Source organism: Giraffa tippelskirchi, chromosome 7 (assembly GCF_054371585.1).
Source record: "Giraffa tippelskirchi isolate mGirTip1 chromosome 7, T2T-mGirTip1v1.2.pri, whole genome shotgun sequence".
Classification (NCBI taxonomy): domain Eukaryota; kingdom Metazoa; phylum Chordata; class Mammalia; order Artiodactyla; family Giraffidae; genus Giraffa; species Giraffa tippelskirchi.
Genome location: NC_137281.1, coordinates 17,559,755 through 17,830,832, shown reverse-complemented (window position 1 = coordinate 17,830,832; position 271,078 = coordinate 17,559,755). Strand labels below are relative to the sequence as shown.

Here is a 271,078-nt window from a genome sequence, read left to right as displayed (position 1 = left end):
TAGCCCTCTTCTCCTCTTGCCCTCAATCTTTCCCAGCATCAAGAGTCTTTTCCAGTGAGTCGACTCTTTGCATCAGGTGGCCAAAGTATTGGAGTTTCAGCTACAGCATCAGTCCTTCCAATGAATATACAGGACTGATCTCCTTTAGGATGGACTGGTTGGACCTCCTTGCAGTCCAAGGGACTCTCAAGAGTCTTTTCCAACACCACAGTTCGAAAGCATCAATTCTTCGGCACTTAGCCTTCTTCTTCTTCTTAGTTCAGCTCTCACATCCATGCATGACTACTGGAAAGACCAGAGCTTTGACTATACGCACATTTGTTGGCAAAGTGATGTATCTACTTTTAAATACACTGTCTAAGTTTGTCATAGCTTTCTTTCCAAGGAGCAAGCGTCTTTTAAAGTCATGGTTGCAGTCACCATCCGCAGTGATTTTGGAGCCCAAGAAAATAAAGTCTGTCACTGTTTCCATTGTTTTCCCATCTGTTTGCCATGAAGTGATGGGACTGGATGCCATGATCTTCGTTTTCTGAATGTTGAGTTTTAAGCCAACTTTTTCACTCTCTTCTTTCACCTTCATCAAGAGGCTCTTTAGTTCCTCTTTGATTTCTGCCATTAGGGTGGTGTCATCTTCATATCTGAGGTTATTGATATTTCTCCCAGCAGTCTTGATTCCAGCTTGTTCTTCATCAGTCCTGGCATTTCACATGATGTATTCTGCATATAAGTTAAATAAACAGAATGACAATACACCACCTTTCCCAATATTGAACCAGTTCATTGTTCCATGTCCCATAGGGGTCATTTCAGTTCAGTTCAGTTGCTCAGTCATGTCTGACTCTTTGCGACCCCATGAATCGCAGCACTCCAGGCCTCCCTGTCCATCACCAACTCCCAGAGTTTACCCAAACCCATGTCCATCGAGTCAGTGATGCCATCCAACCATCTCATCCTCTGTCGTCCCCTTCTCCTCCTACCCCCAATCCTTCCCAGCATTAGGGTCTTTTCCAGTGAGTCAACTCTTCGCATGAGGTGGCCAAAGTATTGGAGTCTCAGCTTCAACATCAGTCCTTCCAGTGAACACCCAAGACTGATCTCCTTTAGGATGGACTGGTTGGATCTTCTTGCAGTCCAAGGGACTCTCAAGAGTCTTCTCCAACACCACAATTCAAAAGCATCAATTCTTCGGCGCTCAGCTTTCTTCACTGTCCAACTCTCACATCCATACGTGACCACTGGAAAAACCATAGGGTTAACAATTGTAAAACTACTCAGTATATATAATAATTACATAAATGGATGGTGGATGATTGGAGCCAGGTTTCTCACTAATGGAGTGTTGGTTTACACGTAAGCAATGGGAGGAGACTAGAATGATATATGCGGTAATAGAGTTGGAGACATCAGTATGAACTCATGTTTAACTTAATATAAATAAATATGGCTACATTTAGACATATTTAGAAATGTGTATGTGTAGACAAGTTAGCATATACACATATATTTTCTTGCTCTGTCATTTGAGAGGCTCCAGATGCAATAAGACCCAGGTAGCAATGAACACATCTGTTGCCCAGATCTTGGCTTCTAATATCACACTCCAGTGAGAAGGAACTAGGGCTCTATGGAGAAACAGCTGATTCTAGGACTGGGGTATACAAAATGAACCTGGAGTATCTTACAGTGCTAGAAAGTAAGGAAGTGCTCCATAATGGGAGAGTTACGGAGATACATCAGAGACACAAGAACCAACTGAAAAAGCTCCCACTGGAGCATGTGCCACATCGAAGGATCTGCATGATGCGACAAAGATCCTGTGTGCCACAACTAAGACTCGATGCAGCCAAATAATAAAAAATAAATATTTTTTAAAACTATTTTTAGAACTTTAAAAAGTTCGATATTACTATGGAGAAACACACATTAATCAGGCCTCAGTTCCTATGGTCACTCTGCCATGTGTGTGCAACACTAGTTAGAGGTGTTTGCTGGACAGAGGTTGTGTGGGGGATTGAGATATGCGTGGGGGCTCTGCTGGTCAGGACCAAGCTACTGGTGCTGCTGTCCCTTAGTCATTAAGCGACCTTTCCTCCCCACTGGTCCCTGACTAAGACACCTATTCAGTCTGTTCCTCTGTCCCTGAATGTGGAGATTCAGTCATTGCAAAGATGCAGTTTCCCTGAAGCAACCCTCAAGACTTGTGCAATGCCTATAACCATGTTTTCTGAGTGCTTCAGAGGTAGACTTTAAGAGTGCTGTCCTCATTTACATATTTTTTTTTTCCAATACTTTTGCACACACTTGCTGCTTTACACAATCATCTCTGAAAATGCTGTCCCTTTAAACCATGGACCCAGAAAGGTGACATTGCATCAATATCATTGGCTTTTAAAGTAATAAAGTCATCTCTGATTTTTAAATAAATAAAATGGAGTAAACAGGCAACCTATGCTTTTCTTGAGGAAATCCAGAGCAAGGCAGACCACAACATCCATTCTTGTCTCAGACCTGAGTTCCTGCTTGGTCCCAGTGTGGCTTGGGTACTATGGATTGTCAGTGGAGAAAGTTCCAGGTCAAAGTAAGAGAGAGAAAGAAAGACAGGAAAGAGACTTCCCTGGTTGTCCAGTGGTTAAGAATCCGCCTGCCAATGCAGGGGACACAGGTTGAATCCCTGGTTAGGGAAGATTCCACATGCAGCGGAGCAACTAAGCTCATGTGCTACTGAGCCTGTGCTCCACAACAAGAGAAAGTGTTAGGCACTCAGTTGTGTCCAACTCTGTGCGACCCCATGTACCGAAGCCTGCTAGGCTCCTCTGTCCATGGAATTCTCCAGGCAAAAATACTGGAGTGGGTTGCCATGCCCTCCTCCAGGGGATCTTCCCAACCCAGGGATTGAACCTGGGTCTCCTGCACTGGCAGGCGGATTCTTTACCACTATCGCCGCCTGGGAAACCCACAAGAGAAGCCACTGCAATAAGAAGGCCACACATCACAGCTAGAGAGTAGCCCCTACTTGGTGCAACTAGAGGAAGTGTGTGTGCAGCATGAAGACCCAGCCCGGCCAAAATAAATAAGTAATTTTTTTGAATTAATTAAACAAAGATAGGAAGGAAGGAGGAAGGGAGGGATGGAAGGTAGGCTGGTTCCTGTCCTATCCTGGACTTCTTCAAAAGGCTGGTAATCTAATGGAAGGAAAGGGAGTGAACCAAAACTTCTATCTATGGTGCATCCAGATAGAGAGGTGGAAGGTCCCCTCTTAGCTTTACTAGGGAGCTTGCAGTGGTTTCAAGTGTGCTCAGAGAAGTGACTAGTTGCACAGCGGCCCTCCTGGGAACTGGCCAAGACTGACATCTTCTTCAGAGGAGCAGGCCGAGTTCAGGAGAGCAGACAGTTTGTCCACTGTCAGAGAGCAGGAGCTATGGATGTGACACCTCATGACAAGCACAGGCTGCCTGACCTCATCAGCTTGAGAGATGAGGGTATATCTAACAAGGCTTCCAAAGACATCCGCATCCAGGATCATCACTGTGTGAGATCAGGAGCAGCTTGAGAGCTGCCTCCAGCTGGGCACTTCAGACAGCGTGCAGGAAAGGTGATGGTGACACTGTCTTCTGTTCAGGTTTTTAGACTAGTCAAGTGTGCTGCCAAACAGATGGATCAATAGAAATTTTATATTCTTTATCTCTAGAGTTTAAAATCGTTTGTGCAAGCATACTAGAACACCTAATAAACTCGTGGTCTAGATTGATGGATGCCAGGAGTCCATTTGAAATGTTCCAAAGTTGATTTAGACCTTAGCTGCAACAAGGAGACCTTTGGGAGGCCCTCGGTCCTTAAGAAAAAAAATTTTTTTTTACAATTAATAAACTTTATTTTGGGCACTTCCCTGGTGGGCCAGTGGGCTAAGACTCTGCACTTCCAATGCAGGGGGCCTGGGTTCAATCCACAGTCAGGGAACTAAAGATCCTGCATGTCGAAACTAAGACCCGGCACAGCCAAATAAATCAATAAGTATTTTTAAAAATAAAATAAAGTTTATTTTTTAGAAAGCAGTTTTTGGTTTACAGAAAACTTGAGTAGAAAGTACAGAGAGGTCTCATATACTCCCTCTCTCCCACACAGTTTCCCCTATTAACACTGCATTCATGTAGTGGGTGTGTGTTTGGCTTATCAGTTAAAACAAATGCATTCATGTGATACATTTGTTATAATTGATAAGCCAATACTGATACATTATTAACTAATAATAACACTTATTAGTTAATAGTAACTATCAACTGTTATAGTAATGTTCACTCCTTCCATGGATTACCACACTGTCTCCACCCGTGTAGTATCATATAGAATAGTTCCACTGCCCCTCAAAAAACCCCTGTGCTCTGTCCCTTCATTCCTTCCCCACCTGTTCTTCCCCAAACCCTGAAAATCACCAGTCTTTTTTACTTTTTCCTAGTTTTGTCTTTTCCAAAATGTTATTGAGTTGGAATGATATAATGTGTAACCTTTTAGATTATGCCTAAAAATATGCACTTCAGGTTCTCCTTGTCTTTTCATGGCTCCATAGTTCATTGTTTTTATAGCACTCTATAAATTCCACTGCATGGATGTTCCACAGTCTGTTTATCCAGTCACCTATGGAAGGATATCTTGGTTGGTTCCAAGTGTTGGTGATTATGAATAAAGTGCTATAAACATTTGTGGGTGGACATAAGATTTCAACTCATTTGAGTAAGTACCAAACAGCATAACTGCTGAATCATATGGTAAGAGGACGTTTAGTTTTGTAAGAAGCTGCCAAACCATCTTCCAAAGTGGCTGCATGTACTATTTTGCATTCCCACCAGCAATGAATGAGCATTCCTGTTGCTCCACATATCACCATCATTTGACATTGTCAACATTTTAGATCCTAGCCTTTCTAATAGGTGTGTAGTGGTATCTTATTGTTGGTTTAATTTGCAGTTCCCTGGTGAGCATATTTTCCTATTTTATTTTGCTATATTATCGTGAGGTGTCTAGTAAGAGCTTTTGTCCATTTTTTAATTGAGTTGTTTATTTTCTTATTGTTGATTTTAAAGAGTTCTTTGTAGATTTTGGGGAGCAGTCTTCCATCAGATATGTGTTTTGCAAAGATCTTCTAGTCTGTGGTTTGTTTTCACTCTCTTAACAGTTTCTTTTCCAGAGCAGGGGTTTTTAATTTTAATGAACTCCAACTTACCAACTCTTGCTTTCATGGACCGTGCTTTGGGTGCTACGTCTACAAAAGTCATTGCCAAACCCAAAGGGCATGCAGATTTTCTCCGAGGATATCTTCTAAGAGTTTTATAGTTTTGTTTTTTACATTTAGGTTTATGAAGACCTAGTTTGAATCGAAAACCCCAAGGGATGGAACCAAATCATCAACACTTGGAACACCTCAAGTGAACATAATAGTCACTGAAGGCCGAGTTGCAGCTGAAAACACCCACAACAAGTGTGGCAGGTGAGATCTAATCCTCCTGGAGAGAAGGAAAGTTCTTTTTTCAGACAAAGATGCCAGAGACTTGTCCCCCAAGGATATGCTGCTTCTCCTTCATGTTTCCTGACTCCTTGTCAGCCACAAGAGGAGTTCATCTTATCAGGGAGAGAGGCAGGGATAGAAATAGTCCTGCTTGTGCCCTGAGGGTCCCCACCCTCAATTAAAAAAAAAAAGAATTTTGATTTATCACTAGTTTTTGGTTAATATTTTTTTTCTGCTGCGCTGTTGTTTCTTTGCATCTGCCTCCAAGAAAAGGACAGACTCCAAGGAGAGGTTCTGGAGTGGTTACAAGCTTCTGTGAGCTTCTGTTCCCATCCTCAATGTCATTCACACTGCACAGAAGGGGTAGGAAAAGAGAAGGGAAAACCATCCTCCTGCTCAGATGATGGGGAGCGAAGGGAAAAAGAGTGAACAAGAATTTCGAATTGGGACTTCCCTGGTGGCCCAGTGGTTAAGGACCTGCCTGCCAGTGTAGGGGCCACAGGTTTTATCCCTGGTCAGGGAAGATTCAACATGCTGCAGAGCAACTAAGCTCGTGGTGCCACAACTCTAGAGTTCACGCTCAGCAACAAGAGAAGCCCCTGCGATGAGAAGTTCAGTGCAGCCCCAAGTAAATAAATTAAAAAAAATAAAATTAAAAAAAAGAATTTCAAATTATTACTTGTTTTGGGTTAATGTTTTTTTCTTTCTGCTGTACTGTTGTTTCTTTACATCTGCTTCGAAGAAAAGGACAGACTCCAAGCAGGGGCTCTGGAGAGGTCACACTTGCGTATCCCTGCAGGATTACTTTGCTTGGAGGTGAGACCTGGAAAGGGGTGCTGAGGAGGCTGCCAATGGAGGCTGGAGGTTTGCAAGGGAAGTTTTCTTGTGTGTGTGAGGCTTGAGCAAACATGTCCCAGGACAGGGCTGGATCTTCTGATCTCCAAGACAGCCCCAAACCTATTCAGTGAAAAGGACACCGTCCATTTGGGATATACTCCTGAGAAGTAGAAATGAAAGGGCGCGTAAGTGACAGGGGGAAGGACAAATGAAAGGAGGAATCAGGGAAGCCTGTGGAGTTCTGACTCAGGTGACCCTCTCCAAGGAAGAGATTCCAGAGCTCTCTGTTGAAATGTGCTAAGTCTGAAGTACTTGAGGACACCTGAAAAGTAATGTGTTCCTGGTAAAGCCCCAGTAGCTGAGAGCAAGGGGGCTTCCTGGTCCCTGGGAGTGCCTAGCTGGTCAGGGGCAAGCATGGAGATAAGTGGTCCAGCAAAGTCCAACCTTAGAATTAAAATCGCTTTGAGGTCCAATGGGCCTTGGGCCAAAGGAAAGAAAGAGTTCATGAAAAAACTAAAAATAATTCGCTTATTTCTTAGCTAGGCTGGCTTTGCTCAAGTCCTGGAAAAGGCAAGAGAAAAGAAAGAAAAAAAGAAAACTGAGAGCAGAAATCCATGGCAACAAGCAACTTCTGTTTAAGAACTGCATCCTAGGGAAAGTAAATGTCTGGCTGCTATAGAACAGAAATGCACGTGAAGTCATCTGTATCCATTTATCTTCCCCCAGTTGGGCAAAAGAAAATTCATACATGCTCTATCTATTCATGAGATATATAGTCTTATATTTTTGTTTGACAAGACATACGCTGTATTGTTTCAGGAGTTTTGAATGAAGATTATAACATACCACTCTGATTGCTGACCTAGATTGCAAACTGGCTTTCTATAGCCTGGATTACCAAGAAGAAAGGGGCATAGGATGAAAGGGGTGTTCATAGGTGGAGGTTCCGATTTCTTTTTAAAATATTTATTTTATTTATTGATTTTATTTTATATTTGGCTGTGTCAGGTCCTAGTTGTGGCACACAGAATCTTCATTGCAGCATGCAGGCTTCTCTCTAGTTGTGGCTGCTGGGCTCGGTAGTTGCAGCAGACATGCTTAGTTGCCCCTCGGCATGTGGGATATTAGTTCCCAGAACAGGGATTGAACCTGAGTCCCCTGCACTGGCAGGCAGATTCTTAACCAATGGATCACCAAGGAAATACCTGGAGGTTTTAATCCCTAATTAAAATTCCTCTCACTTTTTCACTTAAACTGTTGACTGCCCTCCTTGATTCTTTCTTAAAATTATAATTGGTTTCAAACATACAGAAAAGCAAAATGATCCACATTCAACGATCTATAAATATTTTAAACACATTTTTGAATGTCTTTCGGTTTGTTCTATTATTTCCAGTTCTTGAAATGCCAATTTCTCTGTTGGAGCAGACTCTCTTGTGGTAGTTTGTAATTTATTATTATGAACTCAACTTCAGTAGGGGTTTCTTTGTCTGGAAGTCTCGTTTGGCTTGATTGCAAAAGCAAAATAAAGTGTTGTGACACAGAGGTGGTGTGACCCTCTCCTCCAAGACCTTGAGGCTCTGCTCTTATTCCTGACCTGAGCTGCTCTCATGACCCAGTAAAGAGATCACTACAGATGTCTGTGTCTCAGAGTGTTACATGCCACAGGTGACCACATGCGTTTTCTAAGTCATCTCTCCTGAACTGATGTGAAGAGCCAACTCATTGAGGAGGAGCCTGATGCTCAGAAAGATTGAATGAAGAAGAAGAAGGGGGCAACAGAGGATGAGATGGGTGGATGGCATCACCAACTCAATGGACATGAGTTTGAGCAAACTCTGGGAGATAATGAAGGACAGGGAAGGCTGGCATGCTGCAGTTCATGGGGTCACAAAGAGTCGGACACAACTTAGCAACTGAATAACAACTCCTGCCCAGGGCATTGATGCCTGTCCTGAAAGATGCTTCTCTCCATGAATAAGGACATTCCCATTTCATATCTTTTGCTTCCTCCTGCCAGGGTTTTTGGCCAATCAACACTTTCATCCATCAATATTCCTCCCAAGCTAAAGAAATGCCTCTGACACTATAAAGGCAAACGGGCTGCTTCACAGATTTTGTTGGCACTGTCCATGTTCCTGTTTCATAGTCTTGAAGTTGTAAACAATTAGAAAACCATGCTCTGAAGGAGTGTGACTCGAAGCGAAAGTCTTTACTATGCTGATTTATCTTCCCTTCTTTAGACTCACAGAATAGTCTGACTTTATCCATAACAAACCAGTGTCTCTCTGGCTGCCGTGGGGGAGTCAGCCAAGCAAGACTGAAGAGACGGATGACAGGGAGATGGATGAGGGAAGGACAACCAGAAGGCTTGGAACTTGGCATAGAGGCAAGAAACGAAGAGAATGAACCAGAGCGGCAATCCTTTATTAGGGAAGGATCACTATGGAAGTCTGGAAGAGGAAGGCTGGAAGGGGAAGCCAGAGCAGCGGGACAGAACAGGGGAGGGCAGAGATGGGAACGAGGGTCTGGGCAGGGGTGCAGTGTGCAGGAGGTGCCCAGGAGGCAGGCTGGTGTCCTTGGATGAGGTGAGAAGTCAACCGTCTGAGGTCACACTGTCTGACAAGCAGGGTCCATCCAGCCTTTGGTCAGAAGGTTGCCATCCTTTTGGCCCCTCCATGGTGGGGAACCCTCAGACTCTGACACCACTGTTCCCTTCCCCATCAATCTTGCCGATACCATTCATCAGATGAAGGGGATGCCTTGAACTGGAAGACATTTCCAGGCAAAGTGAGACAGCAGCTTGGGAAAACTGGTACCAAGCCAGGGTCCCTAGCCTGCACTGCTCAGCACTCCCTCTCAAGGATGCCTAATCCTCTTGAGCTATGTAGGTGAAATGAGAGTTCCTGCCTACACAGGTGGGGCCAGAAGAAGAAAGGGGAGGAAAATCCTAGAGACAGGAATAGCAGTGGGGTGACAGAGCCATGTGGGGGCCTGTTACCCAAAAAGTCTCTGCCTGCAGCACAGACTGCAGGACAGGGCACCTGTAATCAGGTCCAGGTGACTGGACACAGGGGGCCCCCCTGACTCGCACACCCACCCCTGAGATATCGAGATCTGGGGATGTGAGGTGAGACATTCAGAGCCAGCTTTGAGCCCTCAGGTTCTAATCGATTTTCCATATACTGAACACGTTCAAATGGTGAGGTTTTCACCCAGGCCAGGCGCTGCACATGGTATAAGTTCACATCACATTTCAGCGAGTGCCTATGGCCAGCTCCCCGTTACTCCTCAGGTGCTAACAGACATGGGCCCACAGTTCATTCTGCTTCTCAGCAAGTATTCACAGAGAGCCTTCCAAGTCACAGGTGTGGTTCCAAACACTAAGGGTCAGTGTGAATGGGACAGACCAAGACACTTACCAATTTGTCCTCATGAGATTCACATTCAGGCAGGGAGAGATAATAAAACAATAAATTAATAAGATAACTTCAGAGAACAATGAGTACTATAAAGAAAATAATACATGTTCATGGTATATAGGGGCTTCCCTGATAGCTCAGTTGGTAAAGAATCCTCTTGCAATGAAGGAGACCCTGGTTTGATTCCTGGGTCAGGAAGATCCACTGGAGAAGGGATATGCTACCCACCCCAGTATTCTTGGGCTTCCCTTGTGGCTCAGCTGGCAAAGAATCTGCCTGCAATGCTGGAGACCTGGGTTTGATCCCTGGGTTGGGAAGATTCCCTGGAGAAGGGAAAGGCTACCCACTCCAGTATTCTGGCCTGGAGAATTCCACGGACTGCATTGTCCATGAGGTCGCAAGAGTTGGAGATGACTGAGTGACTTTCACTTTCACCATTTTCTTTCATGGTATATAAAGTAACAGCGGGATGTGAGGCGGCACAGACCTGGTGATGGGAAAACACCTCTCACAGGGTGGTTTTGGAACTTCCCATGTGGTCTAGTGGCTAAGACTCCACACTCCCAGTGCAGGATTTGATCCCAGGGCCTGGATTTCATCCCTGCTCAGGGAACTAGATCCCACTTGCCACAACTGGAGTTCAAATGCTGCAACTAAAGATCCTGAGTGCCACAACTAAGATCTTGCACAGCCAAATAAACAAATATTAAAGAAAAAAAGGTGGTTTTGAGCTGTGATCTGAATGACAAGGTGAAGTTAACCAAGAAGATCAGAGGGAAGACATTTCCAGGCAGAGAAATAGCAAGTGCAAAGGCCCTGAGGCAGGAAAGGGCTTGAGCCCTTCCAAAGACTGAAGAGATCAGGGTGGCTGAAGCCTCTAGGAAGGAGGAGAGTGGAACAGAAAAAGTGGAGAGGAGAGGCCATGCAAGGGCAGGCCAGCCTCGGGCCACGATTACAGCTGGAGTCTACTCCGAGTGGGGCAGGAAACCCTTGGAGGGTTTGAGGTTGGGGCATGACATGCCAAATCATCTTTTATTTATCTATTGGCTGTGTTGGGCGGCTTGCAGGATCTTAGTTCCCCAACCAGGGATTGAACTCAGGCCATGGCAGTAAAAGTGCTGACTCCTAACCACTGGACCACCAAGGAATTCCCCAAATCATCTCTTCAAAAGTCCCCTCTGGGGACTTTCCTGGCAGTCCAGTGGTTAAAACTGCACTTCCAATGCGGGGGTGCAGGTTTGATCCCTAGTTGGGGAACTAAGGTCCCACATGCCACATGGTGCAGCCTTCCCACCCCTGCCCCTCAATTGTATGTTGCCACTAATGTTAAGCGCAATCATTGTCGTAAATGGCTGATGGGTGGGTGAGTTTTTTAAAAGGTAATGGAGGAACTTCCCTGCTGGACCAGTGGTTAAGAATCTGAGCTTTCATTGCAGGGGGCATGGGTTTGATCCTTGGCTGAGGAACTAAGATCCCACAAAAGAATGACAGGGCACTAGTGGAAGCTGTCACATTTTTCAGGTGAGCAGGGATGGAGCGCCTAACTCAGGTGAGTTAGGACAGCAGTGCAGTTGGTAAAGACACCTGTTTCACCTGGTTGGACCTAGTACTTCCCTAACTGCCTGGACAATGGAACCCCTTTCTCCTGTAGCCCCTTTTCACCTATCCAGCACCTCGGGTGTTCCCTGGAACACACATTGGAATATATGGCTGTCTGCTCTGCCTATTTCAGCTAAATTCATGAATGCCATCTTCTCTGCTGGTTTTGTCCCTGCCAGTTGGTCTGGGTGTGAAATTATACTATATTTACTTGACTACACAAGTCAATTATTCCAGAATCTCGGGGGCACTGACGCATGGCTTCTTCTGAATTTTTTAACATACAGATTCAGAAAAGAATTTAGAAAACTACCCAGCCCTCAACTCAAACATTCATCATTTACTGATACAGGTTTCCGATGAATGCCCCTGCTGCATTCAGGTCTTTTGGAGGTCTGTAGCATCAGCAGAACTCTGCAAAAGTAACATTCCCACGAAGGTTAAGCAGTGTCTCTAAGTGCAAATTACACACTTTAAAAATGCAGGGCATTATTCTAATCAGAATAATTACTAATAGTATATGTGTCAAGACAAAGGTGAAATTCCAGAGATACAAGTTGCCTGTGGTGGGATCAATTATCATACCTCACAGCCGTGCACTTCCTTCGTTCCCAGGAGCAATAGCTTTTGCACTAAAGATTCTCACCTCAGTCCTACTGTTATACATTATCTGCAAAACATGACACTAATGTAAGCATCTTTGAAAACACTTACATGTACACATGTTAATAGTGGGAAAATAAACTAAACTGAAATCAGCAAAGTTGCTGCTCTTCAGGGAGTGAACAAAAGGTACCGACACATAAAGATGCAGCAGCATCTTCCACAGTCAAGATGCTTTCCCCTCCCACACTGTGCTGGGACCAATGCCTGAGGATGTCAGGGGCTCCCAGGATGACGGTTCCACAGGTTCAGGCTCCAGGCTCAGATCTGCTGCTGAGCCCGAGGATGCACTTTAGAGCCCATCCTGACTGCACACAAAACACATCTCATGTTTCCAGATTGCCATGGTATTGGGGAATTAAATCAATTGCTTCCAACTGTAATCTTTGGATGTACCATAACAGAAATATCTTGAAATATGCTGTGCTCACATTACCGGGGCCTGCTAGAATGTATACATTAAAACTCAACAAAAAAAAGAAAAAAGAAATATAAATGAAAACTCGACGATGGGACTTTCCTGGTGGTCCAGTGGTTAGGAACCCGCCTGCCAATGCAGGGGACACAGATTTGATTCCTGGTCTGGCAACTAAGATCCCATGTGCCTCAGAGCAACTAAGCCCATGTGCTACAACTACTGAGCCCATGCTCCAAAACAAGAGAAACCACCACAATGAGAAGCCCAAGCATTGCAACAAAGAGTAGTCCCCACTTGTCACAACTAGAGAAAGCCCACTCGCAGCAACGAACATCCAGTGCAGCCAAAATTAAAATAAAATTTTAAAATTAAATCTTTTTTAAAAATGATGATGACAACTGGGAAAGCCCACAAATTTCAACCACAACCTGTCAGATTACTTGTTCTATAAATAAAGGAACAGGACCAAGGAGACACATGGTGCTTGGTTTCCGATGCATTTCAAAGGTCAAACAGAAGGAAATGCTTAGATATAGAAGATATCTATAGATATAGAAGATATGTGTAGATACAGAAGAAGAGATATATAGAAGAAATAGAGATACAGAAGAGATATAGAAGAAATCTATAGAGGATATGAGATATAGAAGATATAGAAGAGATACAGAAGATATAGAAGAGATATAGAAGAAATCGTGCATAGTCACCTAGACAGATGCTTACCTCCCCAGCTGGGGAAAAAGCTCAGGTGAGTTTACCTGGTTGCCTCTCAAGAGCTGGAAGCTATTGATGCTGTTTGGTTCTCTGCCTTTGCCTCCACTGAGCTAGCTTGGATCTATGTCCATGACAAAGAAAGAAAGTTGTCCTGTACATTCTAAGTTTCTAAGAACACAGGTGTACTCGTGACGCATGGGGGAACACAGCCACAGCACGTACCTTCCCGAGACTTCTGCAGCAGGACAAAACAGTGCTTTACTTGAGACTTCTCATGGGATTTTTAGATCGGAACTCTTTTTTAAAAATTACTTTTTATTGGCATATAGTTGCTTTACAATGTTTACCAGCTTCTACTGCACAGCAAAGAGAATCAGCCACACACATACACACATCCCCTCCCCTTTGGATTTCCTTCCCATTTAGGTCACCACAGAACATTGAGTAGAGTTCCCTGTGCTACACAGTAGGTTCTCAGTAGTTTTCTATTTTACACATATTAATAGTATCAGTAGTGTATAGCCATCAATCCCAATTTCCTGACTCATCCCAAGTATGACTCAGCCAAAAGAAAGAAAAACACTGAGTCATTTGTAGAGACGTGAAAAGATCTAGAGACCATCACACAGAGTGAAGTAAGTCAGTCGGAGAAAAACAAGTATCATGTATCAACGCATGTATGTGGAACCCAGAAAAATGGTATAGGTGATTTTATTGGCAAAGCAGAAATAGAAACAGACATAGATCGTAACTCTTTTTTAAAACAATTCTTTATTTTTGGCTGTGTTGGGTCTTCGTTGCTGCACCAGCATCTTCTCTATTACGGTGAGCAGGGGCTACTCTCTAGTTGCGGTGCACAGGCTTCTTAATGTGGTGGCTTCTTTTGTTACGGAGCACACAGTGTGGGTTTAGTAGTTGCATCCCCTGGTTCTAGAGCACAGGCTCAATAGTTGTGGTGCCCAGGGTAAGTTGGGCTTCCTAGGTGGCACAGTAGTAAAGAATCTGCCTGCCAACGTAGGAGATGTGGTTTCGATCCCAGGGTCAGGAAGATCCCCTGGAGTAGGAAATGGCAACCCATTCCAGTACTCTTGCCTGGGAAATCCCCTAGACAGAGGGGCCTAGAGGGTTACAGTCCATGGGGTAGCAAAACAGTCGGATAGGACTGAGCATGCACACACGCATAGGCTTAGTTGTTCCGTGGACCTGTGAGATCTTCCTAGATCAGGGATCAAACCTGTGTCTCCTGCATTGGCAGGCAGATTCTTTACCACTGAGCCACCAGGAGAGCCCTCGTAGATTGTAACTCTTGGCAACAGCTTTCACTTCGGGGAACACTGGTGCTTTTATGAGAATTCTGTTAGTGGTTGCATCACAGAGACATGCCAGCAGCCAACCGTGGGATCAAGCTTTGTTTGCTGACTCATCTCAGTTTATCCCCTTCCCTGGTGTCCTCCTTTATTCCTGGGAGCTCAGGTGTCCCCGAACCAAAGAGGACTCTCATGGGTTGGTAGAGGAGATAGGCTTTCCTGGGGACTGGCGAGATGAGGAGCTGCAGTAAGGTTACACTCAGGTGCTTAGCCGGAGACAGGGGTAACCAGTATCTGCGTCCTGAGCAGGTATAGCCCTGCTGCCCAGAGCGCTCAGAGGAGCCAGCACAGAGCCAGCTCAGGGAGCATGTGTGCAGTGGACAGAGGAGGCGCGGGGTGATGATGGGTGTCATGGGGCCCTGCATGGATAGCAGCTGACATGCAGATACCCAGGAGGGTCAGTCCCTAGAGAGCTGGCCTGTCTGCAGAGGGGATGGAGGGTGTAGAGAGAACCAGTGGGTGACAAGGCTGGTCTTAGGGATGCTCAGAGGGACCTAGTAGCAGACGGCTCAAAGACCACCGTCCAGAAGGAAACAGGTTGCTATTACATAAAACAAGACTCTGATAAAGCAAGGCTGTCAAGACTCTATTTCAATGACACAGCTGCAGCCTGACCACAGACAAAGGTAGCAAATTATTCTTAACAGCAGTGGTTCAAGAAACTGAGGAGGGGGCTAGCATTCAAATAGGAGGCTGTCTCGCCCTCCCTGTGGCCCCAACATTGCCATCAAGAGGGGTAGGTAGGAAGCAGCCTTCCTGACATCCCACCTCCAGGAAATGCAGGAGGATCGTGTTCCAGGCTTCTGTGGCTGAGCATCAGCCATCTGCCCTCAGGCAGCACCCCCAGGGACCTCAGGCAGGCAGCTCAAACATGCTGCAGCTGGCTTCAGCCTGAATCAGAAAGCCTGGCCCTGAGGACAGCTGGGATGTTATGTGGGAGCTCAAGGCAAGGCCTGGATGCAGCTTCTTCAGTAAGAACTATTTATACCGAAGCTTTCTCAAGCTTCACAACATAAAGCTTAGCATGGAGATCAAACAGTGATTTAAGAAAAAGAAGAGGAGGAAAGAAACTTCTTCCTAGCAAATAACAATTTTATCTGCAGGTTTCAAACTTCCAGGGATGTTCTGAATTCAGGCCCCAAGGGTGCTTACCGCAGCTCCATCCAGATATTCTTAGAACCCAGGACTTGGTCCAAAGAAAGCGGGTGTGGGGGACACACCGGAAGTGTCCTTGGGGCGGAGACAAAGTCCACAAGCCCTTTCTCTACAGGCAGCTCATGGCCGGTTTTCACCTGGAATATCTTTGGCCCACGTCCAGATTAAATGCCAGTTAGAAAGCTCTGGCCACTTGCTCTTTCCCGGCAGACAGCAACAGTGGTGAGCGCTAATCATTTACAAAGGTCACGATCGGGAGCCAGCCCCGGAGCGGTCATTTAAAATTCGATTGATCCCTATTTGTAGTCAAGGAAAGAAAATGGGCACTTGGACTGTATTGTAATTATGGGGCTTCCAGGCAACCATAAATAGATGTGCAATCTCGATACTGGCAAATACCTGGGAGAAGAAATTATTACTCCGGTAGAGCACGTTGCTAGGAAAGGTTGAGGATAAAATTGCGCATAAAAAAAAATCAATCATCTTTTGGCTAATTTGCCCTACTCACCACCCATCAGGGTTATCACAATTGTCAGCTGTCTGCTGAATATATGAAGATGAGGGTCTACTTGCTAAAAATGATCGCCAAGAAAGCTAAGGCCTCACAAGGCAGTGGGGACCCTGGAGTGCTGATGCTGGGAGCTGGGTGGGTTCAGGGTACAAAGAAGGGGACTCTTACTGAGGGACATGGTAGTAGGGAACCCAGCATCAAGTCAGGTCTAAGATGCCCTTCGCAGTGGGCACTGCAAACACCAGCCCCAGGCCCATCCTACTGACAACTGGGAGAAAGCCATCCGGACGGAGGAGGGTCTGCCATCCTGTGAATGGCAGTGGGGGAATGAGGGTCAGCACATTCTGAGCTGCTTGGTTACACAGGGCTGGGCCTGGGACTTGGACACCCATAACCTTAACGTTCACTACAAACCCCAGAAGTAAGTATTATTAGAGCCCTTTGAAAGAAAGAAAGTTAGTCACCCAGTCATGTTCAACTCTTTGCAAACCCATGGACTGTAGCCTGCCAGGCTCCTCTGTCCACAGGATTCTCCAGGCAAAAATATTGGAGTGGGTAGCCATTCCCTTCTCCAGGGGATCTTTTTGACCCAGGGATTGAACCCAGGTCTCCCACATCACAGGTGAACCCCCTACTGTCTGAGCCACCAGCGAAGCCCATTAGTGCCCTTTACTGATGGGAAAATGGAAGCACAGCAAGGTTCAGAAAGGTGGCCGAGGTCACAGGGAGGTAAGTAGCAGAGTGGGTTCAGAGTCAGCTGGAGGTGGAGACCACGGTGTCTGGGTGCCTCATTCCGCCCCAGCCAAGGTCACACCAGCATCTCTGGAAGAGCTGAGGGCAGGGGATGGCGGCAAATCTGCAAACCCCTCTCCACACCTGCCTCTGCCTCTCCTGCACACCCTAGAGAATCTCTCCCTCGGCCTCTCTAGAAGCGTACAAGGACCAGGCAAAAAATGATACTGGTGGAGGTGCAGGCAAATTCTGTTTGGCCCCACTTACATGAAGTACAGAGAACAGTCAAATTCATAGAGTCAGAAAGTACACTGGTAGATGCCAGGGTTGGGGGGAGGGGGAGTTAATGTTTAATGGGGACAGAGTTTCAGTTTGCATGTGTGCATGCTAAGTCACTCAGTCGTGTCCATCTCTTTGCGACCCCATGGACTGTAGCCCACCAGGCTCCTCTGTCCATGGGATTCTCCAAGCAAGGATACTGGATTCGGGTTGCCATGCCCTCCTCCAGGGGATCTTCCTGACCCAGGGATGGAACCTGCGTCTCTTGTGTCTCCTGTGTTGGCAGGCAGGTTCTTTGCCCCTAGTGCCACCTGGGAAGCCCGAGTTTCCATTTGGGAAAGTGAAAAACTTGGAAGGATTGGTGATGAGAGCTGCAGAACAATGTGAATGTACTTAGTGCCAATGAACTGTATAGTTAAATACAGTTAAAATAGTATTTTTAAAAATAGTATGTTTTATATTGTGTGACTTTTTAAATTTTATTTTTAATTGGACAATAATTGCTTTATAATGTGTTGGTTTCTGCCATATAACAACATGAATCATCCATAAGTATACATATATCCCCTCCCTCTTAAACCTCCTTCCCACCCATCCTCATACCACCCCTCTAGGTTGTCACAGAGCACCGGGCTGAGCTCCCTGTGAAAGATACTAGCTGGACAGCAAATATTCCCCACAAGGGCTGGTGGTGGCGGGAGGGGTGGGGGCGCTTCTGTCTTCCTTCTGAGCTGAGTCTACCTTATGAGAAGCAAGGTTGTAACAATCTGGAGAGGTCAGTTCTGCTGAGGATGGTCTCTAACATCAGCACCCTCTCGTCAATCCTACCTTCTAAGGTTGGTATGCACAGCACCTTGGCATCCCAGGAGCTCTGTGATGGCTGCCCAGAGGGATGGGCAGGGCCTCTCTCAGGAGCAATGTGTGTTAAGCCAAGATACCCCTTTCTCCATGTGGAGTCAACAGCACCAGGACACAGGTGGTGGGCTGGGCTTCAGCCAGAGGAAGTGCCAAAGGTAGAGCCTTTCTGAATCAACCTGCCACCATGAAACAAACCTCTATAAGGGTTTGATATCATACCCAAGTAATTCTACTTCTAAAAATCCAGGGTATTTAACCCATCGCAGGGTAATAACCAAGGGGTAGACAGAGATTTATGCACAGAGACCTTGATCCCAACGTTCTGTGTAGTGTGAACAACTGTGGGGACTTCCCTGGTGGTACAGTGGATAAGAATCCACTTGCTAATGCAGGGGACACAGGTTCGATCCCTGGTCAAGGAAGATTCCAGATGCAGAGTAGCAACTAAGCCCATGCACCACAACTACTGAGCCTGTACACCGTAAAAAAAGATCGCATGTGCCGAAACTAAGACCCGACACAGATGAATAAATAAAAGGTGAATTACGGCATTTCCATATGGCCTTTATAGTGCTTTATACAGAGCTTCCCGTGATACAGGGAAATGTTTATAAAATATTGCTAAACAGCCACACAATAAAAACCCAGGTATCAAATTGTAGAAAACCTTGTAAGGAAAAATTTATAGATAACTACAAGGATTACAGGTCATGTGGTACAGCTTTCAGATACTTTAGTTCTTTTCAGAGTTGTCTACATTTAGACATTTAGACCCTGGCCTGGGCCAGGGTCCAGCCAGGCCACAGAAGCCGCAGGAAATCCAGTTTAGGTTCATCTGAATGGATATGAGAGATGGACCATAAAGAAGGCTGAGCGCTGAAGAATTGATGCTTTCGAACTGTGGTGCTGGAGAGGACTCCTGAGAGTCCCTTGGACAGCAAGGTGATCAAACCAGTCAATCCTAAAAGAAATCAACCCTGAATATTCATTGGAAGGACTGGTGCTTAAGCTGAAGCTCCAACACTTGGGCCACCTGATGCAAAGAGCCGACTCATTGGAAAAGACCCTGATGCTGGGAAAGATTGAGGGCAAAAGGAGAATGGGGAGACAGAGGATGAGATGGTAGGATGGCATCACTGACTCAGTGGACATGAGTTGGAGCAAACTTCAGGAGATAGTGAAGGACAGGGAAGCCTGGCATGCTGCAGTTCATGGGGTCACAAAGAGTTGGAACCAGCTTAGCGACTAAACAACAACAATAACCCATTGAATAATAATTCTCTATTCCTCCCTCCTCCTGCTGCTGCTGCTGCTGCTGCTAAGTCACTTCAGTCGTGTCCGACTCTGTGCGACCCCAGAGACGGCAGCCCACCAGGCTCCCCTGTCCCTGGGATTCTCCAGGCAAGACACTGGAGTGGGTTGCCATTTCCTTCTCCAATGCATGAAAGTGAAAAGTGAAAGTGAAATCGCTCAGTCGTGTCCGACTCTTAGCAACCCCATGAACTGCAGCCTACCAGGCTCCTCCGTCCATGGGATTTTCCAGGCAAGAGTACTGGCGTGGGGTGCCATTGCCTTCTCGGCTCCCTCCTCCTAACCCTCGGGAATTGCTATTCTACTTTCTGTCTCTATGGATTTGCCTATTCTAGGCACCTCAATGTTTGTCCCTTAGTTTCTGTCTTATTTCACTTAGCCTGACATGTCTTCAAGGTTTGTCCATTTGTCAATTTGACAAACCCACCCTACTTTACCTCCATTTTCATTGAACTTAGGATGGGCAGAGTTGTTCCCATTTCAAGCTGAAAAACAAGAGGCTCATAAGGGTAGAGTGGGGACTCTTCCTTGGGTTGACTGAGTCCATCCCTTGCTGTTGGCCATCAGTGGTCCAGAGTCAGACAACGAGTGTTGATCTGGCCTCTTTGCCGTGCTTATCTACGCTAAAATTAAGTGACTGAGCATCTTCCTCACCAAAACCGGAGAATAAAAGGTACATTTCAACCAAAAGCTTTCTTTTAAAAAAATTTACTTATTTGGCTGTGTTGGGTCTTAGTTGCAGCACTTGGGGTCTTTCATTGCAGCACATGGACTCTCTACTTGCATATGGGCTTAGTTGCTCTGTGGTATGTGGGATCTTACTTCCCCAACCAGGGATTGAACCTATGTCCCCTACACAGCAAGGTGGATTCTTAACTGCTGGACCACCAGGAAAGTCTGCCTCCCACAACCCCCAAAAAACTTTCTTGAGTTCAGTAGGGTCTGGTACAAGAATCCTACTCTTTCTGGGCAGTGGGTCCCCAGCTGGACCGTTCACAAAGCACAGCTCTGCACCCTGGCTCTCAACCTTCCTCCCCACCTGTGGGCATAAGTGAGCAGACACCCTTGCCCACAACCAGCCCACCACCCACCCCACCTGCTGCCCTCCCCCAGGAGCATCTCCCGGCTGAGTAAACGGCCTGAGTGCAGCCTTGTCGAGAGCCTCTTACATTCTCCTCCAGATCCATCCTCACAAGGGATGTGGTGAGAGCTGGTCTTCTCCTAATGCTGGCCTTTTGCTCCTGCCCTGAGAAGCATTCTCACTCTGAAAGTTCCATTCCAGTCACGGGTGGATTGTGAAAAGCCTACTCCTATTAAGGGTACACATTCCAATATGGAGACTTCTCAGAAAACTAAAAATAGAACTACCATATGATCCAGCAATTCCACTCCTAGAGATATATATATATATATATATATCTCTAGGAGTGGAATATATATATATATATATATATATATATATCTAGATATATATATATCTAGGAGTGTATATATATATATATGTATATATACACACATACAAAACAAACAAAAATATACCCTAATTCAAAAGATACATGCATTCCTATGTTCACAGCAGCATTATTTAAAATAGCCAAGATATGGAAGCTACCTAAGTGTCCATCAACAGATGAATGAATAAAGAAGATGTTGTTCGGACTTCCCTGGTGGTCCAGTGGTTGAGGATCCGCCTGCCCATGCAGGGGACATGGGTCCAATCCGTGGTCTGGGAAGATTCCACAAGCCTTGGGGCAACTAAGTCCATGCGCCACAATTACAAAGCCTGTGCGCCTAGAGCAGATGCTCCGCAACAAGAGAAGCCACCGCAAAGAGAAGCCTGCGCACCGCAACAAAAAGTAGCCCCCACTCACCACAACTAGAGAAGGCCCACACACAGCAATGGGGACTCAGCACAGCCAAAAATAATAAAATAAAATAAATGTGAAACACTTCTTAAAAAGAAGATATATATATATATATATATACACGCACATATATATATGATGCGCACACACACACACACACACACACAAATGGAATACTGCTCAGCCACAAAAAGAATGAAATTTTACCATTTTCAGAAACCTGGATGCACTTGGAGAGAATTATGCTCAGTGAAATAACTCAGACAAAGACAAATACAGTATGATATCACTTATAAGTGGAATCTAAAAACTACAACAAACTAGTGAATACAACAAAAAATAAACAGACTCACAGATATAGAGAACAGTGGCTACCAGTGGGGAGAGGGGAGGGAGAGGGGCAATTTAGGGGTAGGAGAGTAAAAGGTACAAACTATCATGTATAAAATAGGCTACAAGGACATATTGTACAACATGGGAAATATAGCCAACATTTTATAACAACTATAAATGGAGTACAACCTTTAAAAATTGTGAATCACTATATTGTACACCTGTAATGTATGTAATACTGTATACCAACTATACTAGGATTATAAAAAAAATAAAGATACACTTCTCATGACCCAATCACAACAGTTCATTAGCTGATGGAGTCCTTCTAAACAACTCTAATACCTGCTAACAACACACACCTCATAAAATACATTACCTGTGAACTGATGCCAGGCAATTATCAAGTTTCTCTCTATTTAGACAACACATCACATCACTACTGTGGCACAGTCACAGTAGTGACTTAGAAAATGGTAATTTTTGTCCTTCTGTGTATTCCATTTTGATCCCAGTATACCCAGACAGGCCTGTTCCTGCAATGCTCCGTCTTTGCCCAAACCTCTCCCACCATCACCCAGGCTTCCCGGGTGGCACTAGTGGTAAAGAACCCACTTGCCAATGCAGGAGATGTAAGAGATGCTGGTTCGATCCCTGGGTCTGGAAGATCCCCTGGAGAAGAAAATGGCAACCCACTCCAGAATTCTTGCCTGGAAAATTCCATGAACTGAGGAGCCTGGCGGGCTACAGTCCATGGGATCACAAAGAGTCGGACACGACTGAGCATGAACTTGAAAAAAAACCAAAACTCCCATCATCCCCAGCCTGGACAACCATGGGGCCTCTTCATTACCCTCCCTGCCTTCGCTCTTGCCCTCTTTGAGTCCATTCTCCCCAAAGCCAGAATGACCTTTTTTAAAAATTGATATTCATGTATTTGTTTGTTTGGCTGTGCTGGGTCTTAGTTGTGGTAGGGGGGTTTTCCATCTTCACTGGGGCATGCAGATTCTTCAGCTGTGGTATGTGGGACCTTGTTTCCTGACCAGGTATCAAACCCAGGACCCCTGCATTGGAGGCATGGAGTCTTAGCCACTGGACCACCAGAGAAGTCCTCAGAGTGACCTTTCAAATATGTAAATCATTCCATATGTAAATCACTCCCTGCTTCATAAGCTCCAATGGCTTCACACAACTAGCCTCACCTCAAGCCCCCAGGGCCTACAGTGCCCTGCGTGGTGCCAGCCAGCAGCCTCCTGTCCTTGACCCTCTCCAGGCCCATGGCTCCCCCTCCCCCCAAACACCTATCCCAGGGTCTTTGCACTGGCACACCCTCCCCCAGTTCTCTGCCCAGCCAGGTCCTTCTCATTCCCCACAGCCACAGCTGTCGTCCCCTCCTCAGAGACACCTTCCCTAACTAGTCCTAACAGTTGAAGTAGCCCTGTCACTCACTTGCACATCACCCTGATTTATCTCTTTGTGCTTCTTATCAATATCTGAAATTATTTTATCTATCTCTTTCTCTTTATTTTTTTTGGCAGGATCTTCATTCCCTGACCAGGGATTGAACCTGGGCCATGGCAGTGACAGGGCCAATAACCACTGGACTGCCAGGGAATTCCCTGCAGTTATATTTTTGTTTTATGTTTACAGTATCCGAAATTGTTGTGTTTTCTATACACATTTACTCTCCAGGGAGAGAAGCTCAGTGTGTGTTGATAATGGTAGTATCCCCAGGGACTGTCATAGATTAGGGGCTCAATAATGCTTGTTGACTGACTGACAGAATAATCTTTTTCTCAACTTAAATCCTCCTTTTACTCTGACTCTCACTCAACCTCTGTCCTATGGTTCTCCTTGAAGGGACTGTCCTCGGCTGTGGGCTTCACATCTCCCCTGCCCCCTCAAACACACCTCACTGCAGTTAGACTCCGTCCCTTTGCTCTTCTGCAGCGGGTCTCATAGGACCCCTCACCCACTCTAGAGCTCCAGAGCTTCAGCCACACCCCAGCTCAAGCTGCCTGCAGGCCCTGGCATATGGAAACCCAGCCCATTGCCACTAGTATCTGTGCCCCCCTCCCCAACCCTGGCTCCTCCTACTGGGTTCCCTACTCCCCTGCTTGCCCAAGCCAGAAGTTCAGGAACCTGAGGTGAATGCTTCCTGTGCCCTAGCTGCATCCCCCAGACACACCTGATTTTAGCACAGCAGTCCCACCTCCAAGGCACCCCTCAGTACTTATCTGATTTTTCAGTGGTCACAGGAGACCACTCAGCAGGGGATGGAGGGACAACACCCTAGGGCCTGTGTGACAGTTCATTCTGTATGTCAACCTGACTGGGCCATGAAGTACCCAGATACTTGGTCACACATTACCCTGGGTGTATCTGTGGGGTGTTGCTGGGTGACGTTAACACTTGAATTGGTAGACTGAGTAAAGCAGATGACCCTCCCCAATGTGGACAGCCCTCGTCCAGTTTTTTGAAGGTCAGAATGGAACGAAAAGGCCGACACTCTTGAGCGTGAGAGAGAATTCCTCCCGTCTGTTTGAGTTGGAAACATGGGTTTTTTTCTTTTCCTGCCTTTGGATTTTAATTGGAACATCAGCTTTTCCTGGGGCTTGAGCCTGCTGGCTTTCAGTGATCTTCTACCCACACTGGCTATCCTGGCTCCAGCTGGCTGAGTGCAGATCTTATGATAATCATATGAGCCTCCATAATCACATGAGCCAGTTCATCATAAAATATCTCTCTCTCTCAACACACACACACACACACACACACACACACACACACACATAGTTGTTGCTGTTGTTTAGTCGCTAAGTCATATCCAACTCTTTGGGACTGCATGGTCTGTAGCCTGCCAGGCTCCTCTGTCCATGGGATTTCCCAGGCAAGAATACTGGAGTGGGTTGCCATTTCCTACTCCAGGGTATCTTCCCAATCCAGGGATTGAACCTGGGTCTCCTGCATTGGCAGGTGGATTCTTTACCACTGAGCCACCAGGGAAGACCTATATATATACATATATATATATATACACACATATATATATTCTTATTTTTGTTACATGTTACAAATATAGATATTTATCATATATGAGAGATGTATATGAGAGATTAATTAGAATGAATATTTAACATATTTATATTAAATATAATGAATATTTACATAGTCCATTCATCCTGTTTCTCCAGAAAACCCTAATACAGGCAACCATCAGCCACTGGGACATGGGAGCCAGTGGATAAATGCCCCAGCTCCCTGTCCTCCTGAGGGACGATTCAGGCGAGTATTCCACATGGTTTCTCTGCCTGCTGCAGTCACCAGCTCAATCACACACCTTCACAGGAGTCTCTTCCTTCCCTGGGTCCTCCCTCTGCTTCCTGGGCCTGCTCCTACACCTCTGAGTCTAAGGCTTGCTTTCGGCAGGAGCCAGCTTGGGTACCTCCTAGATGTCTCCATGCAACGAATATATCCACTCAGTCCCCAGGCTGCTGGATTCTACTCCTAAGTCCCTCTGACTCTGTCTGTATTAGTTTCCTGTGGCCGCTGTAACAAGTCACCACAAACCCTGGGCACGAAGGTGGGGGGATGTGGGTGGGGTTAAAATGACACAAATATGTTCTCGCACAGTTCTGGGGTGGAAGTTAGAAATCAGTGTCCCAGGGTTGAAGCCAACAGGGAAGTGCCCAGTAGACCACTGTAGTATAATGAATATGCCCTCCTCCTTAAGGAAATCAACCCTGAATATTCTCTGGAAGGACTGATGCTGAAGCTGAAGCTCAAATACTTTGGCCACCTGATGCGAAAAGCTGATTCACTGGAAAAGACCCTAATGCTGGGAAAGATTGAAGGCAGGAGGAGAAGGGGACAACAGAGGATGAGATGGTTGGATGGCATCACCGACTCAATGGACATGAGTTTGAGAAAACCCTGGGAGATGGTGAAGGACAGGGAAGCCTGGTGTGTTGCAGTTCATGTGATCATTGAGTCAGAAACGACTGAGGGACAGAACAACAACCTCAAGCTTAAGAAAGCATCACACATTTCATTTTCTGAGCAGAGCCCCCAAATCACCAAGTTTTGAAATATAAGTATGGGTTAAAGTTGTATAAAAATGAGTCCTTCGATTTAGAATTCAAGATTGTTTGGTCTATTCTAGCAAAGGACAGACAGGAAAAAAGAGATGCTGCCTGCATCTTATGGGCAGATTCACTAGTCCCTGATTTATACACCGTTTGCTGCAAGCACTCAGCAGCCTTCTGTAGCTGGGATACCTGCATCCATCTGCACACATCTGCATGCCCCGTATCCCAGCTCATCAATACTACTGTGGGTGGGACTTCTCTGGTGGTCCAGTGGTTAAGACTCCATGCTCCCAATGCAGGGGCACTGGTTCAATCTCTGGTTGGGGAACCAAGATCCCACATGCCACATAGTGCAGCCAACATAAATGAATAAAATAAAGAAATGTTATAAAAATATTTGATATTAAAAGTCCTCATGTGAGTGAGTGAGTGAAAGTTGCTCAGTCGTGTCTGACTCTTTGCAACCCCATGGACTATACAGTCTATGGAATTCTCCAGGCCAGAATACTGGAGTGGGTAGCCTTTCCCTTCTCCAGGGGATCTTCCCAACCAAGGGATCAAACCCAGGTCTCTCTCATTACAGGCAGATTCTTTACCAGCTGAACTACAAGGGAAGCCCAAGCATACTGGAGTGGGTAGTCCTCATAGATCTTAAAAAAATACTACTGTGGGCAACATTGGGCTTCCCAGGTGGCACAGTAGTAAAGAACTGGCCTGCCAATGCAAGGGACACAGATTCAACTCCTGGGTTGAGAAGATCCCCTGGAAAAGGAAATGGCAACCCATTCCAATACTCTTGCCTGGGAAATCCCATGGATAGAGGAGCCTGGCAGGGTATAGTCCATGGGTCACAAACAGTCAAACATGTCTGAGTGACTGAGCACACACACACACATTTTAACATAAAACATGGGCAATGTTATTCATTCTCATGAATGTGAATGACACTCACTTATCTGCCTTGTATACACCAACGTGACCTTACCTGTCACTCATTCCAGACCCCCTACTAGGAAGGAGAGGGCTGTCACTTTAGGTAAATCATGCTAGGAGTTTATACTCATATTAATTATTACTGCAAAAGAATATCACAATGCTTAGAAGTTTTCTGTCACCTCTCAACAAAAGTCCATTAAAAGAGTTAATTTTACAATAATCAATGCACAGTAAGGAAGCTCAATTTCAGAAGACAAAGTGTAAAATCAACTAGAGTGTTGGTGGGTTTCAGGCAGGGCTGGAACAAGCTGGAACAGTCACTTCTAAACAGGTCAGCAACTTTGCACTTTCCAAATTGTCCACCATCATCACACACTAACACACATTACCTTTAGAATCAAGCAAAGGATGAAATTTTTAAATGTGTGAAGAAACTACTGATCAGTTAGCAGAGGCTCCCCAAGAATCCATTGTGCTGCTAGACTCGGCACCACTGGGGCACCAGGCAGTGGGCAAGACTGCTCTCTTGGGACATGTCACGAACTTAAGAAGCTAGAGCACCAATGTGTGGCACTCAGTCCACAGGACAGTGGAGTGGTTGGTGGGCGGCCAGCAGAGTGAGGTCCATGGTGGGAAGTCTCATGTCCTGGGGTAAGCCTTATGGGGATTTCAGTTGCTATTTTAATACTGCTTTCACTTCACTCTGTGTGTGTGTGTGTGTGTGTGTGTGTGTGTGTGTGTGTGTGGCTCTTCATGGTACTAAAGCAAATGACTTGCTAAAGGAACAACCTCTTGTCTTCTTCAAAGACAGAGAGAGGTTTTTGCCTGAGCACCAATGCACTTGTGAGAGGTAGGCCCCAACCCCATTGCCCTTCCTGAGAAGCTTCTCCCAGGTGCACTGGTTCTGGGAGGGGCCATTTCAGAGACCAGCTCAGTGCCTAGCATCCATCAGTGACACTGACTGGATCTTGAAGGATGACAGATGAAATTCAAGCATCATCTCTAACCCTGAATGTGGCAAAGCCTAGTAGCAGTTATGAGCATTAAGGAGCAGAATTGTGCCTGAGGACTGTCCCAAGGGAGAGGGGAAAATGCCGGTTGATGGTTACTTTCAATCAGTTCAGTCACTCAGTCATGTCTGACTCTTTGTGACCCCATGGACTGCAGCATACCAGGCTTCCCTGTCCGTCACCAACTCCTGGAGCTTGCTCAAACTCATATCCATCAAGTTGGTGATGCCATTAATCCTACAACATTTAGATAGCATTATGAGCCCCCCAAAGTGATCTGGAAAGCTCACTCCACACACAGGACTTGTTTGAGAAGGTGGTTTCACCCCCTTGGAGATGAGGTTGTGTCCAGGTATTCCTGAATTAAAAGAGGGTCCAGGTCTGGGCCACCTGGCTTTCCCTCCTGCCTGGTGCCAGGCTGACCACATCTTTCTAGGGAAAAGAGATTTTAAAAGGGGGGAGCACACCATATAAAGTGGATACAGCTTTCAACTGTCATCTTACAACCAATTTAGAAGCAGCGGTGTGTTCTGGGAGTGATGAATTCATCATCGAATCCAACACCACCTGGATGGTGGGTGTGAATATGGCTGGGTTTTCCATTTGTGTGGCTATAAACCAGTAAGCTGTGAAACAAGAAGTCTCACGTAGCTGAAAGAGACAACTGCGACTCCACAAATAGAAGGCTATTAATTCACTCTGATGCTCTGTCCCCAAAGCTGGAAGCCTCCTTCTGGAGGGTCCCTTCTCCCAAGCTCTATTTTTTTCTACCTCAGAATCTCCTCTAGTCCATGCTGGTTCAGACCCTGGCTGCCTGGATGGGCAGAGAGTCTCTGCCTTCACCTTGTACAACACCTTACAAAACATCAAGGAGAGGAAACATCAGGGAAAGCACCTCTGGTGTGGTACAACTGAGTCGAGGAGCGACTGGCTAAAGCTTCCTTTATAAATTTACATCTGATCCTGTTTTCACTTTGTCCTAAAACCTCCCAATGGGAGGTGACTCACTTGGTAAAGAATCCACCTGCAATGCAGGAGAGCTGGGTTCAATCCCTGGGTTGGGAAAATCCCCTGGAGAAGGGAATGGACAGAGTATTCTCCAGTATTCTTGCCTGGAGAATACCATGGACAGAGGAGCCTGGTAGGCTACAGTCCATGGGGTTGCAAAGAGTCAGACATGACTGAGTGACTAACCCTAAAACCTCTGATCCTCTCTCCCCTGGAAGACCCTACTACAAACTCTCTAGGTTCATTCCAAGTTGGAACCTGATGAATTCTTGCAGCCTCTGAACCCACCATGCACACTCACATCTCCTCACTCTGCACTTATTGCCCCTTATTTAGAAAATCCTCCCCCACTACTTCATTCTAATAAATTTTCCTCATTCTGGAAAACTCAGGGCCATGTCACCTCCCCAGTGAGGCCTCTCTCTCCAGGCTGCTGCTTTGAAATTAACAGTGTGTCCTCTATATTCTCTGCAAACACACACCACTTCTACCATCTCTTGCAAGCTTCTTAAAGAGAGGAGACGGGGCTTTTATATCTTTGCATCCCTGGCTATTCGCACTCCCATGAAGAAGGAAATGGCAGCCCACTCCAGTACTCTTGCTTGGAGTATCCCGTGGGCAGAGGAGTCTTGCAGGCTACAGTCCATGGGGTCACATAGAGTCGGACAAAACTGAGCAACTCACACTTATTTGCACTCAACCCAGCAAAGGCCAGGTGCTCAAATCCCACTTGAGGAACTGAACAAGGTGTTTGGGAAAGTGCTGCATGAGGACCCATGCTGCACCCTGTGACCCTCAGTAAAATTTTCAAGGTCAAGCAGGGGGAGGCTCTTGCAGAGGCAGCTTCCTTTGCCTGTGAGATTCCTGGCAGGTCAGTATCCATTCCATTACCCTCTACTCCCAACATTTCATGGGCCCTGCACCCAGGGCTGGAGCTGTGCAGAGGGTAGATGGGTCAAAGGGGCTGAGCACACTTCCGCATCCTCCCATGGAGTTCTGCAGACTGGCACAGGCTCCTCCTAAGCCAAAGCCTAGGCTTGTGGTGGCCCCACACTGTCCCTTCTGCCACCGACTCCCCACCCAGGCTGGAGGCTATAGCAGAGCCAACAGCAATGCCGTGCACCCAAGCTAGCATCCAGGGTAGAGTGTGGGCCTTGGGGACCTGAGCAGTGTGCCCCTCCCCCCTGCAGCCCTCTCTCCTCCAACTGACTCATCCTCCAGCCTTCCCTCCACTCACACCCCTACAATAGGCAGTATTTCCACACCTTTGCATGTGCCCTGCTCCCTGCCTGCAAGTCCTCCTCCACTTGGCCAGTTCTGCCTGGTCCCCAGCAGCCCTCACAGAGTCCCTCCCTCTGTGGCCTCAGCCCCAAGTCCCCTCCCCTGGCTGGCTCCCCACTACCCACCACTCAGGGGTAATGACTTGCTTCTTTTCTGATTCTTTATTCCACTCATATGTGGGGTCCTGAGGACAAGGATGACCTCTGTGTCTCAGACTTCCCTCAGGGCTGGGGCAGTATTCTGCAAGCAACAAGTGCTCAGTGCATGCTCATGGGCACAAGATCAGATGTTGAGAATGGTGGGGAAAGCAGCTACAAAAACAGTTACCTCGGTCTGTGTTTTTCCCAGGAAGAGCAGGTATAAAATGCTTCCTTTTTCTAAAGAAACATTTGCAAATCTTTTGCCAAAAATCTCTGTAAGTGAGCACATACAGTGATTGCAAATACTCTGGATGAGCAGAAAGGTGAACCTGTATAAGATATTCATTAACCACCCAGACTGATAATAGGCTTATTGAACAGGCTTCTCAGCAGAGACACCCAGACTTGGTGGGGCTGAGCCTTGCCTCTCTCTCTCTTTTTAAAGCTACACCTTTCACGCAATGAGAGGTCACTCTCTTTTCCATTCTCGTTTAACCACAATACTTCTTTTTAACCAAGCAGCAGGAGAGAAGGCCACTGAAACTTATTTCCAAAGTGTTTTGCAGGTTGGAATAGGAGGCAACATGGGGCTTAAAGGCACTACTGCTTCTGGCATGGCATCTAAGCCAAACTACTATTTAAATTTTTGGTCTTTTAAAAGACACATGATAGGGACTTCCTGTGAGTTCCAGTGGTTTAGACTCCATGCTTCCAAGGCAGGGGGTGGCACGGGTTCGATACCTGGCTGGGGAGCTAAGAACCTACATGCTGTGCAGCACAGCCAAGAAAATATTTTTAAGAAATAAACTTCAAACAAACACTTAAAAAAGACACAGTACATTTAAAGTCTCGGTTCTGGGCTTCCCTGGTGGTCCAGAGGTTATGAATCCATCTGCCAATACAGGGCACATGAGTTCGATCCCTGGCCAGGAAGATTCCACATGCCTCGGGGCAACTAAGCCCGTGTGCCAGAACTACTGAGCCTGTCTTCTAGAGCTCACGCTCTGCAACAAGAGAAGCCACCCCAGTGAGAAGCCCATCCACCGCAAGAAGTAGGCCCCGCTCACCGTAACTAGAGAAAGTTCATGCGTGGCAATGCAGACCCAGCACAGCCAAAAAAAACCCCATTTGTTTAAATTAAAAGATAAATAAATAAAAATTTAAAAATAAAATAAAATTTCAGTTCCAAGAAGTGCAGGTCTCTATTACAAAAGACCACGTCCAGCAAAATGACCTGTTACATCTTGCATCTTCCTGAGCAGAGGGGGACCCCGGGGGTGGCCTAGGAGAAGGAGCTGGTCAAACTCCCTCCTTGGATGACTGTGTTTCAGAGGCTTCCCTCCTTCTGTGCAAGAGAACAACAAACCACCAGACCAGCCTCCGACTGTTCAAATGAAGCAGCTGTGTTTCTCACTCAACACCCTCCTTTCCCAGATGAAGGACACTGATTCATGGAGGGGAGACACATATTTCAGGCCATTTTTCATACACCGACAAGAAGTAAATTAGGAAATCATGTAAGTACAATACCCGAGTCATCCCTTTCTATTGATCACATGTAATTTACATCTTACAGAGATGTGAATTCTTGCATTCTCACTCCACAAGGAAAATCTCAATGATTTATTCATTTCAAATGAAAAATAGAAGGTAGATGAGAAGAATGACTTCACAGACGCATCGTTCTCGGGGCGCTGGTGCGAGGCTGTCTCGCACGCTGCCCGAAGGGCTCCGTGTGCAAGTCCCTCTAATTAACAAGGTGAATCAGGCGGCAGCTCTCTAATTAGTGAGCATGACAAGCCAGCGGAAACAGGCAGGCAGACTGGTACACATAGCTGGCCAACAAAGGCTCGGCACATTTCAAGTGAAAAAATGCAGATTTCTTCTAAATAACTATTAAAAGTATGACTGTTGGGGGGAAGAGAACACCTCATTTTAATTCGCACGTTTCATGTGTATTCTTCCTTCATTCTCAGGGATAACCAGCTCCTTTGGTAAGATAGGGTTTGTGTCAGCCCTTTGTACAACCTTTCCAGGCAGAGCATTGCTGAAAACACAGGCATTGTTGCTTGAAATAAGAATCAACATCTTAGTTTGGGATTTATGATCAATTTGTGTGTGTTTTAGTCTAGTAAGCAGTATCTGCCATTTATCTTTATTTCTGCTTCTTCCAGAACTCAGAGATGTCTGATGGGAAACTCTCTCTGGAGAGTTTACTCAGTGCTGTTCAGTCCCTCGGGAAACGCTGCAAGGAGCCCCCACAGGAGAGAAACTACTAGCGCCTCCACTCTCCAAAGAGGGGCAGAGCCCCTGCAGGGTCACACCTGGTTACCAGCTCGATCTCAAGGTGAGCCTAGACTGCCACTGGACACAGGCTTGGCCCCCTGGTTATTGTCCTGGTTTTACCAGTCTTTGCTCATCTGCCATCTTTATCTGTCTTTGCTATCTGGAGGGCAGCAGTCAGGCCAGCTCCCGTCTGCATGAGCCAAGCTCCGTGGGTGCAGCCTGCAGTCACCCGCAGCACAGCAGCATGTTGCTGGGGACACCATCATGCGTGTTCACCTTCTAAGCAATGGCTCCCAAGGACTGGGCTTGCTGCCTGGTGGGCTGGACTTCACCAAGGATGGTGAACAACCTCTGTGTCTTTTCCATTCTAGCTGCCTGTAGTGTCTCCCGAAAGGTATTTTCTTTCGGCATCAGGGACTTGTTATCAGGTAGCCGCTAAAAGAGTCTTGTGAATGGAGAACATACTGACTCAGAGTCAGCTACAACAGCGGTTCCCAATCTTTTTGCCACCAGGGACCAGTTTCACGGAAGACAATTTTTCCACAGAACTGTGGGGGGGGGCGGGTTTGGGATGATTCAAGTATATTGGGCACTTTATTCCTATTATTATTATAGCAGCTTCACCTTAGATCATCAGGCATTAGATCCCCAAGGATAGGGACCCCTGACATAGAACACACATCTACTGAATCTGGACACCGTGCTGGATACTCCCTCTGGAGCAGGCACTGATGCTACTATTGTTTACAATTTATGGTCAGGAAGGGTAGAGAGGGTGTCCTGGGTCCCTCAGCTGAAAGATGCTGCTGGAAGCAGATGATGAACTCTGGGTTTATACCCCAACCTGCAGTCTCCCCTCCTCTCCTTGTTAAGACTCACAAGTTCTGATCCACAGATCAAAAGATGTCACTTCATAAAACTCACTGCTGTTCCCACATAAGCAAACTCTAAGACCTATGAGCAGTTCAACAGTTGTTTGCAAAGAATAGTCTTCCTGACTGTCTGGAGAGAAATAAAGAGGGACAGCTTAGAAATATGGGGATCATTGGTACCCTTACTCTTCCCTGCACTTTACTGTCCCTGAAAGACTGAACCTCGTGAAAGATCATTTCCAGGCAAATATAAGTGAAAAAGATCTGAAAAGCAATCATGGGGGTGAGGGGTAGTCAAGAAAGGTAAGTCAAAGGAAGCTGGGCCAATTGGGAGGCTGCAGGAGCCCTGTTTCACCGCACCCTGGGCTCCCCTGCTGCATGTACCAGGCAGCACCCATATTAAATTTCTACAGGGTTTTCTCTGTGTCCAAGCAAACATCCCTTCACACACCCTCTCTTCCCTCTTCAATTTTTCACTTATGATCAGGTTTATCTATATAGTCTCCATCTCATGTAGACACTCAGCATTTAAGAGTTTCTAGGACTTCCCCAGGGGTCCAGTGGTTAAGACTCTGTGCTTCCCACAAAGGGGGTGCAGTTGCCGGCAAGGCCAAAATAAAAGTTGCCAGCGCACACTGGCCCCCAGGACAGCGGTGGGCGAGGAGCAGGGAGGGCAAACGTGTCACTCCTGCCTTCTCTCTGCCCTCCCATTCATTCCTCAGCAGCTCTGCCTGCAGAAGCCTTTGGAGCCCCTCTCCTGCACCCACTGTTCCACGAACTTACCCTCATCACCACAGCCCCTTCTTCTGAACCCCATAGGAATCTGATGCACTTTTTGAGCCATCACCTTCTGTTTCACACCGTACTGTCACTCAGGCAGCAGGACAAAACTGTGCTTTCAGTCAGTCAGACCTGGGCTCCATTTCTGCCTCTGCTCATTTCAGGCCATGATACTCTATTTCCATCCTTAAGTTTCTGTTTCCATACCTGAAAAAAGTAGAAATAACCCTCCAACCTTGAAGAGGTGTTCAGAGAATTAAATGAGATAAAGTTGGACTAGCCTCATGTGTTACCTAGCATGTCGAAGGTGTTAAGGTCTAATTTGGGCTTCCTTGGTGGCTCAGTGGTAAAGAATCTGCCTGCAATGCAGGAGATTCAGGTTCAATCCCTGGGTCAGGAATATCCTCTGGAGGAGGGCATGGCAACCCACTCCAGTATTCTTGCCTGGAGAATACCCATGGACAGAAGAACCTGGCAGGCTATAGTCCACAGGGTCATAAAGAGATGGACATGAATGCTGCTAAGTGACTTAGAAGCAAGGACTAATTGAAGAAAAATTCTTTTCATTTTGGAAATTTTAAAAATGGTATAATTTTTAAAATGATGTATTTGAACTTCATTTATGTCTGGTACCAACCCCAGGCAGGTCAGTCATGAACAAACTATGTGACTTTGTGCAGGACACTAAACCCCTCTGAGCCTTGGTTTCCTCACCCATTATACAAGGTTGACCATACCTGACTCCCAGGTGTGGTTTAATGAAGCAGTGGAGGCCAGAGCCCTCAGCACAGGGGTCGTTCAGTAAGTGTCAGTCAGAAGCAAGAACCTTGTGTGTGCCTGGACCTGACAAAGAATTTGAACAAGAGGAATACTCTCAATGAATGAATATTTGTGGAAAGAATGAGAAGGGAAGAGGTGTGCTAGATACATGTTCCTGTTGCAGTTTTTATTCTTTATGGCTTTAGACAAGCCACTTGCCCTTCTGAGTCTCAGTATTTTCAGTCTACAAAATGGGAGAAAATCTGTCAACCTCATTGGCTTGCTTCCAAAACTAATGTTTAGAAAACATAAGTGTGGGGGAAAAGTACATCAAATTATGAAACAAGGACTATTTCAGAAGCTTAGTTAACTAGTTTAACAGGAGTGAATATTATAGATGAAAGCATCTATGACATTCATTATAATCCTATGTTGTTACCTGGTGAAAATTTGACGGTCGATTTTTGCTCAGTACTAAAAGTTTCTGCCTTTTAACCTGTGCAGGTAAGCCACCTGAGCTAATTCATGACAGCTGCTTTTAATTAGACACAGAAATTTTTAAATTTCATCTTAAAAATATAACAAATTTTATGTGAGAATAGTTTGAAATGTCTGAACTTTCCTATTGAAAAGTTAATATGTGGTTTAAAATTCCAAAGTAACTTTTTAGGGGTTTGCAAAGCATTGAAGCAACATTTACTTATGTTTGGGGCAGGATGATAAACACCTATTTAGTAAATTACAATTTGTCTTTAGGAATATCTTTTGGTACTAATGCCTTCTAACACACAGCCAAAATGCTTATCTTATCTGAAATGAACTTTTGAAAAATTAAAAAGCACTAGACAATACTTACTCAGCCCTGCAGAACACCTGTGCTGGCTGGGAAAAATTCCCCATAGCTAGAGATTCTCCAGGGCCACACCAAGTTTGCCTGAGGGTATTTCATATTCTTAAGGCATTGCTTTTCCAGCAACAGGTAATGTCAGGGACCAGGGCTCTGACATCAATGGTGAATTGTAATGAACAGCTTTCCCTGGGGGCTCAGTGGTAAAGAATCTGCCTGCTAAGCAGGAGACTTGGGTTTGATCCCTGGGTTGGGAAGATCCCCTAGAGGAGGAAATGGCAGCCCACTCTGGTATTGTTGCTTGGGAAATCCCATGGACAGAGGAGCCTGACAAGCTATAGTTCATGGGGTCGCAAAGAGTCAGACATAACTTAGGGACTAAACAACAATGAACAGCTTTAATTCAGAGTTCCCTGGTAAAGAGTCTGGTACTAGGTGTATTAGTTTCCTCAGGCTACCATTAAAAAGTTCCACAAATTGGGTGGCTGAAAATAACAAAAATTTATTCTCTCCCAATTCCAAGGCTGGAAATTCAAAATCAAGGTGTCATCTGTATTGGTTCCCTGTAGGGCTGGGAGCCTCTTCCATGTTTCTCGTATCTTCACATCATCTTCTCTTTGTTTTCTCCCTCTTAAAAAAAAAAAAACCCTCTATTTACTGATTCTGGCTATGCTGGTTCTTAGTTGTGGTGTGCAAGATTTTTTAGTTGTAGTATGTGGGATCTTTAGTTATGGCATGTGAACTCTTAATTGCAGCATATGGAATCTAGTTCCCTGACCAGGGATCAATCCCAGACCCCCTGCATTGGAACCACGGAGTCTTATTCACTGGACCCACCAGGGAAGTCCCTTATCTTCTTTTTGTGCCTCCAAATTTCCCTTTTTTACAAAGACATCAGTCAAACTGGATTAGAGTCTACCCAAATCACCTCATCTTAACATGATCATCTGTGACCTATTTCCAAATAGGGTCACATTCACAGATACTGGGGGTTAGGACTCCAGCATCTTTGTGGGGCACCGTTTGTGCCTATAACACAGGGAAAACTGTCAGAGTCACTGGTTTAGAAGTCTCCAAGGCTGTCCCTGGACAGGGAACAGAGGTGTGTGGCTGGCCTGCGCTTGCCAGGCCTCCCAGAAGGCAGCTGGCAGAAGTGCCACAGTGCGGGGTCTACCCATGGGCCTTGCAGGGAGGAAAGCTGAGTGTTGCCAACAAGTGGAGAGTACCTCCATCTCTCAGGAGCTGTGTTCCATGAGGCAAGCACTCAGGACTGTTGTACAAAATCAGCATGCCCATTTACTGATAGAGAGGGACCATTCACAGGGAGGGTGACACCTGGGTCTACATGACCTGCACATTCTCCTCCTCCAGGCAAATGTGCAGCTGTGCAGAGAGTGAGTTTGTCTGTTTCAGGTAACATGGCTTGGTCTCCATCTCCATCTCCATGTCAAAGGGAGTCCTTGCTCACCAGGGGAGGGCTGCCAGGATTCCTGGGGAGAGCCTCGAGGGGCCACTCATAATCTCTCCCTGCTAATCTCGAGTGGACCAGACATGCTTCTAAGAGACACTCTTTTTTTTTTTTCTTTATTTGAGATATTCCTGGGAACTTTCCTGTTGACAAACTCACTCTGAAGAATTCAGCTTTGGTTCAATTCCTGTAGATTTCATCATTTAGCTCTGAGGTCATTCTCTCCTCCCTCATTTCCCAGTTCTTGGAGTACCTCACTATAGTCCCCAACTTCACACTCACAGCCTTCCTGAGAACATGTTTGCCTTAATTAATTCTCTCTTTAAGAATAAATAGAACCCGACCTTCTGACTGTGGTATTTTATTCAGTGCCCGTCTTGGACAAGGTCTGCTCCTCCTCTTTCACAAATAGGGGCTGACCAGACAAACTCATCCAGATCCACGCTACCAGGCTCTGAGCCGAGCCGGCCAGGAGGGGCTAGTCTTTGCTGAGATGTGAAGCCAAGTTGGAGGGGACTCAGTTGTGGCCAAAGAATTAAGGAAGTGCTATAAAAATTCTCTTCTTTAGGACCAGGGGCATTTGTAGCTCCTGAAAAAAAAAAAAAGCCTGCAGTTTCTCTTGCGCCATGTAAAATGTTCCAATAGATAACTGATGTCAATTATACCTCAAGAAAGCTGGAAAAAAATAAGTAAAAAGAAAGGAGATACAGTAAGTCTCCTACACATGAATGAGTTCCATTCCAAGAGCATGTTTGTAAGTCCAATTTGTTCCTAAGTCCAACAAAGTCAGCCTAGGGACCCAACTAATACAATCGGCTATACAGTACTGTACTATAACAGGTTTATAAAACTTTACACACAAATAATACATAAAAAACAAATACAAAAAATAAAACATTTTTAATCTTACAGTACAGTACCTTGAAAAGTACAGTAGTACAGTACAACTGTTGGCATACAGAGGCTGGCATTGAGTGAACAACAAGAAGAGTTACTGACTGGAGGAGGAAGAGGAGGTGTGATATGATCGAGTTGAAGGATCATTAGCAATAGGAGGTGGAGGGCAAACTGCAATTTCACTCACATCTGATGCTGATGGAACACACGTTCACATCTTTGAAAGTTCTCAAGATTTGTATGTAGGGGACTTACTGTATTAAAAAAATAGATCGCTCATTTTTCTAAGTGACAAGATAACTATAAATAAATAATAAAAAGAAGTTTTATTCCAAGATCAGTAATATATATCTCTATTAATTATTAAAATGTAATAATTTGGGGGTAAGCAAGTATTCATAGAAACGATCATGCTCTAATTTAGAAAATCACCTTAAAATCAGCAGTCAAAATGAGTAGTTAAGATCATGGAAATAAATAACTAAATAATTTCATACTAAATATGAAGTGATTTCTTTCATCTAGCTTCTATTTCATCCATGTCTTAATAAGAGGGAACATTTCAATCTTTACTATCTTGCTGAATATAATTAGCACCTAATTCCTACTCTGTAGTTAGACTAATTTCCCATTTATATCTCTGACACCTCCCTACAGCCTACTTGACTTGCCTGATACATTTTCAAGGTATTAGGAGGACTCCATGCAAAAGAGAGCTATCTTGTCCTTACTATTTGGGGACATGAATAGGTTTTTGGGAGGCTCAACATTGGATAGACTCTCTGGCAAAAAAAGGGTGAAAAAGACATTAAAATAGAATTATCACTGGTTTTTAAAATAGAATACCTTAAAGAAGCTCCCTCAGATACTGAACAACCAATAGATCAAAGAAGAAATCAAAAGAGAAATTTTAAAATATCTTGAGACAAATGAAAATGGAAACACATGTACCAAAATTATAGGATATAGCAAAAGAAGTTCTAAGAGGGACGTTTACAGTGACAAATGTACACATTAAGGGGGGAAATCAATTTAAGAACCTAAATTTACACCTCAAGGATGAAGGAAAAAAAACAAACTAAGCCCACCTGATGCAAAGAACTGACTCATTGAGAGAGACCCTGATGCTGGGAAAGATTGAGGGCAGGAGGAGAAGGGGACGACAGAGGATGAGATGGTTGGATGGCATCACCGACTCGATGGACATGGGTTTGAGCAAGCTCTGGGAGTTGGTGATAGACAGGGAAGACTGGCGTGCTGCAGTGCATGGGGTCACAAAGAATCAGATCTGACTGAATGACTGAACTGACTGAAGCCCAAAATTAGCAGAAGGAAGGAAGTAATAAAAATTAGAGCAGAAATAAAAGAAACAGAGGACAGGAAAATAATAGAAATGGTAGGTAAAAAAAAGAATTGGTTTTTTGAAAAAATAACCCAAATTATTAAACTTTTAGCAAGACTAATCAAGAAGAGAGAAGAGCCAAATAAATACGATTATAAATGAAAAAGGAGACATTATAAGTGATACCACAGAAATACAATGAATCATGAGACTACTATGAAGAACTATACCCCCAACAAATTGGACAACCTAGAAGAAATGGATAAATTCCTAGAAACATACAACCTGCCAAGATTAAATCATGAAGACTAGAAAATCTGAACAGAACAATAGCAAGCAAGTAATCAAAATTCCCAACAAAGAAAAGTCCAGGACCAGATGGTTACATAGGTGAATTTCACCAAATAGTCAAAGAAGAATTAACACCAATTCTTCTCAAACTTTTCCTCAAAAACAACCAAAGAAGAGAGAATACTCCCAAACTCATTTTAAGAGACCATAATTAACCTGATACAAAGCCATACAAGGACACTACAACAAATAAAAACTACAGGCTAATATCTCTGATGAATATAGATGCAAAAAATCTCAACAAAATCCTAGCAAACTGTAATTTAACACCACATTAAAAGACTCATACACCATGATCAAGTGAGATTTATCTCCGCTCTGCAAGGATGGTTCAACATACATGAATCAGTAAAAGTGATATACCACATTAATATCGAGTGAAAGATAAAAAATCATATGATCATCTCAGTTGATGCAGAAACAGCATCTGACAAATACAAAATCTTTTCAAATAAAAACTCCTAACAGAGTACAGAAGGAATACATGCCAACATAATAAAGGTCACATATGACAAGTCCAGAGCTAACATCAAATTCAATGGTAAAAGGTTGACAGCTTTTCCTCTAAGAATCAGGAACAAGCCAAGAATGCCCACCGTCACCCTTGTACTCAACAAAGTACTAGAAGTCCTAGCCAGAGCAATCAGGCAAGGGAAAGAAATGAAAAGTATCTGAATCATAAAGGAAGAAGTAAAATTGTTTCTATGGTTTTATATATAGAAAATCGTGAACACCACCAAAAAGTGTTGTAACTCATCAGTGAATTCAGTAAAGTTGCAGAACACAAAATCAACATACAATATTCTATACACTAATAATGAATTATCTGAAAAAGAAATAAGGAAAACAAACCCACTTACAATAGTATCAAAAACAATAAAATACTTATGGATAAATTTAACTAAGTAGATAAAAGATCTCTACCCTAAAAACTGTAACATATTGATGAAATAAATTGAAGACATGAATAAATTGAAAGATGTTCTGTGTCCATGGAGTAAAAGAATTAATATTGCTAAAATGTCCATATAAACCAAAGCCATCTACAATGCCGTTCCTATAAAGATTCCAATAACACATTTTACAGAAATAGAAAACACAATTCTAAAATTTGTTTGAAAGCACAAAAGGCCCTGAATAGTCAACGCAATGCTGAGAAATAAGAACAATGCTAGAGGCATCACATTTTGTGATTTCAAACTATACTACAAAGCTACAGTAATCAAACTGCATGATACTGACATGAAAACAGATCCACAGACCAATGCAACAGAACTGAAAGCCCAGAAATAAGCCCATGCATGTATGGTCAACTAACACTGGACAAGGGTTCCAAGAATAGTCAGTAAGGAAATGGTAGTCTCTTCAATAAATGGTGCTGGAAAAAACTAGATATTCACATGGAAAGGAATGAAACCAGACCCCTATCTTACACCATTCACAAAAATTATGCTGAAATATATTCTTCTTAAATGTAAGACTTGAAACTGTGAAACTAGAAGAAAGAATAGGGGGAAAGTTGTTGTATTGGTCTTGGCAATGATTTTTTGATTATGAAACTGAAAGCACAAGGAACAAAAGCAAAAATCAGTAAGTGGGACTACATCAAACTAAAGTGTTCCTGCACAGCAGAAGAAATAATCAAGAAAATGAAAAAGCAATCTATGGATGGGGGGAAAGATTTGCAAATTATATATCTGATAAGGAGTTATTATCCAAATATACAAGGAACTCTCTCAACTCAATAGCATAAAACCAATAATCCAATTTAAAGATGGGCAGAGAATCTGAAGGGCTTTCCTGGTGGCTCAGCAGTAAAGAAACTGCCTGCCAGTGTGGGAGACACAGGAGATGTGGGTTTGACCCTAGAGTTGGGAAGATCCCCTGGAGAAGGAAATGGCACCCTACTCTAGTATTCTTGCCTGGAAAATCCCATGGGCAGAGAAGCCTGGCAGGCTACAGTCCATGGGGTTGCAAGAGCTGGACACAGCTTAGCAACTAAACAACAGCAACAGAGAATCTGAACAGGCATTTTTCCAAAGAAGGCATATATAGATGGCCAACAGGTATATGAAAATGTGCTCAACATCACTAATCACCAGGGAAATGCAAATCAAAACCATAATGAGATATCACCTCATACCTGCCAGAATGACTATTAACAAAAAGACAAAAGATGACAAGTGTTTGCAAGGACGTGGAGAAAAGAGAACTCATTTTTACTGTTGTTGGAAATGTTCAGCTCAGTTCAGTCGCTGAGTTGTGTCCAACTCTTTGCGACCCCATGGATAGCAGCACGCCAGGCCTCCCTGTCCATCACTAACTCCCAGAGTTTACCCAAACCCATGTCCATCAAGTCGGTGACGCCATCCAACCATCTCATCCTCTGTCATCCCCTTCTCCTCCTGCCCCCAATCCTTCCCAGCATTAGGGTCTTTTCCAGTGAGTCAACTCTTCGCATGAGGTGGCCAAAGTATTGGAGTTTCAGCTTCAACATCAGTCCTTCCAATGAACACCCAGGACTGATATCCTTTAGGATGGACTGGTTGGATCTTCTTGCAGTCCAAGGGACTCTCAAGAGTCTTCTCCAACACCACAGTTCAAAAGCATCAATTCTTTGGTGCTCAGCTTTCTTTATAGTCCAACACTCATATCCATTCATGACTACTGGAAAAACCATAGCCTTGACTAGACAGACCTTTGTTGGCAAAGTAATGTCTCTGCTTTTAAACATGCTATCTAGGTTGGCCATAACCTTCCTTCCAAGGAGCAAGCGTCTTTTAATTTCATGGCTGCAATCACCATCAGCAGTGATTTTGGAGCCCAAAAAATAAAGTCTGACACTGTTTCCACTGTTTCCCCATCTATTTCCCATGAAGTGATGGGGCCAGATGCCATGATCTTAGTTCTCTGAACATTGAGCTTTAAGCCAACTTTTTCACTCTCCTCTTTCACTTTCATCAAGAGGCTCTTTAGTTCTTCTTCACTTTCTGCCATAAGGGTGGTGTCATCTGCATATCTGAGGTTATTGATATTTCTCCCAGCATCTCGATTCCAGCTTGTGTTTCTTCCAGCCCAGCGTTTCTCATGATGTACTCTGCATATAAGTTAAATAAGCAGGGTGACAATATACAGCCTTGATGTACTCCGTTTCCTATTTGGAACCAGTCTGTTGTTCCATGTCCAGTTCTAATTGTTGTTTCCTGACATGTTGGAAATGTAAATTGGTGCAAACCAGTATGGAAAACATTATGGAGGTTCCTCAAAAAAACTAAAGTAGAGCTACTGTATGATCTAGCAGTTTTCACTTCTGGGTATATATCCAGAGGAAATGAAATTATTATCTCAAAGAGATATCTACACTCCAATGTTCATTGCAGCATTATTTATTAATACAATAGCCAAGACATAGAAACAACCAAAGTGTTCACTGATTAATGAACAGATAAAGAAAATGTGGTATATATAATAAAATATTATTCAACCATAAAAGGAAGGAAATCCTGCCATTTATGAGACATGGATGGGCCTTTAGGGCATTATGCTAATTAAAATAAGTCAGGTAGATACAGACAAATACTCTATGATCTCACTTATATGTGGAACATTAAAAAAAAATCAAACCCATAGAAACAGAGAACAGATTTGTGGTTGCCAGAGGCAGCAGGTGGAGGTAGAGGAATTGGGTGAAGGTGGTCAAAAGGTACAAATTTCTAGTTACAAGATAAGTAGGTTCTGGGGATGTAATGTATAGCCTGGTGACTATAGTTAGAACTACTGCATTATATATTTCAAAGTTTGAGAGAGGAGATCTTAAAAATTCTCATCATAAAAATTATAACTATGTGAAGTGATTAATGCTAATTAAACTTATTATATATATATATATCAATGCAGGAGACCTGGGTTTGATGCCTGGGTCAGGAAGATCCCCTGGAGAAGGAAAGGGCAGCCCACCCCAGTATTCTTGCCTGGAAAATCCCATGCACAGAGGAGCCGGGTGGGCTACAGTCTATGGAGTCATAAGAGTCAGACACAACTTAGTGACTAAACCACCACCATCACCGTGTTGTATACCTTAAACTTTTGCATAAATTGCATTTCAGTAAAATGTTTAGATTCCTTAGCCATCATCAACTGTACCATAAAGGATATGTTCCATTGGTCTGTAATGGTCAAGGTCAACTCCAGTGTCTGAAATTCGGGAAGACTGACACGATCCTATGGTTGTGGGACTCAGGTCAACAGGATCTTGCTTTGTGTGAACATTTTAAACTCTCAATGTCTTTACAGCTTCTCTGACTCTTCACATATTCCTTCTTTCTGTTATATAAACACTATATGCCTAGCCTTCATCTCCACTTGCATGTCTAAATAGCCAAGTCAAATTTAACATGTATGAAGCCTAGTTCCTGAAATTCTACCCCTAATCTGCCCTAGCCACAGTCTTCCCATTCCAGGTAAAGGCATTTCAATTCTTTCTGGCACTCATGTGAAAAAGCCTGAAATCACTCAACTCTTTTTTATCTCAAACTCCATACTCAGTCCATGAATATATTTTGTAAGCTCTGCTTCTCAAATATATCTAGACTCCAACATTTCTCTCTCTACTTTTACCATAGCCACTCTGGTGCAGGCACCCACTTTATCTCTGGGGACTACTGCAATGGCCCCAGTCAGCTTCCTGCTTCCACCTAGATTCATTATGGTTATTCTCAACAGAGCCTGACTGGCAATTACGGACATTACTCTGTCCATGGAATTCTCCAGGCAAGAACACTGGAGTGGGTAGCCATTCCCTTCTCCAGAGGATCTTCCCAACTCAGGGATTAAACCTGGGTCTCTTGCATTGCAGACAGATTCTTTATCATCTGAGCCACCAGGGAAGCCCTACCTGACTGGACCTGTGATCAAATAAGTCAGACCATAACCCTTCCACTGATCAAAATTCTCCAGCAGTAAGTACCCCATTTCACCCACAGTAAAATCTGTATATGTTGGCGTCTTAGATGTATTTGTCTGTTATATTGATATTTTTAGTTCCCTGCTGTGTTTTTGTGGGAGGTGACAGTGGCCTGCAGTAAATAGTAGGGATAGAGATGAAGAGGGGCAGATAGACAAGAGAAATGAAACAGGGAAAAGGACAAAGTACGTGGCCAAATCTAACAAATAACTTCTAATACTTCTTAGCTTAGAAAGTCCTCACTTCTCCTGAGATTTGGTGAATATTCAGTTGAGATTTTCATGTGCTTTTTTAAAAAAATTAATTCATTCATTAGGCAGTGTCGGATCTTAATTGCAGCACGATCTTCCATCTTCGTTGTGGTGCGTAGGTTCTTTAGTTGCAGCATGTGGGATCTAGTTCCTTGACCAGGGGTTGAACCCAGGCCCCCTGTGTGGGGATCATGGAGTTTAACCACTGGACCAGCAGGGAAGACCCATGTGCTTCTTTCTTATAAGGTAAAGGTTCTTTTTGTCTGCTGTTACCATCTCTAAGATGTAAAGATCCCATGAACCCTTTGCTTCCAATGAACCAAAAGGCTTTAGAGAAGAGAAGAGGGGGCAGGAGTAGGCAGGGTCATTTCTCTTTTGATGCCAGCCCATCTTTGTGTGCTAAATAAATCTGTATTTCACTGACTACCAAGTTACTTATTCTTTAGATTTATACAGAATCAAGAAAATTTAAGCAATGAATTTTATTAATCAATAATTATCTTCTTTTAGCCAGAGTTAAGATAAACAATCTATAACTTACCACTGACTTTTAGAAGAATAGTCAACAAAAACGCTAAAATTTATCAGTTCATTTTGAACACCTCCAGTATCTGATCAATAGAAAGATTTATCATATTTTCACTACTTTCATAAGTCCCACACTGAAATCCTGATTAATTTTAGTGAGTGAGTGAGTGAGTGCTCAGTCATGTCCAACTCTTTGTGATCCCATGGACTGTAGCCCACAGGCTCCCCTGTCCGTGGATTTTTCCTGAGAAGAATACTGTTAGTGGGTTGCCATTTCCTCCTCCAGGGGATCGTCCTGACCCAGGAATTGAACTCACGTCTCCTGCGTCTCCTGCATTGAAGTCAGATTCTTTACTGCTGAGCCACTGGGAAAGCTCCAGTTAATTTTAGTAGACCCTCCTAAATACATAAAGAATTCCTTCCAACTCTCAAATTACAAACTCACTCACTATAAGAGAGATTCAGGAGAAAAGTGACCATACTATTGACACTTATTTACTTTAAATGGCACTTATTTACTTTAAAAAATGTAACTGGAGGGAGAAAATATTTTTAACAACATGCTAAGCAGCATGTCATTATTCAATTAAGATGATATCCTTATAAATCAGAAAGCTCTTTAACAGGCTGAAAGGTAAGGTATTTCCCACGCAAATGAGAAATTAAAAATAGATATTCAAACAAGGATTCTTTAGTCATCTCAACACCAATTAGTGATACACTGTTTAATTTACATATAAGCTGAGTTTGGGGGCATATAACTGTACCTTGCTTGGCATTAGATTTTTGATACTTTGGGAAAATAGGAATTTTTGCATATCTTTGGGCAATTGGCTGCACAGATGGAAAATAGTATCACAGATGCAACCCTGCTATGTGCTCTACCTGAAAGGAAAGCAGCAATCTAAGTCAGTCTTAATCCCACAGAAGGCTGAGCTGAGGTCCTTAGTCATGCTTGGTTTTATCCAGAATGGCTTGCCCAAACAAGCTCATAGGTCAAGGCTGGATCCAAAATTCTTCTCAATTTAGGCAAAATCTTTTATCAATTTTTACCTTTCATTGGGCACCACCAACTTAGGGAACAGAAAGTAGAAAGATCTGTACAAATTAGAGTTTCTTTTACTTTATTTTAGGTTTCTCTCTCTTAAATATTCTACCTTCTAGGGTTCAGGGAACAAGAACATTAATTCAATATCAGGAAGACTGATCAGATGCTCTCCCCACCTTGCCTTGCCTCTTCTAGACCTGCCATATTTACCCTCCTTCCTGTGAGTGTGCATGTGTGTGGCTAAGTCACTTCAGTCGTGTCCAACTCTGTGCAACCCTATGGACTATAGCCTGCCAGAGTCCTCTGCCCATGGAATTTTCCAAGCAAGAATACTGGAGTGGGTTGCCATTTCCTCCTACAGGGGATCTTCCCAACCCAGGGATCAAACCTGTGTCTCTTATATCTCCTGCACTGGCAGGCAGGTTCTTTACCACTAGCATCACCTGGGAAGCCCTCTCTCTTTCCTGAGTATCTGCCCAAAGTAAGTCACAGCTCAGCTGGGGCTCTCAGTGGCCCTTGATGGACCACCTGATGACAGCTAGACCTGCACCATTCTGCAGGTCAGCATCACTCAGTGCCCACCTAGGAGAGTTCACATGACCCCATCTTACCTACCCCTTCTTGGTCTACTCCACATCTCAGTGAAACCAACCTCAAATCTCACACCTGGGAAGGGCTTCCTTCCAAACCCAGAGGTCCCTGTGCTCTGTGACCTCCAGATTATGGATAAAGATATATTTTTTAAAAAAGGTAACTGACACCAGTAAGGCTCCTGATGGCTCAGCTCTATCCTCATGAGTCTTTTAGCCAGCTTTCTACATGCCAAGACATCAACCCCCACTGTCACTGAAATGAATTTTTTAAAAACATTCTCCATATGAAATATTGTCAGTGTCACCACCTTGAGCCCTGCAGCTGCTTATGATACCCAGGGACATCCAGAGTCTGATTCCTTCTCTCTCCTCCCTCACTCCTCTTTCCGTTTTTTACTTCAATGACTTTTTATGTGCTGGGAAATGTTAGAGCTCTTATTTAATTAATTTTTAATGAAAAAATTTTAACATGATGCCATATTATTTGCTTCAAGTTTTTTCTTTTGTGTAAGAAATAAAACATTACTACTAGAGATGAAGTCCCTGTTTTATTCCTCTATCCCAACCTCCACTTCTCACCCAGTGGTGACTGGAAGATGGTGTGCATCCTTTCTGTTCATGTTGTTGCATCTTTACAACTTCTGTGTACATATACATATTTTAAAGAGTTTATAGTATTATTTCCCTTATGTATTTAATAAAAGATTCTTTTTATATAATTTAATTTATTTTGGCTGTGCTGGGTCTTTGTTGCTGAGTGGGCTTTTCTCTAGTTTATGGGGAGCTACACTGTAGTTGCAATGCTTGGGCTTCTCACTGCAGTGGCTTCTCTTTCTGCAGAGCACAGGCTCTAGAGTGCACTGACTTCAGTAGTTATGGCTCATTGGCTCAGTAGTTGTGGCTCCTGGGCTCTAGAGCACAGGCTCAGTAATTGTGGTGCACGATTAGTTGCTCCAAGGCATGTGGGATCTTCCCAGACCAAGAATCAAACCCGTGTCCCCTGCATTGGCAGGGGTATTCTTTACCACTGAGCCCCTAGGAAAGCCCTGTTTCTCTTAATTTCAAATTTTGCATTATGTCATACTGTACATCACCATTCAACATGGTCTTCCTTTCATCAAATACATTCTCAAGATTTATCCATGTTGATGCACATAGATCTAGTGAATAATTTTAACTGCTTTGTACTAATCTATTATACAAAATATCTCAGTTTTAATCTCATTTTCCTATTGAGGGACACATAGTTTGCTTTCCTTTTTAATTACCATAATAGTGCTGCAGTACAGACCCTGATATGTCTCCCTATGCATACATTCAATACCTCAAGAGTTTATAACTAGATTTGGGGTGGCTGGTTCAAAAACAGTACATGTATTGGACTTTCAATAGATATTACCTATTATAATTAGCTGTTCTCATTTGTACTCTGACTTACAGAGTGACTTCTTGTCTCTCCAATATGTTTTAAAGAATTGTATGATTTTCTTTAAATTTTGATAATATGATGGGCATGAAACAAACACTTCATTGCTTTAATTTTGAGTTCCCTGATTCCTGGAGAGTTGAGCATCTTTCACACATGTACTGGTCACTACATCTTCTTCAGACAATTGTTTATATCTTTTTCCATTTTCCCCTATGGAGTTTCTTTCTTTCTTTCTTTAAAAAATATTTATTCTGGATACAAATCTTTGGTCAGTTATGGAGGCTTAAAAGTTATTTCTGAAACGGACTTGCATTTTAACCTTAGTTTTGGTGACTTTTGTTCTTATGAACTTTACATTTTATTTGGTCTAATTTATCAACTGTGTTTTAAAAAATGCTTTCTGGATACTTCTGCTTTAAGAATATCAAGATAGGGTCCTCTATTTTCTACTAAAAGTCTTAAGATTTTACTTTTATTTTGGCCTTTAATTCATGTTGAGCATATTATTGTATATGGAGTGAAGCAGAGGTTCACTTTTCTTTTTTCAAGACAAGCCAATTTTCAAGGGGAAAAACTAAGCAGAGCAGGTCATGGTGGGCTAGGTCCCACTAACCCACAAAAGTTAATTAGAAAATCTGGAAAATGAAAATAAAACCTGCTTGAACACACTAAAGAGCTCTACCATGATAGTAAAGAATTACCAGGATAAAAAAAAAGAAGAAGAAGAATTAGGATCTGGGAAACAAGGGAGACTCTGTGAGTAAAGCATACATTTGGGGCCACTTTCCCCAGGAAGCATTTGCCTGTTCTGAGATGGAAAAACCGAGAAGCCAAGAATTAACCTGTAATTTTGCCAGCCTTGAGCATGAGAGGGATTGGTGTTCAGGCCTGCCAAGTAGGGAGACTAGTGATGGAAGTGACTAGTGATGGGAGACTCCCATCACTTTGGCATGGGACCACAATAAGTCTGTGTCCTGGATGAACCATATGTAGGCTCTTTCAAGAATTTCAACTCAACTACAACTTCTATCAAACACTAGAATTTTCTTCCCTCTCATTATGTACTTTGACTATGTCTGTGGGTATTAATGGGCTTCCCAGGTAGCACTAGTGGTAAAGAACCTGCCTGCCAATGCAGGAGATGTAAGAAATGTGGATTCAATTGCTGGATCAGGAAGATCACCTGGAGGAGTACATGGCAACCAACTCCAATATTCTTGCCTGGAGAATCCCATGGACAGAGTAGCCATAGGGTCACAAAGAATTGGACATGACTGAAGCAACTTAGCACGCATGCACACACATACATTTAATATAAATTTACATAACTGTAACCTTGCTTGTCTGACTTGGCTATGTATTATTTATGCTGGCTCTTTCTTATGTTGCCTCCATTTGTGTATATTTTGAGTATGTTTTAGTTTGTTCAATTTTACTGTGTACTCATATTTTTCTAGAACATCATCTAGGTAAATTCTTTGAGCTCATAAGGAAGGTGAGTTCCTACAGAAAGAGATTTTCACTTGTTTCTATCTATTATTCTGGAGTACTTCAAGAATGGGAACATTCTACACTAAAACTTCAGTAAATCTCAGGTTGAGATTTTTCTTCGACCATCTAGGTAGTGAGAATTTGTGGTGAAAATTTGTATAAAGATCTCACTTGACTGTGGTTACAAACATTGAAGAAGGATTGCTTCCCAAGTGATTTTATCATTACATTTCAAGACCGGTCATTTTCTTTGAAATTCCTTGGGGTATGAGGGTGGGTTTATTTCTAGTTTGTCCTTATTTTAAGGGTGTAATCTCTGAGGTCTCAGTTTTATGATGGAGGACTCCTATTAGACTTCCTACATTTGAATGGGCTGCAAGTTGTGTCCTATACTCCACAGCCAAAAAGGAAATAAAAATCAAAATTCAAGTTCATCTTATTTAGCAAATATGTTCAACATAAAGGGGAAGCATCTATGTTTCCCTTTCTGAGTTTCTCTCTTTACTTGGTTTTTGGTTTGAGGGCTTCTTACTTTCTTGCCACTTCACTGATTCATTTAAAATTTTATATTAAAATTGTTTTCAATCGAGAACAAGATGGCGGAAGAGTAGGTGGACGTGGAGTACATCTCTCTCCACGGATACATCAGGAATACACCTTCAGACACAGAAATGCATGCAGAACACCAGCTGAGAGCAGACAGGAGTACCTGACCAGTGGAAAAGAATATATAGAACCATGTAAAACTCCGTAGGCAGAACAAAGGAACTAGGGGTAAAAACAGGAGTGGTAGTAGGACTGGACCTGCCCTTGGTGGGTGGGGACACGGAAGCAGGGGTCCGATCGCCATATCAAGGCAATTGTCTGAGCCAGAGGAGAAACATTTAAGGTTGAGAGTGAAACAGCTGATCTGTGGCAGCCTACATGGAATAATAATCAGATAGTCCTTGCTGCAGCCATACATACCCAGGACAGCAATGCAGGTCCCCTGGAAGGCACAGCCACTGGCAGCTAGAGTTTAGGGATTGTGGAGCAATCCCAGGGTTAGGGCTGCTGTTGACTGTGGAGAGATGGATGGAGGGGATGTGAGGGAGGAGATTGTGGTGGGAAATGCTTGTGGAAGAAAGCCAGGCAGCCTTGGAAGCAAGGCAATACTGCTGAGTCACACATAGGGGGTGGAGCCATCACCATAGCTTCTCTCCCCGCACACGCCAGCATTGGCAGCTGAACAACAGTCTGGGCCATCAAATGCCTGAGGCACTGAACTACAGAGTAGGGCCCCACCCAGGATGCCCCTTTAAGTGCCTGACCAGCCGAACAACAGAGAAGAACCCCAGGCAAGGGAGCCCTCTAAGTGCCTAAATGGGCGGAGCTACAGAGAAACATCGGCCAAAGAGGCCTCCTGATTGCCAGCTACCAGAGGCTCGAAAAAAGACTCTGATAGGGCCATAACTCCTGCGGCGGAGGCAGTCCGTGTCCCTGCACACTTGGCACCGCCAGGGTCCCCGCAAGCCAAGCAGCTGCACCACCTTCATGCTCAACTCTCACTGGGGCAGAGCTGCCACAGGCAAAAAAAAGACTTGCGTCTATGTGCGCAGGGTCACGTCAGTCGTGTCCGACTCTTTGCAACCCTGTAGACTATGGCCTGCCAGGCTTCTCTGTCAGGGAGCGGGGTTCTCCAGGCAAGAATATTGGAGCATATTGGCCAATACTGATTGCCATTCTCTTCTAGAACACTATATTTCCTGCTCCCCTAGCCACCAACTCCCCTGAGTACCTGGTGCTGCTAGAACCCCTGCGACCCAAGAAGTTGCACCACCTCCACACCTGGCCCTCACAGGAGCAGACCCAAGTCCTCCAGGGAAGCCTCAGGAGCAAACCCCAGAGGACAACCCACATGCAGAAGTGGAAATAAAACCACAGTTGGAACCCAGGGGCAGTATGACTAAGGAAGAAGACCCAAAACCTTCCCACCAGCTGTACAAGCTGCAGATTAAATCCACATGATCAACTAGGCAGACTCTCTGTCTATGAAATATATAAAAGGTCATTGAGAGCTCCCACAAAAGAAAACGCAACGCACTAGTTCTGATAGCTGTGGACACTGGAGGCAAGAACACATAGGAGTAGGACCAGATTAGAATCTGAGCTGCCCTCACAGCAGGTCCAGAGATCAGCACAGTGTTAGAGGGCATCCTAGGGAGGTGAGGTGGACTGTGACTCCCAGCAAGGGAAAGGACTCTGACAGCAGTGACTCAAGAAAAATATTTATTATTCTTATGTTTTGACTTGTTCTATAGATTCTTTCGGATTTTTTCTCCCCCTCCCCTGTTGTAGTTGTCAATTTTATTGGCACTATGAAATCTGATTAAGCTTTTGAGCTTTTTTTTTCCTCAGTCACATTTTTTATTGTTGTTATAAACCTCTGCTTCTATTTTAGGCTTTTGCAGTTCTGTGGCATCTTCCTTTTTTTAATTTTCTTTTCTCTTTTTTAATTTTAATTTTTAAACCTATTGTTATTTTTCTACATTCATTCCTTTGTTTGTTTTCCTACTGTTCTTTTCCCCTTGCAGTTAATCTTTAATGTATATAAATTTTCTTTATCTACCTCTATTTAACTTTGCATATCTATTCTTTCTTTCTTTACTTTCTTTCCTTTCCTCTCAACATATTTGTTAGTTTTATTTTCACTGCTTTATTCCCCAATTGGCATCTTGCTTTAGTTTTGTTTTCCAGTTTGTGCTTTAGTTAGTTTTCTTCTAATAGATATAATTTTTGGTTTCCTTTGTTTGCCAGGTCAATCTATTGTACTTTATTTTTGTTAGACTGTTTTGATTTTGCTTATGTGTGTATATGTATATGTGTAGATTCAGTCACACTTTTTATTGTTGGTATAAACCCCTGCTTCTACGTTGGGCTTTTGCAGTTCTGTGGAGTTTTCCTTTTTTTTTTTTTCTTTTTTCTTCCATTTTTTTTTCTTTTCTCTTTTTTATAATTTAAATTTAAATTTTTAAAACCTATTATATTTTTTCTACATTTATTTCTTTGTTTGCCTTTCCTACTGTTCCTTTCCCCTTGCAGTTAATCTTTAATGTATATGAAGCTTCTCCATCTACCTCTATTTAACTTTGCATATCTATTCTTTCTTTCTTTACTTTCCTCTCAACATATTCGTTAGTTTTGTTTTCATTGCTTTATTCCCCACTTGGCACTTTACTTTAGTTTTGTTTTCCAGTTTGTGCTTTAGTTAGTTTTGTTCTTAACTGGTAAATATAATTTTTGGTTTCCTTTGTTCACCAGGTCAATCTATTGTACTTTATTTTTGTTGGACTGTTTTGATTTTGTATATGGATGTATATGTGTATATTCCATTATTTTAATTATTATTTGCCTGATTTTGTAACTGCCATTTGTCCGGGGTTCATCTTTGGTTTCTTGTTTTTGGATATTTCTTTTAATCTCACTTAATACCATGACAAACCACTTGTGGAATCTTCATTCCTGACCAGAAATCAATCCCTGAGCCTTTGGAGTGGGAGCACTGACTCCAAGACCCTAGACTACCAGAGAAATAACCCTAGGGAGTATCAAATAGTGAGAACTCATACAAAGGAAACCACTTGAATACAAGACCTGGCATCACCCATCCACCAATAGCACTCTGTGCAGGATGCCTCATCTAAACAATAAACAAAACAAAATTACAAACCCAATCATCAGCAGACAGGATGACCACCTCCCTCAGCCTTGCCCATCAGAGGAGAAACAAACAAACAAACAAAAACTCAGCACATATTTTACCCTATACAAAGCTTACACAAACCACTGGACCAACCTTAGGAGGGCAGAAACCAAAAGGAAGAAAGAATTCAACCTTGAAGCCTGGGAAAAGGAGACCTCAAACACAGTAAGTTAAAATAAAATAATGAAAAGGCAGAGAAATACCACACAAATGAAGGAACAAACTAGAAACACAGAAGTCCAAATAAATGAAGAGGAAACAGGCAAACTACCTGAGAAAGAATTCAGAATAATGATAGTAAAGAAGATCAAAAACCTTGAAAACAAAATGGAGAAAATGCAAGAATCAATTAACAAAGACCTAGAAGAATTAAAGAATAAACATACAAAGACCAACAACACAATTACTGAAATTAAAAATACTCTAGAAGGAATCAATAGCAGAATATCTGAAGCAGAAGAACAAATCAGTGAGCTAGAAGATAAAATGGTGGAAATAACTTCTGAAGAGCAGAATAAAGTAAAAAGAATGAAAAGAACTGAGGATAGTCTCAGAGACCTCTGGGACAATATCAAACACATCAACATTCGAATTATAGGGGTCCCAGAAGAAGAGAAAAAGAAAAGGTATGAGGAAATTTTTGAAGAGATTATAGCTGAAAAATTCCCCAACATGGAAAAGGAAATAGTCAACCAAATCCAAGAGGCACAAAGAGTCCCATACAGGATAAACCCAAGGAGAAACACGCCAAGACATATACTAATCAAACTAATCAAGACTAAACACAAAGAAAGAATATTAAAAGCAGCAAGGGAGAATCAACAAGCAACATACAATGGAAACCCCATACACTTAACAGCTGATCTTTCAGCAGAAACTCTACAGGCCAGAAGGGAATGGCAGGATATATTTAAGGTACTGAAAGGGAAAGATCTACAGTCAACATTACTGTACTTGGCAAGGATCTCATTCAAAATTGATGGAGAAATAAAAAGCTTTTCAGACAAGCAGAAGTTAAGAGAACTCAGTACCACCAAACCAGTTTTACAACAAATGTTAAAGGGACTTATATAGTCAAGAAATACAAGAGAAGAAAAAGATCTACAAAATCAATCCCAAACAATTAAGAAAATGGCAATAGGAACATACATATCAATAATTACTTTAAATGTAAATGGATTAAATGCTCCAACCCAAAGACACAGACTGGTTGAATGGATACAAAAATAAGACCTATATATGTGCTGTCTATAAGAAACCCACTTCAGACCTAAAGATACAAATAGACTGAAAGTGAGAGGATGGAAAAATATATTCCATGCAAATGGGAAGTAAAAGAAAGCTGGAGTAGCAATCCTCTTATCAGACAAAATAGATCTTAAAATAAAAAATATTACAAGAAATAAGGAAGGACACTACATAATGATCAAGGGCTCAATCCAAGAGGAAGACATAACAATTGCAAACATCTATTCACCCAACACAGGAGCACCTCAATACATATGACAAACACTAATAGACATGAAAGGAGAAACTGACAGTAACACAATAATAGTAGGAGACTTTAACACCCCACTCACACCAATGGACAGATCATTAAAACACAAAATTAATAAGGAAACACATGTCTTAAATGATACATTAGATGAGGTGGATCTTATTGATATCTTCAGGACATCCCATCCAAATGCAGAATACACCTTCTTCTCAAGTGCACATGGAACATTCTCCAGGATAGACCACATCTTGGGTCACAAATCAAACCTCAGTAAATTTAAGAAAATTGAAATTGTATCAAGCATCTTCTCCTACCACAATGCTATGAGACTAGATATCAATTACAAGAAAAAAACTGTAAGAAACACAAATACATGGAGATTAAACAGCATGTTTCTAAATAACCACCAGATTATTGAATAAATCAAAAGGGAAATAAAAAGATTCCTAGAAACAAATGAAAATGAAAACACGACAACTCAAAACCTATGGGATGCAGTGAAAGCAGTTCTAAGAGGGAAGTTTATAGCAATAAAATCCTACCTCAAAAACAAGAAAAACATTGAATAGACAATCTAACTTTACACCTAAAACAACTGGAAAAAGAAGAACAAAAAAAAAAAAACCCAAAATTAGTAGAAGGAAAGAAATCATAAAGATCTGAGTAGAAATAAGTGAAAAAGAAAGAAACAATACTAAATTTTAATAAAACTAAAAGCTTGTTCTTTGAGAAAATAAGCAAAGTTGACCAACCTTTAACCAGACTCATCAAGAAAAAAAAAAGAGAACAATCAAATCAACAAAACAGAAATGAAAAAGGAGAGGTTACAACAGACAATGCAGAAATACAAGGATTATAAGAGAGTATTATGAACAACTTATACAGCAATAAAATGGATAACCTGGAAGAAATGGACAGATTCTTAGAAAAGTTCAGTCTTCCAAGACTGAACCAGGAAGAAATAAGAATTATGAACAACCCAACTACAAGCACTGAAATTGAAGCTGTGATCAAAGATCTCCCAAAAAACAAAAGCCCAGGACCAGATGGCTTCACAGGAGAATTCTATCAAACATTAGAGAAGAGTTAATGCCTATCCTTCTAAAACTCTTTCAAAAAATTGCAGAGGAAGGAACACTTCTGAATTCATTCTATGAGGCCACCATCACCCTGATACCAAAACCAGACGAAGACAACACAAAAATGAAAACTACAGGCCAATCTCACTGATGCACATAGATGCAAAAATCCTCAACAAAATTTTTGCAAACAGAATTCAGCAACACATCAAAAAGCTCATAGACCATGATCAAGTTGGGTTTATTCCAGGAATGCAAAGATTCTTCAATATATGCAAATCAATCAATGTGATACACCATATTAACAAACTGAAAGATAAAAACTATATGATAATCTCAATAGATGCAGAAAAAGCCTTTGACAAAATTCAACACCAATTTATGATTAAACCTCTTCAAAAAATGGGCACAGAAGGAACCTACCTCAGCATAGTAAAGGCCATATATGATAAGCCTACAGCAAATGTTATTCTCAACGGTGAAAAACTGAAAGCATTTCCCCTAAGATCAGGAACAAGACAAGGGTGTCCACCTTCACCACTATTATTCAACATAGTTCTGGTAGTCCTAGCTACAGCAATCAGGGAAGAAAAAGAAACAAAAGGAATCCAGATTGGAAAAGAAAAAGTAAACTTCTCACTGTTTGCAGATGACATGATACTGTACATAGAAAATCCTAAAGATATTATCAGAAAGTTACTAGAGCTAATCAGTGAATTTAGCAAAGTTGCAGGATACAAAATCAGTAACAGAAATCACTTGCATTTCTATATACTAACTGTGAAAAATCAGAAAGAGAAATTAAGGAATCGATCCCATTCACCACTGCAACAAAAAGAATTAAATATCTAGGAATAAACGCACCTAAGGAGACAAAAGAATTGTACACAGAAAATTATAAGACACTAATGAAAGAAATCAAAGATGACATAAACAGATAGAGAGATATTCCATGTTCCTGGGTAGGAAGAATCAATATTGTGAAAATGACTATACTACCAAATGCAATCTACAGATTCAATGTGATCCCTATCAAATTACCAATGGCATTTTTCACAGAACTAGAACAAAAAATTTCACAATTCACATGGAAACACAAAAGACCCCAAGTAGCCAAAGCAGTCTTGAGAAAGAAGAATGGAGATGGAGGAATCAACCTTCCTAAAACTTCAGATTACACTACAAAGCTATAGTCATCAAGACAGTATGGTACCGGCACAAAAACAGAAATATAGACCAATGGAACAAGATAGAAAGCCCAGAAATAAACCCATGCACCTATGGGTACCTTATTTTTGACAAAGGAGGCAACAATATACAATAGGGCAAAGACAGCCTCTTCAATAAATAGTGCTGGGAAAACTGGACAGCTACATGTAAAAAAATGAAATTAGAACACTTCCTAACACCATACACAAAGATAAACTCAAAATGAATTAAATACCTAAATGTAAGACAGAAACTATAAAACTCTTAGAGGAAAACACATGCATAACACTCAATGACATAAATCAAAGCAAGATCTTCTATGACCCTAGAGTAACGGAAATAAAAACAAAAGTAAACAAGTGGGACCTGATTAAACTTAAAAGCTTTTGCACAGCAAAGGAAACTATAAGCAAGGTGAAAAGACAACCCTCAGAATGGGAGAAAATAATAGCAAATGAAACAACTGACAAAAGATTAATTTTCAAAATACACAAGCAGCTCATACAACTCAATGCCAGAAAAACAAACAACCCAATCAAAAAGTGGAAAAAAGACCTAAACAGACATTTCTCCAAAGAAGACATACAGATGGCTACCAAACACATGAAAAGATGCTCAACATCACTCATTATTAGAGTAATGCAAATCAAAACCAAAATGAGATATCACCTCACACTGGTTGGTCAGAATGGCCATCTTCAAAAAGTCTACAAACAATAAATGCTGGAGAGGGTGTGGAGAAAAGGGAATACTCTTGCACTGTTGGTGGGAATGTAAATTGATACAGCCACTGTGGAAAATGGTATGGAGATTCCTTCAAAAACTAGGAATAAAACCACCACTCCTAGGCATATACCCTGAGGAAACCAAAATTGAAAAAAGACACATGTATCCCATTGTTCATTGCAGCACTATTTACAATAGCTAGAACATGGAAGCAACCTAGATGTCCATTGACAGATGAATGGATAAGGAAGTTGTGGTACATATACACTATGGAATATTATTCAGCCATAAAAAGAAACACATTTGAGTCAGTTCTGATGAGGTGGATGAACCTAGAACCTATTATACAGAGTGAAGTGAGTCAAAAAGAGAAAGATAAACATCATATTCTAATGTATATATATGGCATCTAGAAAAATGGTATTGAAGAATTTATTTACAGGGCAGCAGTGGAGAAACAGACATAGAGAATAGACTTATGGACTTGGGGAGAGGGGAGGAGAGGGTGAGATGTATGGAAAGAGTAACATGGAAACTTACATTACCATACGTAAAATAGATAGCCAACGGGAATTTACTGTATGACTCAAGAAACTCAAACAGGGGCTCTGTATCAATCTAGAGGGATGGGATGGGGCAGGAGACAGAAGCAAGGTTCAAAAGTGAGGGGATATATGTATACCTATGGCTGACTCATGTTGAGGTTTGACAGAAAACAACAAAATTCTGTAAAGCAATTATCCTTCAATAAAAAAATAAATTAAAAAGAAAAAAATTGTTTTCATATAGCATTTCTAGTTGTTTCCAGTAGGAAGGTTAGCCAGGGTCTCTCATCCATTGCACTGCTAACCGTAGATATCCTCTAGATTGATGTTTCTGAAACACCAACCAGACCGTTTCACTTTACTCCTTAAACATCGTTAGTGCCTTCCTACTGCTTTCACAATCACATGGAAGCTCCTTAGCTTGATACCCAAAGACCTGACCTCTATTCACCTCCCTAGCCCTACTATCTGCCATAGCATTCTCACATCTCCCTGTTTTTGCATGTAATCTCTTCTCTCAGCTTAGGCATCAGTTTTCCAGTCCGGGTACATGTTCTCAGTCTGTTCACAGAAACACTACAATGCTTATCTTCATTGTACTATAAATTATTTTTTGCTAGATCAGTCCCAATAGAAACCACAGAATATATTTTCCTAGCATTATAGACTCTAGTCTATAACAGGTATTCAACAAGTGTTTCTTAAATGAATGAACAAATAAACCATTACTGTTATGGTTCAGAGTTTACAGAGTGTTAGAACGGACAAAGAAGGTTTCATTAGGGTAGGAGGTTTTAGCCAGAATAGTTCATAAGACTTGAACTTAGAAAAGATTTAGATAACCTTAATCTGATACTTCCCAACTGGGGCTTCCCAGGTGGCGCTAGTCGTAAAGAACCCACCTACCAATGCAGGAAACGTAAGAGACAAGGGTTCGATCCCTAAGTCAGGAAGATCCCCTGGAGGAGAGCACAGCAACCCACTCCAGTATGCAATACAGTAGCCTGCGAGGCTCCTCTGTCCATTGGGTTGCAAAGACTCAGACATGATTGAAGCAACTTCACACACAATCTAATACTAGAGACTTCCCAGGTGGTGCTAGTGGTAAAACCAACCTGCCAATGCAGGAAATGTAAGAGACATGGGTTTGGTCCCTGGGTTGGGAGGATCCCCTGGAGGAGAGCATGGCAACCACTGCAGTATTCTTGCCTGGAGAATCCCATGGACAGAGGAGCCTGGCAGGTTAGAGTCTATAGGGTTGTAAAGAGTTGGACATGACTGAAGCGACTTAGCATCCACACACAATCTGATACTAATTTTCAAAAAAGTTCAGAGTCTTAAATTTTCTCACAAATCACAGATCCTGAAACATTTCTGTAGAAAAACCTAAGGCAGTTAAAGTGTAGAAGCATTGTCTTCATAGGCTTGCATCTTTCTAACAAAATTCTGAGTAGCACAGACTTACCCATTTCTGACTTGCTTAGAAAAACAAACAAGGCAGGTCAGGTCTCATGGAGCAGGGCAAAATGAAGGAAGAATTGCTGCTGAGGGATGGGGAAGTAGGAGGAGATATGGTCCTTTTTATATACATGATGATTGATTTGTACGAAGAGTTGACCTAAATTTAATTTAGTCAGTAGCATCAATCTTTACTAATACTGGTTATAGAGATTTGTCCTTACTTTTTCTCCTCCCTTACAGAACTGTCTACCGGCTGCTTTTTCACCCTCCACGATAACCAAAACAGTCCAATTTGAAATCTAAACCCCAAAACGACAAAAATTCCAACTGAGACAAAAAATCATATGCAAAGACATTCATTTTCACTGTTATTGTTCCAGCTGTTATACTGTTAATTGATACAACCTATTTATTCATAAATAAATATATTCATAGCAAAAATATGAATAATCAAACCTGATATAACCATCTGTCTAAACACTTAAATTCCTCCAACCTTAGAAAATTCTTAAATGCAATTAGTAATCAGTGGCTGGAAAGAATCTTTCTTAACTTACATTATCTTCTGCATTTTGGTGAAGGTAAAAATTCTTAATTTGGTAATTTGGGGATGGATTAGTATGTTTTCATGCTATGCAGTTGGGTCAAAATTAATTAAGGATACATGATACCATTCAGTTATTGTGCTATACATTTATCTGGTGGCTACTATAACATCCCCACAAAGCTCCATACATTTGATGGTATTTAAAACTTTGTATACAGGGGACTTGGAGAAGGCAATGGCACCCCACTCCAGTACTCTTGCCTGGAAAATCCCATGGACGGAGGAGCCTGGTAGGCTACAGTCCATGGAGTTGCTAAGAGTTGGACACGACTGAGCGACTTCACTTTCACTTTTCCCTTTCATGCACTGGAGAAGGAAATGGCAACCCACTCCAGTATTCTTGCCTGGAGAATCCCAGGGACGAGGGAGCCTGGTAGGCTGCCGTCTATAGGGTCACACAGAGTCGGACACGACCGAAGTGACTTAGCAGCAGCAGCAGCAGCATACAGGGGACTTCCCTGGTGGTCCAGTGTTTGAGAATCTGCCTTCCAATGCAAAGGACTTGAGTTTGATTCCTAGTTGGGGAACAAAGATCCCACACGCCACAACTAAGGAGCCCATGGACTTTAGAGCCCATGCTTCACAACAAGAGAAGCCCACACACCACAAATAGAGAAAGCCTGAGCACCTCAATTAAGACCTAGCATTGCCAAAAAATTTTTTTTAATTTTAAATGAAATTTTGCATATTAAAATTTCTATACTGCTACTCACTAAAATCCAAGAACAAGTAAAGCAACTCCAACATCTAAGTGATGACCATTATAAAATGGTGTGATCAAGGCTAAATGATGCTGAATCATAGTTATTCACTCTGTTTGCCAATCTCCTCGAGACATCTGGCAGTTCGACCCCTGCCAGTTGCCAAGGCTATCTTTAAATAGAAGCTGCTTTAAAATGGATTTCTGCATCATAAGTAGGTGCCCACTTCCCTGCCAACATTTCATACTACCCTAGGCTTTTCAGAAGACCCATGACCCATGAAGGCAAGGATAAGACAACTGTTCTCCAGAGGGCATCCCAAGAGGCAGAGAGAGGCTCAGTTTCCTGCTCCTGGCAAGGCCCACATGCCAGCCTGTGACTCTGGAGCCTGTAGCAATGAAACTTTACTACATCTGCATTCCCAATGGAATATCACTATAAGCCTTGTTTTCTCTCTTTCATATCTAGAAATTAAAGAAACTCAAGACACAATGCAGGCAACCAAACTTAACTTTTCTTAGTTATTTCAGTATCACTGGTTCAAAATTGGGAAAGGAGCATGTCAAGGCTGTATATTGTCACCCTGCTTATTTCACTTATATGCAGAGTATATCATGTGAAATGCCAGGCTGGATGAAGTACAAGCTGGAATCAAGATTTGCCAGGAAAAATATCAATAACCTCAGATATTCAGATGATACCACTCTAATGGCAGAAAGTGAAGAGGAACTAAAGAGCCTCTTGATGAGGGTGTAAGAGGAGAGTGAAAAAGTTTACTTAAAATTCAACATTCAGAAGCCTAAGATCATGGCATCCAGTCCCATCACTTCACTGCAAATAGATGAGGAAAAAGTGGAAACAGTGACAGATTTTATTTTCTTGGTTCCAAAATCACTGTGGACTGTGACTGCAGCCACGAAATTAAAAGACACTTGCTCCTTGGAAGAAAAGCTATGACAAACTTAGACAGCATATTAAAAAGCAGAGACATCACTTTGCCAACAAAGGTCCATATAGTCCAAGCTATGGTTTTTCCAATAGCCATGTATGGATGTAAGAGTTGGACCATAAAGAAGGCTGAGTGCCAAAGAACTGATGCTTTCAAATTGTGGTGCGTGCTGGAGAAGACTCTTGAGAGTCCCTTGGACAGCAAGGAGGTCAAACCAGTCAATCTTAAAGGAAATCAACCTTGAATAGTCATTGGAAGGACTGATGCTAAAGCTGACGTTCCAACACTTTGGCCACTTGATGCATAGAGCCATCATTGGAAAAGACTCTGATGAGGGGAAAGATTGAGGGCAGGAGGACAAGGGGGCAATAGAGGATGAGATGGTTGGATGGCATCACTGACTCAGTGGACATGAGTTTGAACAAACTCCGGGAGATAGTGAAGGACAGGAAAGCATGGCATGCTGCAGTCCATGGGGTCTCAAAAAGTCAGACATGACTTAGTGACTGAACAACAACAACAACTGATGAACCATGGTGTTTAATCTGTCTGAATCATAGTTCCCTCATCTATAAAATCAGAATCTGGTCATTGGCTTCACACAGTTGTAAGAAAGTTCACAAAGAGCTGTCCACATCACAATTCCCCCATCTAAATGGCAGATGCTGGGGACAGGGGCTCCCACAGTGCTTGGCACATTGTAAAAACTGATAGATATATGTCAACATATAACATTATGAAATAAATGTTAGTTAAATATTCTATTAATAGTCATCTTTTTCTGCTTAACAAATCACCCCAAGACTTGGGAGGTTAAAAACAACAAACATGTATTATCTTATATAAGTTCTGAGGACCAGGAATCTGAGAGTGGCTTAGCTGGGTGGTCTTAGCTCAAGGTCTCATGAAGTTGTAGTCAACCTGTTATCAGCGTTTCCAGCTTCATAGGCCTTGACTGGAGCTGGGGGATCCACTGCCAAACTCGCTCATAAGCTTGTTATTGGTCTCAGTTTCTCACTGGCTATTGACTGGGGGCTCCAGTTACTTTCTGCATAGTGCTCTCCTTAGTACTGCCCACAACATGGCAACTAGTTTCCCCCAGAGAAAGCAAGAGAGAGCCTTCTAATCTTAGAAGTAAGACATCTTCACTTCTGCCATATGTTACTGGTCATACAGACCAACTCTAGTACAGTATAGCCATTGACTACATCTGGGTATGACTATGGGGAGGTGGGGAATCATTGGAGACCATCTTTGGAGGCAGGTTACCACATCAAAGGAATGAATAGAGATGTCCTTTAGGAAACTTCTGTGCCCTGTTTATCATGAGAGTTCCCCTTAAATACTCCTGGCTTCTTGTCCCAACTTTTACTACTTGCCTTAGCTAGAAATGGTGTACAATGATGGGTGACAACCAATGGCCCATATTTCTTGACTGGATGGAATTAATACATTTAGGTTTACAAGTAGGAATGTCCTCTTCTATTTGAACTAGTTCATGGCAGAAATCATGGTTAAATGAGTCCACTCTGCAGACCCAAACTTGCCTTTAGATGGAAAGTTCCAAGGTTTAGACTGTCTGCAGTGAGTCAGAGAATTCACCTGGCCTGAATTTCAGGCCACTCTTTTCAATATATCATTGCTATAACAGAGGTAATATTCAGTCTCCATCCATCTGAATTCTCACTTCTCTTCTTGGTTGGTTTGAACTCAGGCAGGGAACAAGGGTATCCTTTGTTTGCACTCAAACCTCAACAAGAAGGAATGCTATGCCAGAATGAGGAAATGTCATCTAATGACACTGGGATGTATGTGTTGTGTGTTGTGTTCAGTTGCTAAGTCGTGTCTGACTGTTTGCGACCCCATGGACTGCAGCATGCCAGCTTCCCTGTCCTTCGCTATCTCCCGGAGTTTGCTCAAATTCATATCCACTGAGTCAGTGATGGAGAAGGAAATGGCAACCCACTCCAGTACTCTTGCCTGGAGAATCCCAGGGACGGGGGAGCCTGGTGGGCTGCCGTCTATGGGGTCACACAGAGTCGGACACGACTGATGCGACTTAGCAGTAGCAGAGTCAGTGATGCTATCTAACCATCTCATCCTCGGCCACCGTCTTCTCCTTTTGCCTTCAGTCTTTCCCAGCATTAGGTCTTTTCCAATGAGTTGGCTCTTCACATCTGGTGGCCAAAGTACTGGAGCTTCAGCTTCAGCATCAGTCCTTCCAATGAATATTCAAGGTTGATTTCCTTCAGGACTGACTAGTTTGATCCCCTTACAGTCCAAGGGACTCTCAAGAGTCTTCTCTAGCACCACAGTTCAAAAACATCAATTCTTCAGTGCTCAGCCTTCTTTATGGTCCAACTCTCACATCTGTACACGACTATTGGAAAAACCATTGCTTTGACTATATGGACCTTTGTTGGCAAACGAATGTCTCTGCTTTTTAATACACTGTCTGGGTCTATCATAGCTTTCCTTCCAAGGAGCAAGTATCTTTTAATTTCATGGCTTCAGTCACCATCCACAGTGATTTTGGAGTCTAAGAAAATAAAATCTATCACTGTTTTCATTTTTTCCCCATCTATTAGCCATAAAGTGATGGGACTGGATGCCATGATCTTAGTTTTTTGAATGCTGAGGTTTAAGCCAGCTTTTTCACTCTCCTCTTTCACCCTTATCAAGAAGTTCTTTGATTCCTCTTCACTTTCTGCCATTAGAGTGGTATCATCATTGCTTTTCACTTCTCTTCTTTCCTCAGCTATTTTTGTCTGAAAGCCTTCTCAGACAACCACTTTGCCTTCTTGCATTTTTTTTTTCCTTTAGGATGGTTTTGGTCACTGTCTCCTGTACAATGTTGTGAACCTTTGTCCATAGTTCTTTAGGCAGTCTGTCTACCAGATCTCTCTACCAGATCTAATCACTTGAATCTATTTGTCATTTCCACTGTATAATCATAAGGGGTTTGATTTAGGTCATACCTGAATGGCCTAGTGGTTTTCCTTACTTTCTTCAATTTAAATCTGAATTTTGCAATAAGGAGTTCATGATCTGAGGCACAGTCAGCTCCAGGTCTTATTTTTGCTGACTGTATAGAGTCTTTCCATCTTCGGCTGCAAAGAATATAATCAATTTGATTTCAGTATTGACCATCAGGTGATGTCCATGTGTAGAGTCATCTCTTGAATTGTTGGAAAAGGGTGTCTGCTATGACCAGTGCATTCTCTTGACAAAACTCTGTTAGCCTTTGCCCCACTTCGTTTTGCATTTGAAGGCCAAAGTGAAAATGCAAGTGAAAGTTGCTCAGTCGTGTCCAATTCTTTGCAACCCTACGGACTATACAGTCCATGGAATTCTCTAGGCCAGAATACTGGAACGGGTAGCCATTCCCTTCTCCAAGGGGTCTTCTGAGCCCAGGGATCGAACCCAGGTGTCCCACAGTGCAGGCGAATACTTTACCAGCTGAGCCACAAGGAAGCCCTTCGAAGGCCAAACTTGCCTGTTATTCCAGGTGTCTCTTGACTTCCTAATTTTGCATTCCAATCCCCTATGATGAAAAGCACATCTTTTTTTTTTTTTTGGTGTTAGTTCTAGAAGATCTTGTAGGTCTTCATAGAACCGGTCAACTTCAGCTTCTTCAGCATCTGTGGTTGGGGCACAGAGTTGGATTACTGTGATGTTGAATGATTTACCTTGGATACAACCGAGATCATCTGTCATTTTTGAGATTGCATCCAAGTACTGCATTTTGAATTCTTTGGTTGACTATGAGGGCTACTGCATTTCTTCTAAGGGGTTCTTGCCCACAGTAGTAGATATAATGGTCATCAGAATTAAATTTTCCCCTTCTCATCCATTTTAGTTCACTGACTCCAAAAAGGTTGATGTTCACTCTTGCCGTCTCCTGCTTGACCACCTCCAATTTACCTTGATTCGTGGATCTAACATTCCAATTTCCTATACAACATGGTTCTTTACAGCATCAGACTTTACTTTCATCACCAGACATATCCACAACTGAGCATCATTTCTGCTTTTGCCCAGCCACTTCATTCTATCTGGAGCTATTAGTAATTGCCCTCCATTCTCCCCCAGTAGCATACTGGACACCTTCTGACCTGGGGAGCTCATCTTCTGGTGTTTTATCTCTCTGCTTTTTCATATTCTTCATGTTCATGGGGTTCTTACAGCAAGAATACTGGAGTGGTTTGCCATTCCTTCCTCCAGTGGACCACATTTTGTCAGAACTCTCCATTAGGACCCATCTATCTTAGGTGGCCCTGCATGGCATGGCTCATAGCTTCACTGAGTTATGCAAGCTCCTTTGTCATGACAAGGCTGTGATCCATGAAGGGAAGGAATTGGGATATTTTATATAATTACAACTGAATAGGATTGATCATCAGTTTAGGAATTTTATTTGTTGATTTTCCTCATTGAGACAGAGGGAAATTTTAATATAGTAATTAGGTTACTTTCCCCCCCAGAAGTTTAAATCTTTAATGTTCTGTATCTTTGTAGTGGTGTTTACTCCATACAGAATGCTAAATCAGAATTTTAGCTGTGGCCTTGTAATACATTCAGGGTTTCAGTTATTTGCACTCAAATTGCAATAGAATAACCACAAGATACTAAAGGATTGCAATAAGGTTGAGTCACTTCTGTTTTTATATACAATTGGACTCCAACTGAGCCAACTTTTGTAATCTGATTCTTGAGATCATATGAGATTTTAATGTGATTTTTCAATTTTAAGATACGTTTTAATGTTTTAAGGATCAATATGTCAAATGAAACTTGCCAGGGTTTTCTTTTATTTTTATAGGCATAATGCCTTCTAAAATTAGTTTTGAAATCAAAGAAATAAAAATTTATGGCACCTGGGCGTATGGAAATCTTTCAGCCTGAACTATGTAAGTAAAAGTTGTTCAACAATAACTTTCGGTAACCTTTTCCTGATGGTATTTGATATATAATTTGCCTGTGTCTCCTGGCAATCTTTTTTTTTTTTTAATGGGTAGTCTTTACTCAGTGGGGCTTCCCTAATAGCTCAGTTGGTAAAGAATCCGCCTGCAATGCAGGAGACCCTGGTTCAATTCCTGGGTCGGGAAGATCTGCTGGAGAAGAGATAGACTACCCACTCCAGTATTCTTGGGCTTCCCTTGTGGCTCAACTGATAAAGAATCCGCCTGCAATGTGGGAGATCTGGATTTGATTCCTGGGTTGGGAAGATCCCCTGGAGAAGGGAGTGGCTACCCACTCCAGTATTCTGGCCTGGAGAATTCCATGGACTGTATAGTCCATGGGGTTGCAAATAGTGGAACATGACTAAGCTACTTTCAGTTTCACTTTCACTTACTCAGTGTCTCATGTTCAGACATCACAAAAGTCCATGTTATCACTACCAATATTATCATTATCTGAGTATTAACAACATGCACATTCTTTTCTATTTTACTTATTTTTATTTTTTTTTATCTTTTTGCCACTCTACACAGCATGCAGGACCTTAGTTCCCTGACCAGGGATCAAACCCATGTCCCCTGCACTGGGAACATGGAGTCTTAACCACTGAACCACCAACGAGAAATGAGGGAAGTCCTTCTCCTGGCAATCTTGACTGGCTTTGATTTCCTGGAAGATCTCTGGAATACTAAACCAATGACATGGGTGGCTAGATAAGCCATTCTCACTGACATGAGTGGTGACTTCACCAGTGGACACATGATATCCTCTGTCCCCAGCTGTTCTGTATTCCTGCTGGTGCCATCTAAGGATTCAGCCCTTCCATTTGTGCCTCTGAGTCCTAGAAATTGATGTCAATGTAATTCTGCCTAGATGAGGTAGGAGCAGGTCCCCAGGGAGGCAGTAGAGGAAGGAAGTTGCCTATCTAAAATGTTAGAAGCACAGTCTGGAGAAAGAGTCTAGGATTAAAATGGTGGAATTTTAATACTTAATTAAACTTAATACCAGTTTTGGAAAAAGGGAAGCAGCAGTGAGAAAAAAAAAAAGAGAGAGAGAGAGGAAAATGACAACAAGCTGCCTCCCTCAGGAATTAAGTAGATGTTTGTACATGAAAACCAGAGTTGATGTGGAAGCAAGCAGTTAATATTCTCAACTACACCAAATATTTCTTTACTACACTGATACATGAAAAAGAGGAAAGATTTGGCAGATTAGATTCATCCAGTAATAATAGAATTCATGGCTTAATGTTGCCTGGCTAGGACATTAATTTGAAAGTATTTGTGAATTTCTGTATTGGATTTATCTATAAGCCCAAGAAGAAGTGGAGGTGAATATAAATTAGAGACACAGAGTCCGCTATAAGCCATAACATGACCCATGGCAAGGAATAATCCATCAATGATGAAACTGTACTATCCAAACCAGGAAAGGGCACAACCTCAGGCCATACATTCTCACGGCAATTTACAAAAGCCCTAATTTGGAGCCCAAAGTAGGGATAGCCATTCTGTGCAATTATACCTGTTACATGTATGAAATGATCCCTTATTTAGTCCCTATAGCTTCATGCTATTACTACATAATAATAAAACATGAAAAGAACTCCATCTTTTGGGGTGTCTCCCACCTCTGATATAAAGATGAACTCTTAGCAGCCATGTCCGTACCACGTAACTAGGCTCTCTGGCCACAGCCAGACAATGAGTAGACAAGCATTCAGTTGAACCAATCTGATGCTGAGAATGAGGAGCTAGTTCTGCCTGGACTATTTCCTTGAATGACAGGACATGAACCTAGAACCTGGGGTGTGTCTATCACAGCCTCTGAGGCAGAGAAGGAAGAATGAAGGCAACTCTCTAGAAGTGGAGGTAAAAGACCTGGAGAGGGAATTCCCTAGCAGTACAGCAGTTAGGACTTGGCACTAAAAAAACAGACCTGGACAGAGGGAGAGGGAAAGAACATGAGAGAACAGGAGTCCAAAAGGTCCTGGGCATTCCTGGTTCCAGTTCTTCCTGAGAACTGACACTCAGCTACATGTCCTACTTCCTGAGAACTGAGACTCTGGCCTTCTATTGTACAATGAATGCACTACCCTCCATTTACTTCTGCTAGCTTGAACTTTATAACTTAACACTTAGAGTCCTAATGTTGTTGTTCAGTTGCTAAGTCATGTCTGGCTCCTTGCAACCCCATGGACTGCAGCATGACTGGCCTTCCTATCCTTCACTATCTCCCAGAGTTTGCTCAGATTCATGATCATCGAGTCAATGAGGCTATCTAACCATCTCATCCTCTGTTGCCCTCTTCTCCTCCTGCCGTCTATCTTTTGAGGATCAGGGTCTTTTCCAATGAGTCAGCTCTTTGCATCAGGTGGCTGAAGTATTAGATCTCCAGCTTCAGCATAAGTGCTTCCAATGAATATTTTGGGTTGATTTCCTTTGACTGGTTTGATCTCCCTGGTGTCCAAGGGACTCTCAAGAGTGGTCTCCAGCACCACAATTTAAAGGCATCAATTCTTTGGCACTCAGCCTTCTTTATGGTCCAACTCTCACATCCATACCTGACTACTGGAAAAACAATAGCTTTGACTATACAGACTTTTGTTGGCAAAGTGATGCCTTTGCTTTTTAATACGCTGTCTAGGTTTATTGTAACTTTTCTCCCAAAGAGCAAGTGTCTTTTAATTTCATGGCTGCAGTCACCATCTGCAGTCCAAGATCGGCCCATAGATTTAATATAACTTAATACACCTTATAGTCCTCTTATCTGTGAACCACATGGTTCCCTACCTCTACTTCAGTACAAAGCAGGCCAAAGAGATGAAGGAATGGGAGACACAGTGTTAATATAAAGGTGAGTCTTTTTGTAGAGAAAAAGATATGAGAAATATAACAGATATTATTAAGATATAAGAGAAAAATAGATAAGATAAAACAATTAAGACCTCTTTATTCTCTGCTAGCTATATTCCCAAGCCTTAGAGCAGTGACTACATATAGTAGGGACTGCTAAATATTTGTTCAACTGAATTTAACATCTCAAACTAATGACTGGCACTGAGCATCATACTTCATGGGGTAATGTTAGAGGCACGCTCCGTAAATGAGGAACGAGAAAAGAATAGATGCTATTCCTGTTATCATTTATGCTATTGCAGGAACACTAGCCAGTACATTAAGTAAGAAAAAATTATGTAACAAAATGATACATAAAATTCTGGGAAGATGGAATTGATTTACATTTCCCTATTCCTCCAGCTGAGTACAACTAAAACCCCTTGACACTATATAATGTGTATATATAATGAACATAAAACTCCAAAAAATGTAGAGAAAAAGGCAACCTAACCAGGGAGGTTGGGAATGACTATCAAGGAACAGCATGTTAGTGAGTTCTCCGGACTTCCTTTTTGCCTGAAATATTCCAGACTTGTAGCTAAAGAGGCTGTAACCCAGAAATATCAAACTGCACAGAGATCCCCACTCAAATAAGCCCCAACAAAATTCTGCATTTTCAAGCCAAAGGACCAGGAAAGACACTAGCAGGACAAAAACATTTAGACAATAACTGTTCTACTCCAGCCAAACAACACAGAAAGATTGTAGCCCCACCTGCCTGCAAACAGTGAGTAGGAAGCTTGGACTTCCACCCTCACCAGGCTGTATTGAGGTTGTCCCAAACCCCCTGAGAAGACAGTGTCAGAGAAGGCTGTGTAGGGAGCTGAGATTTCCACCCCCAACCAAAGAAACAAAGCACCTTCACTCTCCCCACAAGGGTGGTGTGTTAGAGAGACCTAAAGAAGAGTCAGGACCTTCACCACTGCCCTGTGGTAATGAGGCTGCCCCACCCCTTCTTCTGTGGTATCAGCAAAGGGCTGGTGGAGAGCCAAAACTCCCACCCCCAGCCACTGGGAAAGAGGAGCCTCTTTCCTTCATAGGGAGGGGTCAACAGAGGCCAGGACTTTTCTGGCAGTCCAGTGGTTAAGAATCTGCCTGCCAATGCATGGGACACAGATTCAATCCCTGCTCCGGGAAGATTCCACATGCCTCAGGGCAATTAAGTCCGTGTGCCACAACTGCTGAGCCCATGCTCTAGAGCCTGCACTCTGCAACAATTCAAGCCATTGCAGGGAGAAGCTCATGCGCTGCAACTAGAGAGTAGCCACAACTAGAGATAGCTCACATGCAGCGATGAAGACCCAGTGCAGCCATAAACAAATCAATAAACCTTTTAGAAAAACAGAGGCCAAGAAGGAATCTGGACTTCCACCACTGTCTTGCAGTAATGAGGTAGCACCTTTTCTCCCCTGCTTGAGCACTGTCCAAAGAAACCAGCTAACATAGAAAGTTTAAATAAGATTCAGATTCTTATACCATATAATACCTAAGATGTTGCAGTTCCAAAACCAAAAATCATTCATCATACCAAGAACCTGGCAAATCTCAATTTGAATTTCAAAAGACAATCAAGGGGCTGACAAATATTTCAAAGCAGCCATTACAAAATGTTTCAATAAGCTATCATGAACAAGTCTGAAACAAATGAAAAAATTAAAAATCTCAGCAAATAATGAAAGATATAAAGAAACAAATGTAAAACTGAAAAAGCACAATAACTGAAAAAAATTTAACTCAGTGTAAAGGATAAACCTGAAGAGGACAGATGAGGATGGACAGAGGAAAGAATCAGTAAACTTGATGTTTGAATGATAGAAATTATCCAATCCGAACAGCGAGAGAAAACAGACTTAAAACAATGAACAGAGCCTCAGGAGCCTGTGGGACCATAACAAAAGATTTAGCACTTATGTCATCAGAACCCCAGGAGAGGGTGAGGCCAAAAAATAATCAAGGATTTAATGGTTAAATTCTTTCATGAGAAAGGCTGGGCTGGATGAAGCACAAGTTGGAATCTAGATTGCTAGGAGAAATATCAATAACCTCAGATATGCAGATGACACCACCTTTATGGCAGAAAGCGAAGAAGAACTAAAGAGCCTCCTGATGAAAGTGAAAGAGGAGAGTGAAAAAGTTGGCTTAAAGCTCAACATTCAGAAAACTAAGATCATGGCATCTGGTCCCATTACTTCATAGCAAATAGATGGGGAAACAGAAACAGTGAGAGACTTTATTTTGGGGGGGCTCCAAAATCACTGCGGATGGTGATTGCAGCCATGAAATTAAAAGACACTTACTCCTTGGAAGGAAAGTTATGACCAACCTAGACAGCGTAGTAAAAAGCAGAGGCATTACTTTGCCAATAAAAGTCTGTCTAGTCAAGACTATGGTTTTTCCAGTAGTCATGCATGAATGTGAGAGTTGGACTATAAAGAAAGCTGAGCACCGAAGAATTGATGCTTTTGAACTGTGGTGTTGGAGAAGACTCTTGAGAGTCCCTTGGACTGCAAGGAGATCCAACCAGTCCATCCTAAAGGAAATCAGTCCTGAATATTCATTGGAAGGACTGATGTTGAAGCTGAAACTCCAATAGTTTGGCCACCTGATGCGAAGAACTGACTCATTTGAAAAGACCCTGATGCTGGGAAAGATTGAAAGTGGGAGGAGAAGGGGATGACAGAGGATGAGATGGTTGGATGGCATCACCGACTCAATGGATATGAGTTTGAGCAACCTCTGGGAGTTGGTGATGGACGGGGAGACCTGGTGTGCTGCAGTCCATGGTGTTGCAAAGAGTCGGACACAACTGAGCAACAGATCTGAACTGAATGGTTAAAAATCCCCAAACGTGGGAAACTTCTATAGATCGAAGAAGCTGGGAAAGTAGTCCAACTAGAATAAATCTAAAGAAATACATATCAAGACACCTCATAGTTATAGTTCTTAAAGCTAAAGACAAAGAACATGTCTTCAAAACAGTGAGAGAAAAACAATGCATTACTTATAGGGGAAAAGCAATTTGAATGACTGCAGATTTCTCATCAGCAATCATGGAGGAGTTTCTGTCACACAATCAGTTAGCTCATTCAGCTGTTAACTCAAAGCATGGTGTTTGAACCCACCCAGGGATGCCCCCTTGACAGAAACCATGCAGGTCAGAAGAAAGTGGCTCAGTTTTCAAGTGCTGAAAGAAAATGACTCTCAACCCAGAATTCTATCTGCAGTGAAAATATTCATTAGGAATAAAGTGGAAATCAGAACACTTTCAGATGAAAGAAAACTAAGAGAATTTGTTGCCGGCATCACCTGAAAAGAATGGCTAAAGAAAGTTCTCAAAACGGAAATGAAACTTTAAAAGGAGACATTTTGGAATATCAGGAAAGGAGGAAGAACAGCAGAAAGAATGAAAATATGGTTAAATACAATTTTCCTTCTCCTCTTAGGTCTTCTAAGGTCTGATTGACAGTTAAAGGAATTAGACAGGAATACTCTCTATTGTGATTCTAAATATATACACATAAAAATCTTAAGACAATTATAAATAAGGGAGGGTAAACGGATATAAAAGGAGATAAAGTTTCTATACTTCACTTAAACTGGTAAAACGTTGTAAGTTCTACCTATATAATGTAATAACTAGAGCAACCATTAAGAAAGCTATACAGAGAAATACAGTGGAAAATATTATAGATAAATTTAAATGGAATTCTTGAAAAATTCATAGGAAAGCAGAAAAAATAAAACAGAAAAATAAAAAGCAGAAGGAATAAGCAGAAAACAAAAAACAGAATAGCAGACTCAAGCCCTAATACAGTTGACCCTTGAACAATAGGTCAAACAATGGGTTTGAACTGCAAAGGTCCACTTATATGTGGATCTTTTTCAACAGTAAATACTAGAGTACTACACCACCTATATTGGTTGAATCTGTGTGTGTAGAACATCATAAACACAGAACTAAAACATGAAGGGCCAACTGCAAGTTACATGTGGATTTTCACCTGCATGGAGGGTCAGTGCTCCAACCCTCATGTTGTCCAGTGGGTCAACTTATATCAGTGATTACATTTAATGTAAATGGCCTAAATATATTAAAATATTGTTAGAGACTGTTAGAGTGGATCAAGGAAGATGACTCAACTAATCACTACATTGTATACCTATAATACACCTAATAAAATTAAAAGAAAATGACCCACCTATATATGCTATTAGAAACTCACTTCTAACATGACAATTGTCTTAGTTCATCTGGGCTGCTATAACAAAATACCATAGAAGGGGTGGCTTATAAATAACAAATATTTATTTATTACAGTTCTGGAAGCTGGGCAGTCCAAGATCAAGGCATGATAGATTTGGTGTCTGGGGAGAGCCCACTTTCAAGTTCATAGACAGTCATCTTTTCACTGTATCCTCACATGGAAGAATGGGCAAAGGACCTCCTTAGGGTTTATTTCATAAGGGCACTAATCTCATTCATGAAGCAGAGCCCTGATGACCTAATTACCTCCCAAGGGCTCCACTTCCAAATACCAACACACTGTGGATTAGGCTGGGCTTCCCAGGCGACTCAGTAAAGAATCTGCCTGTTAATGCAGGACACACAAGAGATATGAGTTCGATTCCTGGTCAGAAAGATCCCCTGGAGAAGGAAAGGGGAACCCACTCCAGTATTCTTTTTTAAAAATCCCATGGACAGAGGAGCCTGGAGGACTCCTCTGAGCAAAGAGTTGGACACTACTGAGCAAATGAGCACGTGGATTAGGTCATAATACAAGAATCTGGAGGAGACACAAATATAGCAATGAGGCAGGCATAATGAAAGTAGAAGGATAGAAAAAGCTATACCATACAGACATTACTCAAAAGAAAACAGGAGTGGATGTGTTAATATCAGGTAAGGTAGACTTCAAAACAAAAAACTGCCAGAGACAGAGATTCATTACATAATGAAACAGGGTCAATCCATCTAGAAGACACAGCAATCCTGTGCATGTACCAAATAAGAGAACTAGAAAATATGTAAAGCAAAACCTGATAGAAATGGAAGGGGAAAGAGACAAATTCACAATTATAGTTGCAGACCTCAACATCTCCCTATCAACAATTAATAGAGAAATTAGACAGAGAATCAGTAAGCATATAGCCAACAATACCATCAACCAACAAAGTCTAATCAACATTTATAGACTATTCCACCCAACAACAAGAAAATCCACATTCTTTTCAAGTATCTATGGAACATATACTAAGACAGACCATATCAACAGCCATGAAACAAATTTTAACAAATTTAAAATAATTGAAACCATGGAGGGAAAATAACTTTTACAGCTGATAAAAGATCTGTAAATTGGTCAGTTATCAAATAAATACATAAAAAGCAATAACAACATTCACATAAACTATGGTACCAAAATAATCCTATTCACAGAAACAATAAACAAAATAAAATATCTAGGAATACACTCAACAGTAAATGTGCTGGGGTTATATGAAAAAAACCGTAAAACTTCACTAAGGACTAAATCTTGTAGATATACATGAGCTTATTTTAAAATTTATATGGAAATGTAAAGAAACTAGAATAGCTAAAACAATTAAACAAACAAGTATATGGTGGGATGAATCAGTTTACTCAATTTCAAGACTTATTACATAGCTATAGTAATCAAGGTTATGTAGTATTTAATACTGACAGAAATCCATGAATCCTCAGATAAATCTCCAAATACAAAACAATTCCTATAATTGCCTATACTTGAGAAAAGACACACCTGATTCAGCCAAGAACATTTTGCAAAAGAAGGGTAATGGGGTGAGACTTACTATACCAAATATTGATATGTATGATATGGTTTCAATAATTATATTAGGGGTAGAGGATTACACAGACAGAACCATGGAAGAAAATAGAAAGTTCATAATCAGATCCATGCAAATGTACAAATTTAGTATGAATTTATGTACTTAAAACAGTTGTTTCGTGAATTTTGGTAGGTTTTCTAGTTGTGGCAAGATGGTAAATCAAGTCCCGCATCTTCCTTATACCAGAAACAGACATTCTCTGGCTGCTTTCAGAGAATAAACTGTAGGGGGTGCAGGTCATAAGGGGGAGACAGCTCTGGGGCTCCAGTGTGATCCAGACAAGACTTTGGAACAGGGGAGTGTAGGAGGGGGGCGGCGGTTCTATAAAAAGCACCGTTTACAATAGCCAGGACATGGAAGCAACCTAGATGTCCATCAGCAGACGAATGGATAAGGAAGCTGTGGTACATATACACAATGGAATATTACTCAGCCATTAAAAAAAATACATTTGAATCGGTTCTACTGAGATGGATGAAACTGGAGCCCATTATACAGAGTGAAGTAAGCCAGAAAGAAAAACAACAATACAGTATACTAATGCATATATATGGAATTTGAAAGATGGTAACGATAACCCTATATGCGAGACAGAATAAGAGACACAGATGCATGGAACAATTTTATGGACTCTGAGGGAGAAGGTGAGGGTGGGACGTTCTGGGAGAATAGCATTGAAACATGTATATTATCATATGTGAAACAGAACACCATTCCATGTTCGATGCATGAGACAAGGGCTCAGGGCTGGGGCAATGGGATGACCCAGAGGGATGGGATGGGGAGGGAGGTGGGTGGGGGGTCCAGCAAGGGGAACACATGTAAACCCATGGCTGATTCATGTCAATGTATGGCAAAAACTATTACAATATTGTAAAGTAATTAGCCCCCAACTAAAATAAATAAATTTATAAAAATAAAAAAAATAAAAAATAAAAAATAAATAAATAAAAAAAAAGCACCTGGATTTAAGCTGATTTTGAAGGAAGAACCAACAGAATTTGCTACTGAATTAGATGTGCAGGTGAGAAGGAGTGGATTCCAGGATGACTGAGCAACTGGAGGAATAGAGTCCTGAGCTGGGCAAGCCTGCAGAAGGCACAGGACACAGGGTGGTTCAGGCTGATGCTTATCAGACATACAGGTAAAGGTGATGAGTGGGCAGAAAATAACAGTGCATGCTTATAAACATATACATCTGTATTTTTCCAGTTTTCCACAATGAATTATACCATTTTTATATTATTTTATCTGAAAAGATTTTCTAGAAGTCACTGGTGGGGCTTTCCTGGTGGCTCAGTGGTAAAGAATCCGCCTGCCAATGCAGCAAACATGGGTTCAGTCCCTGATCCAGGAAGATCCCAAATGCCATGGAGCAACTAAGCCCGTGCACAACAACTACTGAGCCAGTGCTCTAGAGCCCAGGAGCCGCAACTACTGAAGCCTGTGCTAGAGCCCGTGCTCCCCAACAAGAGAAGCCACTGCAATGAGAAACCCACACACTGCAACTAGAGAGTGGCCCCCACTCTTGGCAACTAGAGAAAAGCCTCTGCAGCAACAAAGATCAGCACAGCCAAAAATGAATAAATAAAATTATTTTTTAAAAAAGTCACTGGCTAAGGTCTTGCCTGGAGTTTCAGTGGTTAGGATTTCACCTTCCAATGCAGGGGGTGCAGGTCAGATCCCTGGTCAGGAAGCTAAGATCCCACATGCCTCTAGGCCAAAAAACCAAAACATAAAATAGAAACAATATTGTAACAAATTCAGTAAAGACTTTAGACAAGATCCACATCCAAAAAAAACAAAAGTCACTGGCTATATTTTACTGAATCCAGAACTTTTGAATCATATTTATTTCTAAGTTAGCAGATTTTCCCCGTTAACAGTTCACAAGAGGTTGAGAAATACATGTGAGCTTCCTAGAGGGAGTAGTGAGGTAAGGACTTGACTCCCTGGGAGCCTGGAGGAATCTTCTTAAGAAGGAAGAGCAGGCCCAGCCTTCATACCACCGGACAGAGTGACAGCCAAAACCACCACTGAGACAGGATCCAGAACCCCTAAGTTTTTCTTTTTCTTTCTTTAAGCAGAGAACTCAAAGTGGAGGAAGATCTTTCTCACTCTGCGTAAGAGGTCAAAATGGCAGCTTCCAAAGTGGAGAAAAGGTACTGAAAGAATGACAGTAAAAAATGTGAGGAAGCTAGAAAGTAGCTGGATTCCTGCATGATATGCAATAGCCAATATTATTTTGAACTAAACGCCATGTGATACCTAATGTATACAGGTCTATGAAAACACTGTGGAATAAGCCCAGGAAGGATGGGTAATGTTCCCGTGGGTCTTTCTGTAAGTAAAAACAATCAGAGCGCTGGCTACAAATGGTCAATGTGTGGTTGGGAGCCTTTTCAAGTAATAGTCAATAGAAAGTTAAGAATCAGTCTTAGTGACTTATTCCATGTCACTCCTTGCCATCATTTTGAAATTGTTAGATGGGGCACAGTTCAGAAAGCAAACCTGATGCCTTTACAAGAGATGGAGCCCATTTGTGCTCTCGGTGGGATCACCTCTGCAGGAGGATGTTACATCTCCTCTTAAAGCAAAATTCTTATAGGTTTTTGCTTCTTTACTTTATATTTACATTTAAAGTTGCACTTGTCCACCTACCATTGTTTAGGAAATCCTATATTTGGGATGCTTCTTCTATAATAAAATGTCATCATTTGTAAAAATAAAATAAAATAAAATAAAGGGGTGGGGGGGATAGAGGCTTAGTTAGACCAAACATCCAGGTGAGAAAGCAGGTTGGATTCCACAAACATTCAGTTCAGTTCAGTTGCTCAGTCATGTCAGACTCTTTGTGATCCCATGAACCGCAGCACACCAGGCCTCCCTGTCCATCACCAACTCCTGGAGTCCACCCAAACCCATGTCCACTGAGTCGGTGATGCCATCCAACCATCTCATCCTCTGTCGTCCCCTTCTCTTCCTGCTCTCAATCTTTCCCAGCATCAGGGTCTTTTCAAATGAGTCAGCTGGTGGCCAAAGTATTGGAGTTTCAGCTTCAACATCAGTCCTACCAATGAACACCCAGGACTGATCTCCTTTAGGATGGACTGGTTGGATCTCCTTGCAGTCCAAGGGACTCTCAAGAGTCTTCTCCAACACCACAGTTCAAAAGCATCAATTCTGCGGCACTCAGCTTTCTTCACAGTCCAACTCTCACATCCATACATGACCACTGGAAAAACCATAGCCTTGACTAGAGAGACCTTTGTTGACAAAGTAATGTCTCTGCTTTTCAATATGTTGTCTAGATTGGTCATAACTTTCCTTCCAAGGAGTAAGCGTCTTTTAATTTCATGGCTGCAATCACCATCTGCAATGATTTTGGAGCCCAGAAAAATAAAGTCAACCACTGTTTCCACTATTTCCCTATCTATTTGCTATGAAGTGATGGGACTGGATGCCATGATCTTAGTTTTCTGAATGTTGAGCTTTGAGCCAACTTTTTCACTCTCGTCTTTCACTTTCATCAAGAGGCTCTTTAGTTCTTCTTCACTTTCTGCCATAACTACAAACATTGATTACTTGCTATTTGCAAGGGACAGAAGCTACAAATAGAGTCCTAAGAAGGGATTTGCAATGCAGTAGGGAAAAACAAAATCATGACAAAGAAGGGAAAAGGAAAGGAATGAACATTTATTAGTGATCACTCATTTGCCGTTTATTTCATCACAATTAGGCTATGAGTCAGGAGTCCAGGTTTGCCGAGGGGAAAGGCAAACACTTCAACATGAATGCCCAGATGCAGGGGTGAACCCGAAACATTTAACCACAGACTGGTGAGAGCCTCCTGGCCAATGACCAATCCTGCCCAGACAGGTGGTGGGGAAATCCACTAAGAAATGAACTCACACTTTGTCCTAAAGCATAACCAGAAGTTTCTTACATGCAAGTGACATTTCTGGCTTTGGCCCTCCAGAAGCCCGAGTTCCTTACGGAGATTCTGAGTATGGAAAAGAAACAATGGGGCAAACGCTAAAACTGGGGGGATGGAGCAGGGCACAAACAGAGCACAAGCCCCCACGGGGGACTGAGCCAGCAGGTGCCACACCAGTGCGGAGAGCTAGGCCTCACTGAGAGGTCCCAGCTCAGTGTACCCCAGAGGCTAGAAACTGAAACCCAGGCTCCCAGCACCAGCCATGCTTCCAGGACCAAGCTCATGAGAGGAGCAGCAGAGCTACCTCCTTCAAAGGAGCTTGGAAAGGAGGTCGCTGGGGGACTGAGAGATTGAAGATGGGTCTCCTTCCCCACTGTCCAGGAGCCAAGGAAGCTTCTCAGATCCTGGGAAGAAGCACACTTTATTCACACTCCCCAGGATGAATGTGCTCAAATTTCCCTCAACCCAGTCATGTGGGAATTCAGAATTCAATTTATTTTGATTTAAAGGGAATAAAGAGAAGCTTCATTTCTTTTACACGGGGGTCTGTGGACTAAGATGAATACCCTTCATAGAGGTTTCACAGCCCCCTAGTCATTTATTTATGGAGCAAAACTAGACAGGGTGAGTAGAAGAGATGTTCAATTGGAGCTGTGGTTTTATAGCTCTCTAAGGACAGCTTCCTACATTCTACAAATAATGTTCTCACTCCTGCTATGGGCAGCCTCTGGACTAGCTGTTGGCAACACAAATTTAATGAGGACATGGACCCTGCCATTAGGGACATCAGTCTGGAAGAAGAGGCAGCGGTGCCCACAAAGGGTTCCTGAGCTCCTTGTGGGTGAAAGAGACACAATTCAAGAGTTGGTTAGTCACCATTCATCTGAGGAGACATTCCCTGCTTGGTCAGTGGTCAATAACAAGGCACCGCCACCCAGAGGCAGGTACCAAAATTGTAAGCTAAAAACCTTCAAGGCCAGAAACAGACTCAAGGGTATGCCGGGAAAATTCAGTCCATTTCAGTGCTAACTCACAGCGTCCCATACTGAGAACCCTGCTCTCTAAAGGCCTCTATGACCAATAAATATTGTGAAATTACAGAAAAATTCCAGGATCCCTAACAAACAGTGAGCCAGAATGGAAAGAGAGGATTAGGACCTTAAAGTCTTAGCAGTTGTTGTTGTTTAGCTGTTAAGTTGTGTCCAGCTGTTTTACGACCTCGTGTACTGTAACCTGTCAGGCTCCTCTGTTCATGGGATTTCCCAGGCAAGTATACTGGACTGGGTTACCATTTCCTTCTCCAGGGGATCTTCCCAACCCAGGGATCGAAGCCACATCTCCTGCATTGGCAAGCGGATTCTTTACCACTGAGCCACCAGGGAAATCCAAAAGTCTTAGTTAGGTTGCAATAAATCAATAGAAACAGTCTACTTGGAAAAGTTAAGTGCTTTTATTTATTTATTGGCTATGCCATGTGACATGTGGGATCCCCAACCAGTGGTAAAACCCATGCCCCTTGCAGTGAAAGTGCAGAGTCCTAAACACTGGACCACCAGGAAGTCCCAAGCTATATACTTTTAAAATTACCTGAGATTCCCTGACCCAATATAGTGGGCCAGGCAGATATGATTTTTGTTCTTTTTGTATTATAGAGAGTCCCATCCGTAAATAAAACAATATTTAAAAGGGATCAATCAAAAAGAGTTTAACAGAGAGATTATTTACAAAGTTGTGGGTGGGGTGTAGGGAAACCCATAAAGGATGGGTGATGCCCTAGGGCCAGAAAGAAGGGTCCTTTGCCATATCTGCCTGAAGACGCAAGGCTACTACAGAGGCCAGAGGAGCCAGATGAACCACAGGCCGATGTGAAGAGGGCCACCTGGCAAAAGCTGTGGCTTTTAATAGGGGGCTCAGCCTGGGACAACTTCACAGAGAGAGAGAGCTGAATATAGAATGAACATGGAATAAACACCATGGCCTCATTCTTTCCTTCCTCTGATCCTCTGCTAGGGTCCCCATTAGCTGGATCCAATCAGACACAGAAGGCAAGGATGGTAATCAATGCATCTCTACAGGTCAGCCACCTGGAACAAAGGTCAGGATAGAAGAGGGTGAGGAGTAGATGGTAAGGGGTGGTAAATGGAAGACATGTGACATACTCTTCCTCCTGAGCCCCCAAGGAAAGATAGTAGGCAAATAGAAAAGATTCACTCATCCATACTATACTACTATAGTATATATAAATATCCACCCTTTATTTCTCATCCATACTATGCAGAGAACAGGGTGGGATCACTGGTGGGCCAAACAAAGGTTTGGTTGAAGGGGATGGACAATGTGAGTTAGCTGGGGAGGTAGGGCAGAGAAAGTTGCAATTTGAACATAGGTAGGAGGCCTAGATGGAGAAGGCAAAATCCCATGGAGGGAGGAGCCTGGTGGGCTGCCATCTATGGGGTCGCACAGAGTCGGACATGACTGAAGCGACTTAGCAGCAGCAGCAGGAAGCCTAGAGCTGTGGGTAGGGAATCAGCTATAAGAGGTTCTAGACTCAGACAGGTCAAATTTCGCACCCACAGAGTCAGCAATGGGGCTGGAAATAAGGAAATTAATTAGAGGATCTGTATTCTGAATGATCTGCCATCTGCCTACTCAAATCCAAATGGCAAAAAAGCCACCAGTCAGGTGTTCATTCTGCCCTTGAGCATATGGACATAATGTGGGCCTTTAAGGTAAGAGGATCTCTCAAAGGTTCAGCAAACTGAATGTAAAAGACAACATAAATATATCACTGTTAAATTTCAGAATACCAAGAAGAAAGATTTGAAAGACTCCTGAAAGAAACAAAGAGTTAGCTATTAAAAAACAAAAAAAACAAAAAAAATTAAAAAATAAAAATAAAAAACAAAAAACCAGAATCAAACTCACATTCTATTTCTCATCTGCAACACTAGACACTTGAAGACATTAGAGCATGAGCTTCAAACTCCGAGGGCTATTCAGATCTAGGATTCCACACCGAGCCAAATTATCAACCAGATGTGAGGACAGAGCAAAAGAACTTTTCAAACAGGCGAACACTCAAGAGTTTCCCTCTCATGTACCTCTTCTGAAGAAGTCACTTAAGGAGTTAACTCTGTGTTTAGGGGTCTGATACAGAAGAAGACATGGAACTGGGAGGACAGGGAGGTACCAGAATGTCAACTACACAGCAGCCGAAGATGCTAGCAGCCCTATCTGGACTAGGAAGACATCAGGCTTTGGAAGGAAGGTGACCAGGAAAAGATGTGGGGGGATTCCATAGGTGTATATGACGGGGCTTTATAATAACTGAGAATCTTATAAATGTACAGAATGCAAGGTAAATAAAGGGAAAGATAACTAGAAAACTCTAGGAAAAACTAACAACTGCATCACTGAGTTATAACAAAGTAATGTAAAATCAGAGCAGATTTGAGCAGAAGTCAATAGATATGAAAAAAGAATTGAAGTTCTAAGTAATGGAGAAAATAACCTGGAAGGTACATAAAATGAATAAAATAGATTTCTTCTTTATCAAGAATAAAGAAAGGTAACAGCAAAGGTGGTGGGGAAAATACACAAGAAAAGTATGATCCAAATATCATGTAGGACACTCCCCTGGTAGTCCAGTGGCTAAGACTCCATGCTTGTAATGCAGGGGGGCCAGGTTCAACCCCTGTCAGGGAACTAGATCGCACTTGCCGCAACTAAGAGTTGGCATGCTGTAACTAAGACCCAATGCATCTAAATAAATAAGTAAAATGCAAAAGAAAACATGATGTGACTATGAGCAATTAGCCAAGCACAAGAACAAATTCTTTTGAACATTCTTCTGTGAGTAACAAAGAGTCCCTGGAAGCACTGGGAAGGAATGTTGTCATAGTACCTTCTTGCTGCTAAGTCACTTCAGTCGTGTCCGACTCTGTGCGACCCCAGAGACGGCAGCCCACCAGGCTCCACTGTCCCTGGGATTCTCCAGGCAAGAATACTGGAGTGGGTTGCCATTTCCTTCTCCAGTGCATGAAAGGGAAAAGTGAAAGTGAAGTCGCTCAGTCGTATCCGACTCTTAGCGACCCCATGGACTGTAGCCTCCCAGGCTCCTCCATCCATGGGATTTTCCAGGCAAGAGTACTGAAGTAGGATGCCATTGCCTTCTCCGAGTACCTTCTTAGTTCTATGGCAAACAATACTTACTCTTTATAATGTACATGTACTTATTGCCTAGAACTCTTTCCCCAATATCCACATGGATTACCCCCTTACTCCCTTCAGAACTTTACTCAAATATCACCTTTTTGAGACCTTTTCTGACTATTCTATCTAAATTACAAAACACACAGGAATGTGTGCACACATGTAAACACACACACACAGTGTACCCTTTCCTGGCTTAATTTTTCTCCTAAGCACAATAATCATACTAAATATTTTACTTCTTTATCTTGTTTATTTTCTGTCTCCACCTGACCCCCCACTAGAAAGTATGTTTCACAAAGGCAGGGATTTTTCTTCACTACTGTACTTCTGTTTCCCCAGGACCAAGGACAGGGGCAAGCTCATGGTAGGTCCACAATAAATATTTGCCGCATTCATAAATGTTGAATCAAGCCATAGGCAAGTCACAGAAGCCATAACTGTGCTTATGTGATAGAAATTAAATGTTATTATGCTTGGCAATGCAAAAATGAAGGCACAGCACACAGAAGTGGGGGGTGGAAAGGCAAAAAAAATAAGAGAAAAGGAAAGGTAAAAGTGCTAATATCCTTATATTACTATGTGGATAATTAAGATACTTTCCAGAGTTGATGAATAAGAAATATAGGTTTAAGAAGGTTATTTAAAGTTACATGGGTAACAATTAAAATAACAAAACAGTAATGTAACTATACTGGTATGACTGAACAATACTGGTATGGAGGTGAAAGACACATAAATTAAGTTAAATTTCATCTAACACAGCAAAAATCCACCAGCTAATTCTAAAGTTGAGGCATTCAGACATAAGCACAGTATTTTAAGCATGGAAATAACTGCAGAAGATCTTATACTAGAAATGGTTAAACATGATTGCTGTGAAATTGTGGTTTAAACTATGAAAGACTATATTGCATCAGACTACCACTTTTGTAGATAATAATTATAAACTCTGAACAAAATGTTTGAAAAACTGTTTGAAGGCACTAGAAAGTGACCTGAAACAGGCATAAAGAGGTAGGGATTCAAGCTTTGAAATAAGGGAATTGTGCTGGGTGAGATCTATGTTCTTATTAATTTTCCCCAGAGGCACTCCCTAGTCTCTACGGGGTGGAACAGCTTGAACTGAAACAGAGAGTCTGAGTTGACTTGAAGTATTAGAATCTGAAGCAGCCAGAGAAGCCAAAAATTGAGAGGGAAAAAGTCAGGTGGGGAAGAAAAGGAACCACAGGATGGGGAGTCACTAAATTTGCATATAAACTCCCCTCAAATCCTTAGCTCACCCTGAACTGCAAATATGCAGGGAAACTCTAAGAAGCCTACTGAAAAGCAGCTGCTGAAAGAAGAGAGATTTCAGCTTTCATCTACTGCAAGGGAGACAGTTCAGGCTTAGCATCCTCCCAAGTTAGAGGAATTTGGTCAACACTTAGGCTTTCCAAAGAACAAAGTCTCGATGATCTCTGAGATAATATTTATTGGTCAAGCATATGTGATTGAAGGTCCAGAAGGATGGGGTGAGGAGCAGAAAATCATTGAAAAATTAACACTGTTCACTGATGCCTCATTGGAAATAATGGCTGCCAGCCGACAATGGAATTACATTTCTAAAGATGAAAACATGGAGAAAAATGCTGTCAACAATGAATTCTATATTTAATGAAAATAACCTCCCAAAATGAGATGAAATAAAAATATTTTCAGTTGAATCAAAGCTAAAAGAATTTGTCATTAGACTTTTCATACAAGAAAATGCTAAAAGAATTTCTTCAGGATAAAGGAAAGTGATACCCAATGGGAACTTGAATTTACAGGAAAGAATAAGCACTAGAAATGGTAAATAACTTTGCAAACATACAAAACTTTTTTCTTCCCACATTTACTTTAAAAACTGACCATTTAAAGCAAAATAATAAGCACTGTAAGGTGGGACTTATAGTTAAGTCGCTCAGTCGTGTCCAACTCTTTGTGACCCCATGGACTATAGCCTACCAGGCTCCTCTGTCCATGGAATTTTCCAGGCAAGAGTACTGGAATGGGTTGCCATTTCCTTCTCCAGGGGATCTTCCCAACCCAGGGATCAAACCCAGGTCTCTTGCATTGCAGGCAGATGCTTTACTGTCTGAGCCACTTGGGACTTATAAGATATCTAGAAATAAAAGATATAACAACAGTGGCATAAAAGATGGGGTGAGAGAGAGAATACATGGAATGATTCTATTTTAAGGTTATTGAATTTGTGAAGTGTGAAATATAAATTGTGATGTGGGAAGTAGGATAAGGTGTGAAATGAGAAGTGATAGATGTGAATAATGGTACAATATAATTCTAAACAGGCTTTGATACATCAAGGATGCATATTGTTAGCCTTAGAACAGCCACTAATATATAATAAAAATACATGCAATTCAAAAATTGATAGAAGAAATAAAATACAAAAACATTCAATTACTACAAAAGAAGGCAAGATATTGTAAAAGGAAGTATGAAGGCCAAAAGAAGAAAACAAAAAACAAATCCCAAGGCTGCTGCTGCTGCTGCTAAGTCGATTCAGTCGTGTCCAACTCTGTGAGACCTCATAGACGGCAGCCTACCAGGCTCCCTCGTCCCTGGGATTCTCCAGGCAAGAATACTGGAGTGGGTTGCCATTTCCTTCTCCAATGCATGAAAATGAAAAGTGAAAGGGAAGTCGCTCAGTTGTGTCCGACTCTTCATGACCCCATGGTCTGCAGCCTACCAGGCTCTTCCATCCATGGGATTTTCCAGGCAAGAGTACTGGAGTGGGGTGCCATTGCCTTCTCCAAATCCCAAGGGAGTGGACTTAAAATCAAACCACACCGATAACTGCATTAAATGTAAATGAAGTATTTATTTCAACTAAACAGCAAAGAATGTCAGACCACATATAAAAGCCATATTCAACTATATGCTACCAATAAAAGATGCACTTTAAACATAAAATAAAGTCTGATTGAAAGTAAAAGTGTGGGAACATATATATCATGTAAACAGTAAGCATAAGAATGCTTCAATGGTTATTTTAATGTCAGAAAAGCAGACTTCAAGACAAAGAGCGCTTCTAGAGAAAAAATGGAAAACTTCATAATTATAAAGGAGCAATTCATCAGAAAGATATAATTATCCTAAATGTGTATGTACCTAATAACAGAGCTTCAAGGTTCATAAAGCAAAAATGACAAAAATAAAGGCAGAAATCAACAACTACACAAAAAATTAATTTGAAATGGATCATAGACATAAATTTTCAAGATAAACCACAAAGCTTCTCTAGAGAACATGGAAAATCTTGCCAACAGTAGTAGATATAATGGTCACCTGAATTAAATTCACTCATTCCAATCCATTTTAGTTCACTGATTCCCAGAATGTCGAAGTTCATTCTTGCCATCTCCTGTTTGACCACTTCCAATTTACGTTGATTCATGGATCTAACATTCCAAGTTCCTATGTAGTATTGTTCTTTACAGCATCACACTTTACTTCCACCACCAGACACATCCACAACAAGGCATTGTTTTCACTTTGGCTCAGCCTCTTCATTCCTTCTGGAGCTATTTTTCTGCTCTTCTCCAGTAGCATATTGGGCACCTACCAACCTGGGGAGTTCATCTTACTGTGTCATATCTTTTTGCCTTTTCATATTGCTCATGGGGTTCTCAAGGCAAGAATACTGAAGTGGTTTACCAGTACTCTAGTGAATAAATGGGTTTTCTGAGTTCTGTGAGCCACTCTGTTAACAAATTAATCAAACCCAAGGGTAGGGTTGTGGGAACCTTCCATCTGTAGCTGGTTTGGTCAATCAGAAGCACAGATTACAATCTGAACTTCCAATTGGCACCTGAAGTGGAGGGCAGCCTTGTGGGATTAAGCTGTGTGATCTGACCCTATGTCCAAATAGCATCAGAATTGAGTTGAGTGTAGGACATCAGTTGGTGAAGGTACATTGCTTATTGGTGTGGGGAACACTCTCAACCAACATTGGAATTGCGGTGCAGGACAAATATAGGCAAAGATCTCTAAGACAGAACACAAAAAGCACTAAATATAAAAGAAAAACATTGGTAACATGCACTTCATCAAAATTAAAATTTTTTTTACCAAAAATCAGAATGCTTTCCTCCTAAAACTGAGAACAAGACAAAATGTGTACTCCTAACATTTTCATTCAACACTGTACTGGACGTTCTGGACAGGAAAATAAGGCAAGAAAATGAAATAAAAGGCATCCAGACTGAAAATATAATCTAAGTATATAGAAAATCTTATGAAATCAAATTTAAAGAAAAAAGAAGACTACAACTAAATAATGAGCACAGCAAGTTAGCAGGATAGAAGACCAACATACAAAAAAAAAAATCAACAAAGAAAAATCAATTGTACTTCTATGTGCCAGCAATGAACATCTGAAGTGAAATTAAGACAGCAGTTCCATTCATAATAGTATCAAAAAGAATAAAAGACTTAGAAATAAATTTAACAAAAGGAGTGTAAAACTTATACTCTGAAACTATAAAGCATTACTGAAAGAAATTAAAGTAGATCCAAACAAACGGAGAGACAATTACATCTTCGTGGATTGGGAAACAATATTGTTAACATGGCAATTTTCTGCCAACTGATATGCCTCAATATAATCCCTATCAAAGTCCCAGCTGGGCTTTCTTTTTTTTTTTGGCAGAAATTGATGAGCTGCTCTAAAATTCATATGGAAATGCAAAATGACACAAAATTGCTAAAATAATCTGGCAAAAGAAGAACAAAGTTGGAGAACTTATACATCTCAATTTCAAAACTTATTACAAAGTTACCATAAATCAAGACAGTGCAGTACTGGCATAAGGATAGACATTTAGATCAATGGAAGAGAATCAAGACTCCAGAAATAAGCCCTTACATTCAAGACCAGTTGATTTTCGACAAGGCTACCAAGACAATTCAATGGGGAAAAGGACAGTCTTTTCAACAAATGGTTCTGGGAAAACTGGAGAGCTAAATGCAAAAGGTTGTATTTGGACAATTACCTCACACCATACATAAAATGTAACTCAGAATACATCAAGACCTAAACATAAAAATTGAAACTACAAAACTCTTAGAAGAAAACAGAGGAGTAATTATTAGTGACCATGGTTAGGCAATGATTTCTTAGAAATGATATGAAAAGCATAAAAGATAAAATGTTTCTAAAAACTGCTAAATTGAACTTCATTACTCCCTCTAGTGGATTTAAAATATAATCACATTTATAACTATTGCGCCTTTTTTGAAACAATAGTAAAAGAAATTTCTATAGCAATCACTCTAATCAGTGGTCATTTTAACAGCCACTATGGTGAATTAATTTTGGGGCTTCCCTGGTGGCCCAGTGGTTAAGAATCTGCCTTTTGATACAGGGACACAAGTTTGATCCTTGGTCCGGGAACTAAGATCCCACACGCCATGGGGTGACTAAGTCCATCAGTCGAAACTAGAGAAGCCCACAGATTGTAATGAAGACTCAGCACAGCTAGAAAAAATAATAATAATAATTTAAATATATACATATATATATAAACACACTGGAAAACATTTAACCAAATAAAAATACAATCAGTTCAGTTCAGTCGCTCAGTCGTGTCCGACTCTTTGCGACCCCATGAATCGCAGCACGCCAGGCCTCCCTGTCCATCACCAACTCCCGGAGTCTACCCAAACCCATGTCCTTCGAGTCGGTGATGCCTTCCAACCATCTCATCTTCTGTCGTCCCCTTCTCCTCCTGCCCCCAATCCTACCCAGCATTAGGGTCTTTTCCAATGAGTCAACCCTTTGCATGAGGTGGCCAAAGTATTGGAGTTTCAGCTTCAACATCAGACCTTCCAATGAACACCCAGGATTGATCTCTTTTAGGATGGATTGATTGGATCTCCTTGCAATCCAAGGGACTCTCAAGAGTCTTCTCCAACACCACAGTTCAAAAGCATCAATTCTGCGGCGCTCAGCTTTCTTCACCGTCCAACTCTCACATCCATACATGACCACTGGAAAAACCATAGCCTTGACTAGACGGACTTTTGCTGGCAAAGTAATGTCTCTGCTTTTAAACATGCTATCCAGGTTGGCCATAATCTTCCTTCCAAGGAGTAAGCGTCTTTTAACTTCATGGCTGCAATCACCATCAGCAGTGATTTTGGAGCCCAAAAAATAAAGTCTGACACTGTTTCCACTGTTTCCCCATCTATTTCCCATGAAGTGACGGGACCAGATGCCATGATCTTAGTTTTCTGAATGTTGAGCTTTGAGCCAACTCTTTCACTCTCCTCTTTCACCTTCATCCAGAGGCTGTTTAGTTCTTCTTCACTTTCTGCCATAAGGGTGGTGTCATCTGCATATCTGAGGTTATTGATATTTCTCCTGGCAATCTCGCTTCCAGCTTGTGTTTCTTCCAGCCCAGCGTTTCTCATGATGTACTCCGCATATAAGTTAAATAAGCAGGGTGACAATATACAGCCTTGACGTACTCCTTTTCCTATTTGGAACCAGTCTGTTGTTCCATGTCCAGTTCTAACTGTTTCTTACTGACCTGCATACAGGTTTCTCAAGAGAAGGTCAGATGGTCTGGTATTCCCATTTCTTTCAGAATTTTCCACAGTTTATTGTGATCCACACAATAAAGGCTTTGGCATAGTCAATAAAGCAAAAACAGATGTTTTTCTGGAACTCTCTTGCTTTTTCGATGATCCAGCGGATATTGGCAATTTGATCTCTGATTTCTCTGCCTTTTCTAAAACCAGCTTGAATATCTGGAAGTTCACGGTTCACGTATTGCTGAAGCCTGGCTTGGAGAATTTTGAGCATTACTTTGCTAGCATGTGAGATGAGTGCAATTGTGCGGTAGTTTGAGCATTCTTTGGCATTGCCTTTCTTTGGGATTGGAACAAAAACTGACCTCTTCCAGTCCTGTGGCCACTGCTGAGTTTTCCAAATTTGCTGGCATATCGAGTGCAGCACTTTCACAGCATCATCTTTCAGGATTTGAAATAGCTCAACTGGAATTCCATCACCTCCACTAGCTTTGTTCGTAGTGATGCTTTCTAAGGCCCACTTGACCTCACATTCCAGGATGTCTGTCTCTAGGTGAGTGATCACACCATCGTGATTATCTGGGTCGTGAAGATCTTTTTTGTACAGTTCTTCTGTGTATTCTTGCCACCTCTTCTTAATATATTCTGCTTCTGTTAGGTCCATACCATTTCTGTCCTTTATCGAGCCTAACTTTGCATGAAATGTTCCTTTGGTATCTCTAATTTTCTTGAAGAGATCTCTAGTCTTTCCCAATCTGTTGTTTTCCTCTATTTCTTTGCACTGATCGCTGAAGAAGGCTTTCTTATCTCTCCTTGTTATTCTTTGGAACTCTGCATTCAGATGGGAATATCTTTCCTTTTCTCCTTTGCTTTTCGCTTCTCTTCTCTTCCCAGCTATCTGTAAGGCCTCCTCAGACAGCCATTTTGCTTTTTTGCATTTCTTTTCCATGGGGATTTTCTTGATCCCTGTCTCCTGTACAATGTCACGAACCTCTGTCCATAGTTCATCAGGCACTCTCTCTATCAGGTCTAGTCCCTTAAATCTATTTGTCAATAAAGACAAATAAAAAAAATTTTTTTTTTGACAAGAAGGGGCATGAGGGCATTTTCTGGAATGACAGAAATGACCTGTATCTTGAGTGTGGTGGTAGTTACACAACTGGACCAATTAATCAAAACCAATTTACTTGAAGGCTTTCAAGTGTGCATTTCAATGTATGTAAATTTTACCTCAATAAAATTTTGTTTTATCAAGTGATCACTCTGAGGAGTGGTATGAAAGGAACGGAAGATGAGCCCAATGTTGTACTTCCATTGCAGGCCCTTCGGTATTTCTAAACATTTGTAAAACATCGTGTGTTAATTACTTTAAATTCTGTAAGTTTTGGAAAATGAAACATTACATTTGAAGCTTCTTATTATTACCACTTTATGGAAAAGAGAAGGCCAGATGACATCTTCTATCTAGGAGGGTGTCATTTACCCACCAACTCAAATCACTGGTCAGGCAGACCACCAGGAGATCCAGGTACAGAGACATGCTCTTGAAAGCCGCAGTAGAAATGAAATGGTAATCATTTATTCCCTGTTGTGGGGCTTCCATACCAAACACACAATCTCTCAAAAAATGAAAGTCAGAATTTCAAAAGCTTCCGGTTTTCTTAATGCTAAAGCTTATTTGCATATCAAAATTACCTCAGGACAGTAAGCAGAATTAGAAAATTAAGGAATTACATTATAAGGGAGAGAAAGAAGTAGGACAAACGTGTAAAAGTATAGAGCATTCCCCTCTGTCACCAAAAAGCTGGTTTTGGGTTTAAATCAACCACCTAGCAACATTCACAAATAAAAAGAGACTTAAAATATCACAGCTGTTAAATTTTGATAATATTATTACCACAAATTTATTTACCAACTCAATGAAAAACAGATCTTTTTCATTTAAAAGTACCTATCTGTACAACATTACTCCCTCTAGTGGATCTAAAACATAACCACGGTTGTTAACAATTTCATCTTTTGGGGAACAATAGTAAAAGAAATTTCTGTAATGATGACCCTGATCAGTGGTTATCTTACTGATCACCATGGTGAATTAATTTTGCTTTCCTGTGCAGTATGCTTTTTCCCATTCCCTCTCCTCTTAGAAAAAAGTACTTAACATTTACCTGAATAATTAACCACTCAGAAATCAGAATATGATAGACATTTCAAACATTACTTACAAGGATAAAAATCTGAAAGCTATTGAAGGTTGTATGATACTCAGCATAAATCATAAATATTCAAAGAATTTCACAGTCACTTTTGAGTAAAACACAACTTAAAGGGCCATTTCAACAGCCTATTCACCCATGTGTCACTGCAAGGCATTCAAAATGGGGTGAGCAATCATTTTCCAATGAGTAATCATTCGAGTTTCCTATCTACTTATTTTCATAAAGTAAAATTTCAAATGTGATCTAGTTATTCCTTGGATCCTTGAATCTCAAATACTCTTTAGAAGTTTTTGGTGGACATTTTGTCATGCCATGACTACATTTTGCATTGGGGGACATGTACATACATGTGAGGAACAAGATGACATGTTTTAGTTGGCGTGACTTACGTTGCTGGACAACTGGGTTTACTGCAACTCAATTAGTCAGGCACAGCTGCCACTTCTAGGAAACAGGCACCTTAAAAGGAGCAAAGATAATGACATTCAGTTGAGCTGATCTCTGTAGCCTAACCTAAGTGAAATTTTAATAACCAGACAAGCCCTGTGACTAGATGATTTGGGATGAGTTTTACTATTACAAATAACCGAATGGAGTTTCACACATCTTTTCAAAATGAAGAATTTGAAATGGCAACACTTCTTTAGAAGTGCGGGACCTTACTAAAGTGAATTTAGGTAAAATATTGATGACAAGGTTTCACATGCTTCGAAAGTCACATTTAATGGCAGGCAAAGAAATACATTTCCCAACCAAAATCGAATGCCACCACCATCAACAACCCCACAGAGGCTCAGCTACCTAAAATGGAAATGAAAACATAATGTATGGAAATATTCTCTTAGAAAAACTCCTTAAGGCTTCACATGTATTAATGTATTAGTTTGCAAACATTAAGATCAAAGCCAAAGCAACAAATACATCCTAAAAAGTTTTTCGTCAGATTTTTATTAACGATATACAAGTAGCAGGGCATAAAAAATTAATAGGCAAAAGCCTTGAAATGTCAAACCCAATGATCTCGAGCCATGCCTACCTCCTTTGCTTTTTGTTTCAGTCTTGCTGTCTCTGGGTCTTCTTGCCTTGAGCGACGCTACATGGTTAAAAAAAGGAGGAAGAAAGGTTAACAGATGGTTTAAGAGCCCCTCATCTGTTGCGGTAAGTTAAAAATAGTAAAGGTGGGAGAAGGGGATCCAAGGTGTCAAAAACGCAAGGCCTAAATTCATAGACGTGTAATTTTAAGCCTTTAGGCTTACCCAATTAGCTGTTAAATATTCAGTTTTAAATAAAATCTACTGAAGGTTTAAAAAAATCAACCCACTTTACTTATAATATTACTCACTCTTAAGTTTCAAAATAAGTTTCCATTCTTTTTTAGGCATTCAAAATGCTGTACACCAAGTCCTTCCACATTAATTAGACCCTCTATACAATTATGCCCCAAATCTTTTCTTTCCAGGAAGCCCAACTCATCTGATGAGAAGTAGCTACGACACAGGAGATAAAGAAGTATGTGAAATGCACATGTCCTACTTCCTGGATCCCGAAATAGCCCGTGATGCCAAGCTTTCAGTCCTCAAATCTCTTGGACAATGAAATCAATCCTTAATTGCCAACAGATCTTTGCACGTCTATCACAAAAAATGCCAGCAACATAAGGCAAGATTCCCTCCTTCCATGCTGGTTAGCATGTGCTGACATACTTGGGGCTTAAAGTGAAGAAGCAAATAAAAATTTTAAATATTTGATTTAAAATCCAAAAGAAAAAAAAAATGCCTGGTCCTAATCCAATATTTATTGGCAAAACATTTTAAAAAGACGGAATGAAGAATGATATGCCAAGGTCCTCCCTGGTGGTCCAGTGGGTAAGACTCCACAATCCCAATGCAGGGGGCCCAGGTTTGATCCCTGGTCAGGAAACTAGATCCCACATGCAAAAACTAAGACCAGGTGCAGCCAAATAAATAAAGAGATATTTTTAAAAAGAAAAAGGATGACATGCTAAAGCCAAAATACACCCACTTAAACAGAGAACAGTGGCAGAGACCATCAGAGGGACCTGAATTTGGACACTGACACCAATGAGGAGTTGTGATGGGAGGGGAGAGACAGCATTACTGTTTGCGAAAGAGCCTCCTGATGCTGGACTAATGGGGAGCCCCCTCTCTCCCAGTCTGAGTTTCCCTTGGTGCTCAGTTGGGAAAAAAATCTGTCTGCAGTGCAGGAGACCTGGGTTTGATTCCTGGGTCTGGAAGATCACCTGGAGAAGGAAATGGCAACCTACTCCAATATTCTTGCCTGGAGAATACCATGGACAGAGGAGCCTAGCAGGCTACAGTCTGTGAGGTCGCAAGAGTTGGACACAACTGAGCAACTAAACTACTACCCTCTCTCCCAAGAGAGGGGCCCTAGGCTGCCCCATGACTGCTGCCCATCTCAGTCCTGGCTGCGGTGGCTGGACCCTCCCCATCAAGCACACAGCTGTTCATGCAGCTTCTGATGTAGAAACTGCCTGCTTTACCTTCTTTAGACAATCTGCACCAGATTCTCCCAGTTACAACGGGGTGTATGCGTGCTCAGTCATGCCCAACTCTTTGCGACCCCATGGACTATAGACCGCCAGGCTCCTCTGTCCATGGAATTTCCCAGGCAAGAATATTGGAGTGGATTGCCATTTCCTCCTCCAGGGTATCTTCATGACCCAGGGACAGAACCCGTGTCTCCTGCATTTCAGGCGGATTCTTTACCTTTGAGCTACTGTAATCCCAGTAACAACAAGATCTGCCAAACAAGATCAGGCGGCTGTCTCATCGCTCCCTCCTTCTTGCCATCACCAAAGCCTCCTTGCTTTGTTGTATGAAACTGGTAGGAAGAGAAATAAAAGTAAAAGAAAGGGGTAGTGGGGAGAAACAAATGAAGGCAGAAAACAAAAACCACGTATTTCCTAGTTTTTTTGGAGTGAAGAACTAGGTGAATGGTGGTGTTATATCCAGAAATGGGAAAATCAGGTGAATATAAGGAGTAACTCAAGAGCATGTTTTGAGACACACAAAGTCTGCTGTATCAGAGAGCCAGGAGACAGCATCAAGTAGGATGTTGTATATAGGCGACAGGAATGCAGGGGGGAGGTAACGGCTGAAGATAAGACAACTGAGGGACTTCCCTGGTGGTCCAGTGGTTAAGAATCTGCGTGCCAATGCAGGCAACACAGGTTTGATCCTTGTTCAGGGAATTAAGATCCCACATCCCTGGGGCAACTGAGTCAGACTGCTGCAACTACTGAGCCTGCCTATCACCACAAAAGAGAAGCCCAGATGCACCGCAACTAAGACCCCGCCTCATGCCACAACTAAGATTCAAAGAAGGCAAATAAGTTAATAAATATTTTTAGAAAAGTAAAAAGGAGATGATAAGAATCTATCAAATCTGCTAGGAGCTCAAGTAATAGGAGGACCAAGAATTAACCACTGAGTTTGGCGAGAAGCAGGATGTTCTAAGACCTGTTTCAGAGGAATGCTGGGGACAAACATCTGATTACAGTCATTTAAACAGAAAACCCAGGTGGAAGTGTATTCTAAAGTGTGTACCCAGGATTCGTTTGAATCAGATCTGGTAAGGTACACAAACATGGAAATGGCTGTCATGAATGAAGAAGTTTATACCTACAGATCCCCAGAAATGGGAAACCTGGCATACCCTGCAGGGCCACACGGGGAGGAACCAAGGTCAGCCAAGAGGCAGAAGAGGAGAGGGGAGCATGGCCTGGAGCAAAAATTTGACCGGGATTTTCAGAGGAAGGAATGGGGGAGGCACAGTAGGTAGGTTTAAGTTTATGATTATCTTGTCTGGATAATTTCAGCAGGCTGTGGGCTAAAGGAATGGCCTCTAGTTGTCCAGTACCTGGCCTTGGGGTGACTTAGGGCAGGGGAAATACTGGTTTGGTGTGTGAGAATTTGATACAGGAGATGGTTGGGGTGTGAGCTCTGAATTGGTTAGTTTGTATATCAAAGGTGCTTGCAGGGCAGTCCTTTGCTAATTCCAGGAATTAGCTAGCTCTGGGAGGGGCAGTTTCCCAAAGATCAAGACCCCAAACACCAAAGCATCAAGAATACCAAAAATAAGAAAATATAGTCAATATAAAGTGAAAATGGTCTACTAACTATTAATAAATTCTACCATAAAGGCAAGCAGCGAAATGTGGTTGTGGGTGATACAGACGTTAGGACATGTTTTTAAGATGGTTGAGTGCACAGCACGCTTCTGTGCTACTGGGAATGAAGGAGTTGAGAGGAAAACTGATGAGGGGGAGAACGAAGGAATGGTCAAACCCCATCAGAAGCAAAACCACTGACTAGGAGAAGGGATGGGATGCAGAGCATGTATGGGGGTTGCTTACAGCAAGAGGAGAGTCAGGGTGGGAACAGTGGCCAGAAGGCTGGTGGGTGTGAGCTTATGGCTGGGCAATGAGACAGCTTTCATTGTATTGCTTCTATTTTTCTCATTGAAATAAGAAACAAGGTCATCATCTGAATGAGAGGGAAGGAAAGGGTGTCAAAGATTGGGAGAAAAAAAGGTGGCATAAAACAGAGGTCTTAGAGAGTGGGAGGGTGAACCAACTGGGGAAGTAGATTCACATTGCTGAGCTGTGCTAAGGGTACCCTTGAGGTTTTTGGTCATAAAATTAAAGTAGGACCAAGTTTGGGTGTTACTGAGCAAACAGGAAGGGCAAGGGAGTTGGAAGTGTTCTAAGGAGAGAGGGTAGTTATGCTCCACACATATATAGACAACTATATTTCTAGTTCCCTAAAAAGGACCAGAAGGATTTAAATCAAGTGGGAAGAGAGACCATCTCCAGGAAATGGAAGTAGTCTTCACTAACCTCTTTGTATTTATAGGATTTTCTTAAGCTTTTGCAGAGAGTATGTATTTCACTTTATAAACACATGAAGACAATAAATCTATTTCAAGAAAAAATTTAAAAACTAAAAATCCAGCATAATGAGGTTTTGTTAGGAAAGAAAGCAACTAACCCAATTTCCTATATATATATATATAAAAAATCACTGCCCTAAATTTGGATACTTCCTTGACTACTAATTTGTATATTAATGATAACCCTCTACAATAGGAAACATACTAATGAATCACTTGGGGAGAATGAAGAAAAGCACAGGACTGGAAAACACGCCACAGACAATTCTGCAAAGCTACTGAAACAACGGGATGTCAACAGGAGCTGCATGTCCTCTTGGAGATTTCCAGGTGAAATAGCTGGAGATAATTTCACAGCCATCCCGAGAAGGGGCTATAAAGAGGAAAAATTCCCTCCTGGATCCATCTATGAAATAATAGAGCAGAAGATGAGGGAAGCTTTGGGAAGGCTGGTGATGCTTATGGAGAAACCCATGCAATGGCTGCTGATACGTGTGGTCTCCTCTGCCTCATGAAGCTAGGACAGAGGGGCCCCATGGCCTCTTCCTGGTCACACAGCTGGCTGGGTACAGAGGTCTGATGTGGGAGGGAATGGGGTACCCCCAGCTTTCTGAGCTCTGAAGGCCAGTGGGATGTGGCAGTCCCACTCACTCTGGACAGCCATTCCAACATGCCTGGTGCTTTCAAGAGGTCCCCTCCATCAGCCACAGTTGCTCATGTAAAAACTGAATCTTCTGAAAGTATCAGTGTTGTTGGGACTCAATGTCTTTTGGCTTTGTCAAGTATGTGGACTTACAGGGAAAAAAATTCCTTATAAATGTACCCAGATTTACCATCTTTTAGTTTGTTTTCACTAAATCTCAGCTTTCAGTTCTTGTCAGAAGACACGGGGCAGGTACTTGACTGAAAGACCCTTCGTCTTCTCCCACTTTAAATTTTAGGGATGATAAATTACCGTGAAATTAATTTAGTTTTACTATTACACTTTTACTGTGAGTCCCGAGCCAAGGACATTTTTATGTTAAAGTCTTTGTGAGATGTAACACGCTGTATGCCTGAAATACCTCTGTGTATAATACTGATGCTGGGGAAAATCTATTAATATTTTGTAAAGCGACATATCTGGTATGACATTGGGCTTTCCCTGTGGGTGGGGGGCAGAGAACATAGTTCTACAAAATATTAGAAATTCTACTGAGTGAACTGCACAGGCATGACAGATACACTGATCTCAATAGGCTGAGGTCGTCATGAATGGGAAACTATTGTTTGAAAACATACTTTCTGATATAAATGGAAATTAGAGAGGGGGATCTTAAGACTCTCCATAAATAAAAATACTTTTCTGAATACCTTATTTTGTAGTCAAGAAAATTAACTAACTCCTCAAGCCACTCCCACTGGCGCAAAGACTGTAGACCATGATTTTTTCACAGGGATTTTGTTATAATCAGGTTCAGCACATTCCAAAATGATTGTTTGTTTCAGACACTTGTCAACTTTATGAGGTTGGTAAAAGTGAGGAGGAATTCTGCTTTGCCTGACCTCATTTAGGCACAGGATACACATTCTTTTACAGTTTGAAACCTCGAGTGTTCATGCTTTAATCTTTCAAACTCGCACCTTCCCAGGGCACCCTCGGCTTTCATCAATGCTTTTCTCATAGTCATGCCTCTTATAGTTTTATAATTTTTTTTAAGTTAATACTAGAAGAGTTTAAGGCATTGGTATCCTTTTTCCATTAAATAAAGTGTCAAAACTCCTGATGCTGTACTATAGTCACCACCATGTCAACCGTTTCAATTTTAAACCCATTTTCCCCATTCTGATAACATTAGAACTTCACCCATGGCACTATTACCTTATAACTTTCATTTTTAATTAAAGAAGTTAAATTGACAACAGAAAACACTTTGCTTTCACATTAGCTTCGTTAATAAAAAAGTGAAAGTTAAAAGCAGTGTACCTATGGATAAAATCTAGTTTCAAACCCCAGTTTCTCCTTTATCACATGAAGTTAAAGGTCTATGCTTATGACAGTCTTAAAATAAAAGGAACAATGGAGGTTGAATGTAATCAAAAACCAACTAAACTAGATAGATATTTCTCTCAGCAAAGGTTTCACAATTCTGAGGACACTTTGGTACTTAATTAGTAAAGACAGGCAGCAAAATCCCAAAGAAAGTGAAATAAAAATAATTCTTCTCAAAAAACATGATAGATGTTGATGCATAAGAAGGAAACCTGTAATTATCAAATCTAACTAAAGAATTAATGTTAAGATATGAGAGCAATATACAGATGTAAAGGGTTTTTATTGTCATAGTTTGGAAAAGACTCTGATGCTGGGAAAGATTGAGGGCAAGAACAGGAGCGGGTGACAGAGAATGAAATGGTTGGATGGCATCACGGACTCAATGGACATGAATTTGAGCAAACTCAGGGAGATAGTGAAGGACAGGGAAGCTAGTGTGCTGTAGCTCATGGGGTCACAGAGTCTCACATGCCTTAGTGACTAAACAACAACAGTGAAAAAATTAAAATATTTTTCTTTGGTTAACATAAAGAAAGGGGAAAATCTCAATGTCTCATTCATCATATATACATATATATTTCATATATCATATATATATTCATATTCTACAATTAGAGGGAGGCTCTATTCTAACCAGCTGGAAAAAACAAAACAGCAGATTTCCAATTAATTCTTCCAACTTTCTAATAGATGCCTCTGTTATCTGTTATAAAAGAAAACAAAACAAAACAACAACAACAGGAAGAGTTTGAAATGGAACTAAAACAGCAACTAATACTAACAGAAAAAAGCAAGAAAAAAATAGTCAAAGTTTGCATAGAACACAATTTTGTTAGAATCCATAAAGCAAAGACAGAAGATTGACCATCTTCTCTTTTTCTTAAGTTAAGACTTTGCCAGAGTTATAAAGAGCTTTGGTAAAGAACAAAAACACAAGTTCATGAAGACAAAGAGAACTAAAAAGGAACACCTATAGATGGATGTGTCAAATGTCAACAAATGTTTGAAAGACAAAATGGATGAAGTAAGAAGGAAAAAGTACACTCCACCCTGTCTCTCCCACTGAATGCAGTTATAAACTGTAGACAGAATGAACGAATCAGCTATTTGAGGACTCAAATGAAAATGATACATTGGGGGAGAGACATAATTCAAAGTCAACAAATCACATTTTTCCCCAGCCTGGATGCAACACAGCTGAAACCTGGAATGGGCAGAACACAGTCCTTGTTCTGGTTTGAAGAGCAGGAAAGGGGGTCTGCTAATGCTCAGAGTAAATGGGAGAAACATCACCCCCTTTTTGTTCTCCATTTCCTCACACTCCCAGCCCAGTGCACAGAAGAGCAGGATAAATAAAGCCTCAGCTTTCTGACCAAGAGGAGTAAAAAGAGGACACCTAGGAAATATGACAGTATCTGAGAGAGTATGAAGAGGCAGAAGGTGGGAAAAGTGACCCCATAAGGCCATTTATGAACTCCTGGACAAATCCCTGGACTGTGTGTGCATGGACTTAGTCCTAAACTGCCTACCATAGACTTTGTGAAGGGAACAGGATAAGCCACAGCCCAAATCCCAGACTGACTGTTAGTGGTACCTACCTGGGATAGATCCAATAGCACTGCAAAGGCTCTGCAAATGAAATTAACATTGGAACCATAACCCATAGATCTGGATGGAACTTGTAGCCTGAAGCCAACTGGGTAGATAAAGGTTTAATACAACTATAATATATCAATAACCTCAGATATGCAGATGACACCACCCTTATGGCAGAAAGCGAACAGAGCTAAAGAGCCTCTTGATGAAAGTGAAAGAGGAGAGTGAAAAGGTTGGCTTAAAGCTCAATGTTCAAAAAATTAAGATCATGGCATCCGGTCCCATCACTTCATGGCAAATAGATGGGGAACAGTGGAAACAGTGGCTGACTTTATTTTGGGGGGCTCCAAAATCACTGCAGATGGTGACTGCAGCCTTGAAATTAAAAGATGCTTACTCTTTGGAAGAAAAATTATCACCAATCTAGACAGCATATTAAAAAGCAGAGACATCACTTTGCCAACAAAAGTCTGTCTAGTCAAGGCTGTGGTTTTTCCAGTAGTCATGTATGGATGTGGGAGTTGGACCATAAAGAAAGGTGAGTGCTGAAGAATTGATGCTTTTGAACTGTGGTGTTGGAGAAGACTGGAGAAGGCAATGGCACCCCACTCCAATGCTCTTGCCTGGAAAATCCCATGAATGGAGGAGCCTGGTAGGCTACAGTCCCTGGGGTAGCTAAGAGTTGGACATGACTGAGCAACTTCACTTTCACTTTTCCCTTTCATGCACTGGCGAAGGAAATGGCAACCCACTCCAGTATTCTTGCCTGGAGAATCCCAGGGATGGCGGAGCCTGGTGGGCTGCCGTCTATGGGGTCGCACAGCATCAGACACGACTGAAGCGACTTAGCAGCAGCAGCAGCAGTTGGAGAAGACTCTTGAGAGTCCCTTGGACTGCAAGGAGATCCAACCAGTCCATCCTAAAGGAGATCAGTCCTGGGTGTTCACTGGAAGGACTGATGCTGAAGCTGAAACTCTAATACTTCGGCCACCTGATGCAAAGAACTGACTCATTTGAAAAGACCCTGATGCTGGGAAAGATTGAAGCTGGGAGGAGAAGGGGACGACAGAGGATGAGATGGTTGGATGGCATCACTGACTCAATGGACATGAGTTTGGGTAAACTTCGGGAGTTGCTGGACAGGGAGGCCTGGCGTGCTGTGGTTCATGGGGTCACAAAGAGTCGGACACAACTGAGCGACTGAACTGAACTGAACTGAACAACTATAATAAGTCATATTAAATAGCCAATAAGTTGCACTAGTGCTCGCTTCGGCAGCACATATACTAAAACTGGAACGATACAGAGAAGATTAGCATGGCCCCTGCGCAAGGATGACACACAAATTCGTGAAGCGTTCCATATTTTTTGGCAAAAACCACTACAATATTGTAAAGTAATTAGCCTCCAACTAAAATAAATAAATTAATTAAAAAAAACAAGTTGCACTAAATAATTAATAAGACAACTATAAAATAAAGGGGATAAGGCTAATAGGCCCGACATGATGGTAAGTTTCTACATTCTACCTGATTCTAAGTAGAATAAAAAGTTAACTATGTCTTTGGTAATCCTCAGAGCAATGAAACCATTCTAAGAGATATTATACAAAAAAAGATAAACTAATATTGAATACTAAAATATTTAAACATTACATAAGTATCCATAGCAAATTTATTTGTAATAGTAAAAAACTGGGATTGGCCTAGAATGTTCTTCAACAGGTGAATTGTTAAACAACCTGTGGTACCAATATACCATGAATTATTATCCAGCAATAATAAGGAACAAACTATTAACCATGCAACAACATGGATGAATCTCCAGAAAATTATGCTGGGTGAAAAAGATCAATCTCAAAGGTTATATGCTATACAATTCCATTTAAAAACATTTTAAGATAGAAAATTTTAGAAAGACAGGAAAGATTGTGGTTGCCAAGGGTTAGGGCATACGGAGCTGAAGGACGGTGAATATGGTTACAATTTAAGCAACTAAGGGACCCATGACTGGGGTGGTGGATACAAAAACATAAAAAAGTGATTAAATTATATAGAACCTAACACACACACAAATGGATACAAGTAAAACTGAGGAAATCTGAATAAGACTGTATTAATGTCAATACCCTGATTCAATATTATAGTTTTGCAAAATTTTATAATTAGAGGAATGTAAGCAAACTGAAAAAGGGATTGCCATTATTTCTTACAATTGTCAATGTAAGCTTTTTTTTAACGTTTAAATAACCCAAAAGAGGACTCTCCTGGTGGCCCAGTGGTTAAGAATCTATTTGCCAATGCAGGGGACATGGGTTCGATCCCTACTCTGGGAAGATTCCACATGCTACTGGGTAGCTAAGCCTGTGAACCACAATTACACAGTCCATGCTCTAGAGCCCATGAGTTGCAACTACTGAGCCCATGGGCTACAACCACTGAAGCCCAAGCACCCTAGAGTCAGTGCTCTACAGCAAGAGAAACCACTGCAATGGGAAGCCCACACACTGCAACTAGAGAAAGCCTACTCGCAGCAACAAAGATCTAGTAATGCTGCTGAGTCGTTTCAGTCGTGTCTGACTCCGTGCGACCCCATAGACGGCAGCCCACCAGGCTCCGCCGTCCCTGGGATTCTCCAGGCAAGAACACTGGAGTGGGTTGCCATTTCCTTCTCCAGTGCATGAAAGGGAAAAAGTGAAAGTGAAGTTGCTCAGTCGTGTCTGACTCTTAGCGACCCCATGGACTGCAGCCCACCAGGCTCCTCCGTCCATGGGATTTTCCAGGCAAGAGTACTGGAGTGGGGTGCCATTGCCTTCCCCAATCTAGTAATAGATGTAATGATAAAAATAAATAAATAGATCTAGTAATAGATCTAATAATAAAAATAAATAAATAAAAATTTAAAAAATAACTCAAAAGAAGGCGAGAAAGGGTAAATAGGAAATAAAAATAGAAATAGAACTCAACAAAATGATAGGCCTATTAAAATATATCAATGATTACATTAAATGTAAACAGTCTAAATAAACCAATTAAAAGATAAATATTTAGAATGAATAAAAATGATCAAACTAAATGTTGTTTACAAGCAATTCACTTTAAATATAATAATATTGGTAGGTTGGAAATATAAGAATGGAAAAATATATATCATAATGACAATAATCAAATGAAGGCTAGAATGGCAATAATTATATTAGACAAAGTATATTTTAGACCAAAAAATTACCTTAAATAAAAAGAGACATTGCATAATGATTAAAGGATCAATTTAAAGCATAATAATCCTAAATGTGTATGGAGCTAACAACAGAACCTCTAAATACATGAAGCAAAAACTGAGAAAACTGAAAGGAAAAATAAGCAGATATTCAATTATCATTAGAAATGTCAACATTTCTCCCTTAGTAACTGATAGAATTTGCAAACAGAAATTGCAAGGTTATACAAGAACTAATCAATACCATCAACTGATTGACCTAAATATACATTTATAGAATACTTCATTTAAGAGTAGCAGAACACACATTTTTTTCAAGTGTACGGGGAACATTCACCAAGTTAGGCCATATCCTGGGTGATAAAATATATCTTAACATATTTAAAAGAATAAAATGATACTAGAAATCAGTAATGAAAAAATAACAGGAAAATCTCCTCCTCAAACCTTTTAGAAATTAAACAATATGATTCTCAAGTAATCCATGAATCAAGGGGAAAATCATAAGAGAAATTAGAAAATATTTTGAACTGGAAGAAAATGAAAATAAACATTTCAAAATTTGTGATGTGCAGATAAAGCAGTGCTTAGAGGAAAATATAGCATTAAATGCTTATATTAGAAAAGAAAGTTCTTAAATAAACAATCTAATCTTATCTTTAAGAAATTAGAAGAGGGACTTCCCTGGTAGTGCAGTGGATAATAATCTGCCTGCCAACGCAGGGGGCAGGAGTTCAATCCATCATCCAAGAAGATCTCATGTGCCATGGAGCAACTAAGCCCATGTGCCATGACTACTGAAGCCCAAGCATCTAGAGCCTGTGCTCTGAAGCAAGAGAAGCCACTGCAATGAGCAGCCTGCACGCTGCAAAGAAGTGAAGCCCCTGCTCGCCAGAAGTAGAGAAAGCCCTCACAAAGCAACAAAGACCCAGTACAACCAAAAATAAAATAAATAATTAAAAAAAGAAAGAAATTAGAAGAGCAAAGAAAAAAGCAAATCAAACAGCAGAATGGAAATAATAAAGTTAGGGTAGAAATCAATGAAATTGAAAAGAGAAGAACAGTAGACAAAACCAATGAAATCAAAGCCACTCTTTGAAACAATCAATCAAATTGATAAATCTCTAGCAAGATATACCAGGAAATAAGAAAAAAGATATAAATTACCAATATTAGGAATGAAACAGGGGATATCACTACAGATCCTACAGACATTAAAATGATAACATAGGAGTACTGTGAACAACTCTACATGCAGAAATTCAATAACAGATAAAATCTGCCAATTTTTGAAAAGCACAAATTATCAAAGCTGACTCTAGCTTAAATAGAAATTCTGAATAGTTTTATAAGTATTAAAGAAATTGAATGCCTAATTTAATTTTTTTTTCTAGGAAAAGGAAACTCAGATGGTTTCACTGGTGAATTTTACCAAACATTCAAAGAAGAAATTATGCTAATCTTCATAATCTTTTCCAATACATAGAAGAAGGAACATTTTTCAACTTATGAGAACCAGCATTATCCAGATACCAAAACTAACAAAGACAATACAAGAAATGAAAGTTACAAACCAATACCCTTCACAGATACAGACACAAAAATCTTTAATAAAATATTAGCAATGAATTATTACAATGAAATACGTTATAAATATGATATATAAAATATATTAAAAGAATAATAACACCACATTCAAGTGGGTTTGCCCTGGGCATGCAAGTCTGGTTCAACATTTGAAAATCAATCAATGTAATCCACCATTTTAACCACCTAAAAAAGAAAAACTACATAATCACCATATAAATAAAATTTTCAATTAAAATTTTTAATTGACATAAAAAAGCATTTGACAAAATTAAAATCTATTTATTGAAAAATCTCTCCACAAATTCAGAACACAAGGGAACCTCCTATGCTTAATAAAAAGGCATCCACACAAAAAAACTTTTTAAGCAAGCATCATGTTTAATTGTGAAAGACTTCCCCTAACACTGGTCCACTCTCACCATTTCTAGTCAACATTATACAGGAAGTTTTAGCCAAGGACATTAGAAAAGAAAATAAAATACAAGGCATTCAGATTGGAAAGGAAGAAATAAGTCTTATTTGTAAATGACATGATTTTATATGGAAAATCCCAAGTAATCCCCCATAAAACTATTAGAAGTAATAAATGAGTTCAGTAAGGTTGTGAGATACAAGATCAATATACAAATTCAATTGTACTTTTATACTCTAGCAACAAACAATCAAAAAATGATATCTTTAAAAAATATTCTATTCACAATGCCATCAAAAAAGAAGAAAATACTTAAGAAATTAAACAAAAAATTACAAAACTATACTCGGAAAACTACAAATCATTGTTGAAAGAAATAAAAAATATCAAAATAAATGGAGAGCCATCCCATGTTTTTGGATTGGAAGACTTAATATTTAGGTTTTATATATAAATGTTAATAAGTTTAATATTTTCTATATTAAGATAGCAACACTTCCTGAACTGGTCTACAGATTCATCACTATACTCATCAAAATTCTTGCTGGATTCTTTGTGGAAATTGATAAGCTAATTCTAAAATTCATGCAGAAATGCAAGGGACTCATAATAGCCAAAACAATCTTGAAAAGAAAAACAAAGTTGGAGGATTTACATTTTCTGAGCTCAAATGTTAACGACAAAGGAATGGTAAACAAGACGGTGAGTTATTGGCATAAGAGTAGACATACAGATCAAAATCCTCACATTTAAAATGAATTTATTTTCAAAGGGTGCCAAGACAGTCCAATAGGAGAGGAACAGACTCAGTAAATTGTACTAGGGACAACTGAACAGTCACATGCAAAAGAATGAAGTGAAACCCCTACCTTACGTCATAGCAAAAAAGTTGACTCAAAATGGGTCAAAGACCTACATTTAAGAGCTAAAACTATGAAACTCTTAGAAGAAAATATAGGTGCAAATTTTCATGACCCAAAGCAATGGTTTCTTGGACATGCATCAAAAGCACAAACAACAAAAGGAAAAAAATAAATAAACTGGGCTTTATCAAAATTAATAACATATCTGCAAAGGACACCATTAGGAAAGTAAAAAAGATAAACCAAGAATGGGAAAAATATCTGTAAATTATATACATGATAAGGGATTCATATCTGCTGCTGCTGAGGCTGCTAAGTCGCTTCAGTCGTGTCTGACTCTGTGCAACCCCATAGACGGCAGCCCACCAGGCTCCACCATCCCTGGGATTCTCCAGGCAAGAACACTGGAGTGGGTTGCCATTTCCTTCTCCAATGCAGGAAAGGGAAAAGTGAAAGTGAAGTCGCTCAGTCGTGTCCGACTCTTTGCGACCCCACGGATTGCAGCCTACCAGGCTCTTCTGTCCATGGGATTTTCCAGGCAAGAGTACTGGAGTGGGGTGCCATTGCCCTATCTAGAATATACAAAAATCTTTTATAACTCAACCACAACAACAACAACAAACAAATGACCCTTCTACTCTTGTATTTGTGCATATATGCATATATTGTAAAATGGAATGAACTTTAATAAAATCATTAAAATAATTTCTGCATGGTAGAGTATTCATTGACTTTCACTTGTTTCTTTGTACTTTTCTGTATTGTTTGATTTGTTAAAATAATGAGTATGTATCTTTGTTAAAAATAAAGTTATTTCTCTTCAAGAATCTGTTAAAATGATAATTTGAACATATGCATCCTTTACTCTGAAAACCTCAGTAAAATTATAATAAAGTTATCTTCTCAAGAAAAGGAGACATAATCGCAAAGAAAATAAATCATAATAGAACAAACAATAAACTTTTGGGAGGTGGAAAGCAGGTGGAAAAGTGACTTAACAGACAAGAGAATGTCAGATCCTAAACTGAGAACTGATCTAATTTACACTATGCTACCTTCAAATGCCTTCTATGTATACAAATCTCATCCATTCTCCAAAGGCCTCCTACTTTTGGACATTCATATTGCAGCCCATCCTTCACTCACTCTAAAATCCTACCTCTATGCTTCTAACAACAACAATAATAGTAATAATAATAAACCTATGGAGCATTTACCAAGGGCCCTAGTATAAAGCCAAGTATTTAAAGAATGAATAGACTTTGACATGTGTTTCTTATTGTTCAGTATTATTTCCCAAATTTGGATATAAACTCCTTAAGAGGAGAAATGCTATTTTATCTAGCTCTAACATCTTTCACAGCACCAGACTCCAAATTGATAATCATTAAGTATCTGAGTTGGCTTAGTTCATAGAATACACACCTACTGATCTCTTTTAGTGCCAGTTAGCCAATGTCCAATTGGCAATCAAAAATCAAGGGAGCATGCCTCTGTTGCCATTTTAGGCCTTGCCACCAAAAAAATGTGCCTGTTGTCCCAAAGGACAGCAGGTGGCATATCTGAGACTCATCTATCCATTTACTGCAGGGTGACCTGCCTAGTTTAGCATTTAGCAGTCAGACTTCTAAATAGCAATAAACCCCATGCTGAGTAGGCAACAGATGAAAAAAAAAAAAAAGAAGCCTTTTATGGCACTTCATGATAATGGCTTTATTGCCAAAAGCCATATTAGCAGAAGATGGAAGATTCAATTTATAGAATCTCCTGAATGTCTGTCTGTTCAACAACAGCCTGTTTATACCCAAGAAGAGATTGGTGCCTGTGGAAAATGTATTGGAAGGACAACCCACAATGCTACTTGTTCTGCCAAGTGAAAGAATTCACAGTCTTTTCTTTTTCAAGCCAAAAGGGGGCAAAACTAACCAAATGAATTAGTGCAGTCTGCTCTAAACTTTAGAGTCAAATCGGAGCACTGAGAATTAGGACCACCCCACTCACTGTGATGATCTGAAAGTCACTTAAGACAATTCAGAGAAATGCCAGGAAAACTTCCTTCTTTTTGAGATAACAAAAGCAGATGGAAAACTGCTAAAACGGCTCAAGTATGTGGCACTTTTATAACATTTATGTGGCTCTTGAAAAAAAATCAGATTTAATTGACTTTTTGCTTCCCATGTCCTAGTTCTGTCAAAACCCCTTCTGGTTTTTCAGGGATTTAAATCAGAGAACAAACTATTCTGAATACACCTTTAATTACTACCATTCAGAAACGATGTACTTCTCCAGTCCTTGCCAAAAAGACTAAGGGAGGAGGGCGGTGGAATGGAAAATTGTAAATAAAACCTATGGCATTAAAAATGAAACAAACAGAAAAATTACATTAGCAATAAATTTTGTCAGGTGACCTAACAGAGCATTCAGCTCCCTGTGTGACCTGGAAAATTCCATTAAATCTCTTCATTTCTATCACCTCCATATGAAGAATAAGGAAGTTAACATACTTCTACCTCAAATACCAAATATCAGACTGAAGGAGGCCTTGATACTCACCTTATTTATACCTGCCTTCATCTGTACCTGAGTGCCTCGAAAGGCATGCTGTGGAAAAAATGCAACAATGACAGTGCTCTGATTCTCAGAAGGTGTAAGTAGTGGGTTTAAAAAACAAACAAGCAAAAAAAAAAAAATCTTCCACCTTCATTATGGACAAATTTGACCTTGGGTTAACATGCTGCCTCTGACCTCTCTGGAAACCTGGTCAAAGGGTAATGTCAGCTTGTTCCCAGGCTGTCACTGGGTGGGGGAGGCAGATAAAGAGACTAAGCTACCTGGAGTGAGTTAATAGTGCTAAGTGGGGTTGATTTGGGTCTTGTGGGTCTATATGTCTGGTTGCTAAGTCGCTTCAGTCAAGACCAACTCTTTGCAATCCTATGGACTGTAGCCCACCAGGCTCCTCTGTCCATGGAATTATCCAGGCAAGAATACTGGAGTGGGTTGCCAGTCTGGCTAGATCTAAGAAAATCCCTAAGATGAGGGGCTTATTAAAACAAAAATCACTATATAAATTTTCTAAAGCATGGGTATATTTTAGACACCTTATCATGTTTTTTTCTCTTTTTTAACCTTTTTAAATAAAATAAACATTATCATTTTTTAAAAAAACAAAACCCTTGTAACCCTCACCAAAGTCAAGAAATACAAATCTACCAACTATCCCAGAAATTCCTCCATAAGCTCAGTCTCAATGTCAAGCCCCTCCTGCTCCCCAAAAGGAACTAATATCCTGTTTTGCTTATATGTGTATATGTATATGTGTATGTCTGATTCTTTCTTTTTTTAATATGCTGCTGTTGCTGCTGCTAAGTCGCTTCAGTCGTGTCTGACTCTGTGCGACCCCATAGACGGCAGCCCACCAGGCTCCGCTGTCCCTGGGATTCCCCAGGCAAGAACACTGGAGTGGGTTGCCATTTCCTTCTCCAATGCATTAAAGTGGAAAGTGAAAGTGCAGTCACTCAGTCATGTCCGACTCTTTTTAATACATATTTATTAATTTGGCTGTGTCGGCCCTTAGTTGCAGCACACTGGATCTTCATTGCATCATGCAGGATCTTCTTCGTTGTGGTGCACAGACTCTGTAGTTGTGGCTCGAAAGCTCAGGAGCATGTGGGCTTCAGCAGTTGCAGCACGTGGGCCTAGTTGCTCCAAGGTATATGGGATCGTAGTTCTCTCACCAGCAATCAAACTCACGTCCTCTGCATTGCAAGGCAGATTCTTAACCACTAATCCACGAGGGAAGTCGCTGTGTGTCTGTATCACCAAATGTGCACCCCTAGTGTGTACCTTGTCTTGCCCTTTGGAAAAAAGTAATATGTCTTGGGTCTCTCTTAGTTTTACAGGTCCCTCTCCAACCCTTTTTCATTTATAATTTATCTGTTGAAAATCTGGTGCATTTGACTTATAGAGTTAGTTTTGCTGATTGACACTGTTGGTGTAATTCAACATGTTCCTCTATATTTCTTGCAAATGGGCAGCTGGATCTAGAGGCTGGATGAAAGTCAGATTCAACCTCCCTGATAATACCACAAGTGGTGCTCAGTTTTTTCAATAGAAGGCACATAAAGTCTGAGACTCTTTCTTCTTATGTGAGCAGCTGTCAATGCACCATGCTCGAGTCCATTAAAGTGATGATATTCTAATTCTGATGTTTCTTATTTATTTGTTGGAATGTTTTTATAAATAGATGTATCCCCTCTTACCATTGGCCCAGGTCATTTAGCAAAGTCAAAGTAAAGGCTTGAATCTTTCCCTTTGTTTATCAATTTCACAATAAATTGGATTCCTATCATCTGAAGGTGACCAACTGGGCTTTTATTTTAAAAATCATTACACATCTGTGAATTTAAACATATTTTGATAAGTTTTGATTCATTACAAATACTTCTCTTATTGTAGATCAAATGGTCTCAAATTTGGCTAATAAAATTCTTTTCAAATTATCTCCTGAGTCCTTCTGACATGACCTTATAGTTTCTGCTAGCTTCCTCACTATTTGTTAAGATGTTCTAGTTCATCTTGCACATTTTCTGTCCCAGACCTGGAATCAGCCATTTCTCCAAAAGCCTTGGTTTATATATATATACAGATATAAAATATTTATTTATATATATTAAATATATATACTTATATATAATTTATTTATTTATTTATTTATGGCTGTGCTGGGTCTTTGTTGCTGTGAGGGCTTTTCTCTAGTTGCAGCAACCAGGGGCTACTCTTTGTTGCAGTGTGCAGGCTTCCCATTGTTGTGGCTTCTCACTGTTGTGGCTTCTCTCGTTGCAGAGCACAGCTTCTCAGGTGCATGGGCTTCAGCAGTCACAGCGCATGGGCTCAGTAGTTGCAGTTCCTGGGCTCTAGAGCACAGGCTCAATAATTGTGGTACATGGACCTGGTTGCTCTGCAGCATATGGAATCTTCCCCGACCAGGGACTAAATCCATGTCTCCTGCATTGGCAGGCAAATTCTTTACCACGGAGCCACCAGGGAAGCCCATACTCTGATTTCTTTTAATGGGAAGTGACATTATAAGGCTATATAGTCTGGGCACTGAGAATGCTCACTCATAGGCCTTCTCATTAGTCAGAACTAGAAATATACATTCACACACACACATATATAATATTTTTTAAAATAAAATAGCTCTTGAGTTCATACTGATAACTCCTCATTTAAACTCAAGACCACTACTGTTTCATACAGTCTCTCTTTATTACATCTATGTCTCCCTTCTTCCACACCAGGAACCCTAGTTCTCTAAAACATAAGAGATGATGGAATATCTCAAAACCATTCATTTACTTCATCCCACATTATACACACAATGGTCTCAGATTACAATACTAATACTATCACCACCAATCTAATTATTGAGAACAGTTTTTAAAAATTTGTATATGCTCTCTCCTCTCTCCCTTATTATAGTTGTATTGACAGTATCAGAGCATACAGCCAATACATACCACAGTCTCTCCCTTTTGCCCTCAATTTTTTATATTCACCAGCAGTCCTTATACTGGTGTCTTTCTAGTCATTTGGATAGTCTGAAGCTCTTTCTCTAGTAGACTCCTCAAGAAGGGTACATGGAAACATTATTTTCTGAGTTCCTATAAATTGATAACAGCAATCTTTTTAGTTGAAAGTCAGTGTTCTTGGATATAAGATCTTTGGCTCACATTTCCTTTCTCTGAATACCTAAATATTACTCCTTTTTTTCTGGCATAAAATGTTGCTGTTAAAAAAAGTCAATATTTCATTGACTTCCCTTTCTCTAAGTCACTTGCTCTTCTCACTTAGAGAGTCAAAGGAATTTTAAGTCTAGTTATTTTAGCAGAATAAGTCTTGGTATTGGTCATTCTGGATTAATATTCACTCTGAATCAATATTCTAGGTATGTGGTGGGTTCTTGCAATATGAAATTTCAAATATTTTTTAATTTTAGAAAACTTTTCTGAAATTATAGATTTTAGCATTTATTCTCTTCCTTTGCTTAGTCCTCTTCTTTAGGGTATCTTATTACTTATATGTTGGACTATCTTTGCCTATCTTCAATATTTGTCACTTTCTCTAAAATACTTTTACCTCTTTCCTGATTTATTTTTTATGTATAACATTTTCATCCTTTTAACCATTTTAAGACATTATCTGTTGTTTTATTTGTGTCTATATTCCTTCTAACCTGTCTTCATTCCTAAAATAATTTTCTCGGTCTTCCCTGGTGGCTCAGTGGATAACAATCCGCCTGCCAATGCAGGCGACACAGGTGTGATCCCTGACCTGGGAAGATTCCACATCCCATGGATCAACTAAACCTGTGTGCTATGCCTAGAGCCTGTGCTCTGAAACAAGAGAAACCACCGCAATGAGAAGCCCACGAACTACAACAAAGAGTAGCCCCTGCTTGCCACAACTAGAGAAAAAAGCCCTCACAAAGCAATGAAGACCCAGCACAGCAAAATAAATAAATATTAAAAAAAGCAAGAATCTTTAAAAAATAAGTTAAAAGAAATGAAATTTTTAAATAAATTAATTAAACAAAATGTTTTTCACTTTTATTTTTAAAAGAATTTTGACAAATTTTTATGTTTTTCTAATTCTGATTTATTCTTTCATGTCTTATATAATTTCTTAGTATCTTTTACCTTATGTTGAAACAGAAGGTTACAGTTTGGATTTGTTTTATGGGCATATTTTTATGTGTGGTTTCATTGTCTGAAAGTATGTTATTCTGTCTTTTAATTTCTCTTTAAAATAATAATAACTTAGTGCAGGATTTGGCCTCAATTTCCTGCTCATTTTTATGTAAAATTCATTTTCCCGAAATTTTAGAAGGGGTTAGCTTTCTTAATTTCACAGAGCACTCACTCCTGTTATTTTCTCAATATGTTAAAAAAATATGGAAGTTTGAGGATTTCCCTGGCGGTTCAGCAGCTAAGACTCCCAATGCAGGTCCTAGGTTAGAACTCTAGTCAGGGAACTTGATCCCATATGATGCAACTAAGGGTTCACATGCTGCAACAAAAAAGATCCCGCAAACTGCAACCAAGATCCAAGATCCCGAGTGCCACAACTAAGACCTGGTGCAGCTAAGTAAAAAAATAAATAAAATTTTTTCAATGGAGGTCTGCTTTTGGAGATTTCCTGGCTCTGCTCCCCTTCAGCACTTTTATCTGGACTTTCTCTTTCCTTTCTCTCTATCATCCCAACTCTGCTCAACATAATTTCCATTCCTAGCAGTGGCTTCCTGGTATGGGGACCACACTCAAGAAGGCACAAGCTGAGAGAGTCCATAGAGCCTAGTCTAACCCAGGTCCTTCAGACCTTACTGCAGACCTACTCAGGACAAAGGGGGCTGAACCCCCCATCTCTGCTACTGTTCTCAAATTGTCCCACTCACATTCTAGTGAATGTGGTTATTTTGGGGGTGCTAGTATTCTTAAGTCCATCAAATGTCCCATTAGTTCTCTCTGCATTCTTCCACGGAGAGACTGATGCTCTAAAGGTCTGTGGTTGTTGTTGGTTTGTCTTCACCCACTGGAGATTTCGGGTTTGGGGGATTCCTTGTTCCTAGTTTTGCTGCAAATGTCATCCATGACTTTGGTTTTTCCATCCAACGATCTGTTTTTATGTGTAAATTTAGAGAGATCAGAAAACTCTCCCACTACAACTGTCACCATCTTCCCAGAATCTCTCATTATTATTTTAATATGATCATTTGAACCACTAATATGAACACCAGATACCAGGATGGGTCTACATGATGTGCTTATGGTATCAATACAAGAAACTGGGATGAACATAAAATTCTCAAGTATTATAATAGGTACTCAAAAATTGTCTTGCCAATTATTTTTAAATAGTGTGTATTTTGTCATGCACATTTGTTTTGGCACCTCTATAAGAGATTCACATTTATTATTCCTTTTTGCCTTAATTCCATTGCCTGTGTAAAAAAGTATAGTGTTTTTAAAATATTAAAAAGACATAATTTTTATTCCCTTGTGGTCATAATGCATCAACTAAGATTTGATGTATTAGGAAAGGAATCCATGGCATAGCCAAAAACAGATGGGTCCCAATCAGCTTTCCATCACAAAACTAGCTTTTTGAAGGTAACAGGAAGATCAATATCCTGAAGGCTGAGTTTTCTTGAAAAAGAAAAGCTTCTCTGATCTCCAACTCCAGAGTTCCTCTATAATCCAAACTGAGAGGACTCACCCTAGGGAAGACCACATCCTGAGGTAGAGGAGAATCAAACTGCGACAGAAGAGAAATTCCCACTGGACAAGTAAGGAAGAGCCTTCTGTGATAAAGAAGCACCAAAGGTTAAGGAAAATTTCAGAAGGAATCCATCTTGATCTGGGTTCCCACAAAAGCAGAACCTGTGGGATGTATTCATTCGTGATCACGAACAGCAGATTGCTGGTACAGGAGGAGTGAAGCAGCCAGTTCAAGGTGCACTCTACATTGGCCACCACGTCAGACATGGTGGCTCCATCCCATGGGACCTTTAAAAATATCTTTTAAAAAAAGCAGGAGCTTTATAAAACATCTAGGAACCACCACTCCCAGCCTCTCCCCACTCAAGGAAGAAAAGTGACGGCACCTACACCCCAAGGATTAAAGATTTCCCTGGGAGTAATATCTCCCCTGCACTTCCAGGTTGCTCAAATGGTTGCACAAGTGTGAGTGCTGAATGGGTACCCAGGAGCAGCCCACATCACAGCATCAGAAGCCTCAGGGCAGTAATCAAGAGCTGCCAGGAGGTGCTGACTGGTTTCACCTGTGTGTGCAGAACTGATTGCTACTGTGGCCACAGTGATGATTGAAAGAGGTACATGCGCAGGCAGTGCCCAATATAGGACCCAATGGAGCTCTTGCCACGGTGACAGTGAAAAATTTAATGAGATGTTCTAACTTTCATAACAATGTGATTAGTCACTTTCTGCATACCTACAGAGTCTGCCAACATCGGATTCTTATTCATTTCATGTGCAATAGAGGACACATAAAATGCTATATAAAATGTAAAAGAGGAACTTCCCCGGAGGTCCAGGGGCTAAAACTCTGCACTCCCAATGCAGGGGACATCCTTGGTCAAGGAACTAGATCCCACACACCTACACTAAGAGTTCTCATGTGGCAATTAAAGATCGCACAAGTGCGCAACGGAGATCAAAGATCCCCAGTGCTGCAACTAAGACCTGGCACAGCCAAATAAATAAACATTTTAAAAGTGCAAAAGTAGACTTCATTAGTTAATATCTTCACAGACAGCAGACCTGCCCCTGCTCTGATGGGAGATTCACTTCTCCCAGACCATATGGGATCTGCATTTTTGTTACAGAGTCCTCTCCACCTTCAGAGCACTTAGCAAGCTCTGCTGCAGGCCGACACAGTCCAGGTTCCGCCCCCCACCCCAACCCCGACCATGCCAAGCAGATGAAGAGCAAGTCTTCTTGTTAAACGGCGTTAGCCTCACCAGAACCCAGGGAGCTCCCAAGTTTCCCACATCACATATAAAACACCAGCAGACTCCTCAGACACACAGCCAGCCTCCCCCAAGAACCATTCAGGAGCTGCTTTTTTCAGTATTCTTGAATCAACGATGTCATTACTGAATTTCTGTAGTTTAATGTAAGCTTTTAATATCCTTTCACCCTTTAATATCCTCTTCAAACAAGATAATGTTCTCCTTACAATACTCTCTATCTTGTCACTTACGTAACATGATGAAATTATGCGTCTCTCTGACTCTTAAGTCCTTCAGGTCAGCAGCCATGTCTGAGCACCTCTGCACCCACCAGGATATAGCAAACAGAATCGCTCAATCAATTTTAGTGAAACTGAAATGGAGGAACTTCCTTGTGGCCGAGTGGCTAAGAATCCACGGCAAGGGGCCTGGGTTCGATCCCTGATCAGAGAACTAGATCCCACATGCAGCAACTAAAGATTCTGCAAGCGATAGCTGTTCAAAAGAGCCTGAATCCCGCAACAAAGATCGGAAATTCAGCATGCCACAATGAAGACCAGAAGCAGTCAAATAAAAAAAACAAATAAATATTTTTTAAAAATCTGAAATGGTGTTAAGTTTAATAAAAATCTGAAATATGGTTATCTTTTGGTAACTGCATATTTATGGTGTTCATCTCAGCCTAGATGGCAGGCTTCTTTTTACAGTCTGGGGTCCTCAGCTTGCTTCATCATTGCACTAAACTGTGATCCCTGGGCTGGGGGTGAGGCAGACTCCCGCCAGGTTCCACATGTCAAATGACAACTAGAGCCAACATTTACCAGGTGATGGACAGCACTCTATGTCCTTCACAGATTTTAACTCATTTAATGCCCCCATCAACCCTCTAAGGTTGGTACTATTGTCATCTCCATTGTACAGGTGAGAAATTGAGCAAGTTAATTCACTAAGGTCCCTCAGCTAGAAAGAGGTGGTTTTATTTCCAACATGTAAAATGTCTTTTGGGCATTTCTGCTCTGAGGGCTGAAAGACAGAACTGCCAAACCGCTCTGGGCTTCTCTTTGATGCTGTCTTGGTTCCTTCCTAAACCTTTTATGGTTTCTAGCATCCCCATTTCCACAATGAACTCTGTTTCCGTTCTGAGAAATTAGAGCCATAAAACAATAACGGTGGTTCTTTCTACTCTGAACACATGTCTATCCTACTGACCCCTCAAAGGACAGTCCCTCCCAGGTGGGCAGAGCAGCTGAGCTTGTCCTGGGTGCTGACAGCCACTCCTGGGCCCTCACTGCACACAGAGCATCGTGCCAGACACCCTGTGCTCTGGGAACTGGGAAGGAGCCCTAAATCCATGAACACACAAATACCACAAGACCTGCCAGTGAGACACGCAAACAGCATGCCAGAAGAGTTCAAAGCAGGGAGAGAGCACTAGGAGTTCACTGGAAAGGCCTCCTAGGTAACATTTAGGCAGATGGAAAAGACAGCATCTCAGGCAGGAAGACCAAATTTGGAAAAGGCACAGAAGTGGGAACACAACTGCTGCTTTTGTTATTTTCTCAGTTCCAGGCTTGGTGACTCTTTCTGGGGAGGGAGGTGGAATTGCTGGCAGAGACTGCCGCTTGCACTTGGAAAGAAGCTCAACGTTATGTTCGATCAGAGGTTGGCAAACTCAGGCTGTTTCTGTGAATGTAGTTTTCATGAACAGCCATGGCCAATCATTTACAACGGTCTGTGGCTGCTCGCCCACTACAGCAGCGGAACTGATCACGTGAGAGACCAGAGGGCCCAGAGAGCCTAAAATATTTACTATCTGGTCCATTGAAGAGAAAGTTTGCTGACCCTGGTCTAAAATACCAACCCTTCAAAGGAAAAGCGACAGGTGGCACTACAGGTATATCATACTAAAAATCATTTATCTAAAGCTTCAGAGAAATTCAAGATCCCCAAGTTAAGTACATTCTCAAAAAACTATCAAAGAAAATAATCTGAAAAAACTGATACTACATATCCAACAGTAACCCTTTCCATGTGTTTCAAAAGATCCTAGAGCACACTCTGACCTGCCAAATTCTATGGTTACGTAACTGAGGCTCCCAAAGGATTTGGGATTTATTACTAAATTCTCTCATTCTTTCATAGCAACCAATAAAAAAATACAAAAACTCAGAGGTCATTTGTATGCTATTTGTTAAGCGTATGTTAAATAAAACATACATGATCCGTAGATGTGAAATAACTTTTTAAAATTTATTTATTTATTTTTCACTGCCCTGGGTCTTGTCGCAGCACTCCGGCTTTTCCTTCATTGCAGTGCATGGGCTTCTCATCACGGTGGCTTCTCTTGTCGTGGAGCACCAGCTCTAGAGCTCTTGGACTTCAGTGAAAGTGTAGCTCCTCAGTTGTGTCAGACTCTTTGCCACCTCATGGGCTGCAGCCCACCAGGCTCCTCTGTCCATACGGTTTCTTCAGGCAAGAATACTGGAGTGGGTTGCCATTCCCTTCTCTAGGGGATCTTCCCAACACAGGCATTGAACCCAGGTCTCCTGCACTGCAGGCAGATTCTTTACCATCTGAGCCACCCGGGCTTCAGTAGTAGTGACTAGCAGGCTCAGCAGTTGCGGCTCACAGGCTCAGTTGCCCTGCAGCATGTGGGTTCTTCCCAGATCAGGAATGGAATCCGTATCCCCTGAATTGGCAGGTGGACTCTCAACCACTAGACCACCAGGGAAGCCCCTAAAATAACTTTTAAAACTCAGTTGAAAATGTTTTATAGGGATAACAATAACAAAATTAATACGCATTAAAGCCATGATCATGTTACCAAAAATGTCACTAAACAAGACAATTCCTCGTACCTCAAAATGATGACTAAAGGAGAATGTGGGCGTGGGTGTTCATGTACACTTAAGTATTTGTGAGAATGGGGGAAAGGCATTGATAGACGTGCAGGTGAGAGGCATGGTAGAAAAAGCTTGCCCTAGAAGACACAGGCCTTAGTCAGAACTCGGCCAGGAATGAGGCATGGGTCAGAGCGTGTCACCGGGGGCTCAGCTTCTCTGGGAAAGGAATCCTGCTAGGTGATCTCCAGGGCTTTCCCATTTTGTGCTTCACAAAGGTTAACAGAATATGAGAATATATTTTAGATCAAGGGAACATTGATGTCTTTAATGAACATTAACAAAGGAATTCCTTCTATAGCCTTCTGTTACTTTTTTGGTTACTGTATTTAAATAGACTCTCTCTACTTGAAATAATAAAATTACTTCATGTACAACCTAATATTACCTAGACTTCCAACAACCTTATTGTGTTGGACCCTCCCAGATCAGAGAGAAAACTGTAGAGCAAGAGCAAGGAATAAACACAGAAGTCCCCTGAGAAGAGTAATGCTGTTAAGAAACAGCCCGTGGCCTTAAGCAGCTGCATGATCACCCACTAACGGTGCTCACTTTAAGAGGATGGCACAGAAACAGGGAAACTGCACGCCTACATTCCCTCCTCAGTGCTCATCAACAGCAGTAATGAAGGCTGCCCTCCAGGGAAAATTAGAATGAGATTTGGGAAATGGCACAAAGCACATAATAAAAGAAGAGGGAACATGTTAGAGGAAAGCTCAGTGTTATCAAAGGAGCAAAGATAATAAAAGAGGGATGGGGGAGATGACTCTTTCTTCCATGGCTTTGTCTCCTGACAGAGGAAAATGTTCAGGATGCACAGCTTCCAAAGAGTCACATAAACTAAAAAACCAGGGACTTCCCTGGTGGTCCAGTGGCTAAGATTCTGCGCTCCCAATGCAGGCAGCCTGGGTTCAATTCCTGGGCAGGGAACTAGATTCCACATGTTACAAGTAAACATCCCACAGACCCCAAGTAAAGATACCACAGGTCACAAGTTAGACTCAGCACAGTCAAATAAATTAAAAAAATATTTTTTAAAAAACCCAAAAAACCAGCAACCAGTTGGTGTGGTATGAGGAAGGTAACAGATTCATGGGTGTTCAGAAACAGAAGGAGTAAGCATGTAAGTGGTGACAAAGCAGGGCTGGGAATCAGATTCAGAGTTGACAGATCGATGGTCTAGAGCTGCCACTCAGTGGATGGTCTGCATCCAAGTGGGTGTGTGATCATAGTAAGGATGTGTGTTAGTTACCCAGTCATGTCTGACTCTTGTGACCCCATGGACTGTAGCCCACCAGACTTCTCTGTCCATGGGATTCTCCAGGCAAGAATACTAGAGCGGGTTGCCATTCCCTTCTCCAGTGGATCTTCCCAACCCAGGGATCAAACCCAGGTCTCCTGCATTGCAGGCAGATTCTTTACCATCTGAGCCACCAGGGAAGCCTCAGTGATCACTGAGAGGGAGGTGGAACACCAGAGCCGGAGAAAGGAGCATCCACTAAGCTGGATGCTACTGAGAACCAGTAAGGAGATGCCTGGACATCAACCACAGAACAAATGACCAGGGAGTCATCTGGGGCTAATGGGGCTGGCTGTTCCAGTGCAGGGCTGGTGCTGAAAGGTAGTCAAGATTGGGTGGACAGAGAAGGGAGGGGTCTAAGAGGACATGGAAACCTGTGCATGGACAGCTCCTTCTGGAATGTGGCAGGGAAGGGTGAGGAGGGTTCTTTAAAAATCCAGACAGATCTGAGCTTGTTAAGTGATAAAGAAAGGACCCAGCTTGTAGAAAAAAAAACTGGAATAGATGAGGGGGACGGGAAGGGATGATCTGCAGCAGTATTTTTCAAATTGTGAGCCAGGATCCACCAATGGTTGAAATATTAATTTATTGGCCAGTATTTTAAACATTAACCTGAATGGATACAATAAAACAGAATAAAATTTAAAATATCAGAGAATTTCCAAATAAGGATTGCTTCCTGAAACCTGTAAGGGAAGTGTGTGTGTACGTGCTTGCGTGCATATCGGAACGCAGTGTAACCACCGAGTTCAATGAGAAAGTGTGGAAGCCATTGATGTAACGGGCAAGGCTAGAGAAGGTGGAGGAGGCCAGGGTTAATGGCATCCACGTGACAGAGTGTTTTAGAGAGAGCAACAGCCCCCCCTCCCCTGCCCGTTGTACCAGAAACAAAGCAGCAAAGGATGGGGTGTTCTTGTAAGCATCAAATCAAAAACAAGATTCCTTCTGATTTGGCCCCCCACCCCCGCTTCTTCTCTCTTTCATCCCTTCCCTCTTAGATCCCTTCCATTACTAAGGCTTGACCATGAGGCCAGAGTGAGGAGGAAGATACGATATGAAAATGGAAGGTCAAATGCCAGCGACTTCTATTCCCAAGAAATTTCAGGGTGGGGGATGGGAAGGAAAGCAAGAGACTGAAAGTCTAAGAAAAAGCAGAGCAGTTGATGGCCTGGAGGACCTGGTCAAAGAGCAGCCATGGTGCAGGCAGCTGACCCAGAAGGACACGTAGATGTGCTCGGAATACAAAGTCTGAAATAGCAGGACCCAATGATGACAAGCTCAAGGTGAAGGGGCTGAAGTGAGTAATGGAGGTCAGCGGGACCACGGGGTCACAGTGCTGGATGGGAGGTACATGGGCACCCTGAAGAACTCCAGGACAACTGCAACTGCAGGGCTCAGACTGGAGAGAACGGCCACAAACCAGATGCTCAAGTCCTCCATGCCTTGACCTCCTTGGATAATAAAACTGCTGCCCTCTGCTGGCATAGAAGTGGGGGGCAGTCCCCTAGGAGTACAGAGGCTGAGTGAGAGCTGGAGCTTCTGGGGCTCTCAGACAGCTTATCATATAATTCCCCTGTTCTTAGGCCCATCTTCAACCTTGGTCTGCCTATTCCTAAGCCTTGGCAGGATCCTGTCATGTAAATTGGATGCTTCTTGGCTTTTCCCCTGCCAACTTAGACTACAGCTATCTTCTCTCTGCTAAGTAAGTTATGTGTTTTTTAGCTCATTCATGTGCTTTTTAACTTCCAAAATGTTGTATTCTTCTTTCTTGTTTTTGTTTGTTATTGTTGTTGTTGAATGTGGGGAAGGGGTTGTTTGTTCATTTGTTTGTTTTCTTTGGGGGGGGGTGCTAGAGGATTTTTCTTTTTAAAAAAAATATCATTTTGGAACTTCCCTGGTGGTCCAGTGGTTGGGACTCCACCTGCTGATGTTCAATCCCTGGTCCAGAAAGATCCCACATACCATGGTGCAACTAAGCCCGCAAGCTGTAACTACTGAAGCCCATGTTCCTGTGCAAAAAGAGAAGCCACCTCAATGAAAAGCCCATGAACCACAACTAGAGAGTAGACCCTGCTCGCCACAACTAGAAAAAGACCGCATGCAGCAACAAAACCCCAGAGCAGCCAAAAATAGAAAAAAAAGAAGAAAGAAAGAAAGAGAATACTTACTTACATGGAGGGTGGGGGAAAATGAATTTTAAAAACTAAAATAAGAAAAATAAATCATTCTACTCTTGTTTCAGTAGGCTTCAGGAGGGAACATGGGGGCTTCCCTGGTGGCTCAGATGGTAAAGAATCGACCTGCAATGAGGGAGACCTGGGTTTTATCCCTGGATTGGGAAGATCCCTTGGAGGAGGGCATGGCAACCTCAGAATTCTTGTCTGGAGAATCGCCATGGACAAAGGAGCCTGGTGGGCTACAGTCCCTGGGGTCACAAAGAGAGGGACAAGACTGAGCAACTAAGCACAGCACACAGCACAGGACCATAAGAAAATGCATGTGCTGAATCCACCTTTTTTTTTTTTTACCATTGACTTAATTTTTATGGGCTTCCCTGGTGGCTCAGTTGGTAAAGAATCCACCTGCAATGCGGGAGACCTGGGTTCAATCCCTGGGTTAGGAAGATCCCCTGGAGAAGGGAACAGCTACCCACTCCAGTATTCTGGCCCAGAGAATTCGATGGACTATATAGTCCATGGGGTCGCAAAGAGTTGGACACAACTGAGCAACTTTCACATTTTTATGATTACAAAAACTAATAATACAATAATCATTTCCACACACAAAGATATGTGCTCTTTTTGTTGTGTAAACAAGATGCCTCAGTCTCCAACCCCAGGGCCGGCTGATGGAGTTAACTGAAGGGTGTTCAGTCATGGAAGCAATTTGCCCAGAGCCAAACACATCCTCCCGGCCAGACCACGCCAGGGCTGTGTCTCTCACAGTTACCACCCCATTGGGAAGAAGATCACCAAACTGTTCTTTAAACGTAACGGCAGGGTGGAATCCTCATCCATTTAAATAAAACATTTTAAAACATCCTTTCACTATAATGTACAGATACAGAGCCCAAATAAATGATTTAAGGAAAATGTAATTCCTTCATGATTAAATAAGATGTCATCTAGTTCAGCTCAGTTCAGTCGCTCGGTCGTGTCTGACTATTTGTGACCTCATGGACTGCAGCACACCAGGCTTTCCTGTCCATCACCAGCTCCTGGAGCTTACTCAAACTCATGTCCATCGAGTCAGTTATGCCATCCCAGCATTTCATCCTCTCGTTCCCTTCTCCTCCCACCTTCAATCTTTCCCAGCATCAGGGTCTTTTTAAGAGTCAGCTCTTCGCATCAGGTGGCCAAAGTATTGGAGTTTCAGCTTCAGCACCAGTCCTTCCAATGAATATTCAGGACTGATTTCCTTTAGGATGGACTAGTTGGATCTCCTTGCAGTCCAAGGGACTCTCAAGAGTCTTCTCCAACAGCAGTTCAAAAGCATCAATTCTTCAGTGCTCAGCTTTCTTTATAGTCCAACTCTTACATTCATAAATGACTACTGGAAAAACCTTAGCTTTGAGAGAGACCTTTGTTGGCAAAGTAATGTCTCTGATTTTAATATGCTGTCTACGTTGGTCATAACTTTTCTTCCAAGGAGTAAGCATCTTTTAATTTCATGGCTACAGTCACCATCTGCATTGATTTTGGAGCCCAAGAAAATAAAGTCTGTCACTGTTGCCATTGTTTCCCTATCTATTTGCCATGAAGTGATGGGACCAGATGCCATGATCTTAGTTTTCTGAATGTTGAGTTTTAAACCAACTTTTTCACTCTCCTCTTTCACTTTAATCAAGAGGCTGTTTAGTTCTTCTTCACTTCCTACCATAATGGTGGTGTCATCTGCATGTCTGAGATTATTGCTATTTCTCCCAGCAATCTTGATTTCAGCTTGTGCTTCATCCAGCCTGGCATTTCGCATGATGTACTCTGCATATAAGTTAAATAAGCAGGGTGACAATATACAGCCTTGATGTACTCCTTTCCCCATTTGGAAACAGTCTGTTATTCCATGTCCAGTTCTAACTGTTGCTTCTTGACCTGCATACAGATTTCTCAAGAGGCAGGTCAGGTGGTCTGGTATTCCCATCTCTTTCAGAATTTTCCTGTTTGTTGTGATCCACACAGTCAGACTTTGGCGTACTCAATAAAGCAGAAGTAGATGTTTTTCTGGAACTCTCTTGCTTTTTCAATGATCCAACGGATGTTGGCAATTTTATCTCTGGTTCCTCTGCCTTTTCTAAAACCAGCTTGAACATCTGGAAGTTCACAGTTCACATACTGTTGAAGTCTGGCTTGCAGAATTTTGAGAATTACTTTGCTAGCATGTGAGATGAGTGCGATTGTGCAGTAGTTTGAACATTCCTTTGCATTGCCTTTCTTTGGGATTGGAATGAAAACTGACCTTTTCCAGTCCTGTGGCCACTGCTGAGTTTTCCAAATTTGCTGGCATATTGAGTGCAGCAGTTTCACAGCATCATCTTTTAGACTTTGAATTAGTTCAACTGGAATTCCATCACCTCCACTAGCTTTGTTCGTAGTGATGCTTCCTAAGGCCCACTTGACTTCGCATGCCAGGATGTCTGGCTCTAGGTGAGTGACCACACCATTGTGGTTATCTGGGTCATGAAGATCTTTTTTGTATAGTTCCTCTGTATAGTCTTGCCACCTCTTCTTAATATCTTCTGCTTCTGTCAGGTCCATACTATTTCTGCCTTTATTGTGTCCTTCTTTGCATGAAATGTTCACTTGGTATCATTTATTTTCTTGAAGAGATCTCTGATCTTTCCCATTCTACTGTTTTCCTCTATTTCTTTGCATTGATCACTGACAAAAGCTTTCTTATCTCTCTGTGCTATTCTTTGGAACTTTGCATTCAAATGGTTATATCTTTCCTTTTCTCCTTTGCCTTTAGCTTTTCTTCTTTTCTCAGCTATTTGTAAGGCCTCCTCAGACAACCATTTTGCCTTTTTGCATTTCTTTTTCTTAGGAATGGATGGTCTTGATCACTGCCTCCTGTACAATGTCACGAACCTGTGTCCATAGTTCTTCAGAGACAAATCTAATTATGCCATTCCTTTTATTAAAACCTTTCAGTGGCTTCATGGTGTTCTTCTCGCTGACTCCATCCAGTCATCCACACCCTGGCTACCTGTGGCCTGGCCTCACTGGCCTTCCTTACACTCCTTTGCTCCATGGACCTCTGTTTGCTCTGCTACAGAAGGGCTCTTATCCCAGCTCTTTGCTCAGTTCTGACCTTCTGTTTATATCAACAGTTCAACTGGCACTTCTTTAAGGAGCTACTCCTTGACTCCTCAATTTAAATTCAAGCTTCCTTTTTCATTCTATCTAAATTCCTATAGTTTCTTTTCAAATGACTCACCACAATGCCATGACTGTTTTGTTTAATACAAGTTATCTAGGCTCTCAGACTGGGGAGGTCTGGAACATGTCTGTTTTTATACCCAAACTAAGTAGCCTGTTTCTTCACACAGTCAAACTCAGTAAAAGTTTGTTGGAAAAATGACCTAAATGGTCTAAAGACTTAAAAGGAAATTTTAAGGGACTTCTCTGGTGATTTCGTGGTTACGACTCCTGCTTCCAATACAAGGGATGCGTGTTTGATCCTTGGTCAGGGAACTAAGAGCCCACATACCTTGCAGCATGGCCAAAAGATAAAAAGTAAGCAAATAAATAATGAAGCCAAAATAATTGCTAAAGAGTAATAATACTTGATTTTAAATATATACAAGAAATGTGGCAAAAGTTATTTTCTATCATCACAGAGTAGAGAAAATAAGCTCTAAATATAGCAATTCCAAACTATCTTAGGTACAAAGAAGTTTTTCCTGAAAGTAGGGCTGATTTTGGAAAGTACAGATCCATAAACAGGTGTTTGACATTGTTTTCTTGGAAGTTACTGAAGTATGAACTGCCACTTTCCCTAGATGACAAATCCAAACTTCCATGGTTTTCTCGTACCCTTTGTGACCTCATGGGCTGCAGTACGCCAGGTTTCCCTGTCCATCACCAACTCCCAGAGCTTACTCAAACTCATGTCCATTGAGTTGGTGATGCCATCCAACCATTTATCCTCTGTCGGCCCCTTCTCTTCCTGCCCTTAATCTTTCCCAGCATCAGGGTCTTTCCCAATGAATCAGCTCTTCACATTAGGTGGTCAAAGCATCAGTACTTCAGCTTCAGCATCAGTCCTTCCAATGGATATTCAGGATTGATTTCTTTAAGATTGACTGGTTTGATCTCCTTGCTGTTCAAGAGACTCTGAAGAATCTTCTCCAGCAACATAGTTTGAAAGCATCAATTCTTCAGTGCTCAGCCTTCTTTATGGTCCAACTCACATCTATACCTGGCTACCGGAAAAACCATAGCTTTGACTATACCGAACTTAGGTAGCAAAGTGATGTCTCTGCTTTTTAATAAACTGTCTAGATTTATCATAGCTTTCCTTCCAAGGAGCAAGCATCTTTTAATTTTGTGCCTGCAGTCACCATCTGCACAGATTTTGGAGCCCAAGAAAATAAAATCTATCACTGTTTCCACTTTTTCCCCATCTATTTGCATGAAGTGATGGGACTGGATGCTATGATCTCAGTTTTTTGAATGTTGAGTTTTAAGCCAGCTTTTTCACTCTCCTCTTTCACCTTCATCAAGTGGCTCTTGAGTTCCTCTTTGCTTTCTGCATTAGAGTGGTATCATCTGCATATCTGAGGTTGTTGATATTTCTCCCAGCAGTCTTGATTCAAGCTTGTGATTCATCCAGCTCTGCATTTGTACTCTGCATATAAGTTAAATAAGTAGGGTGACAATATACAGCCTTGACATACTTCTTTCCAATTTTGAACTAGTCTGTTGTTTCATGTCCAGTTCTAACTGTTGCTTCTTGACGCACATACAGGTTTCTCAGGAGGCAGGTAAAATGGTCTGGTATTCCCATCTCTTTAAGAATTTCCCACAGTTTGTTGTGATCCACACAGTCAAAGGGCTTCCCTGGTAGCTCAGCTGGTAAAGAATTCACCTGCAATGTAGGAGACCCCAGTTCGATTCCTGGGTCAGGAAGATCCCCTGGAGAAGGGATAGGCTACCCACTCCAGTGTTCTTGGGCTTCCCTGGTGCCTCAGCTGGTAACAAATCTGCCTGTAATGCCGGAGACCTGCATTTGATCCCTGGGTTGGGAAGATCTCCTGGAGAAGGAAACGGCTACCCGCTCCAGTATTCTGGCCTGGAGTATTCCAAAGACTGTATAGTCCATGGGGTCGCAAAGAGTCAGATATGACTGAGCGACTTTCACTCACACAGTCAAAGGCTTTAGCGTAGTCAATGAAACAAAAGTTGATGTTTTTCAGAATTCTCTTGCTTTTTATTATTATCCAACAGATGTTGGCAATGTGATCTCTGGTTCCTCTACCTTTTCAAAGTCCAGTTTGTACATCTGGAAGTTCTTGGTTCACATACTGCTGAAGTCTAGCTTGAAAGATTTTGAGCATTACTTTGCTAGCATGTGAAATGAGCACAGCTATACAATACTTTGAGTATTCTTTGGCACTGTCTTTCTTAGAAAGTCCTTTCTAGTTCATCTTTCTCCACCCTCTACTGTCTTATTTCTTTGCTTCTCTACAACAAAACTTCCAGAAAGATTCACCTCGTCTCATCTTCCACTCTTCTCTCACTCTTACTCTCTCTGTTTTATCTGTACCTAAACTCAACAATAAATAGAACTTATTTTTCTTAAACCGTTGGTAAAAAATTGCCAATATAGTGCTTCATGACACTTGAATACTTTAGTTCACAGTTCCAAAAATAAGGAACATCCTTATATTAAACCATAAAAAAATGTGAAAATAAGGAAATTAAGACTGATAAATTACTCCCATTTAATCTTCAGACCTCATTCAAGTCCTGTCCAATAATATCCCATATAACAAAGTATTTCAGTTCAGAATTGCACATGGTATTTAGCTGTCATATCTCTTTAGTCTCCTGAATGGTCTTTCCTTGACTTCTATGACCTAATTTTTTTTTCCTCTGTTTTTTTTCCTTTTTCAGACATGTGGCATGTGGGAACTTGGTTCCCTGACCAGTGATCAACCCTGCGTCCCCTGCGTTGGAAGCATGGAGTCTTAACAATTGGACCACCAGGGAAGCCCCCATGACTTGAACACTTTTGAAGATTATAAGCCAGTTAAATTGTAGAATGTCCATCAACTTGGGCTTGCCTCTTTAGATTTGGGTTATGCATCTCTGGGATAGTGATGCTGTGACTCTCTCATTACATCTTATAAAGTAGTACATGATTTCCATTTCCCCATTATTAATGATGTTGTTTGGTCACTTGATTAAAGGAGTCTGCCAGAGTTCCATACTGCAAAGTTATGATTCCTCTCTATAATTTACAAATATTTTGTAGGAAGTTACTTTGAAACTTTTCAAATATCTTGTTCCTGATCAAACATTCAATGCATTCATTCATTCATACTAGTGTGAACTCAAGGATTTATACTTTCTTCCATCCATTGCTCTCAACATTCTAATGCTTCAGTTGTCTCAAATGTAGCCAATGGAAGCCCTTCAATATAGTTTTTGTGTCTGTTTGATATGTCTTCATCATTTTTCAAATATATGTATACTTTCTGGCATTTGATGTTCCAGGTTTATCTTATACTTTCCTACCCCAGCCATCTTTCTCCCATTCAAGTTCTGACACTCCAGCCAAGTGACCTTTCCACCCCCACCATATACATGCCTTCTTTGTTCTGCTTGGACTCTGACACCCCACACCAACCTGCCCACCTGGTATGGATGCCCTCCTTACCCCGTTAGGGATCCCACACCCCATGCCAGGCTTACTCCACTATGTGGATATGTTCCTCACCTTGCTCAAATTCTGATACCCTGTATAGACATCCCTCTCACCTGTTCAGGCTCCAACACCACACACCAGTCTGCTCTCCTCTGCAGACAACCTCCTCATCCCACTCTCAATATTGTCTACATGAATGCCCTTCCCACCCCATGTCTTGCACTCCAACCTAGGTCTTTCATCCACTTTATCCCATTAAGGGTCCAACATCCTGTATCAGAGCACCACACCTCTCCCTAGTTGGCTCCAAGACCCCATGCTGGGCAATCTCCCCACTATGTGGATACCCGCCTTTGTAGAACATAAGTGAACACCTACTTTAGGGTACTGGGACTTCCTACCACCTTGTATGAATACCTATCTTGCTTGGTCATATCTAATAGCTTACATGTGTGGGATTTAGTTACTCAGTCGTGTCTGACTCTTTGCGACCCATGGACTGTGCCCGCCAGGCTCCTCTGTACATGGGATTGTCCAGGCAAGAATACTGGAGTGGGTTGCCATGCCCTCCTCCAGGGAGTCTTCCCTACCCAGTGATTAAATCCGGGTCTCCCACATTGCAGGTGGATTCTTTACCATCTGAGCCACCAGGGAAGCCCAATGGCTTGCAGAGTTTTTTAAATTATTTATTTGTTATTCTTGGCTGTGCTGGGTCTTCATTGGTACACTCGGGCTTTTCTCTAGTTGCGGCAAATAGGGACTACTCTTCGTTGTAGTGTACTGGCTTCTCATTGTGGTGGCTTCTCTTTTTGTGGAGCACGGGCTCTAGGGCAAGTGGGCTTCAGCAGTTGCAGTTTCCAAGCTCAAGAGCACAGGCTCAATAGTTGTGGGCTACAGTCATAGATGTTCTGTGGCGTGTGGTATCTCCCTGGACCAGAGATGAAACCCATGTCTCCTGCATTGGCAGGTGGATTCTTTAGTCACTAGGGAAGCCCCTCTAATAGCTTTTAAACTGATTTGTTCAGGAAGTGAAAGAAAAGAAAGAGGTGGGGAGAAAGGATAAGATGAAGACAAAGAAAAGTCCATTCTCTGATAAACCCACTCTAATCAGACCTTTGTTCTACCTCTCCCCCAAAACCTCGCCTGACATGGTTACAGTGACTTCCACAGTGATCAGTTCTCAGTACTCACTCAACAGTGATCACTCCCTCCCTCTTGATACATTTTCTACCCTTGGGTTTGAGGACACACATTCTCCTGGTTTTCCTCCTACCACAATGGAAATACCTAAGTAGACAAGGCATGTATTCATTAACCTCAGACATTTAAATCTTAATGTGTACTACATTCTTGGATTTGTTGTTGTCGTTGCTGTTATTGTTTAGTTGCTTAGTCATGTCCAAATCTTTGACACCCCATGGACTGTAACATACCCATCACAGATGTATACAAAGAAATTAAACTCATCTACTATGGGAGCAAAATGAATGATTTGAGGGTTGTTCATTATAAAAACAATTACCTTCACCAGAGGCCAAAGTTAAAATGATAATCTAAACACTAATCTGGTCCTTAGCTTTAATTAATTTTCTTTAACATGATCATCATTTAGAAACCAGAATAAATGAATACTAATACATATCAATGAAATAATAAAGAAAGGGGTTTTTTGTTTAAAGTGCTTTTCTAATTTCTAACAAAATGAACATTCCTAAAATATTACATGTTTAAAATTTTCTCTGCCAGGGTTCAAGTTAGGTTTCCCTACTGAACAAGAATACAGCTCCTAAGAATCAGAGCAAAATGGCTTGTTATATGAGCTAAGACAGAGGCTGAAATACAAACATTTTTGTGAAGTGTTCATATTTTATCAGCCAAACTGAACTACAGCAAATCCTCACATGTCTAAAAAATGTAGAGAAAACCATGAGCTGCTCATTTTATACTGACTCGACCTTCTGTTCCTTTAATGACCTGATCTAAAATGACCTGGCAGGCTCAGCATCACCCCCGGCTCAGTGTCAGCAAAGGGACTCACTCTGTCCATCACTGACATGAGGCAAACTCACAGCTGCCGTTCACCAGCAGGGGGCACTGTACTTGGGTTTTTCTGTAGGCAAAGCCACTCAAAAGCTGAAGACCGAGAAATGTGTATATTTTAGGAGACTGAAAAATGTGTTACCATCCTGGACAAATAGATGGCCACGCAGTCTATAGGGTATCCCCATGTGTGCTTACAGTGACAATATCCACTGTAGGGTACTCTGAAGTTTGGAATGTATCTTTTTTAGGAAAACAAATAAAATGGGGCTGGGTCAGAAATAACAAGTCTTTCTGGAATATTTTCAGTGAGCAGGAACATTATAAGGAACAGGATACAAAATTCTTCCTCATTAGATTTCTTCAGTTCATAGCTTATTGGACCAAAATTATTACCCAAGTAAGCTCAGCTATGTCAGTAAATTGCCCTAATATGCAAGAAAACGGCCCAACTATCAGGATTTAAAACAAATTCAGCAAAATTAACGTGAATCAAATGTCACATTTATTATTACTAAAATAGGATTATTAGGTGTAGGGAAACTGGTAATTACTGAAATATCAACATTAGTATGCTTTGCATTAGCAAAATTGTTTTATAAAAATAATTTTTATACCTTAAATGTTACAAAAAGGAAAAACTTTAATTGTATAGAATCCTGAGGGCTTCCCTGGTGACACAGATGGTAAAAAAATCTGCCTGCAATGCAGGAGACACACAGGTTCAATTCCTGGGTTGGGAAGATCTCCTGGAGAAGGGAATAGCTATCCACTCCAATATTCTTGCCTAGAGAATTCCGTGGACAGAGGAGCTTGGTGGGCTGCAGTCCATGGGGTTGCAAAGAATGGGACACGACTGACCGACTATCACTTGGGCTTCCTTGGTGGCTCAGATGATAAAGAATCTGCTTGTAATGCAGGAGACCCAGGTTCAGTCCCTGGGTCAGGAAGATCCTCTAGAGAAAGAAATAGCTACCCACTCCAGTATTCTTGCCTGGAGAACTCCATGGATAGAAGAACCTATCACCCTTGTTATTTAACTTCTATGCAGAGTACATCATGCAAAATCCCAGGCAGGATGAATCACAAGCTGGAATTGAGATTGCTGGAAAAAATACCAACAATCTCAGATGTGCAGATGATACCACTTTAATAGCAGAAAGTGACGAGGAACTAAAGAGTCTCTTGAAGAGGGTGAAAGAGGAGAGTGAAAGAGCTGGCTTAAAACTCAACATTCAGAAAACAAAGATCATGGCATCCAGTCCCACCACTCCATGGCAAATAGAAGGATAAAAAGTGGAAACGGTGACAGATTTTATTTTCTTGGGCTCCAAAATCACTGCGGATGGCGACTGCAGCCATGAAATTAAAAGACACTTGCTCCTTGGAAGAAAAGTTATGACAAACCTAGATAGCATATTAAAAAGCAGAGGCATCACTTTGCTGACAAAGATCCGTATTAGTCAAAGCTATGGTTTTTCCAGTAGTCAGGTATGGATGTGAGAGTTGGACCATAAAGAAGGCTGAGCACTGAAGAATTGATGTCTTTGAACAGTGGTGCTGGAGAAGACTCTTGAGAGTCCCTTGGATAGCAAGCAGATCAAACCAGTCAATCCTAAAGGAAATCCACCCTGAATATTTATTGGAAGGACTGATGCTGAAGCTGAAGTTTCAATACTTTGGCCACCTGATGTGAAGAGCTGACTCACTGGAAAAGACCCTAAAGCTGGGATAGATTGAAGGAAAACAGTGTAGCAGAGGATGAGATGGTTAGATAGCATCACCAACTCAATGGACGTGAGTTTGAGCAAACTCTGGGAGATAGCCTGGAGTACTACAGTCCATGGGGTCACAAAGAGTTAGATATAACTTAGTGGCTGAACAACAGCAATAGAATCCTGAAGTCACAGGTGTTCTGTCATGATCCAATGATATATTTCATAAATGCGAGGCCTGAGCAGAAAACTGTTTTAAATGATCACTTCTATGAATCTCTTTGCAAAAAACCTAAATAGAATGAAACAGATTTATAAGATTGGAAAAGCACTTGGAAAAATTTTTTGATTTGCTCCCACATCAGTAAAAACAATGTTAGTTCAGTTCAGTTCAGTCACTCAGTCGTGTCCAACTCTTTGCGACCCCATGAATCGCAGCACACCAGGCCTCCCTGTCCATCACCAACTCCCGAAGTTTACCCAAACCCATGTCCATCGAGTTGGTGATGCCATCCAACCATCTCATCCTCTGTTGTCCCCTTCTCCTCCTGCCCCCAATCCTTCCCAGCATTAGGGTCTTTTCTAATGAGTCAACTCTTCGCATGAGGTGGCCAAAGTATTGGAGTTTCAGCTTCAACATCAGTCCTTCCAATGAACAACCAGGACTATCTCCTTTAGGATGGACTGGTTGGATCTTCTTGCAGTCCAAGGGACTCTCAAGAGTCTTCTCCAACACCACAGTTCAAAAGCAACAATTCTTCAGCGCTCAGCTTTCTTCACCATCCAACTCTCACATCCATACATGACCACTGGAAAAACCATAGCCTTGACTAGACAGACTTTTGTTGGCAAAGTAATGTCTCTGCTTTTCAATATGCTATCCAGGTTGGCCGTAACCTTCCTTCCAAGGAGTGAGCGTCTTTTAATTTCATGGCTGCAATCACCATCAGCAGTGATTTTGGAGCCCAAAAAATAAAGTCTGACACTGTTTCCACTGTTTCCCCATCTATTTCCCATGAAGTGATGGGACCAGATGCCATGATCTTAGTTTTCTGAACGTTGAGCTTTAAGCCAACTTTTTCACTCTCCTCTTTCACTTTCATCAAGAGGCTCTTTAGTTCTTCTTCACTTTCTGCCATAAGGGTGGTGTCATCTGCATATCTGAGGTTATTGATATTTCTCCTGGCAATCTCGCTTCCAGCTTGTGTTTCTTCCAGCCCAGCGTTTCTCATGATGTACTCTGCATATAAGTTAAATAAGCAGGGCGACAATATACAGCCTTGACGTACTCCTTTTCCTATTTGGAACCAGTCTGTTGTTCCATGTCCAGTTCTAACTGTTTCTTACTGACCTGCATACAGGTTTCTCAAGAGAAGGTCAGATGGGCTGGTATTCCCATCTCTTTCAGAATTTTCCACAGTTTATTGTGATCCACACAGTTTGTTTATAAATTATTCTTAATATTGTACTGATATATCACATATAGTATAAAACATACAAAAATTGTTAAAAGATACCATAAAAAATCAAAATATAAGCTCCCATATGGGAGAAAAATCATCATCTTTCCTTGAATTTTCCTAGAATATACATTCCCTACTCTAACTTGGGAAAAGTAGAACCCATAAGTCATGTATTTTGTGATCCAAGAGAGACAAAAAAAGAATTTTTGTTGTATTTATATTAAAAAGAATATAGGAACACTCCTACACTATTGCTGGGAATGAAAATTGGTATGGCCACTACAGAGAACAGTATGGAGGTTCCTTAAAAAACTAAAAGTGGAACTACCATATGATTCAGCAATCCCTGATAACAATGTAGTGTATAGCATAAGGAACTCTACTCGATATTCTGTAACGGTCTATATAGGAAAAGAATCTTTAAAAAGAGTGGATATATGTATATGTATAACTGATTCACTTAGTTTATCCTCTGGCTAATATCCTATTTTTCTTTCCCTTTATGATGAAATTCCTCATAAGAGTTATATTGGACATAGTCTAAGGCAAACCGCCAATTCCACATATATGTACATGTATAATTGATTCATTCTGCTGTACCTGAAACTAACACAATTTCGTAAATCTACTATACTCAAATACACATTTAAAAAACAAAAAAAGAATATAATATAATATAAAAAAGCAGCATTTCATCAATTATTTCCTCTGTATTGGATCATTCCTATCAGCACACATTTTTCCCATCTCAATAAAGTTTTTGACCTTACTTTGTCCCCTGGCTAATACCCTATTTTTCTTTCCCTTTATGATGAAATTCCTCATAAGAGTTATATTGGACATAGTCTAAGGCAAACCCCCAATCTCACTCACTGGTATCACACTCTTTTTTGGTGGGGGGGGGGATTTTTTCTTTTTTTTTTTTTTAACTTAGTTTATTTTCTGGTATCACACTCTTGATCAATCCCTTCCCCATGACTGTGACTAGAACTGTGATTTACTTCTAATCAACAGTATAGGGCAATGTTGGTGGAATGTCATTCCCATGATTATGTTATATAAGCCTCCATCTTGCTATTAAACTCACTCTAGGACTCTCTCTCTAGCTGGCTACGAAGAAATGAACAGCCACGATGGGAGGCTCATATGGATTTCTTGCTGAGAAGTTAAAGGTGGCCTCTAGGACCTGAAGGCAGCTAATAGACAGCAAGATGCTAGGGCCCTCCATCCAACAACTATAAGAAAATGAGTTCTGCCAACAACTCTGGTGAACTTTGAAACAGATTCTTCTCCAGTCAAGCCTCCAGATAAGAACATATTCCAGTCAATCCCTTGATTGCAGTCTCATGAGACTCAGCTAATCTATGCCTAGATTCTTGTGAGCAACCAGTGTGCTTTCTTTTAAGTCACTAAGCTTGTGATAAATTGTTATAGAGCTGTGTTCAAGGGTCCCCAAAACTGCAATCAGGTTCAATAATTTGCTATAAGGATTCACGCGTGTTGCATGCTCAGTTGCTCAGTCGTGTCCAGCTCTGTGACTCCATGGACTATAGCCCACCAGGCTCCTCTGTCCACGGAATTTTCCAGACAAAAATACTGGAGTGGGTTGCCATTCCCTTCTCCAAGGGGGTCTTCCCAACCCAGAGATCAAACCCACATCTCTTGTGTCTTCTGCATTAGCAGGCTGATTCTTTACCACTCAGCCACCTGGGAAGCCCATAAGGATTCATATCATTTAGCAAAACCATTATAACCATGGTTAAAGTTTATTGCAGTTAAAGAATACAAATTAAAATCAGCAGAAGAAAAAGACGTATAGAGCAGAATGCAGGAAAAGACCAGGCATAGGTTTCCAGTCGTCCTTTCCCAGTAGAGTCATGTAGACAGAACTTACTTAATTCTCTCACAAACGGTGTGTGACATCGCACAGAGTATCCCCTAGGAAGCTCAGTATTGAGGGTTTTCAGTGAGAGTTGGTTATATAGGCACAGCTGACTGCCTGTATGGCTGACTTCCAGTCTCCAGCCTTTCCAGAGATCAAACACATATGTGTAGCCCAAGGTACCCACACACATTGCAATTAGCATAAACTATCTAGCATGGCCCAAGGCCTCAGCTAAACAAAGCCACTCTTAACAGGCAAGATATCCCCAGGAGCCAGGCAAGGACCAAACCTTTCTTTGGATGTGCAAGGTTTTGACAACCCAGACCTACTGAACAGCAAAAGGTAACTAACAAAGATTTCGTTACCTGAGAGTATGGTGCTACTGTAACAAACATCTAAAAATTTAAGGAGTGGCTTTGGAACCAAGCAGTGGACAGAAGCTGGAAGAATTTTGAAAAGCATCATAGAGAAAGCCTAAATTTCCTGAAACAGTCTGTTAGAAGAAATGTGAAACTGGAGGATACTGCTAGTGACAGTTAAAAGGAAATGAGAAACACATAATTGGAAAATGAAGGAAGGGGATTCTTGTTATGCAGCGGCAGAAAACTTAGTTAAATTGTCTTCTGCGGTTATATGGAAAACCAAACTTGTACATCATTAACTTGGCTATATAGCTATGGAAATTTCCAAGCAAAGTATTAAAGATGCTTCCTGGTTTCTTATTGCTGCTTATAGTAAAATGTGAAAAGAGAGATAAATAAGAGAAGAATTGTTAAACAAAAGGAACCAGAACTTCATGATTTTAAAAATTCTCAAACTTTCTAAATATACTAACAAATAATTTCTAAGCACTATCAGGAAAGTATGCTCTATAGAAAAAGCTGAGGGTGTGACTGTACAAACTTTTACTTAAATCTCAGAAAGACCAAAAGGTCGGAGTATTCATCACTCAAAGTGCCCCTTCAAAAGGTGAAGAGTGGGCCTCATAGAACCTCTCAACCAAATCTACAGCCTGTAGGTGCTTAGCAAGATATTCCCCAACACTCTGGGCAGGTAGAGAAGGGCTTATCTCAAAAAGATCTGTATGTGTGTGACTTAGTTAGAATGGAGTAAATCTAAGTGAAACCCATGGAAGGCCCAGAAAGTTCTTGAGAAAATTATTTCAGCAGAAACTAAGAGAATAGATTGAAAGGGAAAAAGAATACAAAATGAAAGGAAGCTGTAGGATTCCCAGTATTCTATTGGTAGTGAGCAGGCTAATAAAACTCAAGTGCAAACACATGCTACCTTTCATGAAAAGGGAAGAAGGACTCAGAGAGCAGAACCAAGACCTCAGAGAGCAGAAATGAGAAATACCAAAGGAAAATTGTTTCTCTACTTGCACATCTGACACCAAATATAGAGGGGTGTTTCCACACTAAGAACAAATTATGAAATAAGTGGCCATGTTGGAGAATCCTAAGAAAGTGAAGTCGCTCAATCGTGTCTGACTCTTTGTGACCCTATGGACTGTAGCCTACCAGGCTCCTTCGCCTATGGGATTTTCCAGGCAAGAGTACTGGAGTGGGTTGCCATTTCCTTCTCCAGGGGATCATCCCAACCCAGGGATTGAACCGGGTCTCCCACATTGTAGGCAGACGCTTTACCATCTGAGCCACGAGGGAAGTCAGAAATTGCAGGGAGCCTCTGTAAACTGAGAACACCTTGAGCCAACAGCCAGAAAAAAACAAAAGACCTCAGTCCTGCAACCTCAAGGAACTAAATGTTGCTAACAAAACGGATCCTTCCCCAGTTGGACCAACATAATGGCAGCTTTGTAAGACTCTAAGCACAGGGCTCATCTAAGCCATGTTTGAACTACTGACACACAGAAAATTGAGATAATAAATGTGTGATGTTTTAAACCACTAAGTGTGTTGTAATATTGTTATTCAGCATTAAAAAACGAAATACAATTTTTTAATCATAGTCTACAATTTCTCTCTTCCTATATTCTATGAAATTCCACTCTGCCTCAGAGAATATACTTCATATAATCTAAATTTTAAATTTGTTAAGATTTGTTTTATGACACAAGGTGTGATATATCTTGGTGAATGTCCCATGAGTGCTTGATAAAAATGTTATGTTGTGTTGGTAAGAGGAGTGTTCTATACATGTCAATTAGATCCAGTTGGTTGATAGTGTTGATCAGTTATTCTATATCCTTGTTAGTTTCTATTTGTTATATAAATTACTGAGAGAGGTGTTGAAATCTCCAACTATAATTGTAGATTTCTTCTTTAAGTTCTATCCCGGTTTTTACTTCATGTATTCAATGCTCTGTTGTCAGGTGCATACACATTTAAAATGGTTATATCTTCATGGTGACTTGGCCCCTTATTGTTATGTAATGTCCTTCTTTACCTCTTATAATTTACCTTCCAAAATTAATTTTTGATATTAATATAGCTGCTCTAGTTACCTTTTATTAGGATTTGATAGTGTATTTTTTCTAACATCTTATTCTTAATTTACTTACATAATTGTATTTAGTAGAGTGAGTTCTTCTAGACAGCACATAGTTGGCTCATGTTTTTCAGTTCAATTTGAAAATCTGACTTTCAGTCAGTGTGTGCAAATAGTTATATTTAATATAATTATTGATAAATTTGGATAATTATTGATATGTTTGCGAGAGAAGTGTGTTCTATTTTTCCCATTTTCATTTTCTCTGCTTCCTCTTTTCTACTTTCTTTGCTTTATGTGAATATTTTTAATATCTACAGGATTTTAATACTATGTATTTTTGTATAGTTTTGTTGTTTGTTTTTGTTTTAATTTCTGCCTAAATTTTCACAGTCCAGTTAGAATTAATATTTTACCATTTCAAGTATTTAATTCATTTACATTTAATATAATTACTGATAAGGTAAGATTTATATTTACCAGTAATTGTCTACATGTTTCATGTTCTTTTTGTTCCTTTATTTCTCCATTACTGCCTTCTTTTATGTTAAATAGATACTTTCTATTGTACCATTTCAAGTCTCTCATCACTTCTTTTACTATTTATATTCATTTTTTTCATTATTTTCTACATAGTTTCTCCTAAAGATTATCATTAATATTAACTTATAGCAATCTAATTTAGATCAACTTAGTTTCAATAATATTAAAAACCTTGCTTCTATATGGCTTCATTCCTCTGTTTTTGTGCTGTTACTGTCATAAAAGTTACATCTTTATACAATGCATACCCATCAACACAAATTTATAATCACTGCTTTATGCAGTTATCTTTTAAGTCAGATAAGAGGAATAAAAGTTACAAACAAAAATCATATTTATACTGTCTTTTATGTTTACCTATATAGTTCCTTTACTGCAACTCTTTATTTCAGCATGTGGATTTAAGTCACTCTCTAGTGTCCTTTCACGTCAGCCTAAAAGACGACATTTAGTATTTCTTGTAGGGCACATCTACCAGTAATAAAGTTTCAGTTTTTTTAAATCTGGAAATGTATTAACTTCTTTATCTTTGGGATGATAATTTTGCCACATATGGAATTCTTGAATAACTTTTTCATCCAGCTCTTTGAATATATCATCTCACTGCCTTCTAGCTTCCATGGTTTCTGATGAGAAATGAGCTGTTAATCTTATTAAGAATCCCCTGCACAAGATGAGATACTTTTCTCACTTTCAAGATTCCCTTTGAAAGATGTCTTTTATGTACAGTAGTTTGATTGCAATGTTCCTAGATATGTATTTCTTTGAGTTTATCTTATTTGAAGTTTATTCAGCTCCCCCAACATGTAGAAATTTGAATTTTCTGCCATTATTTCTTCAGATATTCTTTTTTTCTTTCTTTCCCTCCTTCTAGAATTCCATTATGCATATGTTTTAGGTACCCTACAGGTCTCTAAGGCCTTGTTCATATTTATTCATTCTTTTTTCTTTCTGTTCCTCAGACTAGATCATCTCAATTATCTATTTTCAAATTTACTGAGTCTTCTACTTCCTTAAATGTGCTGTTGAGACCTTCTAGTGAATTTTTAATATCAGATATTGGACTTTTCTACTCTATTTCAAAATGATCCCCATGGTAAGTCTAGTTATAGTATGTCAACAAAGATATTACCTAGTCATAGATCATATTCCCCACACTGTACATTGCAATAAATAAATATACATATATGATTATCTCAAGTTGAAACGCATTTTAACGTCCCTATATTTTTACTCTTTTTACTCTCCCTCACCATGTTTACTGTTTTTGACATTTTTTTAAAATGTTTTGTTTGTTTTATATCTCAACTACTTACTGCAGATATAGAGGATTTTACTACTTTTGTCCTGTAACCTTCCTACTAATTTTTTTTAAGTTTTCTTTTAGTTTATTTATTATTATTATTTTATTGACTGTGCTGGGTCTTCATTGCTGCACGTGGGCTTTCTGTAGCTGCAGTGAGCAGGGGCTACTCTTCCTTGCGGTACAAGGGCTTCTCATTCCAGTGGCTTCTCTTGTTTCAGAGCACAGGTTTTAGGCTCACAGGCTGCAGTTGTTGCAGCACACAGGCTGAGTAATTGCAGCTTGCAAGCAGCCTCAGTAGTTGTGGCACATAGGCTTAGCTGTTCAAAGGCGTGTGGAATCTTCCCAGACCAGGGATTGAACCCTTGTCCCCTGCATTGGCAGGCAGATTCTCACCCACTCTACCATCAGGAAAGCTCCCTAACTAGCTTTATACATGGCTGATTTACTATTTTTCTGTATACTTGCCTTTACCAATGAGATTTTTTCTTTCATAATTTTTATATTTCTAGTTTCAGCCTTTTCTTTTTGCTTAAAGAAGTCTCTTTAACATTTCTTGTAAAGCTGGTTTGATGGTACTAAACTCTTTTAGTTTTTGCTTGTCTGTAAAACTTTTGATCTCTTCATCAAATCTGAATGAAAGCCTTGCCAGGTAGAGTATTCTTGGTTATGAGTTTTCCCCTTTCATCACTTTAAATATACCATGCCATTCCCTTCTGGTCTACAGAGCTTGTGCTCAAAAACTCAGCTGATAGACTTATGGAACTTCCCTTGTAGTAACTTCTTTCTTTTCCCTTGTTGCCTTTAATATTCTTTATCTTTGATTTTTGCCATTTAAATTATTCAGTGTCTTGGTATGGTCATTTTTGGGTTGATTCTATTTGGAACTCTCTGTGTTCCCTGGACCAGAATGTCTGTTTCCCTTCCCAAGTTAGGGAAGATTTCAGCCATTATGTCTTCAAGGATGTTCTCTTCCCCTTTCTCTCTCTGTTCTCCTTCTGAGATCTCTATAGTGCAAATGTCATTATACTTGATGTTGTCTCAGAGGTCTCTTAAACTGTCCTCAATTCTTTTCACTCTTTTTTTCTGTTCGGTTTCAGTGATTTATTTCCTCTACTCTGTCTACACTGATCCACTTCTTTGTTATCATCTAATCTACTATTTTTTTCTTCTAGTCTATTTTTCATTTTAGTTATTATAATCTTCATCTCTATTTATTCTTTATATTTCTAACTCTTTGTTAAAAAGAGATTCTTAAAGTTACTTTCTAGTCCTATTTTGCTGGTAATCTTAATCTTTAGTTGATTTAGAAATTTATCAAATGGTTTCTGGTATTTATGGAGATAATCATATGGTTTTTCTTCTTTAGTCTGTCAATATGATGAAATACGTTGATTGGTTTTCCTAATGTAAACCAATTTTGCATTCCTAGTATAAATCCTACTTGATCTGATCCATTTGACTAAATGTTCTTTTTTTCCTTCTAGTTCTCCTACTCCATTTAGCCTCATATATTTTTCAGATTCACTTTTTCCACCCACATAATTGAAATACATCAAAATTTAATGAGTTATGTAGTGTGCAAAAAAGCATGATAAAGTATTTTGGAAATCAAACTCTTAGTTTATAAGAAGAAGTCATAATTTATAGTAGATAGCACAAGAATTATATATTACCATACTTCAGAAGATCCTAACAATTTTTCAAAGATATCTGGGAACAATAGTAATTATTTCTACAGTCAATAAATTGGCAGTTGACAAGTAAACCAAGGCTTTTGAAATAGTCCTATCCAAAATACAAAATTATTACCAATACGAACCCTAGAGCAAGTTCTGAACTCAAATCCAGAATAAAACATGTATATCAGAAAATTCTAGATCATGATGCTACTAAAAGTATCAGTTACTCAATAAAGGAAAAATAAAATAAAAACAATGTATAAGAGGGAGAAAAAAAGGACAAAAACATAAAGAAGCAGAATGCTTCCTTTATTTTAAATATAGGTATGTGGCTCTGAATCAGACTTTTTAGTAGTAAAACATTGCAAAATGATCACCTCCAAACAAAACAAAACACACACCCAAATTAATGTGCAGTTTCTATCACACCGTAAAAATTCTCTTTGCTTTACCCTTTTCCATATAAGAAAGCTAAGAACTCACTGCTCCCGCATCTGATTATGCTCTGCCTATACTTCAACATGACTAAGAGCCAAGACTCTACCCCTAGAGAATGAAATGAGTCATTTCTATGTAGAATGAGTCTTCAGAGGATTCTTTTAAGCCCAAATCAAAAAGTACACAGGGACTTGCCTAGTGGTCCTGTGGTTAAGAATCCATCTCCCAATGCAGGGGACACTGGTTTGATCCCTGGTCTGGGAAGATCTCACAAGTGGTGGAGCAACTAAGCCCATGTGCCACAACTCCTGAGCTCACACTGTAGGGCCTGCAAGCTGCAGCTGCTGAGACCACATGCCACAAGTGCTGAAGCCAGCACTCGCTACAGCCCATGCTCCACAAGAAGAGAAGCCACTACAATGAGAAGCCCACACACCACAACAAAGAGTAACCCCTGCTCACAGCAACTAGAGAAAGCCTGCACACAACAAGGAAGGCCCACCACATCCAAAAATAAATTTTAAAAGAGAAGAAGAGGGTTTTTTTTTCGAGTACACAAAAAAGGATGGACTTCAGACTATGAAAATGGACAAAAAGAAAAGAGAGAAGATAGAAGTGATGACAGCATGGTTTTATAATTTCCCCAAATCCCCTCACAAACAAAATCAAATAGGATAGTAAAAGCCAAAACCCAGGATGACATCATCAACAAAATCATTTCATAAAGAACCTCCAATAACCTTATGATACAAGTGGGTGGAGCCAAACAACTAACCACAGTAAGACCCACAAGAGAATGACAGCAAGGCAGAAATAAGGGAGAAACCTGGGTCCTCAATGCTGGAGAACTGAGAGATTACCAACAAGTAGTTAGCTTCAAGAGGAAGGGCTCCCACTTAGATGTGGATGTAGGCACAACAGGTGGAAGGGGCTTCACGATCAAAGCAAGGTCACTACGGGAAGACTGAAAGGCAGCTGACCATCAGACTCAGGAACACCCTGTGGGCTCCCTTTCAGGCAGGAAGAAACCCACATGCAAGAGGAATAGCAGAAACAGAGCAAGTTGATCAGAGCAGGGCACCTGGGCATAAAAGAGAAAAGTGTTCAGATACCAGTGGAGAAGGGGACAGGAGGAAGCAAGTAGAAAGCATTGAAGAGATGAATGCACAAGAACCATTAAATACTTTGTGATAAAACCGAAAAATAAAGAAAGATATTGTGGCCCATTCCATCCCCTACACATGAACTTCCTTGTAAAAATACCATTTCAGCAACAGAATAAGATTATAATCAATCTCACATTCAAAAATACCAAAAAGTAAAAAAAGTGATGCAAGTAACACATATACAGAAAATAAATATTCACCCAAAGAACATGACTACAAAGCATTTGAAAACAGTGAGCTAATATTTCAAAATGAGTTAAACAAAATTTAAAAAGATAAGGGACTTCCCTAGCAATCTAGTGGTTAAAACTCCACACTTACAATGCAGGAGGTATGGGTTCGATCCCCAGTTGGGGAACTAAGATCCTACATGCTTCATAGTGAGACCAAAAAAACAAAAATCTTTTTTCAAACAGAAACAAAATTAAGGAAATAGGAGAAGTTATAAAAGAAGAGCATAAGCCAGAACTAACAAAGCTCAGAAATGAGATAGCCAGAAAATAGGCAGATATGAAGAGTTGACAAGCTCAGAAACAATTCTAAAGAAGGAAAAAACCTTTCAAGAATGAAGACTAAACTAAAAGGAATAACCAGAAACCACAGAAAGTATAGTAAGAGAATAAATGTGTGGAAGTATGAAAAAAAAATGGAGGAAATAAAACAGAAATGAAGGGAATAAAATACATTAAGGGAAGAACAATAACCACAGAAGACAAGCAAAAAAAAAGCTAACATGCATAGGAAGAAAATGAAAGGAATTTTTAAAACTATAATCAGAAATTCTTCCCTGAAATAAAAGAAGACTTGAACCTTCATATTTACAACACAGAGTGGTCAATACTGAGACAGACATTCTAGTAAAACAATGGAAATATAAAGAAAAAAAAGGAAAAAAAAAACCTTCAGTATTCAGGCAAAAAGACAACGTGACTTTTAAGGAAAAGAAAAACAGCTTGGCATAAAACTTCTGAACAGTAACTCTCAAAGCCAAAACACCAAGGAAGAGCATATTTAAGATCCTCAAGGAAAGTTAATGTCCAGCAAAGATTACATCCTGAATCACTTTCAAGTATAAAGTCATGGACCAGTTTCTTCTGAGCACATAAGATATCAGATATCATTTCTTCCTCTTCCCTCATCTCTTCCTGAACAGTTCGTCCTAACTCAGGCGGTAGATAGAGGAGAACAGGTAGTCATTTGCACAGGGTATGTCGGGGAGGCAGGGAGCAGCTGTGATGGCATAAAGTGGAGTGCAAAAGCTAAAGTGGGCTTTCCAGGGGACACCGGGAAACAATCCATGTGACCACATGGTAAAGGGAGAAAGACAACAGTCCACATCTCTTTTTCAGAAACAGAGCAAGACAAATCTTAGAATTACAACTTCAAAAAGTTCAGTAAATATTATCTCCATAGCCTCAACCTATTCGGGGAACAAACACCTTTTCAAGGGGGCTTTCCCGGTGGCTCAGATGGTAAAGAATCTGCCTGCAAAGCAGGAGACCCAGGTTCAATACCAGGGTTAGGAAGATCCCCTGGAGAAGGAAATGGCAACCCACTCCAGTATTCTTGCCTGGAGAATTCCATGGACAGAGAAGCCTGGCAGACTACATTACAGTCCATGGGGTCACAAAGAGTAGGACACGACCGAGCAACTAACACACACCTTTTCAGGAAAATGCCTTTCGGTTAAAGAGGCTGATAGAAAGAGAAGGAACATTCCTGTGATCAGGATCACAAAACAACCCATATAAAAGGTTTTTGAGTAGAAACAGTATTACTTTTTCCCAACCCACAGGCAATATGCTCTAAGGGTTGTGATGATGCTCATTTAAGCATCAGGGCTCACATACACAGTAGACTCAGCAGAATGGGACGCTATGAATCATATACCTATGAAGCAAAAAATAATAAACTGAAAAATAACTGGTTAGCCTGCTAATTACTTAGGTTTATTTAGCAAATCTGCTGCTTTTGTATTTTCTGTTTAGGCTCTAATATAAATCATTGCATAAAGTTGAAATTTTCTTTGAAGCACTTAACCAATTACCCTGGGGGAAATAAAAGGAAAATAATTTTCCTTCCACATTTGAGCAATGAATATGTTCTCTTTTCCCATGGTGACCTCAAGGGACAGGAGCTTCTAACAGTCTCTCCAAGTGACCATCCCAGGTGCTGACGGGCTCATGCGCCATGATCTGGAGTGACCTCACAGCAGTGAAAGGTCGAGACCTTCCAGTTCATACCTGTCCTTGGTCCCGGGTGAGTGTGAGTCTTTGTGTGACAACATAGGTATCCATCTAACCTCATCTTTTCAGACAGATAATGCAGTAACACTTTGGGCCTGTCACCAACAGCCAAAGCCTTCTTTGCTTGGTCCTGTTAAACTATCATCATATCCCTACCTAGGCCAGTCCTGAATTTAAGTCAACACAGTTAGCATTGATCTAACATAAACTCCTTAGGCTTCCCCAGTGGCTCAGTGGTAAAGAATTCACCTGTAATGCAGCAGACGTTAAGAGATGTGGGATTGATCCCTGAGTCAGGAAGATCGAAGGAGGGCATGGCAACCCACTCCAGTATTCTGGCCTGGAGAATCCCACGGGCAGAGGAGCTGGGCGGGGTGCAGTCCATAAAGCCGCAAAGAGTCAAACACGACTGAAGCAACTTGGCACGCATGCGCACAACACACACCTTATGCCAAACCCTATGATAAGCACAGGGGACACAACACCAAATAAGACACATTGTTCCTGCCCATGAAGATGTCAGTTTATTCAGAGAGACAGGCATGAAAAACAAAGACAACCACATACCACCATAAGCACCTAAACAGAAATTATTGAAAGATACTGAGGCCACAGAGGAGAAAGGTGCCAACTCTTGGAACTTCAGACGGAAATATTTACACCGGATGCTCAAGAATGAATATGAATTTTCTGGGAAGTTGGAGGTAGGGGGATAGCAGAGGAAAAGACTAGTGGACTTCCCTGGTGGTCCAGTGGCTAAGAATCTACCTGCCAAGGCAGGGGACACAGGATTGAGAAGATCCCACATGCCTTGGAACATCTAAGCCTGGGCGCCACAACTACTGACCCAGGCGCTGCAACTACCGAAGCCCACGCACCTAGAGCCCATGCTCCAAAACAAGAGAAGCCACAGCAATGAGAAGCCCATGCACCACAAAAAGAGTAGCCCCTGCTCCCTGCAAACTAGCGAAAACCTGTGTACAGCAACGAAGACCCAGAACAGCCAAAAATAATAAATAAATAAATAAATAAATTTTTTAAAAAGACTAGCATATGAAAAGCCAAGAAGGCATGAAAAAGCATGGTATTTTCCAGATCTCCAAGGAGGGCAGGATGACCAAAGCGTATATGGCACATGTTGGGAGGCAATGAGACCAGGACTGGCCAGAAACCAGATCCCAGATGGTCTTAGGTTCAGTACCAAGAAGTTTAGGCTTTATTTAAAGGCAGCGGCACAGAAGACCATCCCACAGAAGAGTCATGTGGTCATATTTCAGTTTTAGAAAGACCACACCTTGGTTGAATGGAGTGGGGCAAGACCGGAGAGAGAGACTAACGGAGAGATGATGACAGTGCAGCAGAGCAGTTAGACAAGTTGGCCTGGGGAGTCTGCAGACGTCGGCTTGATGCAAGCTCATCACGTCATAAGGTGGGACTTTCACTTACCCACCTTCTGCCCCAGATGCCTCACCCCAGGGCTACCTTCACTGGCCTGCGACCTGTGTAGCTGCAGAAAGGACCACACATAGACAGGCTCTACATTTGGTTAATGCTGTCCCTCTCTTGAAATCCTTAATCATTTTTGGTGCTCTCCTTAATCATTTTTAAAAAAGAAGTCTACATTTTTGTTCTGTATCGAGCCCTGAAAATTATGTAGCGGGTTCTGCCTCACCTCTAAATGGGTATAATAACAGCACCCTAGGGTTACTGGGAAGACTAAAAGAGCAAATACGTATAGAAAGCACAGTGTTTGGCACACAATCCTCCATAAACAGAAACCATTTTTATTACCAATAATCCACACCTCAAGAAGAATGGAGGGGCCTGAAATAAAGGACCAGCACCAGAACTCTTAACAATGTACTAATTTTATTGTACGCAAATTATACTTAAAGTTGATTAAAAAGAAAAAAAGAAATACACATGTACTATAATGCAAATAAATAAATAATAAAAGGTGATTCTGATGTTTAAAAAAAAATGGACCAGGACCAGCCAGAGACCAAGGAGAAGGAAACAGAACGCACAGGACGTCTCTCTAGGTAGTTGAGAAGGTGTGTGAGAAGGAAGCAGGAAGGCTAGTGGGCAAGGTGCCCTTACCCAGTCCAACACTGGCAGCAGCTTTAATAAAATAGAAAACAACCTGCAAATATTCACAAGGCTATAAACTAGAGCACCTTCGACATTCATATCTAAATATAACTTTTCTTCTAAAAGTGAAGTCTCATTGCTACTTCTGTGCAGGTCTTAGCAATTACAGAGCACACTGCAAGAAACGCTATAGTATGTGGCCAGTGGAGAGGCCGGTAAAGTTAAAGGAGAGGAGTTAAAGGAGAGGGAGGTAATTCCTTCTCTATGGAAGCAATGCTTTGAGAAAAGAGTGCGCGTGGGATCAGGTTTCAGCGAGCTATCTAAGCTCCAGTCAAATTAATCTGAGACAACTTGAAGTCAGACATTTCACTGAAAGGCTGAGTGACTGTTAAGTAATATTACTAAAGCAAGCAAAAGTATCAGATTGAACCATTTGAAATTGCCATTTCTGTAGCCAGAAATGGTCAAATGTCAACAATTTCATAGCTCAACCTAACATTTCCTAAAAATATATAGGAAAGGCAACATTAACCTAAAACATGACAGTAGCAAAAAAAGAATATTATGCCTTAAAAGAGGAAATTTGGGAATTTTTTAAAGGGCATCATTCATCACTCCTATGATCAGAGAAAAATAAATATTAATTTTTAATGCAATAATCCAGGAAGAAAGCAAACATTTTACTAAGAGACATCATATAGAAGCAATAAATGATCAAACATCCTGGTAAAAACTACTGCTGAAGAAACTATGTACAGGAAAGGAAACAAATACTACAATAAAAAGTTTAATGTGTGAATTACAGACGTATTACAGCACATGTTCAATAATACAAAAAATGGCACTTTATTAAAACACGAATTCTGCTTGATAAAAAAGCAAATTAGTGACTGGGTAATTCCTCTATTTATTATTTATTGAGCTAATAACAAATGCAGAAAGAAATGAGACAGAAGGCTTTAAAACCTATTGGAACCCTCTTTGCTGAATTGGGCCAATCAGATCTTTCAGGCAGTTCTAACTCATGATATAAAAAGCCCTCCAGAGCATTCGGATGGGCTTTTAAAACATATACACAGCTGCTTGACACCAGGATGCCACTATGGGGTAGGTTAAATGGCTACCAACAGATACAAGGCCTCCAGCGCTTTTTAATTCTTTAATCTTTTTCATTCTATGTCTAATGATACACTTAGAATGGGAAGGGGGTTGCAGGGTGGGTTTTGATACCCCCATAAGAATACTTACAAATACTGAGGACTATAATTAAGGTGTCAAAATACAGGAAAATCAAAGTTCAAAAGTAACAGAAGGACTCAGATGATCTTGGTCTATTCACAGAGCTAATCTTTTTGTTTGTTTTCATAGTAGCTTTATTTATTTTTTAAGGTAGTCATTAAAAAAGGTTTTTTTTTAGGCCAATTTTAGGTTCACAGCAAAATTGAGAAGAAGGGACAGAGATTTCTCATATGCTATCTGCCCCCACTCATGCACAGCCTCCCCTATTAGTAACATCTCCCACCAGAGTTGTACATTTATTACAACTGACAAATCTACATTGACACATCATAATCACCCCAAGTCCATAGTTTCACATTAAGATTCACTCATGGTCTTTCACATTCTATGGCTTTGGACAAATGTATAATGACACGAATCCACTATTATAGTATCACATAAGAGTATTTTCACCACCTCCTATATTCTCTGTGCTCTACCTACTCATCTCTTCCCCCATTGCAACCACTGATCTTTTCATTGTATTCTTTTCCAGAATGTCATATAGTTGGAATGATACAGTTATGTAGCCTTCTTGGTTTGGCATCTTTCACTTAGTAATATGCATGTAAGCTTCCACCATGTTTTTTCATAGCTTGATAGCTCATTGCTTTTTTTTAAGAGCTGAATAATATTCCGTTGTCTGGACGTGTCATGGTTTATTTATACTCTCACCCACTGAAGGGGATCTTGGTTGCCTCAAAATTTTGGCAATTATGAATAAAGCTACTATAAACATCTGTGTGCAGATTTCTGTCTGGACATAAAAATTCAAGTCCTTTGGGTAAACACTAAAGAGTGCAATTATAGGATCATTTGGTTAGAGTACACTTAGTTTTGTAAGAAACCACCAAACATAGAGTTCATCTTAATCTATCAGCATTTGACATAGTGATTTTCCTTAATTTAAAAAAAAATTTATTGATTTATTCTTTCTGGCTGCACTGGGTCTTCGTTGCTACTTGCAGGCTTTCTCTAGTTGCGGTAAGCAGGGAATACTCTTCATCTGATGAGCGGGCTTCTCATTTCAGTGGCTTCTCTTGTTGTGCAGCACAGGCTCTGGAGCACATGAAGCCTTTAGTAGTGGGATGTGTGGGCTTAGTTGCCCCATTGCATATGGGATCTTCCCAGACCAGGGATTGGTCCCATGTCCTCTGCATTGACAGGCAGTTTGTTAACCACTGGATCACCAGGGAAGTTGCTCCCTGCTTCTTAAAGCACTGTTTTCATATGGCTCCTGACTCACCCACCATACTCTCCTGATGTCACTTCTGTTTTCATTGGCCTCCACCACTTCTGTTTCCCTTGCTAGGTCCTCTTCTCTTTCCAATTTCTAACTGTTGGAGGTCTGAAAATTCCTTCTCATCTCTCTGTATATACCCAGGTAATCGCATCCAGCCTGTGGCTTTAAATAGGACCCTACGTGTAGCTCTCCAGCCCTCACCTCTTTCCTAAGCTCCCAGTACGCATAACAAGCTGCACATTCCACATTTCTACTTGCAAGTCTCAAAGGCATTTCAATTATTTATTTATTTTATTATTATTCTTTGTTTTTTTTTTTTTAAACTGTGCACGGGCTTGCTCTAGTTTTAGCAAGCAGGGGCACTCTCTAGCTGCAGTGCTCAGGCTTCTCATGGCATTTGCATCTGTTATTGTGGAGTGTGGGCTCTGGGGTGCACAGGATTCAGTAGTAGTGGCACAGGGCCTTAGTTACCCCAAGGCATGTGTAGTCTTTCTGGACCAGGGATCAAACCCATGTTCCCTGCATTGATAGTGGATTCTTAACCCCTGAACCACCAGAGAAGTCCTGATATTCAAATTTAATACAGACAAAACAGCTCTTGATTCCCCTGCCCCATCCCCTTTTCCCAGTCTTCTCCATTTCATTAGTGAGACTAAAAGCTAGGAATCATTCTGTCACAGCCCATATCTGATCCATCAAAGATTCTGTGAACTCTGTCTCTAGAGTATATCCTGAATTCTAACCATTCATCAGCATCTCCACCAGTACCACCCTATCCAAGGTCTCTCATCCTAATGATTACAATAATAACTGTCCTCTTGTTTCCACTCTTACTTACCACCTCCAGGTCCCCACAAACAGCCAGAGTTACTTCCCTATTAATCAGATCATATCACTATCACATTTAGGCCTTCTAATGGCCTCCCCTCACCCTTCGAACAAAACGCAAACTTAACTGCTTTAAGACATGGAAGGATAAATTGATACAACTACATCAATGACAGAATGCTATATACTAGTTAAAATAAATAAATTAGATTGATGGACATAATAAGAAGTCTGACTTTTTTTGACCATGGCCCTCAGCTTATGGGATTATAGTTCCCTGACCAGGGATGGAGCCCAAGACCCTGGCAGTGACAGCACTGAGTCCTAACCACTGGACCTGAGAACTCCCAGAGTCTGACTATTTTTGATATTTGACCACTGACAGTATTCAAGTCCCACTATTCTCCCTTTCCCTTTGGCCCAACTTTTGGGCCAACCCATAAGAAAGTCCAGGCACCCTCCCTTGGTGTTGGCAGATAAGTTTACATTGGCCCTTTGGTGGAACCCTCCAACCATCTCACTTCCTGACCATAATACAAACCAGAGCCACCACTCCCATCTTTACTCTCTTTTGCTCCAGATGAAATCCGAGTTCTTCACCTGCTGGGAATTTTTTTTTTTTTATCATTTCAATGTTTTACTTTTTTCCCAGCTTTACTGAGATAGAGTAGACATATAACATTGCATGAGTTCAAGGTGTACAATGTGTTGACTTGATACCTTTATATATTGCAATATATGGCTTTAGCTAACACCTCCATACTATCACATAATTACCATTTCTTTTTAGTGGTGAAAACATTTAAGAACTCCTTTTTTAGTAACTTTCAAGTACATAAAACAAGAGTATTAGCTATAATCACCATGCTGTACATTAACTTTCTAGAAATTATTAATCTTAAATCTGAATGTTTATACCCTTGATCTCATTGCCCCCAACCCCCAGCCCTTGGGAACCATGACTCTACCCTTGGTTTTTCCAAGTTTCAGCTTTTTTAGATTCCACGTTTAAGTGATATCATACAGGATTTGTCTTTCTCTGACTGATTTTTACTTAGCTTTATCCAAGCTGTCAGAAATAGCAGGATTTCCTTCTTTTTCAGGCTGAATAATAGTTCACGGTGTGTGTGTGTGTGTGTGTGTGTGTGTGTGTGTGTGTGTGTGTGTACATAAACACTTTATCTTTTTTTAATTAATTTATTTATTTGGCTTCACTGGGTCTTTGTACTGTGAGGGATCTTCCGTTGCAGCACGTGGACTCTCTAGTTGTGGCACATGGTCTCCGGAGTACACAGGTTCAGTAGTCGTGGTGAGTGGGCTTAGTTGCTCCTTGGCAAGTGGGATCTCGGTTCTTGACTGGGGATCAAACCTGCGTCCCCTGCATTACAAGGTGTATTCTTAACCACTGGGCCACCAGGGAAGTCCCACACACTACAAACCAAGAGAAAAGTCAGAAGCAGCTATCCAGAATGGAGCATGAAGAAAATATACATAAAATATAGATGAAAAAGAACAAGCCCAGAGAACACAGTGAAAAAGTCTAATATACATTTAATCAGAATTCCAGATAAGAGAATAAGCAGAGGCAATATAGTAAGACATAATGAATGAGAATTTTCCAGAACTTACAAAATTCACCAACCCATAACTTCACAAAGCTTAACAAATCCCAAAGAAGATAAACAATTTTTTTAATCCACACCTAGACACATCACAGTGAAACTGTAGAGAATCAAACAGGAGAAATGCTAGGATATTATTAAATATCATCAACATGCTGAAGGAAAATAACAACTCATGACAATGGTATAAAGCCATGATATCTTCATATATTGCCTTTGTTTATACCCAGCAAAAGAAAATAGCCTTTAAGAATAAAGGTGAGTAAAAATAAATAATTTTTTTAAAAAGAATAAAGGTGAGAGAAAACTCCATTTTCAGCAATAACAAAAATAAAATACTTAGGATTAGATTAAACAAGAAATAGGTAAAGCCTATATAAGGAAATTTATAAAACACTCCTGAAAGATGTAAAAGGAGACTAGAACAGATGGAAAGATATTCTTTCTAGCAATATCCCTTGTTCCTGGAAAAGATGGATAAATTCATAAAGATGTCAGTTCTCCCCTAATTTAATTTAAAATTAAATGCAGTCTCAATTTAAAAAAACCAACAAGATTTTTTTTATAGAACTAGGCAAGATGACACTAAACTTGATATGAAAAAATAAAAATGTAAAAAGATTACAAAAATACTAAAAAAAATGCTATAGGTAAAAAAAAGATTTTCAAGACAGTGAAAATATTCTGTATGATACAATAATAAAGAATACAATACATACATTGTATCCAAACTTATAGACTATGCAACACCAAGAGTGAACCCTAATGTAAACTGTGGACTTTGGTTGACTATAATGTGTCAATGAAGATTCATGAATTATAACAAATATACAGCTTCTCAGGTGAGGAATGTTGGTAGTAAGGCAGGCTGTACAAGTGTGAAACCACGGGATATAAAGGAAATCTCTGCACTTCTCCATTTTGCTGTGAACCTACAATTGTTCTTTAAAAAAAAATGAAGTCTTTAAAAGTATGTAAAGAGAGAGAAAGGAAAAAAGAGAGAGAGAAGGAAGCAAGGAGGAACAAAATGCTACAAGAAGGATTAGCCTTGCTGTTGTTGGGCTTCCTTGATGGTTCAGTGGTAAAGAATCCACCTGCCAATGCAGGAGACATAGGATCAATCCCTGATTCAGGAAGATCCCACATACTGTACAGCAACTAAGCCCATGCACCACAACTATTGAGCTTGTGCTCTGGAGACCAAGAGCCGCAATTACTGAAGCCCGCATCCTAGAGCCTGTGCTCCACAACAAGAGAAGCCACCACAGTGAGAAGCCCATGCACTGCAGCTAGAGAGTATCCCCCATTCGCCACAACTAGCAAAAAGCTTATGCAGCAATGAAGACCCAGCACAGCCAAAAATAAATTAATTAATTAAAAACTTTTAAAAATACATACTATAAAAATTCTGTACTTAAAACAGTATGGCACATATGAAGAGACAGACCAGCATAACAGAATAGAAAGTCTGGAAAAAGATCCAAGTACAATAAAAATTTATTATATAATAAGGATTGTATTTCAAGTCACAGGGGAGTAAATAGAGTTTTTAATAAATGGTACTGAGACAACTGATTAATCACTTGTTATCGTTCAGTCACTAAGTCGTGTCCAACTCTTTGGGATCCCATGGACTGCAGCACACCAGGCTTCCCTGTACTTACCTTAAAAATAGTTATGATAATGCTGACTCCTAGGTCAGGGTCATGTTGTAAATTCCATCACACCTTCCTACCTCCCAGAGTTTACTCAAACTCATGTCCACTGAGTCAGTGATGCTATCTAACCATCTCATCCTCTGCCACCCCCTTCTCCTCTTGCCCTCACTCTTTCCCAGCATCAGGGTCTTCTCCAAATAGTTGGCTCTTCCCATCAGGTGGCCAAAGTATTAGAGCTTCAGCTGCAGCATCAGTCCTTCCAATGAATACTCAGGGTTGATTTCCTTTAGGATTTACTGGTTTGATCTCCTTGCTGTCCAACGGACTCACAAGAGTCTTTTCTAACTCCATAGTTCAAAAGCATCAATTCTTCGGTTCCCAGCCTTTTTTATGGTCCATATCTCACATCCACACATGACTACTGGAAAAACCATAGCTTTGACTAGATGGACCTTTGTCAGTAAAGTGATATCTCTGCTTTTTAATACACTGTCTAGGTTTCTCATAGCTTTTCTTCCAATGAGCAAGCATCTTTTAATTTCATGGCTGCAATCACTGTCCACAGTGATTTTGGGGGCCCAAGAAAATAAAATCTGTCAGTGCTTCCATTTTTCCCCACCTATTTTCTATGAAGTGATGGGACCTCATGCCATGACTTTAGTTTTTTTAATTAACCACTTAGGAAAAATTAAATTAGATCTATGCCCTACACAATACACAAGAATAAACTCTGAACGAATTATGCATCTAAATATAAAACTGAAACCATGCAAGTACTAGAAGAAAATGAAGGTGAATTTTGCTTGAACTTGAGTTTAGGAAAAGGCTTTCTAACTGTGGCCCCAAATTCAGAATCCATGGAAGAAAAGAAATTGATAAGTTTGACTACATAAGGAAAATTTTTAAAAACTACTGTGTAGTTTTATCATCAAGAAAGTCAAGAAAACAAACTGGGTTGGGGGTAAGAACACTTGCAATATATCACAGATAAAGGAACAATATTCTTAATATATAAAGGACTCTTACAGATGAGGAAAATAACATCAATCCTTCTAAATTCTTCAAAAAAAATTAAAGAAGAAGGAACACTTTGTAATCTAAAAAAAGACACTACAAGAAAACTACCAACCAATATCCCTTATGTGTATTGACTCAAAAATCCTCAACAAAATATAGTAAACTGAATTCAACAGCATATTAAAAGAATTATACAAGTGGATTATGTGAATTATAAGAAAGGATTATGACCAAGTAAGGTTTATTCTCAGAATGCACAGATGATTTAACATATGCAAATCAATGTAATACACAGTATTAACAGAATGAAGGAAAAAATACATGACCATCTTAATTGATGCAGAAAAGCATTTGACAAAATTCAACATCCTTTTGTAATAAAAATAGTCAATAAACTAGAGATAAAAGGAATCTTTCTCAAAATAATAAAGGACATGTGTGAAAAACCCACAGTTATCATACTCAACAGTGAAAAATTGAAAACTTTTTGTCATATCCATCTCTGATAATGAATGCTAACTAAACTTACGTGGTAATTATTTTACAAAACATGTAAGTCAAATCATGTATATAGAGAATACATGTACACTTTAGACAGTGATGTATGTCGACTATATCTCAATAAAACTGAAAGAAAGGGACTTCCCTGATGGTACAGTGGTTAAAACTTTGCCTTCCAGCACAGGAGTGCAGGTTCAATCCATGGTCAGGGAGGCAAGATTCCACGTGCCTCATGGCCAAAACCCCAAAACGTAAAGCAGAATATTGTAACAAATTCAATAAAAGCTTTTTAAATGGTCCACATCAAAAAAAAAATTGAAAAAAAAAGTGAATAAATCATTGGTGTCCATCATTACCAGTGCTGCTCAGTACTGTACTCTAGCCAGTAGAGAAAAGGGGCCGAGGGGAATAACAAAGATTAGAAAGGAACAAACAAAATTGTCATTAATCACAGATGATCTATCTATATTTCACTCAAAAGCATGAACATCAAGAATTTAAGCTTCTAGCTCTATGGCAGTTTATATCATCACTTGACACAGCCCATCACCATTGTTAATTTTAAACTCTATACATGTTCCTTGGGGCTTCCCCAGTGGCGCAGATGGTAAAGAATTTGCCAACAATGCAGGAGACCTGGGTTTGATGACTGAGTAAGGAAGCTCTCCTGGAGAAGGGAAGTGCAACCCACTCCAGTATTCTTGCCTGGACAATTCCATGGGCAAAGGAGCCTGGCAGGCTACAGTCCACATGGTCACAAAAAATCAGACATGACTGAGCAGCTAACACTTTCACTTTCACATGTTCGTTGAGCAGGTTCCCAACACTAAACCTGGGTTTTTGTTAAAGCACCTGTGTTGCAGTGAAGCATTTCTCAATCACCTGAGACAATGATTAAAAGCAGATTTATGGGTCCAACCCCAGAGTTATGGAATCAAAACATCTACAGTTTAGACCTGGGAATCTTTACTCTAAATTTTCCAAGTGATTCATTTGTACACTTAACCATTACAATGGATTTCAAAGGTATGCTACAATCCTGTTACTACTACTAATTTCTTAGGAATGCTACTAAAAATTGATGAGTTATAAACCAGTAAGATCCTTCCTTCAAATCGTAATCCATTTCATTTACAAATAGCATATTTTAATCCATCAGTTTTGAAATTTCTTTCTTGTTCAGTTAATTGCCCTGGCCCGTCTCATGTTATCACAGCAGAATGTTTACAGAGCTTATGTTAAAAAAAAATACTAGTTTCTTACCTCCAAACAGAAAAGTTATACAAAAAAGGTCATAACCTCACCTAGAACCAGACATTCTGGAGTGTGAAGTGAACTGGGCCATAGGAAGCTTTACCAAGAACAAAGCTAGTAGAAGTGATTTCAAATCCCAAAAGATGATGCTGAGCTATTTCAAATCCTAAAAGATGATGCTGAGCTATTTCAAATCCTAAAAGATGATGCTGTTAAAGTGTCAGCAAATTTGGAAAACTCAGCAGAACCACAGGATGGAAAAGGTCAGTTTTATTCCAATCCCAAAGAAAGACAATGTCAAAGAATGTTCAAACTACTGCACAATTTCACTCATTTCTCATGTTAATAAGGTAATGCTCAAAATCTTTCAAGTTAGGCTTCAAGAACTTTCCAATGTACAAGCTAGATTTAGAAAAGGCAGAGGAACCAGAGAGCAAATTGCCAACATCTGTTGGACCATAGAGAAAGCAAGTGAATTCCAGAAAAATATCTACTTCTGCTTTACTGACTAGGCCAAAGTCTTTGTGTGGATCACAACAAACTGTGGAAAATTCTTAAAGAGATGGGAATACCAGACCACCTGACCTGTCTCCTGAGAAACCTATATGTAGGTCAAGAAGCAACAGTTAGAACTAGACAAATAACAACAGACTGGTTCAAAATGGGAAAGGAGGATGTCAAGGCTGTATATTGTCACCCTGCTTATTTAACTTATATGCAGAGTACATCATATGAAATACTGAGCTGGACAAATCACAAGCTGGAATCAAGATTGCTAGGAGAAATATCAACAGTCTCAGATATGCAGATGATACCACTCTAATGGCAGAAAATGAAGAGGAACTAAAGAGCCTCTTGATAAGAGTGAAAGAAGAGAGTGAGAAAGCTGGCTTAAAACTCAACATTCAAAGAACTAAGATCATGATGGCATCTGGTTCCATCGCTTCATAGAAGGGTAAAAAGTGGAAACAGTGACAGATTTTATATTCTTGGGCTCCAAAATCACTGCAGATGGTGACTGCAGTCGTGAAATTAAAAAAAAAAGACACTCGTTCCTTGAAAGGAAAGCTATGACAAACCTAGACAGCATACTAAAAAGTAGAGACATCACTTTGCACACAAAGGGCTGTATGTGTGCTATGATGCTTCCAGTAGTCATGTATGGTTGTGAGAGTTGGACCATAAAGAAGGCTGAACACCAGAGAACTGATGCTTTCGAACTGTGGTGCTGGAGAAGACTTACAAGTCCCTTGGACAGCAAGGAGATCAAACCAGTCAATCCTAAGGGAGATCAACCCTGAATATTCATTGGAAGAACTGATGCTGAAGGTGAAGCTCCTATACTTTGGCCACCTGATGTGAAGTGCCAGTTCATTGGAAAAGACCCTCATGCTGGGAAACATTGAGGGCAGGAGGAGAAGGGGGCGACACAGGATGAGGTGATTTGGTAGCATCACCGACTCAATAGACAAGAATTCGAGCAAACTCCAGTAGACAGTGAAGGACACGGAAGCCTGGCATACTCAGTCCATGGGGTCGCAAAGAGTCAGACACGACTTAGCAACTAAACAAAAACAACCTCAAAACATACAAAAAATAGAGTATGCAATGTGGCTTATTGTGTTTTCTAATAATATAATGTTAGGAAGTTAGAATAGGAAAAAGGAGTCCAAAACTGCAGTGGCTAAAAGACTAAGAAGGGAAAAACCCTCAAAAATAGAACAAAGGAAGGTCTGAGGACCAGAGTGAGGACCTCAGGTAAAACAAACAGCTCTCCTGGCTAGCCCAATTTACATAGGGCAGACTCAGTGGGAGGAGAAAAAACATAAAAAGAGGAACCAAAATTGAGCTGGGTGCTTCTCTTCTCTTCGCCTCTTTTAGGTCAGCCTGCCCTGAAGTCTTGAGGATGTATTTTCCTTTGCTTTCTAAACAAAACTGAGCTGTAACATAGAGGTGTAACACTGGTCCGTCCGAGGAAATTACACAGGGCTGTAACACCAATTCGTCCATCACTTCAAATTTTTGCTGTGGCGAGACAGAATCGAGGAAATTACAAACTCCCCCGACAATAACATAACAAAAAGAAATCCCAATGAGCAGTATAGTTTTAGCAGAAAGGCAATTTAATATTATCTCTTATTCAATAAGTGAAATATTTTAGCTCATCCCAATAGTAAAGTGAAGGTTGCCCCTCAAAAACCACAATATAGTTAAAACTACTTGCTGCTAATCCTAACATCTGGCCTAGGTTAGGGATCAATTCCCAGTTTAAACATACAGGCAGATAATGAATAAAGAGATTCAGAAAGCACAGGCTGTGTGATAGAATTTACACCATGACCCTGAGCCAGGAGGCAGCATTATCATAACTATTTTTAAGAATTACAACATACAGCTCATTATGTGTCAGTAACATTACAATTTACAAAATAGCTAACAATGGATTTAGCATTTGACTATATAGTAAATAGAATCATCATCCTTACAGATAAGGTATAATTTTACTGTATATGAAAGGAAAATACACATTGCTGATGAGACTCATATTCCATTGCTCCCCTACACTTGTGCCAGCTGAAGTGAAGAGCTATTCTCTAAAGAGACAAGACAGACACACACACACACATACAGAGTCTCTCCCCACCCCACCCCCCCTCCCCTGTGCTTTTACAGCCAGGATAAATGTAGCTACATTGTTGAAATACCATTAGTCCTTCAAAGTTCACCTCCAATGCTCCATTGTCCACAACCTCTCAAACAGGATTCTTTTCCTGATGGGTAAACTCTCTGGCATTCTCTTTACTCTGCCATGTATCTTGAGCTCCCAAGGGCAGAGGCTGGATTTTACTTCATCCTGGATCAGCCCTCACCTGCCCCATCCCATCCCCAACCCCTCCATGCCTTGCAAAAACAGTCTCTATAAATCACTATCAGTGACTCTTTAGATTAATGTGCCAACTCATCCATTTAGCTTGGTTGTTCTACCCAAATATAATTCACACTTCTTCTATGCATGCTAAAGAATAAAGAGCCAGTTGAGAGACTACATTTGGGTTTTTTACCTGAGAGCAAGCACAATAATAACTTAAACTTAGAGAAATAAATCCACAGCCCAAAGTCATGCTGTTCTATTATATGCACTACAAACCTAAGCTGTTGCCTTTCAGTACGGTACCTGCCAACACTTCCAAATGGGCCTTTATTTGTTTATAGGGAAGGCTACACAGACATCCTATTGGAAATCACCAGGCCTTCTCTAGCGGGGGGGGGTGGGGGTGGGGGGGGTGGTGTTAAAATTTCTGAGCCACCCATCAATGGCTTGGTATTTAGATGATAAAGAAACAAAGAACATTTAACAATCAAGACTGCAGCATTCCACAACAAGTGACCAAAACTTCGGTCGTGGGAATATCAAACAAAACTAAGCTATTTTAAAAGAAAGTAGAAATAAGGAATAATGAAACCAACAAGAATAAAACACTATGAGCAAAATAAATTTATACATAAGACAACTATTTTTCAAAATTCTTGCTCAGCTTTGGATGTTCTGTTTGCCTCCCAGCTACAAACACATTCTTCACACATGCTGAGAATGCTGCGGAAAACTAGTCAGCATTCAGAGGCTTAATCCACAGTCCCAGTGCTGCGCCTGTGGGCTTAATAGTCAGACAGCCATTTGTCCTCAGGAGAGGTTAGGGGTTAAAATGCAAATATGCAAACAACTGAGTTCTTTCCCTAAGATAGCTGGAAAAAGCACGATCCCTATTGCTATTTTTTTTTAAGGGAAAAAAGCTTGCAGTCTCAGGGATTCGTTTAAATACCTTAGTATAACACAATTTTGAAGGAGAAAACAATAGAAAGGAATAAACACCCTTGTCCTGGATAAAATCTATACTCTGGAGAAAATGTTGACATATGTGTGACAGTTGATTTACCAGACTCACTAAAGATTTTGATTTATCAATCAGTGCCTTGGGCACTGGATTCTCCCTGAGGGAAAATTAACAATTCCAACTAAACTAATATATTCTATTATGAACTAAAATGAATGCAAGAATCAATCCTGTCACTTTGTACAACATCCAATTATGAAAAAAGTATGTCTATCCTTTGGGGGATACCTAAAATTAAAAGTTATTTAATGAAAGAAATAATATATTAAATAATCATAATTGAAGCCAATTGACATTTTTAAAGGATGGCTTTGACATGCTTTAAAGGAGATGAGGGAATCTCAGAAATGTAATTGCATAACTGGGTCAAGAACATGATTTTTAAAGTCAGACAACTTGAATTGACTGCTGCCTCTACCACTCAGTAGAAGCAATCTCCTGGGCTTCTCTAAGCCTCAGTTTTGTCCCCTGCAAAATGGGGAGACACAGTTGTCCCCATAAACTCAACATTCAAAAAACTAAGATCATGGCATCCAGTCCCATCACTTCATGGCAAATAGATGGGGAAACAATAGAAACAGTGACAGACTTTATTTTCCTGGGTTCCAAAATCACTGCAGATGGTGATTGCAGCCATGAAATTACAAGACACTTGCTCCTTGGAAGAAAAGCTATGACCAACTGAGACAGCAGAGACATTACTTTGCCAACAAAGGTCCATCTATCAAAGCTATGGTCTTTCCAGTAGTCATGTATGGATGTGAGAGTTGGACCATAAAGAAAGCTGAGCACCAAAGAATTGATGCTTTTGAACTGTGGTGTTGGAGAAGAGTCTTGAGAGTCTCTTGGACTGCAAGGAGACCAAACCAGTCAATCCTAAAGGAAATCAACCCTGAATATTCATTGGAAGGACTGATGCTGAAACTGAAACTCCAGTACTTTGGGGACCTGACTGAAGAACTGACTCATTTGGAAAGACCCTGATGCTGGGAAAGATTGAAGGCAGGAGGAAAAGGGGATGACAGAGGATGAGATGGTGGGATGGCATCATCAACTTGATGGACATGAGTTTGAGCAACTTCCAGGAGCTGGTGATGGACAGGGAAGACTGGTGTGCTGAAGTCCATGGGGTCACAAAGAGTCGGACACTACTGAGCGAATAAACTGAACAGTTGTCCTTAGGAAAATGAATAATGATAATGAACATAAAAGCATTTGGCACAGTAGCTGGCATACAATCAGCTTTCTGTGAAGTGATTCCATTTTTATTACTGTCATTCTAAAAGCATATGAAGTATAATACTATGATGATCATGTGAACAAAAAAAGAACAAAGAGTATCAATCATCATTCAGTTATACAAGGGTTAAACTGCAACCCACTGCAGTCTCCCAACAACAGTGAACCCTGAAAAGAATTTAGGATGATAAAACAGGATGAGGCACTCTACGCTTGAGATAAAGGGGTCCCTAGACAGTCAGAAGTACATTTCAGAAAGAATTTCAGTGACTCCAGATTCTCACATCTTCCCATATGTAAAAAGGTACTAAAATCATTAACTTGAGACATCTGTTCTTTGTGATTAGCGGTAATCTTTTACCAAGATGAATGCCTGACTACATGTTATTAGACTGACTCCTCCCCTAGTTCTCCAAAGCAGTTCCTCAGAGCTGTCTCCCGGGCTAGAGTTCTCAGTAAGACCCTGAACAAAACTTAAATTCACAACTCTTATATTGTGTGTTTTTATTTAAGTCAGCAATAGACTTGGGACTTCCCTGGTGGCCCAGTGGTTAAGAATCTGCCTTCTAATGCAGGGGACATGGGTATGATCCTTGCTCAGGGAACTAAGATCCCACAGTCATGGTGATGTAGGAGAGAGGTGGGCTCCAGGTTAGACATTTACAATAAGCCTCCTGTCTGCTCTCTGAAATGGAAGTAACAACAGAAACAGGGTAAATAGCCAGTGTTTGTCTCTTGTAAATGCCTTGAGGTAATAGTTATGGCAAGGATAAATAGGGGCAAAACCTGTTTGAGTAAAGGATTAAGGGATCTCCCTTCTCCCCTCTTTTGGGACAAGGGAGACACTATACATGCACAGAAAATTCCTTATGACTTAAAACTCAGGGGCTAATTCCAGGCCATAATGAGCCCTGCTCCTCTCAGAAGCCTTCACTTTGAGATCCATCTTAGCTGTGGGATGTATGCACACCCCAGGGGAGAGTCTCAGGGTAGGTGAGGTGTGGAAAAAGAAACCAAATACTTGGCCTGAAGGAAGACAAAGACCCGAAAGAACTGACCTATAAAACTGACTTAACCACCTCTTTACTGTCCTCCTCCTTATTAGCGGGGATGCCCATACCTTTTCTCTCGGGGTGTGTGCATCTCTGCCTTGCTTCTGTGTTAATAAATTGTTTTTCTATGTGCTCTCACACTTGCTGTGTGCTCTGTCTCTAATAATAAACCTTGTATCTGCATTTACAGTTTCTGTCTCTACGATAGATGCATTTCTCGCAGGGGGCAAAGATCCAGGGAAAAATAGCTTCTTGCTCTAGTGCTTGCTGGTCTGGTGGCTAGGATTCCTGATTCTCATCCAGGCTTCCCAGGTTCACTTCCTGGGCAGGGAATTAAGATCTCACTTCATGCCACCGCACACTGCTGCCTCAGCAAGATCAGTGGGCTCAGCTAACACTGTGCGTCGGCCCACATGCCACAACTAGACAAGCATGAACACAGCAACAAAGACCCGGTGCAGCCAAAAAACATTTGTTTAACTCACACACACACAAAAATAGACTACAACACAGATAAGCATCAGAACTAAAACAGTACACAGGGTACCAAATGCCCTTCAAGTTTCTGCAAGAGTCATTCAGTATCATCTAACTACAGCTTAAAAAGCTTTACTAATTAACTTATATATGAAACTTTATTTAGTGCTACCCATTGATCAGAAAAATTAACATCCATAAGGATGCTTTAAAGGAGGGATCAGCAAAACACAGCCAGGGGGCCAAATCTGGCCCACAATCTATTTTTATAAATAAAGTTTTTTTGGAACACAATCATACTCATCATTTATACATTGTCCTGGCTATTTAGGCACCACACCTGACAGATTACCTGTGACTAAAACCGAACGTCTTGTTGTTTTAACCAAGTTTCCTTTGGTGAGGTGGTGAAGCCACATGCAGATCAAGAGAGAAATTGAAAAGAGTTTTACAATTTTGTTACTCATTAAAGTCACTCAGGAGAAGCACCAGGGTCAACTGCAAGGCAGAGGGACAAAGGGATGTTGACTAAATAAAGTAGTCACAACCTGAAAGTAGAGAGTTATCTTATTTGGTGGGAATTATGAGGACTTCAAGCCCGGGAGACAGCATCTCAAGGGACCTGAGAGATTGTTCCGAGGAGGCAGGGAAAGGAGTCAGTATATATAGAAGTTTGTATCAAGAGGAGGCAGGCAGTATCTTGACTAAAGAAAACCAGATCTCAAGAAATCGAGTGCTCTTCTATGTATGGGAAGATGCAAGTGTCTGAACTCACTGAATTCATTCCTTTTATATGCAACTCAGCTACCTAGGACCAAATCCTGCTTCTTGATTATTGTCATTGTTGCTGTTCAGTCACTGAGTCATATCCGACTTTTTGTGATCCCACAGACTGCAGCAAGCCAGGCTTCCCTGTCCTTCACTATCTCTGCAATTTGCTCAAACTCATGTCCATTGAGTCAGTAATGCCATCCAACTATCTCATAATTTGTCACCCTTTCTCCTCCTGCCCTCAATCTTTCCCAGCATCAGGGTCTTTCCCAATGAGTCAGCTCTTCACATAAGGTGGCCAGAGTATAGGAGCTTCAGCGTCAGCATCAGTCCTTCCAATGAACATTCAGGGTTGACTTACTTTAGTGTTGACTGGTTTGATCTTCTTGTAGTCCAAGGGACTCTCAAGAGTCTTCTCCAACACCACAGTTAGAAAGCATCAATTCTTTGGTGCTTAGCCTTCTTTGGTCCAACCCTCACATCTAGACATGACTACTGGAAAAACCATAGCTTTGACTATATGCACTTTTGTCATCAGCAAAGTGGTGTCTCTGCTTTTTAATATGCTGTCTAGGTTGGTCATAGCTTTTCTTCCAAGGAGCAAGCATCTTTTAATTTCATGGCTGCAGTTACCATCTGCAGTGGTTTTGAAGCCCAAGAAAATAGTCTGTCACTATTTCCATTTTGCCCCATCTATTAGCCATGAAGTGATGGGATCGGATGCCATGATTTAGGTTTATGAATTTGAGTTAAAACTAAGTCAGTTTTTTCACTCTCCTCTTTCACTTTCATCAAGAGGCTCTTTAGTTCCTCTTCACTTTCTGTCATTAGGGTGGTGTCATCTGTATAACTGATGTTATTGCCATTTCTCCCAGCAATCTTGATTCCAGCTTATGATTCATGCAGTAGGGTATTTCACATGATGTACTCTGCATAGAAGTTAAATAAGCAGGGTGACAATATATAGCCTTGACGTACTCCTTTCCCAGTTTTGAACCAGTTCCATGTCCGCTTCTAACTGTTGCTTCTTGACCTGCATACAGGTTTCTCAGGAGACAGGTAAGATGGTCTGGAATTCTCATCTCTTTAAGAATTTTCCACAGTTTGTTGTGATCCACACAGTCAGAGTCTTTAATGTGGTCAAGGAAGCAGAAGTAGATGTTTTTCTGGAATTCTCTTCCTTTTTCTATGATCCAACAGATATTGGCAATTTGCTCTCTGGTTCCTCTGCCTTTTCTAAATCCAACTTGTACATCTGAAAGGTCTCAGTTCACATAGTGTTGAAGCCTAGCTTGAAGGATTTTGAGCATTACTTTGCTAGCATGTGACATGAGCACAACTGTGAGGTAGTTAGAACATTCTATGGTATTGCCTTCTTTGGGATTGGAATGAAAACTGACCTATTCCAGTCCTGTGGCTACTGCTGAGTTTTCCAAATTTGCTGACATATTGTGTGCAGCACTTTCACAGCATCATGTTTTAGGATTTGAAATAGCTCAGCTGGAATTCCATCACCTCTGCTAGCTTTGGTCACAGTAATGCTTCCTAAGGCCCACTTGACTTCCTGCTCTTGATTGTTCACATTCTTAAATCCTCATTTATCATAAGGGGTGGTGGATGTGGCAGATGACTGCCTCTTGCACATTCATGCTCAAACCCCCGCCCCACTTAAAAGATTTGAATCCCTGATGGCTATGATATTCTTGTTTAGAGACTACACCAGGAAATATTTCATTTCACACAGAACTGTGATCAAACATCTTTAATAGGGTTTCCACAGAAAGGAAAGGATGATACAGGATAAGCAGGTTTAAGGTTTGCTAATCTGAATCATTTCAGGGGGCTCTGGGGCACTGGTGCTTCCTTGGTTGTCAAGTGTCCAGCCCTAAGTGAATATGTAGTCACCCAGAGTATGAGAGCCTCCTCAAAAAGGTAAATGGGGGACATGGATTTAAATGGCTGCTGAAGAAGGGGAGTTGACCAGCCCTTAGCCAGAGCCTCAAAATCAGTCAAGACAACATTTTTTTAAACTCCACTATTTCCACAAAGCCTAAAATGTTTGCTATGTGCCCATTTACAGAAAAGTTTCCTGACTCCTGGTCGAAGTAGGAAGTCTGGGCATCCAATTTAAGTAGAGATTACCTTAAACATGCCCTCTATAAGTGTTTATGGAAATCGCTGAGGGAATTTTAAATAGGTAGAAAGCTTAATCCATATTAGGAATGAAGGAAAGATACTCTTAGAAGTCATAGGGTCAGTTCTTAGTCTCACAGGCCATAGCAAATCCAAAGATTCAGTTGTGGTTCACAATAGGCCCGGGGTAAGAGGGCTAGATACCATAGTTATCCCCACAGCAATGGAGCCCAGTGGTCTAGAACTCAGGTCCTGAAGTTTGACAGACCCAAGTTCAAGTTTTTGTTCTACTACTTATCAATAGTGTGTTCTTGATCAAGTTTATATATATTGGTTATCTACTGTTGCATAACATATTATGCCAAAACTTAGCAGCTTAAGATAATTATCATTCATCATATCAAACAGTTTCTGAAGATCAGGAATCCAGAAGCCCCTTAGCTAGGTGGTTTGGGTTCTAGAGCCCTCACGAGGTTGCAGGCAAGCTGCCAGCCAGGGATACAGCCATCTGAAAGCTCAAATGGGCTGGAGAATCTACTTTCAAGCTCAGTCCTGTGATTGTTGCCAGGTCTCAATCCCTTGTTAGCTGTTTGGCAGTGTTCTTTACCCCACAGGCCTCCCTACAGGCTGCTTGACATCCCTACATCACCTTTCCTATAACAAGTGATTAGAATGAGAGAAAAAGAGAGCATAGCAATGTCCATTGTCTTTTCTAACCTAATCTCAAAAGAAACATATCCTCATTTTTTCTGTATGCTATTGGTCCCACAGACCAGCCAGGCCTGGTACAATGTGGGAGAGGACACACAAGAATGTAAAGACCAGGAGGTCAGGATCATTCAGAACCACCTTGGAGGGTGGCTATTGCATTACCTAATTTATCCAAGTTTCAGATCTATCATCTACAAAGTTGGAGTAATAATAGTACCTGGTTCAGAAGGTAATTATGAGGTTTAAGTGAGAGACTGCATGTTAAACCTCATCACGGCACTTGGTACTCAGTGAATGCATACGTGCTCAGTCGTGTCCAACTCATTGCAACCCCATGGACTGTAGGCCGCCAGGCTTCTCTGTCCATGAGATTTCCCAGGCAAGAATACTGGAGTGGGTTGCCATTTCCTCCTCCAGGGGATCTTCCCCACCCAGGAATCAAACAGTCTCCAGCATCTCCAGCATTGTAGTGAAGCACTCTATAAATGCCAGCAATTGTTATCAACCTCATTGTTTCACTGCTGTTATTCCTATTGCTGCTACTTCCATAACAGTAACTAAAGGGGAAAACAAAGCCAAAAAAACTCTTCAGCACCACAGGAAAGTTTCCAGCCCTTGGTTGCTTCCAGGTGAGCTCTTTTTACTCTACACAGGCAATTGTAACTCTATCTGAAAAAATAACCCCCCAGCAAATTCAAACTATTGTCTTCTCCTCTCACCTTGATCTTAAATAACTGAAACAGAAACCTATAATTAATAACTGATCAAATCTATTAATATTAAAGCCTTGGCCAAACATGATTCCCTCTATAGGGATGAGCCAAAAAATTGTCAGAGAATAAAAAATTCAGTACCATGACATAAGGGCAATTACAACATTTTAAATAAACTCATTGTAAGAAATTGGAGAAACATCAAAAATATCAATCTGAATACTTTAGACATTTATTCATTCATTCATTCAACAAATATTTATGATGTAATTGCTATGCACTAGGCACTGTTCCAGGAGCTGTATAAACAACCTTGACTATAATAAAAAAGAAAAAATCTGCTTTTATGAAACTTGCAGACTAGTGAAAAAAAGCAAATATAGAAATAGGCAATAATAATAATAATGGGGTATGTTAGCTGGAAATGAATTAGATGTGAGGAAGCAGGTGGATACACAAGTTTGGAGCTCAGAGGAGAAATCTAAAAGGGGATATATATTTAGAGTTCCAATTGAAGAGACAATATATTAATCTTAACAATGAATGATGTGATCACCAAAGGAGTAAGACCAGATAAAGAACAAGCCAAGGTTTAAGTCTTGGGAGACTCTAGCACTCAGAGATGAGGGGGGAAAAATGGGAAAGCAGCAAAGGACTCTGAGAAGAAGCCGATAAGGCAGAAGGAAAACCAAGTGAGTGGTGTTCCAGAAGCCAATGAAGAAAGAGTATCAGGAAAGTAATGAGCTGTGTCGGATGCTGTTGGCTGGTCAAGTAATATCAGGATGTGAACTGACCACTGGATCTAGCAAAACAGAGGTTCCTGGACACTGATGACCTTGCCATGAGTGGTAGTGGTGGAGTGGTGAAGATGAACAGCTGACTGGAATGGCTTCATAAGAGAATGGGAGGAGAATTGGAGGAAAAAATTCAATACAATTTGTATGCTTTTCTCCTCTGTTTCTGTCAGTTTAATTTTCAGATCCAGCCACAAACCCTAAGAGGATCAAGGAAAATTCTTTCCTTCCCTACAGCAACTATAGTAAAGACTGGTAAGGCAAGGATCACCAATGGGTACAAAACCTAGAGGGAAATTTTGATGAGGGATAGGATACTTGCAGAGACTTAAAGTACCTCCTCATAGATAGGCTATTAGTTTTAAGGGGGAAATAGTTACTATCCACTGGAGAAATAGAACTTGATTGGATGATCAGACTGAATGAGTTGAATGAACATCACCATTGTGGTACAGATGGATATGAAGGGCCTCAAGATGGATGTGCTAAGGACACACACCATATAAATGGTATTCCAGCCAAGAATGCATTTCCTAAATCTAGTCATGAAAAAAACATCAGAGACACCCAAAATGAGGGACATTCTAATTCTAAAAACAAGGGATCATATGTGCTATGGTCTGAATGTTTATGTCCCCACCACCAAATTCCTGTATTAGGAATAAGGAGGTAGGGCCTTTGGGAGGTGACTAGGTCTTGAGGGCAGAGCTCTTATGAATGGGATCGGTGTCCTTATAAAAGAGAACCGATATTATCCTACCCTCTTGCTAGGTGAGGACCCAGCAAAGAAGTCTTCAGTTAGCAACTCAGAAGAGAGCCTTCACCTGAATCCAACCATGCTGGCACCCTGGGATTGGATTTGCAATCTCCAGAACTGTGAGAAATAAACTTCTGTTGTTTATAAGCATCTAGTCTATGGTATTTTGTCATAGCAGCCCAAATGGACTAAGACAATAATAGCCTTTTTAAAAAATATTTTTATTTATTTGACTGCACCAGGTCTTAGTTGCAGCATGTGATATTTTCTGTCTTCAGTGTGAAATGTGAACACTTAGTTGTGGTATATGGGATCTAGCTCCCCAACCAGAGATTGAACCCAGCCCCCTGCATTGGAACCACACAGTCTTGGCCACTGGACCATCAAGGCAGTCCCAATCATATATTTTTTAAAATGTCAATCTCACAAAAGACAAAAGCTGTGAATTTCCCAGGTTAGAGGAGCTTTTGTGTGTGTGTGTATGTGTGTGTGTGTGTGTGTGTGTTCAGTCACTTAGTCACGCCCAACTCTTTGTGACCCCATGTAATATTGCCTGCCCACCAAGGCTCCTCTCTCCATGGGATTTTCCAGGCAAGAATACTGGAGTGGATTGCCATTTACTCCTCCAGGGCTTAAAGAAACATAACAACCAAATGCAAGATCTGATCTAAACTGGATCTTGTTTTGGAGGAAAACAAGGTTATTGGGTCAGTTGACAAAAGTGGAATGCTGACATTATATTAAAGTACAATATTATGCAAATGTACTGAAGTTGATTATTGCACTATGGTACTGTAAAAGCCATGAAATTAAAAGACGCTTACTCCTTGGAAGGAAGGTTATGGCCAACCTAGATAGCATATTTAAAAGCAGAGACATTTGCCAACAAAAGTCCGTCTAGTCAAGGCTATGGTTTTTCCAGTGGTCATGTATGGATGTGAGAGTTGGACTGTAAAGAAAGCTGAGTGACGAAGAATTGATGCTTTTGAACTGTGGTGTTGGAGAAGACTCTTGAGAGTCCCTTGGACTGCAAGGAGATCCAATCAATCCATCCTAAAAGAGATCAATCCTGGGTGTTCATTGGAAGGTCTGATGTTGAAGCTGAAACTCCAATACTTTGGGCACCTCATGCGAAGGGTTGACTCATTGGAAAAGACCCTAATGCTGGGTAGGATTGGGGGCGGGAGGAGAAGGGGACGACAGAGGATGAGATGGTTGGATGGCATCACCGACTCGATGGACATGGGTTTGGGTAGACTCCGGGAGTTGGTGATGGACAGAGAGGCCTGGCGTGCTGCAATTCATGGGGTCGCAAAGAGTCGGACACGACTGAGCGACTGAAATGAACTGAACTGAACTGTAAAAGGACATTTTTATTCTTAGGAAATATACACAAAAGTATTTAGAGGTAAGAGGCCACAACATATGCAACTTTACTCTCAAATGGCTCAGAAGAATGGAGAATTGGTAATAAAGAAAAATGGGAAAAATGTTAATAGTATGTACATCTGGGTAAAGTGTACACAGGTGTTCTTTATACTAGTGCTTTGCAACTTTTTGTAAGTGTGAAATTATTTCCAAAAGAAACATTTTTCTTTAAAATCACAACAAAAAAAACTAACATCCCAATCAGAAAAATGAGCACAGGACATGCAGACACCATGCACATAAAAATCAACATATGAAAGAATATTTAGCCTTGGTGGTGGTTATGGTGGTTTAGTCACTAAGTTGTGTCCAAGTCTTGTGACCCCATGGACTGTAGCCCGCCAGGCTCCTCTGTCCCCAGGATTTCCCAGGCAAGAATACTGGAGTGGGTTGCTATTTCCTGCTCTAGGGGATCTTTCTGACCCAGGGATCCAATGTGTGTCTCCTGGTTCTCCTGCACTGCAGGCGGATTCTTTATAGCTGAGCCACCAGGGAAGCCCCACCAGGCCTCAAACCCCCCCACCATGCAGTGGCAGTGAGGAGTCTTAACCACTGGACTGCCAGAGAAGTTCCCTGGGGGGTTTTAAATAGTAAGAATATTCACAGTAGGTAAGAGTGTGAATAACCCAGACTCTCACATATACTGCTGATAGGAGTGTAAAGTGATTTAATGAATCATATATATTCAACTATAAAATACTAAATAATCATGAAAAGTGATGATGCCTATTGCATTGTCATGTGGTAAAAATACAAATTATAAGACAGCATGTACGGATTTCTTCTATATTTTTAAGAAAAAAGTTGAAAACAGCAGAGAATATATACAACAAAATCTTATTTATGAGATGAGATTACAAGTATTTTTTTACTTTCTTTTTTTGCCATATTTATTTTCTATAATAATGTGTAGCAAGCAGGGAAAATCTTTTTTTAAAGAGTAAAAATAGGAATTACCTGGTCAATGCAAGTATGCTTCCCTGTTTTAACAAGGATACCAGAAGACTAAGAAAGTATTTTAAGATTCAATATATGGTTATATTGAATGGAAACTAGCAAACAAAAAGAGATGGGGAACCAATCATAGTATATTGAAATGTCCACACTACTGTTCATTGTTTTTAAACTGCAAAAAGTATAAATGTGTTTTTCTCTGAAACTGAGTTTTGTGTCATGGACAGTAGATAGTGGAATGTGCTTCAGGGCCTATGCTGGAAGCCCAGAGCTTCTTTCGGAGGCTTTGAGGGGCTGGCCCCTCTTGAGATGAAGTTACAGACAGCTGGTCAGACTTGCCTCCACCTTCTAGCCGCTGGTGTAGCTGCCTCACATGGGGTTCTTGAAAGCGATCACCTTGTAAGACCTTTTTGGGGTTGCTCTGCTGCCCTCAAGAATAAAAGCTTCTATGATCCAGAGTTGCTAAGCACCAAATTTTGATGCCTTTTGAATATCAATATATCGAGGCCTGTAGCACTAGAAATGCTTTCCTATGTAAAATAAAAGTTAAGGACTTCCCCAGTGGTCCAGTGGTTGAGAATTCGCCTGCCAATCCCTGGACCAGAAACTAAGATCCCACATGGCATGGAGCACTACTCTGCACATGGCAACAACTGAAGTCCACGCACTCTAGAGCCCGTGCTCCACAACAAGATAAACCACTGCAACAAGAAGCCCACACAGAGCAACTAAAGAAAGCCTGTGAGCCTCAACAAAGACCCAGCGCAGCCAAAAATTACAATAATTAGTCTATAAAGAAACGAAATTGAGAATTAGTGTTATTTTTTTAAAACATCATCCCAACCACTTAAAAACTAATAATTAAAAAAAGTTAAATGTAAAAAAAGTACAAATATGCATTAAATACATTTATTAAGGGCTTCTATGGTGGCTCAGATGGTAAAGAATCTGCCTGCAATGAAGGATACCTGGGTTCAATCCCTGGGTTGGGAAGATCCCCCAGAGACGGAAATAGCTACCCACTCCAGTATTCTTGCCTGGAGAATTCCACGGACAGAGGAGCCTGGTGGGCTACAGTCCATGGGATCGCAAAGAGTCGGAAACGACTGAGTTAACTAACTTCCACATTTATTAAAGCTCATTTTCTTTGCGATAAGATCAGGATACTCTTCTGGAACAAAATTTACAAATTCTGACCACCTCTTAAGCCAAACCAACTCTGCTAGCTGCAAATAAATCTGACTTTTACTCCCTAAAAGGGCAGGAGCTCCTGTGGGCCTGGGCTGGGGGCATGTGGTGCTGTGAGAAAGCCACTCAGCCCTGCCAACCAGACTAACCCCTGGAAGCCCCAGAGCTTAGTGTGAAAATTAATTCTGAGAGGTTTAACTCCTCAAAACAGAATGTTGTTTTTTTTAAGCACGCAGTTTATGAAATTCTATATTAATTATGACTCTCAGAACCAGTGAATTTTATAGCAACACGGAGAAAAACACTAAATATACATAAGACATAATAAATATCTTTTTTAATCCATTAGATAATTACACAGACTATGAGGACATTTCGGCAACTACTATAAAACACTGCCCTCTGGTGTTGAGGTCATTCCACATTTATTAACATGACACACACAATAAGAAAAGCCTTTCTTGAGAGTAAAAACCACTACCTTTGGGGACTTGTGCTTCTGGCTTGCAAAAATCTGAACATAAAATCCCACAGGATTTCACAGGAATATGTTGTGGACCCCTTTCCTACTGTGCCAGAAAAATACTAAGTAATGTTATTACAAGCTGTCTTAGCCAGTTCCTGTCACAGGACCTCTTCAGGAACTGCAGTCAACAGTCTCTTTGAAAAAAATATATCAATAAATAAATAAATAAGATTTTAAAGAGTTTTGCTGGAAAGGGGTTTCTGGTAAAATAAACCAAAGATTTTTTCACAGGAAAATTTCTATTAGTTTTGATAAGAAGAAAAAAATAGGAATGATACTACATATGCTATATATTACATACATCTTTAAAAATATGAGACAATTTTTATGAATAACAAATGGCAACATTAACTAAGAAGCTGGCAATAACTTCCTTATATAGTGATCATCTTATCCATACAAAAGGTACTTCAAGGAAATAATTTGGGAAGGAAGCTCTGATGGTTACAAATATAGGAATTATAGGTGCAAAGTCATCAGAATGTGTTACCATTGAGCTAAAAACAAAATCTGAAAGAGGGAAATAATGTTTTCTCACACAAACAGAGTTTACACTGTACACTTCTTTGTCTGAAAAAATATATATATATATAAATAAGTTCAAATAGCTATGATTTTTGTCATATCTGAGACTTAGAATTTATAGGTATTGTAATACTTACAATTTACCTAAATTTCCTAATTTTTGAAGGAGTTTTTTCACAAATTGTTCCTGTATTCTACCCTTTTTTTTTGTCCACACTGTGCAGCTTGTGGGATCTTAGCTCCCACCAGGGATGGAACATGTGCCCCCTGCAATAGAAGCACAGAGTCCTAACCACTGGACAGCCAGGTAATTCCCTACTTATTTTTAATTTACAACTTTTTAATGTTTAACAAACAAAACACTTACTGAAATTAATAAAGAATACTATTTACCAATAATATTATTACCAAAATAATATTTACCATAAATTTGTGAGAGAAATTAGAGTAATATTAATTATAGACAACATTTATCCAATGTATAATTTGTATCAGGCACCACCAAGTACTTTGCCAGAATTATCCCATTTAATCATCCCAGAGTCCATAAGATAGGTATATCCCTATTTTATAGAGGAGGAAAGTGACATTTACAGAGGTCACTCTAATAATTTTTCCAAGGTCATACAGTTAAAAACTGACATTAAAACACAGGGATTCTGACTTCAGAGGCCATGATCTTAATCCACTACTACACTGATCACTAGGGCATGTACTGGTACAAACTGGTTACCCTCATGTAGATACAAAGCAAAATGGGATAATTGTCTATACTTATGTATAACCAAAGATTAATATCCAAAATTTGTAGAGTTCCTACAAATAAACATGAAACACAATCCATTAGAAAAATAAGGAAAAATTATGCAGTTATCCAATATATATTACTTGTCTTTACCTGTCCACTAAATTCCAAGTGTCTACATTCTCTTTTCTACTGACTTTCTCCACTTGAATATCTTTGGTACAGGGGCCAACGACTTACGTAAGGTGTCTATACTAATTTCTGAGGGCTACTATAACACAACTAAACTGGGTAGCTTAAACGAACATAAGTTTATTCTCTCATAGTTCTGAGGGTGAGAAGTTCAAATTCAGGAGGGCCATACTCTGCCAAAGTCTTCATCCCTTGTATCTTCTAGCGCGTGTATGGGTGCTAAGTCACTTCAGCAATGGACTGTAGCCCATCAGGCTCCTCTGTCCACGGGATTCTCCAGGCAAGAATACTGGAGTGGGTTGCTGTGCCCTCCTCCAGGGGGTCTTCCTGACCCTGGGATCAAATCCACATCTCTTAAGTCTCCTGCATTGGCAGGCGGGTTCTTTACCACTGGCGCCAACTTGGCGGTTGCTGGCAATCCCTGAGAGTCCTTGGTGGGGACAGCACAACTCCACTTTCTGCTTCCATCCATACATGGCTTTCTTCACTCTACCTGTCCGTCTGAATCCAAATTTCCCTCTTATTAGGACACTAGCCACTGATCAGGGCCCACCTTAATCCAGTATGACTTCATCTTAATTTAATTACATTTGCAAAGACACTATTTTCAAATAAGGTCATATTCACAGGTATCAGGGGTTAGGACTTAACCATACCTTTTGGGAGGACACAATTCAATCCAGACTCCCACCAGTGGGCTCTGTGGGTGTTGTGTGTGTTTATATATCTCAAACATATAAATTTAAATGTTTGCATACATATAATACATAAGTGCATGTGTGCGTACTAAGTCACTTTCCAACTCTGTGCAACCCTATGGACTGTAGGTCCCCAGGCTCCTCTATCCATGGGGATTTTCTAGGCAAGAATACTGGAGTGGGTTGCCATGCCCTCCTCTAGGGGATCTTCCTGACCCAGGGATCTAACAGATAACTCTTATGTCTCCTGCACTAGCAGGTGGGTTCTTTACCACTAGTGCCACCTGGGATGCTCAATACATAGGTATACATCAATAAATATACATACATATATATAAACCACACATATATATAAAAGAGGGTGATTTCTATAAAGGACAAGCTCTAGAATACTTAAATATTATACATGTTTTAATGTTATTTTTATCCATACATAAAAGAAAACCTTTCTTTTTTTTTCTTTTTTTTTGGCTAATTACTTTACAGTATTGTAGTAGTTTTTGCCATACATTGACATGAATCAGCCATGGGTTTACATGTGTTCCCCTTCCTGGACCCCCCTCCCACCTCCCTCCCCATCCCATCCCTCTGGGCCATCCCATTGCCCCAGCCCTGAGCATTTGTCTCATGCATCGAACATGGAATGGTGTTCTGTTTCACATATGATAATATACACGTTTCAATGCTATTCTCCCAGAATGTCCTACCCTCACCTTCTCCCTCAGAGTCCATAAGACTGTTCTATGCATCTGTGTCTCTTATTCTGTCTCACATATAGGGCTATCATTACCATTTTTCAAATTCCATATATATGCATTAGTATACTGTATTGGTGTTTTTCTTTCTGGCTTACTTCACTCTGTATTATGGGCTCCAGTTTCATCCATCTCAATAGAACTGATTCAAATGTATTTTTTTAATGGCTGAGTAATATTCCATTGTGTATATGTACCACAGCTTCCTTATCCATTCGTCTGCTGATGGACATCTAGGTTGCTTCCATGTCCTGGCTATTGTAAACAGTGCTGCGATGAACATTGGGGTACATGTGTCTCTTTCACTTCTGGTTTCCTCGGTGTGTATGCCCAGCAGTGGGATTGCTGGGTCATATGGCAGTTCTATTCCCAGTTTTTTAAGGAATCTCCACACTGTTCTCCATAGTGGCTGTACTAGTTTGCATTCCCACCAACAGTGTAAGAGGGTTCCCTTTTCTCCACACCCTCTCCAGCATTTATTGCTTGTAGACTTTTGGATAGCAGCCATTCTAACTGGTATGAAATGGTACCTCATTGTGGTTTTGATTTGCATTCCTCTAATAATGAGTGATGTTGAGCATCTTTTCATGTGTTTGTTAGCCATCTGTATGTCTTCTTTGGAGAAATGTCTGTTTAGTTCTTTGGCCCATTTTTTGACTGGGTCGTTTATTTTTCTGGAATTCAGCTGCAGGAGTTGCTTATATATTTTTGAGATTAATTGTTTGTCTGTTGCTTCGTTTGCTATTATTTTCTCCCATTCTGAAGGCTGTCTTTTCACCTTGCTTATAGTTTCCTTTGTTGTGCAAAAGCTTTTAATTTTAATTAGGTCCCATTTGTTTATTTTTGCTTTTATTTCCAATATTCTGGGAGGTGGGTCATGGAGGATCCTGCTGTGATTTATGTCAGAGAGGGTTTTGCCTATGTTTTCCTCTAGGAGTTTTATAGTTTCTGGTCTTACTTTTAGATCTTTAATCCATTTTGAGTTTATTTTTGTGTATGGTGTTAGGAAGTGTTCTAGTTTCATTCTTTTACAAGTGGTTGACCAGTTTTCCCAGCACCACTTGTTAAAGAGATTGTCTTTTCTCCATTGTATATTCTTGCCTCCTTTGTCGAAGATAAGGTGTCCATAGGTGCGTGGGTTTATCTCTGGGCTTTCTATTTTGTTCCGTTGATCTATAAGGAAAACCTTTCTTAACAATAAAAATTTCCTGGAAGATTATTTAAAGTACCAAATTCTCTGGCCAAATGACGTTTTTTTTTCAAAATAGAAAAGAGCAACATGGGAGTTCCACATACAGACACAACAGAGTAACTACAATTAGACTTGCCCTCCCACTACAAATAACTAAAAAATTGGACAAAATATATAAACCAATTGTTTTCAGACGGTGAACAATAGGCAACACAAGACTATGACCCCAGAGAGAAATGCAACAAAGTGAGCCTTACAATTACCTCAATTTTCTGTACATTTATCAACATCCTGGCACAAGTAGGGAGATCCTTAATAGTTTATAGCAACCTTGATGAACTGAAGAGAAAGATATCAGTTTGGAAAGCATATGGTAGCTGGAATTTATGGGGCAGAGTACCAGAGACTTGTTAGTTGCTCAGTCATGTCCAAAGAGGAAGGAGTTATACAGAGAATGACCTCCAGATATCTGCAAAATAGTCACCTTGAAGTTTTGACCGAATTGCAAGGCATGCAGACATAGAGCAAGACATCACAGGTAGGGCAAAGAAAAGGCTCTTGGGGGGCGGAAACAGCTACCAGAGAGATATAAACTGAAAAATTACTGGAATTCATAGTGTTGAATGAGATGAACTCATGGTAAAAAGTTACATACTATACAAGAAAACCAGTCACCAAAAGGGAAAGTAAGTAGATATTATAAAATAAATATGTTTAAAACTATTTAAGGAGATTCTTTAAAAGAGAAATCCATTTTTTTAACAAAATGAGGTAAAATTTTTACCAGAATTTCTATATATAATAAATATAGTCATTAAAAATTTTAAGTTGATAATTAAACAGAGTAGACAAAGCTGAAAAAAGAATAAACAAACTGGAAAACATACAAAAAAAAGTCATCTAGAATATGGTAGATGGGGATAAAGATACAGAGAGTGTGAAAAGTAATTAGTACACATAAAAAATAAAATAAGATCCAACATTTATCTAACCACAGATTCATGTACAACCAGTGGGTCAAAGAATAAATCAAAAGAGAAATCAAAAAATGCCTTGAAATAAATAAAGATAGAAATGTGAGATAACAGAACTTATGGGATGCAACAAAAGCAGTTGTGAGAGAGAAATTCATAGTAATAAATGCCTACATCAATAAACAAAAAAATTTCAAACAATTTTACTTTACACCTCATGGAACTAGAAAAAGAAGAATAAATGAGGCCCAAAGTTAGTAGAAGGAATGCAGTAACAAAAATCAGAGTGAAAATAAATTAGAGACTAAAAAAAAAATAGAAAAGATCACTGAAACTAAGAGATCACTCTTTAAAAAGATAAAACTGACAAACTTTTAGCTAGACTCATCAAGAAAAACAAGACAGAGGACACAAATAAAGTCAGGAAGAGAAAATTTACAACTGATACTACGAAATGCAAAGGATCTTAAGAGACTACTGTGAACCATTACACATCAACAAATTTGACAACCTAGAAGAAATGGATGAATTTCCAGAAACATAAACAACCAAGACTGAATCACAAAGAAACAGAAAATCTGAGCAGATCAATTAAAAAATAAGGATATTCAATCAGTAATTAAAAACCTCCCAACAAAAAAAAGTCCAGGACCAGATGACTTCACTGGTAAACTCTATCAAACATTCAAAAAACTAATACCAATCCTTCTCAACCTCTTAAAAAAAACAGAGGAGGGGGGAACACTTCCAAACTCATTTTATGAGGCCAGCATCACTGACTCCAAAACTAGACGACATCACAAGAAAAGAATATTACAGCCCAATATCCCTAATGAACATAGATGCAAAAATCCTCAACTAAATATTAGCAAACCAAATTCAACAATACATTTAAAGGATCATACACCATGATCAAGTGGGATTTATTCCATGGATGAAAGAATTATTCAACACCCACAAATCAGTCAAAGTGATACACCACATTAACAAAATGAAGGATAAAAATCATATGACTTTCTCAACAGATGTAGAAAAAGCATTTGACAGAATTCAACATTCATTTATGGTAAAAGCTCTCAACAAGTGGGTATAAAAGAGAACGTTATAAGAGAGAACGTATCTCAACATAATAAAGGCCACATGTGACAAGCCCAGAGCTAATATCATATTCAATAGTTAAAAGCTGAAAACTGTTTCTCTAAGATCAGAAACAAGACAAAGATGATCACTCTCACCACTTTTATTTAACACAGTATTGGAAATCCTAGCCAGAGCAATTAGGCCAAAAAAAAAAAAAACCAGAAAAGAAATAAAAGCATCTAAATTGTAAAGGAATAAGTAAAACTGTTACTATTTGCAGATGATATATATAATAAGAAGATCACAAATTAAGAATTCACAGAGATAGGAGAAGGTAATATTTTAAGATACAATAGCTGAAATTATGAAGTTAGGGATCCTCACTGCTGAGTAGGATAAGTTAAAAAAAAAAACCATCAAAGAAACCCTAGTAAAATACAAAAACATACGAAATGTCAGAATATAATCTTTAAAAGCTACCAAAAAGAAAAGTCAGATTGCCTAATACACACACACACACAGACACACACACACACAGACACACACACACATATATATATATATGTGATTTGGCTGCCAGCACATTTCTTATCAAAACTCTGGAAATAAAAATTAAAGGACAGTAGTATACAGAATTTAGGGAAATTAATTGTAAATCTAGAACTCTATCCTAAATAATCAGTGAGATAATTGTGAAATCATCAATAGTAAGAGTGAAATAAAGACATTTAAAAAAAAGATTCCTGGTGTCCAATGGTTAAGAGTTCACCTGCCAGTGCTGGGGACACGGGTTTGATCCCTGGTCCAGGAAGATCCCACATGCCATGGAGCAACTAGGTCCTGACATCAAAACTACTGATCCCAGACTCCAGAGTCTGTGCCCTGCAACTACTGAGCCCATGAGTCACAACTACTGAAACCCAAGTGCTGCAACTAGTGAAGCCACACACCCTAGAGCCTGTACTCTACAAAAAGAGAAGCCATCACAATGAGAAGCCCACACACCAAAACTAGACAGTAGCCCCCACTCATTGCAACCAGAGAAAGCGCTTGAGCAGTAATGAAGACCCAGCACAGCCAAAAATAAATAAAATATTTTTTTTTAATATTGAGAGAGTATATTACTGACAGACAAATGTTGCTAAAGAATTACAAATGGTTATACTTTGAGAAGAAAAGTACACTCTTGCTTGCAGATGCAAGTAAGAAAAACAGCAAAGAAATTCATAAATGTATTTAAATAAGTATTGACTATTAAAAAACATATTTCTAGAAAGTAATGTCCAACTTACAGTAAGAAGAAGTAATTAAAAGAAGGCGGAATTTGGGAATTCCCTGGTGATCCAGTGCTTGGGACTCTACTCATTCACTGTCAAAGTCCTGGGTTCAACCCCTGATTGGGGAAATAAGATCCCTCAAGCCATGCAGCCTGACCAAAAAGAAGAAAAAGGTGGAATTTAAAACTACTCAATGATGGTCTGAATGATAAGACAGATCACCTTAAAAGTTTCCTAAAGTCCTTCCATTATTCTGTAGGAAAGTGGAGATATTGCTCACTAAGCATATTAAAAACATAAAAGTAACCTCAAAAAGAAGAGAAATAGGGTGTAAAACGTCTAAACTATTGCCAGAGTAAAGAGAAAATAAAGACTAGAAAGAGAAAACAGGAAAGGAGTAGGAGTGGGAGAATCATAGTTATATAGAAAAAGCATTACCTCATAGAAATAAATTCACATATGTCAGTGTACTAATTTAGGTTTCCCCAGAAGCACAACCTGAAGCAAAGATCCAAGTGCAAGTCGTTTATTTGGGAAGTGACCCCCGGAAGCACTGGTTGGGGAATGGAAAAGTGACACAAGGAAGGGAAGGCAGTCACAAAACGCGTTCTCATTGTGGATAACTGCAGCTTAGTCCTGTTGGAGATTTTTGAGCACTGCATAAAGTCCCTGCAGAACGAGCCCAGAGTGAAAAGGGGAGAAGAGGTTGGGGTGTATATTTATCAGTCAGTGGTTGAGAGATGCTGCTGGGTATAAGCACTCAGACATTTTCACCCTAGACTGCTTGTGGCTGAGTAGACTCCAGCTTCTTCTTTAGTCGCGAATCGTGTCCAACTCTTTGCAACCCCATGAACTGTAGCCCACCAGCCTCCTCTGTCCAAGGCATTCTCCGGGCAAGAATACTGGAGTGGGTTACCATTCCCTTCTCGAGGGGAACTTCCCAACCCAGGGGTCGAACCTGGGTCTCCTCAGCCACCAGGGAAGCCCAGATTCTAGCAGTTAGGGAAAATTTCAGGCAAGGAGATACAGATGCTGCCATGGATAGCTATGTACGCACTCAATATGCCAGCAAATTTGGAAAACTCAGCAGTGGCCACAGGACTGGAAAAGGTTAGTTTTCATTCCAATCTCAAAGAAAGGCAATGCCAAAGAATGTTCAAACTACTGCACAGTTGCAACTCATTTCACAAACTAGCAAAGCAATGCTGAAAATTTTCCAAGCTAGGTTTCAACAGTACATGAACCGAGAACTTACAGCTGTTCAAGCTGGATTTAGAGAAGGCAGAGGAACCAGAGATCAAATCGCCAACATCTGTTGGATCATTGAAAAAGCAAGAGAGTTCCAGAAAAATATATATTTCTGCTTTACTGACTATGCCAAAGCCTTTGACTGTGTGGATCAAAACAAACTGTGGAAAATTCTTGGAGATGAGAATATCAGACCACCTGACCTGCCTCCTGAGAAATCTGTATGCAGGTCAAGAAGCAACAGTTAGAAATGGACACGGAACAATGGACTGGTTCCAAATTGGGAAAGGAGTACGTCAAGGCTGTATATTGTCACCTGTCTTATGTAACTTCTATTCAGAGTACATCATGCGAAATGCCAGGCTGGATGAAGCACAAGCTGGAATCAAGATTGCCAGGAGAAATATCAATAACCTCAGACATGCAGATGACACCACCCTTACAGCAGAAAGTAAAGAGGAACTAAAGAGCCTCTTGATGAAAGTGAAAGAGGAGAGTGAAAAAGCTGGCTTAAAATTCAACATTCAGAAAACTAAGATCATGGCATCTAGTCCCATCACTTCATGGCAAATAGATGGGGAAAAAATGGAAACAGTGACAGACTTTATTTTCTTGGGTTTCAAAGTCACCGCAGATGGTGACTGCAGCCATGAAATTAAAAGATGCTTGCTCCTTGGAAGAAAAGTTATGACCAACCTAGACAGCATATTAAAAAGCAAAGACATTACTTTGCCAATAAAGATCTGTCTAGTCAAAGCTATGATCTTTCCAGTAGTCATGTATAAATATGAGAGTTGGGCCATAAAGAAAGCTGAACACCAAACTGATGCTTTTGAACTGTGGTGATGGAAAAGACTCTTGAGAGTCCCTTGGCCTGCAAGGAGATCAAACCAGTCAATCCTAAAGGAAATCATTCCTAGACATTCATTGGAAGGACTGATGCTGAAGCTGAAACTCCAATATTTGGGGGACCTGATTGAAGAACTGATTCATTGGAAAAGACCCTGATGCTGGGAAAGATCGAAGGTGGGAGGAGAAGAGAGAATGAGATGGTTAGATGCTATCATCATCGACTCGATGGACATGAGTCTGAGCAAGCTCTGGGAGCTAGTGATGGACAGGGAATCCTGGTGTGCTTCAGTCCACAGGATCACAAAGAGTCGGACATGACTGAGCAACTGAACTGAACTGATAAGATAGCTGTGATGAGGCAGGGCATCCCAGAGCTTCCTATGTAAGCAGTGTTCATAATAAACTAAATCACTTAAATTACCTACAAAAGCAGAGTCCTCAGATTAGATTTTTAAAAGAAGAAAATCACATATATATGCTGTTTAAAAGGAGACATATATATACATACATATTTCCTTGCTCTGAGAGGACCTAGAAGCAATGTTACTGCAGTAGTAAATAGCACTCCTAGCACCCAGATCTTGGTTTCTAATACCATCCTCCAACAAAAGGTACCAAGGGTTCCTTGGAGGAATGGCTGATTCTAGAACTGGGCAGGAAAAAAAATCCCACATTAAAGAATGTATGTCAAAAGAACACAGGAGACAACTGAAGACAGCTGCCGGTGTCCAAAGCTGGAACAATTTGAGGGAAAAAATGAAGTGGATTGTATTATAACCTAAAGTATTAAGTAAATATCCAGGAGTCCATGTGTATGTGTATGTGAGTTCAGTCTCAGTCATAACTGACTCTTGGCAACCCCATGGACTATATAGCCCACCCCGCTCCTTTGTTCATGGAATTTTCCAGGCAAGAATACTGGAGTGGGTTGACATTTCCTACTCCAAGGAATTTTCTCAACCCAGGGGTCAAACTTGCATCTCTTTCATCTTCTGCATTGGCAAGTGGATTCTTTACCACTGCAGCACCTGGGAAGTCCCCTGAATAGATAAAAGATTAAATAAATAGATGGGTGAGAAGAGACAAATCTCCAGGCATTAGAAGTTAAAATAATTTATGTAGATAGTACATACTCAAGGAGGTGGAGCATAAATCCACTACTTAGGTGTAGACAGAACACTGGGACTTACTTCCAAAAAGTAAGTATGAGAAGGATGGAGGGGTGGGGTAGTGAAGAATCCTGATCAAGGTCAGCATCAACAGTGATTGGTAGTACATACCTTTGATAGAAGGTGATGAAAATGGCACTTCACCGGTGTGATCTTTCTCCCTAAACCCCACAATTTCAGTATAATAATGAGATAAGCATCAGAAAAATCCCAATTGATGGATACTCTACAAAAAACCTGACCAGAACTACTCAAAACTGCCAAAGTCATTTAAAAAAAAAAAAAAGGAAAGTCTAAGACACTGTCACAACCAAGAAAAGCAAGAAGATATGACAACTAAGTCTAATGAGTATCCTAGGCCAGACTCTGAGACAGAAAAGGGGTATCAGGCAAAAACTGGGGAAAGCTAGGGACTTCCCTGATAATCCAGTGGCTAAAATTCTGCACTCCCAATGCAGGGGGCCCAGGTTCAATCCCTGATCAGGGAGGTAGATCTCACATTCCCAACTAAAGATTCTTCAAGATGCAATGAAGATCAAAGATCCCACCTGCTGCAACTAAGACTCTGCACAGCTAAATAAATAAACTAAATAAATAAATAAAAACTTTTTTTAAAACTGGGAAGAGTTAAATAACCAAAGAATTAACTTTGGTTAATAATAATGTATCAATATTGGTTTGCTAATTGTAACAAATGTAGCATACTAATGTAAGATGTTATTAGGGGAAACTGGGTGCAAAGTATTTGGCAACTCTCTTTGAAATTTTTCTGTAAATCTAAAGCTGCACTAAAAAAAAAGATAAAGCTTATTTAAAAAAAAAAGAGAGAGAGAGAGAGCGACAAAGAGAGAATGAAAGTAGAGACAGAAAAACAAATGCCAAATATTCACCCACTTAGAGCTAGTATAACATAAGATAAAATGGGAGGCAAAAAAATGCTTAAGGCAAAAAGCATTACTAACAATAAAGATAGTCATTACTTTACAATTCACCAGGGAAAATATCACCATCTTATAAGCACCTGTCAACATAGCTTCAAAATATATGACTTGTATACTTTTTCCCCAAAAGCTTTAACTCTGAAGTAGGCTCCCAAACAAAGCCCACAATGTTCTTATTTTTCCGTTGTTTACCAGCTTCCTGTCCTGAACTGTGACATACTGAAAAACATTCCAAGTGATACTTCATGTAACTTTAAGTGAAATTATGAAATTGTAAGTCCTTTCTTTGGGCAAAAGAAAAATGTCTCAAAAGCAACTCACATAGAGAATTATCAAGGATATTCCATGTTTAGACCTAACTGTTGGGTTTCTCATTTAGAATCAGCCTGAAGTAAACACTCCTCACTCAGTTTCTCACTTGCTTAGAGTTTCCTCCCTCTCCAGACTGAAAGACACTGCCTGAATTAGACTGCCGTTTTATCAGGAATTGCACAGCACACAGTGCCTCCAAGCTCTCAAAAAGCTTCCTGGAGACTTCCAGAACCGCAGGAATCCCCTTGCAGAGCGTCCAGACTTTAGCATCTGGAGAGGTCATCCACAGAAAGAAGGTAAGAGATAAACACAGAAAGAGAGGGCTTTTTTTTAAGATTGCAGAAAGAAAAGAGGGACTCAGGTGGCTCAATTAACAAGTAAGCAAATATAGAGTTTATCAGGAATGTGTCACATGACATTTACATGGATTTACAAAGAGGGCAGGTTTGGTAAATTAGAAAGTATGAAATGGTGATGAAGGTAGGAAAAATCCTGTCTTCTCAGGCAACAAGGAATTGTAAAAACCATGAAGTTTGTCATCATTATGTCAAGATCTCCCCTGTGCTACAACTGAAAATGACAACAAAATTCCTAGCGAGGCCTGCATTCACCTTACTGGAATATTAAACCTGACACCTTGTAGTCTAATTCTCAGTTGTTTCTAAGGTCAAAGGACAGTGTTTTCTTTCACATACTGAGTAAATATTGCCTAACCTGCACTTTGTATTATACTTACACATCACAAACACAGCATATATTTAGAAGAATGAGTATCTGCAACCATATTTTTTATATCCAAGGGATTTTCTAAGTCAGAATCAATTAGAAAAGCTCAGCTATGCTATGCACCACATGTGTATGCGTGACCTTAGTTCCCCAACCAGGGATTGAACCTGGACTTTCAGCAGTGAAAGTATGGCGTCTTAACCACTGAATCACCAGGGAATTCCTCAGAGCAAACTAATTTTACGAAACTAATCTCTTAAAATGCTAGTAAGTGGTCTGATTTTTAAATTTCTAAAATGAGTAATTTGTAAAGTTCGAAATCCTTCAGTGGAAGGAAAAACTAACATTTATGAAGTGTCTCAAATCCAGCACTGTTTTATATGTAGTGTCTTACTTAACCCTTACAACATCACACAAGCTACATATTATGAAGCCTATTTTATATACCATGACTCAGAATGGTTAAGTGATTTGCCCAAAGGCACAATAGCTGGCAAATGAAGAACCAGAATTTGAATTCACATCTCTGTGACCCAAAGCCTGCACACACTGCCCAGCATGTAACATGTCCCCAGTTCATATTTGAAGAACTAATGTTCAAAAATTAATTTTGAAATTTTGTGAGCCAAGACTACCAAATATTAATAACTCCTAAGAATCTAGTTACATTTAAAGAGAAAAATATTTGCTAATAATATACTCATATACACATTTAGCTGCAGATATTCTAAAAATTCAGTTCTGTTATCACGTGATCCTGATTTATAGTTTGAGAATAAACTTGAAAATCATATATCAGTGACTGAGAGTCAATATCCATTAAAACAGCTCTAGAAAAGGGAAAAAGTCCATTGAATGAACAAGAGGTATTTTGAACCAGAGGTTCAATGACAGGTTCAGGTCAGCCATTGATCAACTCACAGCATGGTGTGAAAGGCAGGAGGCCTCCATGGAGTCATGTGATAGAGCCATTTTAGCTTTCTTTTGACTGGTGTCACATAGAATATCTTTCTCCATCATTTTACTTATAACCTATTTATGTCTTTAAATTTAAAATGTGTTTCTTGTAGACAGTACATAGTTCAGTTTTACTTTTTATCTAATCTGAAAATCTCTGGCTTTTAATTACAGTGCATATAGCATATAGGGGCTTCCCTGGTGGCTCAGACAGTAAAGAATCTGCCTGCAATGCGGTAGACCTGAGTTTGACCCCTGAGTCGGGAAGATCCCCTGGAGGAGGGAATGGCTATCCACTCCAATATTCTTGCTTGGAGAATTCCATGGACAGAGGAGCTTGGTAGTCTATAGCCCGTGGGATCACAAAGAGTCAGACAAGACTGAGAAACTAATACTTTCACTTTTATAGCATATATATTAAATATAATTATTGAAAAAAAAAAGAGTGAATTAGCAGTTTTAAACTTTCCACAAAGGAAAGCCAAGGATCAGATGACTTCACTGATGAATGCTACCCAAGATCTAAAGAATTAATATAAATTCTTCATAACTATTCAAAACAAATAGCAGAAAGGAAAATCCTTTCCAACTCATTTTATGATGCCAGTGTTACACTTATATCAAAACCAGAGAAAGACATCACAAGAAAAGAAAAATCTCTTATAAATATATATACACAAATCCTCAAAAAATACTACCAATCAAAATCCAAATGTATCCCAGGAATGAAAGGTTGATTTAACATTCAAAATCAATCAATGTAATATACCATATCAATTGAACAAAGGACACATACATGATCATCTTGATAAATGCATAAACTTTATTTGACAAAATATAATACCCTTTCATAATTAAAAACATCAAAAAAGTAGAAATAGAAAGTAACTTTCTTAAACTGATAAAAGGTATCTATGAAAAACCCATAGCTAACATGGTGAAAAACAAAATGCTTTCCCCCTAAAATTGAGACCAAGACAAGAATGTCTATTCTTACCACTACTATTCAACATTGTACTGGAGGGTGTGCCAGGGCAATTAGAAAAGAAAAGGAAATAAATAACTAGACTGGAAGAAGAAGTAAAACTGTCTCTATTTACAGATGACATGATAATGCATATAGAAAAATCCTTTAAAATCCACTAAAAAACTACTAGAACTAATAAACATATTTAGCAAGGTTGCAGGATACAAGATCAACATAGAAAATTAATTGTATTTCTCTGCACTATCAACCAGTAATCTAAAATTGAAATTAAGAAAATAACTTCATTTATAGTACCATAAAAATAATAAAATGTTTAGGAATAAATTTAACAAAAGATGTTTAATATTCTTATTCTGAAAAGATAAATACATAAAAATATAAATATAAAACACATTGAAAGAAATTAAAGAAGGCCTAAAATAAATGAAAAGACACTCATGTTCATGAATCAGAAAACTTAAGATTGTTAAGATGGCAATACTTCTCAAATTGGTCTACAGAGTCAATGCAATCCCTATCAAAACTCCAGCTGCTGTCTTTTTGCAGAAATTCACCAGCTAGCCTAAAGTATCCACATATGTAAGTGGAAAGATCTAAAATACCCAAAACAATCTTGAAAAATAACAAAGTTAGAATACTCACACTTTGCCATTTCAAAATTTACTGTCAGGGGAGAAGGCAATGGCAACCCACTCCAGTACTCTTGCCTGGAAAATCCCATGGATGGAGGAGCCTGGTAGGCTGCAGTCCATAGGGTCGGGAAGAGTCATACACGACTGAGCAACTTCACTTTCACTTTTCACTTTCATGCATTGGAGAAGGAAATGGCAACCCACTCCAGGGTTCTTGCCTGGAGAATCCCAGGGACGGGGGAGCCTGGTGGGCTGCAGTCTATGGGGTCACACAGAGTCGGACACGACTGAAGTGACTTAGCAGCAGCAGCAGAATAATCAGGACAGTGGGACGTTGACCTAGGATAGACATATAGACCAACTAAGAGTCCAGAAATAAATCCTCATATTTGTAGTCAATTGATATTTGACAAAGGTGCCAAGTCAGTTAAAAGTGAAAAAAACAGTATTTTCAACAAATGGTGCTGAAACAACTAAATATATATCAAATGGATAAGGATTGTCCCTTTCCTTACACCATACACAACAATTACTGTAAAATGCATCATTGCGAACTTTCTGGTGGTCCAGTGACTAAGACTCCATGCTCCCAATGCAGGGGACCTGGATTCAATCCCTGGTCAGAGAACTGGATCCCACATGCCTCTACTAAAGATTCCACATGCTGCAATGAAGACTGAAGATCTGGAGTGCTGCAACTAAGACCGGGCACAGCCAAATAAATAAATTAATTAAATAAATGCATCATTGACTGAAATATAAAAGCTAAAACTATAAAATTCCCAGGAGAAACCACAAGCATAAATCTTCATGATTTAAGGTTAGGCAAATCTTACTTAAATATGATACTAAAAACTATAAGCAAACAAGTGGAGGAAATAGATAAACTGAATTTCATAAAAATTTTAAACTTTTATGCTTCAAAGAACACTATCAGGAAAGTAAAAAGACCACTTACCCATGAAATAGAAAAAAATATTTGAAAACCTGATAAAGGACTTGCATACAGAATATATAAAGAACTCTTAAACTCAACAGTAAGGAGACAAGCAAATTTAAAAATGAGCAGACTTAAATTGTCATTTGTTCAAAAAAAGATATATAAAAGACTAATAAGCAAAAGAAAAGTTGCTCAACATCATTAGCAATCAGGAAAACGCAAATCAAAAGTATGAAAACCACTTCACACCCACTAGGATGACTATAATCAAAAAGGCATTCAAAGGTCTTCCCTAGGGTCCAGTGGTTAAAAGCTCATGCTTCCACTGCAGGGGGTGTGGGTTTGATCCCTGGTCAGGGAACTAAGATCCCACATGCTGTGCAGCACAGCCAAAGGAGGGGAAAAAAAGACATTCAATAAAAGCAAGCATTTGTGAAGATACGGGGAAATCAGAACCTTCTTACACTGCTAATGGGAATGTAAAATGGTGCAGCCACCTTGGCAAACAGTGGTTGCCAAATGGTTGCCAATTCTCAAAGCATTTAATGTTAGACCACCCACCCATCACATTACCTAGCAATTCCTGGGCACACATTCAAAAGAAATGAAAATATATATCACAAAAACTTGTACATGAATGCTTATAACAGAATTATTCATAATAGCCAAAAGGTAGAAACAACCCAAATTTCCATCAACTGACAAACAAATAAAATACAGTGTATCCATACAATAGAATATTATTTGACCACAAATGGGAAGGAAGTACTGACACATACTATAACATGATGCTGCTGGTAAGTCGCTTCAGTCGTGTCCGACTCTGTGCGACCCCATAGATGGCAGCCCACCAGGCTCCTCTCTCCATGGGATTCTCCAGGCAAGAACATTGGAGTGGGTTGCCATGTCATTCTCCAACGCAAGAAAGTGAAAAGTGAAAGTGAAGTCGCTCAGTTGTGTCTGACTCTTCGCGACCCCATGGACTGCAGCCTACCAGGCTCCTCCGTCCATGGGATTTTCCAGGCAAGAGTACTGGAGTGGGTTGCCATTGCCTTCTCCATGCTATAATATGGATAAACATCAAAAACATTATGTTAAGTGAAAGAAATCAGTGTTACAAGGACTACATTTTATATGATTCCATTCATATGAAAGGAGAAGAAAAATCTACAGAGACAGAAAGTAGATTAGGGGTTACCTATGACTGGGGGAGAAGGCTGGATGGGTAGAGGTGATAGGTAAAGGATAGCCCCATTCACGGGGCTTCATTTTTGAGATAATCAGCTCAGTTGAGTTCAGTTGCTCAGTCATGTCCGACTCTTTGCAACCCCATGGACTGCAGCACGCCAGGCCTCCATGTCCATCACCAGCTCCTGGAGTTTACTCAAACTCATGTCCATTGAGTTGGTGATGCCATCCAACCATCTCACCCTCTGTCGTCCCCTTCTCCTCCCACCTTCAATCTTTCCCAGCATCAGGGTCTTTTCCAATGAGTCAGTTCTTCATATCAGGTGGCCAAAATATTGGAGTTTCAGCTTCAATATCAGTCCTTCCAATGAATATTCAGGACTGATTTCCTGTAGGACGGACTGGTTTGATCTCCTTGCAGTCCAAGGGACTCTAAATAGTCTTCTCCAACACCACAGTTCAAAAGCATCAGTTCTTCGACACTCAGCTTTCTTTATAGTCCAACTCTCCTTTGACTGTGTGGATCACCACAAACTGTGGAAAGTTTTTAAACAGATGGGAATACCAGAACACCTGACCTGCCTCTTGAGAAATCTGTATGCAGCTCAGGAAGCAATAGTTAGAATTGGACATGGAACAACAGACTGGTTCCAAATAGGGAAAGGAGTATGTCAAGGCTGTATATTGTCACCCTGCTAATTTAACTTATATGCAGAGTACATCATGAGAAACGCTGGGCTGGATGAAGCACAAGCTGGAATCAACATTGCCGGGAGAAATATCAATAACCTCTGATATGCAGATGACACCACCCTTATGGCAGAAAGCAAAGAACTAAAGAGCCTCTTGATGAAAGTGAAAGAGGAGAGTGAAAAAGTTGGCTTAAAACTCAACAGTCAGAAAACTAAGATCATGGTATCTGGTCCCATCACTTCATGGAAAATAGATGAGGAAACAGTGGAAACAGTGACAGACTTTATTTTCTTGGGCTCCAGAATCACTGCAGATGGTGACTGCAGCCATGAAATGAAAAGACGCTTACTCCTTGGAAGAAAAGTTTATGACCAACCTAGACAGCATATTAAAAAGCAGAGACATTACTTTGCCAACAAAGGTCCATCTGGTCAAGGCTATGGTTTTTCCAGTAGTCATGTATGGATGTGAGAGTTGAGATGATGGAAATGTTTTAAAACGGACTGTGGTGGGACTTCCCTGGCAGCCCTAGTGGTTTAGACTCCACCTTCCAATACAGAAGGTGCAAGTTCAATTCCTGGTCAGGGAGCTAAGATCCCACATGCCTCGCAGCCAGAAAACCAGAACATAAACAGCTGAAACAATATTGTAACACATTCAATAAAGATTTTAAAAATGGTCCACATAAAAAAAATCTTTTTAAAAAATTTTTATTAAAAAATATAAAATGGACTGTGGTGATGGTTGCACATATCTGTGAATATATATAAGAATCAATGGATTACATACTTTAAATGAATGGCTCTTATGGCATGTAAACTGCATATCCATAAAGCTTTTTAAAAAACTAACAAACCTGATATCAGGTTAAATAAGATTAAGTACAGAGGTAATTACTAGAACAAAAATATCAACCTTACTTAATATCCAAATAAATGTAAACAAAGAAAATATCAAGTAGAGAAGGAAATACAGTAAATATAATACATGATAATTATAACATGACAGAGCGGAGACTGATAATTAATGTGGATGAGATTAAGCCCATTCAGAGGATTAACTGGTTTATTAAAACAAGATTTCCAATTTGGCTCACAAAGCAAGACTCACCTATATGCTGATACAAGAGACTCACATGAACGTAAATGGTTGAGAAAGGCTGAAAATAAAGGGATCAGCAAAGGTTAACAGGCAAATGGAAACAATAAGAAAGCAGTCAAGTGTCAAGGCTTGATCTGCATTTTTAAAAGAAGCTCTGATTTCTGTGTGGAGAATGAACTGAGGGAGTGTTCCATAAACAAGCGAGAAATGGCCTCTGTATACTGGCCCCTTGGTTATCTATTTCTTAACTGCAGGTTGTCTACTTCTATTTCTTCACTGTTAGCTCAAGAGCTCACAGACACCAAACTCAAATTTTTACATATGAATTGTTTGAAAATAGCCCAAACAAGCAGATTTTTAGCTGTTCAGGACCTCCTTGCCTTGCACAGTTCACAAAACCACACCCAGCATCTGAAGTCCATTGCTAAGGCAAAGACTTGTGGTTACAAGTCCTTTGGAGCACCCTGACCCAGAGACTCCCACTGTGCTGCCGAGGGACACCACCTGGACACAGAAATGCCCTCTCCCTGCCGACAGGCCCCTGGCCCTCACCCCTTCTGAGCAGCAACTCCCATGCTCTAGCCTCTGGACAGATTTTCACTGAGAGGGACTTCCTCAGCAAAGAACTGTCAAAGCATCACCCAATAAAACTTAGGTGTGCTACTGTCATATCACAGTCATATCACTTTCCTTGATTAGGCCCCCACAGCCCTCAATCCCCTATAGGAGGCAGTCTCCTAGATGACACATGACAAAGGCTAGACTAGAGGGTGGATATGGGATGTGGAGAAAGGTGGGTGGACTTGGAGCTCCAAAGCCAAGATCTAGAAAGAACGGTAATGGCAACACCATTGGTAATGGTGAGGAAGGAAAAGATGACAGTAACCCTCAAACAGCACAATGTCAGTAGGACCACAGATCACAGGTAAAAAGTGGGGCTTCCATGGTAAACATGGACTTCTGCCCAGAGGGAGGGCTTGGCACATAGGAGAAATTCTGCACTCTTGAGTAAGCCAGTCTGTTTTTCCAACTTCTTTCATGTCAACTTCTGATAAGAAATACATTTTGTGGGGGCTTCCCTGGCCATCCAGTGGTTAAGAATCCACCTTCCAATGCAGGGGACGTGGATTTGATCCCTGGTCAGGGAACTAAGATCCCATATTCCACCACCACAACAAAGACCCACAAAAGCCAAAAAAAATTTTTTTTTGGTTTAAAAGGGAAGGGATATATGTTTACCTATGGCTGATTCATGTTGAGGTTTGACAGAAAACAACAAAATTCTGTAAAGCAATTATCCTTCAATAAAAAAATAAATTAATTAAAAAAATACATTCTGTATCATGTTCCTATGTGACTGTCTGTCTGTGTGTCTGCGGCCACAGAAACACATATATAAAGATTCACTGAAACAATACTTACCTTCACTGTGCCAGGTATTTTTATTTTGTATTCACTCTTCTTTTTTTTCAAATGCATGTCATGAGCCTTTAAATTGATTTCATGATCCATCAACAGAAAACAGACTGCAGTTTGAAAACCACTGCATTTAGTGATGATTGTTTATTTTTCTCTTCCTTCACCTTCCTTGGATTTAGAATGAAGATGGGGGGATGCTTTTTCAGAAGTTTCCCCTCTTTTGCCCATGTTGCTGGTCAGCTCCAGTTTTTCTCAGAAGCTGCACTTTGATTTGCTGGGGCCTCTGAATGCTGAATTAAAGGCATAGCTAGAACTTTCTGGCCAGAATAGCCCTGAGCCAGAGGGAAAGAGAGGCCTGGACAGGTGTTTCCTCCTGGCAATCAGGAGTGTGCACAGCACCCTGGACACCTGCCCATGAGGGAAGATGCCTTTGTAAAACTGAAAAACTGACTCCTCATTCCTGTGATTTCTTTCAGAATATACCTATACTTTACAGGGAGTCTATTATAAGACTAATTAAAAAATTGCAAAAGAAGTTTGAGATACATTCATATATTCTTTGTATGTATGCAACAGCACATAAAAGGAAAGTTCTTTAGTTAATAAAGATGAGAATCTCAATATTACATTAATTAATAGTACTGAGAACATAATAAACAAGAATCCATCCAGATGGTCAAAAATTTCCCTTTATTTAGAAGGAAAACATTACATAGAAAAAGAATATCCTGTAAATAAACAGAACATAACAAGTTGACCTGCCGCCTGACTCCTCTACAGCCTACAGTATTCACAAGAATCATTTTTTGAGCACAATGTATTATATGAATAAAATTCTACACTTTTAAAATTGAGTTTTCTCTTTTTGAAGTACAGCTTCGAGCAACTACAAGTTTCCATCCTGCTAACCCCAGGCAGCAGTTGCTTTTAACTTCTATCTTTTATTTAAAAAACTTAATTGGAAGTTTTTGTAGCCAGAAGGAGCACTTCAAAGAAAGGGGAAAAAATGCCAAAAATTAATACTTTATGTCAGAGGTTAGTAGGGAAAGAAACAAAGATTGCAGAAACGAGGGGTTAATGGTATATAAGAAAGCGATGGAAGAAGAGAGGAAGGCAGGAATGGATTGAAAAAAAGAAGGAAAAGGGGGAACTCAGAACACTGAAAACAAGATGAGGGATCACACTGTCTCTCCTCTGAGCAGGGTGACACACACAAGGCTTACAGCAGCGTTTGTAATTTCCTACACAGCTCACAGGCCCTGTGTGCAGATTCCCAAACCTTCCCCCCACACCACCACTCTCTCAAGTCATTTACCCCCACCCACAATTACACATCAAGGGACCACAGCTCTTCCTATGCCTTAATTTCTAAAAATTCCTGTCACTGCAGATTCTAAGTCAATTCTGTCAAAATGTTAAAACTACAAGCATTATTAACACATATACATGGAATCTAGAAAAAATGGTACTGATGAACCTATTTGCAGGGCAGAAGTAGAGACTCAGACACAGAGAACAGACTTATGGACACAGCCGGGGAAGGAGAGGGTGGGACAAATTGAGAGTAGCATTGAATTTTATGTGTGAAATAGATAACTAGTGGGAAGTTGCTGTATAACACAGGGAGCTCAACCTGGTGCTCTGTGAGGTCAGTGAATCTTCTGTATCACTCACCAAGGAAGTTGATGAACAGGTCAAGGAGTTGAATATACAAGGCTACCTCCCAGAGGGTCTTAGAGTTGAAGTAAATACTAGTTCCTATTACTTCAATGAAAAAATTTCCCATACTTGGACAGGTCCTCAAGATCGGAATAGCTATGAACAAAGACTGATCCCAGATAGGTTAGACTACTCTTCCATATAAAAATCATAAGAGGCTGTTTCCATGCTCTGTTTTATAAGACTTTGCCCAGCAGCCAATTTCGGAACCGTTCTCCCAACATGACTTTTTATCTCTGATAAAAGGGACTTTGGGGCAGAGGACTGGAGTGATGGGGGAGAAGGCCTGACAATGAACATTAAGCTGGCTTGAGGTGCAAGGACACTAATCATATCTCTAGGTATGAATCTCCAGCCTTCCTCAGAGCCTCTCAGAAGGCCCTGGCTTCGAGATAGGGCTGTACAATTCAATCTTCAGGGTGGCAAAAGATTGAATTTCAGTGTCCTAGACAGAACAATCCTTGCTACAGAAGCTGAGGCTAGGGGAACTCCCCAGCAGTCCAGTGGCTAGGACTCTGAAATTCCACTCCAAGAGGCACAGGTTCAGATCCTGGTCAGGGAGCTAAGATCCTGCATGCTGCATGGCGAGGCCAAAAATAAATAAATTAAGTTTTTTAAAAAGAAGCTGAGGCTGACAACCAAAGGAAGCCCAGTTCACACACAGCACACAGACAGAAGGGCCAAACTGGCCAGTGTGCCATTCTGCAGCCCTCTGTACATGAAACTGCCCAATTCACAGACCCAGTTGGACTGGGGACAGGCATGTGTCCCAAGGGCAGTTAACTTATAAGTGGGCCAGGCCTCCTATGGTAGATCTGGAAGAAAAGGATAAGAAAAAGCTACGCCAGTCAGTCTGTTGCTGGGGAATGTGAATGGGGACATGAAAACAAAACATTTCCAGATGGGAGAAAGTTAAAGATTATGACCAACAGAGAGGCTGGAGAGGCCCTGATGGACAGTGGGGCTAAAGAGTAAAAACATTTAATGCAGCAACCACACACACACACACACACACACACTGACATATTAGGCAAAATGGAAGTGGGGAAATTTAAAACATACAATCAAATTCGACAGAAAAAAAAGGGAAATTCTTACATTCCAGAAACAGAGGAAACCAGAAGAGGAGCATAAACTAAAGTTAAACAACCTTGAAGGCAAGAAACACTATGAGATTAAAGTGAGTCACCATGCAACAAAATAAAGTGCTATTTTAAAGTTGTATACACCTAATTATGTGACTTACAAGATCTAAGACAAAAATTAAAGAATTACAAGGATCAACTGGTGAATCCACATTCATGTAGGAGATTTTAACATGCCTCTCTCAGCAATTTATAATCAACAGGACAAAAATTAATAAAGTTTAGAAAGAACATTTGAACAACAGCTTGAGCAAATGAACTAATAACTAAAGAATACTTACTCTTTTCACTCACATGCAATATTTATAAAAACTGACCATTCAAAGATATAAAGAAAATCATAATAAATATTAAACATTCCAAAGCATGCCTGGCTTTATCTAATCAAATGTAATTAAGTTCAGTTCAGTTCAGTTCAGTTCAGTCGCTCAGTCGTGTCCGACTCTTTGCGACCCCATGAATTGCAGCACGCCAAGCCTCTCTGTCCATCACCAACTCCCGGAGTCTACCCAAACCCATGTCCATCGAGTCGGTGATGCCATCCAACCATCTCATCCTCTGTCGTCCCCTTCTCCTCCCGCCCCCAATCCTACCCAGCATTAGGGTCTTTTCCAATGAGTCAACCCTTCGCATGAGGTGCCCAAAGTATTGGAGTTTCAGCTTCAACATCAGACCTTCCAATGAACACCCAGGATTGATCTCTTTTAGGATGGATTGATTGGATCTCCTTGCAGTCCAAGGGACTCTCAAGAGTCTTCTCCAACACCACAGTTCAAAAGCATCAATTCTGTGGCGCTCAGCTTTCTTCACCGTCCAACTCTCACATCCATACATGACCACTGGAAAAACCATAGCCTTGACTAGACGGACTTTTGTTGGCAAAGTAATGTCTCTGCTATTTACTATGCTGTCTAGGTTGGTCATAACCTTCCTTCCAAGGAGTAAGCGTCTTTTAATTTCATGGCTGCAGTCACCATCAGCATTAAGTTAGGAGTCAACAATAAAAAACAAAAAATTTTTAAACCATATATTTGCAAATGTAAAGATACCAGAATAGTCAGAGAAAAAAATCATAGAAATTAGAATGTGTTTAGAATGAAAAAATAATCTTCTTACTTTAAATATAGCATGTCAAAACCTATAGGATAATTCTACTTCCACTTAGGATGTAAAAAATTGCAAGAGAATGCTGCTCCTGCCCTAACAACAAAAGGTGGTTAACCACAAAATCAATCTTTTAAAAAAAAATTATTGAACTGTAATTGCTTTACAATGTTGTGTTAGTTTCTGCTCTGCAGCAAAGTGAATCAGTTACACATGTATGTATATCCCCTCTCTTTTAGATTTCCTTTCCATTTAGGTCACCAGAGAGCACTGAGCAGAGTTCACAGTCTTTTTAGGGCCATCAGAGAGCTGAGGATGGAATGAAGCCTAATTAAGTAAAATCCAAAACAAATAAGCATGGCTGCCTTCATCTTTGGTACAGCAGAGGGATGGAGAGGAGACTGTCACAGATGGGTAAGAAATGCACTGATCTTTTAATGAATTTCTAGAGATTAAACAAAAGTTAGCATGATGGTTTAGAATCCCTAACAGGAATCATGCACAGAGTCTGTACATCTGGCCAACTTTGCTTCTTGGGCATTTACTAAGTATATGTGAGACAGGACAGAAAAATTGCCAGACATACTCTATGAGGCACATGTGTGGGGCCTAACGGTCTGTGGAACAATTAAAAAATGTCTAGTATATATGTAACTGGAGTACCAGAGGGAGAGAGAGTCAAAATAAATATTTGAAGAAATAATGGTTGAAACTCTCAAATTTAGTAAAGGAGATAAATTCACATATTCAAAAAGTTCAAAAGTAGAATAAATATAAAACAAAACAAAACAAAAAAAACGCCCCTACACATATTATGGTCAAACTGGTGAAACCACTAATAAAGAAAGAATCTTGAAAGCAGCTAGAGAAAGAGTGGAACAATAATTCAAATTACCACTCACTTCTCATCAGAAACTACAGAGCTCAGAAGACAGAGAGATAACACTTTTAAAGTGCTAAAAGAAAGTGGGAAAAAACCCTGCCAACCCAGAATTTAATATTCAGAGAAAATGTCCTTAAGGAATAAAGTTGAAATAAAGATTCTTTCAGATAAAATGGGTTGACTATAGAGCAAAATTTAAGCTATAACATATAGCTTCTAGGAGAAATAGAATATTTGGGAAACTTGGTATAGGCAAAGATTTCTTAAAAGGACACAGAAAACACTGAACATAAAATAATTGATAAACTGGATATCATTAAAATTAATAACTTCTGCTCTTCAAAACTCATCATTAAAAGAAAGACAAGGCAAGCCACAGATTAGAATAAAAAACTCACAGCACATAATGCCTGACAAAGGACTCATATCCAGGAGATATATGAAACAACTACAAATCAATAATAAAAAGGCATGGACTTCCATGGGGGTCCAGTGGTTAAGAATACACCTTGCAGCACAGGGGACACAGGTTCAATTGCTGGTCAGGGAAGATCTCACATGCCACGGAGCAACTAAACCCACACACCACAACTGCTGAAGCCTGAGCTCTCTGGAGTCGATGTGCCACAATGAAAGATCCTACATGACACAACTAAGACCTAATGCAGCCAAATAAATAAATATTTTTTTAAATAATAATAAAAAGGCAAAACCCAATTTTAAAAAAAGATGGGCAAAAGAATTAAATAGTGTAGGTTCACAAGTTGGTCCCTGTACATGAAGAGCAAGGAGAAACAAGAAAAAGAGGTAGGCTGCTTCAGACTGGGAGGTAGCAGATTTAACAAGCAAGGGAACTTACATACACGATTCATCTTGAGCAGCCGCAAGATCAACAGAACTCCACACTCATTCATCATAATCTTAAAAGTTTATATGGAGGTCTTAACTGGGTTCTGTCATGTACTGATAAAATGGGTAAAATTCTAACAGCTAAGAACAACAAAAAAAGGTACACAAATAATATTAAGAAAAAAGAAATTCAAAAAATTCAAAGAGACTATCTTCTACAATTGAATACCAATATGTCTGGAAATTACATGAAATAGATAACTTCACAGGGAAATATAATTTACCCAGAAAAAACTTTTTATAGTAGTCCTATAACTATTGCAGAAATTTAATCAGTTATTAAAATCAATCCCATAAAGGAAAAAGAAAACGAAAACATTGTCCAAAATAGTTTTGAAGGTAAATTCTACCAGTCAAGGGATTAATTATTTCAACTTTATAAACCTCTTCAGTTAAAAAATAAAAAAAGAGGAACCACTACATAACTCATTTTATGAAACTGTAATAATGTGGATACCAACACAAAAGAAGGCAATAAGAGAAAGGAAAATTATATTCATAGGTCAACTTAATAAAAAACTAGCAAACCAAATCCAGCAATACAGTTTTAAAAAAGGAAACTAACAAGTGGAATCAAAAAAATAATGGTACAGATGCACTTATTTGCAAAGCAGAAATAAGAGTCACTGACGTAGAAAACAAATTTATGGTTACCAAGGAGGGAAGGGGGTTGGGGTGGGATGAATTGGGAGCTGGGATTGACATTCCTTTGGGGTTTTTTTTCCCCTTCTTTTTTTTTTAACTTTTAATTTTGTATTGAGGTATAGCTAATTCCTTCAGTTTTTAAAGTAAAAATAACAGACACATTTTTCCTTTTCACTAAGAACTTTATTGAACAATGTATTCACCCTTTTGTTCCACTGCCTTCTGCCATTTTTCAGGCAACTTCATAATTTTTTCATCTTCCCCAAATTTTTTTATCATTTTGAGCAAAGAACTGTTACAGATGCTTTTTGCAGTCTTCTAGGTAATGGAAACTTTTTCCATTAAGAGAATTTTGTAAAGACCGAAATAAATGGAAATCCGAAGGAACAATGTCTGGTGAATATAGCAGGTGAGTCAGAACTTGCCAGCCAAGCTGTAACAATTGTTGCCTGCTCATCAAAGAAATATGCAGTCTTGTGATATCCTGATGGAAGACTGTGTTTTCTGTTGACTAACTCCAGACACTTTTTGTGGAGTGCTGCCTTTCAGTTGGTCTTACTGGGAGCAGTACTTGTTGGAATTAATAATTTGGTTTTCCAGAAGGCACTCAGCATAGAAGAAAAGTGAAAGTGTTCGTCACTCAGTCATGTCCGACTCGTTGCGACCCCACAGACTGTAGCCTTCTCCCAAGGCAAGAATACTGGAGTGGGTTGCCATTCCCTTCTCCAGGGGATCTTCTCAACCCAGGGATGGAACTTAGGCCTCCTACATTGCAGGCAAATTCTTTACCATCTGAGCCACTGAGGAAGCATATACAGTAGGTCCTTATTAGTTATCTATTTCACTGTATAGCACAGGGAACTCTACTCAATTCTCTGTAATTATCTATATGGGAAAAGAATCTTAAAAATTGTATATACGTTTATGTATAGTTGACTCACTTTGCTGTACACCTGAAACTAACACAACATTATAAATCAACTATACTCCAATAAAAATTAATTGAAAAAAAGAAAAAAAAAAACGAAGTTAATAATTCCTGTGGGTTCTTTGTAGAACACAGTGTCTTCTGACACTTTTCCCTTTGTCTCACTTCTTAGTGGGTATGTCGGGCTTCCCAGACGGTGCTAGTGGTAAAGAACATGCCTGCCAATGCAGGAGACATAAAAGATGTGGGTTAGATCCCTGGGTTGGGAGGATCACTAAAGAAGGGCATAGCAACACACTCCAGTATTCTTGCCTGGACAATCCCATGGACAAGGGACCCTGGTGGGCTACAGTCCATGGGGTCACAAAGAGTCAGATACAACTGAAGTGACTTAGCCTGCACACGGTGGGTATATGCCAGTCCCAACCTCCCAATTTATCCCCACCCACCCTCCCCCTTGGTAACCATAAGTTTGCTTTCTACATCTGTGACTCTATTTGTTTTTTTAGATCTCACATACAAGCAATATCATTTGATATTTGTCTTTATCTGACTTACCTTATTCAGTATAATAATCTCTAGGCCCAACCATGTCACTGCAAATGAATTCCTTCTTTTTTATGGCTGAGTAATATGCCATTATATCACATCTTCTTTTTTTTTTAATAAATTTATTTATTTTAGTTGGGGGCTAATTACTTTACAATATTGTAGTAGTTTTTGCCATACATTGACATGAATCAGCCATGGGTTTACATGTGTTCCCCTTTCTGGACCCCCCTCCCACCTCCCTCACCATCCCATCCCTCTGGGATGTCCCATTACCCCAGTCCTGAGCATTTGTCTCATGCATCGAACATGGAATGGTGTTCTGTTTCACATATGATAATATACATGTTTCAATGCTATTCTCCCAGAACGTCCCACCCTCACCTTCTCCCTCAGAGTCCATAAGACTGTTCTATGCATCTGTGTCTCTTATTCTGTCTCGCATATAGGGTTATCGTTACCATCTTTCAAATTCCATATATATGCATTAGTATACTGTATTGTTGTTTTTCTTTCTGGCTTACTTCACTCTGTATAATGGGCTCCAGTTTCATCCATCTCAGTAGAACCAATTCAAATGTATTTTTTTTTAATGGCTGAGTAATATTCCATTGTGTATATGTACCACAGCTTCCTTATCCATTCGTCTGCTGATGGACATCCAGGTTGCTTCCATGTCCTGGCTATTGTAAACAGTGCTGCGATGAACATTGGGGTACACGCGTCTCTTTCAATTCTGGTTTCCTCGGTGTGTATGCCCAGCAGTGGGATTGCTGGGTCATATGGCAGTTCTATTCCCAGTTTTTTAAGGAATCTCCACACTGTTCTCCATAGTGGCTGTACTAGTTTGCATTCCCACCAACAGTGTAAGAGGGTTCCCTTTTCTCCACACCCTCTCCAGCATTTATTGCTTGTAGACTTTTGGATAGCAGCCATTCTGACTGGTGTATATCACATCTTCTTTATCATTCTTCTGTTGATGGACATTTAGGTTGCTTCTATGTTCTGGCTATTGTAAATAGTGTTGCAGTGAACATTTCGGTGCATTTATCTTTCAAATTATGGTTTTCTGTGGGTATATGCCCAGGAGTGGGATTGCTGGATCATATGGTGGCTCTACTTTAAGTTTTTTAAGGAACCTCCATACTGTTCTCCTTGGTGGCTGTACCAATTTACATTCCCACCAATGGTGTAGGAGGGCTCCCTTTTCTCCACACCCTTTCCAGCATTTATTTTTTGTAGATTTTTTTTTTTTTTGGAGATGAAAACATTTATTTCAACTAAATTTTGTTTCATTAAAAAATTCTATAATGCCATTAAAAAAGAAATAAAATGGAAACATTTAACTTCCTTTAAAGATCAAAAAAAAACCTCTAAGAGACCAAATAAACACATATACATTTCAAATATTTCCACTATTTTAACAAACCTCAATATTATCCTTGTTGTAATTTCAGTCTCCTGAAATAAGAACCATGACTACTACATAATTACTGGACTAAACATTAACCATATTATTTCTAAATACAAACTATTTGGTTAGTTTGCTGAGTATGTGGTTTTAAGGCTTGAGTCTATGAAATATCTGTTTCTCTCTGGTAAAGAGTCCAAAAACCAGCTATCAGAAGGCATATATATATATATACACATATATATATATATATATGTGTGTGTGTGTGTGTGTCATATATATATATATATGTGTGTGTGTGTCATATATATATATGTGTGTCATATATATATATATATATATATTAACATATGCAATCTGAGCGTGGTTACACTTTATTGAGAGGTCATGAAAGTACACTTAAAACCAGGACAGTAACTTTAGTAACTTGAACTCAATAGACCATAGCCACCACCATTAGGAAAAGCTAAGGACCTATAGCTCAAATCAAGTACTGCAGGACCTAGGAAGAATAGTGGTTTGTTGATCTACTGATCTGAAAGATCTAGACAAAGTGTAATTAGTGGTCAGAAGTAAACTAACCTGGCAGGGTCATGATAGTGAACCTTCCTGATTCATCCTGAGAATATCCTGAGAAACACAGTCAATGTAGGCAACGACTTCTTATTTTTCTCACAAAGGCAGGAGAACCTATGCATCTAGATAGGATTTCAAGGACAGCTAAACCAAAAGGCTTACGTCAGCAGGGGGTCAATTGTCATGAGAAACCCAGGAATACTCAGGAATTTCAGTTAGCAGCATGGCCTTTTTAAAAATATCACCAGGCTGAGTCTAAAACTGCAACAGGTATATCAAGTCAGAGCCATGGACTCCAGAAGCTGATCAATGATCACTCACGTGTCCATCATTATCAAATCCCCATAGAATGGCAATTTTCTGAAAGCATTCCTTTTTCTTCCATCTCTTTTAGAAGATATAATGAAATAATGACCTTCATGTATTTTAACCGTTTATCTTTGGGGGTAGGGAGGAGAGGCTCTCCTACATAATGCCTCCTATTGTAATTTCAACTAAAGTGTATTTTTTGTTTTCCCTATTTTGCACTAGTTTAACCAGGTCTTTGGCGGGGAATAGTGGATCCTACTTATGTTAAAGAAAGTGATAAGGCAAAATGGAGTCTTCAAGTAAATAGAATCCCTGATACAACTGGAAAGGAATACGTAATTTGGGGACAGTTGTTTGTACATTTTTTGGTGATAGCCATTCTGACCAGTGTGAGATGATACCTCATTGTAGTTTTGATTTGTATTTCTCTAATAATTAAATATTGAGAATCTTTTCACGTGCCTCTTGGCTACCTGTATGTCTTCTTTGAAGAAACGTCTGTTTAGATCTTCCACCCATTTTTTGATTAGGTTGTTTCTTGTTTTGATATTAAGCTGCATGAGCTGTTTGTATATTTTGGAGATTAATCCCTTATCGTTTGCTTCATTTGCAAATATTTTCTCCTTTTCCTTGGGTTGTCTTTTTGTTTATTGTTTCCTTTGCTGTGCAAAAAGCTTTTCTGTTTAATTAGGCCCAAATTAATAAATAATTTGTTTATTTTTGTTTTCATTTTCATACTCTAGGAGGTGGATCAAAAAAGATATTGCTGCAATTTATGTCAGAGAGTATTCTGCCTATGTTTTCCTCTAAGAGTTTTATGGTATCTGGCCTTACAATTAGGGAGGGATTATAAACTTTGAATAAAAATTGTAAAAAATGAAACCCAGGAAAAAGAGAAAACCCACAGAGGAGAAAAAAAAATTATTATAATTAATGTCCTTAGAGAGAAAAGATATTTAACCCGGGAAACAAGACAAGGGACTGTAGAGAAAAGACACTGAAAAAAATAAGAAAAGTTTCTGGAAATCAACAGTCCAAAGATTCAGTAGAAGAGATTTTTTAAACATAAGCTAGAGAAAACTTTTCAGAAGAGAGAAGAGAGAGACAGACAAACAGGAAGACAGACACTGAGAATCAGCAAAAGGTTGAAAATCAATTCATGAGGTTTAGCATTCAAATAAGAAAAGTTCCAGACAGTGAAATTAGAGAAAGCTGAAGAAGGAATTCGTTAATTAAGGAAACATAAATCTCTAAATTGAAAAGACCCATCTGAGTACTCACCTCAATGAATAATTTAAAAACTCACACTGTCATATATAATTTTAGACCTCCATAGATAAAGAGAAAATTATAATGGGTTGTAGAGAGGCAAAAATAACATACAAAAGGATTAAGGATCAAAATGACTTCTTACCACAATACTGTAAAGTAGAAAAAGCAATGCCTTTAAAATTTTTTGATACAAAAATATTGACGTGAAAGCAAAAAACTATTACTATTTGAAGATCTTATGATTGTCTTACCTGAAAAAACCCATGCAAGTAACTGAAAAACTAACCAAAAGAACTAGTATGATGTCTGGATACAACATCAACATAAAAAAATCAGTAGCTATTTTATACCTGCCAACTTCACAAACTAATTGGTTTCAACCAAACTCATCTTTTAGATACAAAAAAAGGGCAATATTCTAGATATTTCTATTTCTGTGAATTTTATCATTACTCTCTTACTTAGGCTTCCCTGGTGGCTCAGCAATAAAAAATCCACCTGCAATGCAGGAGACGTGGGTTTGATCTCTGGGTCAGGAAGATCCCTTGGAGGAGAAAATGGCAACCCAATCCAGTATTCTTGCCTGAAAAATCCCATGGACAAGGGAGTGCAGCGAGCTACAGTCCATGGGTTCGCAAGAGTTGGACGCAACTGAAGTGACTGAGCACGCACGCACATTTAGTTACTCAGTCCACACATCTTAAAGTTACCCTGTAATTTTCCTTCCACATCCAAACAGCCACCATATTTTATGAATTATTCCCAATACTGCCTTTTTTTTTTTTTTTAAATTTTGGCTGTGCTCGTTCTTTGTTGTGGCATTTGGGCTTTTTATATTGCAGTACACAGGCTCTCTAGTTTCCCCATGGCATGTGGGATCTTAGTTCCCCGACTAGGGATTGAGCCCACATCCTCTGCATTGGCAGGTGGATTCTTAACCGCTGAACTATAAGGGAGAGTTTCCCAGGTGGCGCCAGTGGTAAAGAATCCATCTGTCAATGCACAAGACTCAAAAGACACAGGTTTGATCCCTGGGTTGGGAAAATCCCCTGGAGTAAGAAATGGCAACCCACTCCAATCTTCTGGCATTAAGAATTCCATGGATAGAGGAGCCTGGCAGGCCACAGTCCATGGAATCACAAAGAGCTGGACACGACTAAGCAACTTTCACTTTCACTTTTCACCAGGGAAGTATCCCAACAACGCCTCTTGACTACATACCTTCTGTTACCACCTAGTACAATACTCACATATTGTCATTTACTTCAACAATACCAAATCCAACTCCCTTATCTCCCAAATCCTTCTTCCTTATCTTGCTCTACAGTAGAGGCTAGGTATATACACATACTTGAATTCCCAGCCTTGAAGCCAAAGTGACAACTTGACACAGGTCAGGCCAATATCCAATACATAGAAGTCCTGGGATGACTGCTTGTTTTTCAACAGAAACTAAGGAAGCAAAGACAATGGATAACATCTTTATAGAGGTGGGGAAAAAAAAAATTGAAACATATTATTCATCTAGTAAAGAGATCCTTCAAAAACAGAACTGAAATAAAGGGAATTCCTCAGGCTAAAGGAAAATGGCCTCAGATGGAAGCAACACTGCAGGAAAAAATGAAAAGCACCAGACAGAATAAATATGGGATAAATATAAAGGAACATTTCTTATTTTAAAAACAATAAGGATAATGTTTTATATAATGTGTAATACAGGCAGAAGTAAAACATATGACAACAATAGCAAAAGAAAAAAGGCCAGAAGGTATTAAAAACTGAGGAAAGGTTCTTTTATTGTTTATAAAGTGGTAAAAGCACTAATTTAAAGAAATCTACAATAACTATAGTAAGTAAGCATGCACACAGTAATTTCTAAAGTAACCATGAAAAGATTACTACAAGAATGTTTACCTCTAAAGACAACAGAGGAGCAAATAATTAAGAAATTGATTAATCCAAAGAAGACAATAAAGGAGGAGTAAATCAGGTTTCTCAACTAGGGATTTGTGGGACCCTAGGTTTCTACAAGATATTACCTAGAAATTACAATTGAGGGGGGAAAGCAACAATGTTGGGTTGTTTTTTTTTAATGCTTCACACCATGCAATGCTGGGGCTTTCAGGGATGAGCAGTGATGAAACAAGCCCATTAGCAACTTGGCTAGAGATCTTCAGCCCCTGCCCTCACCTTCCCACTCCATGGCAGTACACCACCATAAGACCATGTTCATTTTACTAAGCCCAAGATAAGTTCTGATGTAAGAAAAAGGGAGAAGAGATGAGGTTCAGAGAAATAGAAGAGAGAGACAGATCATGTAGGGTCTTGTAGAGACTTTGGCTTTATTTCCAACAGGAAATCACTGATGGGTTTTTGAATACAGGAGTGATCTGACTTGGCTTCTAGTCAAGAAAGATGCTTCCCGAATGGCTCTACAGGTAAAGAATCCACCTGCAGTGCAAGAGACACAGAAGACTCGGGTTCAATCCCTGGGAAGGGAAAATCCCTTGGAGAAAGAAATGGCAACACACTCCAGTATTCTTGCCTGAAAAATCCCTTGGACGGAGGCGCACGAATCTTCCTCTTCTTCAAGAAAGAATATGACAGACTTCCCCGATGGCTCAGTGGTAAAGAATCTGCCTGCCAATGCAAGAGACACGGGTTTGATCCCTGATCCGAGAACTAAGATCCCACACACTGTGTGTTAGTCACTTAGTTGTGTCCGACTCTGTGACCCCATGGACTGTAGCTCGCCAGGCTCCTCTGTCCATGGGATTCTCCAGGCAAGAACATTGGAATGGATTGCCATTTCCTTCTCCAGGGTATCTTCCTGACCCAGGGATCGAACCTGGATCTCTTGCATCGCAGGCAAATACTTTACCATCCAAGCGATACGAAAGCCCACATGCTGAGGGGCAACTAACAAACTAAATAGAGGACCACAATCCACAACAGGAGAAGCCTAGTCGCAACTAGAGAAACCCCCGCACACAGCAACAAGGAGCCCACACACCACAATGAAGACCCAGCACAGCTAAAAATTTTAAAATAAATTTTTAAAAAATTTTCAAAAGTGAGAACGAGAGAGAAGGTATATGAAGCTTCAGGAAAAGAGAGAAGTTGTCAGACTCATCTAAAAGAAATCAAATGCTTTCTTTCCTCAACTCTGTAGCCGGAGAAAGTGAGCTATTCTGAGGATCTGCTGCTCCCAGTACACGATCTAATGAAAAGGGTTCTTATGTGTTCTGTTAAACTTAACGTAGATACATAATCTTCACCTTGAGATAAAAGGATGCACATGCTTTACACAAAGTAAGTTCAACATAGTTCTCACTCTCTCTGCTCTCAACTGCACAATGTAGGAGGTACTTACAAATGATCCTTGTACACATCAAACCCATTACTTTAAGAAGCTCATCTCTTTTAGGAAACTGAACCTAATAACCTATGAATGAAAGCATGTTCCATGTTCTCTATAAAGTACATTAAACGCAGAACTATGATTTAATGCCAAGTACGTTTTTGATATTATACCTTAAAACGCTTCATGTTCACTTTAAAAATTATATAACAGCCTGGAGATTCAGGAGCAGTAATGCAGCTTTCACCATCACTCATGAAGGTTCATTTCTTCCACATCAGCCCGGTCTCTATAGCCCACTGATGTATGAGGTATGAACAGCTTTCATAAATTGGATGTACTGAGTGGATTTTATCCTCCCTGGATGGTGTTGGGGTTAGGGAACCAAGGCATTCTAAAATCCAAGGAAGGGATGTCCCTGGTGGAGCAGTAGAAAAGAATCTGCCTGCCTGTGCAGGAGACATGAGTTCAATCCCTGGTCTGAGAAGACTCCACATGGTGTGGACAACTACTGAGCCCGCATGTTGCTACTACTGAAGTCCACGGGCCTAGAGCCTATGCCCCACAACAAGAGAAGCTACAGCAATGAGGAGCCTGCTCACTGCAACGAAGGGTAGCCCCTGCTTGCTGCAACTAGAGAAAGTCTGAGCAAAGCAATGAAGACCCAGCACAGCCAAAAATAAATAAGTATATAAATAATCAAAGGCTTTGTTCATAGTAATGCTTCCTAAGGTCCACTTGACTTCACACTCCAGGATGTCCAGCTCTAGATGAGTGACAACACCATCATGGTTACCTGGTTAACCTGATTACATGGTTACCTCATTAAGACCTTTTTTGTATAGTTCTGTATATTCTTGCCACCTTTTTTAAATCTCTTCTGCTTCTGTTAGGTCCTCACCATTTCTGTCCTTTATTGTGCCCATCCTTGCATGAAATGCTCCCTTGATATCTCCAATTTTCTTGAAGAGATCTCTAGTCTTTCCTGTTCTGTTGTTTTCCTCTATTTCTTTGCATTGTTCATTTAAGAAGTCCTTCTTATCTCTCCCTGCTATTCTCTGGAACTCTGCATTCAGTTGGGTATATCTTTCCCTTTCTCTCTTGCCCTTCGCTTCTCTTCTTTCCTTTAACTATTTGTAAAGCCTCCTCAGACAACCACTTTACCTTCTTGCATTTCGTTTTCTTTGGGGTGATTTTGGTCACTGCCTCCTGTCCATATTCTTCAGGTACTCTACCAGATCTAATCCCTTGAATCTGTTCATCAGCTCCACTGTATAATCATAAGGGATTTGATTTAGGTCATACCTGAATGACTTTAGTGGTTTCCCCTACTTTCTTCAATTTAAGCCTGAGTTTTGCAACAACAAACCCTTCTTCACCAAATATATATACACTAAGATTGTAAGTACATTCAGTAGACACTACACCAGACCAAGAGTCAAGAACCCAGAACTCTGAGGATCCTGACCCCCACTACACACACTTACACCCTAGGATCATGTTAAATATACTTGAAGATGCTGTGGTTCAGCAACCAGAAGCAGCACTCTGAGCTTTCATCCCAGTTCTGCCATCAAGGAGCAGTGGGCTTGATAAGCTACAGTGAGAATCTGGTCTGAACCAGGCTATCATATTAACTTCAGCTCAGTTTCTAATCAGCTCACTTAGGTCAGTCTCATGAACTTTTGAGGCCTAAGGATATTAATTTCCACTCTGCAGGGGTGCTAGGACACAACAGAGGCTCAGTGAATGTAATTATTATTATTGCTTCATCTGTCTAAGCCTGTTTTCTAATCTTTGCAAATGCAACGGGTAACTAGACCAGTTCCCCTTAGCCTGAAGGGCCACTGTGAGCATCCTGTGGAATCACACAGCAGAAATAAGAGCATCAAAGCAGAACAGGCTGAAGGAGAAATGAACTGGTAGGAGTAATATGATTATTTATTTGAAACAAAGAAAATGTTTCTATTTGGGAAAAGTATACTGTCTCAAAAAAATAAAAATAAAAAAGACTGGACCAAAAAAAAGAAAAGAAGACTAACTGAAAAGTGGATATTTATGAGAAGAAGGCTAGAGAATGCATGCCCTAGCACATGGTGAAAATGAAGGCATAAATTCATATGTTAGGTTTATTTTTCTTAGAGTCTCCAAAGAATAATCTCTTAAGGTTTCTTATAGCCAAAAGTAATGTTTCTCAAAGTATGGCCCCAAGGATCACCTTTTGACATCACTGATGAGATCCCGGGACAGATGCCTGGGACCCTACCCAGAGGATTCTGATCTTTAGATCTGGATTTGAACACACATGTCTACGTTTTAATAAGGCTCCCAGGTAATTCTGAACCAGATACTGTAACCAGATACTGGTTACCACCAGGCCAGCCTTTTCCAACAGGTAGTCCACTGATGGTGAGCTCCAGTGTACTCAGTGAAAGTAAAAGTGTGAAAGTGTCAGTCGCTCAGTCATATCCAACTTTGCAACCCCATGACCTGTGGCTCCTCTGTCCATGGGATTTTTCAGGCAAGAATACTGGAGTGGGTTGCCATTCCCTTCTCCAGGGGATCTTTCCCACCCAGGGACCAAATCCATGTCTCCCATATTACAGGCAGATTCTTCACCATCTGAGCCACCTGGAAAGACTCCTAATACTACCTTCAGACTGAACTGAGCCTCCCCAGCTCACCTCCAGCACTTTATGTAGTCCACAGGCTGATGTGTGCAGTGACCTTTATCTCCACCCACAGTCAATGATTCTGAAAATGAAGAGCTGACTTTGTGGGAATATAATTATTATTAAATGCTTATACCACAAGCAAAAATGCTGAAAATCCTGACACAAAACACTGCTAAAAGTAGGGTAAATGGGAAAATATGCCACTCATCTGCATTTTTGGTCAGAGAGAGGGAAGTTTACAGTATCAAATGTTTCTAAAATGTGCAAACCTTTTGAGCCAGCAGTTTGGCTTCAAGAAAACTATCCTTAGGAAAAACAAAGGCAAGTGCAAACATGTAGGTATAGAGATATTCACTGTGCCCCATATATAACAGAAAATAATTCAAACCAATCATCCAAAAATCATAAACTGGCTAGAAAAATAATGAAATCATAAAATAAAATGCTACTAACTACTACTATTAACTCTTTTAGAACTGATGTTCTAAAAAATGTTCAGTGATACATTTTCTATTTCATATCCAGTGCTTCCATTTTGTTTAGTTTATGTTTTCAAATTTCCCTCTTTTTTTGTTGTTGTTGTTCTTTGTCGACCCTTTATCAAGCATAGTAGAAAAGTTTTTGTATACATATAATATAGTATGCATAATATAATATATATATTATAAAATCGATTAATTTTATAGCTAAAAGTACTATGACATTTTGATTCCACTTGTTTGACTTAGTAGGAATAGAATGCTAGATTTCTAATTTATGTTCACTCAACTTTTATACGGTTCTATGTATTTTGACCTCTAGTATTACTGCTAAAAGTCTAGAAAATGTATTACCTTGGTGATTTTTTAAAAATTTTTGAACAAGTCTTGAAATTTCTAATCTAATTCTGAGGATATAAAGAAATACTGTGTTGTTAAAAAAAAAAAAAAGGAAATTAACAAGTGATATAGTATTAACCAAAGTATAGATTTTGTTCAAATTTCACAAAATTTTATGCTAGTGTCTATTATTTGTTTTCATACCTTATTCAAGACTCCATAGTGCATTTAATTGCATTGAGTAGCAACAGCTGCATGAAATAAATTTTGGCAAATTCTCATTTCATTTTTATTCTATTACAAATATTTTCTAATTTTCCTTGTTATGCTTTCTTAGATATACCCACCATTCAAAAGTGGACACTTAATTTCCAAATACATGGGATTTTGTTTAAAGTAACTTTAATATTAGTTTCTCATTTTGATACTAATTTGTCATTTAAATGCTTTCTTCTCTGCAGTCACCCTCTATATTTTTTCAGTCTAAGTTTATTGAGGGTATTGATGGCTAAGTCGAAGATCTCTCTTGGTAAACGGTACTGCACTTGAAAAAATGTCGGTTATATACAAAAAAAATTCAGTGATAAATAAAGTGTTCATGATACATTGCTAAGTAAATAGCTAGTCACAAAATGGAACGATTATTATATGTAACAAATATATCCTATTTATTTAAGAATAGTTAATTTATAATATGGTTAGTTTCAAAGGTACAGCAAAGTGATTCATTGTACACACGCACATTCTTTTTCAGATTTTTTTCCATGATAGGTTATTATAAGTTTTTGAAGATAGTTTCCTATGCTATCCAGTAGATACTTGTTGTTTACCTATTTTATAGTAGTGTGTATATGTTAATCTCAAACTCCTAATTTATCTCTCCATGCTCCCCACCTCCTCTATCCCCTTTGGTAACCATAACCTTGTTTCTCTTTTTGTCTGTGAGTCTATTTCTGCTTTTTAAATAAGTTCACTTGTATAAGTCATCATATGTAATTTGTCTTTCTAACATACTTCACGTAATATGATAATTTCTAGGTCCACCCACATTGCTGCAAAAAGCATTATTTCATCCTTTATTATGGCAGAGTAATATTTCATTCTCTTTCATGGCTGAGTAATATGCCATTATATAGACACCACGTCTTCTTTATCCCTTCATCTGTCAGAGGGCATTTAGACTGCTTCCAGGTCTCAGCTATTGGGGAATTGAGGATAGTGCTGCAGTAAACATGGTGTGCACGTATCTTTGTGAGTTAAGAGTTTTCTCCAGACATATGCTCAGGAGTAGGACTGCAGACTCATATGGTAACTTTATTTTTAAGGAATTTCAAACAAACTGTTCTCCATAGTGGCTGCACCAATTTACATTCCCAATTTACATACAATAATCTAGGATGTTTCCTTTTACTCCACATCCTCTTCAGCCTATCCTATTTATTTTACATATATAGAAGAAATATACAAGAAAGATCTTAATGAGCTGGAAAACCATGATAGTGTGGTCACTCACCTAGAGCCAGACATCCTGGAGTGTGAAGTCAAGTGGGCCTTAGGAAGCATTACTACAAAGCTAGTGGAGATGATGGAGTTGCAGCTGAGCTACTTAAAATCCTAAAAGATAATGCTGTTAAAGTGCTGCACTCAATGTGTCAGCAAATTCGGAAAACTCAGCAGTGGCCACAGGATGGAAAAGATCAGTTTTCATTTCAATCCCAAAGAAAGGCAATGCCAAAGAAGGTTCAAACTACCATTATCAAAATAAAAAAAAAATTTTTTTAACTACCGTACAATTGCACTCATTTCACATGCTAGCAAGATTTTGCTCAAAATCCTTAAGGCTAGGCTTCAGCAGTACATGAACTGAGAACTTGCAGATGTACAAGCTAAGTTTCAAAGAGGCAGGGGAACCAGAGATCAAATTGCCAACATTCGGTGGATCATGGAGAAAGCAAGGGAGTTCCAGAAAAACATCTACTTCCACTTCATTGACTACAATAAAGCCTTTGACTGTGTGGATCACAACAAACTGTGGAAAAATTCTTTAAGAGATGGCTATACCAGACCACCTTACCTAGCTCCTGAGAAACCTCCATGTAGGTCAAGAAGCAACAGTTAGAACTTGACATGGAACAACTGACTGGTTTAAAATTGGGAAAGGAATACAACAAAGTTCTACCCTGCTATTTAACTTATATGCAGAGTACATCATGTGAAACACCAGGATAGATGAATCACAAGCTGGAATCAAGATTGCCGGGAGAAATATCAACTACTTCAGATACGCAGATGATACCACTCTAATGGCAGAAAGTGAAGAATTAAAAAGCCTCTTGATGAGAGTGAAAGAGGAGAGTGAGAAAGCTGGCTTGAAACTCAACAATCAAAAAACTAAGATCATGGCATCCGGTCGTATCACTCCATGGCAAATAGAAGGGGAAAAAGTGGAAAGTGTTAGGGGAAGCACACTGACTAATGCTGCCAACCCTGGCCAGGCACCACAGTAACCATCTGCATGAGTTGTTTTACAATAGGAGGTCCTGCTAAGGAACACAGAACTAATAAGCCACCACCAACCGGAAGAGTTCGGGAAAGGTCAAAAGGAGACACTACATGTCTGACCACCTCCCAGAATCGTTCTTACTGGCATCCATATTGGCTGAGCAATGCATGTGCCACCAGGAGGGACTCTGAGTCAGAATGACTGGCCAAAGACAACCCGGAAACTAATCCCATCACCATAAAACTCTCTGAACTGAACTGAAGAACATCTAATAAACTCAAATGAACTTATATTCTACAAAATAACTAGTTAGCACTCCAGTAGTGTCAAGATCACGAAAGTGGAGAATTGTCACAGATTGAAAGTGACTGAGGAAACATGATGCTTAAATGCACTGTTCAATCCGAGACTGGATCCTAGAACAGCAAAAACAAACAAACAAACATTAGAAACACTGGTAAAAATCAAATAAAGTCTGTAGTTTAGTTAGTAGCTTTGTACCAGTGTCAGTGTCCTGGGAGGTTTTCTAGATGTTGTTGTTTCATCTGTTTTAATTTCATGTTTAATTTCTTACATATTGAGTTTTATAGTATTTTTTTATTAAAGTATAGTTGATTTACAATGCTGTGTTAATTTCTGCTATACAGAAAAGTGGTTCAGTTTTCAGTTCAGTTCAGTTCAGTCGCTCAGTCGTGTCTGACTCTTTGCGACCCCATGGACTGCAGCATACCAGCCGCCCTGTCCGTCACCAACTCCTGGAGTTTACTCAAACTCATGCCCATAAAGTTGGTGATGCCATCCCACCATCTCATCCCCTGTTGTCCCCTTCTCCTCCTGCCTTCAATCTTTCCCTACATCAGGGTCTTTTCAAATGAGTCAATTCTTTGCATCAGGTGGCCAAAGTATTGGAGTTTCAGCTTTAGCATCTGTCCTTCCAATGAATATTCAGGACTGATTTCCTTAAGGATTGACTGATTTGATCTCCTTGCAGTCCAAGGGACTCTCAAGAGTCTTCTCCAACACCACAGTTCAAAAGCATCAATTCTTCGGCACTCAGCTTTCTTTATAGTCCAACTCTCACATCCATACATGACTACTGGAAAAAACATAGCTTTGACCAGACAGACCTGCTGGCAAAGTAATGTCTCTGCTTTTTAATATGCTGTGTAGGTTGGTCATAACTTTTCTTCCAAGGAGTAAGTATCTTTTAATTTCATGGCTGCAGTCACCGTCTGCAGTGAATTTGGAGCCGAGAAAAATAAAGTCTGTGACTGTTTCCACTGTTTCCCCATCTATTTCCCATGAAGTGATGGGACCAGATGCCATGATCTTAGTTTTTTGAATGTTGAGTTTTAAGCCAACTTTTTCACTCTCCTCTTTCACTTTCATCAACAGGTTCTTTATTTCCTCTTCACTTTCTGCCATAAGGGTGGTGTCATCTGCATGTCTGAGGTTACTGATATTTCTCCTGGAAATCTTGATTCCAGTTTGTGCTTCGTCCAGCCCAGCGTTTCTCATGATGTACTCTGCATATAAGTTAAATAAGCAGGGTGACAATATACAGCCCTGATGCATACTCCTTTCCCTATTTGGAACCAGTCTGCTGTTCCATGTCCAGTTCTAACTGTTGCTTCCTGACCTGCATACAGATTTCTCAAGAGGCAGGTCAGGTGGTCTGAAATTCCCATCTCTTTCAGAATTTTCCACAGTTTGTTGTGGTCTACACAATCAAAGGCTTTGGCATAGTCAGTGAAGTAAGACTTTTTCTGGAACTCTGTTGCTTTTTTGATGATCCAACGGATGTTGGCAATTTGATCTCTGGTTCCTCTGCCTTTTCTAAATCCGGCTTGAACATCTGAAGTTCACGGTTCACGTACTGTTGAAGCCTGGCTTGGAGAATTTTGAGCATTACTTTACTAGTGTGTGAGATGAGTGCAACTGTGTGGTAGTTTGAGCATTCTTTGGCATTGCCTTTCTTTGGGATTGGAATGAAAACTGACCTTGTCCAGTCCTGTGGCCACTGCTGAGTTTTCCAAATTAGCTGGCATATTGAGTGCAGCCCTTTCACAGCATCATCTTTTAGGATTTGAAATAGCTCAACTGGAATTCCATCACCTCCCTTAGTGTTGTTCGTAGTGATGGTTCCTAAGGCCCACTTGACTTCACATTCCAGAATGTCTGGCTCTAGGTGAGTGATCACACCACTGTGGTTATCTGGGCCATGAAGATCTTTTTTGTATAGTTATTCTATGTATTCTTGCCACTTCTTAATATCTTCTGCTTCTGTTAGGTCCATACCATTTCTGTCCTTTATTGTGACCATCTTTGCATGAAATGTTCCCTTGGGATCTCTAATTTTCTTGAAGAGATCTCTAGTCTTTCCCATTCTATTGTTTTCCTCTATTTCTTTGCATTGATCATTGAGAAAGGCTTTCTTATCTCTCCTTGCTATTCTTTGGAACTCTGCATTCAAATGGGTACATCTTCCCTTTTCTCCTTTGCTTTTCACTTCTCTTCTTTTCACAGCTATTTGTAAGGTCTCCTCAGGCAGTCATTTTGCTTTTTTGCATTTCTTTCTCTTGGGTATGGTGTTGATCCCTGTCTCCCATACAATGTCATGAACCTCCGTGACAGTTATACACATATATATTTTTTAATTCAGTTATACACATATATATTTTTTAATATCTTTTCCACTGTTTTATCACAATAAACAGTTCCCTGTGCTATACAGTAGGACCTTGTTGTTTATCCATCCTATATATAATAGTTTGCATCTGCTAACCCCAAACTACCCCACCATCCCTCTCCCTTGGTAACCACAAGTCTATTCTCTATGTCTGTGAGTCTGTTTCTGTTCATTCCTGTTCTATTTTAGATTTCACATATAAGTGATTTTGCTTCCTCTTTCTGTCTTACTTCACTCAGTATGATAATCTCTAGTTGCATCCATTTGCTGCCAATAGCATTATTTCATCCTTTTATGGCTGAGTAGTATTCCATTGCATATATTAATATGTACCACAGCTTCCTTATCCAACCATTTATTGATGTAATGTCCTGGTTTTGATCACTGTATAATGGCAAGGAAAATGTTAACATTAGGGGAAGCTGAGGGAAAGCTATACAGAAACTCTTTGTACTATTGTATTAATTTTCTACTGCTACATAACAAATAATCACACATTTAGCTGCTTAAAACAATACCCAGTTATTATCTCACAGTTCCATAGGTCAGAAGTCTGGCATGCATGGCTAGATTCTCTACTGAGGGTCTCACCAGCTCAAAATCAAAATATCCATAGAGGCTTGTTTCTCATATGGGACACAAGGTCCTCTTGCAAACCCACTCAGGTTGTTGACAGGATTCAATTCCTTGAAGTTACAGGAAGAAGGTTGCAATTCCTAGCTGGTTGTCAGCTGGGGGCCACCCTTATTTCCTATAGGCTTCTTTCTAGTCCCTGCCCTTGGCCCTCTGAATCTTACAGTTAGCAGAAGTGTGTTGAGTCCTCATGCTTTGAATTTCTCTAACTTCAGCCAGAAAAAATTTTCTGCTGTTAAGGGCTCATGTGATTAGATTGAATACACCTGGATATTCCAGGCTAGTCTCCCTATTTTATTTGCAACCTTAACTACATCTGCAAAGTCTGCTTGCCATCTAACATAATATATTCAGAGTCATCTGGGATTAGAGCATGGATATCTTTGGGGGACCATTTTCCTATCACAACTATATTTGCAACTTTTCTCAAAGACTAAAATTAGTTCAACATTTTAAATTTAAAAGAGTGGTTATCTCTTGATGTCAATATTTGGGGTATTTGGTTTTTTACTATTTTCTAGGTCCCCTGCACTGCTTATCTAATATTTCTGTAATCATAAAGTGGGATTTGTCTGTTGTCTTGTCTTAATATAATGTTTTATATTTTCAAGATATACAAATAGATTATATACATATATTCTTCAATAATGCTGTGCAAGGGACTTCCCTAGAGTTCAAGTGGCCAAGACTCCATGCTCCCAACGCAGGGGACCTGTACTTGATCTCTGGTCAGGGAACTGGCGGAGAAGGCAATGGCACCCCACTCCAGTACTCTTTTGCCTGGAAAATCCCATGGACAGAGGAGCCTGGCAGGCTTCAGTCCATGGGGTCGCTAAGAGTTGGACACGACTGAGCGACTTCACTTTCACTTTTCACTTTCATGCATTGGAGAAGGAAATGGCAACCCATTCCAGTGTTCTCGCCTGGAGAATCCCAGGGACGGGGGAGCCTGGTGGGCTGCCGTCTATGTGGTCGCACAGAGTTGGACACGACTGAAGTGACTTAGCAGCAGCAGCAGCAGCAGCAGGAAACTGGATCCCACATCCTGCTACTAAAGATTTCACTTGCCACAGTGAAGATCCTATGTGCCGCAACTAAGAAGACCTGACATGGTCAAATAAAATAAACATTAAATAATAATAATAATGCTGTGCAAAGTCAGCCTGCATAAGAGAAGCATACTGATTTCTTCAACAACCAGATTGGTTCAAAACACCAAACAGGAATGCTGGCCACCTGTAACCTCCCAAACCGTCCCTTCTTTCTCACGCAAACACTGCTTGAAATTCACACAGAATTCTAAAACTAACTTTTCCTGTCAAATCATTATGTTACAAGGTCTTACCCATCACAGGGATTCCCCTCCATACATTTTCTGAAAATAATTTGTCATTTGAGAATTTGAAGGCACTTGAATTGCTTTTCGTAATAAGTCAAAACGTTTGAACGGGTTGTTTATAAACAGACCTAGAAATGTCATTTTCACTGAGCATTGGATCAATTTAAATGCTGTTATTCACTGAATAATAACAACACCATGCTGTCTTTCTAAAATTCCAACACAGAATAATGAGACTAATTACTGGGTAAACTCAGCCCTGAGGAGGCCAAGGGGGCAGATATTCTCAGCAGCTGTCCAACTTGGAGTCTGGAGAAACAGCAGATGTTGTACAGAGGCTGCTGATGATGCAAGGCTCAGCCAAGAGGATCAAAGGATGAGGGGCATCCTGGGAAGAGGACAAGGTGCTCATTTTTTCAAAAAAAGAAAGTGGACTGGTGGTCCAGTGGTTAGGAATCCACCTGCCAATGCAGGGGACACAGGTTTCATCCCCAGTCCAGGAAGATCCCACATGCTGCACAACAACTAAGCCTGTGCAACACAACTGCTGTGCCTGTGCTCCAGAGCCCAGGAACCGCAACTACTGAGCCCATGTGCCACAACTTATGAAACCCACATGCCCTAGAGCCAGCCTGTGCTCTGCAACAAGAGAAGCCACCTCAATGAGAAGCCCATGCACTGCAACTAGAGAAAGACCACGTGCAGCGATGAAGACCCAGCACAGCTAAAAATCAAGTAAAAATTTTTTAATGTGGGGGAGGAGGCATGGATTTAAAGTATTTACCAAATATAAATTTCAAACACTTCAATAATTCTTCAAGGTACTAACTTTTATACATTTGTTACCAAATCCAAGCTCACTCTGCTCACCACATAACAACCAATTAACCAAGAGAGGAGCCGCTGAGGCAAGGAATATGACTTTATTTAGAAAGCAAGCTGACAGAGAAGATGGCAGACTAATGTCTCAAAATAACCATCTTATCAGGGTTTGGATGTCCAGTTCATTTATAGAAGGGGAGAGGGGAGGTGAAGAAGTAAAGTAAAAAAGTCCATTAATCTTACAAATATCTTCTGGGATGACCAGAGGAGATGTGTTAATTTCTTCCTTCCTGTAGGCATCCACAGATGGACAGGGTCCTGAGCAAAGGTATTTTGGTTTAACATTCAGGCAGAGGGGGAGGGTTCCCTGAGACAAGCCATTATGTATAATTATAATAGCAAAAGCAATGAAAAGCAAATGTTAAAAGTCAAAGAATCAGATCCAACATGGAGTCAGTCTTGGCTCTTCCATGTAACACATTCAATAAATATTTATTGGGAATTGTTTTTCCACTGAAGATACAGTAAGAGAAAACCTACAGCATAGTAGGTGAAATGGACATTAAACTAACAACCACTCAACTAATAACAAAATCATGACAGATGTTCCAAAGGAAAAGCTCAGAGTTCAACAAGAATGTTAGTCTGGAAGGCCAGAAAAAAGGATATTCTGAAGACGTGGGGGTTTTTTAATTAACTTTTTTATTTTGAGGTAATTTTGGACTTACATGTAGTTACAAAAAATAACAGAGATTTCTTCTTTAAAGTTCAGTTTAGAAGGTTCTTTATATATTGTAAATACTAGCTCTTTGTTGGATATATAGTTTGTAAATATTTTCTCCCCAGTCTGTAACTTGTTTTTTTATCCTATTCACATGGGCTTTAGAAGAGCAGATGTTTTTAATTCTGATGAGATCCAATTTATCAGTTTTTCCTGCTTTTGATATCAAGGCTAAGAACACTTTGCATAGTTCTAAATTATGAAGATTTTCCCCTTTGGTTTTTTTTCATAAAAGATTTATAGTTCTTGTATCTTACATTTTGAGTTATAGGTCAAGATTAATTTTTTTGTCTATGGATGTCCAATTGTTCCAACACTGCTTGTTACAAAGCTATGCTTCCTCCATCGAATTGCCTTTGCACTTTGTCAATATTAAGCTGGGTATATCTGTGAGGTCTATTTCTGGATTATCTATTCTGTTCCATTGACCTATGCATCATATCTTCTTTTGCACTGGGCCCCAGAAATTATGCAGCTGACCTTGTTTAACTGAGCAATCCCTCCAACTCACATTTCCACACCACCCTCATCTGCCACTACTTTAGGCCACAGAGAAACGGATAACACAGAAAAATATCCAGTCCTCACTCTGTAGCTCCTGAAGGAAAATAAATTTCCCAGGTACTGTAGAAAGACTGCCAAGAAGTCACCCCACTGAGGCACCTCACTGAGCAGACAGGGAGGTTAACATACATGCAGAGCCACCCAAGCATGAGCAGGTTCAAGGGAAAAAGCATGCAGCATGCAAACACCTCCCAAGAACTCAGCACACAAAACTAAGCCTGAAGATAATTAACTCAAAAAACAGAGGAACACTTCCCTACAGTGACTTTTCATGATAACAAGTCAAAGAGAACATGAATTCAATAAAACTCAAGGACAAGATGGAAAACAACAAAATGGTATGAAAAGGAAGACTGCAGACTTAATGAAACTGAGGATCAAAACATTACAAAACAAATCAGCATGTTGGAAATGGCAAGAAACAGACTCCACCACAGCTGATGATTAAATTAAAGACAGATGGGGAGAAGGGGGTTACAGAAATGGCAGTGAGCAAAGATTCGAAAGTCAAAAAAATTAAGCAAACTGGAGGGAAACATTGCTATGAAGATCAGGTGAAGATGATTCTGTATTATAATGATTGGTGTGCCTGTAGCGAAAAACCCAACAAGTAGAACAGAAATTTTCAAAGATGAAACACAAGATAATTTCCCTGAATTTTTGTTCAGTCGCTAAGTTGGATCCGACTCTTTGCGACCCCATGGACTGCAGCACGCCAGGCTTCCCTGTCCTTTACTATCTCCTGGAGTTTGCTCTTGTCCACTGAGTCGGTGATACTAACCAACCATCTCATCTTCTGTCTCACTCTTCTCTGCCCTCAGTCTTTCCCAGCATCAGGGTCTTTTTCACTGAGTCAGCTCTTTGCATCAGGTGGCCAAAGTATTGGCACTTCAGCTTCAGTATCAGACATTCCAATGAATATTCAGGACCGATTTCCTTCAGGATTGACTGGTTTGATCTTGCTGTCCACAGGACTCTCAAGAGTCTTCTCCAGCTCCACAATATGAAAGCATCAATTCTTCAGTGCTCAGGCTTGTTTATGGTCCAACTCTCAAATTCATACATGACTACTGGAAAAACCATAGCTTTGACTATATGAACCTTTGTCAGCAAAGTGATGTCTCTGCTTTTTAACATGCTGTCTAGGCTTGTCATAGCTTTTCTTCCAAGGAGCAAGCATCTTTTAATTTCATGGCTGCAGTCACCATGTACAGTGATTTTGGAGCCCAAGAAAAGAAAATCTGTCATTGTTTCCACTTTTTCCCCTTCTACTTGCCATGAAGTGATGGGACCAGATGCCACGATCTTAGTTTTTTGAATGTTGAGCTTTAAGCCATCTATTTCACTCTCCTCTCCCAGCCTCATCAAGAGGCTCTTTAGTTCCTCTTCACTTTCTGACATTAGGATGATATTATCTGTATATCTGAGGTTGTTGATATTTCTCCTGGCAACCTTGATTCCCTGAATTGGGGAGAGGGGGAAGTCTGGAAATTGAAAGGTCATATCACTGTCAATCTGCAAGTTGAGAATTATATTTTACTCAGGGGCTATTACTGAGGACTCTAGCCCAAGAATCAGCTTCTCAGATAGCGCCGAGAAACTGTCCCAAAGAGGTAAGAGAGGAGCCAGTGTGTACAGGAGTTTTTGCTTAAAAAAAAAAAAAAAAAAAGAACATGAAAAGATTACTGGTAAGCACAGAAAAAACAGACATCTCATGTTAATGATTTTAGTGCTTTTCTCTATTGGGGAAGATTTAAGAGTCTGGGCTCACTGGAATTATTCCTTTGATATGCATCTTAACTATCTAGGACCACTGTCCTTTTTTTCACCATCCTGAATTCCCATCAGGGTGGCTACGGCAGTTGACAGCAGGCAACACTCACTGTTTCCTGGAATGGCAAGCAACAAATTTTGTCCACACTACATGACAAGAAATTGGATACAGAAAGCTCAGTTTCCTACCAAAGCTACCAAACTTCCATCATAAGGATTTCTTCAGGTACCAGGTAGCAGAATCTAGATGGCCTCAGCATTCAGATGAATGCTGAATGCCCCATGGCAGCATTCAAAGCCAGAAGATGGAGACTTCCCTGGTGGTCTAGTGGCTAAAGCTCCATGCTTCCAACACAGGGGTCCTAGGTTCGATTTCTGGTCTGGGAACTAGAGCCCACAGTCCACAACTAAGAGTCTGTATGACACAACTACAGATCCCACATGCTGCAACTAAGACTAGGTGCAGTCAAACAAATATATAAATATTTTGAAAAATTTTTAAAAATACTGTGCCATTAAAAAAAAGCCAGAAGACAACACAGAAATGTGTGCTGTAGCAAAGAATGTGTGATAGCTCCGTGTGTGTGCCGCTATGATGTCCATTTAATGTTAATGATTAATGTTATTTCCAGGTGGTGGGACTTAGGACGGGTTTTTTTTTTAACACATTGTTTGAACTCTTCAGAATGAACAAATATCACTGTTATCAAACTAAAAGGGCTCTGGATCCCAGTTTTCATTGTGGTACTGTTAGGGGAAGCACACTGACTAAAACCACCCACCCTCGCCAGGTACCATAGTAACCATTTGCATGAGTTGTTTTAAACAGGAGGTCCTGGTAAGGAACACAGAACTAATTAGCTACCACCAACCAGAAGAGTTCCGGAAACGTCAAAGGAAGACACCACATGTTCAATCACCTCCCAGAATCCTTCTCACTGGCTTCCATCTTGGCTAAGCAATGCACGTGCCACCAGGAAGGACTCTGAGTCAGAATAATTGGCCAAAGAACCCAGGAACTAATACCACCACTCCAAAACCCAAGACTGCGAGCCACACGGCAGAGCAGTTCTCCTGGGTTCCCTTACCCTACTACTCTTCACCCGGGTACCCTTCCCAATAAAATCTCTTGCTTTGTCAGCACGTGTGTCTCCTCGGATAATTCATTTAAAAATGTTAGACAGGAGTCCACTTTTGGGCCCTGGAAGGGGTCCCCCTTCCTGCAACAGTACAGGTGGTGGGGTAGAGCAAAGATTCCCCCCAGCAACAATTCTCAGGACACCAGCAAAATGGCCCACAAATCAGCGCAATTCTGATGCTCTCTGCCTGGAGACAGCACCAGATCCACAAGTTAAGGGCTCAGTCCAGCAGCACTCTGTCTCCTTGCCTTACTTCAGATGCCAGTCACAAGCACAAGTTATCACCTGGTTTCTGACCAACCAGCTATAGACTAGAGTTCCAATGACCCCTGCCTCAGGTTGGATTAATGTCCTAGAGAAGCTCACAGAACTCAAAGAAATATTTTACTTACTAGATTACCAGTTTACTATCAACAGATGTAACTTGGGAAGAGCCAGATGGAAGAGAAGCATCAGGCAAAATAGGGAGAAAGGAGCACAGAACATACACTCGCTCCAGGAGTGCCTCTCTCTCCAAATCTCCACGTCAGCAAACCTAAAAGCTCTCCGAACTCCACCCTCTTGGATTTTTACGAAGGTTTCATTACATAGGTATGATTGCTTAGATCAATGATCTTTAGCTACTGATTTATCCTCCAGCTTCTTTCCACTCTCCTTTTTTTCCAGCCATTCTCCTTTTCTCTGTTTTTTTCTTTTTTTAAGTAGGGGAGGTGCTCTTTTCAGTTTATTGTATGAAGGAGCTACACTAGTTCAAGTTAAAAGCGGACCCCAAATGGTTACATTATACAAGCTGTGAGGTTTTTAAATTTATGACAAGGGACAGAAGGGAAATTCTACTCATTGCAAAAAAAAAAGCTTCAGTGAACCCAAAGCATTTAAAACCCATGAACTTTCATCTGGTCATGCTAGCCAGTTTCTATGAAGAACTAGCATATGTTTTTGAGCTGGTCGCCCTGTAGCTGAATTACTCCTCCATATTCTGGCTGTTCAATTACAGTACCAGTGCAGGCAAACTTCTTAAACACCTTCACTAGTTCCTCTTTATCATAATCATCAGCAATCCCTTGACAGTAGTAAGGGTCTTTCTGCCATTTCTCTGTTGAATTCTTATATAGATATAATCCTCAATGCTAGCAGGAAGGCATAGCAGAGGGGGTTGGAGAGTGGACTAAAGGTCCCAACCCTCTAATCACCTAGTTGGTTCTCCTAGTAACCAACCTTCATTCTAGGGCTCTCCAAAACTCAGTTAATTAATATAAGAAATACCTTTAAATTCTCACCACCTAGGACACTCCAAGGGTTTGGGGAGCTGTGAGCTAGGAACCACAGACAACATTTGATCATCTGAATGACAAAATATATATTTCTTACCAATCACAATATTGCACAAACTGATGGTGATTTTTCTTTAAAAAAAAAAAAAGATTTAAAGTAAATATGCAAAGATGTTAGCAGTGGTGTTGTCCTAAGTGGAAGGAACATGGATGATTGCTTTCTTCTTTGCTTTGCATCTTTTAATTTCTAAAAATTAACAAGTAAACAAATAGGAGCAGAAACAAAAAACTTCCTGGTGAAAGAAATGGCATGAACCTAGTTAGAAGAAGAAGGAGATGGTATCATCCAGGAACTAAGAACAGGACAGTGTGGAAAAGAAAGTCACACATGGTGAGGCAGATAGGTGGGAAAACCACCAGCAGAGCTTGCAGGCCACACAGGAGACTTAGAAAGTCATACAAAAGCTTGCCCCTGATCAAAATTTAATCTACTCAAAAAACTTTACTTTCCACTCTCAGCCCGCAACTAAAAATAATTTTTAAATACCATCATATTTCTATAGCTCTTTTTAGTTAACAGACATTTCCTTTCAGGCAATTCCCTAACAATCCAGTGGTTAATGGGGCTTCCTCAGTGGCCCAGCAGTAAAGAACCCACCTACAATGCAGGAGATGTGGGTTCGATCCTTGGGTTGAGAAGATCCTCTGGAGGACAGCACGGCAACCCACTCCAATATTCTTGCCTGGAGAATCCCACGGACAGAGGAGCCGGGCGGGCTACAGTTCATAGGGTCGCAAAGAGTTGGACATGACTGAGTGACTTAGCACTCATGCTTGCCAGTGGTTAGGACTCTGAGCTCTCACTGCTGAGGACCTGGGTTTGATCCCCAGTTGGAGAACTAAGATCCAACAAGATGCAGAGCGGCAAAGAAAAAAAAAAATCCTTTCATATGCACCAGCTCATTTAATTTTCACAATACTGCAAGGCAATTATCAATATCTTCATGCTACATATGAGGCACTAAAGTTCATAGATACTGAGCATATTACCTGAGGTCACACTGGCAGAGCTGAATAGAGTCCAAGTCTTCCTGGCTCTAAATTCAGGTGGCTCTTCCCTTCACAATATTTGACAAAAGCAGTTGATCACCCTATCCCTAAAGTAGACCCATAGCCACTCCCTTATTCCACCCCACCCAGTTACTATTCAATCACCCCAGTTTTTGCTTCTATAATCAAGGAGGACTCTGTGAGGCCTTCCTGGGACAGACTCCTCCCCTATATCCTCTGCTATAGCACCTTTCTGAAGTAACTGGATCATAGTATCTGATGCACACTGACTTGGTTGTTTTACAGATGCTAAGGCAATGGCACCCCACTCCAGTACTCTTGCCTGGAAAATCCCATGGACGGAGGAGCCTGGTGGGCTACAGTCCACGGGGTCGCTAAGAGTCGGACACAACTGAGCGGCTTCACTTTCACTTTTCCCTTTCATGCACTGGAGAAGGAAATGGCAACCCACTCCAGTGTTCTTGCCTGGAGAATCCTGGGGACGGCGGAGCCTGGTGGGCTGCCGTCTATGGGGTCGCACAGAGTCGGACACGACTGAAGCGACTTAGCAGCAGTAGCAGCAGCAACACCACCATCAATTGGAAGAAATTAACTACTTGATGATTATGAACCTCCAGACATACTGGCACGTAAGGATTGATAATGTTAACTCCTGTGACACCATCTTGTTACCTCACCATCAACCAACCAGAGAACTGTACACGAGCTGATCATACACCCTGGGACCACTTCCCATTTACCTGGCCTTTACAAATGCTTTGCTAAAACCCTTTGGGCAGCTTGGAGTTTAAAGCACAAGCCATCCGTTCTCCTCGTATGAGAACCTTTACAGTAAATGCTGCACTTTCCTTCATCACAACCCAGTGTCATTTAATTGGCTTCACTGCACACAGGCAAGCAGACCCCAGTGTGATTCAGTAACACTTCCAAAAGTATTTTATATATTGTCTGTCTCTTTCTTCCTCCCTCATTTTGAACATATCCTCTAGAACATGTGTTCCAACAAAGTGGGGACTTTGTCCGTCTTCTTCACTGCTGAATCACCAACACCTACAGCAGTATCTGAAACATAGCAGGTGGCAACAAAAATGAAATAAATAAATGAATAATGAAATATTTCTGGGGCAAAAGACTTATCCAACAGCCGTAAAATCTACAGCATGCCTAGGACTTACAGTCATGTAGGGTGTTATAAAGTAATACACTTTTGAGACTCCTGGCTGGATTAAGAATCCACCCAGTGTGACTGTCTTGCAATAAGACTGGTCTTCCAGAAGACATGGCATCCTCTATTCTATGCACCATCACACCATGTCTGGCTCCAGCAAAATTTAGTTTTCATTTCTTATAAAAATATAGTTTTGTAAGATATCCTTCATGTTTTCTGGCATATAGTTTTACTTATCTTTATTTCTACTGTTAAATTAACACATATACACACTCTTATTATGGGTCTATTACTTACAAATCATTAGCTTGATATAATTACACAGAAAAAGTAAATTGATTTTTTAAAAATAGTAACTAGATAGCAAGGATCTGGTTTAAGGAGTTCACAAATTGGTTGGAGTAGAAAAGAAAAAATGAAGAGGTAAGCAAATAGAAAAAGATATAAATAACAGTAATATAAAATATCATGACAGAGTGGCATAAGATTAGTTGCCAAATTAAATATGAACAAATTACTTGCTATGGAAATTCACAGGAAGGATACCTGAAGCTGAACTGCAAAGAAAAAACTTCAAGAAAGACAGGGAATGAATTTTAATTAGCCCTTGAAGAACAAGTAGGATTTATAAAAGTACAAAGACCGAAAACATCATGAAAGCTCAAGGAAACTTGTTTTGCTAAAGAAGAGAGTATGGTTTAGAAGGTAATCAGAAAAAAAGCTCACAAAAGAATGAGACCAATTCAAGTAGAGACCATTAACGCCAGGATGAGAAGTCTGAAATTTATAGGCAATGAGAGCCACTTAACAGTTTAATGCACGGCTTTCCCATGATCAATGTGGTATTCTAGGAAAATTATTCTGACATGGAGTGAGACAGAAGGGTGAGAGGAAGCTGTCACTAATCTACTTGGCCTCTCTGTAGGGAGCTTTCCTTTTTATTCACTCAAGTTTTGAGAACAGTTATCCCAAAAAAAACAGTTTCTGGATGAACATTTCCAGGATGTTCACTGCTGCAAACACCTTATTTAATTGGAAGAGATCACAAATAACCACATCACAGGCTGACACCTTCAAGCTCTGCTGCTGTTGCTGTTTAGTTGCAAAGTCATGTCCGACTCTTTGTGACCCCCATGGACTGTAGTCTGCCAGGCTCCTCTGTTCATGGAATTTTCCAGGCAAGAATACTGGAGTGGGTTGCCATTTCCAACTCCAACCTTCAAGCTCTACTTCATGATAAAGCTAAAGAAGACAAGTCACAGGGCCCTTCCTGGTGGTCCAGTGGCTAAGACTCTGCGCTCCCAACGCAGGGGGCCCCGGTTCAATTCTGGTCGGGGAACTAAGATCTGGGGCAACTAAGCCTGAACGCAGCACCTACTGAGCCTACATGCTGCAACTACTGAAGCCCATGCCTCCTAGAGGCTGTGCTCCACAACAAGAGAAGCCACCACAATGAGAAGCCCATGCCCCACACAGAGTGGCCCCCACTTGCCACAACTAGAGAAAGCCTGTGATCAGCAATGAGGACCCAGTGCAGCCATAAATAAATCAATTTTTTAAAATATATTAAAAAAAAAAAAAAGAATGTGAAGTGACTTAGCCAAGGTAACACAGAATGTTTAAGTAGTGGGTGCAAGAGTCACCTAGCCTTATCTTCATTGTACTACACAGCCTACCTTACCTTCACATGGCATTCAGGCCCTGAACAGTATAGCTCCAAACTGCCTCTCCAATCTAGCAAAATGTTTACATCTTTTATCTTGTATATATACAACCAGCCTTCTATATCCATGGATTCCAAATCCACAGATTCAATCAACTACAGACTGAAAACATTCAAGAACAAATAAAAAATTTCAGAATGTTCCAAGAAGCAAAAACGTGAACCTGCTGCATGTTAGAACTATTTACACAGTATTTACATTGTATTTACAACTATTTACATAGTATTTGGGCCTTCCCTGGTGGCTCAGGGGTAAAGAACCCATCTGCCAAGCAGGAGACACAGGTTCAATCCCTAGGTCAGGAAGATCCTCTGGAGAAAGGAATGGCAACACTCTCTAGTATTCTTGCCTGGAGAATCCCATGGACAGAGGAGCCTGGCAGGCTACAGTCCATAGAGTCACGAGAGTCAGACACGACTTAGCGACTAAACACCACACCACATAGTATATATACTATATAAGGTATTTTAAGTAATCTAGAGATGATTTAAAGTACACAGGAGGATGAATATAGGAACCAATCCCCCATGAATACTGCGGGATGATTATAAATCAAAGTGGTTTTATTAATTCAATAATTTCATTATTTCAAAACAATCATAGAAAATCTGTTGATTTCTATGTTATCAGTAGTTGCTTAACCTAAAAATACACATATTCTACGACTGAAAAGTAAAAGGAAAACCCCATTTAAAATGAAGCTGGGGGACATCTCTGGTGGTCCACTGGTTAAGACTATACACTGCTAATACAGGGAGAGCGAGTTTAATCCCTGGTGGGGGAACTAGGATCCCTTATGCCATGCACTAGGGCCAAAAGATAAATAAATAAATAAAAAGAAGGCGCAAGTCATGAAGGGGGAGATATCCTGCACTATCCCTCATTGCTGTCTGCAGATCCCAAACAGGAAGAGATGTAACTTGGATCTCCAACAGGAACATTATTACTTTCCTTACTCCAAAAAAAAGAAAGATTTTCTCCTTGCCCAGCAACAGCCTCAGGCTGAAAAACTATTCTGCCAAAAGAAACCATCACCACCCTGAACTCTCTCTTTCCTCCAATGGACTTTCTTTCAAAACAGCCCCCTCCAACTTCTTTCTTCTCTAGAAAGTAACATTCCTCTCCTTTTGCCAGACTTGCCTATGGTTTTGCCACAGCTTGTGCATCCTGAATTGCAATTCCTCTACTATTCCCAAATATTAATAAACCCATTTTGCTCATAAAATACTGGCTGTTTTATTCTAAAGATCAACACAGCCTAGAAATTCTACTCCTAGTAAATGCCAACAGGAACATGTACAAAAGTTCATCAAAAGACAAGTTCAATACTCACAGTAGCACAACTTACACAAGCCAAAAACCAAAAAAAAAGGTCACAACCCAAATGTCTACCTATAACAGAAAATAAAACAGATATACACAGAAAATAAAAAATTGCAATGTGAATAAACAAACTACAACAACACACACACATGTGAATCTTACTAACAGAATGCTGAGTGAAGAAGCTGGGCACAGAAAAGTACAGACTCTATGATTCCATTTACATGAAGCTCAAACACTACATTAGAAATTAGGGAGAGGGGTTTACCTGGTGGTCCAGTGGTTAAGAATCTGCCTTGCAACGCAGGGGACACCAGTTCAATCTCTAGGACTGGAGGATACCACATACCACAGAGCAACTAAGCCCGTGCAGCACAACTACTAAGCCTGCACTCTAGAGCCCTCTAGCCACAACTACTGAGCCCATTCACCACATCTACTGAAGCCATGTGCCTAGAGCCCATGTTCCACAATACAAGAAGACACCGCAACAAGAAGCCCATGTACTGCAACTAGAGAAAACTCTTCAAACAACAACAAAGACCCAGCACAGCCCAACCAACAAATTTTTTAAAAGAAGTATTTTTTTTAAAAGGAAGTTAGGGGAACTTCCCTGTTTGTTAAGTGGCTAAGACTCCGAGCTCCCAATGCAGGGGGCCCAGGTTTGATCCCTGGTCAGGGAACTAGATCCTGACATATGCTGCATGTATGCTGCAACTAAGAGTTTGCATGCCACAACTGAAGATCCCATATGCCACAACCAAGATGGAAGACCTCACATGCCGCAACTAAGACCTAGTGCAGCCAGATAAATGAGTAATTTAAAAAAAATAAGAAGTTAGGATAAGGGTTCTCAGCCCCCAGGTTGGGGGGAGCAGATATGACTGGAAGGGAGTCGATGCCTTAACACAAATCAAAGCAGTGGCACCAAACTATTAGAGTCACTGTATTCTTCACAGCCATGCCCTCAAGTTGAGAAAGGGAAAAAAAAAACCCTGCTTCAATAAACAATGTTCTTGATGAACAGTAAATATTATTAACTTTATTAAATCTTGCTTTTGAACACACATCTTTTTAATATTTTAATATAATGTGTACTATGTGATGAAATGGGAAGTATACATGAGGCACTTCTGTCACATACTTAAGTACAATGGTTGTCATGAGGAAAAGCACTTATGTGAAAATTTGAGTTGTAAACTGATGTAGCCATTCTTTTGATAGAACGTCATTTTTACTTAAAAGAATGATTGACAAGCTGAGGTTATTCAGTCTTGAGTATCTGGCACACATTTCCTCTAAAATGAACTATTTTAAGTGAGCCTGTTACTTCAAGGAAAACAACTTAGTATTTGTTGGCAATAAAAAAATTCAAGCTTTCAACAAAAATTATTTTGGAAAACTTATACCTGACACAAAGAGCTTGACAATTTCACACTATTTAAGACTCTTCTTGGGGGCTTCCCTGATGGTCCTGTGGTTAAGAATCCACCTTCCAATCCAGGGGACACGGGTTCCATCTCTGGTAGGGGAACTAAGATTCCACATGCCATGGGGCAACCAAGCTGGTGCAAGCAACTACTGAGCCCGCATGTGGCAACTGAGACCAAACACAGCCAAACATTTTTTTAAAAAAAAAGACTCTTCACTAATACATTAGTGGTAGGAGTAATCATTATGGGGCTTTTTTGTTTTGTTTTTGTATAATGAAATATGCCAACATTTGGAAGATTTGCAGAACTCAATAAACAGAGATCTGGAATAGGTAAACCCTTAGAAACAGGAAAAATGATGGAGCAGGAATGGAGAGTGACTCCTAATGTGTATGCAGTTTTATTTTGGGGTATTGGAAATATTAAATTGTAGTGATAGTTTTACAACTCTGTAAATATACTAAAAAATCACTGCACTTTATACTTTTAATGGGTGAATTGCATGGTACATGAAATATATCTCCAAGAGCTGTAAATCAAAAATTATACCACTGTAATAAAATCACAATATCTGAAGTTTATTTAAAGAAAAAAGCCAGACTGTCACCCCACAGGCCATGGTTTGCTGATCCCTGTTTAACCATTATCTTTGAATTTCTCATTCTTGAACACCTTTTGGTGACCAGTATTTCAAAATCTACTTTTAATTTACTGTTTTTCCTTATTCTTCCATCATGCCCTTCTTTTATCTGTACATCAAAACAATTTTCTTTAGAGGAGTTGCCTATATTAATAAAATGAGCCTCCTTCCAACCAATACCTCACAACCAAAACACACACACACACACACACACACCAATAACAACAAAAGATATCAGATGGGGCCATAGTTTTCTAAGCTCTAACTGGGGGTGAAAGACCAGTTTCCAAGTTCACTTATGCGGCTGTTGATATAAAGCCTCAGTTTCTCAACTCAAGAATATCTTAATCAGTCACTTGCGTTTCCTCATGACTCCTTAGCTGACTTCCTCCAAAGCAAGCAAGTCAAGAAAAAGAGCAAGGAAGACGTTCTGTGACTCTTATGACCTAGTTTCTGAAATGTACATTACCTCCACTTTATTGTATTTGTGAGAAATAAGTAGCCAAGTCTTGCCCAGATTCAAAAAGAGAGGAATTAGGCTCCATCTCTTGAAGAGAGGAGTATCAAACAATTTGTGGACATATCTTAAAACCACCACAGACTCCTTGTGTGTGATAATCACACAGTCATGTCCGACTCTGCAACCCCATGGACATGACTCGTTGCCACTCTTTGCGACCTCTGTAGCCCACTAGGCTCCTCTGTCCAAGGAATTCTCCAGGCAAGAATACTGAACTGGGTTGCCATTTCCTCCTCCAGAGGATCTGCCCAACCTAAGGATCCAACCCACTTCTTATGTCTCCTGCATTGACAGGCAGATTCTTTACCACTAGGCCACCTGAACTTTTTTTGCTAACTTGATGGTATATAAAATAATAACTTCCTAAACCATGTGTTTTTAATTCAAGTATGAATGGAACACATCAGGTTACCCTGGGTAACTTTTGATTCATCTATGAGTGAAGCAAATTAGTATCCAGAATTCAGCCATTTTATTGTTTCTCTTTATTTTTAAGCAATTTAAATAAACGTCTAACACGGTCTGACAGGGAATTAACCTGGAGGCAATATTGAATAGTCAAGAAGAGCAGAAGCTCTGAGGCCAGTCTGTGGAGATTTCGATCTTGCAGTCAAGATCTGTCACATTAACAGGTGTGAAATCTTTGGGAGGCAACTTTGCTTCTCTGTGCCTCAGTTTCCTCATGCACTCTCATACTATATCAGCAAGGGAAGGAACAACTATATTTAAGCCTAAAACTCCCCACCTAGGAAGAAACAAACCACCCAAATGCTTCGTCTCTTTTTCAAAAGCGCTCTTGAAGCCGGCGCGAGGACGAGGAGAGCGTCTCCTGGATAGCTGTCCCACTTGCCGCCGGACTCAGGAGCTCGGTCCTAAGTGAGCTGACGGAACTGGGGAATATCATCCCACTCAGCACCGGCAACATCCTGCCTTCCCTTCAGCAACCCAGCTGGTGCGAATAACTCCGCGCGCCCGCAACCACCCCGCCGCTCTCACCTGAGGTGGTACTGTAGCTCACAGACCCGCAGCCGCGCCTCTGACCACGACCCAGGTCGAGAGGCGGGGCGAGGGTCCAAGCCACGCCCACCCAACCTCGGGGCCGGACCTCACTGGGCCCCCACCAGCCGCCTATCTCACTGCGCCTGCGCCCGAAGGCGCGGGGCAGGCTGGGAGGTGTCAGTGGCTTGTTGGTTGGTGCGTAGGTTGGTTACCTGTTCCGCTGCTCAGGTGTTCGCCGCGGCCTCTGGGTATCGCTTTTGCCACTGCTCCTGTTCCAGCCGTCTTTACCTTCCAGGCTTACCAGCCCCTAACCCAGAAAGTTCCTGCCGCGACCCACCCCCAGATCCCAGCAACTAGCCAGGATCTAACGCTACAGACACCTCCTCCCCACCTGTGTACCTGGGACTACTCTAATTCCATGTATTATGTCATTTTAATACCCTCTGCAACTGACACTGAAACAAGTTAAAGAACTTGCTTAAAGTCACAGATCCAGGGTGTACTAGAACTTCTAATTGATTGCAGACTGCCTACTACCCTTCCACTTTGAATGGCGGAACAACAGAATGTCTAGCCAAGGGTCATAAGTGTTACATAAGTTCTCACTGTCTCTCAAGCGCCTCAAGGGCGGTATTATGTCTACAGCTGAGGATTCTTAAGTGACTGGCCCAGGGACACCAGCCCAATTTTGGTGACAAAATCTGGGTCATACGTGGCCTCCGTATTTCTCCATAGTTTTTTTTTTAAACAACTTTACGGAGGTGATATACTTAAAATCTGCACATAGTTGAAGTGTACAATTTTATTTTTACATATATATGTATACACCCCTGAGACCATAATCAAAGTCAAGAGAGTGAGCATACACATCATCCCCCAGAATTTCCTTCTGCTCATTTGTAATCTCTATTGCCAGTCACAACCTACTATACTTACTCCTCAGAGAACTGCTTTTGGTCACTGGAGATTAGTTTGCATTTTATAGAATTGACCATAAATGGAATTATATGCTATGAGCTTTGGGAGAGGTTAGGGGTGAGTCAGGCTTAATTATTTTGAGGTTAATCAATGTTGTTGAGTATATCAACAGTTCATTCCTTTTTACTTCTAAGTAGCAGTGCATTATGGGCTTCCCTGGTGGCTCAAATAGTAGAGAATCTGCCTGCAATGCAGGAGACCAGGGTTTGATCCCTGGGTCGGGAAGATCTGCTGGAGAAGGGAATGGCTACCCACTCCAGTATTCTTGCCTGGAGAATTCCACGGACAGAGGAGTCTGGCAGGCTAAACAGTCCATGAGGTCATAAAGAGTCCAACATGACTAAGAAACTTTCACCTTTTTTCACTTATGCTATATTAATTTTAATATACAGTGAAAGATATGAGTTGAAGTTAATTTTTTCACATATAGAAATCCAAGTGTTTCAATTATTTGTTGAAAAGATTATCCTTTCTCCATTGAATTGTCTTTGCCACTTGATTAAGAAGCAATTGATCAAATAAATGTAGGTTTAGTTATGGAATCTATTCCATTCATTGATCTATTTTTCTGTCTTGAAGTCGATTACCATGTGTGTTCTTAGTGACTTAGTTGTGTTTGACTCTTTGCTACCCCATGGACTTTAGACGGCCAGGCTCCTCTGTCCATGGGGATTCTCCAGGCAAGAATAGTGGAGTGGGTTGCCATGCTCTCCTTCAGGGGATCATCCCAACCCAGGGGTCAAACCCAGGCTTCCCTAATTACAAGTGGATTCTTTGCCCTCTGAGCCACTAGGGAAACTCAAGAATACCGGAGTGGGTAGCCTATCCCTTCTCCAGGGGAACTTCCCAACCCAAGAATTGAATGGGGGTCTCCTACATTGCAGGCAGATTCCTTACCAGCTGAGCTACCAGGAAAGCCCTTGGTTACCATAACTTTGTAATAAACCTTGAAATCAGGTCATTTACATCTTCCAACTTTGTTTTTTGGTCTCAAAGTTGTCTTGGCTATTCTATATCCTTTGCATTTCTGAATGAATGTTAGAATCAACATATCAGTTTTAACAACAAAAGCCTGCTGGGGTTTTGATTAGTCTTTCAGTAAATCTGTAGATTAATCTATGGCACATTGATGCCTTAAAAATAATGAGTCTTCTAATCTACAAATATGGTATATATCTCCATTTAAGTATTCTATAATTTCTCTCAGAATTGTTTTGTAGTTTTCAGTGTACTCACCTTGCAAGTCTTTTGTCAGATTTATGCCTATTTCATACTTTGTATGCTAGTATAAACAGTATTGTTTCTACGTTTTTTAAAGACTTTTTCATTTATTTATTTTTGGCTGCACCAGGTCTTCATTGGTTGCACTGGGTCTTCGTTGATGTATGAGGGCTTTCTCTAGTTGTGTTAAGTATAGGCTACTGTTCATTACAGGGCACTAGCTTCTCATTGCAGTGGCTTCTCTTGTCATGGAGCATGGGCTCCAGGGCTCGTGGGCTTTAGTGGTTGCTGCATATGGAATCAGTAGTTGCAGCTCCTGGGCTCTAGAGTGTGTGCTCAATTGCCCCACGGTACGTGGGATCTTCCCAGACCAGGGATTAAACCTGTGTCCTGTGCATTGGGAGGCAGATTCTTAACCACTGGACCAGTAGGGAAGCCCTGTTTCTACATTTTCAATAATATATTGCTAATAAATAGAAATACAACTGATTTATATATATATCTTATATCCTGAAAACTTGTTAAACTCAATAGTTTGAGTAGCTTTTTATAAATTCTATAGGATTTTCTATAGATACAATCATAGTATCAGTTATCAGTAAATAAAGATGAATTTCTTCTTTTTTTTAATCTGGATGACTTTTCTTTTTCTTACCTATTGCACTAGCTATAACCTCCAGTACAGTTCAGTGAGAAATGGATTGTCTTTTCAATAAGTGAAGCTGGGTCAACTGTATATTCATGTAAGAAAACATGAAACTTGACCCCTACCTCACACAACACACAATAATTAATTTGAGAAGTATTATAGAGCTAAGTGTGAAAGGTAAGACAATAATACTATTAAAGAAAACATAACAGACTATGTTAAGGGCTAAGAGCAGGCAAAAATTTATTAAATGGGACACGAAAAAAAGATTAATAAATTAATTCCATTTAATGTATGAATTAAGTTTGATTTATATATTAACTTAATTAGTAAAACTTCTATTCATCAAAAGATGTCATGAAGGGGACTTCTCTGGTGGTCCAGTGGCTAAGACTCTGTACTCCCAATGCAGGGGCCTGGATTCAATCCCTGGTCAGGGAACTGGATCCCACACGCTGCAACTAACAGTTTGCATGTCTCAATTAAAGATCCCACATAATGCAACTAAAGATCCTACATGCCACAACTAAGACTCGCCTCAGATAAATTAAACTTTCTTTTTAAAAAAAGATATGAAATGTTTATTTAAAAAAAAAAGTTGCCATGAAGAAAGGTTAGTGAAGGCCAGGAAAAGAGATTTGCAAAACATGTATCTGACAGAGGACTCCTATAAATTGATTAAAAAAAAAATCTGAATCAACTTTAAGAGAGCAGAGGGACAGAAGATTTGCACTGATATTCACAAAAGAAGATATCCAAATGGCCAATAAGCAGATGAAAAAGCACCCAACATCAATAGTCATGCAAGATCATGCAAATTAAAACCACAATTGGGATACCACTGCAAACCAACATACTAACCTCCACCATGCTGCACCCACTTTGAGAACTGGCAGTATCTACAAAAGCTAAACATACATGTTCATCCTGTGACCCAGCAGTTCCATCTCTGGGTATATCCAACATAAATGAATGCGTCTGTCCACCAAAAGACATGTACAAGAATGTTCATAGCAGTTTTATTCATAATGACCAAAATCTGGAAACAACTCAAACGTCCATCACCAGTAGGATGGATAACTGGCTATATTGTATTATATTCACATGGTGGAATGCTACTGTATGGAATGGAATACCACAATGGTGAAAAAGAACAAATCACTGCTATGTGCAAGCATGCAAATGAATATCACATATACATGCTGCATGCTGAGTCGCTTCAGTTGGGTCCAACTGTGTGTGACCCTATGGACCATAGCCTGCCAGGCTCCTCTGTCCATGGGATTCTCCAGGCAAGAATACTGGAGTGGTTGTCATGCCCTTCTCCAGGGGATCTTCCCAACTCAGGGATCGAACTCTCATCTCTTATATCTCCTACATTAGCAAGCAGGCCCATTACCACTAGCGCCACCTGGGAAGCGTCACAAACATAACATTGACCAAAATAAGCTGAGTACAAAAGATTACATCTGTATGATTCTATTTGTGTGAAGTTCATAAACAGGCAAAACTAACCCACCAAAAAGTTACTTTTGTTGGAGGAAGTGATAATGACTGGAAGAGAGCACAGACAAACCTATTGGGGTACCAGAAATGCTCTATATCTTGGTCTGAGTAGTGTCTAAGCTGCTACATATACACATGTAAAAATTCACTATTCTCCATATGTAAAATGTATGCATTTATGTATACAAGTTATATCAACATAAAGGAAAACTAAAGTGTCTGTTTCTGAACATAATTATTCAATTCTTCTGATATGTATGCCTATTTCTGGGCCAAAATTGCTCTTTTGATCACTATAACTTTCTAATAAGTTTGATATCTACAAAATAAGTTCAGCTCTTTTCTTTAAAAAAAATTCTTGCAAATGTACGTTTTCAAGTGAATTTTAGGATCAATTTTTTAAATTCCTTAGAAATTTTCTACTGTGATTTTAATTCAGGATTAGGCTATATATTTACTTAATTTGTAAAGCAATTACATTTCTACAATACTGTGTGTGTGTGCATTGATTCGTGTCCAACTCTTGAGACTCTGTGGACTGTAACCCACCAGGCTCCTCTGTCCGTGGGCAAGAATACTGGAGTATGTTGCCATGCCATCCACCAGGGCATCTTCCCGACCCAGGGATTGAAACCATGTCTCTTACATCTCCTGCACTGGCAGGTGGATTCTTAACCACTAGTGCCACCTGGGAAGCCCTTCTACAATATTGACTCCATTCAATTAACATAGTTCATTATTGAAAATTCATGAAATTTTCAATCAACTATTAAGGTATTGTTATGTAGGACTTGAACATTTTTTTGGTATAGTATGTATATGATGTAATTACATAATTATGATTTCTATTGTATTATAAAGAAATAGTTATCTCATATTCTCTAATCACTGTTGATATATTAAAAAACTCTTTTCTTTTATACAATTATCTGTCACCTTATTGAACTCCTTCATTCATTTTAGTAGTTTTTAATTTGATTCTTTTCATTTCTAGGTCATGTATAAAATGTTAAAACTTTTTCTCCTTTCTATGAGGATCTCTCTTTTGGTTAATTTCTAACAATATTTTCCTGGCAATAGATGAAGATGGTACCTGCCCACTAGGCAACATTGTTTATAATAACAATGACCCCTGTGGTTTGTAACTTTTATCTGGACTGGGAGTCACCATTAGTTAGTTAGTTCAGTTGCTCAGTTGTGTCCCACTCTCTGCGACCCCATGGACTGCAGCATCCCAGGCTTTGCAGTGTATAACCAACTCATAACTCAAACTCATGTCCATGGAGTCGGTGATGCCATCTAACCATCTCATCCTCTATTGTCCCCTTCTTCTCGTGCCTTCAATCTTTCCCAGCATCAGGGTCTTTTCCAATGAGTCGGTTCTTCACATCCGGTGGCCAAGGTATTGGAGTTTCAGCTTCAGCATCAGTCCTTCCAATGAACACTCAGGACTGATCTCTAGGATGGACTGGTGGATCTCCTTGCAGTCCAAGGGACTCTCAAGAGTTTTCTCCAACACCACAGTTCAAAAGCATCAATTCTTCGGTGCTCAGCTTTAGTTATAGTCCAACTCTCACATCCATACATGACTACTAGAAAAAACATAGCTTTGACTAAACAGACCTTTGTTGGCAAAGTAATGTCTGTTTTTTAATACGCTGTCTAGGTTGGTTGTAACTTTTCTTCCAAGGAGCAAGCATCTTTTCATTTCATGGCTGCAGTCACCATCTGCAGTGATTTTGGAGCTCAAAAAAACAAAGTCTGTCACTCTTTCCATTGTTTCCCCATCTATTTACCATGAAGTAATGGGATCAGATATCATGATCTCAGTTTTCTGAATGTTGAGTTTTAACTCAACATTTTCACTCTCCTCTTTCACTTTCATCAAGAGGCTCTTTAGTTCTTCTTCACTTTCTGCCATAAAGGTGGTGTCATCTGCATATCTGAGGTTATTGATATTTCTCCCAGCAATCTTGATTCCAGCTTGTGCTTCATCCAGTCCAGCATTTCTCATGATGTACTCTGCATAGAAGTTAAATAAGCAGGGTGACAACATACAGCCTTGATGTACTCCTTTCCCAATTTGGAACCAGCCTGTTGTTTCATGTCCAGTTCTAACTGTTGCTTCTTGACCTGCATGCAGATTTCTCAGGAGACAGGTCAGGTGGTCTGGTATTCCCATCTCTTGCAGAATCTTCTGCAGTTTATTGTGATCCACACAGTCAAAGGTTTCGATGTAGTCATTAAAGCATAAGTAGATGTTTTTCTGGAACTCTCTTGCTTTTTCTATGATCCAGCAGATGTTGGCAATTTGATCTCTGGTTCCTCTGCCTTTTCTAAATCCAACTTGAAAATCTGGAAGTTCATGATTCATGTACTGTTGAATCCTCACTTGGAGAATTTTGAGTATTACTTTGTTAGCGCGTGAGATGAGTGCAATTGTACAATAGGTTGAGCATTCTTTGGCATTGCCTTTCTTTGGGATTGGAATGAAAACTGACCTTGTCCAGTCCGGTGGCCACTGCTGAGTTTTCCAAATTTGCTGGCATATTGAGTGCAGCCCTTTCACAGCATCATCTTTTAGGATTTGAAATAGCTCAACTGGAATTCCATCACCTCCCCTAGCATTGTTCATAATGATGCTTCCTAAGACCTACTTGACTTAGCATTCCAGGATATCTGGCTCTAGGTGAGTGATCACACCATTGTGATTATCTGGGTCATGAAGATCTTCTTTGTTTAGTTCTTCTGTGTATTCTCGCCACCTCTTCTTAATATCTTCTGCTTCTGTTAGGTCCATATCATTTCTGCCCTTTATTGTGCCCATCTTTGCATGAAATGTTCCCTTGGTATCTCTAATTTTCTTGAAGAGATTTCTAGTGTTTCCCATTCTATTGTTTTCCTCTATTTCTTTTCATTGATTGCTGAGGAAGGCTTTCTTATCTCTCCTTGCTATTCTTTGGAACTCTGCATTCAAATGGGTATATCTTTCCTTTTCTCCTTTGCCTTTAGCTTCTCTTCTTTTCACAGCTATTTGTAAGCCCTTGTCAGACAACCATTTTGCCTTTTTGCATTTCTTTTTCTTGGGATGGTCTTGATCACTGCCTCCTGTACAATGTCATGAACTTTCGTCCATAGTTCTTCAGGCACTCTGTCTATCAGATTTAATCCCTTGAATCTATTTGTCACTTCCACTGTCTAATTGTAAGGGATTTGATTTAGGTCATACCTGAATGGTCTAGTGATTTTCCCTACTTTCTTCAGTTTAAGTCTGAGTTTGGCAATAAGGAGTTCATGATCTGAGCCACAGTTAGCTCCCAGTCTTGTTTTTGCTGACCGTTTAGAGCTTCTCCATCTTTGGAGTCACCACAGTTCCTTTTTAACCTGCAAGTCCCTTGTAGGGACGCTTGGCCATCTGCTGAGTGAACTGCTGCAAAGATTCCCACTGCTAGGAATATCTGACAGTGCTTGGTTGCATGTATGGTTCCTGTCCTATGTCCTGAATGTTGTTTAGTTGCTCAGCCATGTCTGATTCTTTTGTGACCCCATGGAGTGTAGACCACCAGGCTCTTCTGTCCATGGAATTTCCCAGGCAAGAATACTGGAGTAGTTTGCCATTTCCTTCTCCAAGGGATCTTCCCGACCCAGGGATCAAATCGGTGTCTCCTGCATTGCATAGGCCTGTCCTATATCATGTGTGGCCTGCAATAGTCTTGTGAGTCTGAAGATATTTAGTCGAATCTAAGAAGGAGCTTCACGGACATTGCAGAGTGGCAGCAGCAGTAGGCTAGACTTTTAGACCCTCCATTCAATTTGACCAATGGACTGTGAGATAAGGGAATGAGGAAGAAACTGCTGACAAGGTACTAAATGTCTGTGCGAGAGAAGCCATCTACCCATTCTCTGATGTTGAAAACTCTGCTGTATATAAGAGGAGATAAATCATCCCTTTGTGGGGAGCAGATTTGGGTTGAAGTAAAACCAAATTCACACTGAGAGAAGAAATTTCTCACTGTTCACTGTGGGACCCACTGCAGCTGGGCCATAGAAACTTATTAACAAACATTGGTTGGTTAGGTGTTGGACAGGGGTGGCAAAGACAAAAGAATGAATCATAAAGCACCATGCCTGTGTTGGAACTGCCACCTGATAAAGCAGGTGTGACTGCCAAGTAGACTGATTCCATGCAAACTTGAATCTACAGAGAAATGTATGAGAGTAACTAAGAGAGTAGAAGTCAAAAGCAGATAGCAGGCTGTGTGATGGCCATCAGGTCTAAGCAGAGCTACAAAAGTATAATAGCATGTGGGGTCACCAATAAAAGATTAAAGAAAATGGTAAGGGATAGCCCTGGGTCAACCCTAAACATCTTTCATAATTCTGATAAAAGCTATGGACTGAGAATACTTGAGGCCACTTAAGGCCACACAAGAGCCTGACCAATGTCCTCTGCTGCCATCTAGTGAAGACTTGGTGGAAATGCAAACACTTTCTATAATGAGAAGAGGTTGTTAAAGCAATAATTGGTTATTTTAAAGGCCTGCACTGTATACTTTCCCGAGAAGGCAATGGCACCCCACTCCAGTACTCTTGCCTGGAAAATCCCATGGACAGAAGAGCCTGGTAGGCTGCAGTCCATGGGGTCGGAAAGAGTTGGACACGACTGAGCGACTTCACTTTCACTTTTCACTTTCGTGCATTGGAGAAGGAAACGGCAACCAACTCCAGTACTCTTGCCTGGAGAATCCCAGGGACGGGGGAGCCTGGTGGGCTGCCGTCTATGGGGTCACACAAAGTCAGACACGACTGAAGCAACTTAGCAGCAGCAGCAGCAACTGTATACTTTCAGACTGGATAAAACCTTTGATATACAAACAGTATATAGGGATAACAGATTATTTTTCTTAAAAAGTTAAATAAATTTCAGTGTAGTCTGTTCCGTCTGCTAAAAATTAATCACGTAATATTGTTAGCTGTAAAATACCTAGAAATCCCAGAATAAAGAAGGTATTGTAGGCACTATAAATACAGATGATCAGATCATTCTAGATTTATAGGATATGGAGGGAACATCCTTACCATAATACAAATCCTGGTGATGGAAAAATATTCAAACTTGTCCTTTATGTTAAAAGAGCTAATCACAATCTTGGGAAAGAAGAATGGAACTGGAGGAATGAACCTGCCTGACTTCAGGCTATAATACAAAGCTGCAGTCATCAAGACAGTATGGTACTGGCACAAAGACAGAAATATAGAACAATGGAACAAAATAGAAAGCCTAGAGATAAATCCACGCACCTATGGACACTTAATCTTTGACAAAGGAGGCACAAATATACAATGGAGAAAAGGCAATCTCTTTAACAAGTGGTGCTGGGAAAACCGGTCAACCAATTGTAAAAGAATGAAACTAGAACACTTTCTAACACTATACACAAAAATAAACTCAAAATGGATTAAAGATCTAAATATAAAACCAGAAATTATAAAACTCCTAGAGGAAAACATAGGCAAAACACTCTCTGACATAAATCACAGCAGGATCCTCTATGACTCACCTCCCAGAATAATGGAAATAAAAGCAAAAATAAACAAGTGGGACCTAATTAAACTTAAAAGCTTTTGCACAAGGAAGGAAACTATAAGCAAGGTGAAAAGACAGCCTTCAGAATGGGAGAAAATAATAGCAAATGAAGAAACTGACAAAGAATTAATCTCAAAAATATACAAGCAGCTCATGCAGCTCAATACCAGAAAAATAAATGACCCAATAAAAAAATGGGCCAAAGAACTGAACAGACATTTCTCCAAAGACATACAGATGGCTAACAAACATATGAAAAGATGCTCAACATCACTCATTATCAGAGAAATGCAAATCAAATCCACCATGAGGTACCATCTCACACCAATCAGAATGGCTGCTATCAAAAAGTCTGCTGCTGCTGCTGCTTCTAAGTCGCTTTAGGTGTCCGACTCTGTGTGACCCCACAGACGGCAGCCCACCAGGCTCCCCCACCCCTGGGATTCTCCAGACAAGAATACTGGAGTGGGTTGCCATTTCCTTCTCCATTGTATGAAAGTGAAAAGTGAAAGTGAAGTCCCTCAGTCGTGTCTGACACTTAGCGACCCCATGGACTGCAGCCCACCAGGCTCCTCTGTCCATGGGATTTTCCAGTCAAGAGTACTGGAACGGGTTGCCATTGCCTTCTCCGATCAAAAAGTCTACAGACAATAAATGCTAGAGAGGGTATGGAGAAAAGGGAACCCTCTTACACTGTTGCTGGGACTGCAAACTAGTACAGCCACTATGGAGAACAGTGTGGAGATTCCTTAAAAAACTGGAAATAGAACTGCCATACGACCCAGTAATCCCACTGCTGGGCATACATACCAAGGAAACCAGAATTGAAAGAGACACATGTACCCCAATGTTCATCACAGCACTATTTACAATAGCTAAGACATAGAAGCAATCTAGATGTCCATCGGCAGACGAATGCATAAGAAAGCTCTGGTATATATACACAATAGAATATTACTCCTCTATTAAAAAGAATTCATTTGAACCAGTTCCAATGAGGTGGATGAAACTGGAGCCTGTTATACAGAGCGAAGTAAGTCAGAAAGAAAAACACCAATACAGTATATTAACACATATATATGGAATTTAGAAAGATGGTAGCGATGACCCTATATGTGAGACAGCAAAAGAGACACAGATGTAAAGAACAGACTTTTGGACGCTGTGGGAGAAGGTGAGGGTGGGATGATTTGAGAGAATAGCATTGAAACATGTATATTACCATATGTGAAATAGATCGCCAGTACAGGTTCGATGCATGAGACAGGGTGTTCAGGGCCAGTGCACTGGGACGACCCTGAGGGATGGGATGGGGAGGGAGATGGGAGGGGGGTTCAGAATGGGGGACACATGTACACCCATGGCTGATTCGTGTCGATGTGGTGGCTAAAGCCACTACAATATTGTAAAGTAATTAACCTCCAATTAAAAAATAAATTAATTTTTTTAAGTGCTAATCAAAGCCATGGCAAAGATTTAAAAAAAAAAAAAAACAACAACACTTCTGCATGATAACCTAACCTTAGGTTTATTTCCCTGAAAGTATGTCAAGTATGTTGCTAGGCTATATTGTTGTTCAGTTGCTAAGTTGTGTCTGACTCTTTGAGACCCCATGGACTGCAGTCTAGCCCATCAGGTTCCTCTGTCCACAGGTTTTCCAGGCAAGGATACTGGAGCGGATTGCCATTTCCTTCTCAAGGGGATCTTCCCAACCCAGGGATCAAACTCGTGACTCCTGCATTGCAGGTGGATTGTTTACTGCTGAGCCACCAGGAAAGAAAGGCTACATTGCTTACAGTAAAAATGATCATTGGTAGAGACTTCCATAGTGGTCCAGTGGTTAAGAATCCACCTGCCAATGCAGGGGACATGAGCTCAATCCCTGATCTGGGAGAATTCCACATGCTGCGGAGCAACTAAGCCCAAAAGCCTCAAATACTGAGCCCAAGTGCTGAAGCCTTCTTGCCTAGAACCCGTGCTCTGCAACAAGCAAAGCTACCTCAATGAGAAGTCCATGTACCACAACAGAGTAGCCCCCAGTCACCACAGCCAGAGAAAGGCTGCACACAGCAAAGAAGACCCAGTGCAGTCAAAAATAAAAATTAAATAAATAGGTTTTTTAAAAGCTAATCTTAAAATGATCATTGGTGGGACTTCCCTGATGGTCCAGTGGTAAGACTCCACACTTCCAATGTAAGGGGCACGGGTTCAGTCCCTGGTTGGGCAACTAAGATCCCACATGCTGCATGGTGTAGCCAAAAACTTTTTAAAAGTTTTTCATCATTGGTAAACTGGACTGACAGATCTGCAACTATCTAACGGGGAAGCCACTGTTTGGGGCTTCGTGAGTATTGGACTCGTATAACTAGGCATATTCCTTGCAGAAACCCTGGAAACTGTGCCTGTGGAATTATGAGATTGTCTCTTGTGAGGCAGAGAGTGAAGTGAGGTGAAGTCACTCTGTCATGTCTGACTCTTTGCGACCCTATGGACTGTAGCCTGTCAGGCTCCTCCGTCCGTGGAATTTTCCAGGCAAAGATACTGGAGTGGGTTGCCATGAGGCATGAGACACTTAAAACCAAAGCAGGTCTCATTAAGGTCCAGTGTGAATCTAGCATCTTTGTACCTACCAAGTGAACTGTGACAAAGAATGTATGAAGCTCCCCTACCCTATCACCTTCTAAACAGACTGAGTGTGGCTTGTGGTCATTTTGTGAGTCTAAATAAGCCTGAAAGTGAAACTGTTAGTCGCTCAGTAGTGTCTGACTCTGCAACCCTATGGACTGTATCCCACCAGGCTCCTCTGTCCAAGGAATTTTCCAGATAAGAAGACTAGAGTGGGTAACCATTCCCTTCTCCAGGGGATCTTTCTGACCCAAGGATTGAACTCCTAAATAAGCCTAAGAGACCACTAGTAGGCCTTGCATAGGTACTTATATCAGCTGCCCAAAATGACTTTTTTTCCCTTTTGTTTTCTCTAACTATACTCATTTCCTTTTCATTTGTTATTTGTTACAATTTGTTGAATTACAGTCAGCACAATGCTGAGGGGAGGGAGAGGAGTACAGTGGTGACAAGGGGAGAAGGGATGCTGTGTCCCTACGTCTTACTGTTTCACTTTTTATTATGAAAAGCATATTTTCTATATTTAAACATATAGAAAAGTTGCAAAAAGAATATAAAGAACTTCTAGAAAGATTCATAGAAAATTGACTGCTAACATTTTGCCACATTGCTTTATGTTTTTTCTCTCTCTACATATATATATATATTTATTATTATTATTTTTATTTGAGAGTAAGTTGCAGCCATCATATCCCTTTATTCTTAAATATTTTATTGTGTACTTCCTAAAAGCAAAACATCTATGTAGATTTCCCTGGTGGTCCACTGGTTAAGATTTCACCTTCCAATGTAGGGGGTGCTGTTCTGATCCCTGACCTGGCAACTAAAATCCCACTCAAAACATAAAATAGAAACAATATTGTAACAAATTTAATAAGGACTTTAAAAATAGTCCACATTAAAAAAAATCTATGTACATAATTGTGGTACAATTTTCAAACTGGGAATTAATATCAATACAATGCTATTACCTAATTAACAGACCTATGACAATTTCCATAGAGCCCGGTGGCCCAAGACTCCAGAATTCCATGCCCAAAGAGCCTCAAGCCTATTTCTTCTTCTTCTTCTTCTTTTAATATTTATTTACTTACTTGGCTGGGCCAGGTCTTAGTTGAGACACGTAAGATCTTTACCTGTGTCATGTTCCCTGACGAGGGATCAAACCTGGGTCCTCTACACTGGGAGCACAGAGTCTTAGCCAGTGGACCACCAGGGGAGGCCCACCTCAAGCCTGTTTCTAAATAGGCCTCCATAGGCCTCTCTTCCCATGTCCACCATCCTGAAGCATGACACATTGCCACTTGCTGCTGCTGCTAAGTCACTTCAGTCGTGTCTGACTCTGTGCGACCCCATAGATGGCAGCCCATCAGGCTCTCCCGTCCCTGGGATTCTCCAGGCAAAAACACTAGAGTGGGTTGCCATTTCCTTCTCCAATGCATGAAAGGGAAAAGTGAAAGTGTACAAGATGTTTTTCCTTAGGCTTGAGTGTGACTTCAAGAGGCTGTTTGGAGGATTGTGGACAGATTTGACCACACAGATGGGGCCTTCACACTGTTGGAAAGAGCTGAGACCGGGAAGAGAAGAGGGGCTGGGCAATGGTTGGGGGTGGTTCTCCCCTTCACCATGTTCTTCTGACATGGAACTCCAAGGAGTCAGAGAAGACTTCGTTTTACCTGGTCTTCCCAGTCAGTTTGAAGGTACAGTTTATCTGTTGCTGTTGTTCAGTTTCTAGGTCATGTCCGACTCTGCCACCCCATGGACTGCAGCACGCCAGGCTTCCCTGTTCTTCCCCATCTCCTGGAGTTTGCTCAGACTCATGTCCACTGAGTTGGTGATGTCATCCAGTTTATCTAGAAAAATAAAATAACATTTTATTTAACTTCTTATTGCTTGAATTATAACTGTTCAACATTTTGACATATGATACATGACCCATTTGTAATCTGACCCTGCTCCATCATGGAATACCCTGTGTAAAAGAACAAACACTTCTCAGAATGGTCTTAGGGTGAACTGGTCCCCACAGGTGTTCACCTGAGAAGGTAATCTGCAAGCTGACTCCTGTCTCCACATTGCCCCTGGGAGAATCAGGAGTGTCAGTGGCAATGCCTCCCAGCCTCCCTTGCCTGCAATCACTCAGTTTGGTGGCAAGCCCCAGGCTTAGTGCTCAGCATTTTCAACAACAGTGCAGAATCCAAACCGGCCAGTTCCTCATTCTTTCCACTCTCTACCTCTGGAATATCTTTTCTTTCTAGTTTATCTAATTTCTTTGAACAGCTTGATATTTGACCAACAAAATCTCCTATGATGGACTTAAGACCTCTAAACTTTTCTTTCTTTTTTTTTTTTTTTGGCCATACCATGCAGCATATGGGATCTTAGTTCCCCCACCAGAAATCAAACCTTCACCTCATGCAGTGAAAGCTCAGAGTCTTAACCAGTGGACTCCCAGGAAAGACTCTCTGGAGGTTTGTCTCCCTCTTATTAACACACTACTACCACCACCACGGCTACTGTTACTGAAAGGCATGCATGGGGGGTCTGGATGCTCTCCCCTCAAAAGTCAAAAAGCAGGCCAGGTTGGTGGAAAGGAAAGTTTGCTTTATTTCAGATGCTGGCAACTTGCGGAGGAAGGTGGTGGACATCTGTCCAAAGACCTACTCCCCCCACTGACATGCAGGGGGTAAGAGCTTTTATAGACAGAGTGGAGATTGGGGTCACATGCAGAAACAGCATAGTCATCTCTAACAGTCATCTTCAACTGGTCATCAGCGGTCTGACTAGCATCATGTTGGTTGTTTTAGGTACAGTTAATCTTCAGTTCTGGGGTGCATTTGTTCCCATTTCTTTGCAGTCAATTCTCAGAATAGGGGCAGCTCAAGTCCAGGTACAGTCTGGTCAGCATGGAGTTAACTCTTCCACCTGCTGTTTTGGTATCTATAAGACAGTTCACAGGATACAGCTCAGAATATTACCTATAGCCCTTGAAAAGGAACTGAAGGTCTTTGACTGTTCTTAATGACTACATTATTATTATTTAGTCTCCTTAGACTGGTTTGCTTTGTTTCAGCATTTTTTTCGCTTCTCTGATTAAACTTATCCTTTGACTGAAGTTTTCCACAGGCAAAAGGAAGGCAGAGAACATGGTGGGGGGGCAAGGACCATATAGTCCTGCTCTGTTTCAATACCACCATCCACACTGCCACCACTGCCCCTGGTCAGCACAGGGTCCTTAGGCTCATTTTCTTTACCCAGAACACTCTAAAGCGAAAAGATATTGTAGAGGGTGCATCTTACCAACACTAATGTACTCTCATGTCCAAGACACTTTGGAATTCCAACTAAGCAAACAACACCAATATGGTGTCCAGATCTTAGAAGTGAGGTGTATCTGGAAAAATGAGCAATTCTTTAAAATATTACCCCATGAAGTACTCTAACTGTGTAAATGTCACTCTCGATAATGTAACACTTTCGGTAAGACAGCCAAAAACATCCAAATTTAATTACTGCCACATGATTTACACAATTACTAATAATATGAGTGAGTGACAGTTGCTCAGTCATGCCTGACTCTTTGCAACCCCATGGACTGTAGCCTGCCAGGCTCCTCTGTCCATGGAATTCTCCAGGCAAGATTACTGGAGTGGGTTGCCATTTCCTTCTCATAATATAGGAACATTTAATTTATTGTTATGTAATTTACTGTTTTTTTTTCATTATTTCGCTCAGTTTTTTACTTTTGTCCTAAAATTACTTTCTATAAATGTCATATAAACTCTAGGGGGTTCCCTGGCAGTCCAATAGTTAGGACTCAGTGCTTTCATTGATGTGGGTCCAGGTTCAGTCCTTGTTGGGGAACTAAGATCCCACAGACTGCTGCAGTATGGCCAATGCGTGTGTGTGTGTGTGTGTGTGTGTGTGTGTGTTATATTCATGCATGCTCAGTTGCTCAGTCATGTCCGACTCTTTATGACCCCATACATTGTAGCCCACCAGGCTCCTCTGTCCACGTAATTTTCCCAGAAAGCTTACTGGGGTGAGTTGCAATTTCCTCCTCCAGGGAATCTTCCCTACCCAGGAATCGAACCCCCATCTCCTTCGGCTCCTGCATTGGCAAGTGGATTCTTTACACTGAGCCATCTGGGAAGCCAGGTTGCTGCTGCTGCTGCTAAGTCACTTCAGTCGTGTCCGACTCTGTGCGACCCCATGGACAGCAGCCCACCAGGCTCCCCCGTCCCTGGGATTCTCCAGGCAAGAACACTGGAGTGGGTTGCCATTTCCTTCTCCAGTGCATGAAAGGGAAAAGTGAAAGTGAAGTCGCTCAGTCGTGTATGACTCTTCGTGACCCCATGGACTGCAGCCTACCAGGCTCCTCCGTTCATGGGATTTTCCATGCAAGAGTACTGGAGTGGGGTGCCATTGCCTTCTCCAGGGAAGTCAGGTTATATCTACATAAACTCTAAAAGTTGTTCCATTGTAATTTGTTTCTTTTTTATGATGCTTTGAATCTCCAGAAAAAGGCAATTTTTATGACAGTGTTTTGCAACAGCGCGTTGATTAGTTTACTCCATCATTTTTATTTGCCAATAGTTATTCCTGTTTCTTACCATAATTTACTTATTTATATCTTCAATAACCCTGGTCAATTATCAGAACACAAAATCAGTTAAGATACACAACAGAGCAAAAACAGAAATTTTTCCCACAAAGAAGTAAAGCAGAATCAGTTCCTAAGTAGGCCACTTTCTCTTCTAGCTGGGTGCTGTAACAGAAAGAACTGAGGTTTGGACTGAAAATACGTGAGTACAAGTCTTGACTCTACGATTGTCCACCTGAGGTCAAAACCTTCACTGGCCCTTGGTTTTCCCAGTGTAAAGAGAGGAATGTGCTGATACTGATTCTCTGCTCTACCACACATGAAGTCATATGAAGATCGATTGATAAAATGCTTTGTTAACAGTATATTAATGTGCTATTTGTGATCATCCCACAGCGTGCAAAGTCTGTTCATTGGATCATGATCCCTTATGCTGCAGTGGTGTGGCAGCCTGTAGGAACAGTCCTCTCTCTTTACTGAAATTGTACATTGAAAATAATTATCTCCTTAAATTTTGCACCCTACCTTGATCCTACCTTGTCTCACCCCAGCCCTGGCCCTGATTCCCTGGAGAGAGACCGAAAGCCTGCAGCTGTAGGAATAAGCCAGTGTGATTGTTCCTGCTCTAGTGTGCTCTGGGACTGAAGTTCCATCCTAGAGGGATTGACCCTCTACATTCCCCCGCATTCTTCTGCTTTGGGCTCACAGTGTGGGCCTCGAAGTCATTGAATTTTAACTTCATGTCCCATCTTGTCTTAAGTCTTTGCTCTCTGCAAACTTTACATCTGCACATACATTTCAGGGGGAAAAAAAGGTGCAAGAGCACCTATGAACCTCTGCTGTAGATTCTTTGGAACTTTGAACCTGTGGGTTCGTGTATTCCACCAAACTTGGGGGATTTTGGACCACTGGTCTTTGGTATATTTTTCCTCCATTTTTGGAACTCCAACTACACATACATTAGACAACTTGATATTGTTTCACAAGTCACTGAGATTCTGTTCATCTTTTTCAACCATTTTCTCCCTATGCTGCTGCTGCTAAGTCGCTTCAGTCATGTCCAACTCTGTGCGACCCCGTAGACGGCAGCCCACCAGGCTCTGCCGTCCCTGGGATTCTCTAGGCAAGAATACTGGAGTGGGTTGCCATTCCCTTCTCCAGTGTATGAAAGGGAAAAGTGAAAGTGAAGTCATTCAGTCGTATCTGACTCTTAGTGACCCCATGGGCTGCAGCCTACCAGGCTCCTCCGTCTATGGGATTTACCAGGCAAGAGTACTAGAGTGGGATGCCATGGCCTTCTCCGTTTCTCCCTATACTTGATTTGAATAATTTCCACCAACCTGTCTTCAGTTTGACTCTCCTGTGTCCTGCAGTTCCATTCTTCATTAGGTCTATACCTTGGATGCATTTGATAATCCTTAATCCTGGGCTTACTTGTAAGACATGGCCATGCCCTTTTGGATTTCAACGGAAAGCTTTATTTATTTATTTTGGATTTTAATAGAAAGCTATACTTATTTATGGTTTTTCCAGTAGTCATGTACGGATGTGAGAGTTGGACCATAAAGGAGGCAGAGCACCAAAGAATAGATGCTTTCGAACTATGGTGCTGGAGAAGATTCTTGAGAGCCCCTTGGACAGCAAGGACATCAAACCAGTCAATCCTAAAGGAAATCAACTCTGGATATTCATTGGAAGGACTGAGGCTGAAGCTGAATCTCCAATACTTTGGCCCCCTGATGTGAAGAACTGACTCATTGGAACAGACCCTGATGCTGGGGAAGATTGAAAGCAGGAGAAGGGGGCAACAGAGGAAGAGATGGTTGGATGGCATCACCGACTCAATAGACACGAGTTTGAGCAAACTCCAGGAGATAGTGAAGGACAGGGAAGCCTGTCGTGCTGCAGTCCATGGGGTCAGAAAGAGTCGGACATGACTGAATGAATGAACAACAACAAGAAACCTTTGGGAGTTCCACAAGCCTATCTTAGTTGCAAGACCTGAACTTCAAACTAGTACAGAAATTTCTGCCTAAAATTCTGTTAATAGCTAAAACTTTGAGCTGGGTTCCCTGAAGTCTCGCCCTGCATACATTCCTGTTAGAAGTCAGCCGAGACTTTGGGGGGAATTTATATGCAGATTTTGTAGTTACTCTCCATGACTCACTCCCTTCTGGGATATCCTCCATCAGTTTTCAATTTTAGGGCAGTTTTGACAGTCCTAAAATCTCATCTCAGTCTCTTCAGCTAGTAAGATCACCACTTTAAAACATAATTTTTATTGAAATATAGCTGATTTATATTGTTGTGTTAGTTTCAGGTGTGAAAGTGATTCAGTTATTCTGTTTTAGATTCTTTTTTAGACTCTTTTCCATTATAGATTACTATAAGATATTGAGTATAGTTTGTTTCTAGGTTTTTTCATTCTTTTTCATTATAGGTCATTACAAGATATTGAGTATAGTTCCCTATCACTTTCTGCTGCTGCTGCTAAGTCACTTCAGTCGTGTCCGACTCTGTGCGACCCCATAGACGGCAGCCCACCAGGCCCTGCTGTCCCTGGGATTCTCCAGGCAAGAACACTGGAGTGGGTTGCCATTTCCTTCTTCAATGCACGAAAGTGAAAAGTGAAAGTGAAGTCGCTCAGTTGTGTCTGACTCCTAGCAACCTCATGGACTGCAGCCTACCAGGCTCCTCCGTCCATGGGATTTTCCAGGCAAGAGTACTAGAGTGGGGTGCCACTGCCTTCTCCCCTATCACTTTCTAATTTAGCTCTAATCTACCGTGTGTCTTATGTTGCTGAAAAATAGAGGTGCCCTTAGTGGAAAAGCCTGATAAATTGAAAGTAACCAAGTTTCTTTCCCTTCTTACAAGACTCATATTCCCTGCCATCTTTAGATTGCTCACCAGTGCCTTCAAGCAATAGCATTTTAAAAGAGCTTTTTGGCCTAGGGTTAATAACTGTTTTCAAGAGATAAGTCAGTTCAATACAAGATACTATCATTTCAAAACTAAAACCTCACTTTCCATAGCATTTTAAAGGAGTTATTCTTCCTTAGACACTTAATTGTAGTAAAATCATATACAGTGAAGATAAATTTTTCTAGCTTTTACTGTGTAAAATATACATAACTGAGAAATTTACCATTTCCACCATTTTTAAGTGGTATTAAATATACTCATATTGTTGTATAACCATCGCCATCATCTACCTCCAGCACTTTTTCATCATCCCAAACTGAAATTCCATATCCTTGAAACAAAATTCCCCACTACCCCTTCTGCCTAGGGCTTCCCGGTGGCTCAGCAGTAAAGAATCTGTCTGAAATACAGGCGACACAGGTTAATCCCTGAGTTGGGAAGATTCCCCTGGAGAAGGAAATGGCAATCCATGCCAGCATTCTCGCCTGAGAAATCCCACGGACAGAGGAGCCTGGTGGGCTACAGTCCATGAGGTCACAAAAGAGTATGACTTAGCAGCTAAACAACAACCACAAAAACCCCTGCCAGCCCCCCGCTCCTAGTAACCACCATTCTACTTTCTGTCTCCATGAATTTGACTGTTCTAGTACCTCATATAAATGGTATCATACAGTATTTGTCCTTTTGTTAGAACACTTCCTTTTCAAAATGAGTGAACTCCTGGTTAAAGATAGCTGGGGTCTTTTGTTTGTTTGTTTTTACTATTGACTGATTGATTTGACCACACCAAGTCTTAGCTACAGCACAGGGGATCTTTGATTTTCATTGTGGCAGGTGGGATCTTTAGTTGAGGCATGTGGGATCTAGTTGCTTGACCAAGGATTGAATCCTGGCCCCCTGTGTTAAGGGTTTGGAGTCGCAGCCACTGGACCACCAGGAAAGTCCCTAAAGATGACTGTTTAACCCACAAATTTATCCCCATGCCCTCTGGTTACACCACTAAAATAATAGTAAAGGAGGTAAAAGATGCAACAAGAGATGGGAAATGACCATCCACAATGAGCCGGGAAACCACCAAGAGATAGGAATTTTCAACAGATTGCGGTCAGGAAGCCTCCTGGTGATGATCAGGGGGCCTTTTGGCAATGGTTACAAAGGGGCTCAGTCAGCTTCAGGGGTGACCAGGTTTCTGGGCTCTTCTGTGGCCTTGATACCAGGTCTCGCACCTGTGGCCTTGGGGCAGGACTCAACAGAACCTACTGTACAGCACAAGGAACTCTGCTCAATGTTATGTGGGAGCCTGGATGGAAGAGGGGTTTGGGGGAAAATGGATACTTGTGTGTGTGTGGCTGAGTCCCTTCTGAATTCTGCCCACCTGAAGCTATCACAACATTGTCATGCGGAATCTAAAACAATAAAATAAAAAACTAGTGAATAAAACCAAAAAGAAGCAGACTCACAGATAAAGAGAACAAACTAGTGGTTACCAGTGGGTGAGGGGGAGGGGCAACATAAGGGTGATGGAGAAGGAGGCAGAAACTACTGGGTGTAAGGTAGGCTCAAGGATGTATCGTACAACATGGGGAATGTAGCCAATATTTTGTAATAACTGTAAGTGGAAAACTAACCTTTAAAACTTTTTTTCAATTTTTTAAAATTTTAACTAAATAAAAGAGTGGCTTCCCACCTGATCACCATCAGTGAAGTCCTTCCATCAGTGAGTCCACTACAAACACAAAGGCCCAATCACAAGGATGATTTATGATCTCATTCTTACATATGCTCCAGTGGACACCAGACTTCAGTGAAAGCCTCCAACATGAAAGACTCACTCTAAAATAAGCATACAAAATCACGGCCAAGAAGCAAGTGTTAGTCCCTCAGTTGTGCCTAACTCTTTGGGACCCTGTGGACTGTAGCCCACCAGGCTTCTCTGTCCATGGAATTCTCCAGGCAAGAATGCTGGAATGGGTAGCTATTTCCTTCTCCAGGGGATCTTCCTGACCCAGGGATCAAACCCAGGCCTCCTATATTGCAGGCAGATTCTTTACCATTTGAGCCAGCAGGGAAGCCCATGGGAAGTCCCCAAGAAGCAAGGGGAACTGTTAATACAGCCAAGAATATACATAGTCAAAAATAGGCACCACCAGGACATATCAGGCCTACCTTACAATGCATATAGCCTTGGACTTCTGTCCTGCATGAAGGAAATGAAAGCAATTCAGGAAAATAATTTTTAAATATCTCTAAGTATTTGTTCTGTGAGATAAATCTTCATTTATTATAGCTGGAAATTAATAGTGAGTGTCTACAATGGATGAATCAAGAACTGATGCTCTAAGCATATTGTTTAGAGATGCAGATAACCACCAGGAGAAGCAGCTAAAAAGAATTAGAAGTGGTGGCTTCCATAGGTCCATGGCTGGGGAGAGGTAGGCTAGGAGTAATTGCTATGCTTCATAAGCCCTTCTGCATGATATGATGGCTTAACTTTATGCATGTACTAGTGGCACTTTGATTTTTTTTTTTATTTTTTTCAAAGAAAATGACTGGAAGATTTTTTCTCATGTAGTATTGTTTCATTCTGGAATTTTCCAATTAAGCTTTTGGCTAAACACATACATATGATAATGATAATTATTCAGGAAACTGGGAGATTTGTAAAAACATTGTGTGCCATTAGAGTAATCAAGCTCGGCTCTAACACATCTTGGCTTTTCAGGATAATTAGACCACACTGGAGGCCCAGATGGGGTGAATGAGAAAGCCATGGGTGTCTGCCATAGAGAACCACTCAACTGGCAATTGAAATTTGCATGTTAACTTAGTACACAACAAGAAATGAATAAAAATGCTTGGATTTGGGGCAAAACATTTTATTTTAAAAACCAAACTTAGAATATAGGTGCAGTAATGGATGCCCCACACAACTCATTTAAGCCTTCATGTATGAAAACAATCTTCAAAGCTACAAGTAGTTCCTTCTATATCTTCTGGGTTTTTTTTTACAGGTCACCTCCCACTGTGAGTATCTTTGTTGTAAATTCACAAAATATGAAAAAAAAGAGAGAGAGAAACTATGGGCCGTAGCCTGCCAGGCTCCTCTGTCCATGGAATTCTCCAAGCAAGAATACTGGAGTGGGTAGCCATTCCCTTCTCCAGGGGATCTTCCCAACCCAGGGATTGATCCCAAGTCTCCCGCGCTGCAGGCAAATTCTCTATTGTCTGAGCCACTAAGGAAGCGCCGTGGGGGGAAAAAAAACAACAACTATTAATTCATCTGACAGATATTTTGCATGTCTGCTCTATGCAGGGCCCTGAGTTGGTGCTAAGAATGCAATGGTGGAAAGGCACATATAGTCCCTGCTCTAGGCACAACTTACAGACTAGGGTAGAATGTGCATATGGAAACAAGCAATTTCACCACCATGCGATTAGCACAAAGGCCTGAGTACAGGTTGGATAGGATCACGTGAGAGGAGCAACTGTTTCAGATGCTGCTCTCAGGACATCAGTGAGGAAGCTCCTGAACTGACGTGTTACCTAGGGGGAAGGCTCAGGGAGAGAATCTGATAGAAGTTTAACATGGCTTGTGGAATAGAGGACAAAGGCTGTGAAGTGGAGAGAACGGGGGACAGTGAGATGGGAGAGTTAAGCAGGAGCCAACTTCTACAGGGTTTTGTAAACAGCATACCCTGGCTTACTCTAAGAATAAGTAACATTGAGGGGAGAGGCTTGCAGGCCAGTTCTGGCATCATAAGATTTGCATTTTAGAAACATTTTCCTCCGATAAACTCATTATAGATTAATTTTCATTATTTTGGAAAGATGAGACTTTCCAATCAGACCCACTTCTTACCCATTTCTATTGCTTGTTGTTAAGATCAAGGGACATACATTTGAATAATGCTAAGAACATGTAATTAACTATAGAGTACTAAATTTTTTAAGATTTAATTGGAGTATTGCTGCTTTACAATGTTGTGTTAGTTTCTGCTGCACAGCATAGTAGACCAGCTATACATATACACATATCCTCTTTTTTGGGGGCGGGGGGGGGGTTCCTTACCATTTAGACCACCACAGAGCATTGAGTAGAGTTCCCTGTGCTATACAGTCTAGAGTGTTATTAAATTTATAAAGTGCTTTACCATATGTACTCCCACTGCATATACTTAGGTTATAGATGGAAATTTGGTTCTGATCTTGCCACTGTGACCTTGTGTAATAGGAGATACATAACTCAGAGGGCTACTATAAATTGAAACAATGAAATTATGTCTTCTGTGCATTTAGCTATATGAGTTCAAAAACCATGCTCTGAAAAGAGATAGTAATAAAGACAGTAACAATCCCACTCAGATGCATGCACCCAGATCAAATATGGGATGGAAACTATCCTCCACATCGGCATTAGTCTCAGTTTCAGTGCATTTCTCATAAAATAAGCATCTCACTGTGCTGAAAGTGGCTCAGGTATTTGAAGGGACATATTTTAAAAGAAAATCATAGCCCTTAAAGGCCAGTCAAAAATGCCATACATTAACTGAAGGACTAGCAGTCCATCCCAATTCTGGAGCAAAAACTGGCTATGAGGGTATAATAGACATATTTCTAATGGATACAAATATGGCCCCCAAATCTTTCAAGGGCTTCCCTGGTGGCTCAGATAGTAAAGAATCAATCAGACTGCAATGCAGGAGACCTGGGTTCATTCTCTGGTCTCAGAAAGACCCCCTGCAGAAGGAAATGGCAACCCACTCCAGTATTCTTGCCTGGAGAATTCCATGGACAGAGGAGCCTGGCAGGCTACAGTTCATGAGGATGCAAAGCATCAGACATGATTGAGCCACTAACACTTTTCACTTTCACTAAATCTTCCAAATTCTACTTCCAGTTAAGCTGTAAAAAGTCACAACAGAGCACCTCTTCTACTGTAAATATAGGGGAAAAAATGATAAAGTACTTTACAGTTATCACAAATTAGTCTAAAGGGTGTAAATTTTAGAGAAGGAGGATAAGACTTCAGAGATGAGAAGGGATTAGTGGCCACGGGGGGGCATTGGCCAAGTCTGGGCACAGCCTGGCAGATGATGGGAACTGCCATAGTCAGAAGTCTCTGCTGGGCTAAGAAGACACCACTGATAGATTAAACATCTCTGTGGGCTAGAGAAGCAGAGAGAGAAGAATACATAAAAGAACTCAAAACACAGAGCTAAGGACTTCCTTGGTCATCTAGTGGTTAAGAATCTGCCTTCCAATGCAGGGGACATGGGTTTGATCCCTGGAAGGGGAACTAAGATCCCATATGCCATGGGGCAACTAAGCCTGTGCTGCAACTACTGAAGCCTTGGGGCCTAGAGCCCATGTTTTGCAACAAGAGAAACCATCGCAGTCAGAAGCCCTTGGATGGCAGCTAGAGAGCAGACCCTGCTTGCCACAACTGAGAAAGCCCAAGTACCCCAACAAAGACTTAGCACACCCAAAAATTAATTAATTAATTTAATTAGACTAAATTAAATTTTAAAATACATTGGTTCTTTAAAGCAAAAGCAATAATGTCTTGTGGGAGCTTACACATAGAAGTAAAATATATGAAAATAATAATACAAAGAGAGGATGTAAATAGAATTATATTAAGGTCCCTACATTGTTTATAAAGTACTAAAAAGATAATTCAGTCTAGACTGCAGTAAGTTATGGATGCATTTTATAATTTCTAGGGCAACCACTAATATAAATGCAAAAAGTAGAGCTAGATTTCCAATTGAGGAGGTAAAAATGAACCATAAAAATTATTTGATTAATACCAAAGAAAGCAGAAAAGAACAAATAAACAAAAAGTAGAACAAAACAAAAGAAGAACAAAGGAAAACAAATAGCAAAAAGGTAAATTTAAGTGTAATCATATCAATAATTATGTTAAATATAAATGGACTAAATATTCCAAGTAAAAGTTAGGACTTGTCAAATTGAATATAAATAGAACATTTGGTTATATGCTATTACAAAGCACACATTATAAATAAAAGGATACAGATAGATGAAAGCCAAAGGATTAAAAAGATATGCCAAGCAACACTAGTCATGACAAAGCAGTTATAGCTCTATTAGTATCAGGTAAATCACCTGAAAGAAAGTATTTCATAGTCACTGTTTTCACAGACATTTCAAAAGGGTTGCTTTATCAGGAGAGAGTAACAATCCAAACTGCATGCACTAAATAACAAAACTGATAGATATAACAGAAAAATAGATAAATCTATACTCATAGAGGTTTTTAACATACCCTTCTCAGTAACTGATAGAACAAGCAGACAAAAAAAATCAAAATATTTGAAGAACATTCTCAACCAATTTAACATTTATAAAATACTACACTCAATAACTGCAGAATACACATTCTTCTTAAGTGCCTATACAACATTCATTAAGAAGTCAGGCTGTAAAACAAGTATCAATAAATTCAAAGATTATGCATGCAGAGCATAATCTCTGACCATAATGGAAATAAATGAGAAATTATTAACAAAAGACAACTAGAATATTCTCCAATGTCTGGAAATCCTGCCACACACTTGGAAATAATTTATGGGTCAAAGAAGAAATCACAATGGGAAATTAGAAAATACTTCTAACTGAATAGTAATAAAAACAATACATATCAATCATGTGGGATACAGCCAAGGTAGTTATTAGAAGGAAACTTACAGGTTTAAATGCTTATGCTAGAAAAGAAGAATTCTTTAACACCCATAATTTAAGCTTCTACCTTAAGAAGCTGAGAAAATAACAGCAAATTAAAACCAAAATAACTAGAAGGAAAGAAATAATGAAGATAACAGAAGTCAATAAAATGGAAAACAATAGATAAAATTAACAAAACCCAATCTAGTTCTTTGTAAAAGATTAATAAAACTGATAAACCCCTAGCGAGACTGATAGAGGGGAAAAAAGAAAGAAGACTCAAATTATAGGGTAACATCACCACAGAGCCTACACACGTTAAAAGTTTGTTAACAGGATATTGTGAATAAGTTCATGCCAATGTGGACTTCCCTGGTGGCTCAGAGGTTAAAGCGTCTGCCTCCAATGCAGGAGACCTGGGTTCGATCCCTGGGTCAGGAAGATCACCTGGAGAAGGAAATGGCAAACCACTCCAGTATTCTTGCCTGGAGAATCCCATGGATGGAGGAGCCTGGCAGGCTACAGTCCACGGGGTCGCAAAGAGTCGGACACGACTGAGTGACTTTCCTTTCCTTTCATGCCAATACATTCCACAACTTAGATCAAATTTCTTTTTTAAAAAACGGAAATTGATAGAAGAAACAGAAAATCTCAGAAGTTCTACTGTATGAATATAAAGTTTTACACAAGAGAAACTTATTAAACGGGGATCAAATTCACTAACACTTGCTAAAGTAAGATGTGATCACAGAAAGACTTTAGAGAATTGTTGCAGCATGCTTGTGCTCAGTCATTTCAGTCGTGTGTGACTCTTTGAGACCCCATGTCCTGTCCATGGGATTAGTCAGGCAAGAATATTGGAGTAGGTTTCCATGCCCTCCTCCAGAGAATCTTCCCTACCCAGGGATTGAGCCTGCGTCTCCTGAGTCTCCTGCAATGCAGGTGGATTCTTTACTGCTGAGCCACCAGGGCACCCCAGGGAACTGTTGACTCTACCTAATTTTTACTTGCTTCAAGAAAGGATTTGTGGAGATTGGGAATGACATATTTACAGATCTATGTATAACATAGATAACTAATGAGAACCAGATGTACAAGCTAGGTTTAGAAAAGACAGAGGAACCAGAGATCAAATTGGTGACATCACAAAGAAAAGCAAGAGAATTTCAGAAAAACATCTACTTCTCTTCACTGACTATGCCAAAGCCTTTGACTGTGTGGATCACAACAAACTGTGGAGACTTCTTAAACAGATGGGAATACCAGACCACCTTACCTGCCTCCTGAGAAATCTGAACACAGGTCAAGAAGCAACAGTTAGAACCTTACATGGAACAACTGACTAGTTCAAAATTTCGAAAGGAGTACAACAAGGCTGTATATTGTCATCCTGTTGATTTAACTTATATGCAGAGTATATCACACGAAATGTCAGGCTGGATAAACCACAAGCTGAAATCAAGATTGCCAGGAGAAATATCAACAGTCTCAGATATGCAGATGATACCACTTTAAAGGCAGAAAGTGAAGAGGAACTAAAAAAGAGCATCTTGATGAGGATGAATGAGGAAAGAAAAAATGCTGGCTTAAAACTCAACATTCAAAAAACTAAGATCATGGCATCTGGTGCCATCATTTCATGGCTAATAGAAAGGGAAAAGTAGAAGCAGTGACAGATTTTATTTTCTTGGGCTCCAAAATCACTGTGGGATGGCGACTGCAGCCATGAAATTAAAAGACACTTGCTCCTTGGAAGGAAAGCCATGACAAACCTAGACAGTGTATTAAAAAGCAGAGGCATCATTTTGCCGACAAAGATTCATATAGTCAAAGCTACGGTTTTTCCAGTAGTCATGTATGTATATGAGAGTTGGACCATAAAGAAGGCTGAGCACAAAAGAATCGATGCTTTCGAACTGTGGTGCTGGAGAGGACTCTTGAGAGTTCCTTTGACAGCAAGATCAAACCAGTCAATCCTAAAGGAAATCAACCCTGATTACTCATTGGAAGGACTGATACTGAAACTGAAGCTCCAATATTTTGGCCACCTGATGCAAAGAGCTGACTCATTAGAAAAGACTCTGATGCTGGGAAACATTGCAGGCAAAAGGAGGCAAGGGCAGCAGAGGATGAGATGGTTAGATAGCATCACCAACTCAATGGACATGAATTTGAGCAAACTCCAGGAGATAGTGAAGAACAGGGAAGCCTGGCATTCTATAGTCCATGGGGTTGCAAAGAGTTGGACATGACTTGGAGACTGAACAACAACATATGAGAACCTACTGTACAGCACAGGGAACTCTACTCAATGCTCTGTGATGGCCTAAATAGGAAGAAAATCCAAAAAAGAGGAGATATACATATACATATAGCTGACTCACTTTACTTACAGCAGAAACTAACATAACATTGTAAAACAACTGTAATCCAATAAAAATTTTAAAAGGAAAGAAAGAAAGGATTTGCGAGGCTGCTGCAAGGAATGCGTTTAGTGGACAGCTTTCAATCCAAGTCCATGCTAATAAGTCCATGCTTTTCCTGGGTAGCTGAGGCCAGTGACAGGGTACAGTAGGAGTCCTAGGGCCTGACAGTTTCTGTCTGATGTGAGTCTATGCTAAAAAGTAATCTTTGCTCCAGGCCCCCAGTTAGGTTGACTTGAGACTTGGTCAGATCTGCAAATTCTGCTTGCTCCATCCTGCTTCCACTCCCTTTCACCTTTCACAGGCATTACCTCCAATAAACCTCTTTCGTTCCTGTCTCAATATCTATTTCTGAGAAGGGTAAATTGACACACATGCTGAGTTTAGAACTCCTAAGATGCGGCTCCTCCAAAGTACATGAAATGACTGACCCAGCCATTTGTCTTTCTTTTTGCATCATTCAGGAAATGCATTTGACTGCTAGTTAAGAGAGACTTAAAATAACTCTGACAAAAGTAAGAGAGTTGACAGGCCAAGTTGGTAAGGTGGCTCCACAGTGTCATGAAAGTCCCAGCCTTCTAGGCATTCTTGCCAGTCAGGTGAATGAAACAAGTCTTGGACCGGCTAGACCAGGCAAGTGGCCCCTCAATGACCCTAGATGATGCTACATGAAACAGAATTGCTTAGTCATGCCTCTTCCAAAAAATTGTGAAACATAACAAAAGGTAATTGTTTTAAATTACTGAATTTTAGAGCGGTTTGTTATATAGCAATAGATAGCCAGAGCACATCTCCTAACTAATAGAGAGGAAAAAATTACCATAAAATCTTATATGTAATACCTTGACACAGTAGCATTTGGAAATTATTATGTTCTTGCTTTATTTTAACATGTTGCCTGGTTTTTTTCTTTTAAAGAAGCCTTCATACTCATATAAGTTTGTATCTAGCTTTCTATCTTAAATATTCTCTTATGTATAACTGATTCACTTTACTGTATATCTGAAAGTAACAGGTTAGTTTTGCAAATCAACTATACGGAATTTTTAATATATATACATGTATATATATATATTTTCTTATAAGCCTGTGCCCAATTGCCATATAACTTTAAAGAGTCATAAAATGAGGAGACATACTTTTTATTATGATACAATTCACATACCATAAAATTCACTTTCTCAAGTGTATGTTAGAATCTTCATAATGTAGTGTAACTACCACCACTATCTAATAATTTCAGACATTTTCATCACCCCAAAGAGAAACCATTAGCAGTCACTCCCCATTCCTAGACCCCAGCCATAACTCCCAGCCCCTGGCAACCACTAATCCATTAATCTATTTTATGTCTCTATGGATTTTCCTACTCTGAACATTTCATATCAATGGAATCATGTGATATGTGGCTTTTGTGCCTGATTTCTTTCATTTAGCACAACATTTTTAAGGTTCACCCATGTTGTAGCATGTACCAGTACTTCATTCTTTTTTATGGCTATAATATCCTATTGAATGGGTATATATATTTTGTTTACCCATTTATTAATAGATATTTAGGTTGTTCCCACTCTATTATAAATAACACTGCTATAAACATCTATGTATAAGTTTTTTATGGGATATGTATTTTCAATTATCATGCTATATACCCAGGAATGGAACAGTGGCATCATATGGTAACTTTATGTTCAACTTTTTGAGGAACTGTCAAACTTTCCCCAACAGGATGCACTACTTAACATGCCCAGCAGCACTGTATGAGGGGTCCAATTTTTCCACAACCTTACTAACATTTGTTCTTGTCCATCTTTATAATTACTAGCCATCCCAGAAGGTATTAATTGGCATCTCATTGTGGCTTTGATTTGCATTTCCCTAAAGATCAATAGCCAGGAGAAATATCAATAACCTCAGATATGCAGATGACACCACCCTTATGGCAGAAAGTGAAGAAGAACTAAAGAGCCTCTTGATGAAAGTGAAAGAGGAGAGTGAAAAAGTTGGCTTAAAGCTCAACATTCAGAAAACTAAGATCATGGCATCTGGTCCCATCACTTCATGGGAAATAGATGGGGAAACAGTGGAAACAGTGTCAGACTTTATTTTTTGGGCTCCAAAATCACTGCTGATGGTGATTGCAGCCATGAAATTAAAAGACGCTTACTCCTTGGAAGGAAGGAAGGTTATGGCCAACCTAGATAGCATATTTAAAAGCAGAGACATTACTTTGCCAACAAAAGTCCATCTAGTCCATGTATGGATGTGAGAGTTGGACGGTGAAGAAAGCTGAGAGCTGCAGAATTGATGCTTTTGAACTGTGGTGTTGGAGAAGACTCTTGAGAGTCCCTTGGACTGCAAGGAGATCCAATCAATCCATCCTAAAAGAGATCAATCCTGGGTGTTCATTGGAAGGACTGATGTTGAAGCTGAAACTCCAATACTTTGGCCACCTCATGAGAAGAGTTGACTCATTGGAAAAGACCCTAATGCTGGGTAGGATTAAGGGCAGGAGGAGAAGGGGACGACAGAAGATGAGATGGTTGGATGGCATCACTGACTCGATGGACATGGGTTTGAGTGGACTCTGGGAGTTGGTGATGAACAGAGATGCCTGGCGTGCTGCAGTTCATGGGGTCGCAAAGAGTCGGACACGACTGAGTGACTGAACTGAACTGAAAGATCAATGATGTTAAGCATCTTTTCCTGTGCTTTTTTTGGCCATTTGTATATCTTCTTTAGAGAAATGTCTATACAAATCCTTTACACTTTTTTTAAAATTTACTTTTTATTGAAGTATAGTTGATTTACAATGTTGTGCTAATTTCAGCTGTATAGCAAAGTGATACATACATATATATACACTTTTTTTTAATATTGTGTTCCATGATAGTTTACAAATTTTAATCCGGAAATTTGTTTTTCAATTTAATGTGTTATAACTTGTTAGTTGTAAGAGTTGTCTACATATTCTTTATATATCCTGAATCTCTTATCAGATCTATGATCTGCAAATAGTCTCTCTCATTCTGTGAGCTGTCTTTTCACTTTCTTGATAATGTCCTTTGAAGCACAAAAGTTAATTTTTATGAAATCTAATTTACCTATTTTTCTTTGTTTGAGCTTTTTGTGGCATAGCCAAGAAATCACTGCCTAATCCAGGTCAAGAAGATTTACCCCAATGTTTTCTTCTATGACAGTCGTCTTCAACCTTTTTGGCACCGTGGATCAGTTCCTGGAAGACAATTTTTCAAAGACCAGGGTAGGGATAAGAGATGGTTTGGGGATGATTCAAGTGCATTACATTTATTGTGCTCTTATTTCCAACCTAATGCTGACACTGATCTGACAGGATGTACCAGTCCACAACCCAGAGGTTGGAGACCCCTGTTCTAGGAATTTTATAGTTTTAGCTCTTACACGTAGGTCTTTGATTTATTCTAATTTTTATCTATACTGTGAAAGTGATTTTGAATCTTGCTTGTCAAATGGAGATGGAATAAAGAGCCTTTCATATCAAACAGGAGACAAAGGAATGGTTAGAGGTGGGAGACTGACATGTATGTTCTGAGAAGCAACGAATTCAGCATGGCCAGAGCCTAAGGCACGCAGAGAATATGCTGGGAGTTGCAATGAATAACCGTGCACACACCAAAAGACAGTGAGGTGCAGGAACTTTGTTTCTCCCATATTCTCCATTACCCAATCCCTAGCATCACCAAGCAAACACAAATATAAGTTAAAAAAACAGTGTGCCAGCTAGAAACATAACTTTGGACAAGCCTCCCATCCTTTTCATCTCCTCTTCCAAACTGACTGCCTCTCCAATGTAGAAATTCTAGACTTTCTATTGTTGAAAACATTCAATGGAAAGGTAGCTATTTTTTTTTTTTTTTTCTGTAGGCCAGGAGACATAATTGATAGCGCTTAAGCAGGGGAGCAGCATGGGACTTGGGTTTTCAGAAACAATTGTAGTGAAAGGTGCCACTTTCTTAGTTTTTTTCTAGCACCTAAGTTAGAGATTTACATGCATAATACTCTATAGGCTATCACACTGATCAGATGCACTTATGCATAGTTCCTGGTGCCCTAGGGTGCAGGAAGCCATGAACTGCAAACATAAAATAGAATCAGCAAGATTGGTGATTGACTGGGTGCAGCCAGATAAGGATTCTGATTTCAAGACTGGACATCTGAGTGAGTCCTGGGGCCGGTGATAAGGACAGAGAGCATGGATAAAAGGCAGGTTTATTTGGAGGAATGGAGTAGATGCATATATTTTTGAACACGTTGAGTTGGAAGTGCCCCCAGGCAACTGTATCTAGTAAGTATGTACTATTGTGACCCTGGAAGTCAAGAGATCTGGAATGAAGACGTAAATTTGGGAATTAGTTAATATATGAAAAAGGATGAGATCACTCAGGAAGCATGGAAGATAATCTAGGTCCCAGGCCTGGAAGCAGGAGGAAATAACAGAAGTAAGAGTTCAGCTCCTTGGCAGGCATCTTATACTGCAGCAGGTATTTCATAATCTTCCTTTGAAGCTATTGTGAACCAGACCCAACGCAGCTGTTAGTCTTCTATACTGCTTCCCTCTCTGTTTCTTGCCAGGCTTCTCACCATTTGTTCATTCAGCTCACCAGACATCCTACCTATGCTCTGCCTTCATCCAACTTCATCCAACTTACTGAAAAGTTGCTCTGTTCCAGGCTCTGTTCTAGGTTCTGATCATATAGTAGTGACCAGAGTAACATCCCTATCTCAAAATGTTTAGATTCTAGAGAAGGGGACAGAGAGGCCTAATTAAACATACTACAGGGAGATGGTGGCTCAGCAGTAAAAAAATCCACCTGCAATGCAGGAGACATGGGTTCAATCCTTGGATCAGGAAGATCCCCTGAAGAAGAAAATGGCAACTGACTCCAGTATTCTTGCCTGGGAAAGTTCATGGACAGAGGAGCCTGGTGAGCTATAGTCCACAGGGACACAAAAGATGGGACACAACTGAGCGACTAAACAATTAGAGGAAGATAAACGCTACGAAGAAAAAGAAAGCAGAGCAAGGGTATGTAGAGTGATTCAGGTGGTATCATTATAAACAGGACAATAAAGAGTCATCTGCAGAAGCAACATTTGAGTAGAGA

General features: G+C 40.5%; 1 long non-coding RNA gene and 3 other non-coding genes across 4 annotated transcripts; 3 read left to right on the top strand and 1 right to left on the bottom strand.

Moving 5' to 3' along the window:
- The first annotated feature begins 3,883 nt into the window (after window positions 1-3,883).
- Window positions 3,884-3,957, top strand: TRNAG-UCC (transfer RNA glycine (anticodon UCC)). Its single transcript has one exon. It is a non-coding gene; the product is annotated as a tRNA-Gly (tRNA).
- A 27,980-nt stretch (window positions 3,958-31,937) lies between these two features.
- Window positions 31,938-236,772, bottom strand: LOC145515817 (uncharacterized). Its single transcript, XR_014061027.1, has 5 exons — window positions 236,731-236,772; window positions 94,166-94,222; window positions 93,519-93,588; window positions 33,969-34,172; window positions 31,938-33,311 (listed from the first exon to the last, which is right to left on the bottom strand). It is a non-coding gene; the product is annotated as an uncharacterized LOC145515817 (long non-coding RNA).
- LOC145516046 (U6 spliceosomal RNA) lies at window positions 102,955-103,061 on the top strand. The gene has a single exon (XR_014061220.1). It is a non-coding gene; the product is annotated as a U6 spliceosomal RNA (small nuclear RNA).
- A 27,108-nt stretch (window positions 236,773-263,880) lies between the features above and the next one.
- Window positions 263,881-263,953, top strand: TRNAW-CCA (transfer RNA tryptophan (anticodon CCA)). Its single transcript has one exon. It is a non-coding gene; the product is annotated as a tRNA-Trp (tRNA).
- Window positions 263,954-271,078: the final 7,125 nt, after the last annotated feature.